A 237,653-nucleotide genomic window follows, 5' to 3' on the forward strand; every position below is an offset into this window, starting at 1 on the left:
GTATCGGTCCATGTTTTGGTATAGCCCCCATATAGACCGATCTCCTGATTTTACTTCTTGGGCTCATAGAAACCGCAGTTTTTATTCAATTTACCTGAAATTGGAAATCTAGAGGTATTGTAGGACCACAAATACGTGTGCCAAAAATCGTGAGTATCGGTCCATATTTTGGTATAGCCCCCATATAGACCGATCTCCCGATTTTACTTCTTGGGCTTATAGAAACCGCAGTTTTTATTCAATTTACCTGAAATTGGAAACCTAGAGGTATTGTAGGACCACAAATACGTGTGCCAAAAATTGTGAGTATCGGTCCATATTTTGGTATAGCCCCCGTATAGACCGATCTCCCGATTTTACTTCTTGGGCTTATAGAAACCGCAGTTTTTATTCAATTTACCTGAAATTGGAAATCTAGAGGTATTGTAGGACCACAATACGTGTGCCAAAAATTGTGAGTATCGGTCCATGCTTTGGTATGGTCCCCATATAAAACGACCTCCCGATTTGGGGTCTTGGGCTTATAGAAATCGTATTTTTTTCTAATTTGGCTGAAATTGGAAATCTAGAGGTATTTTAGGACCATAAAGAGGTGTGCCGAAAATGGTGAGTATCGGTCCATATTTTGGTATAGCCCCCATATAGACCGATTTCCCGATTTTACTTCTTGGGCTTCTAGTATCCGAAGTGTTTATCCTATTTGCCTGAAATTGGAAATCTAGAGGAATTTTCGGGTCATAAAAAGGTGTGCCGAAATCGGTGAGTATCGGTCCATATTTTAGTATAGCCCGATTTCCCGATTTTACTTCTTGGGCTTCTAGTATCCGAAGTGTTTATCCTATGTGCCTGAAATTGGAAATCTAGAGGAATTTTCGGGTCATAAAAAGGTGTGCCGAAATCGGTGAGTATCGGTCCATAAGAACGATCTCCCGATTTAACTCCTTGGGTTTCTGGAAACCGTAGTTTTTATCTGATTTGCCTGAAATTGTAAATTTTCTGGTATTTTAGGCTCACAAAAACGTGTATCGGATTAAGTTTTTATCGGTCCATTTGGTAATGCCTCCATATAGACCGAATTCACTTCTTGAGGGTGTAGAAGGCGCACTGATCATGAAAATTGCTTGAAACTCAATGTAAAATTTCCAGATTTTACTTCTACAGATTTAAGATTTCAAATCAAGACATTATTTTATAATTTTCTTGCACACTTACAAGAGATGTTAATGGTTTCTCTAAAACCCAAACAAAAATGGTTCTTATAAATCCAATATCTGATATAGTCCTCATAGGTTAAATCTTTAAATTTATCTTCGGGAAATGTCCTCAAGTCCTCAAGCCCTCTTGAAATTTCAAAGGAAACCCTAATATTTGGCTCATGGTGGTGGGTATTTAAGATTCGGCCTGGCCGAACTTAGTGCTGTATATACTTGTTATCCATTGGTTTTGATCTCTCTACCAATGATGCTGTGTGCTCTCTATGTAATTTACCTCTACTACTACATTTGTCCATGACCCCGCTTCTTTTTCTAAGGAGATCCAATCGCTTCATTTTCTAATGGGTTAAATGACTACCCAGCAAAAAATTTGGAAGTTGTTCCAAAGGGACAACTTTAAAAGCACGTCCAAAAATGTTCTCCCAAAAATATTCTTTATTTTAACTACATAGGATGTTCTTGTAATTAAATTTTTTATAACTTGCTATTTTCATATTTTTAATGAGTAATTGTAACTTTTTTTTGTCTCAAATAGGCTAAAAACAGATTATAAAATTTTTTTCGAACAAAATGCTAAATCCAGTCTAGAAAATTTTGCAAATTTTTTAAAATATTTGAGGTCAAACGGTTCAGACAAGCATTAAAAATCATAAAAAATTATAAAAATTATTTATTTGGGCAAATATTATAAAACTTTTTAATTCACATCACACCTTAAGAAGCGATGCAAATTCAGTGCAACGGCTATTGAAATGTTGAACATCCGTCCTAGCGACTAATAGCCCATGTTAAATTCATCGCTTCTGCGCCAATTTTGATCCACTTCCGGATCCAAAAAGAACAATTTCACTACTTGTTTGGCGACGCTTTTTTGCTGCCCAGCAAAAAAAAAAACCTATGATGCGAATCCAGTGTTTTGGATGTGAATTAAGAAATTTTGTGATATTTTGACAAATAAATAATTTTTAAATTCGCAATTTTTCTACAATGGATTTGGCATTTTTTTCAAAAAAATTAAAATAATTTTTATCCCTTTTATTAACTCTTAACCTATTTGGATTTGACATTTTTTTTTCAAAAAAATTAAAATAATTTTTATCCCTTTTATTAACTCTTAACCAATTTGAAACAAAAAAATTTAAATTTTCCATTAAAAATATGAAAAAAGCTAGTTAAAAAAAATTTAATTAAAAGAACTTCCTGTGCAGCTAAAATAAATAACTTTTTTGGGAGGACATTTTTGGAAGAGCATTTAAAGTTGTGCCTTTAGAAGAACCTTTAATTTTTGTTTGCTGGGTGGGTACTTATAGCTATATTCCAAAGTAAAGGTGATTGGGAAGTTCATACACCTTCAAATGTATACTTGTTCTATAGAGGTTAAAATTGGTCTCCTCTTGAGAAGTTCGGCGAAGTTCGGTTATGCTTAAATGACCAGAAAAGTCAAAATTGTGTATTCATTGAATCTTAATGAGCCTTTGATGAAGGCGACTAGTTCATACAATACAGTCTGAATTTTCAAAGTTTTCGGCGATTTGCAAATGTCGACATTTCGACTTTTTCCAAATTTTTCAATGAATGCTGGACGATTCCATTTTTAGCTCTATGACAAGGGACCTCCTGTTTATAGCTGAGTACGAATGGCGTTACACATTGTGCTGAATCCTTTTAGAGAAGTTTTTAGGCACTCAGAAATGGCACCAGCATTACTGAGGGGAATAATTCAGCGCTAAAACACCATTTGGTGTTTGGTCGAAATTTGGATTGAAACCATCACCATTTGTATACAAGGCTGGCTTACCAACCATTGTTCTACGGTGCCTCCCGCACTTTTTATTTATTTATTACGCAAGCAGCATCCACGATAGGGATTTTAATGAGAATAAAAAATATCCACATTTCAACTTTTTCAAAAATTTAGAGACATAGATTTTTCATTTTTTTTATTTTCAACCATTCGAGGTGGGTTGCCATAGTTCTCAGGGCTGTGGAGTCGAGCCAATTTTGCTCTTAATATCACATTAGATGCCAATTGAACTCTATATTTCAAATTTAGGGCAATGTTTAATAAATAAAATAATGTTATAAATACCCATCATAATATGAGAAGATGCCAACAGTATATGTATTTGTGGACCAAAATTATTGATACTATCTCAAATCCTTTAAATTTGTTGCGAGCTATATAAAGGTTTATATTCCCATATGCATGAATTTGAATCTGAATCGATTTAGACAAAATTGTATATACTTCTACAAAATCCATGTACTTAAAATTTAAATCTAACGTTATGGGACGTACCGCAATTTTAATAAAAAATAAAAATGCAAGGAAAGTCTAAAGTCGGACGGGCGGATTATAATATACTCTGCACAACTTTATATTTAGATCTACATTTTGATAAAATCTCAAATCAGGCTTCTATAAAATCTCGGGCAATATTTGGGAAATATTTATAATTGTTTAGACAATTTCGCAAAAATGCATTTATGATTCATTCATTGAAAATTTTTAAAATTTAAGTCATTTCTACAAGTTTTCGACTTAGCAGTGAATAACAGTGAGCATACAATTTTGGAAAAATGTTTGTCTAGTAATATATAATAATAAAATTTTGCAAAATTTTATATAGAAATAAAATTTTTCAAAATTTTCTACAGAAACAAAATTTTGACTAAATTTTCTATAGAAATAAAATTTTGACAAAATTTTCTATAGAAACAAAATTTTGACAAAATTTTCTATAGAAATAAAATTTTGACTAAATTTTATATAGAAAAAATATATCTATATTAATAAAATAATAATAATTTTGAAAACATTTTTTATAGCAGTGAGTATCAGTGAGCATCAGCAAGAAAAAAGTTTTGAGAAAATTTGCTTTAGAAATAAAATTTGACAATTTTTTCTTATAGAAATAAAATTTGAAAAAATTATCAATAAAAATACAATTTTAGAAAAAATTTTGTGTAGTAAATAAAATTCTGCAAAATATTCTACAGAAACAAAATTTTGACTACATTTTCTATAGAAATAAAATTTTGGCAAAATTTTCTATAGAAATAAAATTTTAACCAAATTTTCTATAGAAATAAAATTTTGACCAAATTTTCTAATAAAAAAAATGTATTACTATAAAATTTTGGCAAAATTTTCTATAGAAACAAAATTTTGACTCAATTTTCTATAGAAATAAGATTTTGACTAAAGTATATAAGTATAAAGTATTGACTATAGTAATAAAATTTTGAAAAAATTTTTATAGAAATAACATTTTGACAAAATTTGCTATAGAAATAAAATTTTGACAAAATTTTTTATAGAAATAACATTTTATCAACATTTCCTATAAAAAACAACTTTGAAAAAATGTTGTGTCAATATTCCACATATGTATATGGCCTTAAAATAAAATTAAAACAATAATAATTTCCATTGTTCGAAATATTTCTAATAAATTGATATGGGCATTAAAATGGATCGATCCAGCCCATCTGCTAGTCTAACATTCTAAGAAACATAAAAAGATAGCCGTAATCGGAAGTTGATTTTCATTTACAATCATGCTGTACATTGATCGAATGAATAACGCAATGGAAACTAATTTGCGTAAAAATTTGCTTATTTACAAAAATGTGAGGTGTTTCAAAAAATTTGGTTTAGCCGGAGTCGGAGTCGAGCAAAATTTTTACTACTCCGACTCCAGCAAAATCTTCAGACTCCGACTCCAAGACTCCGACTCCGACTCCGGCTCCACAGCCCTGATTGTTCTACGATAGGTTAGGTTAGATGGCAGTCCGATGTATCAGGCTCACTTTGACTATACAGTCCATTGTGATACCACAGTGGTGAACTTCCCTCTTATCACTGAGTGCTGCCCGATTCCATGTTAAGCTCAATGACAAGGGACCTCCTTTTTATAGCCGAGTCCGAACACCGTTCCACATTGCAGTGAAACCACTTAGAGAAGCTTTGAAACCCTCAGAAATGTCACCAGCATTACTGAGGTGGGATAATCCACCGCTGAAAAACTTTTTGGTGTTTGGTCGAAGCAGGAATCGAAAACACGACCTTGTGTATGCAAGGCAGGCATACTAAAGGGTGATACGGTCAAAATTTGGTCAAGGGAAAACGCGTGTAAATCGGTGAAATCGTTTATTTAAAAAATCAAATTAAATTTCTTTTTCAAGTTCAATTAGTATAAAATTCAGGAAAAATATTCAGTTAGGCTTTCGCTTTTCCAAATCCGAATTGCCGGGCCTCACGCTTGACACCTGCCATCAGATTTTGTACAGCCACCTTGTCCACCTTCTTCGCCGCAGAAAGCCAGTTTGCCTTGAACTGCTGCTCGTCCTTAGCAGTTTTTTTGGTCTTCTTTAGGTTCCGCTTGACAATAGCCCAGTATTTCTCAATTGGGCGGAGCTCTGGCGTGTTGGGAGGGTTCTTGTCCTTGGGAACCACCTGCACGTTGTTGGCGGCGTACCACTCCATGGCCTTTTTACCGTAATCGAAAGATGCCAAATCTGGCCAAAACAGTACGGAACAATCGTATTTCATCAAGAAAGGCAGCAGACGTTTATTCAAACACTCTTTCACGTACATTTTTTGGTTGACAGTCCCGGAAGCTATGAAAATGCTGCCTTTCAAGCCACAGGTACAGATGGCTTGCCAAACCAGATATTTCTTTGCGAACTTTGACAGTTTTTTTGTTTTTTGTGCTTGAAAATATCTGCTACCTTTCCCCTTCCTTTTGCCGTATAAAACTCCTGTCCCGGAAGCTGCTTGTAGTCGGCTTTGACGTAGGTTTCGTCGTCCATTACCACGCAGTCAAACTTCGTCAGCATCGTCGTGTACAGCCTCCGGGACGCGCTTTGGCCGTCGTATTTGGTTTATCATCGCGATTTGGAGTCACTACCTTCTTGTAAGTCGATAGTCCGGCTCGTTTTTTGGCTCGATGCACGGTTGTAGACGATACACCCAGCTTATTTGCGGCATCTCGGAGAGAGAGGTTAGGGTTTCGTTTGAAACTACCGGCAACTCTCTTTGTCGTCTCAGCGGCTTCCGGTTTTCGATTTCCCCCCGATCCAGACTTCCTGGCTGTTGACAAACGTTCCCCCAAACACTTTAATTACATTTGTAACGGTTGATTTGGCAACTTTTGGCGATTTTGCCAGGTTTGCGTGCGAGTAGCTCGGATTTTCGCGATGCGCGAGCAAAATTTTGATACGCTGCTCTTCTTGCTTGGACGGCATTTTGACAACTGAAGAGTGAATTCCAAAATCAAAATAGGAGCAACATTCTACACACACACACCTTCAAAATGAGGGGTGTTCAGGTTTTTTTAAATGCAAAATTGAAAGAAATACGTCAAGTTTATATTGACCAAATTTTGACCGTATCACCCTTTAACGATTGCACCACGGTGGCTACCTACTTTTTATATAAAATGTGGAAAGTCCGGAAAGCAACATACGTCTCTTAAGTATTGATGAGGATCATAATATCTACATTTCAAGTTGTTCAAAATTTGGAAAAATTAGATATTTGAATTTTTTGAAGATATTCGATTATTGGAATTTTTGTTTTGTAAACGACGACTTTTTGGCTTTCCAAATTTGAAAAAGTCAACTTTTTGAAAAGGTCGTCTTTTGAAGTAGTGTCTTTCGACTTTTGATGTATGGTCAGAATGAAAAGAAATTCAGAAATTTCAGTTTTTGATCTCTATCAAAAGACAATTAGTCCATTTTGGTTAACATAAAAGTTCAAAAGTCGTTTTTGAATTTTATAAAAATTTGATTTCGATTTTTCGATTTTTTTTTGAAAAAAAAAAAAAATGGAAAACCAATTTTCGACTTTGAATTCCTACTCCACGAGATAGTTCGGTTAGTCATTGATTGTATTTAGACCACCATTCCATCAGGTCTGGAGGACTTAAAATATTCAAAATAACTTGAATCGCACTTTATGGTGCAAATAAAGGGTGGTTAAAATTTCAAGGGCCGATGTTGATTTTGAATAAAACACAAACTATTTAGGAAGTTATTGTAATTTTATTTTATTATGATATATTGGTATTACTCAATTATGTATGGAACAAAATATCGGCCAAATGGGCGCCGCGACCTTGGTGGCACACCTTCATCCGATGGTCCAAATTTTCGATGACGTTGATGCCGTTAATGTGCCGAATTATCTCATCCTTTAGCTCTTGAATTGTTGCTGGCTTATCGACGTACACCTTTTCTTTCAAATAACCCCAAAGAATAAAGTCCAACGGTGTCAAATCACATGATCTTGGCGGCCAATTGACATCGCCATTATGTGAGATAACACGGCCATTGAATTTGTTGCGCAAAAGAGCCGTATTTCGTTAGCTGTGTGGCAAGTGGCACCGTCCTGCTGAAACCACATATCGTCCACATTCATATCTTCCAATTCGGGCCATAAAATGTTCGTTGTCATCTCACGATAGCGAACACCATTCACAGTAACTGCCTGACCGGCCTCATTTTGGAAAAAATACGGACCGATGATGCCGCCAGCCCATAAACCGCACCAAACTGTTACTCTTTGTGGGTGCATTGGTTTTTCGACAATCACTCTTGGATTCTCTTTCGCCCAAATGCGGCAATTCTGTTTATTGACGAATCCACTGAGGTGAAAATATGCCTCATAACTGAAGATGATTTTCTTCGAAAATTGTTCATCCACTGTTGCCATTTCTTGGAACCATTTAACACGTTGTTGGATTGTGTATCTCTCCATGGTTCAAATTAAGTAAGTCTGAAATAGAGAAATGTAAAATAAAATTCTGAAAAAAACTTGGCGTTTAGGTGTGGTTCACATTCAACATCGGCCCTTACAATTTAACCACCCTTTATATGGATAACTTTAAATAAGAATTTATTTTAAAATTAGGGAATATCCGATAAAAAAAAACAGATGGTCAGATTTGATACAATTGGATCTCAAAGGAATATGGGGAAGCATGACATATACTTTCAAGTATGAACAGATAGAATAAAAACCCTTTGCAAATCGAATTCTAACATTCACATTAGATATGTCTCATTTCAAATCTAATCAGATTCAAATCCATAAAATTAAGAGATTTAATTAGATATGAGTAGATCCGAAAAAATGGTAAGATCGTATCAGATCGGATCTCAATGTTGGCCCAGATCTTATGTCTTAGATAGAATTATATCTATCATGATATATTGTTGGATCTTTTTATATATTGAATTATATATAATTATATCTAATTATATTTAGATCATATATCTGCTTAGATTTAAAGGGGCCAATTTTAAGATCTTATCATATCCAATTAGATATTATATATAATCAGGTATATCCGTTTTTCGAATAGGGTCCGGTACAAGAATATCAAATAAGATTCTCCAATATTCAGAGGGGTAATTTGAGTAGCTTAAAACAATTGTTTCAATTTTCTGTAATTTAAAAATATTTTGAGTTTGAATTATTATTTTTTTGTCTACAATTATTTTTTCTATTATATTGAGAAATAAGAAGTGATATTTATGGCAAACTACTATGATCTCAAATTTTTTATAATTTTTTTTTTCCATAAAAATTAAAATTTTTTTTTCTGTGTACAAGAGTATATTTTATCAAATTTGAAGAACTTACACACCTCAAACGCCCTAGCAAATAAAAACTAAAACCTCTACTCCTAATAATCCACTACTGTAACACCTGATTGATATGGAACGATGAGCTGCCATTATGGAATTTAGAATATGTACTTACTATGATGTCTTTTGTCTGTGTTTTTGTAAGAAATAAGAAATAAATTGGGATTTTTTGTATCTAAATGTGTCTGAAAGAAAAAAAAAAAAAAACAAAATATTCGCTGGGTATATTGAGCGGAAGAAAAGAAAACCTTAAAGAAAATCAAAAAAATATTAACAAAAAAATGAAATCTATAAGTGAATCTATAGTCATAAAATAAAATTATATTTTAGCAATAATTCATTTACATGAAAAAAAACGCACATACTTTTCTAATATATGAATATCGTTATTCGGCGTTTCGTTATTGTTTTAATTTTCAGTGTATTATTTGTTGTTCGTCGTATTAAATTAAATCGTGATCGTGAACTGTTGAAAAAAGTATATATGAAATAATTGTTTAAATATAATAGAGTAAATCTTCTACAACGAATTGAATTCAATTTCAATTTTGTATTGTTGGCCCAAAAAAAAAATAATAATAATATTCGGAAACATTTGTTTTTCATTTGATTTTATTAAAGTAATTTTTTGATTGAGATCTTAAAAGTTCTAAATAAAAAAAAACGACGAACTTAAATAATTTCTATCTATCTTCTCTTGAACATTTCATATAGTTTTTTTAATTCACAATAATAAAAAAAATAATTAAAAATTAAATTGTGAATATTTATTGTAAATTCAAAAAAGTTGTAATTAATAAGAATGAAAGGAAAAAATAATTTGGCCTGGGTTAAATGCAATAAATGTAAGATTATTTTATAACAAAAGGAAATAGAAAGGATAGCGGATTTTTTAAGAAGTATTTTTTTTTTTTTTGTAAGATAAAGTCCTAACTGATTGAAGTTTGTACTGAAAGGGCTAATAAAAATAATTACGATTTAATTAATTGTAGAAAATATAGTCAAAAATATATTATGCAAATAAATTGAATAAAAATTTGTGTTAATTATTTCCTTTTTCGGAAAAAATGTTAACACATGTTTGTGTTTCTTTAAAGGATTTGCTCAAATCGAAATTTTTTATGTTTGAAAATAATTCAAAATTATTTAAATTAAATTTATAAAGGAATTTGTATTATATTAATTTCGCCCCCCTTTAAAGCCTTAGTCCAACATCTAAAAATTTTGTTAGGGATTATTTTTCTAAGAATTTTACGAATTTAGGTTTTCTTTAATTAATTTGTTTATTCTTTTTTTTAAAGAAAATGCAAATGTTAAGTTTTCTATTTAGAATTAATTAAAATAAAAATAAATAAAACAATTATTTAGTTATTGTGTTACGAAAAAAAAAACTATTAAAACAAAAAATAAATATAATTATATATTATAATTTATAAACATATATATAAAAATAAATATATATAATATAATTTATATATGAGACACAACACAAAAATAAAAACAGTGCCAAAGTTATTTTTAATACTGGAGAATAATGCAATGGCATTTTTCTATAACCATAAACATTGAGGAAATTTTTGAAATAAATATTGTGGAAAAAAATTTAACAAATATATATAAAGAATTGATTTGAATTTTGCAAAAAAAAAGAAATTGTTTTTAAATTGAAGGATAAACTATATAAAGATACTATAACTTCCAATTAGGTTTAATAAAAAAAAATATATGGATATATAGAAACCAAGGAAATATAAAAAAATAATTATTGGTAAATGTAACGATTTTAATTATGTAATTCCACTTATATATACATACACACACATATATATACTAAAAAAAACAAAACAAACAAAAACAAATAAACGGAATATTTAGATTACAGAGGAATTAATGGATAAAATAACAATAATAATTTAGTTATAACAATAAATATTAATAAATGTGGGAAAATCTCCCCCCCAAAAAAAAAACCAAACATATTGTATTATTATTTATATAAATATCGATATTATAAAATAAATTAATTTATTATAAAAAAAACTATATATTTTGAATGCAAAAACAAAAATGGAAAACACAACAAACCAAACATATGAATTTCATAAAACACAACTAAAAGGACAAGAACATATAACCAAATAGTTGATACTGATCAAAAACAAAAAAACTTGAATTTAATATAAATAAATATAATAATAATCCATATATTTATTATTTTTTATTATTTTTTAATTTTTATCAATATACCAAAAATACTCATTAAATGTACATCTCTCAATAAGCTCTCCCTGAAAACAAAACAAAAAAAAAAAAAACATTTGTTTGTATTCAATAGAAATCTGAAAAAAATGATAACCATAACCAAGGAGATTTTTCTACCAAATGAAATACCAACAAAACAACAAAGAAATTGAAAAATTTGTTTTCTTTGCGAAAGCAAAACAAAAAGGTAATTACATTATAAATATATTTATATAATATTATTATAAATATAATTATATTAATATATATGAAATAATTGCAAAAAAAACACACACTCACAGTACTATGAAACGAATTAAAAATATTCTATTTTAGAAACGATATTAGTAGATCTATGTAAAATTTAGTAATAATAATTATAAATAAATAAATTCAAAAAACGAACAGAACAGTTTAAACCCTATATTATAAATTATTAAATATTGAATATATGAAATTATATAATTTAAATAAACATCACAAAAATACCAAAAAAAAAAAAAAAAAAAACAAATGTTTAATGGTTTTGCAATAGCATCTGCCTTTGTAGGTAGTTAATGAAATGGGTATGTATAAAGACAATCCACAAGGAGAAGAGAAAATTCTCCCCATCTCTTTTGCTCTCCACAATCGTTTGAGCCAGGGCTGCCAATTTTGCCGATTTTTGCCCCAAAAATGACGATATTAGATCGGTTCAAAAATTTTCGTTTACACATTTAGAGCCAGCAAAAGAGAGAATTCATTTGACAATAGTCAGATAGAGAAATTGCAAGTTTTTGCTAGAGAGTTCATACATGTAGGAGCTATACCTCATTTATCACGGTTGCCACTCGTGCCATAAATAATCCACAAAAATTTGAAGAAAATTTTATCAAAAATCTACAAAAATATCTTGAAATTGTTGATCAAATTTTTGTGGTTAGTATATACAAAAATTTTGTTTTATTCAAAAGAAATGTTATATATGGAAATTTTTGTTAACATTTTATTTCTACAGAAAAAGTTATCAAAACTTTATTTCTACAGAAAATTTTGGCAAAATTTTATTTCTATAGTAAATTTCGGCAAAATTTTATTTCTATAGAAAATTTTGTCAAAATTTTATTTCTATATGAAATTTTGTCAAAACTTTATTTTTATAGAAAATTTTGTCATAATTTTATTTCTATAGAAAATTTTCTCAAAATTTTATTCCTTTAGAAAATGTTCTCACAATTTTATTTCTATATAAAATTTTGTCAACATTTTATTTCTCTCGTGCCATATATTTTTTTTTCACTCGTGCCATAAATAATCCACCAAAATTTGAAGAAAATTTTTTCAAAAATCTGCTAAATAACAAAAATATCTTGAAGTTGTTGATCAAATTTTTGTGGTTAGTATATACAAAAATTTTGTTTTATTCGTAAGAAATGTTTTATATTTATGGAAAATTTTGTTGAAATTTTATTTCTACAGAAAAAGTTGTCAAAATTTTATTTCTATAGAAAATTTCGGCAAAATTTTAGTTCTGTAGAAAATTTTGTTAAAATTTTATTTCTACAGAAAAAGTTGTCAAAATTTTATTTCTATATAAAATTTCGGTAAAATTTTATTTCCATATAAAATTTCGGCAAAATTTTATTTCTATAGAAAATTTTGTCAAAATTTTATTTCTATATGAAATTTTGTCAAAATTTTATTTTTATAGAAAATATTGTCAAAATTTCATTTCTATAGAAAATTTTGTCAAAATTTTATGTTTATAGAAAATTTTGTCAAAATTATATTTCTATAGAAAATTTCGGCAAAATTTTATTTATATAGAAAATTTCGGCAAAATTTTATTTCTATAGAAAATTTTGTTAAAATTTTATTTCTACAGAAAAAGTTGTCAAAATTTTATTTCTATATAAAATTTCGGCAAAATTTTATTTCTATAGAAAATTTCGGCAAAATTTTATTTCTATAGAAAATTTTGTCAAAATTTTATTTCTATAGGAAATTTTGTCAAAATTTTATTTTTACAGAAAATGTTGTCAAAATTTTATTTCTATAGAAAATTTTGTCATATTTATAGAAAATTGTTATATTTATAGAAAAATTTTTAAAATATTCACTTCCATAGAAAAATTTTGTCAAAATTTTATTTCTATAGAAAATTTTGTCATAATTTTATTTCTATAGAAAATTTTCTCAAAATTTTATTCCTTTAGAAAATGTTCTCACAATTTTATTTCTATATAAAATTTTGTCAACATTTTATTTCTCTCGTGCCATACATTTTTTTTCACTCGTGCCATAAATAATCCACCAAAATTTGAAGAAAATTTTATCAAAAATCTGCTAAATTACAAAAATATCTTGAAGTTGTTGATCAAAATTTTGTGGGTAGTATATACAAAAATTTTGTTTTATTCGTAAGAAATGTTTTATATTTATGGAAAATTTTGTTGAAATTTTACTTCTACAGAAAAAGTAGTCAAAATTTTATTTCTATAGAAAATTTCGGCAAAATTTTATTTCTATAGAAAATTTCGGCAAAATTTTATTTCTATAGAAAATTTTGTTAAAATTTTATTCCTACAGAAAAAGTTGTCAAAATTTTATTTCTATATAAAATTTCGGTAAAATTTTATTTCTATATAAAATTTCGGCAAAATTTTATTTCTATAGAAAATTTTGTAAACGTTTTATTTCTATATGAAATTTTGTCAAAATTTTATTTTTATAGAAAATTTTGTCAAAATTTCATTTCTATAGAAAATTTTGTCAAAATTTTATGTTTATAGAAAATTTTGTCAAAATTATATTTCTATAGAAAATTTCGGCAAAATTTATTTATATAGAAAATTTCGGCAAAATTTTATTTCTATAGAAAATTTCGGCAAAATTTTATTTCTATAGAAAATTTTGTTAAAATTTTATTTCTACAGAAAAAGTTGTCAAAATTTTATTTCTATATAAAATTTCGGAAAATTTTATTTCTATATAAAATTTCGGCAAAATTTTATTTCTATAGAAAATTTTGTAAAAATTTTATTTCTATATGAAATTTTGTCAAAATTTTATTTTTATAGAAAATTTTGTAAAAATTTCATTTTTATAGAAAATTTTGTCAAAATTTTATGTTTATAGAAAATTTTGTCAAAATTATATTTCTATAGAAAATTTCGGCAAAATTTTATTTATATAGAAAATATCGGCAAAATTTTATTTCTATAGAAAATTTTGTTAAAATTTTATTTCTACAGAAAAAGTTGTCGAAATTTTATTTCTATATAAAATTTCGGTAAAATTTTATTTCTATATAAAATTTCGGCAAAATTTTATTTCTATAGAAAGTTTTGTCAAAATTTTATTTCTATATGAAATTTTGTCAAAACTTTAATTTTATAGAAAATTTTGTCAAAATTTCATTTCTATAGAAAATTTTGTCAAAATTTTATGTTTATAGAAAATTTTGTCAAAATTATATTTCTATAGAAAATTTTCTCAAAATTTTATTCCTTTAGAAAATGTTCTCAAAATGTTATTTCTATACAAAATGTTGTCAACATTTTATTTCTATAAAAAATTTCGGCACAATTTTATTTCTATAGGAAATTTTGTCAAAATTGTATTTCTATAGAAAATTTTGTCAAAATTGTATTTCTATAAAACAATTTGTCAACATTTTATTTCTATAGAGCATTTTGAAAAATTTTTATTTCTATAGAAAACTTTCTCAAGCCTTTATATCTGTAGAAAATGTTTGCACATTTTTGTTTTTATAGAATATTCTTGGAAAAATTTATTTCTATAGAATATTTTTGCCAATTGTTTCCTATAGTAAATTCTTGCAAAATTGTTTTTCTATGAACATTTTTGCAAAATTGTATTTCTATCAAAATTTTTGCAAAATTTTATATATAATAAAATTTTTGCAAATTGTCAAATTATGGAAAATCGGGCAACACATATGTAAATATTAAAGATCTTTATTTTTAAATAAAAAACTTACTTAAGTAAAACTATATATAAAAAATATTTTTTATATTATTTTTTGAATTGCATAGCATAGCATTGCATAAAAATGTTTCTTATACCCTCCACCATAGGATGGGGGGTATATTAACTTTGTCATTCCGTTTGTAACACATCGAAATTTTGGTCTAAGACCCCATAAAGTATATATATTCTGGGTCGTGGTGAAATTCTAAGTCGATCTAAGCATGTCCGTCCGTCCGTCTGTTGAAGTCACGCTAACTTCGAACGAAACAAGCTATCGACTTGAAACTTGGATATTGATGTAGGTTCCGATGGTATTGAAAATGGGCCATATTGGACCACTTTTACGTATAGCCCCCATATAAACCGACCCCCAGATTTGGCTGGCGGACGCTATAGGAGAAGCATATTTCATCCGATGTGGCTGAAATTTGGTACATGGTGTTGGTATATGGTCTCTAACAAGCATGCAAAAATTGGTCCACATTGATCCATAATTATATATAGCCCCCATATAAACCGATCCCAATATTTGGCTTGCGGAGCTTCAAAGAGAAGAAAATTTCATCCGATCCGGTAGAAATTTGGTACATGGTGTTGGTATATGATCTCTAACAACCATGCAAAAATTATTCCACATCGGTCCATAATTATATATAGCCCCCATATAAACCGATCCCCAGATTTGGCTTGCGAGGCCCTAAGGGAAGCAAATTTCATCCGATCCGGCTGAAATTTGGTACATGGTGTTAGTATATGGTCTCTAACAACCATGCAAAAATTGGTCCACATCGGTCCATAATTATATATAGCCCCCATATAAACCGATCCCCCGATTTGGCTTGCGAGGCCTCTAAGAGAAGTAAATTTCATCCGATCCGGCTGAAATTTGGTACACGGTGTTAGTATATGATCTCTAACAACCATGCAAAAATTGGTCCACATCGGTCCATAATTATATATAGCCCCCATATAAACCGATCACCAGATTTGACCTCCGGAGCCTCTTGGAAGACCAAAATTCATCTGATTCAGTTGAAATTTGGTACGTGGTGTTAATATATGGCCTCAAACTCCCATGCAAAAATTGGTCGAAATCGGTCCTTAATTAAATATAGGCCCGATATGAACCGATCCCCAGATTTGACCTCCAGAGCCCCTTGGAAGAGCAAAATTCTTCCCATTCGGTTGAAATTTGGTACGTGATGTTAGTATATGGTATCCAACAACCATGCAGGAATTGGTTCCTATCAGCCCATAATTATATATAGCTCCCATATAAACCTATCCCCAGATTTGACCTCCGATGCCTTTTGGAGAAGCAAAATTCATCCGATCTGCTTGAAATTTGGTACGTGGTGGTCGTAAATGATATTTAACAACCATGCCAAAAGTGGTCCATATCAGTCCATAATCATATATAGCCCCATATAAACCGATCCGGAGATTTGGTTTTGGAGCCTCTTGGAGGAGCAAATTTCATCCGAGTGAGTTGAAATTTGGTACATTGTGCTAGTATATGGTCGTTAACAACCATGCCTAACTAGGTCCATATCGGTCTATAGTTATATATATATCCCTCAGATAAATCGATTTCCAATCACACAAAAATTGGTCCATATCAAGTTCACAAGTATATAGCCCTCATATAAGTGACCCCCATATTTCAATTCTGGCTCTCTACGTATCGTGCAAAAAGTCCATAACGATTCGTAATTATTTGTAGACTTACCTATACATACCTTTTTTGTCTAATATATACCACGTATGGACTAACTTACAATTTAGAAAACGATGTTAAGAAGTTTTAAGATACCACAACCCAAGTAATTCGATTGTGGATGACAGTCTTTCGTAGATGTTTCTACACAATCCATGGTGGAGGGTACATAAGATTCGGCCTGGTCGATCTTACGGCCGTATATACTTATTATTAATTCTATCTTAAAAATTAAGTAACCATTAAAAATATGAAAAAATTGAGTTATAACAAATTGAATTAAAAGAGCACAGGAAGTGTAGTTAGAATGGAGAACATCTTTGGCAGAACCTTTTTGGAAATGCTTTTAAAGTCGTGCCTCTAACATGCCACTCTCATTGAGGTATGTACAAACATGCATTCTGAACGCATTAACCACTTTATCAGGTGTCGAAAAACGTTGGCCTCCAATTTTATTTTTGACGTACGGGAATAAATGAAGCCATTCGGTGTCATGTCAGGGGGATAATCACGATATTCGATATCGAAATTTTTTGATCGAAATCAACATTTTTCCAATTACGGGAGTCGATATCGAGTTTTATTGATGGAAAATATTTTCGATTGCTAAATTGCAATCGTAAAACATTTTTTACTTTGTGTTTACAACGTTATCGCCATGTAGGAGGAATAAATATGTAAGTGTTAGATCAATTTTTTGTTAAGTTATAGCGAATTTTCATCTATTGGATATATTTTGAATATTTAGGACTAATGTAACTTAAATAAATGGTAAACAAAAATTGGTTATACTTGAGTTCGTGGGCGAACCATATAACAAAGAACCATATAAAATTTGTACACAGGCAAGTGCGATGCCCAAGAGATTTTGGTATCTATTAACTTATAAAAGTTTAAGATTACAGACAATTGTAAAATCGATGGAATTAAAATTTCCAAATATTCTTATGTTTACAGAAGACGTAAAAGTATTTCGTTCCTATAATGAACCGATGAACAAAAGTATGTTCAATTCTACATTGATAACTTGATTGATGATTGGCGGGAGATAAATTTAATGCGCTTTTCGAGAGGAACTGTATTTGAGTCGAATTATTCTATCGGGACTAGTGAGCTGGATGCAGTCGATTCTTTCAAGAATCTTGGATTGCTAATGGACCAGCGACTGAACTTTTGCCAACACATCTCTATTGCTATCAGTAAGGCATTTTTTTATTCTTGGATTCATGAAGCGTTGGAGTAAACAATTTAGAGATTACTCATTTACAAAGACACTTTACATAATTCGATAGTTTTAGAATCCTAACCTTTCAAGCTTCAAGTGAAACCTTATCCCATTTACCGTTTATCTCATTTCTTGTAATATTTTATCTGTACTTTTGAAATTAATGTAGGCGTCTTAAACTATCACTTATGGTGATTATTTTACTATTAAAATTATTTTTATTACCATATTATATGAATGGAGTGGTAGTACCACCACATACATATATGTGTAAAAGAAGTCGATCGTAAAATTTGTATTGACCTGCGGAACTCATAAAACGCAATATGAACATTCACTCAAATTCAATCAAGCAGAAAGATGTGTAGACAAATGACACCAGAGATCTTAACGCTGATGATATTTTTTACTGTTCAGGCTTATCACTCTTTGAGTGAAACTAATATTGATGACGTAGTAGGCATGAATGAATCAACGTTCGTACGATTAACATAAACAATATTTTATACGAGGTTCATGTAATAATTTTGGGAAAAGAATTATTATAGAAACTATTGTCAAAATTTTATTTCTATGGGAAATTTTGTCAAAACTTTTTCTGTAGGATATTTTTATTTCTATAGAAAATTTTATCAAAATTTTATTTCTATAGAAATTTTTGTCAAAATTTTATTTTTATCAAAAATTTTGTCAAAATTTTATGTCTATAGAAAATTTTGTCAACATTTTATTTCTATAGAAAGTTTTGTCAAAATTTTATTTCTGTACATAATTATGTCAAAATTTTATTTCTATAGAAAATTTTGTCAACATTTTATTTCTATAGAAAGTTTTGTCAAAATTTTATTTCTGTACATAATTATGTCAAAATTTTATTTCTATAGAAAATTTTGTCAACATTTTATTTCTATAGAAAATTTTGTCAAAATTTTATTTCTATAGAAAATTTTGTCAACATTTTATTTCTATAGAAAATTTTGTCAAAATTTTATTTCTATAGAAAATTTTGTCAAAATTTTATTTCTATCAAAATGTTATTTCTATAGAATTTTTAGTCAAAATTTTATTTCTATAGAAAATTTTGTCAGAATTTTATTTGTTTAGAAAATGTTGTCAAAATTTTATGTCTGTAGAAAATAATGTCAAAATTTTATTTCTATAGAAAATTTTGTAAGAATTTTATTTCTCTAGAAAATTTTGTCAAAATTTTATTTTTCTAAAAAATTTTGTCACCATTTTGTTTCTCTATAAAACTTTGTCAAATTTTATTTCAATAGAAGATTTTGTTACAATTTTATTTCTATAGAAAATTCTGTCAAAATTTTATTTCTTAGAAATTTGTGTCAACATTTTTTTCTATAGAATATTTTGTCAAAATTTTATTTCTATGGGAAATTTTGTCAAAATTTTATTTCTATAGAAAATTTAGTCAAAATTTTATTTCTATGGAAAATTTTGTCAAAATCTTATTTCTATAGAAAATTTTGTCAAAATTTTATTTCTATAAAAAATTTTGCCAAAATGTTATTTCTATAGAAATGAAATTTCTATTAGAAAATTATAGAAAATTTTCTCAAAATGTTATTTCTATTAAAAATTTTATCAAAATTTTATTTCTATAGAAAAGTTTGTCAAAATCTTATTTCTATAGATAATTTTGTAAAAATTTTATTCCTATAGATAATTTTGTCAAAATTTTATTTCTATAGAAAATTTTGTCAAAATTTTATTTTTATCAAAAATTTTGTCAAAATTTTATGTCTATAGAAAATTTTGTCAACATTTTATTTCTATAGAAAATTTTGTCAAAATTTTATTTCTGTACATAATTATGTCAAAATTTTATTTTTATAAAAAATTTTGTCAAAATTTTATGTCTATAGAAAATTTTGTCAACATTTTATTTCTATAGTAAATTTTATCAACATTTTATTTCTATAGAAAATGTTGTCAAAATTTTATTTTTATAGAAAATTTTGACAAAATTTTATATCTATAGAAAATTTTGTCAAAATTTAATTTCTATAGAAAAATTTGTCAAAATTGTATTTCTATAGAAAAATTTGTCAAAATTTTATTTTTATAGATAATTATGTCAAAATTTTATTTCTATAGAAAATTGTGTCAAAATTTTATTTCTATCGAAAATTTCATGTCTATAGAAAAGTTTGTCAAAATCTTATTTCTATAGATAATTTTGTAAAAATTTTATTTCTATGGGAAATTTCGTCAAACTGTTATTTACATAGATAATTTTGTCAAAATTTTATTTCTACTAGAAATTTTGTCAAAATGTTATTTCTATAGAAAATTTTGTCAAAATTTTATTTCTATGGGAAATTTTTTCAAAATTTTATTTCTATAGAAAATAATGTCAAAATTTTATTTCTGTAGAAAATTTTGTCAGAATTTTATTTCTCTAGAAAATGTTGTCAAAAGTTTATATCTATAGAAAATATGGGACAGTTTGTCAAAACTTATTCTGTAGGAAATTTTGTCAAACTTTTATTTCTATAGAAAATTTTATCAAAATTTTATTTCTATAGAAATTTTGTCAAAATTTTATTTCTATAGAAAATAATGTCAAAATTTTGTGTCTATAGAAAATTCTGTCAAAATTTTATATCTATAGAAATTTTTGTCAAAATTTTATTTTTATAAAAAATTTTGTCAAAATTTTATGTCCATAAAAAATTTTGTAAATTTTTTTTTCTATAGAAAATTTTGTCAATATTTTATTCTATACAAAATCAATTTTATTAATTATCTATAGAAAAATTTGTTACAATTTTATTTCTATAGAAAATTTTGTCAACATTTTATTTCTATAGGAAATTGTGTCAAAATTTCATTTCTTTAGAAAATATTCTCAAAATGTTATTTCTATAGCAAATTGTGTCAACAATTTCATTTCTATAGAAAATTTTCTCAAAATGTTATTTCTGTAGAAAGTTTTCTCATAATTTTATTTCTAAAGATAATTTTGTCAAAATTTTATTTCTATGGGAAATTTTGTCAAAATGTTATTTCTATAGAATTTTTAGTCAAAATTTTATTTCTATAGAAAATTTTGTCAAAATTTTTGTTCTATAGAAAATGTTGTCAAAATTTTATTTTTATAGAAAATGTTGTCAAAACTTTATTTCTATAGAAAAATTTGTCAACATTTTATTTCTATAGAAAAATTTGTCAAAATTTTAGTTCTAAAGAACATTTCTACAGAAAATTTTGTCAACAATTTATTTTTATAGAAAATTTTGTCAATTTTTTTTTCTGTAGGAAATTTTGTCAAATTTTTATTTCTATAGAAAATTTTATCAAAATTTAATTTCTATAGAAAATTTCGTCAAAACTTTATTTATAAAGAAAATTTTGTCAAATTTTTGTTTATAAAGAAAATTTTGTCAAAATTTTATTTCTATAGGAAATTTTTTCAAAATTTTATTTCTATGGGAAATTTTGTCAAAATTTTATTTCAATATTTAAATACCAAATATTTGAATACCTCTTAATTGGAGAAAAGCTATCTGCAAAATCCACCAAAATGTTAACAATTCTACCAATGTACCAAACAGCAAAGAAATCTGCCAGCTTTGCCCCTGAGACGACCTAGCCATTTTTGCCTGTCTGTCCGTCTATCAAAAATGGTAGATTTTTTACTGTTTAGTAGATTGTTAAAATTATTGATATTTTGGTAGATTTAAGCAAATATTCCTCTCCAACTAAGAGGTACTTCACAAATTTTCTATACAAAATAGAATTTTGAGAAAATTTTTCTATAGAAATAAAATTTTGACAAAATTTTATATAGAAATTAAATTTTAATAAAATTTTCTATAGAAATAAAATTTTTGACAAAATTTTCTATGGAAATTAAATTTTGATAAATTTTCCTATAGAAATAAAATTTTGACAAAATTTTCTATATAGAGATAAAATTTTGACCAAATTTTCTATAGAAATAAAATTTTGACAACATTTTCTATGGAAATAAAATTTTGACAAAATTTTCTATAGAAGTAAAATTTTTTGTTTGGTAAGTTTTTGGAAAAATTTTCTCCAAATTTTGGTAGATTATGTGTGGCTCGAATGGTAACCGTGAATGTAGATCCCCAAAGTGGTTCAGGGTATATTAAATCGCTTGACTTTAGACTTTCCTTAATTGTTTTTCATCAAATTTAAGACACGGTTCATTGAAATGTGCGTGCCTATGTTAAATCCATATATCTTTGCAATATCCGTACATTAAATCTGTATATCGTTGAAGTAAGGCAATTTTTTTTAAAAGAAAAGATAAAAATGATTATTAAGATTATTTCTTTAAATCTTTAAATTAATGGAATAATTAAATTTTTGGATTGAAGATTAAAACGCTGTTAATATAAGCTAATACTTAATTTGGGGATTTTGCTACTTTGGTTTGAAGCTATCAGGTCCATATTTTTGTTGTGTAATTTTGAGAATATTCGGCTCAGATTGTTATTAATTTTTTGTCAGAATGTCATGAAATTAATTTTGTGGAATAATCTCTGGGGGTTAACTCCACTTTTGAATACCAACCTCGTTTCAACCTCGCGAACGTGTACATAGGTTTTGATGTTGCAAATGCTATAGAATTTCAATACACTTATCTCTTCGTACGGGATGCTTTGTATAAGTTTAAGACAAATGATTATTAGATTTATATATTCGAGTATAATATTTTGAAAATACAAAAATCAGTATCGATTCATACATCACGCGCGACGGTTAAGTTTATAATACGGCGAATTCCAAAATTATTTATTAAATTTTGATAAGATATTTTTAAGTTAAAACAAAAACGGAAATGGCTTGCCCCTATGCCTCAACTTTTAATGGGTGTGTGTTAAAAACAAAAGACGAAAAAAACAACAAATAAAATTTTAAAATATTTTTTGATTGTCTAAATTCCAAAAATAAATATGTGCAACTTTACAAAATGTTGTCCTTGTGGAAAAATAAACAAAATTAACGAAATAACATAATACAGTGACAAATTTGAAGATGGTCGGTTAAATAATGATGTTATTATTATAAGGAATTTGATTTTAATTTTCTGGCTAATTGTATTATCCTTTATATCTTTCTCACTTCCATATGCTTTATAAAGGGTAATTTTTTAAGAGCTATAGCAAATTAAAAAAAAAAAAAACACATACAATTCAGAAAAATTAACGAAATTTTTATTTGAATCGTTAGTATGGTCCATATAATTTAATAAAGACGGGATATCTCATGGAAATTTTGATCGTGACGTCGCCTCAAATGGCCCATCCGTTTAGTCCAGTTTTGGCATACTCTTTACAACATTTCGGTCGGTATGCTTCAATACTGTCTTTCAATGCATCAATTGGAGCGAGTTTTTCTATATAAACATGATATTTAACATAGCTCCACAAAAAATAGTCTAAAGGCGTTAAAATTGCACGATCGCAATTTCAACAAAAAATTCGAACAAAAATTCAAAAACTGTAATAAAAGTTTTTCTAACATTTTATTTCTCTGCACGTAGAGTATAAACAATTGCATACCGGCCTTTGTCTCAATCTGTTTTTTGCTTGATGTCAATGGCTTATCAATGACAGAATGGTGACATTGATCAGCTTTGATAGGAAACTTTTCAAGGAATACTATAATCGAAGGATTGGTCAACAATATTATGTTTTTCTTACAATGTCACTAAGCAATAAGAGATTAAGGTTATTCACAATAGAAAATCATCTCTAATTAAAAAAAAATGTTTTGATTATGACCACATAATGGATATATATAATAAATATATCTAGGCTAGGTTGGTGTTGCCAGATTACATTTTAATAATTCAATTCACAATAGCATTAAAATTATTAATTTGTCCAATAACATGAAAATAAAAGCGATAAAGTGTCATGGGGTAAATAACTAACATTCATTTCTAAGGAAATTCTGTTAAAATTTTATTTCTAAGGAAATTCTGTTGAAATTAAAATTCGACAGTAAATTGTGTCAAAATTCCATTTCTATAGAACTAAAATTTTGACAAAATTTTCTATTAAAATAAAAATGTGACAAAATTTCCTATGGACATTAAATTTTGACAAAATTTCTTATAGAAACGAAATTTTGACAAAATTTCTTATAGAGATTAAATTTTGACAAAATTTCCTTTAGAAATAAAATTTTGACAAACTTTAATGTAGAAATGAAATTTTGACAAAATTTCCTATGGAAATTAAGTTTTGAAAAAAAATTTTATAGGAATGAAATTTGACATAATTTCCTACTGAAATTCCTATCAAAATGCAATTTTGAAAAAATTTGCTATAGAAATGAAATTTTGACAAAATTTAATATAGAAATGAAATATTGACAAAATTTCCTATATAAAATGAAATTTTGAAAAAATTTCCTACAGAAAAGGAATTTTGGGAAAATTTACTACAGACAAAAAATTTTGACAAAATTTCATACAAAAAATTTTGACAAAACTTCCTACTGAAATCCCTATCAAAATGAAATTTTAATATAATTTCCTATAGAAATGAAACGTTGACAAAATTTCCTATAGAAATGAAATTTTAACAAAATTTCCTATAGAAATGAAATTTTGACAAAATTTCCTATAGAAATGAAATTTAAACAAAATTTCCTATAGAAATTAAACGTTGACAAAATTTCCTATAGAAAAGAAATTTTTACAAAATTTTCTATATAAATGAAATTTTGACAAAATTTTCTAGAGAAATGAAATTTTGACAAAATTTCCTATAGAAATGAAATTTTGACAAAATTTCTTATAGAAATGAAATTTTGACAAAATTTCCTATAGAAATGAAATTTTGACAAAATTTCCTATAGAAATGAAATTTTGACAAAATTTCCTATAAAAATGAAATTTTGAAAAAATTTCCTATAGAAATGAAATTTTGAAAAAATTTCCTATAGAAACGAAATTTTGAAAAATTTCCTATAGAAATGAACCGTTGACAACATTTCCTATTGAAATCCCTATCAAAATGAAGTTTTGACAAAATTTCCTATAAAATTAAATTTTAACAAAATTTCCTATAAAAATGAAATTTTGAAAACATTTTCTAGAGAAAAGGAATTTTGGGAAAATTTACTACAGAAATGAAATGAAATTTTGACAAAATTTTCTATAGAAATGAAATTTTGACAAAATTTCCTATAGAAATGAAATTTTTGAAAAATTTTTATGTAGAAATGAAAGTTTGAGAAAATTTCCTAAAAAATAGAATTTTGTGGAAATTTCCTATAGAAATGAAAATGAAAATTAAATTTTGAAAAAATTTCCTACAGAAAAGAAATTTTGAGAAAATTTACTAGAGAAATGAAATTTTGACAAAATTTCATATAGGAAATTTTAACAAAATTTCCTACTGAAATCCGTATCAAAATGAAATTTTGACAAAATTTCCTATAGAAATGAAATTTTGACAAAATTTCCTATAGAAATGAAATTTTGACAAAATTTCCTATAGAAATGGAATTTTGACAAAATTTTCTATTGAAATGAAATTTTGACAAGATTTCCTATAGAACTGAAATTTTGACAAAATTTCCTATAGAAATGAAACCATGACAAAATTTTCTATATAAATGAAATTTTGACAAAATTTTCTATAGAAATGAAATTTTGACAAAATTTCCTATAGAAATGAAATTATGACAAAATTTCGTATAGAAATGAAATTTTGACAAAATTTCCTATAGAAATGAAATTTTGACAAAATTTCCTATAGAAATGAAATTTTGACAAAATTTCCTATAGAAATGGAATTTTGACAAAATTTCCTATAGAAATGAAATTTTGACAAAATTTCCTATAGAAATGAATTTTTGACAAAACTTCCTACAAAAATGAAATTTTGACAAAAATTTCTTATAGAAATGAAATTTTGACAACATTTCTTATAGAAATGGAATTTTGACAAAATTTCCTATAGAAATGAAATTTTGACAAAATTTCCTATAGAAATGAAATTTTGACAAAATTTCCTATAGAAATGAAATATTGGCAAAATTTCATATAAAAATGAATTTTGAAAAAAATTTCCTACAGAAAAGGAATTTTGGGAAAATTTACTGCAGAAATGAAATTTGGACAAAATTTTTATGTAGAAATGAAAGTTTGAGAAAATATATATCTAGGCCTGTTGCTATTGCCAGATTACATTTTGATATTTCGATTCACAATAGTATTAAAATGATTAATTTGTCCAATAACATGAAAATAAAAGCGATAAAGTGTCATGGGGTATACTAACATTCATTTCTAAGGAAATTCTGTTGAAATTAAAATTCGACAGTAAATTGTGTCAAAATTCGATTTCTATAGAAATAAAATGTTGACAAAATTTTCTATTAAAATAAGAATGTGACAAAATTTCCTATGGAAATTAAATTTTGACAAAATTTCTTATAGAAATGAAATTTTGACAAAATTTCTTATAGAAATTAAATTTTGACAAAATTTCCTTTAGAAATCAAATTTTGATAAACTTTAATGTAGAAATGAAATTTTGACAAAATTTCCTATGAAAATTAAATTTTGAAAAATTTTTTTATAGAAATTTAATTTGACATAATTTCCTACTGAAATTCCTATAAAAATACTACAGAAATGAAATTTTGACAAAATTTCCTATAAAAAATCCTACAGAAATGAAATTTTGACAAAATTTCCTATAGAAATGAAATTTTGACAAAATTTCCTATAGAAATGAAATTTTGACAAAATTTCCTATAGAAATAAAATTTTAACAAAATTTCCTATAGAAATGAAATTTTGACAAAATTTCCTATAGAAATGAAATTTTGACAAAATTTCCTATAGAAATGAAATTTTGACAAAATTTCGTATAGAATGAAATTTTGACAAAATTTCCTATAGAAATGAAACGTTGACAAAATTTTCTATAGATATGAAATTTTGACAAAATTTCCTATAGAAATGAAATTTTGACAAAATTTCCTATAGAAATGAAATTTTGACAAAATTTCCTATAGAAATGAAATTTTGACAAAATTTCCTATAGAAATAAAATTTTAACAAAATTTCCTATAGAAATGAAATTTTGACAAAATTTCCTATAGAAATGAAATTTTGACAAAATTTCCTATAGAAATGAAATTTTGACAAAATTTCGTATAGAAATGAAATTTTGACAAAATTTCCTATAGAAATGAAACGTTGACAAAATTTTCTATAGATATGAAATTTTGACAAAATTTCCTATAGAAATGAAATTTTGACAAAATTTCCTATAGAAATGAAATTTTGACAAAATTTCCTATAGAAAAGAAACGTTGACAAAATTTCCTATAGAAATGGAATTTTGACAAAATTTTCTATTGAAATGAAATTTTGACAAGATTTCCTATAGAACTGAAATTTTGACAAAATTTCCTATAGAAATGAAACGTTGACAAAATTTTCTATAGAAATGAAATTTTGACAAAATTTCCTATAGAAATGAAACGTTGACAAAATTTTCTATAGAAATGAAATTTTGACAAAATTTCCTATAGAAATGATATTTTGACAAAATTTCCTATAGAAATTAAATTTTGACAAAATTTCCTATAGAAATGAAATTTTGACAAAATTTCCTATAGAAATGAAATTTTGACAAAATTTCCTATAGAAATGAAATTTTGACAAAATTTCCTATAGAAATGAAATGTTGGCAAAATTTCTTATAGAAATTAAATTTTGACAAAATTTCTTTTTTGTATTTTTATTTTTTCAATAAAAAAGTTATTTTTGAACCAAAAACACAGTCCATTTCGTTTATCTCAAACACTGTTTTCTGACACATTTTAAAGTTCATAGTAAAAATTTAATATAGTAGAATGTAATGTTGATCATTTTTTCGGAATCTTCCGACCATATTTGGAATATAAGTAAAAAAAAAACTTTGGTCGAAGCAGTGATCGAACCCACGACCCTTGGCATGCAAGTCGGCCGTAACAACCACTGCTCCACGGTGCCCAACTAAATGTATTTTTCTGTTAAATAAACTTTGTTTAATCGGCTCGTGGGCGCCGCAAGCTATGCTATATAAATATAACTTATATGGGTAATTGTCTATTGATGACAATAACGGCTACATAGCTCAGTGGATAGTGTGTTGCCTTACAAATTGCATGGTCCGCGGTTCGATTCTCCGTCCAGGCGAAAGGTAAATATATGTAAAAAATTATAAAATCGTATAATTTCTTCTACATTGTTTGTATTACAGAAAAAGGTGGTAAGAAATAAAAAAAATCGTGGAAGTGAGAAAGATGTGAGGGAAAATGCAATTAGCCAGAAAAATTTTTTTTTGAGTTAGTCTTTATGAAATTGTTATTTAATCCTGGAAAAGAATAAACGTTTATCACAAAAAGTATATACTTTTCTTCCAAATACACTTCGTTTCAACGAAAAGCAAATGAGAAACTAAATTTGTTTGTCTAAAATTTCGTTTGGAAGGAAAGAATTATTTTTTGCGTGTATGGACTAATGTTTAGAAGACATTGTTAAGAATTTTTAAGTTACCTCGCTATCGGCAACTGTTAACACAATCAATAATTTAAATTATTTTTTATATAAAATTTTGAAAATAGATCAGAACACGATGATAAGGCAATACCGCTAAATACAGAAGTGGGAAAAATTTATGGAGAATATTTGATGTTGGATAATCTTCTCAACTCGCAGTGTATGTCATCGAATGTTCATGATGAGCATTTGTTTATCATTACTCACCAAGGTAAATAAACAAATTGAATACCCAAAATGACAATTTAATTTAATTAAAATTATACAATAAATATAAAAATATTTTTTCTTACAGCCTATGAGCTTTGGTTCAAGCAAATTATCTTTGAATTTGATTCCATACGAGAAATGTTAAATAATGAAGTGATTGAAGAAACCAAAACCTTGGAAATTCTGAAGCGTCTCAATCGTGTAGTTATGATTCTCAAGGTAAGGACTCTAAACACTAAACGTGAACACAATAAAAAGAAAATTATATAATTAACAACATGGTAGAAATAAGTGAATATTTTTTGAAAAATTTAAATTCAAAATTTAATTTCTATAAGAAAATTTTCCCAAAATTTTATATCAAAAGGAAATTTCAAAAATACATTTCTATACAAAATTTTCTCAAAATTTCATATCTATAGAAAATTTTCTCAAAATTTCTTTTTTTAAATTTTTATTTATATAGAAAATTTTGTTAAAATGTTATTTATATAGGAAATTTTGTTAAAATTCTATTTTTATATATTTTTTCAAAATTTAATTTCTATAGGAAATATTGCCAAAAATTTTATTTATAGAAATTTTTTTTTGAAAATGTGATTTCTACGGGAAATTTGTTTCAAAATTTTATTTCTATAGAAAATTTTCTAAAAAATGTTATCTCTGTAGGCAATTTTTGTCAAATTTTTTCTATAGGAAATTTTGTCAACATTTTATAAGAAATTTTGTTAAACATTCATTTCTATAGGAAATTTGGTTAAAACTTTGTTTCTACAGGAAATTTCCTGTAAAAATAAATAATTTTCACAAAAATTAATTTCTTTACGAAATTTTCCCAAAATTTCATTTTATACGAAATTTTTCCAAAATTGCATTTCTATATGAAATTTCGTTAAAATTTTATTTCTATAGGAATTTTTTTCAAAATTTCATTGCTATAGGAAATTTTGTTAAAATTTCATTTTTATAAGAATTTTTATCAAAAGTTCGTTTATATAGAAAATTTTGTAAGAAATTATTTTAATAGGAATATTTCTAAAAATTTCATTGCAATAGAAAATTTTTTCAAAATTTTATTTCAATAGAAAATTTTGTCGAAATCTCATTTATATAGGAAATTTTCTCAAAATTTTATTTCTTCAGAAAATTTAGTCAAAATTTGATTTCTAACGATAATTTTGTCAAAATTTAATTTCAATTGAATTTTGTTTTTCAAAATCTCATTCTTATTATTCTTTCGTCAAATTTTCTTTCCTATATGGAATTTTGCCAAAATGTCTTTTATATAGAAGATTTTCTCAAAATGTCATTTCTATAGGAAATTTTGTTAATATTTGATTCCTATAGAAAATTTTGCCAAAATTTCATTCCTTGGGAAATTTTGTTAAAATTTCACTTATATCGGAAATTTCATTAAAATTTAATTTCTATAGTGAATTTTGTTACAATTGTGTTTCTGTAGGAAATTTTGTAAAAATTTCGTTTCTATTTTTAACTTCTATAAGAAATTTTCCAAAAGTTTTATTTCTATAGGAAATCTTGTAAAAAATAATTTTATAAGAATATTTTTAAAATTTTCATTTCAATAGAAAATTTTGTCAAAATTTCATATCTATAGCAAATTTTGTTACAGTTTCATTTATATAGAAATTTGTCAAAAAAAATGCATTTCTATAGGAAATTTTGTCAAAATTTTATTTCTATAGGAAATTTTGTCAAAATTTTATTTCTATAGGAAATTTTGTCAAAATTTTATTTCTATAGGAAATTTTGTCAGAGTTTCATTCAAATTGTGTTAAAATTTCATTTCTGTAGGGAATTTTGTCAATATTTGATTTCTATAGGAAAATTTGTCAACATTTTATTTCTATAGGAAATTTTGTCAACATTTAATTTCTATAGAAAATTTTTTAAATTTCATTAAATTTAATTTTAAATTTTAAATTTTGCCAAAATTTTGTTTCTATAGGAAAGCTTGTCAGAATTTAATTTCTATAGAAAATTGTGTTAACATTTCATTTCATTAGGAAATTTTGTCAGTAGTTCTAAAGGAAATTTTGTTAAAATGTCATTTCTATAGAAAATTTTGTTAAATTTTTTTTTTATATATTTTGTCAAAATTTAATTTCTATAGAACATTTTGCCAACATTTTATTTTTATAGAAAATATTGTCAAAATTTCATTTCAAGAGGAAATTTTGTCAAAAATTAATTTCTACGGAAAATTTGTTTCAACATTTTATTTCTATAGGAAATTTTCTAAAAAATTGTATCTCTGTAGGAAATGTTTGTCAAATATTCTTTTCTATAGGAAATTTTGTCAAAATTTTATTTTTATAAGAAATTTTGTTAAACATTCATTTCTATAGGAAATTTGGTTAAAATTTTGTTTCTACACACAAAAAAAATTTTTTTGATTTCAATCACGAAAATCGCGGATTCAATCATTCTTTTAATTGAAATGTCTTCAATCACGAAAATGATAGTATCAATCACCCATTTTGATTGAAAACCAACACGATTTTTAATTAAAAATTTAATTGACTTTTGTCACGGAATCAATTAATTGTGTGATTGAATCAATTAAAAACGTGATTGATTTTTAACATAAAATTCAATCATAGTTTTAATTGAATCAATTAAAATTTTAATTAATTTCGCGACAAAAATCAATCAACTATTTGATTCATTCAATTAAATAATTAATTGAAATTGGCTATAAATTTCGATCAAAAAATGTATATATTGCGACCCCAAAATCGTATTTAGTTTTATTTGAAATAAAAGAAAATATGTGTTTCTTATAAAACATATTTAATATTTTATTATTTTTTGAATTATGCAATAGACAGATAATTTTGGTTCTTGTCATTTGTATTTTGTTCTAACATAACTTACAAATACAACTACTATCAATAACAACTATAGGGTGAAAAAATAAATTATATAAATCATTATCTTCCTTATAATAACCGTGTTAGCATGTTCCTTCTAATATGTAGATGCGCCTAGATTTCCAATAAATCAGCAGCCTGTAAGCTAAATTAGTTTTTCTGAAAGTAAACAGAATAATTCGAATTTCATTTTGTTCAATTAAAAGTTAATTTTGTTAAATATTACCTGCATAGAATATCAAGTTCAATTCATAGTTCCAGGTTGCAGATTTATAATCTTCTTTTGCAGTTGTAGTCTTTTAGCATAAAAATGTGTATTAAGGAGCTCGGTAATTTAATTTTAGTAACAATTCCTTTCCAAACAATTCCTTTCCAAACAATTCCTTTCCAAACAATTCCTTTAAAAACGTCTATTAAAATTTGAACCAATCAAAGACAAAAATAATGAGAAAGCAATGTAATATTTGGTATTATATTGATGATACTTTGCAAATTCTGGAAATAGAAAAAAAGATATAAATGGAAAATACATATATTTATCATTTTCGGATATTTTTCATATTTTTAAATCCAAAAGAAAGAACTTTTTTACCATTACATAATTCAGCTCATTTGTTTATATACCAGATATACTGCTCTCTACTTGGGTTCAAACTGAAAAAGGCAGGTAAAACAAAAATGCAATTTAATGCCAACGCTACTTCGCAACTTCAAGGTGAATTTTCCACCAAACCCATACCGCTCTTGGTTTTAAGAAAACTAGGAGTGAAAAAAATTTATAATTTTAAAAAATCAATACGGTACCCACTTTTTTAATTGCAAACATATTATTATATATTTGATAAAATGATGGAGTTGGTGGGATTGATTGGTCAATTTCACGAAATAAAATTGGTCACTAAAAGAAATGAATAAAAAATATATTATTTTAGTCCGTTTAATGTAAACAGGCTTCAATGGAAAACGGTATTCACATTTCACAATTTCTTACCTTCAATAAACGTAGATTGTTTTCCATTTTTACAATGCCACAAAACACAAACACACACACAAAAAAAAATTTTTTGATTTCAATCACGAAAATCGCGGATTCAATCATTTTTTTAATTGAAATGTCTTCAATCACGAAAATGATAGTATCAATCACCCATTTGGATTGAAAACCAACACGATTTTTAATTAAAAATTTAATTGACTTTTGTCACGGAATCAATTAATTGTGTGATTGAATCAATTAAAAACGTGATTGCTTTTTAACATAAAATTCAATCATAGTTTTAATTGAATCAATTAAAATTTTAATCAATTTCGCGACAAAAATCAATCAACTATTTGATTCATTCAATTAAATAATTAATTGAAATTGGCTATAAATTTCGATCAAAAAATTTATATATTGCGACCTCAAAATCGTATTTAGTTTTTTTTTCTTTTGAAATAAAAGAAAATATGTGTTTCTTATAAAACATATTTAATATTTTATTATTTTTTGAATTATGCAATAGACAGATAATTTTGGTTCTTGTCATTTGTATTTTGTTCTAACATAACTTACAAATACAACTACTATCAATAACAACTATAGGGTGAAAAAATAAATTATATAAATCATTATCTTCCTTATAATAATAACCGTGTTAGCATGTTCCTTCTAATATGTAGATGCGCCTAGATTTCCAATAAATCAGCAGCCTGTAAGCTAAATTAGTTTTTCTGAAAGTAAACAGAATAATTCGAATTTCATTTTGTTCAATTAAAAGTTAATTTTGTTAAACATTACCTGCATAGAATATCAAGTTCAATTCATAGTTCCAGGTTGCAGATTTATAATCTTCTTTTGCAGTTGTAGTCTTTTAGCATAAAAATGTGTATTAAGGAGCTCGGTAATTTAAGTTTAGTAACAATTCCTTTCCAAAATTTCCACACATTAAAAACGTCTATTAAAATTTGAACCAATCAAAGACAAAAATAATGGGAAAGCAATGTAATATTTGGTATTATATTGATGATACTTTGCAAATTCTGGAAATAGAAAAAAAATATAAATGGAAAATACATATATTTATTATTTTCGGATATTTTTCATATTTTTAAATCCAAAAGAAAGAACTTTTTCATTACATAATTCAGCTCATTAGTTTATATACCAGATATACTGCTCTCTACTTGGGTTCAAACTGAAAAAGCAGGTAAAACAAAAATGCAATTTAATGCCAACGCTACTTCGCAACTTCAAGGTGAATCTTCCACCAAACCCATACCGCTTTTGGTTTTAAGAAAATTAGGAGTGAATAAAATTTATAATTTTAAAAGATCAATACGGTACCCACTTTTTTATTGCAAACATATTATTATATATTTGATAAAATGATGGATTTGATGGGATTGATTGGTCAATTTCACGAAATAAAATTGTTCACTAAAAGAAATGAATAAAAAATATATTATTTTAGTCCGTTTAATGTAAACAGGCTTCAATGGAAAACGGTATTCACATTTCACAATTTCTTACCTTCAATAAACGTAGATTGTTTTCCATTTTTACAATGCCACAACACACAAACACAGGTAATTTCAAATGCGTTCTGTCATATATTTTTTTCAAACCTTTACCACGTGGCCGTTTGTTGTTGCACACTTTATTTATGTCAACCCTTTGCTATGGTTTGTTGTTGCGTTCAAAATATTTATGCACACATTTTGAATGCAGCAGACAGAATGTCGCCAATCATGTTTTTCAATTTACGCGAAAAACAAAAACCCAACCGTTCGTTACGAGTTACTTCCACAGACTGATCTCTCCATCATACATTGTTGAATAAAAACCCATTCTCTTGTTCTCTTTTCGCTCTTTCCATTGCTCAAAATTATTCAGTTTCAATCACAAAGGTGATTGGATCAATCACATGTGTAATTGGAAACGGAAAAAATTTCAATCACGTTTGTAATTGAAAATTATTTCCGAATTGATTAAGAAATTGATTGAATCAATTAATATTTTAATTGGAAACGTAACAAATATCAATCATTTTTTTAATTGGTTTTTATTCGGATTTGATTAAATAATTAATTGAATTAATTAACATTTTAATTGAATCCGTTTCCAAATTCAATTAAGTGTTTAATTGAAAAAATTTTGGTGATAATTTTTTGTGTGTACAGGAAATCTCCTGCAGAATTAAATACTTTTCACAAAAATTCATTTCTATACGAAATTTTCCCAAAATTTCATTTCTATATGAAATTTTCCCAAAATTTCATTTCTATATGAAATTTCGTTAAAATTTTATTTCTATCGGATATTTTGTTAAAATTTCATTGCTATAGGAAATTTTGTTAAAATTTCATTTTTATATGAATTTTTATCAAAAGTTCGTTTATATAGAAAACTTTGTAAGAAATTATTTTAATAGGAATATTTCTAAAAATTTCATTGCAATAGAAAATGTTTTCAAAATTTTATTTCAATAGAAAATTTTGTCGAAATCTCATTTATATAGGAAATTTTTTCAAAATTTTATTTCTTCAGAAAATTTAGTCAAAATTTAATTTCAATTGGAATTTTTTTTCAAAATCTCATTCTTATTATTCTTTCGTCAAATTTTCTTTCCTATAGGGAATTTTGCCAAAATGTCATTAATATAGAAAATTTTCTCAAAATGTCATTTCTATAGGAAATTTTGTTAATATTTGATTCCTATAGGAAATTTTGCCAAAATTTCATTTCTATGGGAAATTTTGTTAAAATTTCACTTATATCGGAAATTTCATTAAAATTTAATTTCTATAGTGAATTTTGTTACAATTGTTTTTCTGTAGGAAATTTTGTAAAAATTTCGTTTCTATAGGAAATTTTGTCGAAATTTCATTTCTCTACGAAACTTTCTCCAAATTTCATTTCTACAGGAAAATGTTCTCAAATTTTAACTTCTATAAGAAATTTTCCAAAAGTTTTATTTCTATCTTGTAAAAAATAATTTTATAAAAATATTTTTAAAATTTTCATTTCAATAGAAAATTTTGTCAAAAAATAATTTCTATAGCAAATTTTCTTACAGTTTCATTTATATAGAAATTTGTCAAAAAATTTAATTTCTATAGGAAATTTTGTCAAAATTTTTTTTCTATAGGAAATTTTGTCAGAATTTAATTCCTATAGAAAATTGTGTCAGAATTTAATTCCTATAGAAAATTGTGTTAAAATTTCATTTCTTGAGGGAATTTTGTCTACATTTTATTTCTATAGGAAATTTTGTCAACATTTCATTTCAATAGAAAATTTTTTAAATTTCATTTCTATAGGAAATTTTGTCAAAGTTTTGTTTCTATAGGAAATTTTGTCAGAATTTAATTTCTATAGAAAATTCTGTTAAAATTTCATTTCATTAGGAAATGTTATCAGAATATCAGTTCTAAAGGAAATTTTGTTAAAATTTCATTTCTAATTTTTCTGTATTTTTTTTCAAAAAAAAAATTAACAATTTTTATAGAAAATTGTTCTCAACATTTCATTTCTATGGAAAATTTTGTCAAAATTTCATTTCTATAGGAAATTTTGTCAAAATTTCTTTTCTATAGAAAATTTTCTCAAAATTCCATTTCTATTTTCTATTCTCAAAATTCCACTTCCATTTCTATAATTTTGTCAAAATTTCATTTTTTTGTTTATTAAAATTTAATTTCCATAGAAATTTTTCTTAAAATTTCATTTCTACTGGAAATTTTGTCAAAATCACATTTTTATTGGAAATTTTGTCAAAATTTCATTTCTATAGAAAATTTTGTTAGAATTTCATTTCTAGGGGAAATTTTCTCAAAATTTTATTTCTATAGGAAATTTTGGTAAAATTTTATTTCTATAGGAAATTTTGGTAAAATTTCATTTCATTTTGACAAAATTTCATTTTTACGGCCATTTTCATGTATCTCCGTTAGACTTTAACTCCCAGTTAACAGAAAGTAAAACCGAAATATCTTCTCCCCGGTTAACTTTAACTGAAAATTTTTTAGCAGTTAAGTTCCTAACTGTCATATGGAATATATAGACATGATGACAGACATGTCCATAGTACGGTTTAAAAGTTCGTTAGCTAACGTAGCACTAACGGAGCTTCCTGAAAAAGGGGGTTATTCTATGAAGATAAATAATTTTAAATTGACTAAATAATTAATTTGTTTTTTTCCAAATCACAGCTTTTAGTTGATCAAGTACCCATATTGGAAACAATGACCCCATTGGATTTCATGGATTTTCGTAATAATTTGTCGCCAGCCTCAGGTTTCCAAAGTTTACAATTTCGCTTGATTGAGAATAAGTTGGGCGTAAAATCCGAACATCGTGTCAAATACAATCAGAAATACTCGGAGGCGTTTGGAAACAATACAGCCTCCATAAATGCCATAATCAAATCGGAGACTGAACCATCACTCTTGGAATTGATTGAGAAGTGGTTGGAGCGAACACCTGGTTTGGAGGAGAATGGTTTCAATTTTTGGCATAAATTTCAAGTTAGCGTTGATAAATTTCTAAACGAACAAGTTGACAGTGCTATGGTAAGTTGGCGATGAATAAAAAAATATTCTACATGAGAAAACAAACTCCTTCGAAACGAAATTTTTGATCGACAAAGATTGCTTCTGTCTGAAAATCTGAAATAACAGGTTTGAGTGCATTTTTATATTTTCGGCCATAATATCATACAAAAACAGTTTTTCAAAAATTTCATTACGAAAAATAAAGTAATATTTTTGTGTGTGTATTAAACTGGACAATATGTCATCTTATTTCAGAGAGAACGTGTGGAAACTGCTAGAAACTATCGTCTAATGGATATTGAGAAACGTCGTGAAGTTTATCGCAGCATTTTTGATCCAGTCGTCCATGAAGCTATGGTCTCACGTGGTGATCGTCGTTTTAGTCACAAAGCTTTACAAGGAGCCATTATGATTACTTTCTATAGGGATGAACCACGTTTCAGTCAACCTCATCAATTGTTGACCCTATTGATGGATATCGATTCGCTGATCACTAAATGGAGATGTAAGTTAAAAAATAATAAGGACGAACATTTTTTTCACGCCACTGTAAAAACAATGGTTTCAAATTTAACATCATATGACAGGTATTTAGCCTGCAAACCTGAAATCATATTTTGAAAATGCCGAGATTTATTTTTTAAATGAGACTACTTTTGAGTAAATACGCAGCTATGGTCGAAATTTTCAGCTTTTTGAAAGGGAACTGACACCATGGTTGCCACGCGAGCCAAAAATAATCTACCATAATTGAGAGAAAATTATGAGAGAAAATAATTGAGAAAAATCCCATTTTGTAAAATTTCCATTGAAAAGTTTGTCAACATTTCTGTAGAACAATTTGTAAAATTTTATTTATATAGACATTTTTGTCAACATTTTATTTCTATAGAAAATTATGTCAAAATTTTATTTCTATAGAAAATTTTGTCAAAATTTTATTTCTATAGAAAATTTTGTCTTCATTTTGTTTATATAGAACATTTTGTATACATTTCTACAGAAAAATTTATCGAAATTTTATTTCTATGGAATATTTCGTAAAATTTTTATTTCTACAGAAAATTTCGTCAAAAATTTTATTTCTATAGAAAAATTTATCAAAATTTTATTTCTATAGAAAATTTTGTCTTCATTTTGTTTATATAGAAAATTTTGTATACATTTTATTTCTAAAGAAAAATTTATCGAACTTTTATTTCTATAGAATATTTCGTAAAATTTTTATTTCTATAGAATATTTCGTCAAATTTTTATTTCTATAGAAAATTTTGTCAAAATTTTATTTCTACTGAAAATTTTGTCAAAATTTTATTTCTACTGAAAATTTTGTCAAAATTTTATTTCTGTAGAAAATTTTGTCAACAAATTTTTTCTAGTTTTTCCATCATTGTATTTCTAGAGAAAATTTTGTCAAAATTTTATTTCTATGGAAAAGTTTTGGCAAAATTTTATTTCCATAGAAAATGTTTCAAAATTTTAATTCTATAGAAATATATAGAAATAAAATTTTGGCACAATTTTATTTCTATAAAAAATTTTGTCAAAATTTTATTTCTATAGAAAATTTTGTAACATTTTATTTCTATAGAAAATTTTGTCAAAATTTTATATATTTGGTCCAAATTTTAATTCTATGGAAAATTTTGTCAAAATGTTTTTTCATAGAAAATTTTGTCATAATTGTATTTCTATAGAAACTTTTGGCAAAATTTTATTAATAGAAAATTTTGTCAAAATTTTACTTTTTTCAATATTTTAATGATATTAAAAGTTTTGTTAAAAATGTATTTCTATCAAAATGTTTCAAAATGTTAATTCTATAGAAATTTTTGTCAAAATTTTATTTCTATAGGAAATTTTGTCAAAATTTTATTTCTATATTAAATTTTGACACAATTTTATTTCTATAAAGAATTTTGTCAAAGTTTTACTACTATAGAAAATTTTGGCAAAATTTTATTTCTATAGAAAATTTTGTCAAAATTTTATTTCTATAGAAAATTTTGTCAAAATTTTATTTCTATAGAAAATTTTGTCAATTTTTTTTCTATAGAAAATTTTGTCAAAATTTTATTTCTATAGAAAATTTGGTTCAAATTTTAATTCTATAGAAAATTTTGTCAAAATGTTTTTTTTCATAGAAAATTTTGTAATAATTGTATTTCTATAGAAAATTTTGGCAAAATTTTATTTCAATAGAAAATTTTGTCAAAATTTTCTCAAAATTTTAATGATATAAAAAGATTTGTTAAAAATTTATTTCTATAGGAAATTTTGTCAATTTTTATTTCTATATAAAATTTTGACACAATTTTATTTCTATAAAGAATTTTGTCAAAGTTTTACTACTATAGAAAATTTTGGCAAAATTTTATTTCTATAGAAAATTTTGTCAAAATTTTATTTCTATAGAAAATTTTGTCAAATTTTCTTTCTATAGAAAATTTTGTCAAATTTTCTTTCTATAGAAATTTTTGTCAAAATTTTATTTCTATAGAAAATTTGGTTCAAATTTTAATTCTATAGAAAATTTTGTCAAAATGTTTTTTTTTTCATAGAAAATTTTGTAATAATTGTATTTCTATAGAAAATTTTGTCAACATTTTATTTCTATAGAAAATTTTGTCAAAATTGTATGTCTATAGAACATTTTATCAAAATTTTATTTCTATAGAAAATTTTGTCAACATTTTTTTCCATAGAACTTTTTGTCAAAATTTTATTTCTATAGAAAATTTTGTCAAAATTTTGTTTCAATAGAACATTTTGTCATAATTTTGTTTCAATAGAACATTTTGTCAAAATTTTATTGTATAGAAAATTTTGTCAAAATTTGAAATGAAAATTAAAATTTAGTTAGTGATACTCGAATTTGTTTCAGAATCGTTTTTTTGTTGTTTGTTTTTCGTTTCAGACAATCACGTCATTATGGTTCAACGTATGATTGGCTCCCAACAATTAGGTACTGGTGGTTCATCCGGATACCAATATTTGAGATCGACATTGAGGTATTTTATCTTAGATTATGTTGATAGAAAACACGAATTAATAATTTTTTTTCTTTTCAGTGATCGTTATAAAGTTTTCTTGGATTTATTTAATTTATCCACATTTTTAATACCACGTGAAGCCATACCACCGCTGGACGATTCTATGAGAAAGGAATTAATTAACTAAGGGCCACCATATCAATAAAATCGCATTTTCTTCAAATTGTAAAAGCTAGTATGCATTTTAACTTTTTGTAGAAACATTTAATAGCGTTAAATAAATATTTTAAAAAGCACAAAATACGTGATGGTACAAGATGTGCTGGGGATTGACAAAGTATGTGAGATCTAACGTGAAAAAATTGTTTAACGGTCACATTTTCATGCAATGTTGAATGTATGCTGGTCCTACTAATGTCTAAGGTTGTCTCAATCGGACGATAGGTAACATGACTGTCTTGCAATATCTGTTGATTACTAAGTTTGGTTGATATCGGTTAGATTTTTCTTATATGTAGTCAATCGTGCTCCTTTATAACGAAATTTAAATTTCAATTGAGATTATTCCATCAGCTGGTGCAATCGAAATTTGTACCAGCATGATGTTACAATAACGAAATAACGAAATTTAAATTTCAATTCAAATTATTCCATCAGCTGGTGCAATCGAAATTTGTACTGTTAATACCTAACACCATGTTGTGTTATCGATAACAATATAATAAGTAATATTAACATAGTAGAGAACGTATACGCCACAATGTTCTCTTCATGTTCAATGTACAGCTGTGTTTGGAGAAAGCTTTTGTGTGTTCCACATGTGAAAGCAATCAACCGCAACGCATTTCACGGTGGCGGCATCCACTGGCATCAAACATGTTGTGGTGCAGTAGTCTTGCTTTTGTTTTTGTTCAATATCCACGATGCGGATGGGCATCGATGAGGCAACATGTAAGCGATGCTAAATTCAACTACAAGCAAACCAAGAGCACACTCTCTTACACACACACACAAATCAGATGTTAAAGAAACGCTTAAAGCGTACCAAGGAAATAAATTGAAATTACAGAGAATAAATAAATGACAATGCTACTGAATGTGTGACACACATTCAGCTTAAGCTTTGATTTAAAGAAGCACTGGGAAGAGCAGAGAATTTCTATTGTATGCGTACTCACAAGAGAAGACTACAAAACGACTAGCAACGAGAAGAGTTCAATGGTAATCATCGTATGCCATGGGGGATTTCTATAGAAAATTTTGTCAAAATTTTATTTCTATAGAAAATTTTGTCTTCATTTTGTTTATATAGAACATTTTGTATACATTTCTACAGAAAAATTTATCGAAATTTTATTTCTATGGAATATTTCGTAAAATTTTTATTTCTACAGAAAATTTCGTCAAAAATTTTATTTCTATAGAAAAATTTATCAAAATTTTATTTCTATAGAAAATTTTGTCTTCATTTTGTTTATATAGAAAATTTTGTATACATTTTATTTCTAAAGAAAAATTTATCGAACTTTTATTTCTATAGAATATTTCGTAAAATTTTTATTTCTATAGAATATTTCGTCAAATTTTTATTTCTATAGAAAATTTTGTCAAAATTTTATTTCTACTGAAAATTTTGTCAAAATTTTATTTCTACTGAAAATTTTGTCAAAATTTTATTTCTGTAGAAAATTTTGTCAACAAATTTTTTCTAGTTTTTCCATCATTGTATTTCTAGAGAAAATTTTGTCAAAATTTTATTTCTATGGAAAAGTTTTGGCAAAATTTTATTTCCATAGAAAATGTTTCAAAATTTTAATTCTATAGAAATATATAGAAATAAAATTTTGGCACAATTTTATTTCTATAAAAAATTTTGTCAAAATTTTATTTCTATAGAAAATTTTGTAACATTTTATTTCTATAGAAAATTTTGTCAAAATTTTATATATTTGGTCCAAATTTTAATTCTATGGAAAATTTTGTCAAAATGTTTTTTCATAGAAAATTTTGTCATAATTGTATTTCTATAGAAACTTTTGGCAAAATTTTATTAATAGAAAATTTTGTCAAAATTTTACTTTTTTCAATATTTTAATGATATTAAAAGTTTTGTTAAAAATGTATTTCTATCAAAATGTTTCAAAATGTTAATTCTATAGAAATTTTTGTCAAAATTTTATTTCTATAGGAAATTTTGTCAAAATTTTATTTCTATATTAAATTTTGACACAATTTTATTTCTATAAAGAATTTTGTCAAAGTTTTACTACTATAGAAAATTTTGGCAAAATTTTATTTCTATAGAAAATTTTGTCAAAATTTTATTTCTATAGAAAATTTTGTCAAAATTTTATTTCTATAGAAAATTTTGTCAATTTTTTTTCTATAGAAAATTTTGTCAAAATTTTATTTCTATAGAAAATTTGGTTCAAATTTTAATTCTATAGAAAATTTTGTCAAAATGTTTTTTTTCATAGAAAATTTTGTAATAATTGTATTTCTATAGAAAATTTTGGCAAAATTTTATTTCAATAGAAAATTTTGTCAAAATTTTCTCAAAATTTTAATGATATAAAAAGATTTGTTAAAAATTTATTTCTATAGGAAATTTTGTCAATTTTTATTTCTATATAAAATTTTGACACAATTTTATTTCTATAAAGAATTTTGTCAAAGTTTTACTACTATAGAAAATTTTGGCAAAATTTTATTTCTATAGAAAATTTTGTCAAAATTTTATTTCTATAGAAAATTTTGTCAAATTTTCTTTCTATAGAAAATTTTGTCAAATTTTCTTTCTATAGAAATTTTTGTCAAAATTTTATTTCTATAGAAAATTTGGTTCAAATTTTAATTCTATAGAAAATTTTGTCAAAATGTTTTTTTTTTCATAGAAAATTTTGTAATAATTGTATTTCTATAGAAAATTTTGTCAACATTTTATTTCTATAGAAAATTTTGTCAAAATTGTATGTCTATAGAACATTTTATCAAAATTTTATTTCTATAGAAAATTTTGTCAACATTTTTTTCCATAGAACTTTTTGTCAAAATTTTATTTCTATAGAAAATTTTGTCAAAATTTTGTTTCAATAGAACATTTTGTCATAATTTTGTTTCAATAGAACATTTTGTCAAAATTTTATTGTATAGAAAATTTTGTCAAAATTTGAAATGAAAATTAAAATTTAGTTAGTGATACTCGAATTTGTTTCAGAATCGTTTTTTTGTTGTTTGTTTTTCGTTTCAGACAATCACGTCATTATGGTTCAACGTATGATTGGCTCCCAACAATTAGGTACTGGTGGTTCATCCGGATACCAATATTTGAGATCGACATTGAGGTATTTTATCTTAGATTATGTTGATAGAAAACACGAATTAATAATTTTTTTTCTTTTCAGTGATCGTTATAAAGTTTTCTTGGATTTATTTAATTTATCCACATTTTTAATACCACGTGAAGCCATACCACCGCTGGACGATTCTATGAGAAAGGAATTAATTAACTAAGGGCCACCATATCAATAAAATCGCATTTTCTTCAAATTGTAAAAGCTAGTATGCATTTTAACTTTTTGTAGAAACATTTAATAGCGTTAAATAAATATTTTAAAAAGCACAAAATACGTGATGGTACAAGATGTGCTGGGGATTGACAAAGTATGTGAGATCTAACGTGAAAAAATTGTTTAACGGTCACATTTTCATGCAATGTTGAATGTATGCTGGTCCTACTAATGTCTAAGGTTGTCTCAATCGGACGATAGGTAACATGACTGTCTTGCAATATCTGTTGATTACTAAGTTTGGTTGATATCGGTTAGATTTTTCTTATATGTAGTCAATCGTGCTCCTTTATAACGAAATTTAAATTTCAATTGAGATTATTCCATCAGCTGGTGCAATCGAAATTTGTACCAGCATGATGTTACAATAACGAAATAACGAAATTTAAATTTCAATTCAAATTATTCCATCAGCTGGTGCAATCGAAATTTGTACTGTTAATACCTAACACCATGTTGTGTTATCGATAACAATATAATAAGTAATATTAACATAGTAGAGAACGTATACGCCACAATGTTCTCTTCATGTTCAATGTACAGCTGTGTTTGGAGAAAGCTTTTGTGTGTTCCACATGTGAAAGCAATCAACCGCAACGCATTTCACGGTGGCGGCATCCACTGGCATCAAACATGTTGTGGTGCAGTAGTCTTGCTTTTGTTTTTGTTCAATATCCACGATGCGGATGGGCATCGATGAGGCAACATGTAAGCGATGCTAAATTCAACTACAAGCAAACCAAGAGCACACTCTCTTACACACACACACAAATCAGATGTTAAAGAAACGCTTAAAGCGTACCAAGGAAATAAATTGAAATTACAGAGAATAAATAAATGACAATGCTACTGAATGTGTGACACACATTCAGCTTAAGCTTTGATTTAAAGAAGCACTGGGAAGAGCAGAGAATTTCTATTGTATGCGTACTCACAAGAGAAGACTACAAAACGACTAGCAACGAGAAGAGTTCAATGGTAATCATCGTATGCCATGGGGGATAACAGCAATTGGTGCGTACGGAGAGAAGAGAATCGAATGTAAGACAAAAGTTTTAAGTTTTCCTATTGGGGAGAGCATTCATTAAAACCTTTGCACACGTCTGGCATAGACGTCAGTTGCAATTGAAATTTTAACCAGATAACATAGTTAGTTAGTGTCCCAATCAATGTTTATATTTATTATTTGTCTCGATAGTGTATGGCAGTACTAATGTTCCATCTACTATTTGATACTGCTTAAAAAACGAAAAAAATACTCATCCTTAAAGGAAAATAAAACGAAAAGAAAATTTAAAGCAAAAAGCCATAAAGAAAAGATTTCATAAAATCTAAAAAAAATAAAGTTTTTGAAATTAATACATAAATAATAGTGCCAGCAAAGAAAAATTAAGGAAACTTTTCTGGGTTTGTGTGTTAACAAATGTAAAATATAACCTAAACAAAAACTCAGGAAAAAAGTGCGTTATAAAGATTTGACACACATTCCATTCGGTGGTGTTCTACGTAAAGAAGTTTACGAAAATCCGATTTGTTATCGATGAGGATGAGTTGATGTTCGCTGGAATCAGAGAAAAAGGAGAATAAGAAATTCGCTAACGCTGATTTTGAGCTCAACAACAATTCGTGCACGTGCAAAGTTCAAATAACCTTGAAAATTCTGTTTTTTTTTTTGTTTGCTTCATTCCTCTCGAAAGCCCTGTTTGCAGTGGTTGGTGAATGGAAAAAAAATTGTATGAAATGAAACCAACAGCACAACTAAGAAACGCATGAGAATCATCAAATAAATTATTGTTGCTCGTTGGTTACCTTTACCCAAGACCTTAAGCTGTAGTCGTGGTCTTAATCGTTGTCGCCAGGAATCCTTTTGTAAAGCAAACAAAAAACAAAAATCCATAAAATCACACACAAATCAAGCTATTAAAATTAATTTGTGAACAAGTGAATAATATACTAAAATAACAATAATAAAACAAAGAAATATAAAACGTAAAAAAACGTGTGAACCAGCTATCACCATTAGAAATCAGCTTGTGTTATTGTTTTTTTTTTTTTTTTGCTTAATTCCTAAATTGCCTAGTATCAACAGAATAGGCCCTAGCTCCTCTCTCTCTCATCACTGAATAATTTTTACAAAGAAATAAAAAAATATAAGGAAATAAATTCCACAAACCTTATAACATAAAGGACTAAAATGTAAATGGTGAATTTTTATAAATTCTACAAAATTTAATGCATACCTTTTAGAAGTATCCTTGCTTTTCATGGTTTTAAGGTTTTATGCCTCTTTGGAGGACATTGCTGTTTGTTATTAAGTGTTTGTGTTCTTGTTTTCTTGTAGAGGCAATCAAAACGATTGAGAGAACAAAACAGTCTTAGCAAAAGAAAAAACAACAACAACAGCAACAACATCAAATGTAAAGAAAACATTCGTGTTTTCACTAATAAACAGTGAAAAGGACTTGGACGACACTGAGAGATGTGTTATGTCTGTAGTGAACATATTGCAAAGACAAGCAAATCTTTAACCATTTCACCACCGAAATAAACCTAAAGTGAAAAACTTAAAATGTTCTTCTCTCCTTTTTACTTGTACTAACAGCATGTAGAAAAAAAAGTTGTAATTTTGAGGTATAATTGGGGAATTTTAAGGTATAATTAGTTTAAGTGCTATATAAGGTTAAGAGAAGGAATATGATAACCTCAAACATGTTTGAAGAGCAAAATGTTATTTGTTTTGAACGGTGAACATGGAATGTGTTTGTTTCAAAAATGTTATTTTCTCAAAAAGTATGTATCTGATTTCGGCAACCATGTATATGTCTGCGGAGAAAAGAACCTTTTAGCGACAAAAACGTTCAATGTTCACCGTCCAAAAATAACATTTGGCTCTTAAAACATGTTTGGTGTGATCATATTCCTTCTCTGCGTGTAGAACTTGACTCATGAATTGTGACTAAAAAGGTCTTACGAAAATAGTCGCTATTCGCTCTATTACATCCATCGAAGTGTGGGAAAAAATACAAAAAAAAAATCCCGATATCGGCTATAGTTCTTGTATGAATGTCCAGAGACATACGGTAGAAATAAAGTCTAAAAATTTCGTATTTTTCTTTTATTGTCACACAGAAAAAATATCACCAAAATATTTCCAATTAAAAAGTTAATTGAAGTTGAAAATGTTTTCAATTAATAAATTAATTGATACAATTAACTTTTTAATCAAGGTAGAAACATTAAGTTAATTAAGTAAATGATTGAACATTTTAAAATTATTAATTAAAAAATTAATTGATACAATTAACTTTTATAGAAATAAAATTTTGACAACATTTTCTTAAAAATAACATTTTGACAAAATTTTCTACAGAAATAAAATTTTAACAAAAATTTTCTATAGAAATAAAATTTTGACAAAATTTTCTATAGAAATAAAGTTTTGACAAAATTTTCTATAGAAATAAAATTTTGACAATATTTTTCTATAGAAATAAAATTTTGGTAGATTACTTTTGGCTCGAGTGGCAACCATGATTATGAACCGAATAAAATTTTAACAAAATTTTCTATAGAAATAAAATTCTGACAATATTTTCTATAGAAATAAAATTTTGAAAAATATTCTATAGAAATAAAATTTTGGTAGATTATTTTTGACTCGAGTGGCAACCATAATTATGAACCGATACGGACCAATTTTTGTGTGATTGGAGATCGGCTATATATAACTCTAGACTGATATGGACCAATTTTGGTATGGTTGTTAGCGACACCACGTTCCAAATTTCAACCGGATCGGACGAATTTTGCTCCTCCAAGAGGCTCCGGAGGTTGAAATCTGGAGAACGGTTTATATGGGGGCTATATATAATTATGAACCGATGTGGACCAATTTTTGCATGGTTATTAGAGACTATATACCAACATCATGTACCAAATTTCAGCCGGATCGGATGAAATTTGCTTCTCTTTGAGGCTCCGCAAACCAAATCTGGGTATCGGTTTATATGGGGGCTATACAGCGTTGCCAATTTAGCTTTTTTCCCGCTAGATTTGGCTTTTTTTGAAGACGTTTAGCGGGAAAAAAATGCATTTAGCTTTTAGCTTTTTTTCTGGCTTTTTTTCATGACCCTTTTAGCTATTTTTGGCTTTTTTTATTTTCGGCATGTTCCTATTGAAATATGGATAAAACTTCGCTTTAACCTAAGCCTTGCTGCCAGAATAAGGTTTTCCACATATTTCAAAGCTCAATTGAAACATTAATAATTATTCCAGCCATTATGCGGGCATTTTTGCAGCAAATACACCTTGTTGTAAAGTTTTTTCCTCGTATTCATAAAAGTTATCGTAACCATTAAATCTACTATTACCATCCTTATATAAACTGTCAGTAAATTATTAGGAATATTAGCATTTGACTGTTTATCCTTTTTATGTTATTATAATATTCTAAAGTTATTATGATATTTCTAAATTAAAATAGTAGATGTGAATTGCTTTGTACACTCAAAAAATATTGTTGGAGGCCAAAGATTTCATGTCCTTAAAATATAAACGCGAATTTTGGTTATAATAGCATTTGTGAATTTCTCTTATATAAACTGTTTCCCTTGTCCAAAAGGCGATAAAGTCGTTTTGTCCTTATAGTTAAGTGATTCAACTTAAAAATGGGTATCTTTTCATGAAAGAAGGCTAGGGTCAATTCCAAAAAATTCTCAAAATTAATGAAATAGTCTTTAAATTTGTGGAGTTTTTGTATCTTGACCACAAACCAAAATAGCGTTCAAAAATAGAAGAGGGGTTTCAACATTTTATTTTAAAAACGTATACATTGAATAATTTCTACTTAAAGTCGAGTCTGAATTTGGAACTTTAAGCTGTCGTTAGCACGTTTTTAAAGCAATGTGATAGCTCATGAAGAAAAAGCAGAAAAAATGAATAAATACAAATTTGACTCGGAATCAATACCAAAATCATTAGTGTACAAAATCTTTGGAATCGAACATAGAAATAATTTAATAATAATAATAAAGTTTTGAATGTGGTATTATTTTTTTTAACACAAAAAAAAATCAATAAAAAAATTCGTTGTGATAGGATCAAAACAAATCTGCTATTTATTAATGGAATGGATTTATTCAGTATAAACGTGCAAGACAGTTAGAATGGGTTTTATTCTCTTGGGTAATATTAGGAGAAGTTAGGAAAATTTATCATTAATTCAGTTAAAACGAAATATATTGATATTTTCTAATGCAGTTCTATGTGACATTGTGCAATATATCGCACATTGGACTTGTTGATGATTAACCAGCTGATAATCGCAAGTTTACTGGGAAAAATGTTTTTACTAGGAAATATAAACGAAGGACTTCCAGTACAAATTTGTGATAGTAATCAAATTGTATCTAGTACGCAAACATAGCTAATATGACTTAGATTTTCTTACAGTCTCACAGAAATGGAAATAATGAATAAATACAATTAAAATAATATGCGTTTTAAGTGAAACAAAGCCTTTAAGTTTGATAAATTTCAATCAAAAACGTGACTTTTGATACAAAAAAAATTTGGCTTTTTTTCTAGCTATTTTTTGACATTTTTGAGCTTTTTTTTGGCTAGTTTTTTGGACAAATCTAGCGGTTTTTGGTGAAACAATTCTGGCAACGCTGGGGCTATATATAATTAAGGACCGATGTGGACCAATTTTTGCATGGTTGATAGATACCATATACCAACACCATATACCAAATTTCAGCCGGATCGGATGAAATTTGCTTCTCTTTGAGGGTCCGCAAGCCAAATCTGGGGATCGGTTTATATGGGGGCTATATATAATTATGGACTGATGTAGTCCAATTTTTGAATGGTTGTTAGAGATCATATGCTGACACCATGTACCAAATTTCAGCCGGATCGGATGAAATTTGCTTCTCTTTGAAGCTTCGGAAGCCACAACTGGGGATCGATTTATATGGGGGACCGATGTGAACTAATATTTGCATGACTATTAGAGACCATATACCAACACCAAGTACTAAATTTCAGCAAGATCGGATGAAATATGCTTCTGTTGGAGGCTCCACAAGCCGAATCTGAGGGTCTCTTTATATGGGGGCTATATGTAAAAGTGGACCGATATGGCCCATTTGCAATACCATCCGACCTACATTAATAACAACTACTTGTGCCAAGTTTCAAGTCGATAGCTTGTTTCGTTCGGAAGTTAGCGTGATTTCAACAGACGGACGGACGGACATGCTTAGATCGACTCAGAATTTCACCACAACCCAGAATATATTTCTTTATGGGGTCTTAGAGCAATATTTCGATGTGTTACAAACGGAATGACAATGTTAATATACCCCCATCCTATGGTGGAGGGTATAAAAAGTGATGAACATTTTTTTTTATTTTATAATTAAAAATGTATTTCAAACAATCATTTGTCATTCCAAATAAAAACTCTAAGCCAGTTCAGAAAGTAATTGAAAATATTAACCTTTTTTAATTAAAAAATTAATTGAGTTTTGCAATCAACATCAATCAAATTTTTAATTGAATCAATTAAAAAATTATTTGAAATTTGCTAATGAAATCAATTATTTTTTTTAATCAAGAATTTTTTCTATGCCCAATTAAAACTGTGATTGATACTATTATTTTCGTGACTGAAGACATTTCAATTAAAAAATTAATTGGATCAATTAATTTCGTGATTGAATCAGAAAATATTTTTTGTGTGCAGAGGAAAATTCCCATCCACAATCAGAGATGTTATACAGAGAGCCCTCCGGATGACTGAGAAATGGGCGAAAGATAATGGTCTTGGGGTAAATCCTGCAAAGACAAAACTAGTCATGTACTGCAAAAATCGCAAAACTCCAAGTGATGTTCGCTGGAATCAGAGAAAAGGGAGAATAAGAAATTCGCTAACGCTGATTTTGAGCTCAACAATTAAAACTCCAAAGGTTAGACCCATTTCCTTAGGCGCTATTGAAATTCCCTTTGGTGAGTGTGCAAAATACCTTGGCGTTAGTTTGGACAGGAAACTGAACTTTAGGCTTAAATAATATTGAAGAAAGAGCGAGAAAATCCACGGTAGCTTTGTACTCGTGCAAAAAGACAATAGGAAAAAGTGGGGACTAAAATTGTGCATTGGCTATACACGGCAGTGGTTAGATCTATAATGCTATATGGTGTTGTAGTCTGGTGCCCGGCACTTCAGCAACCGACAGGTATAGATAAAAAGGTCAGCGTATGGCGAGTTTGTGTATCTCAGGCGCATTCAGTAAGACATGAACAGATTCCCTTAATGTCATGCTGCATCAATTGCCTTTAGACATTTTGGCCAAACACTCAGCTGCAACAACGGCTGTGCGGTTGCGCGAGCTATTGCTGTGGTCGGAAAAAATGTACGGTCACAGTTCGGTTACACTCTGGCGAAACCACCACTTTTCGACAAAAATGAGAAACTTTAATTCCCAACAGTGAGGCGTGGTGTACACAGACCCCGGGGAATAAAAGATATATAGACTTCTACACTGATGGCTCCAAATTGGATGGACAAGTGGGTTTCGGAGTATATTCTAAAGATCTGGAAATTCGAATAGCGAAATGATTACCTAATCACTGCAGTGTTTTTCAGGTTGAAATATAAGCAATTAGAGAGGTGGCGACTTGGCTGAGAAGTAATGTTCCACAAAATGTTGACATTAATATATACTCAGTCAACCTGCAATAAAATCCTTGGACTCTGTGTTCCTTAACTCGAAAACGGCCATCGACTGCCGCAAATCTCTTAACGAGATGGCTGAGCAGTACAATATTCAGCCTGGCCATAGGAACATACCGGGGAACTGCGAAGCGGATTAGCTAGCAAGGCTAGGAACTACCTTACATATTCCAGGGGAACTAGAATCTGTTGGTATGTCTCTGGCTACCTGCAAGCTCTTACTGCGTGAGAAGGCTGTCATGATGGCAAATGTTCGATGGGAGAATTGCCAGGGTTGTAACGACACCAAGCAAATATGGCCCCATTTAAACTTGAACCGCACACTAGATATGCTAGTGTTCTCAAGACGTCAGATATCACTCCTGATATCTGCTATAACGGGTCGCTGTCTGATAGGCGAATTTGCAAAAACTATTGGTGCGAAGTATAATGACTATTGTATGAGCTGTCATGATGCGGAGGAAAAGGAATCAATTAAACACTTCTTGTGTGAGTGTCCTGCATTTTGTGTAAGGCGTAAGCAAATTTTAGGGGCATATAGCTTAAGATTACTGGTGGACCTGGAAAACGTTAACTTAAGCAGTCTGTTAATGTTTTTGGAACAATCTGGTTGGTTCAACAAAAGAAAATAATCGAGAAGGTTCAGTGGTTAAAACTAGAAGTGACCATATGTAATAGGTAATTTTAGTTGAATGTGGTATAACAATGGACTGAGTAGTCTAAGTGAGCCTGAAACTTAATCGGGCTGTCACTTTAACCCAACCTAACCTTTCTTTTATTGTTAAAGAAGTTTATAAAAATACATTTAAGTACTCATCAATATTTGAAATATTTACAGCTTATTTAGATTAAAATCTCTACTTTAAAATAACATCGACAAATAAATCGAAACTAAGTGGGGAAATAGAGAAAAATAGAGTGTTGTCGTTTTCGAATGTCCTCCTAAGTGGGCATAGATAGTCAAAGGGTTAAAATATTCTTTAAATTTAAAACATTGTGAATTTCCAAAAATATTTAAAAAGTATGCTACACAGAAAAAAATTTCCGTAGTTAAACGAACGCTAAAGTTAACTTATTTTTATTGTAAAACAAGTATATAGAGCAGTAAGTTCGGCCGCGAGATCGGTCTCTATGGGGGCTATACTAAAACATGAACCGATACTCACCATTTTCGGCACACCTCTTTGTGGACCCAAAATACCTCTAGATTTCGAATTTTGGGCCAATTGGATAAAAACTACGGTTTCTATAAGCCCATGAAGTAAAATCGGGAGATCGGTCTATATGCGGGCTATACCAAAACATGGACCGATACTCCCCATTTTTGACACACCTCTTTATGGTTCTAAAATACTTCTAGATTTCCAATTTCAGCTAAATTGGATAAAACCTACTGATTCTAGAAGCCCAAGAATTAAAATTGGGAGACCGGTCTATATTGGGGCTATACCAAAACATGGATCGATACTCCCCATTTTTGACACACCTCTTTTGGGTCACTTTGAGGCATATTGGATATTTTAGGCCCACAAATAATTGTGCCGAAAATTGTGCTTATCGGTCTATGTTTTGATATAACCCCCATACACACAAAAAATTTTTTTCTGATTCAATCACGAAATTAATTGATCCAATTAATTTTTTAATTGAAATGTCTTCAATCACAGAAATGATAGTATCAATTAAAATATTGACAGTCAATTAAAAAATTAATTGATCCAATTAAAAAAATAATTGATACTATTAATTTGTGTGATTGATTTTTATTTCAATTAAAAAATTTGTTGATTCAATTAAATTTTTAATTGAATATTTTTTAAAACTCAATTAAGTTTTTAATTGGAAAAATTTTCGTGAATTTTTTTTCTGTGTATAGACCGATCTCCCGATTTTAATTCTTGAGCTTCTAGAAACCGTAGTTTTTATAAAATTTGCCTGAAATTTGATATCTAGAGGTTTTTAGATATTCCGAATATATTGTATACAGATTTGGATATTTCACTTATAAGCCTGCCCTCAGATTCAAGTTGTAGATACTGTAGGTTTTCCATAACCACAATTAGGTGTGCTGAATTCGGTGTGTATCGGTGCATTTTTTTGGTATAACCGATTCCACTCCTTGGCCTTATGTTGACCGTAGTTTTTATCCGATTTGGCTGAAATTGTAACGGATTTATTATTTATCGGTCCATTTGGTAAGGCCTCCATATAGACCGATTTCACTTCTTGAGGATATAGAAGGCGCACTGATCTGAAAATAAAATTTCCAGATTTTACTTCTTCTAATCATTTGAATGATGGCGGTAAAAATCTACAGATTTTAGATTTCAAATCAAGACTTTCATTATTTTCTTGCACAATTACACGAGATGTTTATGATTCATCTAAAACTCAAACAAAATCGGTTGTTAGAAATCCAGAATCTGATCTAGTCTTCATAGGTACACCCTCAAAAAAAAATCGCCTCTCTAACATATGTTCCAAACATATTTTGCAGGAAGCACATATATTATTGGATACTGCCGAAACATTAATATATTTGTTTTATGTGAACATATTATATATTTGGAAGCATTTTGAGCCCAAAAATATTATATGCTTGGAAGAATTTTTCCCAAAGACGATTGTGCTCATTGCCTAACATACTTGTAATTTTCGCTTTCACGAAATATTTTAGTTCTTGTCACTTTTTTCTGTAATACAAATAATGTTGAAGAAATTATTCACTTTTATAATTTTTTTAAATTTAACCTTTCGCCTGCACGGAGAATCGAACCGAGGATCATACAGTTTGTAAGCCAACACACTATCCACTGGACTACGTAGCTGTTATAGTCACCAGTAGATAATTATCGTTATATGTTACATTTATATAGCATAGTTTGCAGCGCCCACGAGCCCATGCAAACATAACATTATTTAACAGAAACATACATTTGTTTGCCACGTGGAGCAGTGAGTAGCATGTCTGCCTTGCTTGCAAAGGGTCGTGGGTTCAATCCCTGCTCCGACCGAACACTTTTCTTTTTTAATTTAACTTTAAAACTTTAAAATTTGGACGGAATTCAAAATCTCTAACAAAAGAAGAACGTGGAGTCTAGTATAAACATACATAAATAATTTTATAATATAAACATAAATTTATTTAGGCGTGAACAGTTTTTTACTAGCATTTAACACCATCGCTCTTAAATGACTTTTATTTTTCTTTAATAATTCATTTTAAAGAAAATAAACTTTTTAAATTGTTTTAGCTGCAAAACTCGAACTTAATGCCCGCTTTTATATTTGAAGGTGTCCGTCAACTTTGTTTTTATACATTTTACTGTGTAATTTTTCACTATTTCCTCCTTATTTCATTTTACTGTCCCAACTCTAAAAAGAGTATAGTGCCCTTTTGTTATTTTTATAAAGACCCCCGATTTCAAAATTTGTATATTTATATATGTTTGCATTCACACATATGATTTTTATGAAACATTCATGCCCCAAACATAATATATTCTAACATATTAACATAGATGTCCTAAACATTTAGTGTTAGTTTAGGAACATTACATGTTCGCACTTAAATATATTGTTTTAAAATTGTGCCAGAAACACATTTTGTTTATATCGGAACATATGAAAAACATATTTTTGTAACAGTGTAGAATCTTTAAAATTATCTTCGAACTGATCTGCTTAGGAGATTATCTGTCATCAAACCCTCTGAAATTCTATATATTGTCAAGTAACCAGCTACGACGAAGAGTTTTCAAGGGAAGCTATTATATTTGATTCATGGTGGTGGGTATTTAAGATTTGGCCCGGCCGAACTTACTGCTGCATATACTTGTTTTCTTTTAATTTAATTTGAGTCGAAATTTCATAGCTCCGCCAATGACCAGGGCATTGAATTATCATTGCTTCTCAAAATCTCAAAATGTCGAGTTCAAAATGAGTCAATTTTTGCACGAGGTGGTTCACTCTTCTTATAAAACAGCTTAATTTTCTTCTGTGTACGAAACATTTCCTACTAAACAACACCAAAAAGTCATGGTGTTTGGCGAAACTTTCTTAAATACAATTTTTCTTATATAAGGCGTGCTTATTTATTTATAAAATTTATAACCATAATAAATTATGAATATAAATAATGACTGAAATTAGGGTACTACGTGCTTATATCCGTTACTTCCTGTACAAAAAGTCGAAAATAAATAACAAAAAATATACTAACATATTTGTGAAGCTATTTTTGTAACATAGTGTAATCTCTTCTTTATCCAAAAACCAAAAGAAACCAAATCGTTTTTACACTTTAATTGTAATTTAGTGTAGTGTGAAATAAACTACTGGATAAAGTTACACTCTTACACTCATTGAATTTCAAACGTATGTTTTCTCTCACTTGAAAAAAAAAACAACAAACATAAGTGCGTGAGAGTTTCCATATGTTTGTGGTTTGTTATCTTTATGACAACCCACAAAAAGCAAGTCATCAAGAAGACCCACCATCTTCTTTATATGAAACTTCACAAAGACGACTAACACTTTAGTAGTCTTCTATGGACTCCTTGTAATATGGTAGTTAGTGACTGCAGAAACCCAACCACAGTTGCAACAATCCAACCACAAGACTTTATGCAAACATCCGTTAAGCCAAACAAGCTCTCACACACATACACACTCACATAGAAGCATATGAACTCTCTCAATAATAAAGTCAAAGGATGGCATAAGACCTCGTACAATTTTGAAGACTTATGTGAGTGACGATTTTACAGTCATGTACGAGTATACTCGGTCATATAGCAGCCTTACCCCCTCACCATTGCCTTAATAAGACCAAGAATAAATAAAAGAAGCGAAATGAATTTAAGCCATGTGCAGATTCTTATAGACCAGATGCAGTAGCAATAGCAACTGCATGAATGAATAACAGAAACCAAGCCAAAAATATGCACATATACGACACCAAATGCTTAAGATAAATAATTTGACAGACGTCCAAATATACACCGAGGAAATTAAATTTTCGAATGGATGAATATCTTTTTGTCTATAAAGAATTTATTTCAAAGTCAAGTTTTATAAAAGGAATTTCGTTTCGTAGAAAAGAATCCATCAAGGGAACTGGGCATTGGGCAGATTATCAGTCTGGTCAAAAAGTAAAATTTTGAAATAAACAAGTATATACGGTCGAAAGTTGGGCCAGCCCGAATTTTATATACCCTTCACCAGGGATTGCGTATTAACTTCTAAATTGTAACTTAGTCCATATGGAGTTTTAGTTGGATAAACAAAAAATCAGAATAAATAGCTAAACAAGCCTCTTTAGTTATTTATCGATCTATATAGACAATTTCATTTCCAATCAAACCTTTTTCAAATCAAATGAAGCCACTTTCAAGACAAATGAAACATTCGTTTAGATACACCCATAGAAAAAAACATGAACGGCGTGGTCATTTCGAAACGATCCGTTGCACCAACGCACTATGGGCGGAAATCGCAAAACTGCGGCAAAAAGTCAAATTTTCAAAATGAAAAATTATTGGATAATCCAATCGAAATTACTATAGAACATCTTGGAAAGTACAAATCGAAAGTTAATTTGAAACTTGGCAACCCTGTTCAGAAGAAAAAAAGCTGCCAATGTTTACCAAAATGTATGCAAGTTGCGTGTAATCAAGAAGAGCAAAAAATTAAAAATTTCGCTCTTAATTTTTTTCCAAATAAAAGTGAAAAAAGAAAACTTTTAAATGTGGATTCTAAGAGGAGGATCAGTAGTTAGTTCAAAATGTTATAAACACTTTAAAAAATATTCTTGTTTTCGAACTTGAATTTGTGTATTCAACAGTGCTGTTATATGTGAACATTTTTGTAAATACGTATATTTGCGAGGAATAGAACTAGAAATGTTAACGGTTGTTAATGAAAATCTTTTCTTATTATTGTTCGTGAGGAAGTATACTTTTACGTGCTGTAAAGTTTGTCTGCCCAAACTTGCCCATACTAAAATAAATGTTATTTTTCTAGGAAATAGTAATGATAAAAATAGCGAATTATTCTCATTTTGTCTGAAAAACAAAAAAGATAAAAATGCTATCTTTTCTTTCTGGAAAAGTAAAATACCACATAAAATCGACGAAGAATTAAGCAAACATATAAGTACATCAAAAGGAAGTGTAAAAGCCACAAGATAACCAAAATAAGGGTCCTATGGCCAAAATTTGGAAAATTGAGCGATACGTGTATATGGGAGTTATATCTAAATATGAACCGATTTCGATGATTTTTTGCGGGTATAGTTAGTACTACAGAAGATTACATTCTGCTAAATTTTAGTAAGATTGGTTAATAAATAAGGATTTTATAGTCAAATTTTGGAAAATCGGGCGATACATATATATATATGGGAACCATATCTAAATCTGAACCGAATTTGATGAAATTTTGCTCACTTTAAGGGTACTACAAAAAATTACTTTGTGTTAAATTTGAAGACAATCGGGTAGTAAATAAGTGCAGTACGATCTCATTTGTCGTAATAAGGCGATACATATATATGGGGGCTATATCTAACTTTGATCCAATTTTTTCAGTGTTCAACAGTGTTTGTCATTTAACTAAGAAAACACGTTGTACAAAATTTTATTAAAATCGGTTAATAATTGCAACCGGAATCCTGTGATTTTGATGGTTAATATTTGTTTAATCTTAATAAAATTAATTTAATAAAATGACAACTGGTTTTTACTTTTTACAACAAGTTCTGGGGATAAGGCGCTTTCTTAATAAGGAAAATAAGCAAGTATAAATTAAACTCCATCTATGAGTATACGTATTCCATAGTATTCCAAGTGATATTAGAATTTCGACCCCTCTATAGTAACGCACCTGGAATACAGGGGATTGACTCCCTTTTTGTTGGTAACATTTGATTTTGATAAGAAATATCGATATACCAGGTTTGAAGATACTAGATTGATTGTAAATAATTTTTGCCGCAAATTTTCAATTTCCGCCCATAGTGCAACGGCGGAGTTGCCATAATAACATCTAACGATTATTTTAAGACTTTTCATGGCCAAAGAAAACCTAATACCGTTCATGAAATCGTGAACGCCCGCGGACGAAATCGTGAACATTCCGTTTCGATTTTTTGTGAACGTTTCCGTTTCATTTTGACAACGTCCGTTCACGATTGTGAAACGAATTTTTTTCTATTAGTGTACTTCTGTTATTTTTGCGTTTTAAATAAGGTATTTTAATGTGAATAAAAGATTAATTTATTCCATTTTTTCCATCCAATGATTCGCTGGGGTATTCCAGTTTCTTCGGGGATAATAGATTTAATGAACCTGGCATTTTATATAACAATTATAACTAATTGACTTTAAAGGCCCAAAAATAACAGAAGAATCTACAAAAATTAATAAGATCGTATAGAAAATAAAATGTGAAACCTTTTTCATTTCAAATGAAACCTTTTTCAAATCAAATGCAACATTTTATTTCAAATGAAACTTTTTACAAGTCAACTAAATCTTTAAAATCAAACGATTTTTTTCTAATGAATGAATTTATAATTAGCCTACAAAATTATTATTGAATAAATTGCTATATCGCTAAAAGGAATAATATAAAAGGAATAATAATATAAATTTCTTTGAAGAATCATTTGTTACATCCGTACATACGAGGGCGGTTCGGAAACTTCTTAGCCTATCAATGAAAGAGAATAGTTAGTTTTTCAAAAATATTTTAAATTTTCAATATAATCTCCTCAAACTTCAATACACTTAGTCCAACGCTTTTCTAGCAATTCTATACCTTGATTAAAATAGTTTTCCTCAAGGTCTTCAAAATAGTGGTTTACAACTGTAATTGCATCTTCATTTGAGGAAAAACGCTTGCCAGCAAGGAATTTTTTAGAAAGTCACTGGGAGCTAAATGAGGAGAATAAGACGGGTGGTCAAGCAACTCGTACTTTAATTCGTTGATTTTAGCCATTGTTAAAACACTCTTGTGCGCTGGTGCGTTGTCTTGATGAAAAATTATTTTTTTGTGTTGTATGCCAGGACGTTTTTCTCGAATTTGTACATTTAATTGATCCAAAAGGTTGCAATAGTACTCTGAATTTATTGTTTTACCCTTTTGCAGATAGTCAATCAATAAAATACCTTTGTAGTCCCAAAAAACCGTTGCCATAACCTTACCAGCCGATTGAATTGTTTTTGCCTTCTTTGGGACACTTCCTCCAGCTTCAGTCCATTGTTTGGATTCTTCTTTTGCCTCTGGAGTATAGTGGTGGATCCATGTCTCATCAACAGTTATGAATCGACGCTTAAAATCCATTTTATTTCGCTTAAAACGATCCAAACAAGCTTGAGAAATGTTCATTCTTATGCGTTTTTGATCGACTGTTAACAAATGCGGCACCCATCTTGCAGAAAGCTTTTTCATCTGGGTAGTTCTTCATGCAAAATTAAATGGACTCGATCATTTGAGATGCCCATGATATTAGCAATTTCACACACTTTTATTGGTCGATCATTTAATACCACATCATGCACTTTGGCTACAATTTCTTTTGTTGTTGCTGTTTTGGACGTCCACTACGTGATGCATCTTCAATGCTTGTACGACCACGTTTAAATTCAGCAACCCAATTTTTTACTGTTGCATATGAAGGAGCACTTTCACCTAACACATTCACCATATCATTATGAATTTCTTGTCCCGTTTAACATTTTTTATGTAAATATTTAATGGCAGAACTCATTTCTAATAAAAAATGTAAAAAAATTGCGGATGAACACCTGTTTCTATATGAAGGAGTTGCCAGATCGAAACAAAATTTAACATGTGTTCATAACAGAAATGGAAGTTTCCGAAACAATTTACTTTTTTCTGTTTATACCTCGCTTTTTCTGCTAGGCTAAGAAGTTTCCGAACTGCCCTCGTATACACTCAACCACAGCTAGAATTATTTCTTATCCAAGTTTTTGCTGGATTGTTAGAGGGCATATATGTACTAATATCGGATGCCAAATTTCAACGGGATCCTACGAAATTTACTCTTCCAAGTGGTTCGGGAGGTCAAATCTGGGGATCGGTTTATATGGTTTATAATTTGCACTTCCAAGAGGCTTCGTGCTCCCACTTAAACTTAACCTAACTACCACAATGCACTGAATATTCTAATTGAGCCTGGAACTAAATCGGGCTGGCACTTTAACTTAAGAGGCTACCTAAGTCAAATCTGGGGATCGGTTAATATGTGGGCAATATATAATTATGGATATGATTTATACCAAGTTTTGCATACCAAATTTCAAGCGGATATAAAGTTTAAGGATTCTGAGACAAATATGTGTAACAAGCAAGACAGGATAGAAAAAGTCAACAAAGTTAAAGAAGATATCAAGATTAATTTGGAAGAATTTTTCAGATATTTCAAAATGTTACATATAAAATTTTATGGTGGCGGACATTGAAATGGATCGACTGAGCCCATCTTCTAGTGTAACCTTCTAGAAAACATAGAATCATTTCCGTAATTGGGAGCCACAATGGTTAGCATGCCCGTCTTGCATACACAGGGTCGTGGGTTCAATCCCTGCTTCGACCGAATACCATAAAGTTTTTCAGAAAAGAATTAATCCCTCTCAGTAATACCGGTGACATTTCTGAGTGTTTCAAAGCTTCTCTAAGTGATTTCACTGCAATGTGAAATTCCGTTCGGACTCGGCTATAATTTCAGCCATATCTTGAAAATCCAGCCCTTGTCAGTAGAATATTATAGAAATGATAGCAATCTGAATTTGGTTGCAATACATTTCAGCTACCTTGTACAACGACATTGTTTGTCTCGTACTTTAGCCAGTCAGCTGCAAGCTACTTTTAAATGAGTGCGTGTCTACATATGCTTCAAATTAGCTGGCTGCCCCTTGCAGATGTTCTTCACACACACACACACATACAAATAAATGGACCCATGTCAAATGCCATAAACGCTTTCCCTTATTGCGCTAACAGTAATGTTTTCAAGGTTCCCTATGGTGACAAGTTGCCAAAAATAACATTGTCAAGGCTTAAAAGAAAAGTAGGACCACCACATAATCCTCTCCTCCGCCCCTACAATGCTAATCAAAAGAGAGAGAGATAGAGAGGGAGAGAGAGAGGGAGAGATAAAACAAAAATAATAAAATCATATATAATTCCAGTCACGCATCCTAAGAATTTTCTTTGGTTTTTTGATAAAGATACACGTGTGAGTATGTCTGTATAACTGCCATATATATGTGACCAATACACGTGATCTCATATACCATTGTGGTATTAAAATATGTTAATCTCTGTTAAAAAAAAAAAAAAAAAAAACGAGTCATTTATATGGAAGAAACTAAAATAGAAACTATTCATATTGGACGTACTGTATTGCAATATGGTGAATTATATTGGTTCATGATTGAAAGGAAAAGAACCCAGATATTGGCAATAAAGGATGAATAAATAAACATGAAATATTGAAACCAAAAAAAAAAAAAAATTAAGATATCCAGATATTCTTTGAGGGACGTCTTCTGATATACTTTAAAGAAATATAGTCGAGAGTACAAAGATTTCTTATCCTTAGAATACGAATGCAAGTTTTGCTTAACATATAAGAGCATAATTCTGATACACAGAAAGTCGATAAACTTTTTAGTGAAACCGTTTAGTCCTTAGAGCTATGAAATTTTGAGTTAAAAATGGGTACGTTAACAAAAAAGAAAATTCTTTTTAAATGAGAATAATTTCCCAAAAAATCCGAAACAAATCTTCAATATTATTGAAATGGTCCTTAAAAAGGTTTGTATTTTGAATATAAAGCTGAAACGCATACAAACATAGGAGATGTCTTTCAAGACTGTACACACAAAAATTTTTTTTTTCAATCACAAAATTAATTGACCCCATTAATTTTTTAATTGATATGTCTTCAATTACGAAAATGATAGTATCAATCACATTTTTAATTGTGATTGATAAATTTAATTTAATTTTAATCAAAAAAATTTTGATTAAAAAATTAATTGATATTAGCAAATTTCAATTAATTATTTAATTGATTCAATTAAAAATGTAATTGATGTTGATTGGAAAACTCAATTCATTTTTTCAATTCATTTTTGACAAGTTTTTTTTTTGAAAAAAAAGCAAAAGGCTCTTCTGTAGAAAATTAGTAAAAATTTAAAAATTTATTTTTTTTCAAATCCAGCAAGCTTCAATAATATCAAGATTTCCAACCACAACACCAAGAGACAAGTGATCGTCTTCCAAATGCTGGAGATATGAAAATGGAAGTTCCGACGCCTTGTATTTATGAAAGATAATTTACTTCTACATATTCAAGTAGTAAAATTGGGTGATAGACACGTTGCCAAAGTTGATAGAATTCTACCAGAAATGATAGATTTTTTATTGTTTGGTAGATTGTTAGAATTTTGGATGTTTTGGAAGATTTATTCTTCTGACAAAACTTTCTATATAGTAATAAAATAGAAATAAAATTTTGAAAATTTTTTTTATATAGAAAAAAAAATAGAGACAAATTTTCTATAGAAATATTTTTTGAAAGAATTTTCTATAGAAATAAATTTTTGAAAAAATTACCAATAGAAATAAACTTTTGGAAAATTTTTCAATAGAAATAAAATTTTGACAAAATTTTCTATAGAAATAAAATTTTAACAAAATTTCTATAGATATAAAATTTTGACAAAATTCTCTATAGAAATAAAATTTAGACACAATTTTTTATAGAAATTAAAATTTGACAAAATTTTCTATAGAAATAAAATTTTGACAACATTTTCTATAGAAATAAAATTTTGGCAAAATTTTCTATGGAAATAAAATTTTGGCAAAATTTTCTATAGAAATAAAATTTTGAAAAAATTACCAATAGAAATAAAAAATTTTCTATGGAAATAAAATTTTGACAAAATTTTCTGTAGAAATAAAATTTTGACAAAATTACTATAGATATACAATTTTGACAAAATTTTATATAGAAATAAAATTTAGACACAATTTTCGATAGAAATGAAATTTTGACAAAATTTTCTATAGAAATTAAAAATTGTCAAAATTTTCTATGGAAATGAACTGTTGACAAAATTTTCTATATAAATAAAATTTTGACAAATTTTCTATAGAAATAAAATTTTGACAACATTTGCTATAGAAATAAAATTTTGACAACATTTACTATAGAAATAAAACTTTGACAAAATTTTCTAAAGAAATAAAATTTTGAGAAAATTTTCTAAAGAAATAAAATTTTGACAAAATTTCCTATAGAAATAAAATTTTGTTAAAAAAGATTAAACCTATTTCTCGAAAAAAATCCCCACAAAAATCCCCAAATTTATGGAAATTCCCCACCAAGTCCCCAACTCAGAAATTTCGTCCTCATTCACGAAAAATCCCCAATACTGCCAAAACTGATGGCCAGACACCCATATTAGGTGAATATTGTACTGCTCAGCCATCTCGTTGAGATATTTGCGGCAGTAGATGGCCGTTTTCGAGTTAAGGAACACAGAGTCGAAGGAATTTATTGCAGGTTGACTATCTGCGTATATATAAATGTCAACATTTGTTGGAACATTGCTTCTCAGCCAATTCGCCACCTCTCTTATTGCTAAAATGATAGAATCAATTAAAAAGTTAATTGATACTATTAATTCTTGTTTCAATTAAAAAATTTGTTGAATCAATTAAATTTTTAATTGAATATGTTTTAAAACACCCGATTTAAAAAATTCTACAGATTTTGGATTTCAAATCAAGGCGTTAGTTCATCATGTTTTTGCACACCTACACAAGATGTTTGTGATTTCTCTAAAACTCAAACAAAAATTGAGTTTTATAAATCCAGAATCTGATCCAGAATTCTGAATTTAAACAATCTCATCCAGAATCTGGTGAGTATTTAAAATTCGGCCCGGCCGAACTTATTGCTGTATATAGTTGTTTAATGTGACTTATTCCTCCAAATTTTATTTAAAAGTTAATTATTTTTTAAAAACTTCAATCAACTTTTTAATTGGAAATATGTTGGTGATATTTTTTCTGTGTAGGCACTTTTTACTCGAACCATTTAATTTTAATTTGTGGTTAACACGTTTATGGACGACGTTCCTATTACGTGAGGAAAATAGAGGGCAATAAAAAAATTAAGAATCAGAGATCCAGTAAAGAGTACGCTAAACATAAATTAAGTAAATTGAGTCTTAAATGTATCTTTCGAGCAATTCTCTTCTTAGAAATTTTCCTCTGTTTTGCGGAACCAGCAATCTACGTTTTAATGCTTAGCTGCTTAGAATAATTATGTTATCATAAGAGAACTAATAGTTAGTCTCAATATAATAGACTAGTTGTAGTATAGTAACTTAAACAATGTTTTTAAGTTTAGGAAACAAAATAAAAAAATTGTTTTATATGTTTTAATTGGAATTTTCTATCATTAATCTGCATTTTCTTTCATGGAGGGTTCACTTTGTATAAACACTCGTTAAATAACGTAATTTGGGTACGTTTTTTTTTGTGATTTATCACCAGACAGGAAGTTCCATTAAAAAATTTGATTATATTTTATTTATTTTTTTTTTTGTTACTTCTAATATGAGAAAATTTTGCTCATTCAATCATAGACATTTGAGTATATTATCGGCTCTCTCTTAAACCGGTACTTTCTGCCATACGAATGCTAATTTTTTTTAATTTTGCCAAAGTCAAAATGTCAATTATTTTTCAAAATATGTTAGAGATAAGGTCATATTTGGGGTGATAAGACTAGATTAAAACTGGATTCAATGATTATTCACCATATTTAAAATATGGTTAAAATAAATTTTGTCGGCCTTCGACTCAATTGTCAGCGTATTATAACATTGATCTGAGTTGAAATGTGCCAAATACAATTTCGAAAACATGTTAAGACATTTTAAGATACCTTGCCATAGGCGATTGTTACCACAACCCGAATAATTCCATTGTGGCAGACATTTTTAAGTATAACTTTGTACGCAATACATGGTACACTAGACTCGACATGTCCGAACTTTCGGCCGTATATACTTGTTTTCAGTTCAGTTTTTTTACAAAAAAAAAAAAAAACTAACTAACAACTAAACTCTTACTGCTGAAGTATTTTTTGTTGGGTAGATATAGAAATGATTAATATGGGTCATATCGGGCCATTTGTATACCCACCATGCACTGAAAAAAAATATTGTCGTGAAGCCACAGATTTCATATCCGTAAACTACGTATAATTTCTACAACGCAAAAAAGCGATTAAAAATATGACATTTTTTAACACTTTATTTTAAGGATTTTTTTTACTTGAAACAAAGCATAATATCTGCTTGTAGTCGAGTCGGAATTTGGAAATTTAAGTTGTCATTAACATGATTTTAATGGACTCTAATGTCGCATGTAGAAGAACAAGTATATACGGCCGTAAGTTCGGCCAGGCCGAATCTTCTGTAGCCTCCACCATGGATTGCGTAGAAACTTCTACGAAAGACTGTCATCCACAAATTTCAACTCACATGGTTGTTATATATCATATGCTACCACCACGTACCAAATTTCAAACAGATCGGATGAATTTTGCTTCTCCAAAAGGCACCGGAAGTCAAATCTGGGGATCGGTTTATATAGGAGCTATGTATTATTATGGACTGATAGGAACCAATTCCTGCATGGTTGTTGGATACCCTATACTAACATCACGTACCAAATTTCAACCGAATGGGAAGAATTTTGCTCTTCCAAGGTGCTGCGGAGGTCAAATCTGGGGATCGGTTTATATGGGGCCTATATATAATTATAGACCGATATCGACCAATTTTTGCATGGGTGTTTGAGGCCTATATTAACATCACGTACCAAATTTCAACTGAATCAGATGAATTTTGGTCTTCTAAGAGACTACGGAGGTCAAATCTGGTGATCGGTTTATATGGGGGCTAAGTATAATTATGGACCGATGTGAACCAATTTTTGCATGGTTGTTAGAGACCATATACTAACACCATGTACCAAATTTCAGCCGGATCGGTTGAAATTTGCTAATCTTAGAGGCTCCGCAAGCCAAATCGGGGGATCGGTTTATATGGGGGCTATATATAATTATGGACCGATATGGACCAATTTTTGCATGGTTGTTAGAGACCATATACTAACATCATGTACCAAATTTCAGACGGATCGGATGAAAATTCTTTTTCTTAGAGACTCTGCAAGCCAAATCGGGGGATCGGTTTATATGGGGGCTATATATAATTATGGACCGATGTGGACCAAGTTTTGCATGGTTGTTAGAAACCATGTACTAACACCATGTACCAAATTTCAGCCGGATCGGATGAAATTTACTTCACTTAGAGGCCTCGCAAGCCAAATTTGGGGGTCCGTTTATATGGGGGCTATACGTAAAAGTGGACCGATATGGCCCGTTTGCAATACCATCCGACCTACATCAATAACAACTACTTGTGCAAAGTTTCAAGTCGATAGCTTGTTTCGTTCGGAAGTTAGCGTGATTTCAACAGACGGACGAACGGACGGACGAACGGACGGACATGCTCAGATCGACTCAGAATTTCACCACGACCCAGAATATATATACTTTATGGGGTCTTAGAGCAATATTTCGATGTGTTACAAACGGAATGACAAAGTTAATATACCCCCCATCCTATGGTGGAGGGTATAAAAAAGCTAAGAAAAAACGAATAAATTAAACTTTGTTTCCTGGCATCAAGTACACAAAACTTAAATTTAAAGGATAATTATGTCTTAACCCTTAAATGTACAAGATCACCGATTCCTCCGAAAAAATATATAATATTCAAAGTGGTAAAAAAAAGAACATCTGCATGCCACATTTCCCAAAAAATTTGTTTTAAATACAACAAACTTGATTTCTTGATAATTCGGTCAAAATTTCAAGACGAATTTTAGAATTTTTCTGGGTGTATCCTAAAAGATACAGTGTGCATTTAATGGTTAAATTTGACTTTACTTCAATTCCGCTCTCCTTTGGCTCGGAATCAATACCAAAATCATCAGTGTAAAGACAACATTTTTGGAACCGGGCATGCTTTGTTTTCAGTGTGACACATCGAAATATCGTTTTCCGACTATATAAAGTATAATCTTCTTGATCAAGGAGAAAAACCATATAACCAGTTCTGTCTGTCTGTCTGCTGTAATCATATTGCAGCTTTCAATAATGGTGCTATCGTCCTTAAATTTGGCAAATATTCGTTTTTTGTTTGCCGTAAAATCAAGTTTGAAGATGGGCTATATCCAGGTCCAGGTTTTGATATAGCCCGCATATAAACCGACCCACCTATTAGGGGTCTTGGGTTTCTAGAAAGTGTAGTTTTTATCCGAATTGTACGAAATTGGTAACCTGCACATATAGTTCTGCCGAATATGGTGTGCATCGGTTCATGTTTTGCAATATCCATCAAATATGCCCGATTTTACTTCTTGACCTTCCAGAAGCCGATTTTCCCCAAAATTTATTCAGGGAAGTATTTTAGGACCACAAATAGGTGCACCGAATATGGTGTAAATTGTCCATCCCCATGTTTTGGATCAATTGACTTTTTGGGCTAGAAGCCGCAATTTTTATCCGATTTGTCTGAAATTTGAAATTTAGACCAATCTCTCGATTTCACTTCTTGAGGGAATATAAGACGCACTGGTCATCCAAATTGCTTGCCATTAAAAGTAAAATTTCCAGATTTTACTTCTCGCACTCATTCGATTAATGGGGACAAAAAAACTAATAGCAAAAATTACATTCCACAATCGTGTGTGAATGAAACGGAAACGTTCACAAAAAATCACAACGGAATGTTCACGATTTCATCCAAGGTCGAACGGGATTCGATTTCCTTTGTCCATGAAAAGTCTTAAAAAAAAATCGTTAGACGTTGTTATGGCAACTGCGGCTGCAATGTGCTAAGGCGACTGTTAACTAAAGGTCTGCACAAGCATATTTGAATTTTCAAATTTCAAAATGTTCTGCAACATGAATAGAACTTTCAAAACATAGCTATAAGCAAAACATTCAAACATCAAATAAAACAAATATCAGGACAAAACCTACCCATATTTGGTTGCAAACGAACGATGTTTTGAAGGTTCTATTCGAAACCAAGCATCAAAGTTGCAAGCATTATAGAACCTGTATGCATGTTCTAAAGTTTTTGCAACATTTGGTTATGCTTGAAACATCTTCTAAAAGAGCTGAAAGCAAAAAATTAAATGCTGGGACAGTTGGTGCGTAGTCATTGAACTGTGTGTGTGTGTGTGTGCAAGGAAAATTTTGCAAGCCATGGATTCCCCGAACGTAAGTTTTTTTCATTAAAGGCGGTACTAAGTTTACCATTTTTTTTCTTCAGAGAGAGTTTTTTCCCATGCCCGTTGTCTAATTTCTGAAAAACGAACGAAAATAGCAACTTCAGATGACACAATTAAACAAATAATGTTTTTGCACGAAAACTTAAGAGATTTCGATATCTCAAATAATGAAGTATAGGGATTTTAGTATAAGTATTTAAGTATAAGTAAACGAACATATAATGTTTATTTTATTTCAAATCTAAAAAGACAAAACAATTGTCTTTTTTTAAGAACTGATATTTTTATTAAATGAAACCATGAAATGGTATTTTATTTTCCTTTATTTTAAATGAAATAACTATATTTTTTTACTATAAACCTATAAATAAAATTAAAAATTCTTTTATGTTAAAATTGAAAGTCAATGTAATTTATTTTCATTTTTAATCCTAAAAGTTCGACTCTGGAAATAAACAAAATTAAATCACACCGATGTGCTGTGCTGCTTGAGGTTCTGTAGAACATGCATAACCCACGCAAAACATTTATAACCCAAGTAGCAACATGTTCTATGCAACATGTATTTGATATTTGTTATGCTTGCTTTGGTTTCGATTGCCTTTTGTTGTGCTTGTGTTTTCAAGCCATGCTGTCGTCGAACGATGTATTTGTTCGGTTTGTTTTGCGAAGCGCTGATGTTTTGAATGTTCTATAAAAATTCAAGCCATTTGAAATCGCTTTCAAGCATACTTGTGCAGACCTTTACTGTTAACGCATTTGGTGCAGGCATCACAGGTTCGAGTCATGGTACCGCATTTGTATACCCTTCACCACTACTGTGGTACAGGGTATAATAAGTTTGTGCATTTGTATGTAACGCCAAGAATTAGAATTAAATTCTGGGTCGATTTAGCGATGTCCGTCTGTCTGACTGTCCGTCCGTTTGTCTGTATATGTAATTTTGTGTGCAAGGTACAGCTCGCAGTTTAAGTCTGATCGTCCTCAAATTTGGCACAGAGTTTTACATTGACTCGACAAAAAAATCGGTTCAGATTTTGATATAGCTGCCATATATTTATCACCAATCTGGTCATAATTGACGTATTTATCAACGTATTTCGGGCAGTCAAATATTTTGTGGCTTTCGTAAGATATGCAAAATATCAGCCAAATCGGTTCAGATTTAGATATAGCTCCCATATATATCTTTAGTCCAATTTGAACTTATATGGCCTCAAAAACCAGAGTTTTGCCCTGATTTGCTTCAAATTTTGCACAAGGTGTACGTTTATTAGAATCAATAAGTGTACCAAATTTCGTTAAAATCGGTTCACATTTAGATATAGCTCCCATATCTATTTTTTGTCTGATTTTCACTTACATGGCTACAAAAGCCAGAGCCTTGCCCTGAGTTGCTTCAAATTTTGCATAAGGAGTACGTTTAATAGTATCGTTAGGTGTGCCAAATTTGGTTGAAATCGGTTGAGATTTAGATATAGCTCCCATATATTTATTTACACCCATATGACCACGGAGTCCAAAATTATTCTGCCATTTACGTTTTTTGCTGAGATATCAGGATTATTATTCAAACTATGAATGCCAAATTTGGTCAAAATCGGTTCTTATTTAGATATAGCACGCATATATATGTACGCCAGAGTAGAGGAAATATGGGAGAATGTTTCATATATGGGGTTTCCTCCAATTGACTCGATTTCACAGAGAATACATTTAATATGCTATTTAAGTGTGTCATCTTGATCTAATATGGTCAAAATACCCATATTTTACACAAACTTCTGTGAATATTTCCCCATATCATAGTCATATCCTACACACTGTAATGACAAACTTTCCACAGAATGGTCGAATTTTAACTAAAGCTTGTGGAAATATCGCCCGAATTGGCCAAATAATATATCACAAACCCCCATAGTATATATAGCCCCCATATAAACCGATCCCCATATTTTGCTTGCGGAGCCTCTAAGAGAAGCAAATTTCATCCGATCAGGCTGAAATTTGGTACATGGTGTTAGTATATGGTCTTTAAACAACATGCAAAAATTGGACCATATCGGTCCATAATTATATTTAGCCCCTATATGAACCGATTCCCAGATTTGGCTTGCGGAGCCTCTAAGAGAAGCAAATTTCATCCGATCCGGCTGAAATTTGGTACATGGTGTAGGTGTATGGTCCCTAACAACTATGAAAAACTTGGTCCACATCGATCAATAATTATATAGAGCCCCGATATAAACCGATCCCTTGATTTGGCTTGCGGAGCTTCTAAGAGAAGCAAAATTCATCCGATCAGGCTGAAATTTGGTACATGGTGTTAGTATATGGTCTCTAAGAACCATGCAAAAATTGGTCCATATCGGTCCATAATTATATTTAGCCCACATATAAACCGATCCCCTGATTTAACCTACGGAGCCTCATGGATGAGCAAAATTCATCCGATGCGGTTGAAATTTGGTAGGTGGTGTTAGTATATGGTCTCTGACAACCATGCAGGAATTGGTCCATATCGGTCCATAATTATATGTAGCCTCCATATAAACCGATCCCCAGATTTGACCTCCGGAACCCCTTGGAAGAGCAAAATTCACTCGATCCGGTTGAAATTTGGTACGTGGTGTTAGTATATGGTCTCTAACAACCATGTAAAAATTGGTCCATACCGGTCTTAATTATATATAACCCCCATTTAAACCGATCCCCAGATTTGACCTCCGAAGTTATTGGGGGAGCAAAATTCATCCGACCCGGTTCAAATTTGGTACGTGGTGAAATTTGGTACATTGCGTTAACAACCATGTCAAAATTGATCCATATCGGTCTATAGTTATATATCGGTCTATAGTTATATATAGCCGATCCCCAAAAATAATCCACCAAAATTTTATTTCTATAGAAAATTTTGTAAAAATTTTATTACTTTAGAAAATTTTGTCAAAATTTAATTACTATACAAAATTTTGTCAACATTTTATTTCTATAGAAAATTTGGCCAAATTTTATTGCTATAGAAAATTTTGTCAAAATTTTATTGCTATAGAAAAATTTGTCAAAATTATATTTCTTTAGAAAATTTTGTCAAAATTTGATTTCTACACTGAAAAAAATTTTGTCGTGAGGTCAAAGATTTCATGTCTTTAAAATACGAATACAAATTTTGCTTAGCATAGAAGACGCATTTCTCTAAAAAAAAGTAATTTTCCTTGTCCAAAAGTCGATAAACTTTTCAATGAAGTCGTATTGTCCTTATAATTAAGTGATTTGACTTAAAAATGGGTATCTTAACATGAAAGAAAAAATTTATAGGCTAAGGTCAACTTGACTTTAATAATTCAGAAAAATTCTTTAAATTTAATGAAATTGTCTTTAAATTTGTTGTCTTTTTGCATCTTGACTACAAAGCAAAAAATCGTTCAAATATAGGACATGTTTTTCAAAACTTTATTTTAAAGAAGTTTTTTACTTCAAACATAGCATAATTTCTACTGGAAGTCGAGTCCTAATTTGGAAAACAAAGTTGCCGTTAACTCGTTTTTAAAGGACTTTGATAGCATATGAAGCAAAAAAGGTGAGAAAGCGAAAAATTAAAATTTGCTTCCTAGAAGCAAGTACATAAAACCTAAATTTAAAAGAGAATTGTGTCTTAAAAGTATCCTTACTTGTATTCTCCGCTTCTTTGGCTCGGAATCAATACCAAATTTTTTAAAGTAAAGACAAAATCTTTGGAACCGAGTATGCTTTTTTTTCAGTGTATAGAAAATTTTGTCAAACCGAATTATTTACGTATTTAATCGACCTTTTTTGTTTAATATATACCCCATATGGACTAACTTACAATTGAGAACACGGTGTTAAGAAAGTTTACGATACCTTGCCATCGGCAAGTATTACTGCAACCCAAGTAATTCGATTGTGGATGACAGTCTTTAGTAAAAGTTTCTATGCAATCCATGGTGGAGGGTACATAAGATTCGGCCTGACCGAACTTACGGCCGCTTATACTTTTCTACTAACATTGTGTTTCATTACAGGGTGTTAGCCGATTTAATTTTCTAGTGATTTTGTAGAAGTATAAAAAATTGTCTCCAAAACGTTTCTGATATAAATATTTGTGTATGGGAATATAAAGCTTGATAATAGCTCCCAACAAATTCGAAGGAGTTGGGATGTTAACACAAATTTTGGTCTACATAATGGTGAAGGGTATAATAAAGTCGGCCCCGCCCGACTTTAGACTTTACTTACTTGTTAGTTTTAATTTTGTTTATAAATTTGTAACCATTACGTTTTCAGATCATGAACGCTGTTTGTTGTTTTGACCAGGGCTGTGGAGTCGAGCCAATTTTGCTCGACTCCGACTCCGACTCCAGCATTTTTCATCAGCTCGACTCCGACTCCGGAGTCGACTCCGGGTAATATAACTAAATCTCATTTTAATACCACTAATTTGTAGTTCTATTGTGGGGGTACCGTAAGTGGATCGATATAAAGTATCGTATTTATTTATGTGTGCAAAAAAGGTCTTAATTTCACATTAAATGCCAATCGAACTCTATATTTCAAATTTAGGGCAATGTTTAATAAATAAAATAATGATATAAATACCCATCATAATATGAGAAGATACCAACAGTATATGTTATGTATTTGTGGACCAAAATTATTGATACTATCTCAAATCATTTAAATTTGTTGCGAGCTATATATAGGTTTATATTCCCATATGCATGAATTTGAATCTGAATCGATTTAGACAAAATTGTATATACTTCTACAAAATCTATGTACTTAAATTTTAAATCTAACGTTATGGGACGTAACACAATTTTAACAAAAAATAAAAATGCAAGGAAAGTCTAAAGTCGGGCGGGCCGATTATAATATACTCTGCACAACTTTGTTTTTAGATCTACATTTTGATAAAATCTCAAATCAGACTTCTACAAAATCTCGGGCAATATTTGGGAAATATTTATAATTGTTTAGACAATTTCGCAGAAATGCATTTATGATTCATTCATTGAAAATTTTGAAAATTTGAGTCATTTCTACAAGTTTTCGACTTAGCAATGAGTATCAGTGAGCATACAATTTTGGAAAAATTTTTGTCTAGTAAATAAAATTTTGCAAATTTTATATAGAAATAAAATTTTGCAAAATTTTCTACAGAAACAACATTTTGACTAAATTTTCTATAGAAATAAAATTTTGGCACAATTTTCTATAGAAATCAAATTTTGACAAAATATATAGAAATAACATTTTGAATAAAATTTTTATAGAAATAAAATTTGGCAAAATTGTTTATAGAAATTAAAGTTTGCAAAAATTATCAATAGAAATACAATTTAAAAAAAAAATGTGTAGCAAAAAAAATTTTGCAAAATTTTGTACAGAAATAAAATTTTGCAAAATATTCTATAGAAACAAAATTTTGACTAAATTTTCTATAGAAATAAAATGTTGGCTAAATTTTATATAGAAAAAATTTTTCTATAGTAATAAAATTGTGAATACATTTTTTATAGCAGTGAGTATCAGTGAACATTAGTAAGAAAAAATTTTGAGTAAATTTGCTATAGAAATAAAATTTGACAATTTTTTTCTTATAGAAATAAAATTTTGAAAAATAATTTCGATTGTTCGAAATATTTCAAATAAATTGATATGGGCATTAAAATGGATCGATCCAGCCCATCTGCTAGTCTAACATTCTAGGAGACATAAAAAGATAGCCGCAATTGGAAGTTGATTTTCATTTACAACAATGCTGTACATTGATCGATTGAATAACGCAATGGAAACTAATTTGCGTAAAAACTTGCTTAGTTACAAAAATGTGAAGAGTTTTAAAAAATTTGGTTTAGCCGGAGTCGGAGTCGAGCAAAATTTTTACGACTCCGACTCCGACTCCAGCAAAATCTTCAGACTCCGACTCCAAGACTCCGACTCCGACTCCGGCTCCACAGCCCTGGTTTTGACAACGCATGGTGTCATTTTATCGTTGTCAACGCCTGTCTCCGTTTGACACCACATGTGCGCTGATTCACTTTCATAAACGGATCATTTTGAAATGAGCACGCCGTTACTGATGTAGTCTCCATAGGTAAAAACTCGGGAAGCGTATCATTTGAACCGATCTGAGATAGTATGTTTGTTAAAATCCACCTGAATTCCGACATATTTTCATGTAAACCTCTATGACGAGTGGCTTTAAGAAGAATCTATTTTATTTTAATCATTGTGGTGGGTATTTAAGATTAGTCCTGGCTGAAATTTTTTGACAGTATTTACTTATGTTTAGTTCAATTCTATACAATTTAGAAAATTTGTTAATATTATAAAAAATTATTTTATGTAATGTCATGATTTTAAAATTTAAAAATTTAATACAATACAATACACATGCAACTACAATTTATTTCCCTGTTTTCTGTGACAACAATGTAGAATAACCGCAAAACAATTATTTTTTTAATACAAAATCATTTAAAACCATTTACTATACCCAAAGTTTTATGTAACACTCTTAGTATGCTAATCTCTCAAGGATAAATCCAATAATCAATTGAAATTTTATGATTGAATCGAATGTTGTACTAATTTCATTCGTTTGCCAATGTATAATGACTTATCCAAGATAAAATAAATTGGGCCGATTTATTTAGAAGATTAGCAATGCCAAACAGAGAGATAAAATACAAGCCAAACTTCCTCCTCCCCTCCACCGCCACCTATAAGATGGCCATATTACTTCCAAAACTTTTTACTTCAATTGTGTATGTTACCTAATAGCATCCATCCATCGAACCTCCTCAGAACTCATTCAAGTGACGACCATTGTGTCACATCTTCATCAGCAAGCAAGTGGGTGAATGAATGAATTCTGTTTGGTTTGGGATGTAATTGCGAACATCCTCTAATGATGAAAACAATTGAAAACATTTCCTTTTGTTTTGTTTCTTTTGCTTCCTTGACTGGTTCTTTTTTTTTTGTCTGTTTGTTTGTTTGCTTGGGGCTCTGTTTTAGCCAACATTGTGACAGCCAAGTCTCACACATCATAAGTAGGGCAGCTTGTTTGAATGAGTGCTTGTATAAGTTGGACTGTAGGAGTATTCCGGTGTTGTAAAGCAGTTCTCGAATTTTTGACATTTTGAGGCCTTAATGGCGGCATAGTATAGTTTCCCGATAATAGTAAGCTAGGTTAACTTGTAGTGGAAGCCTAAATCTATTAAATTCCTTTAAAACCATATTAACGACAACTTAAATTTCTAAATTCAGACTCGACTTCAAGGAGAAATTATACTACGTTTCAAGAAAAAACGTCTTTAAAATAAAATATTGAAAAATTTAGAACTTTTTTTGGTTTGTACACTGAAAAAAATATTGTCGTGAGGTCAAAGACTTCATGTCTTTAAAATACGAATGCAAATTTTGCTTAGCATAGAAGACGCATTTCTCTAACATAACGTTTTTTCCTTGTTCAAAAGCCGATAAACTTTTCAATGAAGTCGTATTGTCCTTATAATTAAGTGATTTCAAATTTTTAAAGTAAAGACCAAATCTATGGAACAGGGCATGCTTTTTTTCAGTGTAGTCAAGATACAAAAAAAAAATAACAAATTTAACCTAAAGATCTCTTTTTTACACTTCGCGTTTTATTAATTTTTTTATTTAAAACAAATTTTCTTGAAGAATACAATTATTTAAAAAAAAGATAATTTACTAAATTTTTCAAATATTTCATAAAAAAAAACAAAAACAATAAAAAACATTTTTTACATATTTTTACAAAAAGATCGCCTCACCGGAAGGAATTTCATTAGTTGTGAATAATTTTTAAAATTGGCCTTCGAAACACTTTTGGATAAGAAAAACACTCTATATCAGAAAAATGCGTCTTCTATGCTAAGCAAAAATCGCATTCGTATTTTAAGGACAAGAAATCTTTGGCCTCAACACAATATTTTTTTGGTATGGTACAAATTTACTGCCGCTCTTCTGACAGGCAGTATATCAAAAAAGAAAGATATTAACCCTTCAATGCGCACTGTATCATATAAGATACAACCAGAAAAAAATTCTTACGTCTTAAAATATTGACCGAATTCTACGAAATCAAGTTTATTGTTCTAAAAAAAAGCTTTTTTTCTTAAAAATGTGCTAGCAGATGTTCTATTTTACCATTTTGCATATTATATATTTTTTCGGAGGAATCTGTGTTCTTGTGCGTTTAAGAGTTATGTTAAGATGAAGAGTCGGTCACCAGACTATAACACAACGCCGAAGTAACCACTATTCAGTCACTGCACAAATTTACGATATTTAGAAACAAATCGACAACTCGACATTTCTCAATTTAGAACAAATCTAAAAACTCCTAAAGTTGATATTTCCAAAAACTTTCGAACTAAGAGTCACTACAATTTTCTATAGAAATACAATTTTGACAAAATTCTCTATAGATATAAAATGTTGACAAAATTTTCTATAGGAATAAAATGTTGAAAAAATTGTCTATAGAAATAAAATTTTGACAAAATTTTCTATAGAAATAAAATGTTGAAAAAATTTTCTATAGAAATAAAATTTTGACAAAATTTTCCACAAAAATAAAATTTTGACAAAATTTTCTATGGAAATAAAATATTGACAACATTTTGTAAAGAAATAACATTTTGACAAAATTTTCTACGGAAATAAAGTTTTAACATAATTTTCTATAGCGTATATTTTTGACAAAGTTTTCTATGGAAATACAATTTTCATATAAATTTCTATAGTAATAAAATTTTTTTCTATAGAAATAAAATGTTGACAAAAATATAGGAATATAGGAATAAAATTCTGAAAACGTTTTCCACAAAAATAAAATTTTGACAAAAATTTCTATAGAAATACATTTGGCATATAAGTTTCTATAGACATAAAATTTTGACAAAATTTTTTATAGAAATAAAATTTTGACAAAATTTTCTATAGTAACGTAACATTTTGACAAAAATTCCAATATTAATAAAATTTTGACAAAGTTTTCCATAGAAATTTTGACAAAATTTTCTATAGAAATAAATTTGGACAAATTTTTCTATCGGAATACATTTTTGACAGAATTTTCTATGGGAATAAAGTCTTTTCTATAGAAATAAAATTTTCTTTAGAAAAAAAGTTTACAAAATTTTCTATAAAAGTAACATTTTGACAAAATTTTCTATAGAAATAAAATATTGACAAAATTTTCTATAGAAATAAAATTTTGACAAAATTTTCTATAGAAATAAATTTTTGACAAAATTTCCTATAGAAATAAATTATTGACAAAATTTTCTATAGAAAATTTGGACAAATTCTATCCGAATACATTTTTGACAGAATTTTCTATGGGAATAAAGTTTTGGCTAAATTTTTTATAGAAATAAAATTTAGCAAATTTTTATAGTAATACAATTTTGACAAAATTTTCTATAGGAATAAAATTTTGACAAAATTTTCTATAGAAATAAAATTTTGACAAAATTTTCAATAGGGATAAAATTTTGCTAAAATTTTCTATGGAAATAAAATTTTGACAAAATTTTCTACAGAAATAAAATTTTGACAAAATTATCTATAGAAGTAAAATTTTTCATAGAAATAAAATTTTAACAAAATTTTCTGTAGAAATAAAATTTTGACAACATTTTCTATAGAAAAAAGTTTGGACAATTTTTTCTATTGGAATATATTTTTCACAGAACTTTCTATGAGAATAAAGTTTTGTCAAAATTTTCTAAAGAAATAAAATGTTGACAAATTTTTATAGAAATGAAACTTTAACAAAATTTTCTTTAGAAAAAAAATTTTAATTTTCTATAAAAGTAATATATTGACAAATTTTTCTATAGAAATAAAATTTTGACAAAATTTTTTTCTATAAAAGTAACGTTTTGATAAAATTTTCTATATAAATAAAATTTTGACAACATTTTCTATAGAAATAAAATTTTCACAAAATTTTCTATATAAATAAATTTTGTCAAAATTTTCTATTTGTACAAATATAAAATTTTGACAAAATTTTATATAGAAATTAAATTTCGACAAAATTTTCTACAGAAATAAAGTTTTGACAAAATTTTCTATAGAAATAAAATTTTGACAAAATTTTCTATAGAAATAAATTTGGACAAATTTTTCTATCGGAATACATTTTTGACACTATTTTCTATGTGAATAAAGTCTTGGCAAAATTTTCTATAGAAATAAAATTTTGACAAATTTTTATAGAAATAAAAATTTCTTTAGAAAAAAGAAAGTTTACAAAATTTTCTATAAAAATGATATTTTGACAAAATTTTCTATAGAAATACATTTTTGACAAAATTTTCTATAGAAAAAAATTTTGACAAAATTTTCTATAGAAATAAAATTTTGACAACATTTTTTATAGAAATAAAAGAATATTACATTTTCCTTGTTGGTGAAAGCCAAATCATTAAAACATTTACAATTCAAGGGATATTTATACACCCAAATTTCACTAATAGGAGAGATCATAATATATAATATTGTAAATACTGAAATAAACTTTTAAAATAAAATAATAAAACATTTCTTTCGAAGAAAAAAACATTTTTTCATAATAACCACAAAAATTTGATTAAGAACTGCAAAATAAGTTTATTATAATTTGGTAGATTTTTGGTAAAATTTTGGTAGATTATTTTTGGCACGAGTGGCAACAATGATTGCATTCCCTGCTAGGTAGCTCTGAATGACGTAGCCTTGAGAATATTTCTCGTAAAGCTAGCTTGTAAACTATATAATTTCCTGATATTTTGGTATAATCTGACATTCAGATAATGCGAATCTAACCGCGTTCAGAGTAATAGTTGGTCTTCCTCTTGTATTCCAGGGTGATGGTTCATGATCAAATGTATTTTCTGTGTGATATGTGATAAAGGCACAGGTGGATTTGACACATATTTCAATTGTCCTTTCACTCCTTTGTTACCTATTTTTATACCCAACATCAGTAGTAGTAGTTTATTAATTGAGACTATTCTTCTATCCTAAATAAAGGGCCCTCATCAAAGGCCTTTTTCACTCCTAATTTACTTTTTGTTGAGTAGATGTGTTTGCAACCTAATGTAAAAGGGTGCATATGATAATCGTTCAAATACATACATGTATGTGTGTGTGTGGGTTTTAGTCTTATTTTTTTGTTTGTATATTTCTCCATATATGCGATTGAGAGTTTCTTTGGTTCGTTATTCTTAACGCCATCCAACAAAAGTCCCTAAAGGCAATGTGAATCGCTCGTTTTGCACTGCATAAAGTTAAGGAGACATAGAAGAGGAGCCAAGAGTATAGGATAACAATCAGGCGATTGTCACTTTATCCGCATATTTACTGCATTTTCCATCAATTTGTTTATTTTTTGTTCCCTCTCTCTCTCATACACTCTCTCCATCTCCAATGACAATGACTAGATTGAGAAGGAATATGAAAAAAAAAAATGAAATTAGGCACCACAAACACACACACACATCAAGGGACCAAGTACGGACAGAAACAAAAGAACAGTAGCACCAACAGCCATCACCATTATCAGACACGCTATCATTTCAAGGAAACAGAAAATACAGATCTTTTAGAGATTTATGAGATAAATTTCAAATGACTGAGAGGAGAACACCATTTGGACGATGAAGAAGATGATGATGCTGGTGTTGGTGTTGGTGTTGGTTACAATGCGGGTGGCCAAGTGAGTGAGGTAAGCGGGGGGGAGGGCGCAAGGACATAATGGTAGGCGACTACTAGCATAGAATGGTGACGAAGATGAATACGACTGAACCAAATTGGTTTAATCCGTTTCAAACACTGATGTCGTAGATTTATGGCCTTTTTGGTGGCGGCCAACCATTTGCGAGTGTATTATGAGCCACTTGATATTGTAGCTTCACTACAGGACATGCATACATATGGACAAATTGTCCTATTTTATATAATCATAAGATTGCAAACGCACTATAGAAATAAAATTTTGATAAAATTTTCAATAGAAATAAAATTTTGACAAAATTATCTACAGAAATAAAATGTTGACAACATTTTATAAAGTCTTGACACAATCTTCTATAGAAAAAAAAAATTTTGACAAAATTTTCTATAGAAATAAAATTTTGACAAAATTTTCTATAGAAATAAAATTTTAACAAAATTTACAACACGAGTAGAAATAAAATGTTGACAAAATTTTTCAAAGAAATAAATTTTTTTCTATAGAAATAAATTTTTTAAAAAAATTGCTATAGAAGTAAAATTTTAAGAAAATTTTTTATAGAAAAAAATTTTTGACAAAATTTCCTATAGAAATAAAATTTTGAGAAAATTTTCTATAGAAATAAATTTTTGACAAAATTTTCTATGGAAAAAAAATTTGGACAAATTTTTCTATCGGAATACATTTCTGACAGAACTTTCTATGGGAATAAAATTTTGACAAATTTTTATAGAAATAAAATTTTAAAGAACTTTTCTTTAGAAAAAAAAATTTATAAAATTTTCTTAAAAAGTAACATTTTGACAAAATTTTCTATATTAAAAAAATTTTGACAAAATTTTCCATAGAAATACAATTTTTACAAAATTTTCTATAGAAATAAAATTTTGACAAATTTTTTTAGAAATAAAAAAGTAACATTTTGTCAAAATTTTTTTAAGAAATAAAATTTTGACAAAATTTTGTATAGAACTAAACTTTTGACAAATTTTTCTATAGAAATAAAATTTTGACAAAATTTTCTATAGAAATAAAATTTTGACAAAATTTTCTATAGAAATAAAATTTTTCTAAAGAAATAAATTTTTGACAAAATTTTATATAGAAAAAAATTTGGACAAAATTTTCTACCGGAATAAATTTTTGACAGAACTTTCTATGGGAATAAAATTTTGGCAAAATTTTCTATAGAAATAAAATTTTGACAAATTTTTATAGAAATAAATTTTAACAAAATCTTCTTTAAGAAAATTTTATATTAGAATAAAATTTTGACAAAATTTTCTATAGGAATAAAATTTTGACAAAATGTTCTTTAGGAATAAAATTTTGACAAAATGTTCTATAGGAATAAAATTTTGGCAAAATTTTCTATAGAAATAAAATTTTGACAAAATTTTCTATAGAAATAAAATTTTTCTATAGAAATAAATTTTTGACAAAATTTTCTATAGAAAAAAATTTGGACAATTTTTGACAGAACTTTCTATGGGAATAAAGTTTTGGCAAAATTTTCTATAGAAATAAAATTTTGAAAAATTTTTATAAAAATAAAATTTTAACAAAATTTTCTTAAGAAAAGAAATTAAAAATTTTTCTATAAAAGTAACATTTTGCCAAATTATTTTAAGAAATAAAATTTTGACCAAATTTTCTATAGAAATAAATTTTTGACAAATTTTTCTATAGAAATAAAATTTTGACAAAATTTTCTATAGAAATAAAATTTTGAAAAAATTTTCTATAGAAATAAAATTTTGACAAAATTTTCTATAAAAATAACATTTTTCTAAAGAAATAAATTTTTGACAACATTTTTTATTGAAAAAGATTTGGACAAATTTTTCTATCGGAATAAATTATTGACAAAACTTTCTATGGGAATAAAGTTTTGGCAAAATTTTCTATAGAAATAAAATTTTGACAAATTTTTATAAAAATAAATTTTTAACAAAATTTTCTTTAAGAAAATTTTCTATAAGAATAAAGTGTTGACAAAATTTTCTATAGGAATAAAATTTTGACAAAATTTTCTATAGGAATAAAATTTTGGCAAAATTTTCTATAGAAATAAAATTTTGACTGAATTTTCTATAGACATAAAATTGTTCTATAGAAATAAATTTTTGACAAGATTTTCTATAGAAAAAAATTTGTACAATTCTCGACAGAATTTCCTATGGGAATGAAATTTTTGCATAATTTTCTATAGAAATAAAATTTTGACAAATTTGTATAGAAATAAAAGTTTAACAAAATTTTCTTAAGAAAAAAAATTACAAAATTTTCTATAAAAGTAACTTTTTGTAAAAATTTTTTTAAGAAATAAAATTTTGATAAAATTTTCTATAGAAATAAATTTTTGACAAATTTTTCTATAGAAATAAAATTTTGACAAAATTTTCTATAGAAACAAAATTTTGACAACATTTTCTATAGAAATAAAATTTTTCTAAAGACATAAATTTTTGACAAAATTTTCTATACAAAAAAAATTTGGACAAAATTTTCTATCGGAATAAATTTTTGACAGAACTTTCCATGGGAATAAAGTTTTGGAAAAATTTTCTATAGAAATAAAATTTTGACAAAATTTTCGTTAGAAAAAAAATTTACAAAATTTTCTATAAAATAAAAGAAATAAAATATTGACAAATTTTTATAGAAATAAAATTCTAACATAATTTTCTTAAGAAAAAAAAAATTACAAAATTTTCTATTAAAGTAACATTTTGTCAAAATTTTTTTAAGAAATAAAATTTTTCTAAAGAAATAAATTTTTGACAAAATTTTATATAGAAAAAAATTTGGACAAATTTTTCTATCGGAATAAATTTTTGACAGAACTTTCTATGGGAATAAAGTTTTGGCGAAATTTTCTATGGAAATAAAATTTTGACAAATTTTTATAAAAATAAATTTTTAACAAAATTTTCTTTAGAAAAAAAATTACAAAATTTTCTCTAAAAGTAACATTTTGACAAAATTTTCTATAGAAATACATTTTTGATAAATTTTTCTATAAAAATAAAATTTTGACAATATTTCCTATAGAAATAAAATTTTTCTATAGAAATAAATTTTTGACAAAATTTTCTATAGAAATAAAATTTTGACAAAATTTTCTATAGAAATAATATTCTTAAAAAAAAATTCTATAGAAAAAAAATGGACAAATTTTTTTATCCGAATTGACGGAACTTTCGATGGAAATAAAGTTTTGGCAAAATTTTCTATAAAAATAAAATTTTATAGAAATATAATTTCGATAAAATTTTCTTTAGAAAAAAATTTTTACAGAATTTTCTATAATAGTAACAGTTTGGCAAAATTTTCTATAGAAATAAAATTTTGATCAAATTTTATATAGAAATACAATTTTGACAAATTTTTTTTTTGGAAATAAAATTTTGACAAAATTTTCTATAGATGTAAAGTTTTTACAAAATTTTCTTTAGAAATAAAATTTCGACAAAATTTTCTATATAAATAAAATATTCTATAGAAATACAATTTTGACAAAATTTTCTATAGCAATAAAATTTTGACAAAATTTTCTATAGTAATAAAATAGTGACAAAATTTTTTATAGAAATACAATTTTGACAAAATTTAAGATTTTTTGCATATTAACCGTGTAAAATGTATTTGAAATCAGGCCTCCTCAATGTCATTTTTCTGTGCTAAGTACACGCAAAAAAAATAATTCTTTCCTCCCAAACAAAATTTTTGACAAACAAAGTTCGTTTCTAATTTGCTTTTCGCTATAAGGAAGTTTATTTGGAAGAAAAGTATATACTGTTTGTGATAAACGTTTACTCTTTTCCAGGATGTAAGAACAATTTCATAAAGACTAACTCAAAAAACAATTCTTTCTGGCTAATTGCATTTTCCCTAACATCTTTCTCACTTCCACGAGGTTGTTTAGTTCTTAGCGCCTTTTTCTGTAATACAAACAATATAGAAGAAATTATACGATTTTATAAATTTTTAAAATTTTACCTTTCGCTTGGACGGAGAATCGAACCGCGGACCATGCAGTTTGTAAGCCAGCACACTATCCTCTGAGCTACGTAGCTATTATTGGCATCAATAGCTAACTATCCATATAAGTTATATTAATATAGCATAGCTTGCGGCGCCCACGAGCCGATTAAACAAACTTTATTTAACAGAAACAAACATTTAGTTGGGCACCGTGGAGCAGTGGTTGCTACGTCCGCTTTGCATGTCAAGGGTCGTGGGTTCGAGCCCTGCTTCGACCGAACTCCAAACAGTTTTTTTTTTACATATATTCCAGATATGTTCGAAAGATTCCAAAAAGATGTTCAACATTACATACTACTATATCAAATTTTTACTATGAACTGTAAAATGTGTCTTATTAAAGACTTAAAGTCAGAAAAGAACAGTGCTTGATATAAACAAAATGGACTGTGTTGTTGGTTCAAAAATATTTTTTTTATTGAAAAACTAAAAATTTTGTAACGAATTTTTTTGTTGATAAAAGTTTGAAATTTCCGAAGAAATTCAAAAAACTCTAACAAAAGAAAAACGTTTTCGGTACACGTTTTCCAAAGGGTTTTTTCTTTGGGTGTACACATTGATTACATGACAACTTTATGAACAATCATCAATACTTCAATACACAAAATTAAAAAAAAAACCGAGTGATGTAGTATATAATTAAATTATTATCCAGAAAATACCTTTATATGTAAAAAAAAAAACACAAATATTGAATCTCACCACATCATTGTTTTGTGAATAATATTTTGATAAATTTTCCATTTCATTATATTTACTCCATTATTTTATTTCAAAGGATAAGCAGCCAGAACATTCAAATGATAAAGTGTTTATGTCTTGTAAAAGGATGTATGAGTGCATTATATATCCGTGGATACCGGAAAATGAGTAACATTATATATTGTGTGCCTAAGGCAAATATTTGGAAGTTGAGAAGTGAATTTAAATGTCTAACATATGTGTGTGTGTGTGAGTAAATATTGCACAGAAAGAGCTCAAATGTGAAATATGTGTGGTGTACTCAAGCATATTGCCAAAGTATAATTCTATAGCCTAACAATAAAATCGCACACACACATACATAAACAACCATATGCATGAATTAAACAAGAGATTATATAAGTAGGAGGAAAATTATAATATACATAGAATAAGAATATTTAATTAAATTTTCACTTTTTTATTTACTTTAGCTGAAAGAGAACGTGTTTGAAAATTAAGAAAATTAAAGAAAATAAAAACCACAGATTTTAAATAAAACTTAAACAATAAAAAAAAACAAAAAGCGTTCAATACAATCTGTGCAAGAAGAAATCGAAAAAACCAAATTGCAAGTAAAACAAAAAGATCACAACTGCCTTCATTTCACCCCAAAAGAAATACAAAAAAAAAACATCGATAACTTGGGAAGAAATCACCACAAGCAATTGAAATGACTTCGTCACGTTCAACCACAAATTCATCAATGTCACGGCGAAAGAATTCGCCAAAATGGTGGTGGCCATCTACGCCCTTACCCATTTCAGCCAGATATCAAAATCTTCTACTGATAGTTTGTAGCATTTGCCTGTTACAATATGCCGGTAAGTCAAATACCATAGACCATAAGAGAAGCATGTCAAAATATTTGTTCTAAGCCGTTTTGTACGATTATTATTATTTAACTAAAATTTAATTCCCATTTTTTTGTTGTTGTTGTTTTTGTTTCAACCACACAATGTGTCCCAGCTAGGTTTAACGATTGTTATTTGCCTATTACCCAACCATTCGTCCATATATAATTTAATTACAAAATAATTCATTTGGGTTCTTTCGGATGGTTTTTTGCAGCCATGCACTGTCAAAAAAATAGTTATGAAAATTTTAATTTTAATATTAAAACTATATTTAAAAAATTGACAATCATAGAAAGTGATATAAAACATTTAAAAAAAATGTTTATTGGAACTTTTAAAATTTTCTTAAAGTATGTAATATGTTTATCAGATATTGAGTCACCAAGAAAGACTACGAATTTTGTCAATAAATGTCGTTAAATAAAATATTAAATAACAAATTAGTGAGAATAATGTAGAAAATCGCAATATTTTGAATTTGTTTATAAAAACAGCAAAAATGTTATACGAAACCTGTTACGGCATCGACGGTGTAGCAGTTCGTTGTAGCACAATACAATGTGGTTGATTCGTTTGGCCTTCAGATTGTAATAATTTCCAATTTCGTCTGACTGCTGACAGATTTATTCCAGTGACAGTTCGTTTAATTGTTTATCAGCTTACAGGAGCATTTTGAACCATTACATTCACGGTTGCCACAGTTGGTAAAATTCTACCAAAAATTGAAGATTTTTTATTGTTTGGTAAATTGGTAGAATTCCTAATGATTGGTTAAATTTTTTTCTCCACCTAAGGGTACTTCACACATTATCTATAGAAATAAAAATTTGACAATATTTTCTATAAAAATAAAATTTTAACAAAAATAGAAAATTTAATTAAAATAAATTCTCTACACACAAAAAAATTTCACGAAAATTTTTCCAATTAAAATTTAAATTGAGTTTTAAAAAATATTCAATTAAAAATTTAATTGATTCAACAATTTTTTTAATTGAAACAAAAATCAATCACAAAAATTAATAGTATCAATTAATTTTTTAATTGGATCAATTAACTTTTTAATTGACCTTCAATTATTTTTTTAATTGATACTATCATTTCTGTGATTGAAGACATTTCAATTAAAAATTAATTGGATCAATTAATTTCGTGATTGAATCAGAAAAAAATTTTTTTGTGTGTAGGTATAAAATTTTGACAAATTTTTCTCTAGGAATCCAATTTTGACAAAATATTCTCCGGGAATCAAATTTTGACAAAATTTTCTATAGGAATCAAATTTTTGACAACATTTTCTCTAGGAATAAAATTTCTACAACATTTTCTAAAGGAATAAACTTAGACCACATATTCTATAGGAATAAAATGTTGACAAAAAGTTCTATAGCAATAAAATTTTGATAAATTTTTTTATAGAAATAAAATTTTGGCAAAAATTTCTATTTCTATAGAAATAAAATTTTGAGAACATTTTCTATAGAAATAAAATGTTAGCAAAATTTTCTATAGAAATACCATTTTGACAAAATTTGCTATAGAAATAAAATTATGACATTTTCTATAGAAATAAAATTTTGACAAAATTTTCTATAGAAAATTTTGATAAAAATATTTATGTTTTATGCACCAAAATAAATTTTCGCTATTAAGAATGATCATAAAATAAGTAAATAAACTTCTAAAATTAAATAATAAATCATTTTTTTCCATAATAACCACAAAAATTTTATCAAAAACTGAAAAATAAATTTTTTTATTTGGTAATTTTTTGGTTAAATTTTCTTCAAGCTTTGGTAGTTTTTTTTTTAGTCTGGATTGGCAACCGTGATTGCATTTGGAAACAAAGTTGCTCGTGATAGAACTCAACCGTAATAGTGTGATTGCATTATATTTGGCTGGCTATCGTTGGAGCCATCCAGCTGACAGATTTATTACAGGCACAGTTGATTTTATTATTTACAAGCTTACGAAATCAATGCGATCTAATAAATTCGAAAATAATTTTATTCTTGATGGAATTCAAGCGAGATCGAGTGTTGGCTTTATATTTGGCTGGAAAACCAGAAATGGCTATCGTTGGAGCCATTCAGTGTGTAAATGTGAAGAAATCATTTGTGTCCCATACCATCTCTTTTTACCATGGTACTAGCATCACTTCCAAAAAGTGGACAAAACAAATGGACTTTTTTAACCTCACCAGAAATGATCCAAAAATTGAAGTCTAGATTTAATCGAAATCCACGCCGTAGTAGTAGAAAACTTGTTCGTTAACTGGACATATTGGGAGAATGGACAAAGCAAAATTGAAACTAATCTTGCAGTGAATGAATTGACGAAAGCGCAATAGCTCGCCGATGCACAAAAACAAAGTTAGACCGTTAATAGAATTCTACCAAAACTAGTAGATCTTTTACTGTTTGGTAGATTGGTAGAATTCTTTATGTTTTAGTAGATTTTCCAACTGAGAGGTACTTCACAAATTTCAATAGAAAATAAAATTTTGACAAAATTTTCTATAGAAAATAAAATTTTGACAAAATTTTCTATAGAAATAAAATTTTGACGAAATTTTCTATAAAAATAAAATTTTGACAACATTTTCTTAGAAATGAAATGTTGACAGAATTTTTTATAGAAATAAAATTTTGAGAAAATTTTCTATAGAAACAAAATTTTGACAAAATTTTTTATAGAAATAAAATTTTGAGAAAATTTTCTATAGAAATAAAATTTTGACAAATTTTTCTATAGAAATAAAATTTTGACAAAATTTTCTATAGAAATACAATTTTGACAAAATCTGCTATAGAAATAAAATTTTGACATTTTCTATAGAAATAAAATTTTGACAACATTTTCCATAGAAATAAAATTTTGACGAAATTTACTATAGAAAATAAAATTTTCGATAAAAATACAATTTTGATAAAATTTTGACAAAATTTTCTATAGAAATAAAATTTTGACAAAATTTTTACAGAAATCAAATTTTGACCAAATAAAAAAAAATTGACAAAATTTTCTATAGAAATAAAATTTTTGACAAAATTTTCTATAGAAATGTAATTGTGACCAAATATTATATAGAAATAAAATTTTGACCAAATTTTCAATGGAAATAAAATTTTGACAAAATTTTCTATAGAAATGTAATTGTGACCAAATATTCTATAGAAATAAAATTTTGACCAAATTTTCAATAGAAATAAAATTTTGACAACATTTTCTATACAAATAAAATTTTGACAAAATTTTCTATAGAAAATAAAATGTTGACAAAATTTTCTATAGAAATACAATTTTGATAAAATTTTCTATGGAAATAAAATTTTGATGAAATTTTCTATTGAAATACAATTTTGACAAAATTTTTACAGAAATGAAATTTTGACAAAATATTCTATAGAAATAAAATTTTGGCAAAATTTTCTATAGAAATAAAATTTTGACAAAATTTTCTATAGAAGTAAAATTTTGACAAAATAAAGGGATACCTTTACATACAACTCTATTTCTATATAAAGAACATTTTGGCAAAAATTTCTATTTCTATAGAAATAAAATTTTGACAACATTTTCTATAGAAATAAAATTTTAACAAAATTTTCTACAGAAATACAATTTTGATAAAATTTTCTATGAAAATTTTTTTTGACAAAATGTTCTATAGAAATAAAATTTTAACAAAATTTTTACAGAAATGAAATTTTGACCAAATATTCTATAGAAGTAAAATTTTGACAAAAATTTTTATTTCTATAGAAATAAAATGTTGACAAAATTTGCTATAGAAATAAAATTTTAGCAACATTTTCTATAGAAATAAAATTTTGACAACAGTTTCTATAGAAATAAAATTTTGACAAAATTTTCTATAGAAATAAAATTTTGACAAAATTTTCTATAGAAATAAAATTTTGACAAAATTTTCTACAGAAATTAAATTTTTACCAAATTTTCTACGGAAATAAAATTTTGACAAATTTTTCTATAGAAATAAAATTTTGACAAAATTTTTTATAGAAATAAAATTTTAACAAAATTTGCTATAGAAATAAAATTTTAACAAAATTTTTTATAGAAATAAAATTTTGACAAAATTTTCTATAGAAATAAAATTTTGACAAAATTTTCTATAGAAATAAAATTTTGACAAAATATCTTATAGAAATAAAATGTTGACCAAATTTTTTATAAAAATAAAATTTTGACAAAATATTCAAAAAAAATTTGAGAAAATTTGCTATAGAAATAAAATTTTGAGGGAAATTTCTATAGAACTGAAATTTTTTTATAAATAAAATTTTGACAAAATTTTCTATAGAAATAAATTTTTGACAAAATTTTCTATAGAAAATAAAATTTTCGATAAAAATACAATTTTGATAAATTTTTGACAAAATTTTCTATAGAAATAAAATTTTGACAAAATTTTCTATAGAAATACAGTTTTGATAAAATTATCTATGAAAAAATTTTTTGACAAAATGTTCTATAGAAATAAAATTTTAACAAAATTTTTACAGAAATGAAATGTTGACCAAATATTCTATAGAAGTAAAATTTTGACAAAAATTTTTATTTTTATAGAAATAAAATGTTAACAAAATTTGCTATAGAAATAAAATTTTTGCAACATTTTCTATAGAAATAAAATTTTGACAAAATTTTCTATAGAAATAAAATTTTGACAAAATTTTCTATAGAACTAAAATTTTGACAAAATTTTCTATAGAAATAAAACTTTGACTAAATTTTCTATAGCAATAAAATTTTAACAAAATTTTCTATATAAATAAAATTTTGACAAATATTCCTCTAGGAATAAAATATTGACAACATTTTCTATAGAAATAAAATATTGACAAAATTTTCTATAGATATAAAATTTTGACAAAATTTTCTATAGAAATACAATTTTGATAAAATTTTCTATGGAAATATATTTTTGACAAAATTTTCATTAGAAATAAGATTTTGGCAAAATTTTCTATAGAAATAAAATTTTTAAAAATTTTCTATAGAAGTAAAATTTTGACAAAATAAAGGGATACCTTTACTTTCAGTGTACATGAGAAAACACAATATAAAATAATACCCCGTTTCGTAAGAAACAAGCCGAATTTTGTTTTCGCAATATTTTTTTTGTTTGTTCATTTCACTCGTAACATTTTCCTCTTGGTTTTTCTTTATTTTTTCACTCATTTTTTTATTTCGGTTGTTAGTTACGTTTCAGGTAATTATGGCCTTGACTGCTTTCGTTAAGTGCTCATTTTCATTGTGTTTTCTTCTTTTTCTTCTTCCTTCAATTGATGTAGTTTTATTTTTTTTTTTTCTACAATTTTTTTCCTTATTTTCTGTGGTTCTATTTAAGCTTTTCAAGTGGTCATAGGTTTTAGGTTAAGAACCAGTCATCATCCGAGTAGCAAACCAAAACTCAGCCGTAGTATGGGCTGCTGTGTGGAGAACACATTATGTTTATAATGGTGCAAATTTTAATTATGAACGAATGAGGGAACATTCTTGTTTTCGAGGGGAAAACGTTAATATTTGGAAAGCTCTCTTATTTTCGACGCTATGTTTGCTTATATACAAAAAAAAACAACATTTTATTTACATACGTAAACTTAAAAAAAAGTAAACTAAAACAAGGCAGTTACCTTCAGTAAAATCTCAAAAAGGTAGTTCATTATAAAGTGACCATCTCTAAGCTGTTTTAAAATAAATCAGTTCGTAAAAATGAGTAGGCGAATTTATTTCTTGCTCTCTGTCCAAATTTTTATTGTTCACTCTATAGGGGATCTCTATCCATAATGTGAACTGTAAAGTATGTGAAGACGGATGGACAGAGATGAAAATTAAATTAAAGGATTTTGAACAATTCTGTTTTATACCTGTTTTTACTCCTAGGGTCCTCCATTTTGCAATTCTAGTTAATTTATCTGTACACAAAAAAAAATCTGATTCTATCACGAAATTAATTGATCCTATTAAATTTTAATTGAAATTAATTGAAATGTCTTCAATCACAGAAATTAATTAAAAAAGGTAATTGGAAGTCAATTAAAAAATTAATTGATACTATTATTTTTTGTAATTGATTTTTGTTTCATTTAAAAAAAAAATTGTTGAATCAATTAAATATTTTATTATTTTTATTGAATATTTCTAAAAATTCATTTAAGACTTTTATTGGAAAAATGTTCGTAAAATTTTTTCTGTGTATATAAAATCCGAGTTATGTCTGTTTGTATGTGCCGGATAAGCTCGGAAACATCTGAACCGATTTACTTGAAATTTTCAGAGAACATAGATATCTGGTCGGGGAGGTTGACCTGTCCCTTGCCCAAGTTTTTTTTGAAAATTGTATCAAAGTTCTTCCATTTGCCTGACATTTTCGGGGAAGGGGAAGGCGTGGCGTCTAAACAAATATCAGTTATTGTATTTTACGATATTTGCTCGGTGAGAGGGACCTGCCCTTTGCCAGACTTCTTTCTAAAGTACATGAAGTGAAAAATTTTTACTTTAAATTAACAGAGGACGTGGGGGAGGTTACAAAGTTAATATGGCGTACCTAAGTTTTTAAAATTTGACTGGGCAGGGGACCTTCCCTTTGCCCTACTTTTTTCTTAATGTACAATGAAACAATTAATCTTCTCCGATTTACTTGAAGTTTACAGGTGACGTGGAGGAGTTATAAAATTAATATTGGGATATGTGCAAGGCACTTGACGTAAGTTTTGAAAATTGGGCTTATGTTCAATTGTTTGATATGTTCACCGCTACTTTATTTTCCGATAGTTGCCCTGAGATAGGGTCCTAAGCTTTGCCCAACTTGTTTTAGAATAATGAATTTTCCGATTTAATTGAAAGTAACAAAGGACGTTAGAGTGGTTATGAAATTCATACGGATATTTTTGATTTTTTAATATTTTGGCCGGGTAGGGAACCTTCCTCCTTGCCCCACATTTGGAAAGTTGAAAAGTTCTCTGATATTCTTGAAATTTGCAGGGAAGATAGAGGTTGGTTCCACATATTTATTTTTCGATATTTGATAGGGACCTTCCTTTTTTTTAAATAGAGCAAAATTTAAACTTCTTCCGATTGCAGCGAACATGGGAGAAAATGATTCATTTAATACAGGGTACATGAGTTTTCGATATCTGATCGGGAAAGGAGTACATTTAAAAATCCAAACTTGGTCAGTTTACTTGGAATCTTTTTGGGAACGTGGGGGAAGCTATGAAATAAATGTAAAGTGCGTAAGTTTTCGTTGTCGCGAAGGGCGAAGGAGAATTTGAAAGTTATCCCATTTTCTTGAAATTCGCAGGGAAGGTAGAGTGTAGCCCCACATGGTAATTCGATACATCATTTTATAATATTTGCTCAGGCTTCTTGTCAGACTTTATAAAGTAAAAAAACTGAAATTAATTTTTAATGAAAAAAGGCAACAGAGAGGTTGCTTCATTTTCTGGGAAAGGCATTCTTTCAGAACATTGAGAACAAACTTCGCTCGAAATTCGGATATGAATACAGTATATAATTTAAAAAAAATTGGAGGAAAGGGAACCCTCCCCTCGACGTTTTTTAAGACGAACCATTTCACACCAGCAAATTCACCATACACCCCAAACAAAACCAAAAAAAAAAAAAAACAAGTATATACGGCCGTAAGTTCGGCCAGGCCGAATCTTATGTACCCTCCACCATGGATTGCGTAGAAACTTCTACGAAAGACTGTCATCCAATATCGAATTACTTGGGTTGTGGTATCTTAAAACTTCTTAACATCGTTTTCTAAATTGTGAGTTAGTCCATACGTGGTAGAGAGCCAGAATTGAAATATGGGGGTCGCTTATATGGGGGCTATATACAATTATGAACTTGATATGGACCAACTTTTGTGATTGGGGATCGATTTATCTGAGGGCTATATATAACTATAGACCGATATGGACCTAGTTAGGCATGGTTGTTAACGGTCATATACTAGCACAATGTACCAAATTTCAACTGACTCGGATGAAATTTGCTCCTCCAAGAGGCTCCAAAACCAAATCTCGGGATCGGTTTATATCGGGGCTATATATGATTATGGACTGATATGGACCACTTTTGGCATGGCTGTTAAATATCATATACTACCACCACGTACCAAATTTCAACCAGATCGGATGAATTTTCTTTTTCCAAAAGGCACCGGAGGTCAAATCTGGGGATCGGTTTATATGGGGACTATATGTAATTATGGACCGATATCGATCAATTTTTGCATGGGAGTTTGAGGCCATATATTAACACCACGTACCAAATTCCAACTGAATCAGATGAATTTTGGTCTTCCAAGAGGCTCCTCAAATCTGGTGATCGGTTTATATGGGGGCTATGTATAATTATGGACCGATGTCACCCAATTTTTGCATGGTTATTAGAGACCATATACTAACACCATGTACCAAATTTCAGTCGGATCGGATGAAATTTGCTTCTCTTAGAGGCATCGCAAGCCAAATTTGGGGGTCCGTTTATATGGGGGCTATACGTAAAAGTGGACCGATATGGTCCATTTGTAATACCATCCGACCTACATCAATAACAACTACTTGTGCCAAGTTTCAAGTCGATAGCTTGTTTCGTTCGGAAGTTAGCGTGATTTCAACAGACGGACGGACGGACATGCTCAGATCGACTCAGAATTTTACCACGACCCGGAATATATATACTTTATGGGGTCTTAGAGCAATATTTCGATGTGTTACAAACGGAATGACAAAGTTAATATACCCCCCATCCTATGGTGGAGGGTATAAAAAACTGAAATTAATTTTTAATAAAAATGAAAGGCAACAGAGAGGTTGCTTCATTTTCTGGGAAAGGCATCCTTTGAGAACATTGAGGAGAAGGATACCTACCCTTTACAAACTTCGCTCGAAATTCAGAGGATTTGAATACAGTATATAATTTTAAAAAAAAAAATGGTGGAAAGGGAACCCTCCCCTTGACGTTTTTTAAGACGAACTATTTCACACCAGCAAATTCACCATACACCCCATAAAAAGTGTAACCAAAAAAAAAAAAAACAATGCAAATTTTCTTTTTAGATCCGAAAGTTTTACAAAATCGAATGAGAACTCAGCAAAAAAAATTGGAAGTAGTTCCAAATGCACTACTTTAAAAGCACTTCCAAAAATGTCCTCCCAACGATGTTCTTTATTTTAACTACACAGGAAATTCTTTAAATTAAATTTTGTATAACTCGCTTTTAATGGGTAATTATAACCCTTTTTGTTTTAAATAGGTTAAGGAATAGGAGTTAATAAAATGGCACAAATTGTTAAAATTTTGTCGAAAAAAAATCTAAATCCGTTGTAGAAAAATTGCGAATTTTTGAAAATATTTGATGTCGCACGTTTCATTCAAGCGTTAGAATGCATTAAAAATCATAAAAAAATTATAAAAATTATTTTGTTCGCAAAATATCACAAAATTTTTTGTTGGAATAGTGGACATCCGTCCTATGACAAACCGATGTTACTTAAATTCATCGCTTCTGCGCTAATTTTGCACCACTTCCGGATCCAAAAAGAAATTAAAAAAATTAAATTTTATCTACACTTTTTCGATTTATAGTTCTATGTAAAAACGTTTCAAACAATACTAGCACATTTTTTATGACAAACTAGCGTAACCCGGCCCGCTTCGCTGCGCCTTCCAAAGCGTATTTGTAGGAATATTTTGCGTTAAGTTAGTCAACCATATCCTTCGTGCTGAAAACAAATTCGAAAAGATTTGAATTCTTTCAAATAAATCCGACTACATGCTTTTTCGTTTATAGGTACAAATACGACGGATATGCATATGTAAAACGGTTCGTCTTAAAAAATGTCGTGGAGAGGGTGTACCCTTTCCTCCAAATTTTTTAAATAATGTTCTGTATTCAAGTAGTTGGACAATCTTCTATATTTCTTGTGAATTTTAAGTGTGGTTTGTCAAGGAAAGGTATCCTTCTTCTCAACATATCTGAAAATTGAGCACTACATTATAATAACATATAAAGAATTACTGTTTCCCATCCAATAAATCGGAAAAAGCAAAAGTAGTAAAAAAATTTACCACATTAATATTTGCTAAAATGTTGGAAAGTGGTGCACCCTCTACGTTGACTGCCAATTTCATGTAAATTTAAGTTCTTTACTAAAAAGAAGTCAGGCAGAAGCCTGTGCATAAAATATGTCATAAAATTATGTATCGAGTTCCCATTTACAGAAAACCCTCTACTTTCAATTTAAGACAAAAAAACGGACAAAAGGGAACCCTCTCCCCATCTTCGCTCTACTCCGACCTGATATCGAACTATCACGTACCCTATATTAATTTCACAAACTATTCAATGGTCCCTATAAATTCTATCGAAGTAAATCGACAAAGTTTATTTCAATTTTCCCCTTCCCCAACCAGATATCGAAAAATCATATACCTACTAATCATCAATCATGTATACATTTAATCACCTCCTCCCACGTTCCCTGTAAATTTCAAGTAGATCGGAGATGTTTAAATTTTGCTCTATTGTTTTAAAGGGACGTCACTTTTCCCGATACAATATCGACAAACACCGTAGTGAATAGCATCCCTAACTTCCCCTGAAAATTCTTGAAACTTTCCTTCAAGTGTGGGGCAAGGAAGGTTGCCTCTTCGTTCATAACCTTCCCCCACTGCTTTTGTTAATTTCAAGAAAACTTAAAAATTTTTGTTTTTTTTTGTAGCTTTAGAGGAGGACCTCCTCCCCGACCAAATATCGAAAAGTGATGTAGCGTATCTTTTGTAAACGTCCCAGAAAATGTAAAGCAAATTATAAGCCTAAAGGGGCGACCTCTCTTCCATTCAAATATCACAAAATCAGGTATCAACTATTAATATCGTAACCTCTCCCCAGTCCTCTGTAAATTTCAAGTAACTCGGTAAAGTTTAATTGTTTCTCTGTATGTACTTAAGAGAAGCGGATGTCTCCCTATGCCCTTTTATTTTTATTAAAAAAATCAGGAACCTGATATAAATTTCATAACCTCACCCATTTGTTCCGTAAAATTTCAGTCGGGTTTAGTTTGGTTTTGTTTTCACTGTACTTTAAAAAAAGTCGGGCAAAGGGGTGGCGCCCCTCCCCGACCAAATATCGAAAAATAATGTAGCAAATTTTTGTCTAGATGCCAACCCCAATATTCTATGAAAATTTCAAGCAAATCGCATAATTTTGTTCCAAGTTTCAAAAAGTAGGGAAAGGGGGGACCTCCCCCGTCCACATATGAAATCATCAGGTACCCCATATTAATTCCATAACATCACCGCATGTTCTCTGTAAATCTCAGATAATTTAGAGAATTTTAGCTTTTTCACTGTACTTTAAAAAAAGTCGAACAAAGGGGAGGTCCCCCTCCGCCACCAAATATCGAAATATAAAGAAGAGGATCTTTGTCTAGATGCCAATCCCAACCTTCAATGAAAATTTCAAGAAAATCGGTCAACTTTGGTCCAATTTTCAAAAAGTCCGCCAAAGGGGAGGTCCACCTCCGCGACCAGGTGTCAAAAAATGAGGTACCCTATTTTCACCACATGAACGCCCCCTACGATCTCTGAAAGTTTCAAGTAAATCGGATCAGCCGTTTCGGAGCCAACTCGGTACATACAAACAAACAAACAAATAAACAAACATAGATTGAATTTTATATATATAGATTCCATGTCAGCAGAAAAATGTATGGCTTCAATTTCCAAAAAGTTAATAGAATATCCCATTATTTTATTTGTTTTTACTATATTTTAAAAACAATATATATCAGAAAATTTAAACTTATTGGAATTTTTTTAATTTTTTCTTCATGCAACTTGCCTTACTTCAAAAATATCCGATACAAATTGCAAATTTTTGTCTTATAAATTTAAAGAAAAAATTTTAAACAATTGATAAATCTTCTTAATAATTTTATTCCCTCTAACCCTAAATTCAAACACACTGATAATAACCTCTCTATATCCACTTTGGAAGCACAACAAAAATATTTCCTTTTTTTTGCCAGTAGTGATAGTAATCGAAAATAAGAACAAGTGTTTGATTGGTAAACATTTATGCTACAATATTCTTTCCTTCGGATGGTGAAAAGGAAATGGTAATTGATATTATTAATCAATCATGTTCGCAAAAAACTTTTGTTCATTCAATTTCTATGGCAATCTCTCTGGAGAAAGTGGATTAAAAAAATAACTGAGAACGTACAAGTTTCCTAAAAGGTTTTCTTTAGATGTTAATTATTTGAGAAAATTACTAAATCAATAAATAATATGTTTATGATGGTATTGGAAAAAGGCTAACTCAAGATATAAATTTATGTAAATATAAATTTATTTGGTATTCTTAATAGTAATCTGGTACTCCAGATTCAGGAATGTCAGAAGTGTCAGTTGCTCTCTGACTGTACATAGGTAGTTAGAGAGGAGCATAATGCTTCACAAACTGGATTATTTACTCTTCAGATTATGAGAGTAATAACGTTACAATAATAATAAAAAAGTATATACGGCCGTAAGTTCGGCCAGGCCGAAGCTTACGTACCCTCCACCATGGATTGCGTAGAAACTTCTACTGAAGACTGTCATCCACAATCGAATTACTTGGGTTGCGGTAACACTTGCCGATGGCAAGGCATTTCAAAACTTCCTAACACCGTCTTCTAAATTGCAAGGTATTCCATAAGTGGTATATATTAAACAAAACAAGTATATACGGCCGTAAGTTCGGCAAGGCCGAAGCTTACGTACCCTCCACCATGGATTGCGTAGAAACTTCTACTGAAGACTGTCATCCACAATCGAATTACTTGGGTTGCGGTAACACTTGCCGATGGCAAGGTATCTTAAAACTTCCTAGCACCGTCTTCTAAATTACAAGGTAGTCCATACGTATTATATATTAAACTAAAAAAGGCCGATTAAATACGTATATAATTAAGTTTAAAGTTTGTATAGAAATAAAATTTTGACAACGTTTTCTATAGAAGTAAAATTTGGAAAAAAAATTCTATAGAAATAAAATTTGGAAAAAATTTTCTATAGAAATAAAATTTGGAAAAAATTTTCTATAGAAATCAAAATTTTGACAAAATTTTCTATATTTTGACAAATTTACAAAATTTTCTATAGAAATAAATTTTTTACAAAATTTTCTATAGAAATAAAATTTTGAAAAAAATTTCTATAGAAATAACATTTTGACAATGTTTTCCATAAAAATAAAATTTTGGTAGATTATTTTTGGCTCGAGTGGCAACCATGATTATGAACCGATACGGACCAATTTTTGTGTGATTGGGGATCGGCTATATATAACTATAGACCGATATGGACCAATTTTGGCATGGAAATTAGCGGCCTTACACTAACACCACGTTGCAAATTTCAACCGGATCGGATGAATTTTGCTCCTCCAAGAGGCTCCGGAGATCAAATTTGGGGAACGGTTTATATGGGGGCTATATATAATTATGGACCGATATGGACCAATTCTTGCGTGTTTGTTAGAAACGACATTCTAACAGCATGTTCCAAATTTCAACCGGATCGGATGAATTTTGCCCTCCAAGAGGCTCCGGAGGACAAATCTGGGAATCGATTTATATGGGGGCTATATCTAATTATGGACCGATATGGACTAATTTTTGCATGGTCATTAGAGAACATATACCAACACCATGTACCAAATTTCAGCCGGATCGGATGAAATTTTCGTTTCTTAGAGGCTCCGCAAGCCAAATCGGGGGATCGGTTTATATGGGGCTATATATAATTATGGACCGATATGGATCAATTTTTGCATGGTCATTAGAGAATATATACCAATACCATGTTCCCAATTTCAGCCGGATCGGATGAAATGTGCTTCTCTTAGAGGCTCCGCATGCCAAATCGGGGGATCGGTTTATATGGGGGCTACATATATTTATGGACCGATGTGGATTAATTTTTGCATGGTCATAGAGAACATATACCAATACCATGTACCAACTTTCAGCCGGATCGGATGAAATTTGTTCTCTTAGAGCGATCGCAAGCCAAATTTGGGGGTCCGTTTATATGGGGGCTATACGTAAAAGCGGACCGATATGGACCAATTTTTGCACGGTTGTTAGAGACCATATACTAACACCATGCACAAAATTTCAGCCGGATCGGATGAAATTTGCTTCTCTTAGAGCAATCGCCAGCCAAATTTGGGGGTCCGTTTATATGGGGGCTATACGTAAAAGTGGACCGATATGTCCCATTTGCAATACCATCCGACCTACATCAATAACAACTACTTGTGCCAAGTTTCAAGTCGATAGCTTGTTTCGTTTGGAAGTTAGCGTGCTTTCCACAGACGGACGGACGGACGGACGGACATGCTCAGATCGACTCAGAATTTCACCACGACCCAGAATATATATACTTTATGGGGTCTTAGAGCAATATTTCGATGTGTTACAAACGGAATGACAAAGTTAATATAGCCCCATCCTATGGTGGAGGGTATAAGAAGGCCGATTAAATACGTATATAATTAAGTTTGACAAAATTTTCTATAGAAATAAAATTTTGACAAAAATTTGTATAGAAATAAAATTTTGACAATATTTTCTATAGAAGGAAAATTTTGAAAAAAATTTTTATAGAAATAAAATTTGACAAAATTTTCTCTGGGAATAAAATTTTGATAAAAATTTTTATGGAAATAAAATTTGACAAAATTTTCTCTGGGAATAAAATTTTGACAAAATGTTCTATAGAAATAAAATTTTTACAAAATTTTCTATAGAAATAAATTTTTTACAAAATTTTCTATAGAAATAAAATTTTGACAAAATTTTCTATAGAAATAACATTTTGACAATGTTTTCCATAAAAATAAAATTTTGGTAGATTATTTTTGGCTCGAGTGGCAACCATGATTATGAACCGATATTGACCAATTTTTGTGTGATTGGGGATCGGCTATATATAACTATAGATCGATGTGGATCAATTTTGGCATGGTTATTAGCTGCCATTTACAAACACCACGTTCCAAATTTCAACCTGATCGATTGAATTTTGCTCCTCCAAGAGGCTCCGGAGATCAAATCTGGGGAACGGTTTATATGGGGGCTATATATAATTTTGGACCGATATGGACAATTTTTTGCATGGTTGCTAGAGACCATATACTTACACCATGTACCAAATTTTAGCCAGATCGGATGATTAGAGGCTCCGCAAGCCAAATCTGGGGGTCCATTTATATGGGGGCTATATGTAAAAGTGGACCGATATGACCCATTTGCAATACCATCCGACCTACATCAATAACAACTAATTGTGACAAGTTTCAAGTCGATAGCTTGTTTCGTTCGGAAGTTAGCGTGATTTCAAGAGACGGACGGACGGACGGACATGCTCAGATCGACTCAGAATTTCACCACGACCCAGAATATATATATACCTTATGGGGTCTCAGAGTAATATTTCGATGTGTTACAAACGGAATGACAAAGTTAATATATTTATAATATAAATATAAAAATTAATTTATATTTACAACTACAATACAATTATTGTAATATCACAGTTTATGTTATATTCCATTATCAAAAAAAATTCCAATAAATATTTCCATATTTTTTTTTACACATTTATTTACCCCCATTATCAAATATTTGTAGAGTGAATGGTTTTTCAGTTGTTTGCATAATGTGAAGTAAAACAAAAATATTTGTCCAATACAAATTTAACCCCTACACTTATAAGTGACCTATTTTGTCCTTTTAGCATGTCCTTATAAAAAGGAATGCTTGGTGCTGGCATTGAACATGTAATAGAGAAGATGTAATGCAATAAAATTAAGCACTCCATTTATTGCTGCTTCATGAATTTTTTATTAGTTATCTGCTGTTATTTTGCATTAATCTACGCATGAAAATCCTCTTAAATATCAATGATTATTTATGATGCGACACTTGCTAAAAACTCTTCACATAAAATGCGACAACAATTGCGAAAGCATTGCTATGTGTTCAATAGCAAAATACAGTGGAAGATAAGGGTTGTACCATTGCCGAAAAGGAATAAACCGTCTAGTTATTGTGATTTTAGGCCAATTAGCATATTACCCGTGTTTTCAAAGATGTTTGAGAATTTGATAAATTCCCAGATAATGGCAAACAAACTGGTGCGTAGAGGGTTTTCGGATTTCCAATCAGGTTTCAGACGAAACTTCAGTACTACTTCGTTAATGGCTTCTTTTACAGATGATATTAGGAGGAGCACTGACAACATGCTTGTGTCTATTTTAATTAGCCTCGATCTAAGTAGAGCTTTCGAGTCAGTCTGCCATGAAGTTTTGCTGAATAAATTATACACTCAATTTGGTTTCTCAAGGACTTCATGTTCGCTGGTTGAATCCTTTTTGTTTTGTAGGAAACAGTTCGTACAATTTGCAGGGATGATTTCTAGTACGAGGGTAGTGTCCAGAGGAGTTCCCCAAGGGTCGGTATTGGGTCCATTATTCTTCAATATGTACATAAATGATATATTCAATGTGCTGAATGGCATAAGTGCCCACTTATATGCCGATGATTTACAATTGCTTGCTTCTTTGGATAGGAATAACTTGGATAGTCTACTATCAAGGGTTCAGAACAATCTCCTAAGCATTGAGGATTGGTGTAGGCAAAATTTTATTCTTATCAACGCCGCTAAGTCCAGAGCTATAGCTTTTAATGCTGTTGGAGTTGCCATACCTAATTTGTTAATTGGTAATCAATATTTGGAATATGTGCCAAGTATGACCACCTTGGGATTTCTTATAGACAGCAAATTGAGCTTTGATGAACATATCAACAAGGTGATTTCCCAATTGACATTTGGACTTCGAAGGCTTTACAGTATTAATTGCACTATTCCATTGAAGCTACGCAAGATGTTAGCCCATAGCTTTTTAATGCCTAGGATTTTGTACGGGTTAGAGGTGTATACGGGGACCAATACGACAAACAGAATGAGGTTAGAGAGATACTTCAATAGGGTAATCAGGTACGTTTACGGACTGCGTACTCATGATCACATATCGGCGTATGTTAGGGACTTCTTGGGTTGTAGTTTTGATAATTTTATAAAGATTAGGCTGGTGACACTATTTTATAAAGTGTACAGGGCTGGAAGTCCACAATATTTACTATCTCATTTTCAGTTTGGTTCATCTGTCAGATCGTATTCCCTGATATGTCCCCGCTTTAATACCCTAATAATGCAGAATTCCTTCGAGGTAAGGGTATGTCGTATCTGGAATGTATATCTTCCATATGAGGATAGACATTTTGCCCATTCAGTTCGGGAGTTTGCTGACAAGATGCTGTCTAATTTGTAAACCCTGCATATCGAATAAAAGGTTGATAGTGGGTAAACTTTTTTATTTTTTGGGGGAAACGTTTCATATCCATGAACATTCTATTTTTTTTTTATTTTTTAGTATTAAGATTTTAGTGTTAAGATCTTTTTACCTTCCATTATATAGAAGTGAATCTTAGTGCCATAATACATTACTCTATAATCGATTTGGCCCTTTTAGATTATGATTCAATTCAATAGATTATGAATAAATATTGAATTGAACTGAATAAACTTCGACTGTGATTACAAAATATGGACTTGTAGCAGCTACAAGGCGATCCTGGAGATCCCAAATATGATATAGCATAAATTCCATATCGAATAACTTTGTCTGTTCTCCAGACAACTGATTTTTTTTTAATAAATTTATTGAAAATATTTAATAATTAATTATTAAGAGATCCACATAAGCAACCCTAACAAAGTTTCTCTTCTTGTATGTATTTTTCGTGGAAGCGTAAAATCCCCGAATACAAAGAAAAAGAAGATTTCAATTAAATCAACTGCAAGTTTCATACTCCCTACATAGCCATCTTGTTAAAAGAAATTTTCATTAACAATCTCAGCATTACTGTTTAGCAGAAAAGACACCTACTGTTCAGGAACAGCAGGACAAATTACAAATGTGTCCAATGAATATAAAATTACATTGGCAGTGTCTGAAATGGGTGACATATTTTTAATCAATTTTTTTTCACTGGATTGCGAAAATGTTTTTTACTCTTTAACTATGTATGATGACAGCTTTAATTTAGTCAAATGAAATGGATACTTTAATGAAAATTTAATAATTTTTAAGACACTAAACTAAATTGGCATACTACCAAAGAGAAACGAAAGAAGCGGAACGAAAATTAAGACACACTCTTTATAATGAAATATTTTCTTTAAGAGTAAATAAATCCGAATTACCAAACTTTTATTATTTCCATATAAATTTTTAGCGGAAAGAAAGAAAGCTTTCTTTGTCTAAAATTTCATTCTTAAATATGAGTAAAAATTGAGACTGACCCTTTTTCCAAACAAATTTATCTTGTTATCATTTCTGACAGCTGACAGATTTATTCCCGTAACAGTTCATTCTACAAGCTTACAAAAGCATTTTGATCTATTGCATTCAGAAATAAAGTTATTTATGACAGCATTCAAACCTAATAGGATTATTACTTTATACACCGAAAACAAAAACAGTGAACCCACCTGGAAAAAAAAACTTTTGGTTAATTTTAGATAATTTAGTTATAACTTTATACACTGAAAAAAAACAGTGAACCCGCCTGGAAGAAAACTTTTGGTTAATTTTAGAAAATGTAGATTATTTTTAGAAAAGTTTAACTAAACAGTATTACAAACGCTGACAACGCGTCGCTATCATAAAAAAAGTCAATATTTTTCGACAAATTTAAGAAAATTTTTTAGACATAATTAATTTTTTTTCACTTGTTAAAAAAAAAATTGTAGATTGAAGGAAAAAATGGAGCTCAAAATTGTAAGTCGTCTTTAGTTTCATACGGAGTTCAACATTGGCTTATTTTTAGTAAAATTTTCTAATATAAAGAAATAAAAAAAGTCTGTGAGAAGTACGAATTTAGTAAATCTTTATACTTCATTTATGTATATTTTTTCTCGTTTTTTAGTTCCTTTAACTAAAGTATGCAAAAAATTATTAGAGTAAAGAAAACTTTCTCCCAACATAATAATTCCATGAACTAAAATGAAGTTAAATTGGTTTCAGTGAAGCAAATCAATGTGAATAAATCATTTGTTTCTCGTTTCTGGCATTGTTGCATAGCGGCCAAAACTTGGACGACAAAAACGGTAACAACACCAGAAATGATCCAAGAAAAAAACTTAAAGCCAGAACTGATCGAAATCTTAACGCCGCAGTGGTAGTGTTTGTTGTTGTTACAGCCCTTTTGAGTTGTTTGTAATTTCAAATTTTCAGGAAATAAACATAATCCAATAGGGGGTTTGCAGCCATGGTTGCCACAGTTGATACACGCAGAGAAGGAATATGATCACCTCAAACATGTTTCAAGAGCAAAATGTTATTTTTGTATGGTGGCCATGTAACATGTTTGTCACTAAAATGTTATTTTCTCGTCAAATATAACCTGCTTGCCGAAATCAGATACATGTTTTCCGAGAAAATAATATGGTTGAGAAAACCATGTTACATGGTCACCATCCAAAAATAACATTTTGCTCTTAAAACATGTTTGAGGTGATCATATTCCTTCTCTGGGTGTACCACAAATGGTAGATTTTGTAAAATATTCCTCTACAACTAAATAGCACTATAATTTTATAGAAATACAATTTTGAACAAAAAGTTTCTATAGAAATAAAAATTGAGAAAATTTTCTAAAGAAATAACATTTTTCGAAATTTTCTATAGAAATAAAATTTTTAAAAAAATTTCTTTCGAAATAAAATTTTGACAAAATTTTCTATAGACATAAAGTTTTTTCTATAGAAATAAAATTTTATTTGTTGTTTTGATCTCAGCTTTAAAACCATTATGTTAACTAAACTACTAGAATAGCTTAACCAACAGAGGAAAAGAAAGTTTGTCAAATTTATTATATATTGCAAAATGGTTGGATGGATGCACGTTTTGGAATTACCACATTCCTCATCAGCATCCTCTACTTGCAGCAAAACTATCAACCAATTATCAGAATAAATTCAGGCAGATCACTAAACCCAAAGTGAACCACACATGAACCCTCCGAAAAAAGGGTTTATGATAGCCGGCTTAAACCAAGTACAAACCAATAATAAAAAACAAAACAGAAATAAAATTTTGACAAAATTTTCTATAGAAATCAAATTTTGACAAACTTTTCTATAGAAATAAAATTTTGACAAAATTTTCTATAGAAATAAATTTTTAACAAAATTTTCTATAGAAATAAAATTTTGACAAACTATTGTATAGAAATACAATTGTGTTAAAATTTTCTATGGAAAAAAAATTTTGATAAAATTTTCTATGGAAATAAAATTTTGACAAAATTTTCTATGGAAATAAAATATTGAAAAAATTTTCTATAGAAATTAAATGTTGACAAAATTTACTATAGAAATAAAATTTTGACAAATTTTCTATAGAAATAAAATTTTGACAAAATTTTCTATAGAAAAAAAATTAAACAAAATTTACTATAGAAATTAAATTTTGAGAAAAATTTTCTATAAAATAAAATTTTGACAAAATTTTCTACAGAAATAAAATATTGACAAAATTTGTATAAAAATAAAATTTTTGAGAAAATTTTCTATAAAATGAAATTTTCACAAAATTTTCTGTAGAAATAAAATTTTGACAAAATTTTCTATAAAAAAATTAAAAAAGTTTACTATAAAAAATAAATTTTGAGAAAATTTTTCTATAAAATAAAATTTTGACACAATTTTCTATAGAAATAAAATATTGAAAAAATTTTTATAGAAATAAAATTTTGACAAAATACACAAACAAATATTTCTGCCAAATTTAGAGTCAATTGGATTAAAACTGTGACTTAGATTTTGATCACAAAAATGTGATCACAGACAGACGGGTGGACAGACAGACTGATATGGCTAGATTTATTCACGGGCCGGTCCTAAACATTCCTCATCAGCATACTCTACTTGCAGCGAAACTATCAACCAATTATCTGAATAAATTCAGTCAGTTCACCAAACCCAAAGTGAACCATTTCACTCCATTCAACCATCTTGCAATCTATAGGGCTTTGCCCAAATAAATTTGACAAACATTCTTTTCCTCTGTTGGTTAAGCTACTCTTGTAGTTTAGTCAACACAATAGTTTTAAAGCTTAGATCAAAACAACAAATATGATTGAAGTACAAACCAACAATAAAAAAAAAAAAACTGAAATAAAATTTTGACAAAATATTATAAAGAAATAAAAATGTGTTAAAATTTTCTATGGAAATAAAATGTTGAAAAATTTTTCTATAGAAAACAATTAGACAAAATTTACTATAGAATTTAAATTTTGAGAAAATTTTCTATAGAAATAAAATTTTGACAAAATTTTCTATAGAAATAAAATTTTGACAAAATTTTTTATAGAAATAAAATTTTGACAAAATGTTCTATAAAAAATTTTGACAAAATTTTCTATAGAAATAACATTTTGACAAAATTTTCTATAGAAATAAAATTTTTATAGAAATCAAATTTTGATAAAATTTTTAAAAATTTTCTATAAGAATAAAAGTTTGACAAAATTTACTATCGAAATAAAATTTTTACAAAATTTTCTTTAAAAATAAAATTTTGAAACCATTTTTTATTTGGCAAAATTTCCCATAAAAGGAAAGCTTTGACAACATTTTCCCAAGAAATTTTTATAAAATTTTCTATAGAAATAAAAATTTTACAAAATTTTCTACAGAAATAAAATTTTGACAAAATATTCCATAGAAATAAAATTTTCATAAAATTTTCTATAGATATAAAATTTTGACAAAATTTTCTAAAGGTATAATATTTGAGAAAATTTTCTAAAGAAATAAAATTTTGAGAAAATTATCTATAGAAATAAAATTTTGAAAAATATTTCTTCAGAAATAAATTTTAATAAAATTTTCTATAGAAATAACATAAGTAAGAAAAGTCTAATGTCGGCCGACTATACTGTATGTATAGTGAATTATATTCTCCTATACTTATATTTAAATCTGAACCGATTTGGATAATATTTTTACACTTCTGCAAAATATCTAGATACAAATTTGAACTTTTCAGTGAAGTCGATTTGTCCTTAAAGTTAAGTGATCCGACTTAGAAATGGGTATCCTTATATTAGAGAAAATTTTGTTTTACTAAGGTCAATTTGGCTGTAATAATTCTGAAACTTCTTCACAATTAATGAAATCATCTTTAAATTTGTTTACTTTTAGCATCTGGGCTAAAAAGCATTCGTAAATAGGAGATGATTTTCAACATTTTGGTTTAAGGATGTTTTTTTTTTTTTTTTTTGAAACATAGCATAATTTCTGTTTGAAGTCGAGATTGAATTTGGAATTGTAAGATGTCGTTAACATGTTTTTAAAGGACTTTGGTGGGGTATAAAAAAGTACGCATATCGGTCGAAAGATATATATGAGTATGTGAGCTATATCTAAATCTGAACTGATTTCTGTCAACTCCATAGGAGTGTTTCTGACCCAAAAACCCATATTTCTGCTAAATTACAAAATATGGACTTGTAGCAGCTACAAGGTGATCCTGGAGATCCCAAATATGATATAGTATAAATTCCATATCGAATAACTTTGTCTGTTCTCCAGACAACAGATTTTTTTAAAATAAATTTATTGAAAATATTTAATAATTTATTATTGAGAAATCCACATAAGCAACCCTAACAAAGTGTCTCTACTTGTATGTATTTTTCGTGGAAGCGTAAAATCCGCGAATACAAAGGAAAAGAAGATTTCAATTAAATCAACTACAAGTTTCATACTCCCTACAAAGCCATCTTATTAAAAGAAATTTTCATTAACAATCTCAGCATTACTGTTTAGCAAAAAAGAGAAAATTTTCTATAAAATAAAATTTTGAAAAAATTTTCTATAGAAATAAAATATTGAAAAAAAATTTTATAGAAATGAAATTTTGACAAAATACACACACACATATTTCTGCCAAATTTAGAGTCAATTAGATTAAAACTGCAACTTAGATTTTGATCACAGACAGACGGGTGGACTGACAGACTGATATGGCTAGATTTACTCGGGGGCCGGCACTGAGCACGTGTCTATTTTATCTCTTTCTGTAAACGCTCAAAAATTGTTTGCTTGCACCCAAAGATGTTTACCTTCCCTTAAGGTCTTTAGAATAGACTCCTAGCCAAAGATGTTGTTTCTTTAAAATAAGAAATTTTTAAGGAAGCTACACTCAAAAAATTGAACCCTCTATTTCACTAAAGCCAATTTAACTTTGTTCAAGTTCATGGAATTTTTATGTATGGAAAAAGTTTTCTTTACTATAATAAACATTTTTCTTTGCTTCACTTCAAAGGCATAAGACGTTAACGGAGTTACGCACATTACGCCACACTGTGGAACAGGGTATTATAAGTTAGTGCATATGTTTGCAACGCCCAGAAGGAGACGAGATAGACATATGGTGTCTTTGGCAAAAATGCTCAGGGTGGGCTCCTGAGCTGATATAGCCATGTCCGTCTGTCCGTGAACACATTTTTGTAATCAAAGTCTAGGTCGCAGTTTTAGTCCAATCGACTTGAAATTTGGCACAAGTATGTGCTTTGGCTCAGAATAGATACCTATTGATTTTGGAAGAAATCGGTTCAGATTTAGATATAGCTCCCATATATAAATTTCGCCCGATATGGACTTATATGGCCCCAGAAGCCAGCGTTTTACTCTAATTTGCTTAAAATTTTGCACAAGAAGAACAATTAGTACTATAGTCAAGTGTGCCAAATTTTATTGAAATCGGTTCAGATTTAGATATAGCTCCCATATATATCTTTCGCCCGATATGAACTAATACGGTACCAGAAGCTAGAGTTTTACCCCAATTTGGTTGAAATTTTGCACAGGGAGTAAAATTAGCATTGTAGCTATGCGAGCCAAATTTGGTTGAAATCGGTTCAGATTTAGATATAGCTCCCATATATAGCTTTCGCCCGATTTACACTCATATGACCACAGAGGCTAATTTTTTGCTCCGATTTAGTTGAAATTTGGCACAGGGAGTAGAATTAGCATTGTAGCTATGCGTGCCAAATTTGGTTGAAATCGGTTCAGATTTAGATATATCTCCCATATATAGCATTCGCCCGATTTACACTCATATGACCACAGAGGCCAATTTTTAACACCGATTTGGTTGACATTTTGCACAGGGAGTAGAATTAGCATTGTAGCTATGTGCTAAATATATGTAAATAGCGTGTTCTAAAATTTAGGTTGCATAATCTCTCATAATACTCTTTTCAGTATAAGTAGGCAAGATGAATTATAATGGGGATAAATAAACTAAATTAAATGTTATTCAAATAAAATAATTAAATTAGTTATAAGAATAAGACTGCTTGATCTAGCCGAAAAGGTGGTTTAAGACCTTTTAGCCCTTCATTCACTCTGTTCCATATAACTTATAAATAAATACATATATAATTTGTTCACTATTTTTAATGTTTTTTATTTTTATTTAAATGTCATCGAAATTACGTAAATCACCATGGCAGAAAAATTAAGCGTGGGAATACTGCTACTCACTTCATCTCAAGTGCGTCACTAGCATTAACATTGAATACTCAGAGTACGAACTATAAGCATGTGTGTTTGAACTTTACATACACTTACGTTTGACTCAAAGGTGACCTGATTCCTTTTTAATTGTGCGTACATATATGTGTGTGTATGTGGGTAGAAGATTATGTTCTTTAAATGATTGAATGTAAACAAGTATGTTAAACGCTTGTATGTTAAAGCATAGGTGCTTACTTAACATTCGGTATATACGATTAATGAAAATATAATGATTCCTGAGAATTTTATAAAAGGATTAATGTGGGTGGTCGATTATTGTGAATGTTAATGTTAACTAACTAAGTGTATACCTATATGGGTAAATGCAGTGAAGAAATTGAAGTGGTTATATGGCCCATATTAAAAAAATTAAAGTTTAATTTGATCAAAAAAAAAAAGTGACACCACCAGGGCACTAAAGCCCATTAAACTGTACTTTAATTCATGGAAATTATTATTTTTAGTTAAAATCCTCTCAATGTGGCAAAGGTTTATTTTGCAAAATTTTAACTAAAATAGTTTTCTAATTGCAACATGTCACAAAAAAGTTAATAATTTTTCTCAAATTGGAGAGAATTTATTAAAAATAATTAATTTTTTCCTCTTGTTTAAGAAAATTTCATATGTTGAAAGAAAAAATTGGATTTAAAAATTGTTAAAATGTTTTTAGCGCTATACGAAGTTCATGACAGGTACAATTTTAGTAAAATTTACTCATTTGAGAGATTAATGAACTCAATTTAAGCAAACTTGTGCCATTTTAGGAAAATATGAACTATTTTATTTTTTAGTAAAATTGTGCACTATATTTGTATACAACTTTTTTTTTTCTTATTATACTCTTATTATACCCTCTATATATTCTGGGTCGTAGTGAAATTCTGAGTCGATCTAAGCATGTCCGTCCGTCCGTCTGTTGAAATCACGCTAACTTCCGAACGAAGCAAGCTATCGACTTGAAACTTGGCACAAGTAGTTGTTATTGATGTAGGTCGGACGGTATTGCAAATGGGCCATATCGGTCCACTCTTACGTATAGCCCCCATATAAACGGACCCCCAAATTTGGCTTGCGAATCCTCTAAGAGAAGCAAATTTCATCCGATCCGTCTGAAATTTGGTACATGGTGTTAGTATATGGTCTCCAACAACCATGCAAAAATTGGTCCACATCGGTCCATAATTATATATAGCCCCCATATAAATGGACCCCCGAATTTGCGAATCCTCTAAGAGAAGCAAATTTCATCCGATCTGGCTGAAATTTGGTACATGGTGTTAGTATATGGTCTTTAACAACCATGCAAAACTTGGTCCACATCGCTCCATAATTATATATAGCCCCCATATAAACCGGTCCCCCGATTTGGCTTGCGGAGCCTCTAAGAGAAGCTAATTTCATCCGATCTGGCTGAAATTTGGTACATGGTGTTAGTATATGGTCTCTAACAACCATGCACTAATTGGTCCACATCGGCCCTTAATTATATATAGCCCCCATATAAACCGGTCCCCCGATTTGGCTTGCGGAGCCTCTAAGAGAAGCAAATTTCATCCGATCTGGCTGAAATTTGGTACATGGTGTTAGTATAGGGTCTCTAACAACCATGCAAAAATTGGTCCACATCGCTCCATAATTATATATAGCCCCCATATAAATGGACCCCACATTTGCGAATCCTCTAAGAGAAGCATATTTTATCCGATCCGGCTGAAATTTGGTACATGATGTTAGTATATGGTCTCTAACAACCATGCCAAAATTGGTCCACATCGGTCCTTAATTATATATAGCCCCCATATAAATGGACCCCCGAATTTGCGAATCCTCTAAGAGAAGCAAATTTCATCCGATCTGGCTGAAATTTGGTAAATGGTGTTAGTATATGGTCTCTAACAACCATGCAAAAATTGGTCGAAATCGGTCCATAATTATATATAGGCCCTATATAAACCGATCCCCAGATTTGACCTGCGGAGCCCCTTGGAAGGGTAAAATTCATCCGATTCGGTTGAAATTCGCTACGTGAAGTTAGTATATGGTATCCAACAACCATGCAGGAATTGGTTCATATCAGTCGATAATTATATATAGCCCCCATATAAACCGATCCCCAGATTTGACCTGCGGAGCCCCTTGGAAGGGCAAAATTCATCCGATTCGGTTGAAATTCGCTACGTGAAGTTAGTATATGGTATCCAACAACCATGCAGGAATTGGTTCATATCAGTCCATAATTATATATAGCCCCCATATAAACCGATCCCCAGATTTGACCTCCGGTGCCTTTTGGAGAAGCAAAATTCATCCGATTTGGTTGAAATTTGGTACGTGATGGTAGTATATGATATTTTACAACTATGCCAAAAGTGGTCCATATCAGTCCATAATCATATATAGCCCCCATATAGACCGATCCCCAGATTTGGTTTTGGAGCCTCTTGGAGGAGCAAATTTCATCCGAGTCAGTTGAAATTTGGTACATTGTGCTAGTATATGGCCGTTAACAACCATGCCTAACTAGGTCCATATCGGTCTATAGTTATATATAGCCATCAGATAAATCGATCCCCAATTACACAAAAATTGGTCCATATCAAGTTCATAATTGTATATAGCCCCCATATAAGCGACCCCCATATTTCAATTCTGGCTCTCTACCACGTATGGACTAACTCACAAGTTACAAAACCATGTTAAGAAGTTTTAACCCTCTAATGCCCGAATTTTTTTGCCAGCGGATTGAATATTCAATGTTAACGACACAAAAAGAAGAAAACTAAACAAGAAAAAATTATACGGTAAAATTCAGTATGTGCTGTAAAGCCTCTTGAATAGTTTTAACTAAGTTTTCTTTTTATTTTATTCATTTTTGTTGTCTTAAGTTACGTTTCACTAAAAGCTTGCTGATTTAAAGAAGCCCGCCTAAAGGCGGGATTGGGCATTAGAGGGTTAAGATACCACAACCCAAGTAATTCGATTGTGGATGTCAGTCTTTCGTAGAAGTTTCTACGCAATCCATGGTGGAGGGTACATAAGATTCGGCCTGGCCGAACTTACGGCCGTATATACTTGTTTTTAGTTCACGTCATCAAAGTTAGCAAAAAATTATTAAGGAACATTTACTCATATTGTGCAAAATTTAACTAAAATCAACTAATCTTCATGAACTAAAATAAAGTTCAGTTGGCATTAGAGCACCCTTTTTTCTGGGTGTAATATATTTCCCACAAAATAGTTCAAAATTTTCTAAAATTTGTATATTTTACCAAAAGTTCGTTCATTATGAATATCAAAAAAATGGAATACAATTTAGTTAAATTTTCGCAGGAAGTAGTTCATTTTCCCACAAAACAATTTACTTTTTTCTGTAAATCATATTTTGCCAAAAATTATTTATTATCTTCTGGTATACATTCCCTAATGACTCCTAAAATTATTTCTAAATAATTTTCATATACATTTAATTTAATAATATAAACATGACCCAAATTCAATTTTATTTAATGTGTTTTGTTGTGCGTTCTTTTTTTTTTTCTCAACTGTATTTATTTTCTATCTACGCACATCGATTTTCAATTATTTTGTAATGGATGGAATTTTAATAAATACCCATCGTTAGAGTTTTGTATTTATTTGTTTGTTTGTGTGTTGTGTGTATCTGTGTGCGTATAAAGAACACATCGCTGTTCGAGTTCTTTACTTCAAGTAACCATAAAAAATTAATGTCCTTTGAGAGAATTGTAAAAATGTGTCACATTCATACTTAAATATAAGAATGCAGAACATAATCACTAATAGCATAAATACTTTATTCGATATAATTATAATTGTATTGTGGTAGAATTGAGATAATTGAATCTGAAGAAAATGTGAAATTGATTTTTGTTTTAATTTCTATTAAGGCCTTGCAAAATTTTGATATGGTAGGTTAATTTTAGAAATTTTTGGACCAAAATGTATTACAAACGCCAATATAAAAATAAGTAAATATTTTCCGAAAAATTCAATTCAAGAAAAAATCATTCAATATTATAACTACATCGAAATCTGAACCAATTTCAATCAAATATTACATTTTTGGGCACAATCATTATAAAGGGTGATTCTTTTGAGGTTAGGATTTTCATGCATTAGTATTTGACAGATCACGTGGGATTTCAGACATGGTGTCAAAGAGAAAGATGCTCAGTATGCTTTGACATTTCATCATGAATAGACTTACGATCTGCCACAACGTCGAATTTTCAGTGAATGGGCCCTAGAAAAGTTGGCAGAAAATCCGCTTTTTTATCGACAAATTTTGTTCAGCGATGAGGCTCATTTCTGGTTGAATGGCTACGTAAATAAGCAAAATTGCCGCATTTGGAGTGAAGAGCAACCAGAAGCCGTTCAAGAACTGCCCATGCATCCCGAAAAATGCACTGTTTGGTGTGGTTTGTACGCTGGTGGAATCATTGGACCGTATTTTTTCAAAGATGCTGTTGGACGCAACGTTACGGTGAATGGCGATCGCTACCGTTCGATGCTAACAAACTTTTTGTTGCCAAAAATGGAAGAACTGAACTTGGTTGACATGTGGTTTCAACAAGATGGCGCTACATGCCACACAGCTCGCGATTCTATGGCCATTTTGAGGGAAAACTTCGGAGAACAATTCATCTCAAGAAATGGACCGGTAAGTTGGCCACCAAGATCATGCGATTTGACGCCTTTAGACTATTTTTTGTGGGGCTACGTCAAGTCTAAAGTCTACAGAAATAAGCCAGCAACTATTCCAGCTTTGGAAGACAACATTTCCGAAGAAATTCGGGCTATTCCGGCCGAAATGCTCGAAAAAGTTGCCCAAAATTGGACTTTCCGAATGGACCACCTAAGACGCAGCCGCGGTCAACATTTAAATGAAATTATCTTCAAAAAGTAAATGTCATGGACCAATCTAACGTTTCAAATAAAGAACCGATGAGATTTTGCAAATTTTATGCGTTTTTTTAAAAAAAAAGTTATCAAGCTCTTAACAAATCACCCTTTATATACACATAAGAGTATATAGGGCGAAAAATATAGATGGAGGCTATATCAAAATCTGAACCCATTTCTTCCAAAATCAATATGGTTCAGATCCAAATGACATACGTACGCCAAATTTGGACTAAAACTGTGACCTAGACTTTGATCACAAAAATGTGTTCACAGATTGACGAACAGACGGACATAGCTAGGACGACTCAGGACATGGATGTCACAGTTAGGTTAGGTTAGGTTAATGTGGCAGCCCGATTAAATTTCAGGCTCACTTAGACTATTCAGTCCATTGTGATACCACATTAACTAAAAGTACCTATTACATATGGGCACTTCTAGTTTTAACCGCCGATTATTTTGGAGTCGTTACAACCCTTGCAATTCTCCCATCGAACATTTGCCATCATAACACCATTCTCACGCAGTATGAGCTTGCAGGTAGCCAGGGGCATACCAACAGATAATAGTTCCCCTGGAATATAAATTAAATTATTTTAGTTTAGGTATTTTAAAAAAATATTTTTTTGTGGTTCAAACATGAAAGTTTGAAGCCATGTTCTTTATTGATTGAAGGTTGAAAACAAATTAACTCTAAGTTTTTACATACCCTAGTCTTTATAACTGCACATTGTGCTGATGTTGGGTATTGTCTTGTCAGCATTGTCCCATTTTACCTGTTGGTTGCTTAATATTTCAACATACGACTGGTGTGAATGTGGCTGGTGTTAACTTATACAAGGTAGTCCCTAGCCTTGCTATCTCATCCGCTTCGCAGTTCCCCGGTATGTTCCTATGGCCAGGCACCCATATTAGGTGAATATTGTGCTGTTCAGCCATCTCATTGAGAAATTTGCGGCAGTCGATGGCCGTTTTCGAGTTAAGCAAGACAGAGTCCAAGGACTTTATTGCAGGTTGACTGTGCGAGTATATATTAATGCCAACATATTTTGGAACATCCCTTCTCAGCCAATTCGCCATCTCACAGTCACAGTTGGTAGAATTGTACCATAAATGGTAAATTTTTTACTGTTTAGTAGATTTGTATAATTCTTGATATTTTGGTATATTTTTCAATTTATTTCTCTCCAAATAAGAGGTACTTCAAAAATTTTCTATAGAAATAAAATTTTGGCAAAATTTTCCATAAAAATACATTTTTAGCAAAATTTTCTATAAAAGTAAAATTTTAACAAAATTTTCTCTAGCACTAAAATTTACACAAAATTCTCCATAGATATAAATATTTGACAAAATTTTTTATAGCAACAAAAATTTGACAAAATTTTCTTTAAAAATAAAATTTTGACAACATTTTGTATAGAAATAGAATTTTAAGAAAATTGTCTATAGAAATAAAATTTTGACAAAATTGTCTATAGAAATACATTTTTGACAACATTATCTATAGAAATAGAATTTTGAAAAAATTTTCTATAGAAATACAATTTTGATAAAATTTTCTATAAAAATAAAATTTTGCCAAAAATTTTTATAGAAAAACAAGTAAGGAAAGTCTAAAGTCGGGCGGGGCCGACTATATTATACCCTACACCACTTTGTATATCTAAATTTTCGATACCATATCACATCCGTCAAATGTGTTGGGGCTATATATAAAGGTTTGTCCCAAATACATACATTTAAATATAACTCGATCTGGACCGAATTAGATAGACTTCTACTAAATCTATAGACTCAAAATTTAAGTCGGCTAATGCACTAGGGTGGAACACAATGTTAGTAAAAAAATATGGGAAACATTTAAATCTGAAGCAATTTTAAGGAAACTTTGCAAAAGTTTATTTATGATTTATCGCTCGATATATATGTATTAGAAGTTTAGGAAAATTAGAGTCATTTTTACAACTTTTCGACTAAGCAGTGGCGATTTTACAAGGAAAATGTTGGTATTTTGACCATTTTTGTCGAAATCAGAAAAACATATATATGGGAGCTATATCTAAATCTGAACCGATTTCAACCAAATTTGGCACGCATAGCAACAATGCTAATTCTACTCTCTGTGCAAAATTTCAACTAAATCGGGGTTAAAAATTGGCCTCTGTGGTCATATGAGTGTAAATCGGGCGAAAGCTATATATGGGAGATATATCTAAATCTGAACCGATTTCAGCCAAATTTGGCACGCATAGCTACAATGCTAATTCTACTTCCTGTGCAAAATTTCAACTAAATCGGAGCAAAAAGTTGGCCTCTGTGGTCATATGAGTGTAAATCGGGCGAAAGCTATATATGGGAGATATATCCAAATCTGAACCGATTTCACCCAAATTTGGCACGCATAGTTACAATGCTAATTCTACTCCCTGTGCAAAATTTCAACTAAATCGGAGTTAAAAATTTGCCTCTGTGGTCATATGAGTGTAAATCGGGCGAAAGCTATATATGGGAGATATATCCAAATCTGAACCGATTTCAACCAAATTTGGCACGCATAGTTACAATGCTAATTCTACTCCCTGTGCAAAATATCAACTTAATCGGAGTTAAAAATTGGCCTCTGTGGGCAAATGAGTGTAAATCGGGCGAAAGCTATATATGGGAGCTATATCTAACTCTGAACCGATTTGGCTGATATTTTACTAGTTTTTCGAGACCCATAAAATATTCGGATGTACGGAATTTGAGGAAGATCGGTTGATATACACTCCAATTATGACCAGATCGGTGAAAAATATATATGGCAGCTATATCTAAATCTGAACCGATTTTTTCCAAAATCAATAGGGATCGTCTTTGAGCCGAAACAGAACCCTATACCAAATTTTAGGACAATCGGACTAAAACTGCGAGCTGTACTTTGCACACAAAAATACATCAACAGACAGACAGACGGACAGACAGACAGACAGACGGACATCGCTAAATCGACTCAGAATTTAATTCTAAGCCGATCCGTATACTAAAAGGTTGGTCTATGATTACTCCTTCTTGGCGTTACATACAAATGCACAAACTTATTATAGAAATAAAATTTTGAGAATTTTTTCTATAGAAATAAAATTTTGGAAAAATTTTCAGTTGGAATAAAATTTTGATATAATTTTTTATAGAAATAAAATTTTGATATAATTTTTTATAGAAATAAAATTTTGACAAAATTCTGTATAGAAAAAAAATTTTGACAAAATTTTTTATAGAGCAAAATTTAAAAAACATTTTCTATAGAAATAAAATTTTGACAAAAATTATTTACAGAAAAAATTTTTGAAAATATTTTCTATAAATTTACACAAAATTTGCTATAGAAACAAGGTTTTGACAAAATTTTGTATAGAAATAAGGCTTTGAGAAAATTTTCTATAGAAATAAAATTTTGACAAAGTTTTCTAAGAACATAAAATTTCAGCAACATTTTCTACATAAACAAAATTTTGTCAAAATTTTTTATAGAAAAAAATTTTAACAACATTTTCTATACAAATAAAAAAAAATTGTAAAAAAAAATTCTGAAGAACTAACATTTACACAAAATTTTCTATAGATTTTCTATAAAAATACAATTTTGAGAAAATTGTCTATGGAAAAAAAATTTTGGCAACATTTCCTATAGAAATAAAATTTTGACAACATTTTCTATACAAATAAAATTTTGACAAAAATGTCAATAGAATTAAAATATTGACAAAATTTTCTATACAAATAAAATTTTAACAACATTTTCTATAGAAATAAAATTTTGAAAAAATTTTCTATAGAATTAAAATTTACACAAAATTTGTAATAGAAATAAAATTTTGACAAAATTTTGTATAGAAATAAAGCTTTTAGAAAATTTTCTATAGAAATAAATTTTTCAGAAAATTTTCTATATAAATAAAATTTTGAGAAAATTTTCTATACAAATAAATTTTTGACAAAACTTTCTAAAAACATACAATTTTAGCAATATTTTCTATATAAACAAAATTTTCTATAGAAATAAAATTTTGACAAAATGTTCTATATAAATAAAATTTTGACAAAATGTTCTATATAAAAAAAATTTTTACAAAATTTGCTAACAAATAAAATTTTGACAATTTTTTTTGTATAGAAAATTTTTTCAAAATTTTATTACTTTAGAAAATTTTATCTTAATTTTATTTCTGCAAATAATTTTTGTCAAAATTGTATTTCATTATTGTTGTTTTTGATCTCAGCTTAAAACCATGCATGGACTAAACTACAAGTGTAGCTTAACCAACAGAGGAAAAGAATGCTTGCAAATAAAGTTTTTTCAAATTTTCTCTAGAAATAAAATTTTAACAACTTTTTCTATAGAAACAAAATTTTAACAAAACTCTCTATAGAAATAAAATTTGGAAAAAAAATTCGACAGAAATAACATATGGAAAATATTTTGTATAGAAATAAAATTTTAACAAAATTTTCTATACAAATAAAATTTTGACAAAATTTTCTACAAAAATAAAATTTTGAAATTTTTAATAAATTTTCTATATAAATAATTTTTTTTTTTATAGAAATAAAAGTATGACAAAATTTACTATAGACATAAAATTTTTTATTGAAAAAACTTTGACAACATTTTTATAGAAATAAAATTTTTACAAAATTTTCTGTAGGAATCAAATATTGACAAAAATATGGAAATAAAATTTTGACAATATTTTCTATAAAAATTATATAGAAATAGAAATGAGAGTTTGAAAAAATTTACTATAGACATAAAATTTTTTATTGAAAGAAACTTTGACAACATTTTTACAAAATTTTCTGTAGAAATCAAATATTGACAAAAATATGGAAATTAAATTTTGACAATATTTTCTATAAAAATGAAATTTTCTAAAAAAATAAAATTTTCTATAAAAATTAAATTTTGCAAAATATAATTTTATGGTTTGGTAATTTTTTGGTTAAATTTTCTCCAAATTTTGATAGATTATTGTTGGTTCGAGGTTCATTTTGTTTTTGAGTGTATTAAAGGAAACTCCAATTTTTTTTATGTAAGTAAATGTTTTCTGTGAGTTTGCTTTTTACTTACCATGCATATAGACTCCAATATACTATATATATGACAAATACTTACAAAAAAAGTATAACAGAATTTTCATAGTGTATTATCATCTACCACTATAAATTACGTTTTGAAAAATCCTTTTTAGTCTTAAAAGCCATTTTAAATCATTCCATTATATGAGATGACGTATTGCCGACATTGAATCCCTAATTACAATGTTCAGAAAATTCGATAGTTGAAACCATTTAAAAACAGTTCTGGCTCTTAAACGCAATTGAGAAGTTTGACGGAAAAAGTTTTTTTTCATAATCTATATTTAATTTGTTAGGGTCATTAATCTAAACCTTGAATAATATTTAAATAGTCAAATATTTGAACTTTTCTTTTCGGTAAATGTATGGGGGGAAGGCAAGTGCTCCATTGCGTATGATTTACATTTTTTCATAATGACAGCACTCATACGCCACTGCGGTCAGTTTTCTATTATGGAAGAAAATGAGAGAAAGAGGAAACTAAATTGATTTTCTATGGCTCATTACCTTATCTTGGCCTTAGAAAATTTTCATTTATTTTTTAATATAAACAAAATTGTGAAGGACCCATCCATACAATATCCTAAAATGTGTCCAATGCAACTCTCTTTAAGATGACATTTTTTTCACACTGTAGCAATGTTACCAAAGTCGAAAGTTGTAGAAAATAATCGCAAGAAAATGTTCACGATTTAATTCTATTTTTTTTTTTTTTTTTTTGTTTTGGGCGAGATGAATATTTTAAGTTGATGTAATCAACACAAATAGTCCCGTACTCGTATATCAAAACGATCTGCGGACGTATAACCTCAAAACTGTCAAGATTTACGTTAGAGGTGTCAGTTGGCGGAATACAAAACTAGAGTTGTCCAATCCCAAAATATTAAAGCATCAGGTATATGGTACCCCCAAAAATTCCCTCGCGGTTGCCACTCGTGTCAAAAATAATCTACCAAATGTGAAAAATACGGCAATCTACCAAATTACAAAAATCTTTTTATACCCACCACCATAGGATGGGGGGTATATTAACTTTGTCATTCCGTTTGTAACACATCGAAATATTGCTCTAAGACCCTATAAAGTATATATATTCTGGGTCGTGGTGAAATTCTGAGTCGATCTGAGCATGTCCGTCCGTCCGTCTGTTGAAATCACGCTAACTTCCGAACGAAACAAGCTATCGACTTGAAACTTGGCACAAGTAGTTGCTATTGATGTAGGTCGGATATTATTGCAAATGGGCCATATCGGTCCACTTTTACGTATAGCCCCCATATAAACGGACCCCAAAATTTGGCTTGCGAGGCCTCTAAGAGAAACAAATTTCATCCGATCCGGCTGAAATTTGGTACATGGTGTTAGTATATGGTCTCTAACAACCATGCAAAAATTGGTCCACATCGGGCCATAATTATATATAGCCCCCATATAAACCGATACCTCGATTTAGCTTGCGAGGCCCCTAAGAGAAGCAAATTTCATCCGATCCGGCTGAAATTTGGTACATGGTGTCAGTATATGGTCTCTAACAACCATGCAGAATTTGTCGACATCGGTGCATAATTATATATAGCCCCCACATAAACCGATCCCCCGATTTGGCTTGCAAGGCCTCTAAGAGAAGCAAATTTCATCCGATCCGGCTGAAATTTGGTACATGGTGTTAGTATATGGTCTCTAACAACCATGCAAAAATTGGTCCACATCAGTCCATAATTATATATAGCCCCCATATAAACCGATCCACCGATTTGGCTCGCGAGGCCTCTAAGAGAACCAAATTTCATCCGATCCGGCTTAAATTTGGTACGTGATGTTAGTAGATCTCTAACAACCATGCAAAAATTGGTCCACATCGGTTCATAATTATATATAGCCCCCATATAAACCGATCACCAGATTTGACCTCCGGAACCTCTTTAGTACGTGATGTTAGTATATGGTATCCAAAAACCATGCAGGAATTGGTTCCTATCAGTCCATAATTATATATAGCTCCCATATAAACCGATCACCAGATTTGACCTCCGGTGACTTTTGGAGAAGCAAAATTCATCCGATCTGCTTGAAATTTGGTACGTGGTGGTAGTATATGATATTTAACAACGATGCCAAAAGTGGTGCATATCAGTCCATAATCGTACATAGCCCCATATAAACCGATCCCGAGATTTGGTTTTGGAACTCTTGGAGGAGCAAATTTCATCCGAGTGAGTTGAAATTTGGTACATTGTGCTAGTATATGGTCGTTAACAACCATGCCCATATCGATTCGTAATTATTTGTAGACTTAACTATACATAACTTTTTTGTCTAATATATACCATGTATGGACTAAATCACAATTTAGAAAACGATGTTAAGAAGTTTTAAGTTACCACAACCCAAGTAATTCGATTGTGGATGACAGTCTTTCGTAGAAGTTTCTACGCAATCCATGGTGGTGGGTACATAAGATTCGGCCTGGCCGAACTGGCGGCCGTATATACTTGTTTTTTTTTTTTTTTTTAATTTTTGAACAAATCATTGCGGTCCATAATAAATATTTTTTTCTTCGAATGAATGAATCCGTGATCCCTCCTATTGGCGACAATTTTTTGTGTGTATAAATACCCTTGAATTGTAAATGTTCCGAATTGTATACGTTTTAGCGATTTTAGCTTCTACAAAAAGTGAGAACTTACTCACAATTGGCTTTGAGATGAAATAACACGAAAATTAAAATTTTTAAAGATAGTGAATTATAAAACAAAATTCACAAAATTTTATTTTTATTGAAAATTTTCTCAAAATTTCATTTCTATAGAAAATTTGGCCAAAATTTTATTCCTCTAGAAAATGTTCTCAGTATTTTATTTCTATTGAAAATTTTGCCAACATTTTATTCCTATAGAAACTTTTATCAAAATTTTATTTCTATAGAAATTTGTCTCAAATATTTATTTCTAAGAAAGTTTTCTTAAAATGTCATTGATATAGAAAGTTTTCTCAAAATTTTATTTCTATAGAAAAATTTTTCAAAATTTTATTTCTATAGAGAATTATGTCAAACATTTACCTCTATAACAAATCTCTCAAAATTTTATTCGTATAAAACATTTTTTCAAAATGTTATTCCTCTAGAAATTTTTCTCAGTATTTTATTTCTATTCATTTTTTTTAATTTTATTTCTATTGAACATTTTTTTTAAATTTTATTTCTACAGAAAATTTTCTCAAAATATTTATTTCTACAGAAAGTTTTCTCAAAATTTTATTTCTATAGGAAATTTTGTTAATACCCAGCAAAAAAATTTGGAAATTCTTCCAAACTTGAAAAGCACTTCCAGAAGATGTACTCCAGATGATGTTCTTTATTTTAACTACAAAGGAAATTCTTTAAATTCAATTTTTATAACATGTTTTTTTCATAATTTTAATAGGTAATTTTAACTTTGTTTGTTTCAAATTGGTTAAAAACAGCTTAAAAATTCATAAAATGTTACCAATTATTTAAATTTTATCGAAAAAAAAATGCTAAATCCAACCTGGAAACATTGTGAATTTTTCAAAATAGTTGAGGTCAAACGCTTCAGACAAGCGTTAGAATCTATTAAAAATTATAAAAATTATTTATTTAACAAAATGTCACAGATTTTTTTTTATTTATATCCAAAACATTAAATTCGGATCACACCTAAAGAAGTGATGCAAATTCAGTGCACCGACTGTTGAAATGGAGGACTTCCGTCCTATGGCAAGCCCATGTTAAATTCATCGCTTCTGCGTCAATTTTGCACCACTTCCGGATCCAAAAAGAACATTTTCATTACTTTTTTGGCGACGCTTTTTTCACTGGATATTTAATTTCTATAGAAAATGTTGTCAAAGTTTTATTCTATAGAAACTTTTCTCAAAATTGTATTCCTATAGAAAGTTTTCTCAAAATTTTATTTCTACAGAAAAATTTTTCAAAATTTTATTCGTATAAAACATTTTTTTCAAACTTTTATTCCACTAGAAAATTTTCTCACTATTTTATTTTTATTGAAAACTTGTCAAAATCTTATTTTTATAGAAATTTTTTTCAAAATTTAATTCTGCAGAAAGTTTTATCAAAATTTTATTTTCTTTTTCTTTCTATAGCAAATTTTTTCAAATTTTTTTCTTTAGAAGATTTTGTCAAAATTTTATTTCTATAGCAAAATTTCTTAAAATTTTATTTCTATAGAAAATTTTGTCAAAAGTATATATAGAAAATTTTGTCAAAATTTTATTTCTATACAAAATTATGTCAACATTTTATTTCTATAAAAAATTTTGTCAAAACGTTATTTTTATAGAAAAATTTTGTCAATATTTTATTTCTATAGATTTGGTTGTTTTTGATTTCAGCTTAAAACCATGCATTGACTAAACTACAAGCGTAGCTTAACCTACAGAGGAAAATAATGTTTGTCAAATTTATTTGGGCAAAGCCCTATAGACTGCAAGTTGGTTGGATGGACGCACATTTCGTAATTACCACATTCCTCATCAGCATCCTCTACTATCAGCAAAACTATCAACCAATTATCAGAATAAATTCAGGCAGTTCACTAAACCCAACGTGAACCACACTACGCTACGCTTTTAGTTTAGTCAATTCATGGTTTTAAGCTTAAATCAAAAACCACAAAATGATTGAAGAATAAACCAACAATAACAAAATAAAAATTTTCTCAAAATTTTATTTCTATAGAAAATTATGTTAAAATTTTATTTCAAATGAAAATTTTCTCAAAATTTTATTTCTATAGAAAGTTGACTCAAAATTTTATTTCTATAGCAAAAAAAATTTAAAATTTTAGTTCTGTAGAGAATTTTCTCAATATTTTATTCGTATAAAACATTATTATTTCTCAAAGAAATGGTATTATTATTCCTCTTGGAAATTTTCTCAGTATTTAATTTCTACTGAATTTTTGTTTCAAAATTTTATTTCTTTAGAATTTTATTTCTATAAAAAGTTTTCTCGAAATTTTATTTCTATAGAGAATTTTCTCAACATTTTATTTTTATAGAAAGTTTTGTCAAAATTTTATTTCTATAGCAAAATTTTTCTAAATTTTATTTCTATTGAATTTTTTTAAGTTTATTTCTACAGAGTTTTTTTTCAAAATTTTATTTCTATTGAAATTTTTTATCAAAATTTTATTTCTATAGAAAATTATTTCAAACATTTTATATCTTTTGAAAATTTGGTCAAATGTAGAAAATTGAAATATCTCTTATTTGGAGAGAAATATTTTGCAAAATCTACCAAAACATCTCAAAATTTTATTTCTATAAAAAGTTTTCTCAAAATTTTATTTCTATAGAGAATTTTCTCAACATTTTATTTTTATAGAAAGTTTTGGCACAATTTTATTTCTATAGCAAAATTTTTCTAAATTTTATTCTATTGAACTTTTTTTTAAAGTTTATTTCCACAGATTTTTTTTCTCAAAATTTTATTTCTATTGATTTTTTTTTTCAAAATTTTATTTCTATAGAAAATTATTTCAAACATTTTATATCTTTTGAAAATTTGGTCAAATATAGAAAATTGAAATAGCTCTTATTTGGAGAGAAATATTTTGCAAAATCTACCAAAACATCAAGAATTCTGCCAATCTACCAAACAGTAAAAAATCTTGATAGAATTCTACCAATTGTGACAACCGTGAATGTACCCCCTAAAACATGAAAAATCCTAAATTTGGAGGGAAACCCACAATCTGGCCACACTGTACTGTAGACTCAAAATACAATATCAAGCCAATCTCTTGTATAGGTCAAGGATATACTTCATCGCGTTTAATTTCTAATGATGTCCACTATTTTTGTTTTCCGAAGAGTTCGATTGGCCTTTTTTACACCAAAGTTGCCTATTTTTTCCGTTTCATGTCATTTTCAGTGTTACTTCATGTCTTTACATATGTTTGTATGTATGTGTGTGTACATGGATGAATGTGTTTACATCGTCATAGCTAAACAAAAATGTTTGTTCTAAAACAATTACGGTTCAAATGATTGCTCTCTCTCTGCACTCAATCGACATGGTTGTGCTCTCACGTATTTAAATTGTGTGTCAATAATTGACCTCAAGGATGGCTCCAAAGTACCGGATACCACTCTATCTAACAAAAACACTAGGAGGCAGGGCAAGGCCCCTTCAAACATACTTCTGTTTTCTGTACCATCATCAAACCTGTCAAATGTAGGCCTGACAATGTCCATATGTGCATGTTTTGGTCTCTTTCTGTTTATCTGTCTATGTGCCAGCTTTAATAGCCCATACAACGAAGACATATGGGGCCATTCATATGTCATTGACAGATGTATTGTTTTGATATTCAAATAATGAAAGGACAACAATCATTAAATACCAAACATGTCATACACAAACAAATTCACAACAAAAAAGCGTGTGTTTGTTGCATATCCTATGTGAGGTATGTATGTATGTTCTGTTTGAGAGAGAGAGAGATAATTAACTGTGATGTGTCAGTGTAAATAATGGAGGTTATTGAATCTAAATACGATTGAATGTAGGATAATTAAAACCATATATTTGTATTAATTGATGACGCTTTTCAATAGCAAAAAAGGATATGTGAGCAATTAACCATTTTTGTTTTATCTACATGTGATTTCTAACCTTTTCACTTTTCAATTGGAATGAATCTAAGGTAAAACTTTCTGGTAGATAGATTAATAAACGGTTAATTAATCACCATGCCGAAACAATGGCTGAACCATGATAATGGGTAGAAAAAGGGGTATATCTAAATTCATATCCATTATTAAAGACAAGTTAACCTTTGTCATAAGAAATTTTCTTTCATTTTAATGGGTATCTTTTTAAGTCGAATCACTGAATTATAAGGACAAAAAAAATTGTATGGACAAACAAGTTAATCGTCTTTTGGACAAGGTAAAACTTTATATGAGAGAAATGCGTCTTCTATGCTTCACATTCGTATTTTAAGGAAATGGAGTCTTTGGCCTCAAAATATTTTTTTTAGTGCAGGAAGTTCCTTTAATTCAATTTTGTATAATTCGTTTTTTATACCCTCCACCATAGGATGGGGGGTATATTAACTTTGTCATTCAAATTGTAACACATCGAAATATTGCTCTCAGACCCCATAAAGTATATATATTCTGGGACGTGGTGAAATTCTGAGTCGATCTGAGCATGTCCGTCCGTCCGGCCGTCTGTTGAAATCACGCTAACTTCCGAACGAAACAAGCTATCGACTTTAAACTTGGCACAAGTAGTTCCTATTGATGTAGGTCAGATGGTATTGCAAATGGGCCATATCGGTCCACTCTTACGTATAGCCCCCATATAAATGGACCCCCAGATTTGGCTTGCGGAGCCTCTAATCATCCGATCTAGCAAAAATTTGGTACATGGTGTAAGTATATGGTCTATAGCAACCATGCAAAAAATGGTCCATATCGGTCCATAATTATATATAGTCCCCATATAAACCGATTCCCCGATTTGGCTTGCGAGGCCTCTAAGAGAAGCAAATTTCATCCGATCCGGCTGAAATTTGGTACATGGTGTTAGTATATGGTCTCTAATAACCGTGCAAAAATTGGTCCATATCGGTCCATAATTATATGTACCCCCCATATAAACCGATCCCCCGATTTGGCTTGCGAGGCCTCTAAGAGAAGCAAATTTCATCTGATCCGGCTGAAATTTGGTACATGGTGTAAGTATATGGTCTCTAACAACCATGCAAAAATTGGTCCACATCGGTCCATAATTATATATAGCCCCCATATAAACCGATTCCCCGATTTGGCTTGCGAGGCCTCTAAGAGAAGCAAATTTCATCCGATCCGGCTGAAATTTGGTATATGGTGTTAGTATATGGTCTCTAATAACCATGCAAAAATTGGTCCATATCGGTCCATAATTATATGTACCCCCCATATAAACCGATCCCCCGATTTGGCGTGCGAGGCCTCTAAGAGAAGCAAATTTCATCTGATCCGGCTGAAATTTGGTACATGGTGTAAGTATATGGTCTCTAACAACCATGCAAAAATTGGTCCACATCGGTCCATAATTATATATAGCCCCCATATAAACCGATCCCCCGATTTGGCTTGCGAGGCCTCTAAGAGAAGCAAATTTCATCCGATCCGGCTGAAATTTGGAACATGGTGTTAGTATATGGTCTCTAATAACCATGCAAAAATTGGTCCATATCGGTCCATAATTATATATAGCCCCCATATAAACCGATTCCCCGATTTGGCTTGCGAGGCCTCTAAGAGAAGCAAATTTCATCCGATCCGGCTGAAATTTGGTACATGGTGTTAGTATATGGTCTCTAACAACCATGCAAAGATTGGTCCACATCGGTCCATAATTATATATAATTATAGTCCATAATTATATATAGCCCCCATATTAACCGATCCCCCGATTTGGCTTGCGAGGCCTCTAAGAGAAGCAAATTTCATCCGATCCGGCTGAAATTTGGTACATGGTGTTAGTATATGGTCTCTAATAACCATGCAAAAATTGGTCCACATCGGTCCATAATTATATATAGCCGATCACCAGATTTGACCTCCGGAGCCTCTTGGAAGACCAAAATTCATCTGATTCAGTTGAAATTTGCTACGTGGTTTTAATATATGGCCTCACACTAACATGCAAAAATTGGTCGAAATCGGTCCATAATTATATATAGGCCCCATATAAACCGATCCCCAGATTTGACCTCCAGAACCCCTTGGAAGAGCAAAATTCTTCCCATTCGGTTGAAATTTGGTACGTGATGTTAGTATATGGTATCCAACAACCATGCACAAATTGGTTCCTATCAGCCCATAATTATATATAGCTCTCATATAAACCGATCCCCAGATTTGACCTCCGATGCCTTTTGGAGAAGCAAAATTCATCCGATCTGCTTGAAATTTGGTACGTGGTGATCGTATATGATATTTAACAACCATGCCAAAAGTGGTCCATATCAGTCCATAATCATATATAGGCCCCATATAAACCGAGATTTGGGTTTGGAGCCTCTTGGAGGAGCAAATTTCATCCGAGTGAGTTGAAATTTGGTACATTGTGCTAGTATATGGTCGTTAACAACCATGCCTAACTAGGTCCATATCGGTCTATAGTTATATATATCCCTCAGATAAATCGATTTCCAATCACACAAAAATTGGTCCATATCAAGTTCATAATTGTATATAGCCCCCATATAAGTGACCCCCATATTTCAATTCTGGATCTCTACGTACCGTGCAAAAAGTCCATATCGATTCGTAATTATTTGTAGACTTAACTATACATAACTTTTTTGTCTAATATATACCACGTATGGACTAACTCACAATTTAGAAAACGATGTTAAGAAGTTTTAAGATACCACAACCCAAGTATTTCGATTGTGGATGACAGTCTTTCGTAGAAGTTTCTACGCAATCCATGGTGGAGGGTACATAAGATTCGGCCTGGCCGAACTTACGGCCGTATATACTTGTTTTTTCATAGTTTTAATGGGTAATTTTAAATATGTCCAAAATACCCACATTTTCTTTGTAATATTTCCACTGCTAAGTAGCAATTTGTAAAAATTACTCAAAGTTTCCTATACCTCTAGTACATATCTATCGACCGAAAAATCATAAATATAGTTTTGCGAAATATTATAAAAATCGATTTGGATTTAAATATTTCCCCCATTATTTTTTTAATCTTGTCTAAGCTAGGGTAGACTAAAAATTTCAGCCGAAGACCAGTACCATCGCACTCAACATACATGTCAACAAAAATGGCTTAAAAATTAGGTCCTTGCTTAATTACGCAAAATGACCATCAATATCTCCGTATTTCAATGCGTTGTACTATTCCGAGTAAGTTTGGCACTAAAAAAATACCAAAGTGTCGATCATCTCAAGACGACGACTCGCCAGGAATGGACCCAAATATCGTAGATCGTAGATTTAGAACTGGAAATTACGGTTATTTGTCTCAAAGAACACCTTTAAATATTCCGAAAACATCGACTTTTTGGAGTGTACTCTAACAGATGTTTCTAATTTAAGTTGTTTATGTTAAAAAACAAATCCATGCAATCAAATATCCATTTTGTAGTACAATTCATATACAATATAGCATTGTCGCACTCAGTGATTCCAATTGTTTCCCCTAATGAATAGCTTCCGTGTTGTGTCAAATCAATCAGTTTCACAGACAATGTCTATGGCATTCACATACCAACACTTCCTTCCATTCAAACCTTAGTCCTTGACATTCGCCTGCAAAATAATATGCAAAACTAAGACGAGAAAAATATTGAGCAAAAAAAATTCGTTTTTTTTTTTTTTTTTTTTTTTTTTGCAACAAGGACACTTAAATTATATTCAAGTAGAGGAAAAATGATAGGGTTTAAGTTCAAGGTGTGTGTTACGTGAAATTCGGCAATTATGTTTTTGTTTCTGTTACAAAATGAAATAAAAACAAAGTAATTACAGTAGGTGATAGAAAGGTAAAGGCATGAGGGCCATATGGATTTGCATGATACAATAAATTTATGATAAACACGAACAGGAGGGAAAAAAACCTTATAAATAAACATTTTCATAAGGTAATATATTACACAAGTATATAAAGTGGTGTCAAACTGTTAGAAAGGATGAAATTAGAAAAGATGATAAAAGCTGTGGCAAAACTTGCTATACGATGATTGCCTTTTGTATTTTGGGGATTGAAGCACAAAAAAATATTAATAATCGAAAATCGCTTTATTGTTTTTCAAAATTAGATACCCATTAAGATCTTTCCATAGACAATTTTGACAAATTTTTAATTCTATAAAAAATTTTGCAAAAATTTTATTTCTGGAGAAAATTTTGTCAAAATTTTAATTCCATGGAAAACTTTATTTCTATAGAAAATTTTGTCAAAATTTTATTTCTATAAAAAATGTTGTAAAACTAATATTTTTATGGAAATTTTTTCCACAAAAATTATTTCTACAGAAAACTTTGTAAAATTTTTATTTCTATAGAAAATTTTGACAAATTTTTATTTCTATAGAAAATTCTTTCAAAATTTTATTTCATTGGAAAATTTTGTCAAAATTTTATTTCTATAGAAAATTTTCTCAACATTTTATTTCTATAGAAAATTTTGTCACAACTTTATTTCTATGGAAACTTTTGTCAAAATTTTATTTCTATAGAACATTTTGTAAAAATTTTATATTTATAGAAGATTTTGACAAAATTTTATATTAATAGAAAATTTTGTCAAAATTTTATTTCTTTAAATGGTATCAAGATTTTATTTCTATATAGAATATTTTGTCAAATTTTTATTTCTATAGAATATTTTGTCACAATTTTATTTCTATAGAAACATTTGTAAAAATATTATTTTTATGGAACATTTTTTCAAGATTTGTTTTCTTTAAAAAACTTTGTCAAGATTTTATTTCTATAGAAAATTTTGTTAAATTTTTATTTCTATAGCATATTTTGTCACAATTTTATTTCTATAGAAACATTTGTAAACATATTATTTCTATAGAAAATTTTGTCAAAAATTTATTTCTATAGAAAATTTGTATCAAAATATTATTTTTATCGAACATTTTTTCAAGATTTGCTTTCTTTAAAAACTTTGTAAAGATTTTATTTCTATAGAAAATTTTGTTAAATTTTTATTTCAATAGAAAATGTTGTCACAATTTTATTTCTATAGAAACTTTTGTCAAAATTTTATTTCTATAGACAATTTTGTCAAAATTTTATATTTATAGAAAATATTGTCAAAATTTTTTATTTATAGAAATTTTTGTCAGAATTTTATAATTATAGAAAATTTTTGTCGAAATTTTATTTCTTTCAAAAATATTTTAATGATTTTATTTCTATAGAATATTTTGTCACAATTTTATTTCTATAGAAACTTTTGTCAAAATTTTCATTCTATGGGAAATTCTTTTAAAATTTTATTTCTATAGAAAATGTTGTCATAATTTTCTTTCGATAGAAATAAAATTTGGCAAAATGTTATTTCTAAAGAAAATTTTGTCAAAATTTCATTTCTATAGAAAATTTTGTCAACATTTTTTTTTCTATAAAACATTTTGACAAAACTTTATATCTATAGAAAATGTTTGTCAAAATTTTATTTCTATAGAAAATTTTGCAAAAATTTGCTTTCTATAGAAAACTCAATCAAATCAAATTTATTTCTATAGAAAATGTTGTCAAATTTTTATTTTTATAAAAATTTTTGTTAAAACTTTATTTCTATAGAAAATTATGTTAAAATTTTATTTCTATAGAAAATTTTGTCAACATTTTATTTCTTTAAAAAATGTTTTAATGATTTTATTTCTATAGAATATTTTGTCACAATTTTATTTCTATAGAAACTTTTGTCAACATTTTCTTTCTATGGGATTTTTTTAATTCTATTTCTATAGAAAATGTTGTCATAATTTTTTTTCTATAGAAATCAAATATTGTCAAAATTTTATTTCTATAGAAAATTTTGTCAAAATTTCATTTCTGTGGAATTTTTTGACAAAATTTTATTTCTATAGAAAGTTTTGTCAAATTTTTATTTCTATAGAAAATTTTATCAAAACTATTGTATATTTTGCCAACATTTTATATCTGTGAAAAATTTTCTCAAAAAATTATTTTTATAGAAAATTTTCTTAAATTTTTATTTCTATAGAAAATTTTGTCAAATTTTTATTTCTATAGAAAATTTTGTCAAAATTTTATTTCTATAGAAAATTTTGTCAAAATTTTATTTCTATAGAAAATTTTGTCAAAATTTCATTTCTATAGAAAATTTTGTCAAAATTTTATTTCGATAGAAAATTTTGTCAAAATTTCATTTCTATAGAAAATTTTGTCAAAATTTTATTTCTATAGAATTTTTTTTCAAAATTTTATTTCTATAGAAAATTTTTTCAAAATTTTATTTCTATAGAAAATTTTTTCAAAATTTTATTTCTATAAAAAATTTTGTTAAAATTTTATTGCTAAACAAAAATTTTGTTAAAATTTTATTTCTATAGAAAATTTTGTTAAATTTTTTTTTTATAGAAAATTTTTTCAAAATTTTATTTTTATAGATTTTTTTCTATAGGAAATTTTGTCAAAATTTTATTTTTATCGTAATTTTTTGTCATATTTTTCTTCCTATAGAAAATTTAGTTTTTGTCAAAATTTTATTTCTATTGAAAAGTTTGCCAAAATTTCATTTCTATAGAAAATTTTGTCAAAATTTTATTTCTATAGAAAATTTTTGCAAAATTTTATTTCTATAAAAAGTTTTCTCAAAATTTTATTTCTATAGAATATTTTGTCAAATTTTTATTTCTATAGAAAATGTTGTTACAATTTTATTTCTATAGAAACTTTTGTCAAAATTTTATTTCTACCCTGCGGGAAATGGATCAACCCCAGGACCGGTAAAGGTTTAGTTCTTGGTGTGTATGGGCCAGTCACAGTTCTGGTCCAAGCGTATGGAATGGACAGGTCGCTGTAATATGGGTTTGTCATTGGCTGGGAAAATGTACACTTTAGGACAACACTTGGACTCATCCCAAAGGACACGTCCTGGAACAACTTAGTAGGACTACACCTTAGACAACAGCTCATGAAACAGTCTGGGAAAAACTTTTAGGAGCCTGTTTCCATCTGTATCGCACCAAAAAGGAATATGTTGAAAAATAAATAATTCTGATAGTTGTATTTTAGTAAAAATGTGGATTCAAAAAATTTTGATATGAATGTGTATAAAAATCAATAAATTATATGACAATTAAAAATGCTGATAAACTGGAGCACTAGACCAATCCTTTAATGGGTCCATTAGTGGCATTTTACACTAAGTAGGTATAGAAAATTTTGTCAACATTTTATTTCTATAGAAAATTTTGTCAAATTTTTATTTCTACAGAAAATTTTGTCAAAATTTTATTTCTATAGAAAAATTTGTCAAAATTTTATTTTTATAAAAAATTTTGTTAAAATTTTATTTCTATAGAAAATTTTGTCATAATTTTATTTCTATAGAATTTTTTTGTCAAAATGTTATTTCTATGGAAAGTTTTGTCAAATTTTTATTTCTATAGAAAATTTTATCAAAACTATGGTATATTTTGTCAACATTTTATGCCTGTGAAAAATTTTCTCAAGAAATTATTTTTATAGAAAATTTCATCAAATCTTTATTCCTATAGAAAATTTTGTCAAAATTTTATTTCGATTATTAATTTTGTTCGGCTTGAGGTCATAGAAACAATCGATTATTGATTTGTTTTAATATTTATTTCCAACATTTCGGTTAGTGCCACTATCCATCTTCTGGGATTTTGTATTTGAGTCTTTAAAAAATTGTATCACGATTTTATTTCTATAGAAAATTTTGTCAAATTTTTATTTCTATAGAAAATTTTGTCAACATTTTTATAGAAACTTTTGTCAAAATTTTCTTTCTATAGAAAATTTTGTCACAAATAATAAATTCACAGTTTGTATGCTGCATATTGTTAAACTGACGAAGATATTTTTTTCAAATATCGTATATATTTATTAATTAAAATTAAGAAAAAAACAATGATAAACGCTTACGACATTTTCATCGAAAGCAGCACCTACAACTCTGGCCGTTGACTCTTTAAAACCGTTTATCCCAGAAAATTTGAATCATGAACTGCGTGGACGTTTCAAAACGTTCCGTTCATGAATCAACACACTTGTGGTGTCAAACGGAGAACAGGCGGTGTCAAACCGATACCTTAAAATGACAAATGATCTGAAAACGTAAAAGTTACGAATTAAAAGAAAAATCCGCTACGGTGACTCGAACCTGGATTGTCTGTTCCATATGCGGTAACAGTCGCATCAGCACATTGCACCACCGACGGAGTTGCCATAAGAACGTATAACGAATAGTTTATAAATACCCTATAGGGTCTTTCATTGCTAAAGAAATCTTTTAGTGTCAGTTGGCATTCAGTATCAATGGTTTCCGGAACAACAAACGATTTGGAAGACTTTTAAGAATTTCTTCTTAGAAAGAACTGCGACCTCGGTTGAATTCACCATACCATCGGTAAACACTGGTCCCTGGCGGAGTTTCAAAATGAATTACGGTCATCGATGAACTGTTGTTTAGTTAATACACGCCGTAAGTTGGAAAAAATAATCGCACGAAAATGTTCTCGAATTAATTCCATTTTTTGGCTGAGATGAATCTTCTAAGTTGCTGTAAACAACACAAATAACGCTCGTATGTCAAAACGTTCTGAGTACCTATAACCTCAAAAATGTCAAACTTTATGATAGATCTGTTAGTTGGCAGACTGCAATACTAGGGTTACCCAATCCCGCCAAATAAAGGGCAACCCTCGTATATCAAAAATACCTCGCTTTGTATGGCCTTGAATTCTTCTTCATTTTCGGTTTCATTCCACAGCAACACACAAGCTTAATTTACATAACAATAAGACTCCCTCATAAACTTGGTATTCAAGAAACAACAAACTTTTATAAATATTTACGAAAGATAAAAGATTTTTGAAGAATAAAATATGTTAGCATTTACTATTCATAAATAGCACAGCAACATTTATTTGCATTTAGTTTTTATTTTGAGCCGTGTTTTCTCACTGTTTCCTTTTTCTTCTTAATGCCTTCTGGCATTTTTCATTTCATTTCTTTTACATTTCATTTATTGTTTGCCTTATTCTATGAAACGATGATTATGATGATAGGCATTTGGACGCGTGGACATAATAATCCCATTTTCCATATGGAAAACAAAAATCAACGATAAAATAACCACTTGTAGCTTTTCTGTATACAGACAGATATAATGCATTGCGATCAATAGCTAGTCTTCCACAAATATTAAGGAAGGGCCCAAGCCCTGTGTCGGCTTCCTCGACTGCTGACATAATTGAAGGTGACAATAACAAGGCTATGGGAAAATAATATTACGAAAGTGTTTAAATATTTATGAGATTTATATGACAATATTTTACAAAAAAAACAAGACATAACAGTAGGGTGGTATCAATATATTATGGGATAGAAAAATTTTATGAGAAGACTAAGAATCCAACACTAACAAAACCAAACGAAATTTAATCCTATATCAAATTCGCCAAAAAAAAATTATTTCTATAGACAAATTTGGTAAAATTTGTTTTCTATATTACATGTTAGCCTGATACCGAAACAGGCAATTGACGTCCAAATGCATTATATCTAATTATACAATTATTTTTCGAGCTTTATGGACAGATATAGATTAAAGAACATGGTTAATAGAGCCATTGAAAAGAAAACGCCAGATACAAATCTATACACGCCTGGACTGTACATGTTTCGGTTCGGGCGAATGAACCTTTCCACAGCCTTTAGTATAGATCCACAGCCTTTAGTATAGATCTATACTAAAGGCTGTGGAAAAGGTTCATTCGCCCGAACCGAAACATGTACAGTCCAGGCGTGTATAGATTTGTATCTGGCGTTTTCTTTTCAATGGCTCTATTAACCATGTTCTTTAATCTATATCTGTCCATAAAGCTCGAAAAATAATTGTATAATTAGATATAATGCATTTGGACGTCAATTGCCTGTTTCGGTATCAGGCTAACATGTAATATAATAAGCAACGATGAGCCCGTCGTAAAACTAGGAAAAACACGACTAATGTACGTGTTAGAATTGTTGTTGTATCCTGGAAACCAGTTTCTGTTAATTGTCATATGTTGTAGTTGACTGTAGAAACAATAAGCATTGTTCGACTGTTCACCACTTAGGTGAATTCTAACAAATTAGCTTTCTAAAAATAAATTTCGTGTTGTTGCATTACTACACCCTCAAAAAAATCGCTTCTTTAACATATGTTCCAAACATATTTTGCAGGAAGCACATATATTATTGCATACTGCCGAAACATTAATATGTTTGTTTTATGTGAACATATTATATAATTGGAAGCGTTTTGAGCCAAATATATTATATGCTTGGAAGAATTTTTCCCAAACACGATTGTACTCATTGCCTAACATACTCGTAATTTTCACTTCCACGAAATTTTTTAGTTATTGGCACCTTTCTCTGTAATACAAATAATGTTGAAGAAATTATTCACTTTTACAATTTTTTTAAATTGTACCTTTCGCCTGCACGGAGAATCGAACCGAGGACCATACAGTTTGTAAGCCAACACACTATCCACTGGGCTACGTAGCTGTTATAGTCACCAGTAGATAATTATCGTTTTAAGTTACATTTATATAGCATAGTTTGCAGCGCCCACGAAACATACATTTGTTCGCCACGTATGGCAGTGGTTAGCATGTCTGCCTTGCATGCAAAGGGTCATGGGTTCAATCCCTGCTCCGACCGAACACTTTTTTTAATTTACACATTTATACATTTACACATTTATATACTAAATTAAATGTTTATAATGAAACTTCGAAATGTGCGTTATTAAAGATTTATAGTCAGTAACAGTGCTTGCTATAAACGAAATTGACTGATTTTTGGATAAAATATTATTTTTTATTGCAAAAATAACAATTTTGTAACAAAAAACTGTTTTTGATACAAAACTTTAAAATTTGGAAGGAATTCAAAAACTCTAACAAAAGAAGAACGTGGAGTCGAGTATAAACATACATAAATAATTTTATAATATAAACATAAATTTATTTGAGCAGTTTTTTACTAGCATTTAACACCATCGCTCTAAAATTCCTTTTATTTTTCTTTAATAAATCAATTTAAAGAAAATAAACTTTTTAAATTGTTTTAGCTGTAAAACTCGAACTTAATGTCCGCTGGTGTCCGCCAACTCCTCGTGGACTACTTATTAATAAAGAGGAACTAAACTTTGTTTTTTACATTTTACTGTGTAATTTTTCACTATTTCCTCCTTATTTCATTTTACAGTCCCAACTCTAAAAAGAGTATAGTGCCCTTTCGTTATTTTTATGAAGACCCCTGATTTCTTTTAACGAACCAAGAAAAAATTGTGCCCATAATGCCAAAATGATAAACAAAACACATGTCCACACATACATAAAATGCTGCTCTCAAGGCGAAAACATATGCTGTTTGTTTTTCAAATGTCTATTCTCTTGCTTCCGAATGTCTATTCTCTTTATTCAAATTAAATAATATTTAGACTTAAGCATATCAAATTTTTGGCCTTATCATAAAACAGTTTTCCGAAACAACATACAAGCGGTTTCACAGAAATTGTTCTCTTTTGACTCTTCTGCTAGTTATATTGATATCTTTCGTCAACTCTCCCGGTTTCCATCTCTATTTCTTTCTCTATACTCTCTCTCTCTCTGTCGCTTTGAATAAAATATCACAACATATGTATGTTTAGTCGAAATTTGTAAATTTATATATGTTTGCATTCACATATATGATTTTTATAAAACATTCATGCCCCAAACATAATATATTCTAACATATTAACATAGATGTCCCAAACATTTAGTGTTAGTTTAGGAACATTACATGTTCACACTTAAATATATTGTGTTTTAAAATCGTGCCCGAAACACATTTTGTTTATATCGGAACATATGAAAAACATATTTTTCTAACAGTGTATGTAACAAAACGAAATAAAAATAAGATTAAGGGACTTGTAAGTTATATGAAAAGATGATGTACAGTGGGAGAAAAGATGATTCAATTTGTAAGAGGAAATTTCCCAAATGTTTTCTCCATAAGGAGTTAGCATAAAGGGCCCAAAATTGAGTTATCTCTCCCAGCCAGATCTATACTAAAGGCTGTGGAAAGGTTCATTCGCCCGAACCGAAACATATACAGTCCCGGCGTGTATAGATTTGTATCTGGCGTTTTCTTTTCAATGGCTCTATTAACCATGTTCCTTAATCTATATCTGTCCATAAAGCTCGAAAAATAATTGTATAATTAGATAAAATTTGTTTTCTTTAAAATTCTGTAAAAATTTTATTTCTATAGAAAATTCTGTCAAAATTGTATTTCTATAAAAAATTCTGTCTGTTTATTTCTACAGACAAATTTTCTCGATATTTATTTCTGTAGAAAATTTTGTCAAAATTGTATGCTTATAGAAAATTTTGTAAAATATATTCTTTCTATAGGAAATATTATCAAAATTTTGTATCTATAGAAAATTTTGTCAAAATTTTATTTCTATAGAAAATGTTGTTTTATGTGTGTAGAAAAGATACATCTATAGAAAATTTTGCCAAAAAGTAATATCTGTAGAAAATTTTGTCAAAATTTGTTTTTTTATAGAAAATTTTGTCAAAATTTGATGTTTATAGAAAATGTTGTTTTAGGTGTGTAGAAAATTTTTTAAAATATTTTGTTTCTAAAGGAAATATTATCAAAATTTTTTCTATAGAAAAGTTTGCAAAATGTTATTTATATAGAAAGTTTTGTCAAAACTCTATTTATATATTGGTAAAATTTTAGTTTTCTAAACAGTTGTGTCAAAATGTTATTTCTATAAAAATTTTTGTCAACATTTTCTTTCAATAGAAATTTTGTCAAAATTTTATTTGTAGTTTTTCAAAATTTGATTTCTATAAAAAATGTTTTATGTGTGTAGAAAATTTTGTAAAATATTTTGTTTCTAAAGGAAATATTATCAAAAATTTTTCTATAGAAAATTTTGCAAAATGTTATTTTTATAGAAAGTTTTGTCAAAACTCTATTTATATATTGGTAAAATTTTAGTTTTCTAGACAATTATGTCAAAATGTTATTTCTATAAAAATTTTTCTCAAAAATTTCTTTCAATAGAAAATTTTGTCAAAATTGTATTTCTATAAACAATTTTGTCTAAATTTTATTTCTATAGAAAATTTTGTCAATTTTTTTTTTTCTACAGAAAAAATTTTGTCAACATTCTATTTTATAGAAAATTTTACCAAAATTTTATTTGTATATAAAATTTTGCCAAAAATTTATTTCTACAGAAAATTTTGTCAAAAATTTATTTCTACAGAAAATTTTGTCAACATTCAATTTGTATAGAAAATTTTACCAAAATTTTATTTCTGTACAAAATTTTTCCAAAAATTTATTTCTATAGAAAATTTTGTCAAAATTTTATTTCTACAGAAAATTTTGTCAATTTTTTTTTCTACAGAAAATTTTGCCAAAATTTTATTTCTACAGAAACTGTTATCAAAATTGTAACATATTTCTAGAGAAAATTTTGTCGAAATTTTATTTCTATAGAATACCTTTTCAAAACTTCATTTCTATCGAAAATTTTGTCAAAAGTTTATTCCTATACGCAATTTTGTCAAAATTTTATTTCTACAGAAAAAGTCCTCAAAATATTATTTCTGTAAAAAATTTTGTCAAAATTTTATTTCTCTAGAAAATTTTGTCAATATTGTATGTTTATAGAAAATTTTGTAAAATATATTCCTTCTATAGGAAATATTATCAAAATTTTATATCTATAGAAATTTTTGCCAAAATGATAATTCTATAGAAAATTTGGTCAAGATATTATTTCTATAGAAAATGTTGTTTTATTTGTGTAGAAAAGTTACATCTGTAGAAAATTTTGTAAAAATTTTATTTCTATAGGGCATTTTTGTCAAAATTTTATTTCTATAGAAAATTTTGGAAACATTCTATTTTTATAGAAAATTTTACCAAAATTTTATTTCTTTACAAAATTTTGCAAAAATTTATTTCTATAGAAAATTTTATCAAAATTTTATTTCTACAGAAAATGTTGTAAAATTTCTCTTTTCTACAGAAAATTTTGTCAACATTCAATTTGTATAGAAAATTTTACCAAATTTTATTTCTGTATAAAATTTTTTCAAAAATTTATTTCTACAGATTTTTTTTTTTTCAAAATTTTAGATCTACAGAAAATTTTGTCAATTTGTTTTTTCTACAGAAAATTTTTTCAAAATTTTATTTCTACAGAAAATGTTATCACACTTTTATTTCTACAGAAAATGTTATCAAAATTTTATTTCTATAAAACATTTTTTTAAAACTTTATTCGTATAAACATTTTTGCAAAATTTTATTTCTATAAACAATTTGTCAAAAGTTTATTCCTATACACAATTTTGTCAAAATTTTATTTCTGTAGACAATTTTGTAAAAAGTTTATTTCCATAGAATTTTTTTCAAAATTTTATTTTTACAGAAAAAGTCCTCAAAATATTATTTCTGTAAAAAAATTTGTCAAAATTTTATTTCTATAGAAAATTTTGTCAAAATTGTATTTTTTTAGATATTTTCGTAAAAAAATATTTCTCTACAACATTTTGTCAATGCTTCATTAGTACACAAAATTTGTTACAATTTTATTTCTATAGAAGATTTTGCAAAAATTTTACTGCTTAGGAAAATTTGTAAACAATTTTCTTTCTATGGAAAATTCTGTCAATATGTTATGAGTATAAAATATTCTGTTTCAATAGAAAATGTTGTCCAAATTTTAGTTCTATAGAAAATTTTATAGGCTTTAAACATTTAGCCAAAATTTTATTTCAACAAAAAGTTTTGTTAAATGAGCGAAATGAAAATCTTATATGCCAGAGAACATATATAACCAATATTTTAAATAAATTTGGTCTTAACGAGGCTAAATGATCCAAATATCCAATGGAAACTTCATATGAGAAAAGCCCGTCTGAACCACTTTTAAGGAACACCGAATATCAAAGGAAAAATTCGTCAAAATTTTATTTCTAAAGAAAAACTTGTCAAAGTATTATGTTTAAAGAAAAATTTGGCAACATTTTGCTACTAAAAAAAAGTTGTCAAAATTTTTGTAATATTTAAACTTTGGCCAAAATGTTTTTTTTTTATAGAAATAAAAAACTTTGGCAAAATATTATTTCTATAAAAAATTTTCTCAATTATTATTTTTATAGAAAATTTTGTAAAAATTTTCTTCTCTAGAAAAATTTTTAATATTTTATTTCTATAGAAAATTTTGCCAATATTTTTTATAGTTTTTATTTCTATAGAAAATTTTTTAAAAATTGTATTTCTGTAGAAAATTCTGTCACAGTTTTATTTCTGTAGAAAATTTGGCAACATTTTATTTCTAGAGAAAAATTTGTACAAAATTTTAATTCTACAGAAAATGTTGTCTAAAGTAGAAATTTCGCCCACATTATATTTTTATAGAAGGTATTGTCAACGTTTTATTTTTATAGAAAATTTTGTCACACCTTCTATAGATAATTTTTAAAAACTTTAATTTGTCAATTTTTGCCAAATTTTTATTTCTATAGAAAAATTCTAGTTCTATTGGAAAATTTGCACAAGATTTTCTTTCTATTGAAAATTTTTGCAAACTACTAATTCTATAGAAAATTTTGTCAGAATTTCATTTCTATAGAATTTTTTTTTCAATTTTTTTTTTTCAACCACAATTTTATTTCTATAGAAATTTTATCAAAATTATATTTCTTTTTGTTTTGTTATTGTTGGTTTATTCTTCAACCATTTTAGTGTTTTTGATTTCAACTTGAAACCATGCATTGAATAAACTTCAAGTCTAGCTTAATCAACAGAGGATAAGAATGTTTGTCAAATTTATTTGGGCAAAGGTTGGATGGACGCACGTTTGTAAAATTTTAATTCTATGGAAAGTTTTATCAAAATATTATATCTATAAAAATTTTGTTTTATTTTTATTTCTATAGAAAATTTTGTCCAAATTTTATTTCTATATAAAATTTTGTCAAAATTTTTTTGCTATAGGAAATTTTCTTAAAAGTTTATTTCTATAGAAAATGTTGGACTACATGGCTACATGGCTTTCATATGTTCCACACCACATATTAAAGAAAACTTTTATTTTGGTTAAAATAATTTCTATGCCTCCCTTATACACCGACATTCTGTGGCAATATGTCAGAAACCATTATCGAAATTATGATTGCTGCTGCTACTGTTTTCCTTGGTGGTCGTAGCTTCTTCCCTCTACTGCTTCTGTAGTTATTGCAGGCCATAATATACAAGTAATGATTATAGCTATTGTTATTGTATGTTGGTAATTCCAAGAAACTTCCTTGCTGTTGCAGATTTCTTTCCGTTTCCTTCCATTTCCTGCTGCAGACCGAAGCTTTCATACGCACAAACACACATGAACATGCTCCATACGCACACACTTTTAAGCAAGGACAAACAATGTCGAATTTAAATGTTCGTAGGTGGTCTAAATAAAATGCTTTGTAATCCCAAAGGCATTTCATGACAATGCCATTCTTTAGTTGCTCCGAACGATTTTCCTCTATGCCAAATGCAATTCATTTTGGGTCCACCAATCAATCTTTCCATTGAACCCAGGTCACTGTCATTGCCATTTTCAACGTATTTTCATTTTCGTTTTGTATAGACAAGGACGTGATATGCAAATGGGAAATGGATGATTGGATTACCAAGCAATATTTGCGATACAATGGTGCGTAAATCATGTGAACATAAATCGTTTGGAGTAACGGATAAATTGATTTTAATATTAAGTTATTACCATGCCATGGCTGTATTGATCACATTTTGGTTATATATCGTAAAAATTGAAACGGATATTTAGTTATAACCAAACATGTGTTGGGAAGTATGATTATACTCGAGATGGTGAAATGGGTTTGTTGTCGTATTTTTGTTTGTCAAAAATGTTGTTCCATAGAAAATAAAAAAAAAATGTTCACCGATCACCAAAACTGTTTTCAGCGGTGCAATATCTCCTCTCAGTAATGATGGTGACATTTCTGAGGGTATCAATGCTTCTCTAAGTGGTTTCAGCGTAATGTGAAATGCCATTTGGACTCGGCTATGGGAAGGAGTTCTCTTGTCAATAAAAGGTTAAAGTGGCAGCCCGATTTATTTTCAGGCTCACTTAGACTATTTAGTCCATTGTGATACAAGTTCACCACTTGTGGTACCCCAATGAGGTGAATACTCTAAGTGAGCCTAAGTTTACTCTGTGATGCCAATTTGGTGCTTTTAGCACTAAATTTAGTGCTTTTTGATTTCCCAAAAGCACCAAATTGCCTTTTTAGTGCCTGTTCAAAAAAAGCACCAACTTGGTGCTTTCTGGCATTTTCATTTAGTTCTTTTGGTGCTTTTTTTCAATTTGAACAGTTTTGAGTTTAATTGACGATATCTTTGCATACAAAAAATCGGATTAGACTTTCAAAAGCTTAAGAAACTCAACTATATTGCAAAATTTAGAATTTGATTGTTATGAAGGTGGCATTGATTCTTTTTTTAATCAATATTGGTATTTAGGGTATTCTTTAGAAATGCCTAGCGACGAATGACGATGTTCTGAACTTGATAAAGATGTAATTAAAAACGTTTGTATTAAATTCATAACTTAAGTAAAAAATATACTCCCTCCAAATATTAGTATTTCCAAATTTAATGTTGATAAAATGTTTTTCTCCTCTGAAAAAAATAGTGTGCAATTTGAAAGACATATCTGATCAAAATGAATGGGATGAAAGTATTCAAACGGATCAAGGTGTGCACTTGATAGAGGTTCATAATTTCATAAAATTAAAAATGCGTCAAATCAATAAACAAAAATTCTATAATACATCTTTGGAAGTTTTTTTTTAGTAGAGCATTGAATTTTAGCTGGTTTTAGTAGTTTTTGTGGTGGGGGTGGTATGTTAGAAGTTATAATATATTTTTGGTGCTTCTTGCCCTTCGGGAGTTGGCATCACTGAGTTTACTTATGTATAGAGACAGCCCGTTATCTGAGGCTCTCTTAGAGTAATTAACCCATTGTGATATCATTGTGGTGAATTTCTCTTTTGTCACTGAGTGCTACTCTCTTGTATGAAAAATGGTTGTCCTTTACTGGGATTGGGCAACCCTAGTGTTGTAATCCGCTAATTGACAGCCCTAATGTAAAGCTTGACATTTTTGAGGTTATATGTAGCGAGAACGTTTTGACATACGACTGCTATTTGTGTTGTTTACAAAAACTTAAAAAATTATTCTTGCCCAAAAATAGAATTAAATCGTGACCATTTTGGTGCCATTACTTTTAAACAACTTTCGACGTGGATTAACTCAACCACAGTACATCGATGAACTTAATTCAGTGTTTTTGCGATGAAGCTCCGTCAAGGACCAATGGTTATCTATGGTATGGTGAATTCAACCGAGGTCGTAGTTCACTCCAAGACGAATTACGTAAAGGTCGTCCAAAATAAGTTGTTATACCGGAAACCATTAATGCTGTGCACCCACCGATATTGCAAGATCGTCATATGGGCCATCGTGAAATTAAGACAACCTTAGGCATTAATAGGACCAGCATATTCAATATTGCATATATTTTGTCAAAATTTTATTTATATAGAAAATTTTGTCAAAATTTTATTTCTATACAAAATTTTTGCAAAATTTTATTTTTAAAGAAAATTTTTGCAAAATTTTATTTTTATAGAAAATTTTTGCAAAATTTTATTTTTATAGAAAATTTTTGCAAAATTTTACTTCTATAGAAAATTATGTCGAAAGTTTATTTCTATAGAAGATTTTGTGAAAAGTTTATTTCTATAGAAAATTTTGTCAAAAGTTTATTTCTATAGAAAATTGTGTCAAAATTTATTTCTACAGAAATTGGTGTCATGTTTTTCAATATTTTAATTCTATAGATTTTTTTTCAAAATTGTATTTCTGTAGAAAATCTTTGCAAAATTTTATTTCTATAAAAATTTTTTTTGCACAATTTCATTTCTGTAGAAATTTTTTTTAAAAATTGTATCTCTATAGAATTTCTTTCCAAAATTGTATTTCTATAGAAAATTTTGTAAAAATTTTATTTCTACAGAATATTTTGTCAAAACTTTATTTCTATAGAATTTTATTTTATTTCTATAGAAATTTTTTTCATAATTTTATTTCAGAAATTTTTATTTTATTCGATCTTTCTTTTTTATTAAATAGAAAATAATTATTAACGCTTGAGATCGTTTTTTTTTTTTGAGTCAAATCAAAATTGGGTAAAAATTTTATTTCTACAGAAATTGTTGTTAAGTTTGATTACTATAGACAATTTTCTCAACATTTTATTTCTACAATAAAATTTTGTCAACATTTTATTTCTATAGAAAATTTTCTCAACATTTTATTTTTACAAAAAAAAAAATTGTCAAAATTTTATTTCTATAGAAAATTTTCTCAAAATTTTATTTCTATAGAAAATTTTCTCAAAATTTTATTTCTACAGAAAATTTTGTCAAAATTTTATTTCTAGAGAAAATGTTGTCAAAACTTTATTTCTATAGAATTTTATTTTATTTTTATAAAAAATTTTGTTAAAATTTTGTTTCTAAAAAATTTTTGCAAACTGTTATTTTAGAATTTTTTATTTTATTCGATCTTTTTTTTTTATTAAATAGAAAATAATTATTCAAGCTTGAGATCGTTTTTTTTTTTTGAGTCTAACCAAAATTGTCTCAAAATTTTATTTCTACAGAAATTGTTGTTAAGTTTGATTTCTATAGAAAATTTTCTCAACATTTTATTTCTACTAAAAAATTTGTCAATATTTTATTTCTATAGAATTTTTTTTTTCAAAATTTTATTTCTATACAAAATTTTGTAAAGATTTTATTTCTATAAAAAAATTTGCAAAATTTTATTTCAAAAAATTTTATTTTATTCCATCTTTCTTTTTTATTAAATAGAAAATAATTATTCAAGCTTGAGATCGTGTCAACATTTTATTTCTACAAAAAATTTTGTCAAATATTTATTTATATAGAAAATTTTTTCAAAATATTATTTCTATTGAAAATTTTTGCAAAACTTTATTTCTATAGAAAATTTTGTTTCTATAGAAAATGTTGTCAACATTTTATTTCTAGAGATTTTTTTATTTCTACAGAAATTGTTGTCCAGTTTGATTTCTATAGAAAATTTTCTCAACATTTTATTTCTACAAAAAATTTTGTCAACATTTTATTTCTTTGGAATTTTTTTTCAAAATTTTATTTCTACAGAAAATTTTGTTATAATTTTATTTCTGTAGAAAATCCTTGCAAAATTTTGTTTCTATAAAACATTTTTGCACAATTTAATTTCTATAGAAAATTTTTGCAAAATTTTATGTTTATAGAAAATTGTTTAAAAATTTTATTTCTATAGGAATTTATTTCAAAATTGTATTTCTATAGAAATTTTTGTCAAAATTTTATTTCTATAGAAAATTTTGTTAAAATTTTATTTCTATAGAAAATTTTGTCCAAATTTTATTTCTATAGACAACTTTGTCAAAATTTCATTACTATAGAAAATTTTGTCAAAATTTTAATTCTATAAACAATTTTGTCAAAATTTTATTTCTATTGAAAACTTTGTCCAAATTTTATTTCTATTAAAAACTTTGTCAAAGTTTTATTTCTATAGAAAATTTTGTCAAAATTTTATTCCTATAAAAAATTTTTGTCAAAATTTTATTTCTATAAAAAATTTTGTGAAAATTTTATTTCTTTAAAAATTTTTTCAAAATTTGATTTCTATAGAAAATTTTTTCAAAATTTTATTTCTGTAGAAAATCTTTGCAAAATTTTGTTTCTATAAAAATTTTTTGCACAATTTCATGTCTCAACATTTCTCAACATTTTATTTTTACAAAAAATTTTGTCAACATTTTATTTCTATAGAAAAATTTTTCAAAATTTAATTTCTATAGAAAACTTTTGCAAAACTTTATTTCTATAGCATTTTATTTCTAGAGATTTTTTTTTTATTTCTACAGAAATTGTTGTCCAGTTTGATTTCTATAGAAAATTTTCTCAACATTTTACTTCTACAAAAAATGTTGTCAACATTTTATTTCTATAACAATTTTTTCAAAATTTTATTTCTACCGAAAATTTTGTTAAAATTTTATTTCTGTAGAAAATCTTTGCAAAATTTAGTTTCTATAAAATATTTTTGCACAATTTCATGTCTATAGAAAATTTTTTGCAAAATTTTATATTTATAGAAAATTGTTTAAAAATTTTATTTCTACAGGAATTTTTTTCAAAATTGTATTTCTATAGAAATATTTGTCAAAATTTTATTTATAGAGAAAATTTTGCCAAAATTTTATTTTTATAGAAAATTTTGTTAAAATTTTATTTCTATAGAAAATTTTGTCCAAATTTTATTTCTATAGACAATTTTGTCAAATTTTTAATTCTATAAACAATTTTGTCAAAATTTTATTGAAATTTTCATCAAAATTTTATTACCATTAAAAACTTTGTCAAAATTTTATTTCTTTAGAAAAATGTTCAAAATTTTATTTCTATAGAAAATTTTGTCAAAATTTTATTTCTGTAGAAAATCTTTGCAAAATTTTGTTTCTATAAAAAATGTTTGCACAAATCATTTCTATAGAAATGTTGTGCAAAATTTTATGTTTATAGAAAATTGTTTAAAAATTAAAAATTTTTGTGAAAAGTTTATTTCTATCGAATTTGATTTTATTTTTATAGAAAGTTTTGTCAAACCTCCTTTTCTGTAAAAAATTTGGTTTCTATAGAAAATTTTATGTCTATAACAATTTTTGGAAAATTTTATTTCTATAGAAAATTTAGTCAAAATTTTATTTCTATCGAAAATTTTGTCAAAATGTTATATCTATAAAAAATTTTGTCAAAATTTTATTTCTATAGAAAGTTTTGCCAAAGTTTTATTTCTATAAAAAAAATTCTCAAATTTATTTCGACAGCAAAATGAAGTACCTTCAGTTGGAGAGGAATATGTTGTAAAATATACCAAATCTTCAAGAATTCTACCAATCTAACAAACAGTAAATAATCTGCCAGTTTTGGTAGAATTGTAACAACTGTGGCAAACGTGGTTAAACCATTTTCATTTCTATTTTTTTTTTTTTTTTTTTGGCGAGATGAATCGTTTAAGTTGCTGTTGGCAACATAAATAGCGATCGTATATCCAAAACACAAGTAGCGATCGTATATCCAAAAGTTCAATTAATTTTTTAATTGATACTATCAATGGAGCCACCGTGGTGCAATAGTTAGTATGCCCGCCTTGCACACACAAGGTCGTGGGTTCGATTCCTGCTTCGACCGAACACCAAAAATTTTTCAGCGGTGGATTATCCCACCTCAATAATGCTGGTGACATTTCTGATGGTTTCAAAGCTTCTCTAAGTGGTTTCACTGCAATGTGGAACGCCGTTCGGACTCGGCTATAAAAAGGAGGTCCCTTGTCATTGAGCTTAACATGGAATCGGGCAGCACTCAGTGATAAGAGAGAAGTTCACCAATGTAATATCACAATGACCTGAATAGTCTAAGTGAGCCTGATGCATCGGGCTGCCACCTAACCTAGCCTAACCTTTGTCAAAATTTAATTTCTATAGAAAATTTTGTCAAAATTTTATTTCTATAAAAAATTTTTGTGAAAATTTCATTTCTATAAAAAAATTTTTGTCAAAATTTTATTTCTATAAAAAATTTTTCTCAACATTTTATTTTTATAGAAAATTTTGCCAAAATTTTATTTCTGTAGAAAATTTTTGCACAATTTCATTTCTATAGAAAATTTGTGCAACATTTTATGTTTACAGAAAATTGTTTAAAAATTTTATTGTTATAGGATTTTTTTTTCAAAATTGGATTTCTATAGAAATTTTTGTCAAAAGTTTATTTCTATGGAATTTTATTTTATTTCTATAGAAAATTTTGTCAAAACTTCATTTCTGTAGAAAATTTTGTTTCTATAGAAAATCTTGTCAAAATTTTATGTCTATAAAAATTTTTGGAAAATTTTATTTCTATAGAAAATGTTTGCAAAATTTTATTTCTATAGAAAATTTTGTCAAAATTTTATTTCTATCGAAAATTATGTAAAAATTTTATTGCTAACGAAAATTTTGTCAAAATGTTATGTCTATAGAAAATTTTGTCAAAATTTTATGTCTATAGAAAATTTTATTTCTATAGAAAAATTTCTCAAATTTATTACGACAGCAAATTGAAGTACCTTTAGTTGGAGAGGAATATGTTGTAAAATCTACCAAAACTTCAAGAATTCTACCAATCTAACAAACAGTAAATAATCTGCCAGTTTTGGTAGAATTGTAACAACTGTGGCAAACGTGGTTAACCCACGTCGAAAGTTGTAAAAAATAATTGCACGAATATGTTCATGATTCATTTCTATTTTTTTTTTGGCGAGATGATTCATTTAAGTTGCTGTTGGCAACACAAATAGCGATCGTCTATACAAACGTTCTGAGTACACAGTAAAAATTTTTCCGATTAAAATTTTAATTGAGTTCTAAAAAATATTCAATTAAAAATTTAATTGATTCAACAAATTTTTTAATTGAAACAAAAATCAATCTGAACCGATTTCAATCAAATTTTGCACACTTAACTGCACTACTAATTGTACTCCTAGCGCAAAATTTCAAACAAATTGGGCCAAAACTCTGGCTTCTAGGACCATATTAGTCCATATCGAGCGAAAGATATATATGGGACCTATATCTAAATCTGAACCGATTTCAATCAAATTTTGCACACTTGACTATACGACTAAGTGTTATGTTTGTACAAAATTTCAAGCAAATCGGTATAAAACTCTGGCTGCTGGGTCCATGTTATTGCATATCGGGCGAAAAATATATATGGGAGCTATATCTAAATCTGAACCGATTTCTTCCAAAATCAATAGTATTCTATTCTGACCCAAATTAGGAACATGTGCCAAATTTGAAGGCGATTGAACTTAAATTGCGACCTAGACTTTGATCACAAAAATGTGTTCACAGACAGACGGACGGACAGACGGACATGGTTATATCGACTCAGGGACCCACCCTGAGCATTATTGCCAAAGACACCATGTGTCTATCTCGTCTCCTTCTGGGTGTTACAAATATATGCACTAACTTGTAATACCCTGTTTCACAGTGTGGCGCAGGGTATAATAATGTACCTCCATTCGTTAGGGTTAATTTAGGGTATCATATTGTCGAGTCACACTTTTTTTGTGCTTTCCTCTGGAAAATAAATGAAAAATACCCCACAAATATTTATTCTCTCAGTTTATGTTTAATTTTGTAACCACACAACATATTTGTACTAAATTTACATAAACACATATGGTTGTGTGTGTAGGTGCGTGTGTTGATGGTGGAACAAAATAATGTTTACATATTAGTAAATAAATGTATTTATAAGTATATTTATACACTCGAATTCAGTGGCATGGAAAATGAAAATATTAAAAAAAAACAACAACAATAATGAAACTGAGTTGCAATATTTCAAGAAGAAGGAAACCAAAGAATATGATCGATGATAGTATCTGATAGATACTTATTAAGGGTATTTGTGTGTGTGTGGGTGCTCGTATAACCAAGTCACAAGTTTCGACACACATCTGCTTGAATGTACCAGACCAAAAATATTTACAAAATGTATGAGAGAATATTGGATTGGAACGAATTTCATAATCATTTTGGGATCAGTGTTTTTGGAGAATACAACTTTTGGTATTGACTACAGATAGATTTAAACCTATGGATTTAACGATCCATGTGATTTATTTAGTTGTTGAAATCACGCTCATACTAACGAAACAAGCTATCGTCTTAAAACATGGTACACGTAGCAGCCATAACCTTGGTACGCAATGCTGCACGCACAGAAAAAACAGGTTTGCACATGGTTGCCGCATCCATTTAATGCTTATCTAGAGTATATAATTGACGCGAAAACCATGTATTTTGTCTTTGTAAAAATAATTTTCGAGCGGAGAAAAATATATATTGGCAATAAGCATTTAAATGGTTCTCAAATGCCGCAAACATGTTCTATTATTTAAATGATAGAATTTGAGACCATTACATGGTCGGGAAAATCATGTACCTGACCATCCAATTTTTTTTACTTATCTGCAGGGAAAAAAGTATTTTTATGGGTTACGTATAGACATGTCTAGAACCATTACTTGGACATAAAGACGAACTTTTTATTTATTTTTTTTTTCTCAAATCCATAATTCAAAGCTTTAAATAATTGTTAAAACTTTAAATTATATGTTCACCCTTATATTAGGGTAAGCCGCTTAATCGTATTGTATATTCATATTATCATTAAAGTACGTACACGTGTACACATGTATGTGACGACATGTGTACACCTCTGTGGTTATAGGTAAAAATGTCGGTGTTGACAAATGGTAAAAGAAACTAAACAATAAAGGGTATTCCATTAGAAAATTCTGTCATTTGTCACATTTGCATATAGGCCTACGAAACGAAACCTTATCACAGGGTAAGTGAACTGACCTCAAGCCACTAGTTGATCTGTGGTTAATTAAAACTACTACAGTACATACGTCATAAAATCAATATATTAAGGGAGAGGGGAAATGAATGTAATTCCTTCCTACAGTTTAACCCTCTAATGCCCCAATTTTTTTGCCAGCTGATTAAATTTTCAATGTTAACGACACAAAAGCAAGAGAACTAAGCAAGAAAAAATATACGGTAAAATTCAGCATATGCTGCAAAGCCTCTTGAATAGTTTGAAGTAAGTTTTATTTTTTATTTTGCACCATTTTCTTGTCTTAATGTGTGTTTTACTAAACTCTTCCTTATTAAATGAAGACCGCCTAAAGGCGGACTTGGGCATTTGAGGGTTAATAAGGGACTGTATTACTTGTTTGCTTCATGCCATTGTCACAATTCATTACTCCAAGAACCAGAAATAAGAAATAAAATGCATAGAAAACTACGAAATATTCTTCATCAATATATCGAAGAAATATTACGCCTTCTGCTAAAATTAATATAATATTTCAGATCGTTGAAAAATTCTCAGTTCATCTAGCAATGTCCGTCCGTATGTCTGCCTATTGACAATCCAACTGACATCGCACTAATATTGGTACGAAAAGATATGTATTTGAAATAATTCTTAAAGGGGTTTCAATCGTCTCCACGATATTTTATTGCTCCAATAAAAGAAATGTTTTTGCATCGTTACTGATCCACAACTCACTCGCAACAATCTCAAGTGAAAACAAGTATACACAGCCGTAAGTTCGGCCAGGCCGAATCTTATGTACCCTCCACCATAGATTGCGTAGAAACTTCTACTAAAGATGGTCATCCACAATTAACTTACTTGGGTTGCGGCCGATGGCAACACATCTTAAATTCCAAATTGTAAGTTAGTCCATGCGGGATATATAGTAGACAAAAGAAAGGTCGATTAAATACGTAGGTTAGGTTAGGTGGTAGCCCGATGTGTCAGGCTCACTTAGACTATTCAGTTCATTGTGATACCTCATTGGTGAACTTCTCTCTTATCACTGAGTGCTGCCCGATTCCATGTTAAGCTCAATGACAAGGGACCTCCTTTTTATAGCCGAGTCCGAACGGCGTTCCACATTGCAGTGAAACCACTTAGAGAAGCTTTGAAACCCTCAGAAATGTCACCAGCATTACTGAGGTGGGTTAATCCACCGCTGAAAAACTTTTTTGGTGTTCGGTCGAAGAAGAAATCGAACCCACGACCTTGTATATGCAATGCGGGCATGCTAACCATTGCACCACGGTGGCTCGATTAAATACGTATATATTGAGTTCTTGACCGGTATGTATTGGGAAGAAATAATTTCGAACCGATGTAAACTTTTGTGCTGTAATTATAGAGCCAGAATTGAAATATGGGGGTCGCTTTATATGGGGGCTATATACAATTATGAACACGAGTCTACCAAAAATGACAGATATTTTCTTGTTTGGTAGATCGGTAGAATTCTTGATATTTTGGATTTGGAGATGTTGCAATATATTCCTCTCCTACTATGAAATTCTTCATAAACTTTCTATAGAAATAACATTTTGACAATATTTTCTATATAAAAAAAAATTTTGACATAATTTTTTAAATAGAAATAGATTTTTGACAAAATTTTGTATAGAAATAATATTTTGACAAAATTTCCTAAAGACATAAAATGTTGACAAAATTTTCTATAGAAATAAAATGTTGACAAAATTTTCTATAGAAATAAAATTTTGACAAAATTTTCTATAGAAATGCAAAATTTTGACAAACATTTCTATGGCAATAAAATTTTGGTAGATTATTTTTGGCTCGAGTGGCAATCGTGATATTTCTGTGATTGGGGATCGGTTTATTTGGGGGCTATATATAATATAGATCGATACGGACCAATTTTGGCATCGTTGTTATCGGCCATACACTAGCGAAATGTACCAAATTTCATCCGGATCGGATGAATTTTGCTCCTTCAAGAGGCTCCGGAAGTCAAATCTTGGGATCGGTTTATATGGGGGCTATATATAATTATGAACCGATGTGGACCAATTTTTGCACGGTTGTTAGAGACCTTATACTAACATCACGTACTAATTTTGAACCGGATCGGATGAATTGCTCTTCCAAGAGGCTCCGGAGGTCAAATCTGGGGGTCGGATTATATAAGGGTGATGTGGATTTTTGCAGGCTCGAGTGGCAATCGTGATATTTCTGTGACTGGGGATCGGTTTATTTGGAGGCTATATATAATATAGATCGATACGGACCAATTTTGGCATCGTTGTTAACGGCCATACACTAGCGAAATGTACCACATTTCATCCGGATCGGATGAATTTTGCTCCTTCAAGAGGCTCCGGAAGTCAAATCTTGGGATCGGTTTATATGGCGCTATATATAATTATGAACCGATGTGGACCAATTTTTGCACGGTTGTTAGAGACCTTATACTAACATCACGTACTAATTTTGAACCGGATCGGGTGAATTGCTCTTCCAAGAGGCTCCGGAGGTCAAATCTGGGGGTCGGATTATATAAGGGTGATGTGGATTTTTGCAGGTTCGTAGAGACTATATACCAACATCATGTACCAAATTTCAGCTGGATCGGATGAAATTTGCTTCTCTTAGAGGCTCCGCAATCCAAATCTGGGGATCGATTTATATGGGGGCTATATATAATTATGGACCGATGTGGACCAATTTTTGGATGTTTGCTAAAGACCATATACTAACACCATGTACCAAATTTCAGCTCGATCGGAAGAAATTTGCTTCTCTTAGAGGCTCCGCCAGCCAAATCAGGGGATCGGTTTATTGCCCCCATATAAACCGATCCCCAGATAATTATGAACCGATGTGGACCAATTTTTGCATGGTTGTTGGAGACCATATACCAACACCATATTGCAAATTTCAGCCGGATCGGATGAAATTTGCTTCTCTTAGAGGCTCCGCAAGCCAAAACTGGGGATCGGTTTATATGGGGACTATACGTAAAAGTGAACCGGCCCATTTGCAATACAATAACAATAACAACTGCTTGTGCCAAGTTTCAAGTCGATAGCTTGTTTCGTTCGGAAGTTAGCGTGATTTCAACAGACGGACGTAGTTAATATACCCTAACAGGTTGGCTGATAAGTCCCCGGTCTAACAAAGTAAAACACATTTGTTTTGTCAAAATTCGTTTTTATTATTCAACATAGTTCCCTTCAAGAGCGATACAACGATTATAACGACCTTCCAATTTTTTGATACCATTTTGGTAGTACTCCTTCGGTTTTGCCTCAAAATAGGCCTCAGCTTCGGCGGTCGCCTCTTCATTGTAGCCAAATTTTTTCCCTGCGAGCATCTTTTTGAGGTCTGAGAACAAGAAAAAGTCGCTTGGGGCCAGATTTGGAGAATACGGTGGGTGGGGAAGCGATTCGAAGCCCAATTCATGAATTTTTGCCATCGTTCTCAATGACTTGTGGCACGGTGCGTTGTCTTGGTGGAACAACACTTTTTTCTTTTTCATATGGGGACGTTTTGCCGCGATTTCGACCTTCAAACGCTCCAATAACGCCATATAATAGTCACTGTTGATGATTTTGCCCTTCTCAAGATAATCGATAAAAATTATTCCATGCGCATCCCAAAAAACAGAGGTCATTACTTTGGCAGCGGACTTTTGAGTCTTTCCACGCTTCGGAGACGGTTCACCGGTCGCTGTCCACTCAGCCGACTATCGATTGGACTCAGGAGTGTAGTGATGGAGCCATGTTTCATCCGTTGTCACATATCGACGGAAATACTCGGGTGTATTACGAGTTAAAAGCTACAAACACCGCTCAGAATCATCAACACGTTGTTGTTTTTGGTCAAATGTGAGCTCGCGCGGCACCCATTTTGCACAGAGCTTCCGCATATCCAAATATTGATGAATGATATGACCAACACGTTGCTTTGACATCTTTAAGGCCTCTGCTCTGTTTTCGACGGTAACCACCTCTTTCGGGCGTCCACTGCGTTCACCGTCCTCCGTGCTCATTTCACCAAGCTGGAATTTTGCATACCAATCAATTATTATTGATTTCCCTGGGGCAGAGTCCGGAAACTCATTATCAAGCCAAGTTTTTGCTTCCACCGTATTTTTCTCCTTCAGAAAACGGTATTTTATCAAAACACGAAATTCCTTTTTTTTTCATTTTTTTTACAATAACAAAAGTTGCTGCACAAAAGACACTCTATCTGACAAACTAATTGACTTACAGACGTCAAATTTTGACACGAATCATTTGAAGGTTGGTACTATATAAAAATAATATGCATTTAATACTAGCGACGCCATCTATGTGTCAGACCGGGGACTTATCAGCCAACCTGTTATGGTGGAGGGTATACAAAATCACATGGTATCCCCGGTCATGCTTTAATATCGACGGCTAAGCCGAATATGGCTCTAGCTGAGTGTGGTGTAGAGGTCTGTGCGTAACACGAAATTGTCGTGACACACGTTAATTACGTGAGTCTGAACAAAATCTGAAGCAATTTTCGTGAATGTGCGTGATTGGGACTAAAACAAATATGTCGTGCGTGAAAAAAATATAGGTTTAATTCTTACTCGTTTGTCAACTGAAATTAATTTAGCTGTCGAACTATATTCTATTTATGAATTTTGTTACATTTGCTCATTCCCGATTGGAAAATGTCTTGAGTCTCATGAATTTGTCGTGAGACACGTGAATCGTGCGTGAGAGTGAGTCTTCAAAAGTAGTTCATGTGTAAGCGTGCGTGAGTGCTGGTTTTCATGTATGTGCGTGAGTGGCTACCACAAGTATCGTGCGTGAGCCTGCGTGAATAAACATTTTGCTTCGTATATGTGTGTGAGTGAAATTTCACTCACGCCTTTAGTGTGGTGTACTATGAACTGATACAATAGAGTGAAACGATCACAGGAACTTTGTATCAAACTCAATTGATGGGTTTAAGTCGAGAATTGCGTCATAAAAGGTCACAATGGAAACACTCAAATGGAAAACAATAGACCAACTATTGTATAGCCGAGACATTGATTTTTCTGATTACCACAAGTTCCAATCGATGACACATGTCCTGACTGATCAACATTGTTTTTCTTATGAGGAAGCCCAAAAATTGAGTCGATTAGGGAAAATTCGTCTAAAGACAATAAAAGATTTCAGTGGTTGCCACAGCATATTTGTTTTTGTGTGTGAATTATAGAATATATCTATAATTGGTCTAGAGATTCGAAGATCTCAGCTGTTGAGCTTTATAATTGAAAATCTCTGCGGCAGAATTGACGTGTCAATAGTTAAACTGCAGATACGAGGGTCTTTGTGATTGATTTGCAGAAGATCTCCGTGTATAAGCTGTATTATCGAAAATCGTTGCAGCTAAACTGCAGAATCGAAGATGTCAATTGTTGAACTGAACAGGATCTTAGTGGTTGAATTGTAGAAGATCTCAGCGGATAATTCGAAAATGTCAGTTGTTCTGATGTAAACCTGAAAATATCAGTGATGAAGATAAAACTTCGAAAATCCCTGCGGCTGAACTGCAAAATCGAAGATGCCAGTTCTTGAACTTCAGATACAAAGAGCATAGTGATTGAACTGCAGAAGATCTCAGTGAATAATCTGTGTAATCGAAAATCTATGCAGCTGAACTGCAGAATCGAAGATGTCAGTTTTGCAAAAGAAGGTCGAAGATCTCAATAGTCAAGCTACAGATCCAAAGATCTCAGTGGTTAAACTGTATAATCTAAACTCCCTGCATCTTAACTGCGGAATCGAAGATGTCAGTTGATGAACTTCAGATACAAAGATCTTAGAGATTGAATTGCAGAAGATCTCGGTGGATAAACTGTATAATCGAAAATTCATGCAGCTGAACTGCAGAATCGAAGGTGACAGGTATTCAGGTATTCAGTTATTCGGATCTGCGAAGATCTCAATGGTCAAACTAAAGATCCATAGATCCCAACTGTATAATCGAGAATCCCTACACCTGAACTGCGGAATCGAAGATGTCAGTTTTTAAACGGCGAAGATCACAATGGTCAAACTAAAGATTCGAAAATCCCTGCAGCTGAACTGCAGAATGGAATATGTGAAAGATCTCAGTGGTTAAACTGTTTAATCAAAATCCCTGCAGCTATCAGTTGATGAACTTCAGATACAAAGATCTTAGAGATTGAATTGCAGAAGATCTCGGTGGATAAACTGTATAATCGAAAATTCATGCAGCTGAACTGCAGAATCGAAGGTGGCAGTTATTCAGTTATTCGGATCTGCGAAGATTTCAATGGTCAAACTAAAGAACCAAAGATCCCAACTGTATAATCGAGAATCCCTACACCTGAACGGCGGAACCGAAGATGTCAGTTTTTAAACTGTGAAGATCACAATGGTCAAACTAAAGATTCGAAAATCCCTGCAGCTGAACTGCAGAATGGAATATGTAAAATATCCAAGTGCTTAAACTGTATAATCGAAACTCTTTGCAGCTGAACTGCGGAATCGAAGATGTCAATTGCCGAACTACAGATCCAAAGATCACAGTGGTCAAACTGCAGAATCAATTTTTCACAATCAGATCGGGAGGTCCCAATGGTCAATCTAAAGATCCCTGCAGCTGAAGATGTCAGTTGTTGAGCTTCAGATACAAAGATCTTAGAGATTGAATTACAGAAGATTTCAGTGGATAAACCGAAATGCATTGCAGAATTAAAGATTCCAGCTGTTGTGGAACTGCAGCTCCAAAGATCCCAGTGGTCAAACTAAAGAATCGAATATCCTTGCGGCTGAAGTGCCGAAACGAAGATGTTTGTTATTGAACTGCAGCTACGAGGATCTTAGTCATTGAATTGTAGAAGATATCAGTAAATAAACTGTACAATCGAAAATCCCTGCAGCTGAACTGCAGAATCAACGATATCAGTTGCAGATCCGAAAATATCAGTGGTTAAACTCTATAATCGAAAAGATTTGCGGCTGAACTGCAAAATGTCCATGGTTTAAGACCAGATCATAAAATCTGCAGAAAATCTCAGTGATTGAGCTGTAGATTCGAATATCACCATGGTTGAGCTGCAGATTACAAGAACTCAGAGTTTGAGCAGCAGATCAGGAGATTTTATTGGTTGAACTGCCAAATAGAAGATCTCAGATCCGTAGATTCTTGTTTGAAATGCATCTCTGATGATTTCTATAGTTGAATAGTTGATCGCAGTCGTTGAACTGAAGCCTCGAGATCTCAGTATTTGAATAACAAATACAAAGCAATGGCAGGAAATACAAGTGATCCAGCTGCAGATACGAAAATATCACTGATTGAACTGCAGACCTCTCTGGGATTGAACTGTTCTTTCACCTATCACATTGATTTAACTGTAGATTTGAATATCTGTATCGATGAAATGCAGATCCAAAGATCTGATTTGATTGAACTTCAGATAAAGAAGGCAAATTTATCATTAAAATAATCCTACCAAACCTAAAAAAATCTTTCTAATGTAGTGCCCCATACGGCCATATACCACAAGTACTGATATAAGAACCCTGGCTTCCTTCCATTGTTTTCGTGCATGTTGGAAACCACACAAGATGGTAATTGATAGACACTTAAGAGTTAAACAACAATCATCTTAAATATCACAATATGAGCTCACATGTATAAAGGATATACTTTGCAAGGACTAAAACCCAAGGAAAATGCAAGAGTCTCTAAGGATGCGTTCTACCACAACTATGTAGTAAAAAGATTTTTACAAGCCAAATGGATGAAATACTCTAAATATTAAATAAGTTTGTCGTAGATAAAAAACTTAGCTACTTTAGTTTTGTAAAATTTTCAAAGTTGCCAAATTCCCATCAGTCTTAAGAGCTAATAATTCATTTAGTTTGCTAGAATCTTAACCAAGAATTTCTTATCATAAATACCATTTTAATATATAATGTTCATGGAGAAATTAAATTCAGTTTATTATGTTAGTTAGGTTAGATTGTCCTTCAACATAACACACTCTACACATGTTAACATATTAAACTTTTCAAAATTTCTTGCAATGGCACATCTTGGCCAAGATACAAGAATTCGCAAACATTCCTAAGCACTCAAGGAACACTCGACCACATACGCACACGGACACACACACACTCATACAAACATATACTTCACACATTGATTATTGCCCTGGGTGAACAAGTTAACAATAAAAAGGACATTCCGCTTGAGACAGTCATGTTACTGCTTTAGCTCTCTGCTCATGTACGACAAGAATTTCGTAAGGTCATTTTGTGAAAGGCCGGTCATCAATTGCTTGCATGACTTTAAGGATGGATTAAATTGACTCATTTGGGGTTTTCCTAACCGATATTTATGTAGAGATTTTAAGATTTGTGGCAAATATGCGACCAGAGGAGAAACACACGAGCAAACTGAGCCATACGGCTTGGAATAATAAGATATCCGCATTGTGAGATTAACATAGATATATTCTGGGATTTGCTAAAGGTATTAATGGCAGAGGCAGAGATATCAACCAACTAAACTCAGTGTGAAAGGTACCTGAAAGCTTTTCCTATAAAAATGTAACTTAATTATTAAATATGACCATAGGTTAGGTTAAGGTTAAAGTGGCAGCCCGATTAAGATTCAGGCTCACTTAGACTATTCAGTCCATTGTGATACCACATAAACTAAAAGTACCTATTACATATGGGCACTTCTAGTTTTAACCGCTGAACCTTATTTTTCTTTGTTGAACCAACCAGATTGTTCCAAAAACATTAGCAGACTGCTTAAGTTAACGTTTTCCAGATCCGCCAGTAATCTGAAGCTATATGCTCCTAAAAGTTGCTTGCGCTTTACACAAAATGCAGGACACTCACACAAGAGGTGTTTAATTGATTCTTTTTCCTCCGCATCATGACAGCTCATACAATAGTCATTATACTTCGCGCCAATAGTTTTTGCAAAATCGCCTATCAGGCAGCGACCCGTTATAGCAGATATCAGGAGTGATATCTGACGTCTCGAGAACATTAGCATATCTAGTGTGAGGTTTAAGTTGAAATGGGGCCATATTTGCTTGGTGTCGTTACAACCCTTGCAATTCTTCCATCGAACATTTGCCATCATAACTGCCTTCTCACGCAGCATGAGCTTGCAGGTATCTAGGGGCATACCAACAAATTCTAGTTCCCCTGGAATATGTAAGGTAGTCCCTAGCCTTGCCAACTCATCCGCTTCGCAGTTCCCCGGTATGTTCCTATGGCCAGGCACCCATATTAGGTGAATATTGTACTGCTCAGCTATCTCATTGAGAGATTTGCGGCAGTCGATGGCCGTTTTCAAGTTGAGGAACACAGAGTCCAAGGATTTTATTGCAGGTTGACTGTCTGAGTATATATGAATGCCCACATTTTTTGGAACATTACTTCTCAGCCAATTCGCCACCTCTCTTATTACTAATATTTCAGCCTGTGATTAGGTAATCTTTTCGCTATTCGAAGTTCCAGATCATTAGAATATACTCCGAACCCCACTTGTCCGTCCAATTTGGAGCCATCAGTGTAGAAATCTATATATACTCTTTTTTCCCCAAGGTATTTTTCACACTCACCAAAGGGAATTTCAATACCCCCTAAGGAAATGGGCCTAACCGTGGGAGTTTTGCGATCTTTGCAGTACATGACTAGTTCTGACTTTGCTGGATTTGCCCCAAGACCATTATCTTTCGCCCATTTCTCAGTCATCCGGAGAGCTCTCTGTATAATATCTCTGATTGTGGATGGAAATTTTCCCCTGACTGCTAGCGCCACATCATCTGCGTATGCCACCACTTTTATCCTTTCTTTTTCTAGGGAAACCAGAAGGTTGTTTATAGCAACATTCCAAAGAAGAGGTGATAGAACTCCTCCTTGGGGAGTGCCTCTGTTCACATACCTTTGTATGTTTGCTTGTCCTAGTGTGGCTGAAATACGTCTCTTCATTAGCAGTTCGTCTAACAGCCTGAGTATACATGGATCAACATTCAGAGTTGTCAGTCCATTTAATATCGAGCTCGGATGGACATTATTGAACGCCCCTTCGATGTCTAAAAACGCCACGATTGTGTATTCTTTGACAGATAGTGAGCTTTCAATAAAGCTGACTAGTTCATGTAGTGCGGTCTCAGTAGACCTGCCCTTCGAGTATGCATGCTGTCGTTTCGAGAACAAACTTGAATCGATGCTAGTTCTAAGATAAATATCTATCATCCTCTCCAGAGTCTTGAGTAGGAATGAGTATAAGCTGATTCGTCGGAAATCCTTCGCCCTCGAGTGAGAGGCTTTTCCCGCTTTAGGTATGAAAACGACTTTTGTTTCCCTCCACTTTCCTGGGATATATGATAAGTTGATACATCCTTTATATATCGCCGACAACCAGGGGATAATTTTGTCAGTTACAGCTTGTAACTCCGCCGGAGTAATTCCATCAGGTCCAGGGGATTTGAATGGTCCAAAGCTATTTAGCGCCCATCTTATTCTAGTTTCCGATACAATTTCCTCGACAGGAAACGACCGCTGAGCAACTGTGGCACCTCCAGTACATGGTTCAACCGTCTGATTTCCAGGAAAATGTGTGTCCAATAGTACCTCCAGCGTCTCCTCACTGGACGTTGTCCAATTGCCCTCCGATGTTTTAATGAAACCTGGAGCGGAGTTGGTGGATGCTAGAACCTTCCGTAGTCTGGAAGCCTCGGACGTATTCTCAATACTGCTGCAGTAATCATTCCAAGAGTTTTGCTGAGCCTTTCTCAGTTCTCGCTTGTATCCTCTCAGATGCTTCTTGTAAGCGTCCCAGTCCTTAGGGGCTCTGGTGGACTTTGCCTTGTTAAAGAGCTTCCTGCAGGATTTCCTCATATTACTTAATTCCGTAGACCACCATGGTGGTCGATGTTTCCCCCTTGGCTTTCCTCTAGGGCATGCAGCTTTCAGTGAGATGTTGAAGGCCTTAGTAATAATATGACCATAAGGTAAGTCAATGAAATTTCTTCGTTTATTATGCCAGACCTATTTTTATTCAGTTTGGGGAGGGATAGTTAAACATGTTTCTTAAGAGGGATTAATTACAAAAACATATAATCAAGTCCAAAATCATATAGGAAAATTTTGTCCAAATTTTATTTCAAGAGAAATTTTGTCAAAATTTTACTTCAAGAAATTTTTTTTTCAAAATTTTATTACAATTTTAATTCTATAGACATTTTTATCGAACTTTTATTTCTATAGTAAATTCTGTCAAAATTTAATTTTTTAGAGAAAATTTTATATTAACAAAATGTTTTGTCAAAATTTTATTTCTATAGAAAATTTTGTCAAAATTGTAATTCTATAGAAAATTTTGTCAAAATTTTATTTCTATAGAACATTTTGTCAATATTTTATTTCTACAGACAATTTTGTTAACATTTTATTTCTAGAGAAAATTTAACCAACATTTTATGTATATAGCAAAATTTTAATTCTATAGAAAATTTTGTCAAATTTCCCATGGAAAATTTTTGTCTAGAGAAAATTGAAATAATTTTAAAAATTTTTATTTTATATTTTTAGAAAATTTTGTCAACACTTTATTTCTGTAGAAAATTTTGTCAAAATTACTTCTAGAGAAAATTTTGTCAACATTTTATTTCTAGAAAAAATTTGGCCAAAAGTTTATTTCTATAGAAAATTTTGTCAAAATTTTCTTTCTATAGAACATTTTTGCAAAATTTTGTTTCTATAAACAATTTTAGCAAAATTTTATTTCTATAGAAAATTTTGTCAAAATTTGTTTCTATAAAAGTTTTTTCAACAATTCGTGAAGTCAAGAACTCAGTTAATATTAATTCATAATATAAAGGCAACAATTTTAATTTGTACAATCTCATATATCCTTTTTACTAATAAATTAATTTTACAGTTCTTGTCTTATTGTTTCGAAGGAATGTTTGTCCATAATTTCCTTTTAAATTTTATTCATCTACTCAAATACGCTAATTTTTGGTTTTAACGGAAATAATAAAAAGAGCGTTATTTTTTATGTTTTGTTTTTCATTTGAAATCAAAAATGTTCCTCTTAATTTTAATTTAGAATATACACCACTGCCTCTCTCTCTTTCTCTCTTCGTCCCCCTTTTTATATCCAATACTATACCAGCAACATTAATTGAAATACTTTCACAAATAGTTGAACATGAATTATATGTTCCACAATATTTAATGCATTTGAACTTTTGTTAATGTGACAAATGGATGGATAACTGGTACTAAGTGGCAATGTCACATTTACACATTCCTGCTTCCTTTCGTTTCATTTCATGTCAAATAATGCAATAGCAAGACCATTTGAAGAAAGGAAACCAACAATGAGTCGAGTCCACATAAAATGATCATAATCCCAGTATAACGTTGAAACTGATGTGTCAAGTGTTCTTGTCAAACTTTTACTAGCTTGGCCCATTGTAATAATAAAAATTGTATTTGTTTGTATGGTTGAATGTATGTGTGTGTGTTGGATGAAAAAGAGTACTAACACCCAAGCAATATGACTGTCACACAAATGTCAACATTTGTCTTTTAAGCAATAAATCCTTAAAAGAACTTTTCTATCCTACTGTATAGTCTTTCGTCCAAAGGACACTATCGCGAGAGTAGAAACACACACATACACACTCATATTCAAACATATTGTTTTACAAAATATAAATATATACATAATATATGTATATGTGCACACCACAATGTGAAACCCATAAATTGTGGTCAAGTGGGATGGAAAATCTTTGTATTAATCATAGATCATCAGTGGACCTGAAACGAAATAAAGTTTTACGAAAAGTTATAGTTTAATTTTAATAATTAATTTTTGGAAAATATTAACACAGATATCTGAACAAGCTCGTACGAAAATTTAATTAAATTGTATTAAATTTGTGGAATATCTACAAAACGATGTTAAAAGAATCACAACATAAAGGCCACCGTGCAATTCACCACTACTGTGGTACAGGGTATAATAAGTTTGTGCATTTATGTGTAACGCCAAGAAGGAGCAGTCTAAGATCCATCGTGTACAAATCTGCTTTGAATTTAATTGTTTCTTTGTTTCGTATCTGCAAAATTTTATTTCTATAGAAAATTTTGTCAAATTTTTATTTCAAAAGAAAATTTTGTCAAAATTTTATTTCTATAGAAAATTTTGTCAAATTTTTATTTCAAAAGGAAATTTTGTCAAAATTTTATTTCTATCGAAAATTTTGTCAAAATTTTATTCCTAACGAAAATGTTGTCAAAATTTAATTTCTGGAGAAAATGTTGTAATTTCTACAGAAAATGTTGCCAAAATTTAATTTCTAGAGAATGTTAGATAAGGGGGGTTTAGGTGGCAGCCCGATGTATCAAGCTCACTTAGACTATTCAGTCCATTGTGATAGCACATTGGTGAACTTTTCTCTTATCACTGAGTGCTGCCCGATTCCATGTTAAGCTCAATGACAAAGGACCTCCTTTTTATAGTCGAGTCCGAACGGCGTTCCACATTGCAGTGAAACCACTTAGAGAAGTTTTGAAACCCTCAGAAATGTCACCAGGATTACTGAGGTGGGATAATCCACCGCTGAAAAACTTTTTGGTGTTCGGTTGAGGCAGGAATCGAACCCACGACCTTGTCTATGCAAGGCGGGCATGGTAACCATAGCACCACGGTGGCTCCCTAATTTCTAGAGAAAATGTTGTCCAAATTTTATTTCTATAGAAAATTTTTGCAAAATTTTATTTCTATACAAAATTTTTGCAAAATTTTATTTCTGTAGAAAATTTTTGCAAAATTTTATTTCTATAGAAAATTTTTGCAAAATTTTATTTCTATAAAAAAATTTTCCAAAATTTTATTTCTATAGACAATTTTATTAAAACTATAGAATTAAATTGTCAGTCGATTTAGCGACTTCCGACTGTGCAAAGCACAGCTCGCAATTTAAGTTCGATCATCTTCAAATTTGGCATAGCGTCTTTCTTCGGGTCAAAGACAAGCGTCATCGATCAATTTTCTTTCTATACACCACTTTTGCAAAATTTTATTTCTATAGAAAATTTTGTCAATATTTTTCTTTTTTGCTATAGAGAATTTTGCCAAAAGTTTGTTCTATAGAAAATTTTTGCTAAATTTTGTTCTATAGAAAATTTTTGCCAAATTTAATTTTTATAAAAATTTTTGTCAAAATTTTTGAGAAAATTTTGTCCAAATGTTGTCTAGAGAAATTGTTGTCAAAATTTTATTTCCATAGAAAATTTTTGAAAAATTTTGTTCCTATAAAAAATTTGTGCAAAATTTTATTTCTATAGAAAATTGTTGAAAAATTTTATTTCTATGGAAAATTTTTGCTAAATTTTGTTCTATAAAAATTTTTGCAAAATTTCATTTTTATAGAAAATTTTGCCAACATTTTATTTATAGAGAAAATATTGTATAAATTCCATTTCTAGAGAAAATGTTGGCAAAATTTTATTTATATAGAAAATTATGTAAAATTTTTATTTCTTTCGAAACTTTTGACATTTTATTTCTATAGAAAAATTTGTGTCTATAGAAAATTTTTGAAAAATTTTATTTCTACAGAAAATGTTAGCAAAATTTTATTTCTATAGATTTGTTTTCACAAATTTGAACGAAATTTTGCAAAGATAGTAGAATTAACATCCTAACTATGCATGCCAAATTTTTTGCTATAGAGAACTTTGCCAAAATTTTGTTCTATAGAAAATTTTTACTAAATTTTGTTCTATAGAAAATTTTTGCAAAATTTATTTTTTATAGAAATTTTTGTCAAAATTTTATTTTTGGGAAAATGTTGTCAAAATTTTATTTCCATAGAATTTTTTATTTTTGCAAAATTTTGTTCCTATAAAAAATCTGTGCAAAATTTTATTTCTATAGAAAATTTTTGGAAAAATGTATTTCTATGGAAAATTTTTACAAAATTTTGTTCTATAAAAAAATGTTTGCAAAATTTCTTTTTTATAGAAAATTTTGCCAACATTTTATTTATAGAGAAAATGTTGTCTAAATTCTATTTCTAGAGAAAATGTTGGCAATATTTTATTTCTATAGAAAATTATGTAAAATTTTTATTTCTTTAGAAAATTTTGACATTTTATTTCTATAGAAAATTTTGTTTCTATAGAAAATTTTTGCAAAATTTTATTTCTACAGAAAATGTTAGCAAAATTTTATTTCTATAGAAATTTTTTTTCACAAATTTGAATGAAATTTTGCAGAGATAGTAGAATTAACATCCTAACTATGCATGCCAAATTTTTTGCTACAGAGAATTTTGCCAAAATTTTGTTCTATAGAAAATGTTTGCTAAATTTTGTTCTATAGAAAATATTTGCAAAATTTAATTTTTATAGAAATTTTTGTATCAAGTACAGTATCTAGTTTGTATATTTTGTTTATATCTTCGGAGTGGTCGAATGATAAAACAAACATATCTATTTGTTTTATTAAAGGCATTAATAATTTTAAGTCCCTTATCTTTTATGTTGGCTATGATTTCAGTGGCATCACAGGTATGAGACAGACCCTTTGCCATAACCCTTATAGGTCTTTGTTGCTTTTCCTCATAGGTATGCCAAGTGGTTTTGGATTCATTCAATATTTTTGTAGTGTTACGATAGTCATTCGCATCTGATGTGTTGATTTTATATGATTTATTGGGCAATAGTTTTATAGAGAAATCATTTTTTGTAGCACTTTTTACAAGATTATGCAGATCATGATAGTTTTTATCAAACGACACAATAATCGGTGGTGGCCGATTGGGTTGGTTGTCCCTGTTATCCCTTTGTTTATGATTTTCATTTGTACCCGACGGGTCATCGGTTTGATTTGATGAGGTTATTGATTTTGGAGGTTGAGGATGTACCTTGTTTTTAGATTTCTTGTGTCTTTGAACTATCCAATTAGTTTCACGTGTAAGTTCATCCTCATCGGTGAAGTATTCCTGTATTGGTTGATCAGGAGCAGAAATTTGTGCAAAAATTTATTTCTATAAAAAATTTTTAAAAAATTTTATTTCGATAGAAAATTTTTGCAAAATTTTGTTCTATAAATTTTTTTTGCAAAATTTCATTTTTATAGAAAATTTTGCCAACATTTTATTTATAGAGAAAATGTTGACTAAATTTTATTTCTATAGAAAATGTTGTCAACATTTTATTTCTATAGAAAATTATGTAGAATTTTTATTTCTTTAGAAAATTTTGACATTTTATTTCTATAGAAAATTTTTTGCAAAATTTTATTTCTATAGAAAATGTTTGCAAAATTTTATTTCTATAGCATTTTTTTTCACAAATTTGAATGAAATTTTGCAGCGATAGTAGAATTAACATCCTAAATATGCAAGCCAATTTTTTTGCTATAGATATTTTTGCCAAAATTTTGTTCTATAGAAAATTTTTGCTAAATTTTGTTCTATAGAAAATTTTTGCAAAATTTAATATTTATAGAATTTTTTGTCAAAATTTTATTTTTGGGAAAATGTTGCCCAAATTCTATTTCTAGAGAAATTGTTGTCAAAATTTTATTTCGATACAAAAATTTTTGCAAAATTTTGTTCCTATAAAAAATTTGTGCAAAATTTTGTTCCTATAAAAAATTTGTGCAAAATTTTATTTCTATAGAAAATTTTTGAAAAATTTTATTTCTATGGAAAATTTTTGTTCTATAAAAAATTTTTGCAAAATTTCATTTTTATAGAAAATTTTGCCAACATTTTATTTATAGAGAAAATGTTGTCTAAATTCTATTTCTAGAGAAAATGTTGGCAAAATTTTATTTCTACAGAAAATGTTTGCAAAATTTTATTTCTATAGAATTTTTTTTTCACAAATTTGAATGAAAGTTTGCAGAGATAGTAGAATTAACATCCTAACTATGCATGCCAAATTTTTTGCTATAGAGAATTTTGCCAAAATTTTGTTCTATAGAAAATGTTTGCTAAATTTTGTTCTATAGAAAATATTTGCAAAATTTAATTTTTATAGAAATTTTTGTCAAAATTTTATTTTTGGGAAAATGTTGCCCAAATTCTATTTCTAGAGAAATTGTTGTCAAAATTTTATTTCCATAGAAAATTTTATTTCGATAGAAAATTTTTGCAAAATTTTGTTCCTATAAGAAATTTGTGCAAAATTTTTATTTCTATAGAAAATTTTTAAAAAAATTTATTTCTATAGAAAATTTTTGCAAAATTTTGTTCTATAAAAATTTTTTGCAAAATTTCATTTTTATAGAAAATTTTGCCAACATTTTATTTATAGAGAAAATGTTGTCTAAATTTTATTTCTATAGAAAATGTTGTCAACATTTTATTTCTATAGAATATTATGTAAAATTTTTATTTCTTTAGAAAATTTGGACATTTTATTTCTATAGAAAATTTTTGCAAAATTTTATTTCTACAGAAAATGTTTGCAAAATTTTATTTCTATAGATTTTTTTTTCACAAATTTGAATGTAATTTTGCAGAGATAGTAGAATTAACATCCTAACTATGCATGCCAAATTTTTACTATAGAAAATTTTTGCTAAATTTTGTTCCATAGAAAATTTTTGCTAAATTTTGTTCTATAGAAAATTTTTGCAAAATTTAATTTTTATAGAAATTTTTGTCAAAATTTTATTTTTGAGAAAATGTTGCCCAAATTCTATTTCTAGAGAAATAGAATTTGGGCAGAAAATTTTCCATAGAAAATTTTATTTCGAAAGAAAATTTTTGCAAAATTTTGGTCCTATAAGAAATTTGTGCAAAATTTCATTTTTATAGAAAAATTTGCCAACATTTTATTTATAGAGAAAATGTTGTCTAAATTTTATTTCTATTTTCTATATAATTTAATTTCTATAGAATTTTTTTCACAAATTTGAATGAAATTTTGCAGAGATAGTAGAATTAACATCCTAACTATGCATGCCAAATTTTTTGCTATAGAAATTTTTTGAAAAATTTTTGTCAAAATTTAATTTTTATAGAATTTTTTGTCAAAATTTTATTTCCATAGAAAATTTTGTCAAAATTTTATTTCCATAGAAAATTTTGTCAAAATTTTATTTCGATAAAAAAATTTTGCAAAATTTTGTTCCTATAAAAAATTTGTGCAAAATTTTATTTCTATAGAAAATTTTTAAAAAATTTTATTTCTATAGAAAATGTTTGCAAAATTTTGTTCTATAAAAATTCTTTGCAAAATTTCATTTTTATAGAAAATGTTTCCAACATTTTGTTTATAGAGAAAATGTCAAAATTTTATTTCTATAGAAAATTTTTGCAAAATTTTATTTCTATGAAAAATTTTTGCAAAATTTTATTTCTATAGAAATTTTTTGCAAAATTTTATTTCTATAGAAAATTGTGTTGGTATAGAAACTTTTTCAAAATTTAAAATTTTCAAATTTTATTTTCAATGAAATTTTGCAGAGATAGTAGAATTAACATTCTAACTACGCCTGCCAAATTTAGTGAAAATCGGTTCAGATGTAGATATAGCTCCCATACAAATTTGCTCCATGTACACTCATATGGCACCAGAGCCCAGAGTTTCGCCTTAATTTTCTTCAAAATTTGCCCTTAGAGTACAACGGATGATATCATCAAGTATGACAAATTTGGTGAAATCGGTTCAGATTTAGATATAACTCCTATATATATCTTACGCTCGATATAAATTGATATGACCACCGGAAGTCAAAGTTTCATTCAGATGTACATGAAATCTTGCACTGAGAGTAGAATTAAGGTTTTAGCAATATGAGCCAAATTTGGTTAAAATCGGTTAATATTTAGATATACGCCTGATTTGGGATATAAATCGGTTCAAATTTCGATGTAACTCCCATACATATATATTTCGCCGGATACTAATTTATATGGCCTCAGAGGCCACAATTTTATATTTATATGTTTCAAGTTTTGCACAAGGAGTACATCTGATTGTATCGTCAAGCATGCCAAATTTGGTTGAGATTTAGATATACTCGTAGCACTCATATATATTCGGTAAAACTACAAAAATGAACAAAAATATGGGATTCGTTATTCTATTCTATTACTAAGGTAAACGAAATTTTACATTACAAGGTATCACTTATTCTATTTCAGTTCACATAATTCGATTCATAAGAAGTATTTTTTTTAATTTCAATCGAAATTTTAATATTCGCAACTCCATTCAACAGTCAACATTCTCAGTTGATTAAATTTTTATAAATTACAAATTTTCAGCTTTTCCATTTTGATTACAATTGTTATAGAATAATTGGTTCAATAAATTTAATAGACATGATGAACACTTTAAATTAGTTATATTGATTTCAATTAAATTAAAAACTCTTTCTATTTAATTATATTTAACTTTGTTTTTTTTTTTTTCAATATCACCCTATCCGCAATCTTAAATAATTATCCAAAAAACAAAAAAATAATAAATTCTTTAAAGTTCAACTATCAGATGCCATTAACGAAATCTAGGATAAAATGAAATGAGGAAACAAAAAAAAACACAATGCATAAGAAACGAAGACAAAGATATCACTACAAACATATGCACAACAAAATAAAGTTGAATATTAAAGAAGATGAACATAAAAATATAATTTTCCATACACAGTCCTATTTGGCTAGCTTTACGGCACCATTGTGAAGGCGAACTACAGAAACCTCCATATACCAGCCATAGTCGCAATGGTTGAGGCAGTAGGTATAGTCTCCTATCTGCCATATGGCTTTAGTTGGTTATTAATTATTTACCAGCTAGCTGCTGACTCACAAAAGGATGCTGAGTCAAGCAACATAATACCAAACAAATGAAATCCAATGGACAAACAATGTTGCTGCGCCACCAAAGGCAAATGGCAGGACTCCTTAGTTGTTCTACCAATGCACACCACTGCAAAAGTGGGTAACAGAATGATAACTCAAACCCTGACACCGTGATGTCAAAATGTTTTACATATTAATTGAAGGATTGTGAACTAACGAGCTCGAAATTCGCCAGAGTTTTATTCTCTGCAGACAGATTAAATTCGAAGAATATATATTGGTGTAAATTTCAATGACGGATAAGAATATCTGTCTGTTTAAAAATGAGGATTATTCCTATATGTTTTCTCCAAATTGAGCTACTAGATTTATACTAAAGACTATGGAAAAGTCCATTTGACCGAATGGAAACCCGAAACGGGAAACATGTTCCATGTTCACCGTCCGAAAATAACATTTTCTTTTGGGGTGAAATAAAATTGTGACAACATTTTCTAGCGAAATAAAATGTTGACAAAATTTTCCAAAGGGTGGTTAAATTGTAAGGGCCGATGTTGAATGTGAACCACACCTAAACGCCAAGTTTTTTTTCCGAATATTATTTGACATTTCTCTATTTCAGATTTACTCAATTTGAACCATGGAGAGATACATAATCCAACAACGTGTTAAATGGTTCCAAGAAATGGCAACAGTGGATGATCAATTTTCGAAGAAAATCATCTTCAGTGATGAGGCACATTTTCACCTCAGTGGATTCGTCAATAAACAGAATTGCCGCATTTGGACGAATGAGAATCCAAGAGTGATTGTCGAAAAACCAATGCACCCACAAAGAGTGACTGTTTGGTGCGGTTTATGGGCGCGGCATCATCGGGCCGTATTTTTCCAAAATGAGGCCGGTGAGGCAGTTTCTGTGAATGGTGTTCGCTATCGTGAGATGATAACGAACTTTTTATGGCCCGAATTGGAAGATATGGATGTGGACGATATGTGGTTTCAGCAGGCCACACAGCTAACGAAACAATGGCTCTTTTGCGCAACAAATTCAATGGCCGTGCTATCTCACGTAATGGCGATGTCAATTGGCCGCCAAGATCATACGATTTGACACCGTTGGACTTTTTTCTTTGGGGTTATTTGAACGAAAAGGTGTACCTCGATAAGCCAGCAACAATTCAAGAGCTAAAGTATGAGATAATTCGCCACATTAACGTCATAGAACCTCCATTATGCCTCAGCGTCATCGAAGATTTGGACCATCGGATGAAGGTGTGTCACCGAGGTCGCGGCCGATATTTTGTTCCATACATAATTGAGTACTACCAATATATCATAATAAAATAAAATTACAATAATTTCCTAAATAGTTTGTGTTTTATTCAAAATCAACATCGGCCCTTGAAATTTTAACCACCCTTTATATAAATAAAATATTGACAAACTTTTCTATAGAAATAAAAGCATAGCAACAATGCTTATTCTACTCCCTGTGCAAAATTTCAACTAAATCGGAGTTAAAAATTGGCCTCTGTGGTCATATGAGTGTAAATCGGTCGAAAGCTTTATATGGGAGATATATCCAAATCTGAACCGATTTCAAGCAAATTTGGCACGCATAGTTACAACGCTAATTCTACTCCCTATGCAAAATTTCAACTAAATCGGAGCAAAAAATTGGCCTCTGTGGGCAAATGAGTGTAAATCGGGCGAAAGCTATATATGGGAGCTATATCTAAATCTGAACCGATTTTGCTGGTATTTTGCAAGTTTTTCGAGACTCATAAAATATTCGGAAGTACGGAATTTGAGGAAGATCGGTTGATATACACGCCAATTATGACCAGATCGGTGAAAAATATATATGGCAGCTATATCTAAATCTGAACCGATTTTTTCCAAAATCAATAGGGATCGTCTTTGAGCCGAAACAGAACCCTATACCAAATTTTAGGACAATCGGACTAAAACTGCGAGCTGTACTTTGCACACAAAAATACATCAACAGACAGACAGACAGACAGACGGACAAATCTGAATCGATTTCAACCAAATTTGACACGCATAGCTACAATGCTAAATCTACTCCCTATGAAAAATTTCAACCAAATTGGGCCAAAACTCTGGCTTTTAGGACAATATTAGTCCATATCGGGCGAAAGATATATATGGGAGCTATATCTAAATCTGAACCGATTTCAACTAAATTTTGCACACATGACTATACGACTAAGTGTTATGTTTGTACAAAATTTCAAGCAAATCGGTATAAAACTCTGGCTGCTGGGTCCATATTAGTGCATATCGGGCGAAAGCTATATATGGGAGCTATATCTAAATCTGAACCAATTTCTTCCAATAGGGTTCTATTCTGACCCAAATTAGGAACATGTGCAAAATTTGAAGGCGATTGGACTTAAATTGCGACCTAGACTTTGATCACAAAAATGTGTTCACAGACAGACGGACGGACGGACGGACGGACGGACGGACAGACGGACAGACGGACATGGTTATATCGACTCAGGGATCCACCCTGAGCATTATTGCCAAAGACACCATGTGTCTATCTCGTCTCCTTCTGGGTGTTACAAACATATGCACTAACTTATAATACCCTGTTCCACAGTGTGGCGCAGGGTATAAAAATTGACAAAATTTTGTATGAAAAAACATTTTGACAAAATTTTCTATAGAATTAAAATATTGACAACATTTTCTTTAGAAATACATTTTTGCCAAACTTTCTATAGAAAAAAATTTTAACAAAATTTTCTATAGAAATAAAATTTTGATAAAATTTTCTAAACAAAAACATTTTGACAAAATTTTCTATAGAATTAAAATTTTGACAACATTTTCTATAGAAACTTTCTATGGAAATAACATTTTGAAGAAATTTTCTATAGAAATAAAATTTTGACAACATTTTTTATAGAAATAAAATTTTGACAAAAATTTCCTATAGAAATAAAATCTTGACAAAATTTTCTATAAAAAAAAACATTTTTACAAATTATTCTATAGAAATAAAATTTTGCAAAAATTTTCTATAGAAATACATTTTTGCTAAACTTTCTATAGAAATAAAATTTTAACAAAAATTTTAATAGAAATAAAATTTTGACAAAATTTTCTATATAATTAAAATTTTGACAACATTTTCTCTAGAAATACATTTTTGCCAAACTTTCTATAGAAATAAAATTTTAATAAAATTTTCTATGGAAATCAAATTTTCACAAAATTTTCTATAAAAAAAAACATTTTGACAAAATTTTATATAGAATCAAAATTTTGACAAAATTTTCGATAGAAATTAATATTTTACAAGATTTTTTATAGAAATAAAATTTTTACAAAATTTTTTATAGAAATTAAATTTTGACAAAATTTTCTATAGAAATTAAATTTTGACAAACAAATTTACAAAACCTATAGAAACAAAATTGTGACAAAATTTTAATAGAAATAAAATTTTAACTACATTTTGACAACATTTTCAATAAAAACTTTCTATGGAAATAAAATTTTGAAGAAATTTTCTATAGAAATAAAATTTTGACAACATTTTTTATAGAAATAAAATTTTGACAAAAATTTCCTATAGAAATAAAATCTTGACAAATTTTTCTATAGAAATAAAATTTTGAAAAAATTTTCTATAGAAATACATTTTTGCTAAACTTTCTATAGAAATAAAATTTTAACAAAAATTTTAATAGAAATAAAATTTCGACAAAATTTTCTATATAATTAAAATTTTGACAACATTTTCTCTAGAAATACATTGTTGCCAAACTTTCTATAGAAATAAAATTTTAACAAAATTTTCTATGGAAATCAAATTTTCACAAAATGTTCTATACAAAAAAACACTTTGACAAAATTTTATATAGAATTAAAATTTTGACAAAATTTTCGATAAAAATTAATATTTTACAAAATTTTGTATAGAAACAAAATTTTTACAAAATTTTTTATAGAAATTAAATTTTGACAAAATTTTCTATAAAAATTAGATTTTGACAAACAAATTTACAAAATCTATAGAAATAAAAGTGTGACAAAATTTTAATAGAAATAAAATTTTAATTACATTTTGTATAGAAATTAAATTTTGAAGAAATTTTCTATAGAAATAACATTTTGACAACATTTTTTATAGAAATAAAATTTTGACAAAATTTTCTATAGAAATAAAATTTTGACAACATTTTCTATAGAAATGCATTTTTGCCAAACTTTCTATAGAAATAAATTTTTAATAAAATTTTCTATAGAAAATAAAATTGACAAAATTTTCTATAAAAAACATTTTGACAAAATTTTCTATAGAAATAAAATTTTGACAAAATTTTCTATAGAAATAAAATTTTGACAAAATTTTCTATAGAAATAAAATTTTGACAAAATTTTCTATAGAAATAAAATTTTGACAACATTTTCTATAGAAATAAAATTTTGACAAAATTTTCTATAGAAATAAAATTTTGACAAAATTTTCCATAGAAATTAAATTTGACAAAAAATTTTACAAAATCTATAGAAATAAAATTGAGACAAAATTTTTAATAGAAATAAAATTTTAACAACATTTTGTATAGAAATTAAATTTTGAAGAAATTTTCTATAGAAATAAAATTTTGACAAGATTTGCTATAGAAATAAAACTTTGACAAAGTTTCCAATAGAAATAAAATTTTGACAAAGTTTTCAACAGAAATAAAATTTTGACAAAATTGTTTATAGAATTAAAATTTTGAAAAAATTCTATAGAAATAAAATTTTGACAAAAATTTCCATGAAAAACCATTTTGACAAAATTTTCTATAGAATTAAAATTTTGACAAAATTTTTTATAGAAATAAAATTTTGACAAAATTTTCTATAGAAATTAAATATTGACAAAATCTATTGAAATAAAATTGTGACAAAATTTTTAATAGAAATAAAATTTTAACAACATTTTGTATAGAAATTAAATTTTGAAGAAATTTTCTATAGCAATAAAATTTTGACAAGATTTTCTATAGAAATAAAACTTTGACAAAGTTTCCAATAGAAATAAAATTTTGACAAATTTTTCAATAGAAATAAAATTTTGACAAAATTGTTTATAGAATTAAAACTTTGACAAAATTTTCTATAGAAATGAAATTTTGACAAAATTTTCTATAGAAATAAAATTTGGACAAAATTTTCTATAAAAATAAAATTTTAACAAAATTTTCTATAGAAATAAAATTTTACAAAAATGTTCGATATAAATAAAATTTTCACAAAGTTTTTTTATAGAAAAAAAATTTTGGCAAAACTTTTCTATAGAAATAAAAATTTAGAAAGTTTTCAATAGAAACAATATTTTGATAAAATTTTGATTTAAAAAAAACATTTTGACAAAATTTTCTATAGAAATAAAATTTTGACAAAATTTTCTATAGAAATAAAATTTTAACAAAATTTTCTCGAGAAAAATAAAATTTTATCAAAATTTTCTATAGAAATAAAATTTTAGAAAATTTTCATTTGAAATACAATTTTAGAAAATTTGCAATAGAAATAATATTTGATAAAATTTTGTATAAAAAAACATTTTGACAAAATCTTCTATAGAAATAAAATTTTTACACAATTTTCTAAAGAAATTAAATTTTGACAAAATTTTCTGTAGAAATTAAATTTTGCCAAAAATTATTTTTTGTTTTTTTTTTATTTTTAGTTAAATTTTTCTTTTATCAGTTTTAACAACGCATTGAGAAAATCTCACAAAAAAAACATAATTTCTATTCAATTTTCACACGAGGTAATTAATATTTTCTCTATTAAAAATTTTGACCTGTTTTCAGAAAGTTAATCAAAAACTGATTTAGTGAAACGAAAATCGAATTACTTATCTTTTCAACCCAATGTAGGTTTTTTTTCTTTTATTCCTTTATTATATTCCATTGATGATGTCTGTCTTCTTAATATGGTGTTCTTTCGCAAGCCAGCAAGGGGCCATGTCAAAAGCTAGCTTGTTACAGTTTCAGATGTAACCCTTTCCCAATAGCTAGCACAGATGGTGCAATGCCTAATGATGCTTGCCTTGGTTTGTACAAATGATGTGAATGGTGTCTTCTTCATGTTCCAATTTAAAGGAAAACAAACAACGACGTTTTTTATTACATTCACGTTTTCACATCGCTCTTCTCACTCACATTCGTCCGTTTGGTGCTTTGGACCATGTAGAGAGAGGTAGTGAGAGGCCTATATCAAAATAAAAATAAAACACAAAGCTTAACCGAAAACCACAAAAAATTCCCCCAATTCAATGTAGCAGGGAAAATAAAATGCTGAAGAAGTCAAGAAAATCACAAAAAAAACACATTAAAATGGCAGTCCTTTTTTATTTTTATTCTCACTCTTCAGCAACAGCACAAGAAGCAGAGATAGCTTCGTTTACTCTTCATAGATTTTTTTTTTGAATTTATCCTTTGGGCCTAGTGCATTTTCCATTCCTTACTACTGTCAGTTACCGTTTAAGTACCGTGTTGCCGTTGCTTCTTCTTCTTTTACGCCAATTCGTATAGCTTACCTCCTAGGGCCGACTATACTAACTAAAGTGTTACCTTCACCGCATGCAATGGTGTTTATAAGAAAACAAACAAGCCAGTAGAAAACCCATATTCACACACAATTGATGCAGGCCGCACACATTGCTATTGCAAGGCTGGGGGGTGGGGGAGGGGCATCATGTTGGGTATGTGTGTCAGGTTTGTTGTAACAAGTTCTACTCCTCTGCCATATCATTTTACCATTTCTCTTACTCTGTCTCTCTCTCCCTGTTTCTTTATTTGCTAGCCCATGTTTCCTTTGTACCGGTCCCCTCACGTGCTGTCTGTCTTATGATTTCCGCTCAATGTTTACAATATTTTCTCGTTTGAAGGATTTTTCTTTTGGTATGATGCATGCTGCAGCACGTTTTTATTAAGTTCGTTTCGAACATATTTCACGTGACGTAGAACCCATTAGCGAACATGTGAATGAATATTTACCATGGACGAAAGCTTTGGTTTTATTTATTGCTCTCTCTATCTCTAAGTTATATTTTCTCTTTATCTCCAATTGTTGCTTTCTCCATATGTCCTTGGAAAAAAAATAATATAAAGGGAAAATAAATTATTTCTTTCTCTTTGTCATGGAAAGAGTAGTAAAGATAAGAGAAAAGTAATTTGTGTGAAAGATTTTAATGTTAACTTTTCTTGTGATTCCAATGAGGTAGCCATAAATTTGATAAAGTTCAATTTGTGTAAATTCCACAATAGCACTGTAGTTATAGAGTTCAGAAATTGTACTGAAATGCAGATGTAAAACTCACTGTCTTCGGACGATCCAATGACTACATAGAAAAAATTTAACTGTTTGATGGGAAAAATAAACAGCAATCAAAAAAAGTTTACTTGAATTCAAAAGTATTGACTTTCCCTTGAGGATTTTGGTATCGATTTGGTATTCAATAAAAGTATTCGTTTACCAATACATGTCCGTTTAAAAATCTAAATTATAAAATACACTTCAAAGCAAAGATATTTTAATCCTAATATGCAAAACCCAAAGGTTCAATATCTCAGTTAAATTGAAGATTATTTTTTTCAATCAAAATTGTTTTTCATATACAGTGCACTCGCACACGCAAAGAAAAAAAACGTTTGGAAAACGTGTACCGAAAACGTTTTTCTTTTGTTAGAGTTTTTTGAATTGCTTCGAAAATTTTAAACTTTTATCACCAACAAAATTCGTTTATTCCAAAATTTTATTTTTTCAATAAAAAAAGTTATTTTTGAAACATCAACACAGTCCATTTCGTTTATATCAAACACTGTTCTTTTATGACTTTAGGTCTTTAATAAGACACATTTTACAGTTCAAAATTTAATATAGTACAATGTAATGTTGACATTTTTTCAGAATCTTCCGAACATATCTGGAAAATATGTAATAAAAAAAAAAAAAAAACTTTGGTCGAAGCAGGGATCGAACCCACGACCCTTGTCATGCAAGTCGGACATAGCTACCACTGCTCCACGGTGCCAAACTTAATGTTTGTTTCTGTTAAATAAACTTTGTTTATTCGGTTCGTGGGCGCCGCAAGCTATGCTATATAAATATAACTTATATGGATATTTATCTATTGATGACCATAACAGGTACATAGCTCAGTGGTTAATGTGTTGGCTTACAAAGTGCATGGTCCGCGGTTCGATTCTCCGTCCAGGCGAAAGGTACAAAAATTTTAAAAATTTATAAAATCGTATAATTTCTCCTACATTGTTGGTATTACAGGAAAAGGTGTTAAGAACTAAAAAACCTCGTGGATGTGAGAAAGATGTGAGGGAAAATGCAATTAGCAAGAAAACAATGTTTTATTTTTTGTTTTTTTTTTTTTTTTTTTTTTTGAGTTTGTTGAGTTTGTCTTTATGAAATTGTTTTTACATCCTGAAAAAGAATAAACGTTTATCACAAAAAGTATATAAAGGATGATTCTTTTGAGGTTAGGATTTTCATGCATTAGTATTTGACAGATCACGTGGGATTTCAGACATGGTGTCAAAGAGAAAGATGCTCAGTATGCTTTGACATTTCATCATGAATAGACTTACTAATGAGCCACAACGTCGAATTTTCAGTGAATGGGCCCTAGAAAAGTTGGCAGAAAATCCGCTTTTTTATCGACAAATTTTGTTCAGCGATGAGGCTCATTTCTGGTTGAATGGCTACGTAAATAAGCAAAATTGCCGCATTTGGAGTGAATAGCAACCAGAAGCCGTTCAAGAACTGCCCATGCATCCCGAAAAATGCACTGTTTGGTGTGGTTTGTACGCTGGTGGAATCATTGGACCGTATTTTTTCAAAGATGCTGTTGGACGCAACGTTACGGTGAATGGCGATCGCTATCGTTCGATGCTAACAAACTTTTTGTTGCCAAAAATGGAAGAACTGAACTTGGTTGACATGTGGTTTCAACAAGATGGCGCTACATGCCACACAGCTCGCGATTCTATGGCCATTTTGAGGGAAAACTTCGGAGAACAATTCATCTCAAGAAATGGACCGGTAAGTTGGCCACCAAGATCATGCGATTTGACGCCTTTAGACTATTTTTTGTGGGGCTACGTCAAGTCTAAAGTCTACAGAAATAAGCCAGCAACTATTCCAGCTTTGGAAGACAACATTTCCGAAGAAATTCGGGCTATTCCGGCCGAAATGCTCGAAAAAGTTGCCCAAAATTGGACTTTCCGAATGGACCACCTAAGACGCAGCCGCGGTCAACATTTAAATGAAATTATCTTCAAAAAGTAAATGTCATGGACCAATCTAATGTTTCAAATAAAGAACCGATGAGATTTTGCAAATTTTATGCGTTTTTTTTTTAAAAAAAGTTATCAAGCTCTTAACAAATCACCCTTTACTTTTCTTCCAAATACACTTCTTTACAGCGAAAAGCAAATGAGAAACGAACTTTGCTTGTCTAAAATTTCGTTTGGGAGGAAAGAATTATTTTTTTGCGTGCAGTAACGTGAACACTGCATAACGTTAACAGGCTTTTTCTTACAGTAACTACTCCGTAACGCTGAAAAACATAAAATTTGACCCTAATGGCAGATTCACAATGCCAAATACAATTTCAAATACACTTACGGAATTTTTTAGTGATCTAGTTTGGCTTTTTTAGTGAATTTTAATTATTAATTTAAATTGCTTTTTTATTCCATACCCACTGATATTTTTCCGATCTCTGTTTATACCCACCATAGGGGTATAATAAGTTTGTCATTCCCTTTGTAACAAAGAAATATCGATTTTCGACTATATAAAGTACATATATATTCTTGATCAGGGAGAAATTCTAAGACGATATAACCATGTCGGTCTCGCCCTCAGTCTGTTGTAATCACGCAACAGTCTTCAATAAAGGAGCTATCGTCTTGAAATTTGGCACAGAATCGTCTTTAGTCTGCACTCAGGCCAAGTTCGAACATGGTCTATATCAGTCCAGATTTTGTTATAGCTCCCATATAAACCGATCCCCCGATTTGGGGTCTTGGGCTTATAGAAACCATAGTTTTTATCCAATTTATCTGAAATTGGAAATCTAGAGGTATTCGAGGACCATAAAGAGGTGTCCCGAAAATGGTGAGTATAGGTCCATGTTTTGATATAGCCCCCATATAGACCGATCTCCCGATTTTACTTCTTGGGCTTCTAGAATCCGTAGATGTATTTTCGGACCATAAACAGGTGTGCCGAAAATGGTGCGTACCGGTCCATGTTTTGATATAGCCCCCATATAGACCGATCTCCCGATTTTACTTCTTGGGCTTCTAGAATCCGTAGAGCTCCTGGAGCTCCGTTTTATAGCCGAGTCCGAACGGTGTTCCACATTGCAGTGAAACCTCTTAGAGAAGTTTTGAAACCCTCAGAAATGTCACCAGTATTACTGAGGTGGGATAATCCACCGCTGAAAAACTTTTTGGTGTTCGGTGGAAGCAGGAATCTAACCCACGACCTCGTGTATGCAGGGCGGGGCATGCTAACCATTGCACCACGGTGGCTCCCATATAGCCCCCATATAGACCGATCTCCAGATTTTATTTCTTGAGCTTCTAGAATTCGTAGTTTTTATCCAATTTGCTTGAAATTTGAAATCTAGAGGTATTCCAGGATCATAAAGAGTTTCATGTTTTGGTATAGCCCCTATAAAGACCAATTTCCCGATTTTACTTCTTGGGCTTCTAAAATCCGTAGTTTTTATCCAATTTGCCTGAAATTTGATATACCGAAAACGGTGAGTATCTGTTATTTTCAGTGGAATAACGTAGACGTGTATTTTTGCAGAGAAAAATCTTTATTTCTTTTCAATATATATTTTAGAAAGAGAAAAAATTTTAATTTTCCTTTTGACAGGAAAAAACTAATATTTAAAAGTTACTATATAAAATTCATAAAGTTAAAAAATACCACGTAATAAACAAATTTTAGAATTTACAAGTAACAACAGTATCGGTTCAGGGTTTGATATAGCCCCCATATAGACGGATCTCCCGATTTTACTTCTTGGGCTTCTAGAACCCGTAGTTTATACCCAATTTGCCAGAAATTGGAAATCTAGAGTAAAAAATATTTACATGATATAAAACATTACGCAACCTACATTTTAAGAAGCTAAATTTACAAAATATTAAAGACAAATTTCTTTTAAATAGTGAATTTTTAATTCAATTTTTATACCCTCCACCATAGGATGGGGGTATATTAACTTTGTCATTCCGTTTGTAACACATCGAAATATTGCTCTAATAACCCATAAAGTGTATATATTCTGGGTCTTGGTGAAATTCTGTGTCGATCTAAGCATGTCCATCCGTCCGTCCATCCGACCGTCCATCCGTCCGTCTGTTGAAATCACGCTAACTTCCGAACGAAACAAGCTATCGACTTGAAACTTGGCACAAGTAGTTGTTATTGATGTAGGTCGGATGGTATTGCAACTGGGCCATATCGGTCCACTTTTACGTATAGCCCCCATATAAAGTGACCCTCAGATTTGGTTTGCGGAGCATCTAAGAGAAGCATATTTCATCCGATCCGGCTGAAATTTGGTACATGGTGTTGGTATATGGTCTCTAAAAACCATGCCAAAATTGGTCCACATCGGTCCATAATTATATATGTAGCTCCCATATAAACCGATCACCAGATTTGGCTTGCGGAGCCTCAAAGAGAAGCAAATTTCATCCGATTCGACTGAAATTTGGTACTTGATGTTGCTATATGGTCTCTAACAATCATACAAAAATTGGTCCATATCGGTCCACTTTTACGTATAGCCCCCATATAAACCGATCCCCAGATTTGGCTTGCGGAGTCTCTAAGAGAAGCAAATATCATCCAATCCGGTTGAAATTTGGAACATGGTGTTAGTATATGATCTTTAGCAACAGTGTCAGAATTGATCCATATCGGTCCATAATTATATATAGCCCCCATATAAACCGTTCTCCAGATTTGACCTCCGGAGCCTCTTGGAGAAGCAAATTTCATCTAATCCGGTTGAAATTTGGAACATGGTGTTAGTATATGATCTTTAGCAACCGTGCCAGAATTGATCCATATCGGTCCATAATAATATATAGCCCCCATATAAACCGTTCTCCAGATTTGACCTCCGGAGCCTCTTGGAGGAGCAAAATTCATTCGATCCGGTTCAAATTTGGATCGTGGTGTTAGTATATGGCCGCTAACAACCATACCAAAATTGGTCCATATCGGTCTATAGTTATATATAGCCGATCTCCAATTGCACAAAAATTTGTCCATATCGGTTCATAATCATGGTTGCCACTCGAGCCAAAAATTATCTACCAAAATTTTATTTCTATAGAAAATTTTGTCAAAATTTTATTTCTATAGAAAATTTTGTGAAAATTTTATTTCTATAGAAAGTTTTGTTAAAATTTTAGTTCTATAGAAAATTCTGTTAAAATTTCATTTCTATTGAAAATTTTGTCAAAACTTTATTTCTATAGAAAATTTTGTCAAAATTTTATTTCTATAGAAAATTTTGTGAAAATTTTATTTCTATAGAAAATTTTGTTAAAATTTTATTTCTACAGAAAATTTTGTTAAAATTTCATTTCTATAGAAAATTTTGTCAAAACTTTATTGCTATAGAAAATTTTGTCAAAATTTTATTTCTATAGAAAATTTTGTCAAAATTTTATTTCTATAGAAAATTTTGTCCAACTGAATAATATACGTATTTAATCGATCTTTTTTGATTTAATATATTCCACGTATGGACTTAAATACATACAATTTAGAAGACGGTGTTAGGAGGTTTTAAGATACGTAACTTAAGTAATTTGATTGTGGATGGCAGTGGTTGGAAAAAGTTTCTACGCAATCCATGGTGGAGGGTACATAAGCTTCGGCCTGGCCGAACTTACGGCTGTATATACTTGCTTTTTATTAAATTTACGACACAAATTTTGTACATTTACGTCCCTCCGTTAAAGTTGAATGTCTTTGAATTAAAGCTAAGTAAAGAAACACATTTTTGATTTAAAGAAATTGTCCTTAAATTAACTGAAATATTGAGACTTTAGATTTCAGATAAAAACACTTCAAATATAGGCTAAGACTTATTTTGAGGATTTAGCGTCTTTGGTTTAAAGTTTTTTTTTTTTTGGAATGAATAAAACATTTTTTTATTTGAAGTATCCGTTATAATTTGGATTTTTAAACTAGCATTTGTTTGTACGTGAGTACCTTTATTAATAAATCTCGAAATGAGAATGAAAATTTGATAAACGAGATCAGTATCCTAATTTTAATTTTATTGGCCCTATATTTAAAGACAGATAGGTCGCTAAAAAAATTCTTTATTTTAAAAAAGCCGAATCTTTGGCTCGGAATCAATACCAAAATCCTTAAGGGAAGGTCAAAATCTTTGGATGCAAGTAAACTTTGTTTTGAGTGTAAGCACATATTTACTTCATTCAATACTCCTATTATACCAAAGTAGACCCCCATATACTTTAAAAAATTCCATTGAATCTCTTTAAAATAATTGGGGGAAATCATTTTACCCAGTTGACACTTATTTACCTTTAACATGTTTGACCCCCCTCCTAATTGAGCAACTAGTGATTATGCACAACTCAAAGCTTCTAATTAAGACTGTTAACAGATGCATTTATAAAATTATTTACTCTAGATCAACCCTGCTCAACCAGGAATAAAACTATTGCGCTTTTTAAATCTCAAACATTAGTACTTCCTCTATTAGTCAACGACAATTTCCGCAAACCAGATGCTCGCTCTATCTCTCTTTCTCTCTCTCGCTCTCACTTCCCTATAATAATAGTTTTTCTTTGAGAATTCCATTATAAAAGACAAATGGTGAGTGGTGGTAATTAAAAGTAATTTGCATGTGAACACACACACACACACTCACATCCATGTTTTTAATACAATTTAAGTCATTTATATAAGCAGGCGAATTTAAATTGCTTTTGTTAGAGATTTTATGGCATAGAAATCGAGAGTGAAGTGAAATAAAGAGCAATTCAAGTTCAATTGAAAAAGTCATCAAAATGACATTGTGACATTGCAGATAAGCACTGAGTAGTACATGTGAGATATATGACTTTGGATAAGGCATCACAGAAAAAAACGTCAATCAAGCTTATTTCACTTAAGCAACCAATGGTTTATATCCTTATATTTAAAATGATTTAAATTATAAGAAATGTAGACAATTTTTTCTGAACATTTACAATTATCATATCTAATTAGAGTGTTTCAAATGTTCTTCTAAGCTTGCAAGGGGTATAATAAAATTCTTGATTATTTTGATTCTCTTCTTATCTTCTATTTTCTATAGTGGATTTTTTTTGTAGGGGCGATAATCGTCAGTTTATGAATTTTCTGATAATCTATTGACCTTATATATATTACATACATCTATTAAACAAATTTGATTTTTTTTTTGAATATTGTTATTATTTTATTTAATTAGTTTTATACGTAGCTATTTAAACTAATCTGATTTATACTGCCATAGATGCATTCAGATCGAAGACTTTAATCAATGAACTTAATTTGAATTGATTAAAAAATATTTAATCACGACTATAATTTATTAATATTAGATTTCATTCCATGTTATACTAAAGCTAAATCAAAAATCAATCATTTACTATAGAAATTGATTAGAGAAAATACACGTTTTTCGAAAACGTGTCCAGAAACTTTTAGAATAAAGGGTGATTTTTTAAGAGCTATTGGAAAATTAAAAAAAAAAACAAGTATATACCACATAGTCCATACGTGGTATATATTAAACTAAAAAAGGCAGATTAAATACGTATATAATTAAGTTTAAAGTTTCTATAGAAATAAAATTTTGACAAAATAAAATTTTGACAACATTTTCTATAGAATTTGGAAAAAAATTTCTATAGAAATAAAATTTTGACAAAATTTTCTATAGAAATAAAATTTTGACAAAATTTTCTATAGAAATAAAATTTTGACAAAATTTTCTATAGAAATAAATTTTTGACAAAATTTTCTATAGAAATAAAATTTTGACAAAATTTTCTATAGAAATAAAATTTTGATAAAATTTTCTATAGAAATTAAATTTTGGTAGATTATTTTTGGCTCGAGTGGCAACCATGATTATGAACCGAATAAAATTTTAACAAAATTTTCTATAGAAATAAAATTCTGACAAAATTTTCTATTGAAATAAAATTTTGAAAAAATTTTCTATAGAAATAAAATTTTAGAAGATTATTTTTGGCTCGAGTGGCAACCATGATTATGAACCGTTATGGACCAATTTTTGTGTTATAGTTATATATACTATAGACCGATATGGATCAATTTTGGTTATTAGCGGCCTTATACTAACACCACGTTGCAAATTTCAACGGGATCGGATGAATTTTGCTCCTCCAAGAGGCTCCGGAGGACAAATCTGGGGATCGATTTATATGGGGGCTATATATATATAATTATGGACCGATATGGACCAGTTCTTGCATGGTTGTTAGAGACCATAAACTAACACCACGTACCAAATTTCAACCGGATCGGATGAATTTTGCTCCTCTAAAAGGCTCCGGAGTTCAAATCTAGGGATCGGTTTCTATGGGGGCTATATATAATTATGGACCGATATGGACCAATTTTTGTGTGGTTGTTAGAGACCATAAACTAACACCACGTACCAAATTTCAACCGGATCGGATGAATTTTGCTCCTCCAAGAGGCTCCGGAGGACAAATCTGGGGATCGATTTATATGGGGGGCTATATATAATTATGGACCGATATGGACCAATTTTTGCATGGTTGTTAGAGACCATAAACTAACAACACGTACCAAATTTCAACCGGATCGGATGAATTTTGCTCCTCTAAGAGGCTCCGGAGGTCAAATCTGGGGATCGACTTATATGGGGGCTATATATAATTATGGACCGATATGGACCAATTTTTGCATGGTTATTAGAGACCATATACTAACACCATGTACCAAATTTCAGCCGGATCGGATGAAATTTGCTTCTTTTAGAGCAATCGCAAGCCAAATTTGGGGGTCCGTTTATATGGGGGCTATACGTAAAAGTGGACCGATATGGTCCATTTGCAATACGATCCGACCTACATCAATAACAACTACTTGTGCCAAGTTTCAAGTCGATAGCTTGTTTCATTCGGAAGTTAGCGTGATTTCAACAGACGGACGGACATGCTCAGATCGACTCAGAATTTCACCACGACCCAGAATATATTTATATACTTTATGGGGTCTTAGAGCAATATTTCGATGTGTTACAAACGGAATGACAAAGTTAATATACCCCCATCCTATGGTGGAGGGTATAAAAAGGCAGATTAAATACGTATATAATTAAGTTTAAAGTTTCTATAGGAATACAATTTTGACAAAATAAAATGTTGACAACATTTTCTATAGAAGTAAAATTTGGAAAAAAAAATCTATAGAAATATAATTTTGACAAAATTTTCTATAGAACTAAAATTTTGACAATATTTTCTATAGAAATAAAATTTTGACAAAATTTTCTATAGAAATAAAATTTTGGTAGATTATTTTTGCTCGAGTGGCAACCATGATTATGAACCGAATAAAATTTTTAAAAAATTTTCTATAGAAATAAAATTTTAGTAGATTATTTTTGGCTCGAGTTTATATGGGGGCTATATATAATTATGGACCGATGTGGACTAATTCTTGCATGGTTGTTAGAGACCATATACTAACACCATGTACCAAATTTCAGCCGGATCGGATGAAATTTGGTTCTCTTAGAGGCTCCGCAAGCCAAATCGGGGGATCGGTTTATATGGGGGCTATATGTAATTATGGACCGATATGGATTTTTGCAATTTTTGCATGGTTGTTAGAGACCATATACTAACACCTTGTACCAAATTTCAGCCGAATCGGATGAAATTTGCTTCTCTTAGAGCAATCCCAAGCCAAATTTGAGGGTTCGTTTATATGGGGGCCATACGTAGAAGTGGACCGATATGGTCCATTTGCAATACCATCCGACCTACATCAATAACAACTACTTGTGCCACGTTTCAAGTCGATAGCTTGTTTCGTTCGGAAGTTAGCGTGATTTCAACAGACGGATGGACATGCTCAGATCGACTCAGAATTTCACCACGACCCAGAATATATATATACTTTATGGCGTCTTAGAGCAATATTTCGATGACAAAGTTAATATACCCCCATCCTATGGTGGAGGGTATAAAAACATACATATAAAATTAAAATGTATAAAATGTTTATTTGAAATTTGGCACAGATTCGTTGTTTGTCTGCAGGCAGGTCAAGTTCAAAGATGGGCTATATCGGTCTAAGTTTTGATAGAGTCCCCATATAAACCGACTTCCCGATTTGGGGTCTTGGGCTTATAAAAACCGTAGTTTTTATCCAATTTGCCTGAAATTGAAAATCTAGAGGTACTTGAGGAATATAAAGAGGTGTGTCGAAAATGGTCCGTATCGGTTCATGTTTTGGTATAACCCCTATATAGATCGATCTCCCGATTTTTAATCTTTGGCTTCTATAAACTGTATTTATTAACCGATTTGTCTGAAATTGGAAATCTAGAGGTATTTTGGAACCACAAATAGGTGTGCCGAAATTGATGTGTATCGGTCCATTTTTTGGTATAACCCCTATATAGACCGATCTCCCGATTTTACTTCTTGGGCGTCTGGATACTATATTTTCTAGCCTATTGGTTTGAAATTGAAAATCTAGAGGTATTTTAGGATCACAAATAGGTGTATCGCAAATGGTGCCTATCGGTTCATGTTTTGGTATAGCCCCCATATAGACCTATCTCCCGACTTTATTCCGGGGGCTTCTAGAATCCGCATTTTTTTATCCAATTTGCCGGAAATTAGAAATTTAGAGGTATTTTGGGACCATAGAGAGGTCCGTATCGGTCCATGTTTTGTTAATGCCCCTATATAGACTGATCTCCCGATTTTACTTCTTGGGCTTCTAGAATTCGTGAAAGTGGAATTCTAGAGGTATTTGAGGAACATTAAGAGGTGGTAAGTATTGGTCCATGTTTTGGTATAGCCCCCATATAGACCTAACTCCCGAATTTATTTCTAGGACTTCTGGAATCCGGCTGACCACAAATAGATCAGCCGAATATGGCGTGTATCGACCAATGTTTTAGTATAGCTTCCAAATAGACCGATCTCCAGATTTAACTCCTTGGGCTTCTAGAAGCCGATTTGCACAAAAATATAAATATACTGGAATTTTAGACCCTGAAAAATCTGCATCGCATTTATTTTTACCGGTCTGTTTGGTAAGGCATCGATATAGGCCTATTTAACTTCTTGAGGGTACACCCAAAGAAAAAACTATTTTCCTCCGGAATGAAATTTTAGACAAACGAAATTTTCCTTTCGCATGAAGTATTTTCGTTTAGAGCAAACTAATCCGAATTTTTGATAAGCTATTCAACGATTGTCTCTAAAATTTGTGTCAAAAGAAAACTATGCTTGTCTAAAATTTCGTTCCTCAGAAAAGAAAATACTTCTTTCAGGGTAAAGTAAAATTTCCAGAGTTTACTCATCGTATTCATTTAAATAATGGCGGGAAAAAATCTACAGATTTAAGATTTCAAATCTAGGCGTTATTTCATCATATACACGATATGTTTATGATTTCTCTAAAACTCAAACAAAATTGATTCTCATAACTCCAGAATCTGATCTAGTCTTCATAGGTAGAATCTGGTTGAACTGATTTGCTTGGGAGAAAATTTGTCATCAAACTATATATTATCAAGAAACCCGCTACGACGAAGAGTTTTCAAAGTAAACTATTATATTTGATTCATGGTGGTGGGTATGTAAGATTCGGCCCAGCCGAATTTACTGCTGTATATACTTGTTTTTATTTTTTTTATTTTATTTTGCATATTATATTTTTTCTGAGGAAACGATGATCTTGTGCATTTAAGGATTAATTAAACTTTCAATTAGTATAATTAATTAAATTTAATTAAAAACTATCAATCATCTTCTTATTTGACCTTTTTAATTTGCACCTGTTAAATTTTTAATCAATCAACTTCCAAATTGAAAATATTTTGATGATAATTATTGGAAATATTTTTACAATTATATACGAGTTCTCTTAAAAGATGAAGGTACAAATAATTGTAAATTTCTTGTCCTGTTATTATCCAAAACTACATTTTATTAAAGTAGAAATACGTAGTTCTTACTCCCAAAAAAATGTTTGTCAATACTCGAAGTTTTACTAAAATCAAAACAATCTTTAGGGTAAACCCTAGTAATTTTGTGATCAAATTACTATGTATGTATAAAGTAAATTACAATTTCTATTACTGAATGTCCCCTAATTATATGTCTGACAAAGAGACATATCCCTACCTTGCCATTGCAAGCTAATTATATAGTGTCTATGCCCTTGCAAGGAAATAACCACACCATGAATGCCATTCATATTCTTGTTTTTTTATTCTTTTCTCCCAGAGGAAAGAAGATATTATAAATTGACTCTATTACAATCATTCCAATGCAAATAATTAATAGGCATTTCAACAACTGAACACTACTTGGCATTTCGTATTGCATGAACATTCTCTGAGGCATGATTCGAATAATATAGGTAATAAAGGGTTGCACTTTTAGAATGATAGATATTTTGTTTTGTGTTAATTTCATTAAATTTAGGCCATTTGAAAATTTCTTTACGTTTAAGTCCATGTCTTTGAAGTAGGGCGAATTTTCCCTAAAGTAAATTACAAAATTTTAAGGACAAAATTCTTTAAAATAATGAAATTTTAATTAAAATAAAGTTTATAATCTTTGCTTAAACATTTTTTCATTAAATTTAAGACACACATTTTGTAAATGTGCGTCCCTTTGTTACAGTCACATGTCTTTGAACTAAGTAAAATTTTCCTTCAAATAAAGAAATACATTTTTGATTTAAATAAATCGTCCTTAAATTAATTTAAATATTGAATCTTTACATTTAAGATAAAAAACGCTTCAAATATAGACTAAGACTTATTTTGAGGATCTAGCATCTTTGGTTTAAAGTTTTTTTTTTTTTTTTTGAATTAAGAAAACATTTCTTACTTTGAAGTATCCGTCACAATTTGGATATTTAAACTTGCATTTATTTGTACGTGAATAGCTTTATTAATATAAAGCGAAAAGAGTATTAAAATTCGATAAGTATCCTAATTTTAATTTTATTGAACAAACCTGATATGTCCCTAAAAAATGACTTTTTTTATTAATATTATTTATTATTCTATTAAAAACTTTACAATAATGTTAAGGCCTCAGTGCCTTAAGGCATTTGTGAGGCAAGTTGGCAAATGTGTGACAAAGATATATGTTTTTAATATATTATAATTTTAAAAATATAAGTACAAAATTAAAAAATCAAAAAGAAAGAAAAAAATAAAAAAAAATTTCAAAAATAAATCCATACCATAAATCTTAAATGTAATTTAAGCTAGAAGTATCTCAACATTTTCAAGCAAATATTTCTTAAGTTTGGTGTTAAACAGCGAGATATTAGATGCATGCTTCACATCATGGGGTAAGGCATTAAATTTATTTTAAAGAAGCCGTATCTTTGGCTCGGAATCAATACCAAATAAGGAAAGGTTAAAAATCTTTGTGTCCAAGTAAATATTTTTTTTTTTATTTGAGTGTAGATAGTTTTATTTTAATGAAAATCCAAAATCGCTAATGGAAATTCGAAATCTTTGGATCCAAGTAAACCTTTATCCAGTGTAGATTTATTAATAGATAGCTTTCTAAAAATGTTAGTTATTTCAAAGAAGCCTCATATTTGGATCGGAATCAATACCAATACCAATGAAATGGAGTCAAAAGTCTTTTTGTCATTTTTTGAGTGTATATAATCGAAGATCCTTGAAGGTCAAGTATATTTTTTTGGCAAAATTTTGAATGTTAATAAAAAAATCGATTATTCTATTTGAGTCAATTTTAATATGATATTTATCTGTCAAAATTGAAGATTCCAAAAAGTCGACTTCGATTTTTTCACAATTTTTGTTTACAACAAGTAAGGAAAGTCTAAAGTCGGGCGGGGCCGACTATATTATACCCTGCACCACTTTGTAGATCTAAATTGTCGATACCATATCACATACGTCAAATGTGTTGGGGGCTATATATAAAGGTTTGTCCCAAATACATACATTTAAATATCACTCGATCTGGACAGCATTTGATAGACTTCTACAAAATCTATAGACTCAAAATTTAAGTTGGCTAATGCACTAAGGTGGAACACAATGTTAGTAAAAAAATATGGGAAACATTTAAATCTGAAGCAATTTTAAGGAAACTTCGCAAAAGTTTATTTATGATTTATCGCTCGATATATAGGTATTAGAAGTTTAGGAAAATTAGAGTGGCGATTTTACAAGGAAAATGTTGGTATTTTGACAATTTTTGTCGAAATCAGAAAAACATATATATGGGAGCTATATCTAAATCTGAATCGATTTTAACCAAATTTGGCGCGAATAGCTACAATGCTAATTATACTCCCTGTGAAAAATTTCAACTAAATCGGAGTTAAAAATTGGCCTCTGTGGTCATATGAGTGTAAATCGGGCGAAAGCTATATATGGGAGCTTTATCTAAATCTGAACCGATTTAACTCAAATTTGGCACGCATAGCTACAATGCTAATTCTACTCCATGTGCAAAATTTCAACTAAATCGGAGCAAAAAATTAGCCTCTGTGGTCATATGAGTGTAAATCGGGCGAAAGCTATATATGGGAGCTATATCTAACTCTGAACCGATTTCAACCTGTGCAAAATTTCAACAAAATTGGGGTAAAACTCTGGCTTCTGGGACCCTATTAGTCCATATCGGGCGAAAGATATATATGGGAGCTATATCTAAATCTGAACCGATTTCAATAAAATTTAGCACACTTGACTATAGTACTAATTGTTCTTCTTGTGCACAATTTTAAGCAAATTAGGGTAAAACTCTGGCTTCTGGGGCCATATAAGTCCATATCGGTCGAAATATACATATGGGAGCTATATTTAAATCTGAACCGATTTCTTCCAAAATCAATAGGGTTCTATTCTGAGCCAAAACACATGCTTGTGCCAAACTTGAAGTCGATTGGACTAAAACTGCGACCTAGACTTTGATTACAAAAATGTATTCACGGACAGACGGACATGGCTATATCGACTCAGCAGCCCACCCTGAGCATTTTTGCCAAAGACACCATGTGTCTATTTCGTCTCCTTCTGTTCCACAGTGTGGCGCAGGGTATAAAAAGTAAATTCGTGAAAATATATATTTTCGACTTTTATATTATTTTTATCAAATATTTTATTATATAAGAAATATATACCCCCGTAAGTTCGGCCAGGCAGAATCTTATGTACCCTCCACCATGGATTGCGTAGAAACTTCTACTAAAGACTGTCATCCACAATCGAATTACTTCGGTTGTGGTAATATTTACTGATGGCAAGTTTTCTTAAAACTTCCTAACGTCGTCTTCTAAATTGTAAGTTAGTCCATACGTGGTATATATTGGCAACAAAAGGTATATATAGGTAAGTCTACAAATAATTACGAATCGATATGGACTTTTGCGAGGTAATTAGATAGCCAGAATTGAAATATGCGAGTCGCTTTATATGGGGGCTATATACAATTATGAACCGATATGGACCAATTTTTGTATGATTGAGGATCGATTTATCTGAGGGCCATATATATCAATAGACCTATATGGATCTAGTTAGGCATGGTTGTTAACGGCCATATACTAGCACAATGTACCATATTTCAACTGACTCGGATGAAATTTGCTCCTCCAAGAGGCTCCAAAACCAAATCTCGGGATCGGTTCATATGGGTGCTATATATGATTATGGACTGATATGGACCACTTTTGGCATGATTGTTAAATATCATATACTATCACCACGTACCAAATTTCAACCAGATCGGATGAATTTTGATTCTCAAAAAGGCACCGGAGGTCAAATCTGGGGATAGGTTTAAATGGGGACTATATATAATTAGGGACTGATATGAACCAAATCCTGCATTGTTGTTGGATACCATATACTAACATCACGTACCAAATTTCAACCGAATCGGATGAATTTTGCTCTTCCATAGGGCTCCGGAGGTCAAATCTGGGGATTGCTTTATATGGGGACTATATATAATTATGAACCGATGTGGGCCACCTTGTGCATGGTTGTTAGAGACCATATACTAACACCATGTACCAAATTTCAGCCGGCTCGGATGAAATTTGCTTCTCTTAGAGGCTCCGCAAGCCAAATTTAGGGGTCCGTTTATATGGAGGCTATACGTAAAGTGTACCGATGTGGCCCATTTGCAATACCATTCGACCTACATCAATAGCAACTACTTGTGCCAAGTTTCAAGTCGATAGATTGTTTCGTTCGGAAGTTAGCGTGATTTCAACAGACGCACGGACGGACGGACATGCTTAGATCGACTCAGAATTTCACCACGACCCAGAATAACAGGTTGGCTGATAAGTCCCCGGTCTAACAAAGAAAACACATTTTTTTGTCAAAATTCGTTTTTATTATTCAACATAGTTCCCTTCAAGAGCGATACAACGATTATAACGACCTTTTTTGATACCATTTTGGTACACCGAAAGAATTTTCTTCGTAAAAAGAACGAAAAATTTCGTTAAAAGTACGAAATTTGTCATTGTTTTACAACCAAAGAAACTTTTCATTAAAAGTACGAAATATTTCGTACTTTTTACGAAGAAATGTTCTTCCAAAATTTTCGTACTTTGTAAGAAAAAAATTCGTACTTTTTATGAAGAATCTTCGTACTTTTTATGAAAAATCTTCGTACTTTTTATGAAACAATTTCGTTCTTTTTATGAAAATGTTTCGTACTTTTTATGAAAAACTTTCGTAGTTTTTATGAAAAATGTTCGTACTTTTTATGAAAAACTTTCGTACTTTTTTTTTCAAAAATGTTCGAACTTTTGGAGAAAAATTTACAGTCGAAAGTGCATTTGGTTGTAGTTACAAATGTGAAAAATGACATCACTACTTTACATCTTAAGTTTTTTAATAATTTTTAGTTTTATTGCTTCACTTTTATTCATAGCGCTCTATCACCCAAATGAGAAGTAGCATAGACTTGCATAAAAAAATAGAATAAAGGAATACACTCAAGCTCATTATAAAAGACAATTTTATGTCGCGAACGGAAATTTTAAAACTACAATGAAACTTCTTCGTTATTTCAAAGAACATGTTTCGTACTTTTTATGAAGAAATTTTAACGCAGAATGTTTCGTAAAATATTCGTAAAAACTTCTTCACAAAATTCATGAAATATGAAGAAAGTTTCGTTAAAAGTACGAACTTTTTACGAAGAAAAGTTAATGTAGAATATTTCGTAGAAGTTTCGTATATTCGTAAAATGTTCTTCGTAAAATTTACGAAAATGAATGAAATTTTCGTTATTTTAATGAAGAATTCACGAAGAATAGTTAATGAAGAATTCTTCGTAAAATTAACGAAGAGAATTCTTTCGGTGTAGTACTCCTTCGGTTTCGCCTCAAAATAGGCCTCAGTTTCGGCGATCACCTCTTCATTGCAGCCAAATTTCTTCCCTGCGATCATCCTTTTGAGGTCTGAGAACAAGAAAAAGTCACTGGGGGCCAGATCTGGAGAATACGGTGGGTGGGGAAGCAATTCGAAGCCCAATTCATGAATTTTTGCCATCGTTCTCAATGACTTGTGGCTCGGTGCGTTGTCTTGGTGGAACAACACTTTTTTCTTCTTCATATGGGGCCGTTTTGCCGCGATTTCGACCTTCAAACGCTCCAATAACGTCATATAGTAGTCACTGTTGATGATTTTTCCCTTCTCAAGATAATGGATAAAAATTATTATATGTGCATCACAAAAAACAGAGGCCATTACTTTGCCAGCGGACTTTTGAGTCTTTCCACGCTTCGGAGACGGTTCACCGGTCGCTGTCCACTCAGCCGACAGTCGATTGGGCTCGGGAGTGTAGTGATGGAGCCATGTTTCATCCATTGTCACATATCGACGGCAAAACTCGGGTGTATTACGAGTTAACAGCTTCAAACACCGCTCAGAATCATCAACACGTTTTTGTTTTTGGTCAAATGTGAGCTTGCGCGGCACCCATTTTGCACAGAGCTTCCTCATATCCAAATATTGATGAATGATATGACCAACACGTTCCTGTGATATCTTTGAGGCCTCTGCTATCTCGATCAACTTCATTTTACGGTCATTCAAAATCATTTTGTGGATTTTTTGGATGTTCTCGTCGGTAACCACCTCTTTCGGACGTCCACTGCGTTCACCGGCCTCCGTGCTCATTTCACCACGCTTGGATTTTGCATACCAATCAATTATTGTTGATTTCCCTGGGGCAGAGTCCGGAAACTCATTATCAAGCCAAGTTTTCGCTGCCACCGTATTTTTTCCCTTCAGAAACAGTATTTGATCAAAACACGAAATTCCTTTTTTCCATTTTTTTTCACAATAACAAAAGTTGCTTCACAAAAGACGATCTATCTCATGATACAATGATTATAAGGTAGCCTTATTCCGTCAGGTGACTTTGAACGGCTCATCATAATGTCAAAAATATTGTTGACATTTTTAAATTATGTTGTTCGAATTAACGTCTTAAATTTAAATTGTATTTGAAATTCGGAAATGAAACGGAAAATGCGAAAGTGTTGTCTGTGTAACAAGCGGGTGAAAATGGTCAATTTTTTTCTATTCCAAAAAAAAAAAAACATTTCTCATGAGCAACACAAAATCAAAACAAACATTTTTGTATTTGTTTATTTACTTTTTACTGACATTTAGTTTGACGTTATGATGAGCTGCTTTTATGTTTTTGTTGTTATTTTTGTTCTACAGAGGCTACCTTACAATCATTGTATCATGATCTATCTGACAAACTAATTGACTTACAGACGTCAAATTTTGACACGAATCATTTGAAGGTTGGTACTATATAAAAATAATATGCATTTAATACTAGCGACGCCATCTATGTGTCAGACCGGCGACTTATCAGCCAACCTGTTATTTTATGTGGTCTTAGAGCAATATTTCGATGTGTGGAGGATATAAAAGATGGGATAATTAATTACCAAAGTATTACATTTAAAAGTTTTTGGTGGTATTATTATTAGAATTATATTAAGAGATATTGTTTTTATTAAAACTTATCACTCCAAATTTACTTTTAATTTCAATACCATATTTTTTTAGTTTAGAAACACATACGTATACCAGAACCCTTAGTATAGATTTTATAATGGCCACTTTTATTGATGTGTCGGTTTTATTTTTTTTTTATTATTTTTATAGCGTGCCTGGAAGAAGATTGCATTGATTTTCAAGGTAATTCCGTGAACCATGGCATGTTGTATGTACCAGGGCCAGGAGTTTGCAGTCTGTGTGTTTGTTACCATTCAGAGCCATTGTGGTGTAAAGCCATTTACTGTGATCCACCATATGTAAGTATAATTTATTTTATAAACTACACTGAGAAAAAAATATTTACGTGATATTAAAGATTACGTAAACTACATTTTAGGATGCACAATTTACAAAATATTAAGGACAATTTTCTTTAAAATAATTTAATTTTAATTAAAATAAAGTTTATAATCTTTGCTTCAACGATTTTTTTCATTAAATTTAGGACACAAATTTTGTAAATTTGCGTCCCTTCGTTAAAGTTGGATGTCTTTGACCTAAGGCAAAATTTCATTAAAGTAAAGAAACACATTTTTTGATTCAAAGAAATCGTCCTTAAATTAACTGATATATTAAATCGTTAGATTTAAGATAAAAACTTTTTCAAATATAGGCTAAGACTTATTTAGAGGATTTAGCATTTTTGCTTTATAAAAATTTAAAAACTATTTTTATTAGTGAATATATTGGTAATAGAAGTAATTGCTGGTCAAGTTTATATTATTAATTATATTGAAATATTTTAATATACGTAATAAAATATTAAAATCTGATAAAAATTTACAAAAATTCTTAAATCGAAATATTTCAAAATCTAGGAAAAACGAGCGATACATATATATCTAAATCTAAACCGATTTGAATGATATTTTGCAGAATTGATTGAAACCACAAAAGGTTACCTTGTGCCAAATTTGGATAAAATTGGTGAATATATAAGGTTTTTATATATAGTTGGGAAAGAGCGGTTAATAAAGAAAGGTTTTATGGCCAAATTTTGCACACTTGAATGGTGGCAATTTATATTACTTTATGCCAAATTTGGCGACAATCGGTTAGAAAAGAAGCACAATGTAACCCCATTTGCCGAAATCGGACGATACATATATACGGAAGCTATATTTAAATTTAATCCGGTTTTTTCCAAATTCAATAGTGTTCATCCTTATGCCCAAAAAACACTCTGTACCAAATTTCATCGAAATCGGTTAATAAATGCGTCCAGAATCCAAATTTGGGAAAGTCGTGAATATGGGTTCTACATATATCTAAATCTGAACCGATTTCAATGAAATTTTGCACACTTAAGGAGTGGTGAATTAGATTACGTTATGCCCAATTTGTCAACGATCGGTTAGTACACACAAAAAATATTTTTGTCCTCAATCACGAAATTTTTTGATACAATTAATTTTTAATTGAAATGTCCTCAATCACAGAAAGATAGGATCAATCATCAAAGTCAATTAAAAAATTACTTGCTCCAATTAAAAAATTAATTGATACAATACATTTTTGTGATTGATTTTTATTTCAATTAAAAAATTTGTTGAACCAATTAAATTTTTAATTGAATATTTTTTTTAATTCAATTAAAATTTTAATTGGAAAACATTTTCTGTGTAAAGAAGCGCAATATGATCTCATTTGTCAAAATCGGTCTATACATACACCGAAAAAATAGTAAACTGAACTACCTCGTACGAAAATTGAACTGAATTGCACTCCACATTTTGCAGGAAAATTTAATGCCGTGTTGTAATTTTTAACAGCAATTCACGAAATTACACTCTCTCATAGAAGAAAACATGAACTAAAATTAAAAGAAAAAATCATTGGCGCCAAATGATGACCATTTATTGTATGGTTAAATAGTTCATTCTTACTATTTTTGGGAATCGTGCGAAAATTTTCTTTTGCTTTAGTTCATATTGAACTTAAGTGTATGGTCTATGCCTGAGACAAATTTGGTACAGGCTGTTTTTTGGGCACAAGGACGAACGCTATTGAATTTGGAAGAAGTCGGATCAAATTTAGATATAGTTCCCATATATGTATCGCCCGATTTCGACGCGCTCTTTTACAAACGGATCGTCATCAAATTTGGCAAAAGCTAATCCACCCTTTAAGCCTGCCAAATTTCTGCCATATATTTGTATCGACCGATTTTCCTAAATTTGGCCATAAAACCCTTATTTGTCAACCGATCTTAATCAAAGTTGGCTTACTATATTCTTCTATAGTACTAACAATATGTGCAAAAACCCATCGCAATCGGTTCAGATTTAGCTATACCTCCCACATATATGCACCCCCGATTTTCCTAAATTTAACTATAAAACATTTATTTATTAACCGGTAGTACTCAAAGTTGGCTAAATGTAATCCTCTATAGCAGTAACTATATGTGCAAATCGGTTCAGATTTAGACATAGCTCCCATATATATGTATATCCCGATTTTCCCAAATTTGGCCATAGAACCCTTATTTATTAACTGACCTTGCACAAAATTGGCTAGATCCAGTCCTCTATAGTACTAACTGTATGTGCAAAATTTCATCGAAATCGGTTCAGATATAGATATAGCACCCATATATATGCATCGCCCGATTTTGAAAAAATTGCCCCTAATAACCTTATGTTTGACCATAGAGGCCTCATTTCTTAACTGATCTTACTAAAATTTCGCACAAGGTCACTTTCTGTGGTTTCAATTAAATCTGCAAAATATCATATAAATCGGGTCAGAGTTAGATATAGCTCCCATATTTATATACATCGCTCGATTTTCCCAAATTTGGTCATAATAATCTTATTTATTTACCAATGCTACTCAGGTTTAAAATTTTTATGTACTATCCGATCGTATTTAGACTTTTATGTAACTCTTACATAATAATATTGCCCGAATTTTATACCCTCCACCATAGGATGGGGGTATATTAACATTGTCATTCTGTTTGTAACACATCGAAATATTGCTCTAAGACCCCATAAAGTATATATATTCTGGGTCGTGGTGAAATTCTGAGTCGATCTGAGCATATATTTCCCGCATATAAACCGATCCCCCGATTTGGCTTGCGGAGCCTCTATGAGAAGCAAATTTCAACCGATCCGGCTGAAATTTGGTACATGGTGCTACTAAATATATGGTCTCTAATGACCATGCAAAAATTGGTCCACATCGGTCCATAATTATATATAGCCCCCATATAAACCGATCACCAGATTTGACGTCCGGAGCCTCTTCGAAGACCAAAATTCATCTGATTCAGTTGAAATTTGGTACGTGGTCTTAATATATGGCCTCAAATGTCCATGCAAAAATTGGTCGAAATCGGTTCATAATTATATATAGCCCCCATATAAACCTATATCCAGATTTGACCTCCGGAGCCCCTTGGAAGAGCAAAATTCATCCGATTCGGTTGAAATTCAGTGCGTGATGTTAGTATATGGTATCCAACAACCATGCAGGAATTGGTTCATATCAATCCATAATTATATATAGCCCCCATATAAACCGATCCCCAGATTTGACCTCCGTTGCCTTTTGGAGAAGCAAAATTCATCCGATCTTGTTGAAATTTGGTAGTATATGATATTTAACAACCATGCCAAAAGTGGTCCATATCAGTCCATATCATATATAGCCCCCCATACAAACCGATCCCGAGATTTGTTTTTGGAGCCTCTTGGAGGAGCAAATTTCTTCTGAGTCAGTTGAAATTTGGTCAGGGATCCGGAGCGGTCCATTTTTTTCGCTCCGCTCCGCTCCCGCTCCGGAGAAAAAAAAACCGCTCCGCTCCTCGCTCCGCTCCGAGAAAAAAAAAATCGCTCCGCTCCGCTCCACGCTCCGCTCCGCTCCTCTTCGAGAAAATTATAGTACAAACATTGTATTATTTGTTCAATTGAGTTTTATTTTATTTAGAAAAATCGGGCGGTACATATATGGGAGCTATAGCTAAATCTGAACCGATTTCGATGATTTTTTGCACATATAGTTAGTGCTATAGAAGATTACATTTCGCCAACTTTGAGTAAGATCGGTTGATAAATAAGGGTTTTATGACCTAATTTGTCAAAATCGGGCGATACATATATATGGGACCTATATCTAAATCTGAACCGATTTCGATGAAATCTTCAGACTTAAAGGGTGATACAGAAGATTATTTTGTGCTAAATTTGACGACGATCGGTTAGTAAAAAAAGTGCAACGTGACCCCATTTGTCGAAATCGGGCAATACATATATATGGGAGCTATATCTAAATTTGATCCGATTTCTTCCAAATTCAATAACGTTCGTCCTTGTGCCCAAAAAAACTCCCTGTACCAAATTTCATCAAAATCGGTTAATAATCCTGTGAACAACAAATACATGGACAGACGGACGGATGGACGGACGGACGCCAAGCGCTAGATCGACTCAGGAGGTGATTCTGAGTCGATCGGTATATATTTTAAGGGGTCTAAAATCAATATTTCTTGTAGGCACATTTTTTGGCAGATCAAACTTATTATACCCTAACCACTATGTGGTTTAGGGTATAATGACTTTAAAACAATGTGTTGAAATATTTTATTAATTTTGAAGATTTTTTCAGAAATATTAAATCCATTTTGACTTCATTAAAACGAAATTTGCATTCATGTTAGGATACACATTTTTATGTCGAATCACTTAGCTATAAGGACAAACAGGCTTCATTGAAAAGTTTAGAGACTTTTAGACAAGGAAAAACTTTTTTTCAGAGAAATACGTCTTCTATTCTAAGCAAAATTCGTATTCGTATTTTAAGCATGTGAAATATTTGGCCTCCCGACAATATTCTTTGCGGTGCACCATCTACTATTTAATATGTGATAGAAACCAAATTTATGAAAATGGACCAAATTCTGTTTGGTCTGACCATCGGACCAAATTTAAAAATTAGAAATCTTTTGGACCAATTTTAGTCCGATCGGACCAAAACGGCAACGCTGATTGGAATTGAAAGTCTATACACAGAGTAGAAGTAACTACTCTCCGAAAGTTTTTTTTGTTTTGCAACAGACGTAGAGAAGAGGTTTTGTTATATTTGTAATGTGTGTGTGTATGTTTATGTTTGCAACAACCTCCATCGACATCAGTCCGTGGTATACCTACGAATATTCTTACTCAGATCTAGTGTTACCTAATTTCGCTTTTTTCCCCTTTATTGTATAATAAATGTATATGCGCAAATTTTTCAACCAAAATTGAAACTATCCATAATTTTAATTAAATTTTCGAGAACTAATATCAGAAATAAGAGAATGCTAGGATATAGTACAATAGTAAAGCAAATGTGAATGAAAAAAAGCATGCCCGGTTCCAAAGATTTTGTCTTTACTTTAACAGTTTGGGTATTAATTCCGAGCCAAAGAAGCGGAGAATACAAGTAAGGATACTTTAAAAATGTAATTCTCTTTCAAAATTTGGGGGTTATGTACTTGCTTCTAGGAAGCAAATGTTAATTTTTCATTTTTTTAGATTTTTTTCGTCAGTTGTTATCAAAATCCTTTAAAAACGAGTTAACGAGTTATTTTTTTTTTCATATTAAGACTCGACTTCCAGTAGAAATTATGGTATGTTTCAAGTAAAAAGCGTCTTTAAAATAAAGTGTTGAAAAACATGTCTTATTTTTTAACGATTTTTTGCTTTGTAGGCAAGATGCAAAAAGGAAACAAATTTAAAGACAATTTTATTAATTTTAAAGAATTTTTCTTAATTATTAAAGTCACGTTGACCTTACCTCAAAAATTTTATCTTTCATGTTATGATACACATTTTTAAGTAAAATCACTTAATTATAAGGACATTACAACTTCATTCAAAAGTTTATTGCCTTTTGGACAAGAAAAAAAACTTTATTTTAGAGAAATGCGTCTTCCATGTTAAGCAAAATTTGCATTCTTATTCTAAGGACATGGAATCTTTGACTTCACGACAATATTTTTTTTCAGTGTAGAAAACTAAAAAATTAAATATAAATAAGATCGTTTAATTGCATTTATTTGACGTTCATTACAAACATCTTTGTAGTAATACGGGATGAAATTGATCGAAAGTACTGTTTTTACTTTTACAACACATACTAGATATATATTTTGACATTTGCCGTTTTTGAAAACAATTACTAAAAAACACGTTGTGTTTTCCCCAATGTACGTACGTACAAAAATACATATCGTACATTTTAAACGTTTACTCACACTACGCTAAGTACTAGCTAAATTTGAAATTACCTACACAGTGTAATTTCAAAGTTACACATTTCATTCAAGTAATATTTTATTCGGAGCGGAGCGGTTTTTCATTTGGAAACCGCTCCGCTCCCGCTCCGCTCCGGATTTTAGAAATGCCGCTCCCGCTCCGCTCCCGCTCCGGCAAAAAAAGGGCTTCCTCCGCTCCGCTCCACGCTCCGCTCCGCTCCGCTCCGGATCCCTGAATTTGGTACATTGTGCTAGTATATGGCCGTTAACAACCATGCCTAACTAGGTCCATATCGGTCTATTTTTATATATAGCCCTCAGATAAATCGATCACCAATCACACAAAAATTGGTCCATATCAAGTTCATAATTGTATATAGCCCCCATATAAGCGACCCCCATATTTCAATTCTGGCTCTCTACGTACCGTGCAAAAGTCCATATCGATTCGTAATTATTTGTAGACTTACCTATACATACCTTTTTTGTCTAATATATACCACGTATGGACTAACTCACAATTTAGAAAACGATGTTAAGAAGTTTTAAGATACCACAACCCAAGTAATTCAATTGTGGATGACAGTATTTCGTAGAAGTTTCTACGCAATCCATGGTGGAGGGTACATAAGATTCGGCCTGGCTGAACTTACGACCGTATATACTTGTTAATAATGGACTCAATATTAGTTATATACTAACTCTGTAGGTGCAAAATCAACTACAGCTACAACTATATATATAGTATCAGACATTTCTGCTAAGATTGTGCCAAAACTCCCATAAAAATGTATCCCTTAATGTTCTTAAATATGAAAATGTGGTTCATCGCTCAAATCAATATCAAAGATATCCCACAAATGCTAATCTTTTCTAATTCAGTAGGGGTGATTTAGGGTATGATATAGTCGGCCCCGCTCGACTTTCTAGTTTACTTACATGTTTTTTAATTAATTCAATTAAAAATTTAATTTAATGTTGATTGCAAAACTCAATTAATATTTTTATTATAAACGTAACAATTTTCACTTAATTTCTTAACTGACTTACCCCCATTTTCATTAAGCTCCGTTAGTGCTACGTTAGCTAACGAACTTTTAAACCGTACTATGGACATGTCTGTCATCTTGTCTATATATTTCATATGCCAGTTAGGAACTCAACTGCTAAAAATTTTTCAGTTAAAGTTAACCGGAGAGAAGATATTTCGATTTTACTTTCTGCTAACTGGGAGTTAAAGTCTAACTGAAATACATGAAAATGGCCGTCAGTGTGTTTAGTTTGATTGAAAATTGATTATTTGAAATAAATATTTAATTAAAAATTAAAAATATTAATTAAAATTCGTTTTGTTTTGTTATTGTTGATTTTTTTCCTTTAATCTTTAATATTAACATTAATTAAAATTTAAAAATTTAATTAAACATCTCTTTTTAACTAACTTAGTTTTCCGAGTTTGATTAAAAAGATAAAAAATTTAAATATGTTCAATCATTGACTTAATAAATTTAATGTTTCTATCTTGATTAAAAAGTTAATTGTATCAATTAATTTATTAATTGTAAAAAATTTCAACTTCATATAATTTTTTAATTGGAAATATTTTGATGATATTTTTTTCTGTATTAGGAAGTGATTCTGAGTCGATCGGTATATACTTTGTGGAGTATAAAATCTTCAATTATTCTCGTAGGCACATTTTTTGACAGATCAAAGTTATTATACCCCGACCACAATGTGACTTAGGGTATAATTAAAACTAAACTTAAAAATTAAAATGAACATAAAATCGATATTAATTTATCACAAATCTCCAATATATATTTTATTTAGATGCCAGAATTCACTTGAACATTGTCTCATTGTTGGAAATTTACGATAACTTCATCTCTATCTGTCTACTGTGCACATTAGTTTAATATTTATGGAATTTTTTTCATTTTGTTTTTATTGCTTCCTTTTACTATTATATCGTCATACGTCATTTATTGCATGTTCGACTTTTCATGTTCAACTGACATTGTTTTGTTCGTTTGTCCATTTCAGTTCTGCAAAAACTTCCGAGTTGGAGAACGGTGCTGTGAATTTGAATGTTTAGATCCGCCGGGAGAAGATAACAAGTATCAGGTAAGCACACATATGAAGTATTATCTATTTTTTTTTTTTTGCTTATTTTTATAAATTAAAAATTCAATATGAATACTATATAAGGGTAGGAAATTTGCCAAATGAAAAATGGGATATAAGAGAAATATAAAAAATAAAAACTAAATATCAAAAAATGAAATATGCATATAATATATATCTTTGGTAATTAAATTTTATATTTACATCAGAAACAAAATAATTTTTAACAGCAATACGAAATTAATTGAATTTATGAATTTATGATATTTTTTCATTTATAGAAATGATAATCTCAATCAAAGATGCAAATTAAAGATTATATATTAAAACTTTAATATATTCTATTAATTTACTAACAGAAGAAATTGTGTTTTTTTTTTGTTTTTTTTTCAATCGCAAAATTAATTGTTCCAATTAATTTTTTATTGAGATTGCTTCAATCACGGAAATAATCAATTAATTTATTTAAAATATTAATTGCAACAAATAATGATTTTGTTTTGGTGCAATTATGGCAATTCATTTTGGTTTTGATTAAAAAAAATATATTTAATTAATAAATTGAATTAAGTCTTTTTTACAAATTTAATCGAAAACTAATAGTAATATTTTTTCTGTATAGCTTTAATCCAAATTTATTTGATGCAATTAATTTATGTATTAAATTAAAAAAAAATATATTTCATTCATTGCAAATTTTTTTCAAGTCAATGAAATATTTTCATAGAAAAATAATGTTGAGATTTTTTTCTGTTTAGTACTAATCTAAAAAGTTTGTGAGAAACAATATTTGCACAAGACTTGTCTCGTCCAAATCGATTGACACCAACTTGTGATCCTGAAGTAGTGCAAACTTGGATAATCTTCAATCGATTTTACATGGGCTTCTCAGCAAAAAAAAATGGAACATTTCTTCTTAAGAGCATCCATCCATATTTTCCACTTCTAACAAAGTTCTTTTGGAGCAGTATTAGAAAATACGCTATTTGGCCATTTAAAGTGAAAAAATACATTTTGTACAATAACATGTCCCAAACCAACAGAATAAAAACTAAAAAAAAGAATGCTAATTATGAGAAATTTAAATTTTTTATTGAGTTTAAATGGAAAAAAATATACGCCGAAAATAACAAAATAAAGACGATATAAAACATAAAACACAATTATTTGAAAAAATGAAAATTTAAGTCTGTATTCTTTATTTTTCATTCATACTAATAAAGAACATCTCGAGAAGTAGTTACAATGCTATGCCTTTGTGTCATATTACGGTCATATCACAAGCATTTGACTTGACGTTTCGACACTTCGTGTTCAATGCCGTTTATGGCTGACTGTGCTAAGGTTATCAATGATGGTGCCAACAGACCCAGTTTCAACCCCTGGTGGAAACAGAAGAGATTTTCAAATTGTATAAATTAGAAAATAAGAGAAAATGAAGGTGTAATAAAAAATATAAAAAGGGAAATTGGGGATTTTTTTCTCTTTTTAAATTTTCTCAAAATTTTATTTCTATAAAAAGATTTCTCAAAATTTTAATTTTTATAGACAAATTCGTCAGAATTTATTTTTCTATAGAAAAGGTCCTCAAAATTTTATTTTTATAGAAAATTTTGTTAAATTTTTTTATAGAAAATGTTCTCAAAATTCTACTTCTATAGAAATTTTTTTTCTATTGCAAATGCTCTCATAAATTTACTTCTATAGAAAGATTTTTCCAAATTTTCTTTTTATAGAAAAATTTAAAAAAAAAATTTATAGAAAGATTTCCCAAAATTTTATTTTTATAGAAAATTTTGTCAAAATTTTATTTCTATTGAAAATGCTCTCATAATTTTACTTCTATAGAAAGATTTTTCCAAATTTTCTTTTTATAGAAAAATTTAAAAAAAAAATTTATAGAAAGATTTCCCAAAATTTTATTTTTATAGAAAATTTTGTCAAAATTTTATTTCTATTGAAAATGCTCTCATAATTTTACTTCTATAGAAAGATTTTTCCAAATTTTCTTTATATAGAAAAATTTTTACAATTTTTTTTTTTATAGAAAGATTTCCCAAAATTTTATTTTTATAAAAAATTTTGTCAAAATTTTATTTCTATAGGAAATTTTATCAAAATTTTATTTCTATAGAAAATATTCCCAAATTTTATTTTGATATAAAAATTTGTACAATTTTTTTTTTATAGAAAGGTTTCTCAAAATTTTATTTCAATAGAAAATTTTGTCAAAATTTTATTTCTATTGAAAATTTTCTCAAAATTTTATTTCTATAGAAAATTTTGAAAAATTTTATTTCTATACGAAACTTTGTCAAAATTTTACGTCTATAGGAAATTTTGTCAAAATTGTATTTCTATAGGAAATTTTATCAAAATTTTATTTCTACAGAAAATTTTGTCAAAATTTTATTTCTACAGAAAATTTTGTCAAAAAGAGTAATTGGGGATTTTTTCGCGTTTTAAATTTTCTCAAAATTTTATTTCTATAGAAAGATTTCTCAACATTTTATTTTTATAGACAAATTCGTCAGAATTTATTTTTCTATAGAAAAGGTTCTCAAAATTTTAATTCTATATAAAGATTTCTATAAATTTAATTTTTATAAAAAATTTTGTTATTTTTTTTTTTATAGGAAATCTTCTCAAAATTTTACTTCTATAGAAAGATTTCTCAAAATTTTATTTCTATAGAAAATGTTATTAAAATTTTATTTCTATAGACAATTTTGTCAAAATTGTACTGCTATAGGAAATTTTGTCAAAATTTTATTTCTACAGAAAATTTTGTCAAAAATTTATTTCTATAGAGAATTTGCTCAAAATTGTATTTCTATTGAAAATGCTCTCATAATTTTACTTCTGTAGAAAGATTTTTCCAAATTTTCTTTTTATAGAAACATTTTTACAAAAATTTTTTTATAGAAAGATTTCCCAAAATTTTATTTTTATAGAAAATTTTGTCAAAATTTTATTTCTATAGAAAATATTTCCAAATTTTATTTTTATAGAAAAATTTCTACAATTTCTTCTTTTTATAGAAAGGTTTCCCAAGTCTTTATTTCAATAGAAAATTTTGTCAAAATTTTATTTCTATTGAAAATTTTCTCAAAATTTAATTTCTATAGAAAATTTTTAAAAAATTTTATTTCTAAAGGAAACTTTGTTAAAATTTTACGTCTATAGGAAATTTTTCAAAATTGTATTTCTATAGGATATTTTATCAAAATTTTATTTCTACAGAAAATTTTGTCAAAATTTTATTTCTATAGAAAATTTTGTCAAAAAGGGAAATTGGGGATTTTTTTCGCTTTTTAAATTTTCTCAAAATTTTATTTCTATAGAAAGATTTCTCAAAATTTTATTTTTATAGACAAATTCGTCAGAATTTATTTTTCTATAGAAAAGGTTCTCAAAATTTTACTTCTATAGGAAGATTTCTCCAAATTTTATTTTTATAGAAAATTTTGTTAAATTTTTTTATAGGAAATGTTCTCAAAATTTTACTTCTATAGAAAGATTTCCCAAAATTTTATTTCTATAGAAAATGTTATTAAAATTTTATTTCTATAGACAATTTTGTCAAAATTGTATTTCTATAGGAAATTTTGTCAAAATTTTATTTCTACAGAACATATTGTCAAAATGTTATTTCTATAGAAAATTTTGTCAAAATTTTATTTCTATTGAAAATGCTCTCATAATTTTACTTCTATAGAAACATTTTTACAAAAAAAAAAATTTTTTATAGAAAGATTTCCCAAAATTTTATTTTTATAGAAAATTTTATTTTTATAGAAAATGTCAACATTTTTTTTAATAGCAAATATTCCCACATTTTATTTTTATAGAAAAATTTTTACAAATTTTGTTTTGATAGAAAAATTTTATAGAAAATTTTATCAAAATTTTATTTTTATAGAAAATTTTCTCAAAGTTTTATTTCTATAGAAAATTTTGTCAAAATTTCGTTTTTATAGAAAATTTTGTCAAAATTTTATTTCTATTGAAAATTTTCTCTACATTTTATTTCTATAGAAAATTTTGTCAAAATTTTATTTCTATACTCGTAGAAAATTTTGTCAGAATTTCATATCTATGGACAATTTTGTCAGAATTTTTTATATAGAAAATTGAAATAGCTCTTACTTGGAGAGCAACATTTTGAAAATTCTACCAAACCATAAAGAAATCTACCAATCTACCAAACCATAAAATATATACAATTACAATAGAATTCTACTAACTGTGGCAACCGTGATCACTAGTTGGGGATCCAAATTATTTTTTGGAAGCTTTTCTTTTGCTGGCATGTCATTTTCGGATCGTTTGCATAGCTTTACATGTTGTGCCTTGGATATTCATTTGTATGAAGAAATTAAAAAAAAATTAAAAAACATATTTTGTTTTTCATCAATTTCACTTGTATTATTTTTAATATTTTTTTTACACCTTTATTTTTTTATTATTATTACTTCCGGTGGTTGAACCTGGGTTTGTTATTACCATAACAGAACGCCTTCGCCCACTCAACCAGAATCGCCATTGATGACGTAGCATCGAAACATCAATTCAAATGTTTGTCATTTGATCGGATGACATCAACTGGCAAATTTTCTATTAAAAATTTTCTCAACCGTACATATTTTTGTATAGATAGATAGAGGTTCAAATCCCAGCGAAAGTGAAATTTTAATTTTATTTTTATTTACTTTTTTATTGATTTCCCATTTTTTTCGATATTTAACTGTCCAAAATTTAAATTTTGACTCAGAACGGCCGAGTACTAGTCCAAAAGAACTTGTTCGGAAGTGGAAAAAAATTATGAAGCTTCTCGAGATGTTCTTAAAGATAAATGTATGTAAAACAACATCCAATTTGTTACTGGGATGTAATATAAAATATATAAAAGTTAAACTTAAAGCTAAGTTGCTTCCTCAAAAACATGTATTTTAGATCAACATCCTCAAAATAGGTCTTACCCTATTTTTGAAACATTTCCATCTTTAATTAATTTAAAGATTGTACTAAAAACTACATTAAAAAAATCGTCACTTCGAAGATTGGTTACTTCAAATGCCAATTACATACATTAGAATACTAATCCACGTACTCAAAAAAAAAAACAAAAAAAAATTATTTATTTTAAAAATTTAGTTTATACTTTCATACTCCTATTAAATTCTTAATCCTATTTTTTTATTTATATGTTAATAATACATTCAAAAATTTCAGTTTAAATTATATATAAAATATATCACTCATTAACTCTTTTTTTATATGTAACACAAAATTTTATTTTAAGCGTAAGCGTAACTAATCTGGTCATTGAATCCCGATGACAAACTGTTTTCAAAGGAATACATGTAAACTATATATTTTCTATAGAGAAAAAAAAAAATCATTTAGAATTCGATATAGTGGGCCTATTATAAAATGAAGGTAACAGGAATTTAAGTGGAATGCAAAAAAGTGCCTGTGCAAGTGATCAAAAAAATATTTACAAATCATATGAAACTCTACTCATAACCACTCATACAAGACTCTAACCAATTTTATAATGAATGATAAGATAAACCTAACCACAGATTTTTCTTACTAATATACAATATATAAAAAATATAAATATAATCACAACAATATATAAAAAAATATAAAAATATTTCTTATTAATCTCTTTTGAAATTTATAATTTATTTCTCTTAACAGGAGCGCATGCGTAAACGAGCCGAAATTTTAGCTGGTAATAGTACGGCAACACATACCCTATCACCTCTGGCCGTATCAACTTTGATGTTAACATTTTTGGGAAATTCTTTTCTAAACTTATAACTTGAGCCAAATAATTAAATATTTAATTAATTATTATGTAATATTTAATATTAATAATAATTCTAAAATTTATTCTTAATTAGATAAAGGCAACATTTAAATGAAATTTATGTAAAAAACAAACAAAATCAGAAAACAGAAAATATAATTCAAAGATAACAAATTAAACAAAGAAAAAAAAAAACAAAAATCTATAAAAACTCAAACATCAATTAAACGAAACAATTATTTAATGAAATTCATTATACTAAAAAAAGAAACAAAACCCTAGTGATAATTAAATTTAACAAAATTAAACAATAAATATCAAAACCAAACCTAAACCTTGCAATTAGCACATTTTTTATAAAAAAAAAATAAATAAAATCTAAATTAAACTCAAAAACTGTAATTCTAATAAAACAAAAGAATCCCAGATATATTAAAACATAAAATAAAAAACTAATTGTAACCTATTTATGAAGATGATAATAATTTTTTCAATATAACAGAAAATCCTATGGAAAATGTAGTCTCTTATATTCTATAATAAAAAACAAAACATGAAAATCCTGAGAAAAATCCTTAAAGATTTTGTTTTAAATCACAACCAATATTTCCATTAGACATACACACTCACACATATATACCAAATAAAACTTTTCCCTCGACTGTGCTATGCGACCTCTTCGGAATACAACCAAACGACAAAGCATTTTGTCATATAATGAAGTAGATAAAATAAATTTTTATTACCAAGAACAATTCTTATAATTTAATAACAACAAATTCACAACAATAATGTATAATACAAAGTCATCGCTCATGAAAAAAAATAATAAATAAAATAAATATACTCAATGTACCTTTATACCATTGTGAAAACTCTTGAGTTGCAAACATACAGGGTGAAGCAAAAGTTAATGATAATAGAATAAATGCAGATCATGGATTATTTTCTTCTGTTGAACCAAACAGATTGTTCCAAAAACATTAGCAAACTGCTTATGTTAACATTTTGTCATAAAAAATTTTGTCAACATTTTATTTCTATAGAAATTTTTGTCCAAATTTTCGTTTCTATAGAGAACTTCGTTAAAATTTTATTTCTATAGAAAATTTTGTCAAAATTTTATTTCTATAGAAAATTTTGTCAAATTTTATTTAAATAGAAAATGTTGTCAAAATTTTATTTCTATAGAAAATTTTTGTCAAAATTTTATTTCGATAGAAAATTTTGTCAAAATTTTATTTCTATAGAAAATGTTGCCAAGATCTTATTTCCATAGAAAATGTTCTCAAGCTTTTATTTCTATAGAAAATTTCGTCAAAATTTTATATCTATAAAAAGTTTTTTTACAATTTTATTTCTATAGTTAATTTTGTCAAAATTTTATTTCTATAGCCCATTTTGTCAAAATTTTATTTCAATAGACATTTTTTTCAAAATTTTATTTCTATAGAAAATTTTGCCAAAATTTCATTTCCATAGAAAATTTTGTCAAATTTGTATTTCTTGTATTTCTATACAAAATTTTGACAAAATTTTATTTCTATACAATTTTTTTATATTTTATTTCTGTAGAAAATTTGGTAACATCTTATTTCTAAAGAAACTTTTGTCAAAATTTGATTTCATTCGTTTTGTTTTGTTATTGCTGGTTTATTCTTCAATCATTTTGTTGTTTTTGATTTCAGCTTAAAACCATGCATTGACTAAACTACAAGTGTAGCTTAATCAACAGAGGAAAAAAATGTTTGTCAAATTTTTTTGAGCAAAGCCCTATATACTGCAAGATGGTTGAGGAATATGGTAATTCCGAAACGTGCGCCCATCCAACCATCTTGCAGTCTATAGGGCTTTGCCCAAATAAATTTGACAAACATTCTATTCCTCTGTTGGTTAAGCTACACTTATAGTTTAGTCAATGCATGGTTTTAAGCTGAAATCAACAACAATAAAACGAAATTTTATTTCTATAGAAAATTTTGTCAAAATTTTATTTCTATAGAAAATTTTGTTAACATTTTATTTCTATAGAAAATTTTGTCAAAATTCTATTTCTCTAGAAAATTTTGTTAAAATTTTATTTCTATAGAAGATTTTGTCAAAATTTTATTTCTATAGAAGATTTTATTTCTGTGGAAGATTTTGTAAAAATGTTAATTCTATAGAAATTTTTGTCAAAATTTTATTTCATTTGTAGAGTTTGTAAGGCTTGAGATCATAATAGAACAAAATAAAATATTATTTTTTTATAGTGTTTTAATTTCTTTCCAATATTTCGGACACCTTCGTTGTCCGTCTTCAGGGAAATTCAATTTTAAACTGGTGGCCTTGTTTTGACTTGCTCGCCACTACGTTTGAATTTACACTCAAACAAGACCACCAGTTCAAAATTGCATTTCCCTGAAGACGGACAATGATGGTGTTCGAAATATTGGAAAGAAAATAAAAATGAAACACTATAAAAAAATAAGACTTTATTTTGTTTTACATTATTTCTATAGAATATTTCTTTATTATTTCTATATTATTTATATTTCTATAGAAAATTTTTACAAATTTTGTTTTCTATAGAAAATTTTTGCAAATTTTGTTTTCTATAGAAAATTTTGACAAAATTTTATTTCTATAGAAAATTTTGACAAAATTTTTTTTCTATAGAAAATTTTGTTAAAATTTTATTTCTATAGAAAATTTTTTCAAAATTTTATTTATATTAAAAATTATGCTAAAAGATTTTCATTCAATAGAAAATTTTTCAAAATTTTATATATATAAAAAATTTTGTAAACATTTTATTTCTCTAGAAAATTTTGTCATAATTTTATATCTATAGAAAATTTTGTCATAATTTTATTTCTATAGAAAATTTTATCAACATTTTATTTCTATAGAAAATTTTGTTAAAATTTTATTTCTATAGAAAATTTGTTAAAATTTTATTTCTATGGAAAATTTTGTAAAAATGTTAAATCTATACAACATTTTGTCAAAATTTTATTTCTATAGAAAATTTTTACAAATTTTGTTTTCTATAGAAAATTTTTGCAAGTTTTATTTTCTATAGAAAATTTTGACAAAATTTTATTTCTATAGAAAATTTTGACAAAATTTTTTTCTATAGAAAATTTTGTTAAAATTGTATTTATATTGAAAATTATGCTAAAAGATTTTCATTCAATAGAAAATTTTTCAAAATTTTATATCTATAAAAAATTTTGTAAACATTTTATTTCTCTAGAAAATTTTTGCAAAATTATATTTCTATAGAAAATTTTGTCATAATTTTATATCTATAGAAAATTTTGTCATAATTTTATTTTTATAGAAAATTTTGTCATAACTTTATTTCTATAGAAAATTTTGTCAACATTTTATTTCTATAGAAAATTTTGTCAACATTTTATTTCTATAGACAATTTGTTAAAATTTTATTTCTATAGAAAATTTTTTCAAAATTTTATTTCTATAGAAGATTTTGTAATTTTTTATTTATATAGAAAATTTTCTCAAAATTTTATTTCTATAGAAAATTTTCTCAAAATTGTATTTCTATAGAAAATTTTGTTAAAATTTTCTTTTTCAAATTTAGATTTCTACAGAAATTTTATTTCTATAGAAAGTTTTCTCAAAATTTTATTTTTATAGAAAATTTATGCAAAATGTTATTTCTATAGAAAATTTTTGCAAAATTTTACTTCTATAGAAAATTTATTCAAAATTTCATTTCTATAAAAAATTTTTACAAATTTTATTTTCTATAGAAAATTATGTCAAAATTTTATTTCTATAGAAAATTTTGAGTAGTTTGAAGTAAATTTTTGTTCATAAGTATATGGTGGCCGAAATTCCATTATAGTATCTAGGGTATTAGTAAGATGATCACCGGTCTCTTGGTATTATATTTCGAAATCTCGACCTCATTTCCCAAGTTTTCTCAAAATTTTATTTTTATAGAAAATTTATGCAAAATTTTCTTTCTATAAATTTTTTCACAATTTTATTTCTATAGAAAATTTTGTCAGTATTTTATTGCTATAGAAAATTTGGTAAAATTTTATTTCTATAGAAACATCTGTCAAAATTTTAATTCTATAGAAATTTTTTTTTAAATTTTATTCCTATAGAAAATTTTGTCAAAATTTTATTTCTATAGAAAATTTTTTCAAAATTTTATTTCTATGGAAAATTTTGTAAAAATTTTAGTTTTGTCAAAATTTTATTTCTATAGAAAATTTTTGCAAATATTGTTTTCTATAGAAAATTTTTGCAAATTTTGTTTTCTATAGAAAATTTTGACAAAATTTTATTTCTATAGAAAATTTTGACAAAATTTTTTTTCTATAGAAAATTTTGTTAAAATTTTATTTCTATAGAAAATTTTTTCAAAATTTTATTTATATTAAAAATTATGCTAAAAGATTTTCATTCAATAGAAAATTTTTCAAAATTTTATATATATAAAAAATTTTGTAAACATTTTATTTCTCTAGAAAATTTTGTCATAATTTTATATCTATAGAAAATTTTGTCATAATTTTATTTCTATAGAAAATTTTATCAACATTTTATTTCTATAGAAAATTTTGTTAAAATTTTATTTCTATAGAAAATTTGTTAAAATTTTATTTCTATGGAAAATTTTGTAAAAATGTTAAATCTATACAACATTTTGTCAAAATTTTATTTCTATAGAAAATTTTTACAAATTTTGTTTTCTATAGAAAATTTTTGCAAGTTTTATTTTCTATAGAAATTTTTGACAAAATTTTATTTCTATAGAAAATTTTGACAAAATTTTTTTCTATAGAAATTTTTGTTAAAATTGTATTTATATTGAAAATTATGCTAAAAGATTTTCATTCAATAGAAAATTTTTCAAAATTTTATATCTATAAAAAATTTTGTAAACATTTTATTTCTCTAGAAAATTTTTGCAAAATTATATTTCTATAGAAAATTTTGTCATAATTTTATATCTATAGAAAATTTTGTCATAATTTTATTTTTATAGAAAATTTTGTCATAACTTTATTTCTATAGAAAATTTTGTCAACATTTTATTTCTATAGAAAATTTTGTTAACATTTTATTTCTATAGACAATTTGTTAAAATTTTATTTCTATAGAAAATTTTTTCAAAATTTTATTTCTATAGAAGATTTTGTAATTTTTTATTTATATAGAAAATTTTCTCAAAATTTTATTTCTATAGAAAATTTTCTCAAAATTGTATTTCTATAGAAAATTTTGTTAAAATTTTCTTTTTCAAATTTAGATTTCTACAGAAATTTTATTTCTATAGAAAGTTTTCTCAAAATTTTATTTTTATAGAAAATTTATGCAAAATGTTATTTCTATAGAAAATTTTTGCAAAATTTTACTTCTATAGAAAATTTATTCAAAATTTCATTTCTATAAAAAATTTTTGCAAATTTTATTTTCTATAGAAAATTATGTCAAAATTTTATTTCTATAGAAAATTTTGAGTAGTTTGAAGTAAATTTTTGTTCATAAGTATATGGTGGCCGAAATTCCATTATAGTATCTAGGGTATTAGTAAGATGATCACCGGTCTCTTGGTATTATATTTCGAAATCTCGACCTCATTTCCCAAGTTTTCTCAAAATTTTATTTTTATAGAAAATTTATGCAAAATTTTCTTTCTATAAATTTTTTCACAATTTTATTTCTATAGAAAATTTTGTCAGTATTTTATTGCTATAGAAAATTTGGTAAAATTTTATTTCTATAGAAACATCTGTCAAAATTTTAATTCTATAGAAATTTTTGTTTAAATTTTATTCCTATAGAAAATTTTGTCAAAATTTTATTTCTATAGAAAATTTTTTCAAAATTTTATTTCTATGGAAAATTTTGTAAAAATTTTAGTTTTGTCAAAATTTTATTTCTATAGAAAATTTTTGCAAATATTGTTTTCTATAGAAAATTTTTGCAAATTTTGTTTTCTATAGAAAATTTTGTCAAAATTTTATTTCTATAGAAAATTTTATCAAAATTTGATTTGTATAGAAGATTTTGTCAAAAATTTTTTTCATTCGTTTTGTTTGTTATTGTTGGCTTCTCTTCAATCGTTATTGTTGTTTTTGATCTCAGCTTAAAGCCATGGATTGACTAAACTACAAGTGTATCTTAACCAACAGAGGAAAAATTTTTTTCTATGGAAAATTTTGTCAAAATTTTAGTTGTATAGAATATTATGTCAAAATTTTATTTCTCTAGAAAATTTTTGCAAAATTTTATTTCTATAGAAAATTTTGTCATAATTTTATATCTATAGAAAATTTTGTCATAATTTTATTTCTATAGAAAATTTTGTCATAATTTTATTTCTGTAGAAAATTTTTTCAATCTTTTATTTCTATAGAAAATTTTGACAAAATTTTATTTCTATAGAACGTTTTCTCAAAATTTTATTTCTATAGAAAATTTTGTTAAAATTTTCTTTTTCAAATTTAGATTTTTTAAAAATGTTATTTCTACTGAAAATTTTCTGAAAATTTTATTTCTATAGAAAGTTTTCTCAAAATTTAATTTTTATAGGATATTTATGCAAAATTGCATTTCTATAGAAAATTTTTGCAAAATTTTATTTCTATAGAAAATTATTTCAAAAATTTATTTCTATAGAAGATTTTGTAATTTTTTATTTCTTGAGAACGTTTTCTCAAAATTTTATTTCTATAGAAAATTTTGTTAAAATTTTCTTTTTCAAATTTAGATTTTTTAAAAATGTTATTTCTACTGAAAATTTTATTTCTGTAGAACGTTTTTCAAAATTTTATTTTTATAGGATATTTATGCAAAATTTTATTTCTATAGAAAATTTTTGTAAAATTTTATTTCTATAGAAAATTTTTGCAAAATTTTCTTTCTATAGAAAATTTTTACAAAATTTTCTTTCTATAGAAAAATTAGTCAAAATTTTATTACTATAGAAAAATTAGTCAAAATTTAATTACTATAGAAAATTTTTGCAAAATTTTCTTTTTATAGAAAGTTTTGTCAAATTTTTATATATATAGCAAATTTTGTCAAAATTTTATTTCTATAGAAAATTTTGTCAAAATTTTATTTCTATAGAAAATTTTGTCAAAATTTTATTTCTATAGAAAATTTTGTCAAAATTTTATTTCTATAGAAAATTTTTTCAAAATTTTATTTCTATAGAAAATTTTTTCAAAATTTTATTTCTATAAAAAATTATGTCAAAATTGTATTTCTATAGAAAATTTGAGTAGTTTGAAGTAAATTTTCGTTCATAAGTATATGGTGACCGAAATTTCATTATAGTATCTAGAATATTTGTAAGACGATCACCGGTCTCTTGGTATTATATTTCGAAATCTCGACCTTTTTGCAGCTTGTAAACTGGTTTGACAAAAATCATATATTTTTCTTAATTATTATTGATTGTCATATTTTTTTTTCATAAAAACTTGCCAACAATGTATTGGGGACTTTTGTTAGGATTTTTTATTTAAATTGAGGATTTTTGGAAACGATAGCATCATAATTCTAAGGCAAGAGCTAGAAAAATACTCACATCACTGGCCATAACAACGACCAACGAATATTTCAAAATTTTCCATGGTCAAAGGAAAAGTAATGCCGTTCATGAAATCGCGGAAAATCAAAAATAGAATACTACTTTGATTTTCCGCGAAATAAATAAGACTATCTTGTCATTTATTAAAATTTATCAACAAACTTTTGTTTCACCCTGTCACCATTTAGCTCTCAATAATCATCAACATCGTCGTCGTCATAACTATCTGAGATGATGATGATCATCCCACTATTGTCTGCATTGAAATCTTATGCCCCTCAAATCATATCACCACTGTACTCTGTTAATTTCATTGTCATGACTGTTCTCGTAAGAGTAAAACATGATGAAGTAAGAAGGAACAAATAAATGAACACTTCTAAGCGAGTGACAACAATACGTTTCAATTTAAAATAATCAACTAAAGAAAAAATTACGAAAAAAAATAAACAAATCAACAAACAAAATTCCAAAAAGATGATAGCGATGATAATGATGATATAGATTAAAAACATTTTTTTACTTATTGAACAACAAAACAACCATATTAAATATTGTAGAAATGGACATGGAAAACCACAAAATCTACAATTCACAAATTTACATTTGTGAGTATGCCAACAAAACTAATCGAAGCATATGAGAAAAAAAAACTCTTAGAAATATAAATATGCAAAAAAACAAAAAACTCATCCACACGTGATACTTTAAATAATTACCAGTACCAGACACTTAAATTAGCAAAAAAAAAAAAAAACAAAAACAAAGAAACAATAAATATTTAAAAAAATTATTTAAAAAAATCCGTCTTCAATAACATTATATGGACCATCACATTATATTTCACACACACTAATGGTTTACAAAATATTCATCCACTATGTTTGCTGGGTTAGAGATGTTTTATTAGCCCTTGACCATGTTCATCATCAGAGGGCAAATGATAAGGAACAAATAAAGATATATATCTTCATTTTATGAATAAAGGACATATTTAAAGGGTGGCTGATAGGTAAGGTAACACAACAAAACCCTATATTTGTACACCCTCCACCATAGGATCGAAATATTGCTCTAAGACCCCATAAAGTATATATATATATTCTGTTGAAACAAGCGACTTGAAGCTTGGCACAAGTAGTTGTTATTGATGTAGGATGATAGTATCAATTAAAACATTAATTGAAGGTCAATTAAAACATTAATTGATCCAATTAAAAAATTAATTGACACTATTAATTTTTGTGATTGATTTGTGATTCAATTAAAAAATTTGTTGAATCAATTAAATTTTTAATGGAATATTTTTTAAAACTCAATTAAAATTTTAATTAGAAAAATTTTCGTGAAATTTTTTTCTGTGTAGATTCCATTAAAAATTATAAAAAATTATAAAAATTATTTATTTGACAAAATATCACAGAATTTTTTAATTTACATCCAAAACATTGAATTCGGATCACACCTAAAGAAGTGATGTACATTCAGTGCAACGGCTGTTGAAATGGAGAACTTCCATCCTATGACAAGCCCATGTTAAATTCATCGCTTTTGCGTTTATTTTGCACCACTTCCGGATCCAACAAGAACATTTTCATTACTTTTTTGGCGACGCTTTTTTTGCTGGGATAGTTAGTATATGGTCTCTAACAACCATGCAAAAATTGGTCCACATCGGTTCATAATTATATATAGCCCCCATATAAACCGATCCCCAGATTTGACCTACGGAGCCTCGTGGAAGAGCAAAATTCAACTGATCCAGTTGAAATTTGGTACGTGGTGTTAATATATGGCCTCAAATACCCATGCAAAAAGTGGTCGAAATCGGTCCATAATTATATATAGCTCCCATATAAACCGATCCCCAGATTTGACCTCCGGAGCCCCATGGAGAAGCAAAATTCATCTGATTCAGTTGAAATTTGGTACGTGGTGTTAATATGTGGCCTTAAACACTCATGCAAAAATTGGTCCATATCGGTTCACAATTATATTAGCCCCCATATAAACCGATCCCCAGATTTGACGTCCGGTGCCTTTTGGAGAAACAAAATTCATCCGATCTGATTTATATTTAGTACTTGGTGTTAGTATATGGTCTCTAACAACCATGCAAAAATTGGTCCACATCGGTCCATAATTATATGTAGCCCCCATATAAACCGATCCCCAGATTTGGCTTGCGTAGCCTCTAAGAGAAGAAAATTTTATCCGATCCGTCTGAAATTTGGTACATGGTGTTAGTATATGGTCGCTAACAACCTTGCAAAAATTGGTCCACATTGGTTCATAATTATATATAGCACCCATATAAACCGATCCCCAGATTTGACGTCCGGAGACCCATGGAGGACAAAATTCATCCGATTCAGTTGAAATTTGGTACGTGGAGTTAATATGTGGCCTTAAATACTCAAGCAAAAATTGGTCCATATCGGTCCACAATTATATTATCCCCCATATAAACCGATCCCCAGATTTGACCTCCGGTGCCTTTTGGAGAAACAAACTTCATCCGATCTGATTTAAATTTAGTATTTGGTGTTAGTATATGATCTCTAACAACCATGCAAAAATTGGTCCACATCGGTCCATAATTATATATAGCCCCCATATTCCGATTCCGAGATTTGGTTTTGGAGCCTCTTCGAGGAGGAAATTTCATCCGAGTCAGTTGAAATTTGGTACATTGTGCTAGTATATGGCCGTTAACAACCATGCCTAACTAGGACCATATCGGTCTATAGTTATATATAGCCCTCAGATAAATCGATCCCCAATCACACAAAAATTGGTCCATATCAAGTTCATAATTGTATATAGCCCCCATGCGGGTCGCTTACATATTTCAATTGTGGCTCTCTAATTACCGTTCAAAAATCCATATCGATTCGTAATTATTTGTAGACTTACCTACACATACCTTTTTTGTCTATTTAATATATACCACGTATGGACTAACTTACAATTTAGAAGACGATGTTAAGAAGTTTTAAGATACCTTACAATCGGTAAGTTTTACCACAATCCAAGTAATTCGATTATGGATGACAGTCTTAGTAGAAGTTTCTACGCAATCCATGGTGGAGGGCCGTATATACTTGTTTTCATTTTTATACCCACACTGGAAAAACAGTTAACCTACCAGGGAGAAAACTTTCTGTTAATTTTAGAAAATTTTTAATATTTGTAGAAAATTTTAACTTATTACAAACGTTGGCATCACGCCGATGTCATAAAAGAAAATTTATTAGATATGACATACGAAGTTCATGATGGACGCATTTTTGGTAAAATTTACCAATTTAAAGAAATTCTGAATTATTTTGTGGAAGACACGAATTTAGTTAATCTTTATGCTTCATTTGAGTATATTTTTTTCCTCGGTTTTAGTTAATTTAACTAACGTACACAAAAAATTATTAGAGTAAAGGAAACTTTCTCCAAACATAATATTTCCATGAACTAAAATACAGTTAAATTGGCTTTAGTGAAATAGAGAGTTCACTTTTTTTTTAATGCACCACCATAGAACGGTGACGGGGGTATAATAAGTTTGTCATTCCGTTTGTAACACATCGAAATATCGATTTCTGACTATATAAAGTATATATATTCTTGATCAGGGAGAAATTCTAAGACGATATAACCATGTCCGTCTGTCTGTCTGGCTGTCTGTCTGCCTGTTGTAATCACGCTACAGTCTTCAATAATGAAGCAATCGTGCTACAATTTTACACAAACTCGTCTTTTGTCTGCAGGCAGGTCAAGTTCGAAGATGGGCTATATCGGTCCAGGTTTTGGTATAGTCCCCATATAAACTGAACTCCCAATTTGCGGTCTTGAGCTTATAGAAACCATAGTTTTTATCCAATTCGTCTGAAATTGGAAATCTGGAGGTATTTTAGGACCATAAAGAGTTGTGCCAAAAATGGTGAGTATCGGTCCAGGTTTTGGTATAGCCATATAGACCGATCTCCCGATATTACTTCTTGGGCGTTTAGAAACTGTATTTTCTATCCGATTTGCTTGAAATTGAAAATCTAGAGGTATTTTAAGACCACAAATAGGGGTGACGAAAATGGGGAGTATCGGTCCCAGTTTTGATATATCTCCCATGTAAAGCGATGTCCCGATTTTACTTCTTGGGCGTCTAGAAACTGTATTTTCTATCCGATTTGCTTGAAATTGAAAATCTAGAGGTATTTTAAGACCACAAATAGGGGTGACGAAAATGGGGAGTATCGGTCCCAGTTTTGATATATCTTCCATGTAAAGCGATCTCCCGATTTTAGTTCTTGGGCGTCTAGATACTGTATTTTCTATCTGATTTGCTTGAAATTGAAAATCTAGAGGTATTTTAAGACCACAAATAGTGGTGACGAAAATGGGGAGTATCGGTGCCAGTTTTGATATATCTCCCATGTAAAGCGATGTCCCGATTTGGGGTCTTGAGTTTTTACTCGATTTGCCTAAAATTGGAAATCGAGACGTATTTTAGGACCACAAGGTGTGAAGACCGTTTGCCCGATTTTAGATTTCGTAGTTTTTACCCAATTTGTCTGAAATTTTAATTCTAGTGGTATTTGACGAACATTAAGAGGTGTGCCGAAAATTTTGAGTATTGGTCCATGTTTTGGTATAGCCCCCATATAGACCTACCTCCCGGATTTAGTTCTTAGAATCTGTATTTTTTATCCACTTTGCCTGAAAATATAAATATACTGGTATTTTTGACCCTCAAAATTTTGTATCGCATTTATTTCTACCGGTCCATTATGTAAGACATTTATCGATTGACCGATTTCACTTCTTGAGGGTATAGCAGGATCATATCAATTGCTTGAAACTAAAAGTAAAATTTCCAGATTTTACTCCTCGTTATCATTTAAATAATGGCAGTAACAATCTACGGATTTAAGATTTCAAATAAAGCCTTTTTTATCATTTAAACGATATGTTTATGATTTCTCTAAAATTAAAACAAAATTGGTTCTTATAAATCCAGAATCTGATCTGGTATTCATAGGTAAAATCTTTACATTTATCTTCGGGAAGTGTACTGGTTGAATTGATCTGCTTGGTCATCTGTCATCAAACCCCCTTAAATCCTACATATGTTATTAAGATACTCGCACCGACGAAGAGTTTTCAAAGGAAACTATTATATTTGATTCATGCTGGTGGGTATTTAAGATTCGGCCCGGCCGAACTTACTACTGTATATACTTGTTTTAATTTTATTGTCAAAAAAAAAAAACAAATTTTAGATTCAGTTTTGATTTGTCCAAAATTGGCTACCTTTGGTACGAATTTGGCCTCCAAGTGACAAAATCATCATATGTTACGTTGCACGAAAGTGGTTCAGCGGTATTTCGGTCCATTCCCGTCGAAGCGTCGTTGTGATATGATCGACATTTTGGTAGTTTTTAGTACCAACATTACTTTCCGCAAATCCAGAGATTTTGACGGCCATTGTGTGTCTGTCCAAGTTCGGTCACATTGGGCAAATATTTACCAGGAATCAAAAAATGAATTGGCCACCACAGTCAAACAAACAATTTTAGCTCATATTGGTAGGAGTAATTTTCGAAAACGGATTTCATTTATTTCGAAAATGATCCGGGGAAAAAACGATTTGTTTAGTGGGTCCATACCAGTGTTACTGTGTCAAAGTTGCCACTTTTTTCGAGCGGTGATACTTTTGTGCCATCTTTTCATCTTGCCACTAAATGTGATACTTTTTAATTTCATTTATTTATACTGTAACAATTCGTTAGCAAATAACGTCAAGATTATATATATGATTGGCTTCTTAGCAAATAATCGAGTTCATGCACAGAAAAAAATTTCCGTAGTTAAACTAAAGCTAAATTTAACTTATTTCTATTGTAAAAAAAAATTATTTGTTAGTAGTTAAATTTTATTACTTTTTGCGAAATTTTCCACAGCCCAATTTTCGTTTTTTTTAAGTATGTCTCAAATATTTTATGAACTAAACGTTAGTATAAAGTTCGATGACCGTACACATAAGTCCAATATGAACTAAAGCAAATGAAAATTTTCGTACGATTCCCAAAAATAGTAAGAATGAACTACTGTATGATTAAAATGGTCATGATTTGGCGCCAATGATTTTCTTCTTAACTTTTAGTTAATATTTTCTTCTATTAGAGGGTGTAATTTCGTAAACTGTAGTTAAAAAGTACAACAGGGCATTAAATTTTCCTGGTTTTAACAACGCTTTGGGGAAATCTCAAAATGTGTACCAAAATTTAGTTCAATTTTCGTACGAGTTACTTTATTCTTCCTATAAAACAGTTTACTTCGGTGTGAGACGAATATTATATTTGTGAGCCATTTTTCTTTTTTTACAATAATATTATTAGTGAATACTTTTACCACCTAAAAGTATGCATCAAAATTTGTTCTATAGTAGATAAACCGGGTTAATCTTCTGAAAATTAAATTTCAAAGATTTCAACTAAATGGAGATAACATTTATGTTAGACTAGTTATGATCTAAATTTAAAATAAAAAAATATTATTTCACTACGCTGATATAAATACGTTAAATTGCTGAATTTTCTTTAAGAAAAAATGTGTCACTTTTTGTACCACTTAATTTAAAATGAGTGTGCCACCTTTTATGGCTTGTGACACTTTTTGTGCCACTTTCTAAAAATCCTCAACGGTAATGCTGGTACATACCCTTGATGTACCATACCAACAAATGTAGTGGAGAATATTTTGAAAATTAATACACATATGAAATTAAATTCTTTTTTCGGAAACGAAATTTTAGACCAACGAAGTTTGCTTCTGTTGCTAAAGTTGTTTCTTTAGGATAAAAACAAAATCGTTTCGAATAAATGTGGAAAGCAAACTGTCTTGGTCTAAAATTTCATTTGGCAAGAAAGAATAATTGCTTTGTGTACAAGTGTTATATAAATAAAAAATGTAATATTGTAAATCACAACTTTATACATCATACAAAAGAAAAACCAATAACATTTGCAAATTATGGTGGTAGTGCAAAAATACTTTTACTTTCATATATTAAAACAACAATGACAAAACAAAAACTATTCAACATTATTTAAAACAAAAAAAAACTTACACAAAATATAATCTTTGTAGTATAGACATTATAGAAATAGGAACCCCAAGAAAATGTATTACATTACGACAAGGGTTAGTATAACAAAAACGAAATCGTTTCAAAGGACCATTAACATATAAAAAATAAATAAATATTAAAAATGCATTAACATTTAAAATACTTTAAATATTAAAAATATAAACAAAAATCACAAGGAACAAATTTTGATTGATATAGGTATGTTAAACAAATCAACAACAAAAAAACGAATTAAAACACAAAAATTGGATTATAACGGCTGTGAATAAAAAAGTTTGCTTTAAAAAAATTTATATTATATAGACATCAAACATACAACACCATCAAATCTAATACAAAAAAAAAAACAAACAACTTATTTTTAATTGGCTAAAATAATTTATTTTACCATGTAAATAGATTAGTTATAAAACGAATAATTATGTTATAAAGAAAAATATCACAATTATAATTAATTAAAAACAAATGGTTATCAAATCACAATCACGGTTGCCACAGTTGTTAGAATTCTACCAAAAATGGTAGATTTTTTACTTTTATATAAAATTAAAATTTTAACAAACAATTCTATAGAAATAAAATTTTGACAAAATGTTCTATAGAAATAAAATTTTGGCAAAATTTCTATAAAAATAATACGTTTGACAAAATTTATATTAAAATAAAATTTTGACAAAATTTCTATAGAAATAAAATTTTGACAAAGTTTTCTTTAGAAATAACATTTTGACAACATTTTCTGTGGCAATACAATCTTGCCCAACTTTTCTGTAACATTAAAACTTTCTATAGACATAAAAGTTTAACACAATTTTCTATAGAAATTTTGACAAAATTTTCTGTAGAAATAAAATTTTGATCAAAATTTTCTATAGAAATAAAAGTTTAAAAATATGTTCTCAAAAATTAAATTTTAACAAAATTCTCTATAGGAAAATAAAATTTTGGCAAAATTTTCTATAGAAACAAAAGTTTGACAAAATGTTCTATAGAAATAAAATTTGACAAAATTTTCTATAGAAACAAAATTTGACAAAATTAATTAATTAGAAATAAATTTTTGACATAATTGTTTAAAGAAATAAAATTTTGACAACACTTTCTGTGGCAATACAATCTTGCCCAACTTTTCTGTAACGTTAAAATTTTCTATAGACATAAAAGTTTAACACAATTTTCTATAGAAATTTTGACCAAATTTTCTATAGAAATAAAATTTTGAGACAATTTTCTATAGAAATAAAAATGTTACGAACATTTTCTATAGAAATAAGACTTTGACAAAATTTTGTAAAGAAATAATATTTTGAGTAAAAAAATAAAATTTTGACAAAAATTTCTATAGAAATAAAATTCTGACAAAATTGTCTATAAAAATAAAACATTAGCAAAATTTTCTATAGAAACAAAACTTTGACAAGAATGGTAGATTTTTTACTTTTCTATATAATTAAAATTTTGACAAAATCTTCTATAGAAATAAAATTTTGACAAAATCTTCCATAGAAATAAAATTTTGACAAAATTTCTATAGAAATAATATTTTTGACAAAGTTTTCTTTAGAAATAACATTTTGACAAAGTTGTTTAAAGAAATAAAATTTTGCAAAAATTTTCTACAGAAATAAAAGTTTAAAAAAATATTCTATAAAAATAAAAGTTTAAAAAAATTGTACCATAAAAATAAAATTTTGACAAAATTCTCTATAGGAAAATAAAATGTTGGTAACATTTTCTATGGAAATAAAATTTTGACAAAAAAAAAAACAAAATTTGACAAAATGTTCTATGGATATAACATTTTTACAAAATTTTCTATAGAAACAAAATTTGACAACATGTTCTATAGAAATAAAATTTGACAAAATTTTCTATAGAAACAAAATTTGAAAAAATTAATTAATTAGAAATAAAATTTTGACATAACTGTTTAAAAAATAAAATTTTGACAAAATTTTCTGTGGAAATACAATCTTGCCCAACTTTTCTATAACATTAAAATTTTCTATAGACATAAAAGTTTAACACAATTTTCTATAGAAATTTTGACATATTATCTATAGAAATTTTCTATAGAAATTTTGACAAATTTTAGTAAAATTTTCTATAGAAATAACACTTTGACAAAATTTTCCAAAGAAATAAAATTTTGATCAAAATTTTCTATAGAAATAAAATTTTGACAAAAATTTCTATAGAAATAAAATTTTGACAAAATTTTCTATAAAAATAAAACATTAGCAAAATTTTTTGGCAAGAATGGAAGATTTTTTACTTTTCTATATAATTAAAATTTTGACAAAATCTTCTATAGAAATAAAATTTTGACAAAATAATATTTTTGACAAAGTTTTCTTTAGAAATAACATTTTGAACAAATTTCTATTAAAATAAAATTTTGACAAAATTTCTATAGAAATAAAATTTTGACAAAGTTTTCTTTAGAAATAACATTTTGACAAAGTTGTTTAAAGAAGTAAAATTTTGCAAAAATTTTCTATAGATATAAAAGTTTAAAATATATTCTATAAAAATAAAATTTTGACAAAATTCTCTATAGGAAACAAAAATGTTGGCAAAATTTTCTATGGAAATAAAATTTTTACAAAATTTTCTGTAGAAACAAAATTTGACAACATGTTCTATAGAAATAAAATTTGACAAAATTTTCTATAGAAACAAAATTTGACAAAGTGTTCTATAGGAATAAAATTTTGACATAACTGTTTAAAGAAATAAAATTTTGACAACATTTTCTGTGGCAATACAATCTTGCCCAACTTTTCTATAACATTAAAATTTTCTAGAAATTATTACAATATTTATTCGAGCTTATTGGACAGGAAGATTAAGGGAATTGACATCATTAAGTTACTGAAAAATTTTCTATAGAAATAAAATTTTGAGAAAATTTTCTATAGAAATAAAATTTTGAGAAAATTTTCTATAGAAATAAAAATTTTACGAAAATTTTCTATAGAAATAAAACTTTGACAACATTTTCTAAAGAAATAAAATTTTACTAAAATTTTTTATAGAAATAAAACTTTGACAAAATTTTCTAAATAAATAAAATGTTCATCAACATTTTCTATAGAAATAAAATTTTGACAAAATTTTCTATGAAAATAAAACATAGGCAAAATTTTCTATAGAAATAAAACTTTGACAAGAATGGTAGATTTTTTAATTTTCTATATAATGAAAATTTTGACAAAATCTTCTATAGAAATAAAATTTTGACAAAATCTTCTATAGAAATAAATTTTGACAATATTTCTATAGAAATAATATTTTTAACAAAGTTTTCTTTAGAAATAACATTTTGACAAAATTTCTATTAAAATAAAATTTTGACAAAATATCTATAGAAATAAAATTTTGACAAAGTTTTCTTTAGAAATAACATTTTGACAAAGTTGTTTAAAGAAGTAAAATTTTGCTAAAATTTTGCAAAAAAATTCTACAGAAATAAAAGTTTAAAAAAATGTTCTAAAAAATTAAATTCTGACAAAATTCTCTATAGGAAAATAAAATTTTGGCAAAATTTTCTATAGAAACAAAATTTGACAAAATTAATTAATTAGAAATAAAATTTTGACATAACTGTTTAAAGAAATAAAATGTTGACAACATTTTCTGTGGCAATACAATCTTGACCAACTTTTCCATAACATTAAAATTTTCTATAGACATAAAAGTTTAACACAATTTTCTATAGAAATTTTGACAACATTTTCTATAGAAATAAAATTTTGAGAAAATTTTCTATAGAAATTAAACTTTGACAAAATTTTCTATAGAAGTAAAATTTTGACAAAATGGGCTATGGAAATAAAATTTTGACAAAATTTTCTATAGAAATAAAAATGAGACACAATTTTCTATGGAAACAAAATTTTTGACAAAATTTTCTATATAAATAAAATTTTGGCAAAATTTTCTATAGAAATAAAATTTTGTAAAAATTGTCTGTAGAAATAAAATTTTTTATAGAAATAAAATTTTGACAAAATTTTCTATAGAAATAAAATTTTGAGAAAATTTTCTATGGAAATAAAAATTTTACGAAAATTTTCTATAGAAATAAAACTTTGACAAAATTTTTTATAGAAATAAAATTTTATCTAATTATACAATTATTTTTCGAGCTTTATGGACAGATATAGATTAAGGAACTTGGTTAATAGAGCCATTGAAAAGAAAACGCCAGATACAAATCTATACACGCCTGGAATGTACATGTTTCACCTAAGTGGTGAATTCTAACAAATTAGCTTTCTAAAAATAAATTTCGTGTTGTTGCATTACTATGTAACAAAACGAAATAACAATAAGATTAAGGGACTTGTAAGTTATATGAAAATATGATGTACAGTGGGAGAAAAGATGATTCAATTTGTAAGAGGAAATTTCCCAAATGTTTTCTCCATAAGGAGTTAGCATAAAGGGCCCAAAATTGAGTTATCTCTCCCAGCCAGATCTATACTAAAGGCTGTGGAAAGGTTCATTCGCCCGAACCGAAACATGTACAGTCCAGGCGTGTATAGATTTGTATCTGGCGTTTTCTTTTCAATGGCTCTATTAACCAAGTTCCTTAATCTATATCTGTCCATAAAGCTCGAAAAATAATTGTATAATTAGATATAATGCATTTGGACGTCAATTGCCTGTTTCGGTAGCAGGCTAACATGTAATATAAGAAATAAAATTTTGACAAAATTTTCTATAGAAATCAAATTTTGACAAAATTGCCTATAGAAATAAAATTTTGACAAAGTTTTCTGTAGAAATAAAAATTTGACAAAATTTTCTATAAAAAACAAATTTTGACAATATTTTCTAAAGAAATAACATTTTGACAAAATTTTCTATAGAAATAAAATTTTAATAAAATTTCCTATATAAATATAATTTTAATAAAATTTCCTATATAAATAAAATTTTGATTTTTGTTTTTAAGTTTGGTAGATGGGAGCCACCGTAGTGCAATGGTTAGCATGACCGCCTTGCATACACAAGGTCGTGGGTTCGATTCATGCTTCGACCGAACACTAAAAAGTTTTTCAGCGGTGGATTATCCCACCTCAGTAATGCTGGTTACATTTCTGAGGGTTTGAAAACTTCTCTAAGTGGTTTCACTGCAATGTGGAACGCCGTTCGGACTCGGCTATAAAAAGGACGACCCTTGTCATTGAGCTTAACATGTAATCCGGCAGCACTCAGTGGTAAGAGAGAAGTTCACCAATGTGGTATCACAATGGACTGAATAGTCTAAGTGAACCTGATACATCGGACTGCCACCTAACCTAACCTAAGTTTGGTAGATTTTTGGTAAAAATTTCTTCAAATTTTTCGTAGATTATATAACTTTGTCATTCCGTTTGTAACACATCGAAATATTGCTCTAAGACCCCATAAAGAATATATATTCTGAGTCGTGGTGAAATTCTGAGTCGATCTGAGCATGTCCGTCCGTCCGTCGAAACAAGCTATCGACTTGAAACTTGGCACAAGTAGTTGTTATTGATGTAGGTCGGATGGTATTGCAAATGGGCCATATCGGTCCACTTTTACGTATAGCCCCCATATAAACGGATCCCCAAATTTGGCTTGTGATTGCTCTAAGAGAAGCAAATTTCATCCGATCCGGCTGAAATTTGGTACATGGTGTTAGTATATGGTCTCTAACAACCATGCAAAAATTGGTGAATATCGGTCGATAATTATATATAGCCCCCATATAAACCGATCCCCAGATTTTGAACTCCGGAACCTCTTAGAGGAGCAAAATTCATCCGATCTGGTTGAAATTTGGTACGTGGTGTTAGTATATGGTCTCTAACAACCATGCAAAAATTGGTCCATATCGGTCCATAATTATATATAGCCCCCATATAAACCGATTCCCTGATTTGGTTTGCGGATCGTCTAAGAGAAGCAAATTTCAACCGATCCGGCTGAAATTTGGTACATGATATTAGTATATAGGTTCTAAGAACCATTCAAAAATTGGTCCATATCAGTCCATAATTATATATAGCCCCTATATAAACCGATCCCCAGATTTGAACTCCGGAGCCACTTGGACGAGCAAAATTCATCCGATCCGGTTGAAATTTGCAACGTGGTGGTAATATATGGCCGCTAACAATCATGCCAAAATTGGTCCATATCGGTCTATAGTTATATATAGCCGATCCCCATTGGTCCATATCGGTTCTTAATCATGCTTGCCACTCCAGCAAAAATAATCTAGCAAAATTTGTCGAAATTTTATTCCTATAGAAAATTTTGTCAAATTTTATTTCTATAGAAAATTTTGGCAAAATTTTATTTCTGTAGAAAATGTTGTCAAAATTTTAATCCTATAGAGAATGTTGTCAAAATTTTAAATCTTTTGAAAATTTAGTAAAAATTTTATTTCTATAGAAAATGTTGTCAACATTTTATTTCTATAGAAAATATTGTCAAAATTTTATTTCTATAGAAAATTTTGTGAAAATGTTATTTCCATTTGTTTTGTTTTGTTATTGTTGGTTTTGTTCTTTAAGCATTGTTGTCGTTTTTTTATTTCAGCTTAAAACCATACATTGACTAAACTACAAGAGTAGCTTAACCAACAGAGGAAAAGAATGTTTGTCAAATTTATTTGGGCAAAGCCCTATAGACTGCAAGATGGTTGGATGGACGCACGTTTCGGAATTACCACATTCCTCATCAGCATCCTCTACTTGCAGCAAAACTATCAACCAATTATCAGAATAAATTCAGGCAGTTTATTAAACCCAACAAAAACCACACTTGAACCCTCCGAAAAAAGGTTTTACATTGATAGCCGGCTTATGCCAAATAAATTCGAAACAAACATATCTCTTTTCCTATGCCACTGTCAAATCATCGATTTGAATTCACATGGCTGGGTTTATTTTGAGCGTGCCTCCTCTTCTTTTTCCATTTGTTTTGTTTTGTTATTGTTGGTTTTGTTCTTTAAGCATTGTTGTCGTTTTTTTATTTCAGCTTAAAACCATACATTGACTAAACTACAAGAGTAGCTTAACCAACAGAGGAAAAGAATGTTTGTCAAATTTATTTGGGCAAAGCCCTATAGACTGCAAGATGGTTGGATGGACGCACGTTTCGGAATTACCACATTCCTCATCAGCATCCTCTACTTGCAGCAAAACTATCAACCAATTATCAGAATAAATTCAGGCAGTTTATTAAACCCAACAAAAACCACACTTGAACCCTCCGAAAAAAGGTTTTACATTGATAGCCGGCTTATGCCAAATAAATTCGAAACAAACATATCTCTTTTCCTATGCCACTGTCAAATCATCGATTTGAATTCACATGGCTGGGTTTATTTTGAGCGTGCCTCCTCTTCTTTTTCCATTTGTTTTGTTTTGTTATTGTTGGTTTTGTTCTTTAAGCATTGTTGTCGTTTTTTTATTTCAGCTTAAAACCATACATTGACTAAACTACAAGAGTAGCTTAACCAACAGAGGAAAAGAATGTTTGTCAAATTTATTTGGGCAAAGCCCTATAGACTGCAAGATGGTTGGATGGACGCACGTTTCGGAATTACCACATTCCTCATCAGCATCCTCTACTTGCAGCAAAACTATCAACCAATTATCAGAATAAATTCAGGCAGTTTATTAAACCCAACAAAAACCACACTTGAACCCTCCGAAAAAAGGTTTTACATTGATAGCCGGCTTATGCCAAATAAATTCGAAACAAACATATCTCTTTTCCTATGCCACTGTCAAATCATCGATTTGAATTCACATGGCTGGGTTTATTTTGAGCGTGCCTCCTCTTCTTTTTCCATTTGTTTTGTTTTGTTATAAACCCAGCCATGTGAATTCAAATCGATGATTTGACAGTGGCATAGGAAAAGAGATATGTTTGTTTCGAATTTATTTGGCATAAGCCGGCTATCAATGTAAAACCTTTTTTCGGAGGGTTCAAGTGTGGTTTTTGTTGGGTTTAATAAACTGCCTGAATTTATTCTGATAATTGGTTGATAGTTTTGCTGCAAGTAGAGGATGCTGATGAGGAATGTGGTAATTCCGAAACGTGCGTCCATCCAACCATCTTGCAGTCTATAGGGCTTTGCCCAAATAAATTTGACAAACATTCTTTTCCTCTGTTGGTTAAGCTACTCTTGTAGTTTAGTCAATGTATGGTTTTAAGCTGAAATAAAAAAACGACAACAATGCTTAAAGAACAAAACCAACAATAACAAAACAAAACAAATGGAAAAAGAAGAGGAGGCACGCGCAAAATAAACCCAGCCATGTGAATTCAAATCGATGATTTGACAGTGGCATAGGAAAAGAGATATGTTTGTTTCGAATTTATTTGGCATAAGCCGGCTATCAATGTAAAACCTTTTTTCGGAGGGTTCAAGTGTGGTTTTTGTTGGGTTTAATAAACTGCCTGAATTTATTCTGATAATTGGTTGATAGTTTTGCTGCAAGTAGAGGATGCTGATGAGGAATGTGGTAATTCCGAAACGTGCGTCCATCCAACCATCTTGCAGTCTATAGGGCTTTGCCCAAATAAATTTGACAAACATTCTTTTCCTCTGTTGGTTAAGCTACTCTTGTAGTTTAGTCAATGTATGGTTTTAAGCTGAAATAAAAAAACGACAACAATGCTTAAAGAACAAAACCAACAATAACAAAACAAAACAAATGGAAAAAGAAGAGGAGGCACGCTCAAATAAACCCAGCCATGTGAATTCAAATCGATGATTTGACAGTGGCATAGGAAAAGAGATATGTTTGTTTCGAATTTATTTGGCATAAGCCGGCTATCAATGTAAAACCTTTTTTCGGAGGGTTCAAGTGTGGTTTTTGTTGG

The 237,653-nt window shown here is 29.0% G+C and overlaps 3 protein-coding genes and 2 long non-coding RNA genes across 9 annotated transcripts; 3 read left to right on the forward strand and 2 right to left on the reverse strand.

Annotated features, from left to right (window-relative positions):
• Positions 1-22,728: 22,728 nt before the first annotated feature.
• On the forward strand, positions 22,729-40,522 carry v (Tryptophan 2,3-dioxygenase vermilion). Its single transcript, XM_075300317.1, has 7 exons — positions 22,729-22,885; positions 28,655-28,800; positions 28,885-29,018; positions 36,887-37,246; positions 37,484-37,733; positions 40,146-40,239; positions 40,300-40,522. Exons 1-7 carry the CDS (start codon positions 22,854-22,856, stop codon positions 40,406-40,408), a joined length of 1,125 nt encoding a protein of 374 aa, XP_075156432.1. The 5' UTR covers positions 22,729-22,853; the 3' UTR covers positions 40,409-40,522.
• On the reverse strand, positions 31,595-32,176 carry LOC142228029 (uncharacterized). Its single transcript, XR_012720048.1, has 2 exons — positions 31,920-32,176; positions 31,595-31,852 (listed from the first exon to the last, which is right to left on the reverse strand). It is a non-coding gene; the product is annotated as an uncharacterized LOC142228029 (long non-coding RNA).
• LOC142231819 (uncharacterized) lies at positions 33,146-33,711 on the reverse strand. The gene is made up of 2 exons (XR_012720928.1): positions 33,474-33,711; positions 33,146-33,406 (listed from the first exon to the last, which is right to left on the reverse strand). It is a non-coding gene; the product is annotated as an uncharacterized LOC142231819 (long non-coding RNA).
• Positions 40,523-43,452: 2,930 nt separating the features above from the next.
• LOC142229750 (tryptophan 2,3-dioxygenase-like) lies at positions 43,453-43,848 on the forward strand. The gene is made up of 2 exons (XM_075300318.1): positions 43,453-43,565; positions 43,626-43,848. Exons 1-2 carry the CDS (start codon positions 43,486-43,488, stop codon positions 43,732-43,734), a joined length of 189 nt encoding a protein of 62 aa, XP_075156433.1. The 5' UTR covers positions 43,453-43,485; the 3' UTR covers positions 43,735-43,848.
• Positions 43,849-44,888: 1,040 nt separating this feature from the next.
• LOC142229761 (uncharacterized) lies at positions 44,889-214,926 on the forward strand. Of its 5 annotated transcripts, XR_012720485.1 has the most exons (6): positions 44,889-44,943; positions 85,951-86,340; positions 199,982-200,130; positions 208,164-208,244; positions 213,550-213,686; positions 213,954-214,926. XR_012720485.1 is itself a non-coding variant. In XM_075300328.1 (5 exons), exons 2-5 carry the CDS (start codon positions 86,190-86,192, stop codon positions 214,074-214,076), a joined length of 504 nt encoding a protein of 167 aa, XP_075156443.1. In that variant the 5' UTR covers positions 44,889-44,943; positions 85,951-86,189; the 3' UTR covers positions 214,077-214,926. The 5 variants fall into 5 exon arrangements, 4 of the variants coding, with proteins under 4 accessions (XP_075156443.1, XP_075156444.1, XP_075156446.1 ...); XM_075300328.1 differs by lacking the exon at positions 213,550-213,686; XM_075300329.1 differs by lacking the exon at positions 213,550-213,686 and having other exon boundaries at positions 44,902-44,989.
• Positions 214,927-237,653: the final 22,727 nt, after the last annotated feature.

The sequence above is a fragment of the Haematobia irritans genome, chromosome 3, assembly GCF_050003625.1.
Source record: "Haematobia irritans isolate KBUSLIRL chromosome 3, ASM5000362v1, whole genome shotgun sequence".
NCBI classification, from domain to species: domain Eukaryota; kingdom Metazoa; phylum Arthropoda; class Insecta; order Diptera; family Muscidae; genus Haematobia; species Haematobia irritans.

Bases quoted from the DNA above. Each gene is read 5' to 3' on its own strand.
- v (XM_075300317.1), top strand. From the start codon at position 22,854: ATGGCTTGCCCCTATGCCTCAACTTTTAATGG. The intron at 37,734-40,145 runs GTAAGTTAAAAA...TTTTCGTTTCAG, and splicing joins GCTGATCACTAAATGGAGAT to ACAATCACGTCATTATGGTT. The intron at 40,240-40,299 runs GTATTTTATCTT...TTTTCTTTTCAG, and splicing joins TATTTGAGATCGACATTGAG to TGATCGTTATAAAGTTTTCT.
- LOC142229750 (XM_075300318.1), top strand. From the start codon at position 43,486: ATGGTTCAACGTATGATTGGCTCCCAACAATTAGGTACTGGTGGTTCA. The intron at 43,566-43,625 runs GTATTTTATCTT...TTTTCTTTTCAG, and splicing joins TATTTGAGATCGACATTGAG to TGATCGTTATAAAGTTTTCT.
- LOC142229761 (XM_075300328.1), top strand. From the start codon at position 86,190: ATGACTTCGTCACGTTCAACCACAAATTCATCAATGTCACGGCGAAAG. The intron at 86,341-199,981 runs GTAAGTCAAATA...TTATTTTTATAG, and splicing joins TTGCCTGTTACAATATGCCG to CGTGCCTGGAAGAAGATTGC. The intron at 200,131-208,163 runs GTAAGTATAATT...TGTCCATTTCAG, and splicing joins TTTACTGTGATCCACCATAT to TTCTGCAAAAACTTCCGAGT.